This window comes from Bombus flavifrons, chromosome 3 (genome assembly GCF_040668555.2).
Source record: "Bombus flavifrons isolate JBK064 chromosome 3, iyBomFlav1_principal, whole genome shotgun sequence".
In the NCBI taxonomy this organism is placed as follows: domain Eukaryota; kingdom Metazoa; phylum Arthropoda; class Insecta; order Hymenoptera; family Apidae; genus Bombus; species Bombus flavifrons.
In genome coordinates this window covers 8,660,294-8,907,826 of record NC_138444.1, presented here as the reverse complement: position 1 = coordinate 8,907,826, position 247,533 = coordinate 8,660,294, and the positions used below count along the sequence as shown (strand labels likewise).

At 40.2% G+C, this 247,533-nt stretch overlaps 2 protein-coding genes and 1 long non-coding RNA gene across 6 annotated transcripts; 1 reads left to right on the top strand and 2 right to left on the bottom strand.

Moving 5' to 3' along the window:
* Window positions 1-10,114: 10,114 nt before the first annotated feature.
* Window positions 10,115-20,210, bottom strand: LOC138178251 (transcription factor Sox-21-B). The gene is made up of 2 exons (XM_069109912.1): window positions 19,323-20,210; window positions 10,115-12,709 (listed from the first exon to the last, which is right to left on the bottom strand). Exons 1-2 carry the CDS (start codon window positions 19,523-19,525, stop codon window positions 11,932-11,934), a joined length of 981 nt encoding a protein of 326 aa, XP_068966013.1. The 5' UTR covers window positions 19,526-20,210; the 3' UTR covers window positions 10,115-11,931.
* Window positions 20,211-74,896: 54,686 nt separating this feature from the next.
* LOC138178039 (uncharacterized) lies at window positions 74,897-77,675 on the top strand. 2 transcript variants are annotated; one of them, XR_011172584.1, is made up of 3 exons: window positions 74,897-75,510; window positions 75,602-75,748; window positions 76,177-77,675. It is a non-coding gene; the product is annotated as an uncharacterized LOC138178039 (long non-coding RNA). The 2 variants fall into 2 exon arrangements; XR_011172583.1 differs by having other exon boundaries at window positions 74,897-75,748.
* Window positions 77,676-107,720: 30,045 nt separating this feature from the next.
* Window positions 107,721-244,450, bottom strand: LOC138178250 (transcription factor Sox-19b). Of its 3 annotated transcripts, XR_011172643.1 has the most exons (8): window positions 244,081-244,450; window positions 177,513-177,571; window positions 140,235-141,032; window positions 136,232-136,497; window positions 121,190-121,384; window positions 113,696-113,853; window positions 108,219-108,853; window positions 107,721-108,061 (listed from the first exon to the last, which is right to left on the bottom strand). XR_011172643.1 is itself a non-coding variant. In XM_069109910.1 (7 exons), the coding sequence occupies exons 3-7, from the start codon at window positions 140,237-140,239 to the stop codon at window positions 108,308-108,310; spliced, it is 1,170 nt and encodes a 389-aa protein (XP_068966011.1). In that variant the 5' UTR covers window positions 140,240-141,032; window positions 177,513-177,571; window positions 244,081-244,450; the 3' UTR covers window positions 108,126-108,307. The 3 variants fall into 3 exon arrangements, 2 of the variants coding, with proteins under 2 accessions (XP_068966011.1, XP_068966012.1); XM_069109910.1 differs by lacking the exon at window positions 107,721-108,061 and having other exon boundaries at window positions 108,126-108,853; XM_069109911.1 differs by lacking the exons at window positions 107,721-108,061; window positions 136,232-136,497; window positions 140,235-141,032 and having other exon boundaries at window positions 108,126-108,853.
* Between the last annotated feature and the right edge of the window lie 3,083 nt (window positions 244,451-247,533).

Sequence of the window (247,533 nt, the reverse complement as noted above, 5' to 3'; positions counted from 1 at the left end):
CAACATGCTTTCTGCATAATTCAATATTTGATTTAATAAATGTAGTAACCACGTATTAGTTGTTCAGAGGGCTCACTGACTTAATGTCACATTAAATACATTAAAAATTAGAATACATTAAATTGCATTAATATTATTAAAAAGTAGAAAGAAGTCACGATGATATTATTATCGTTACATAAGAACGTTAAATGAAGCACAAATAGAATTCCTTTTGTAGCAACGAAATTTCAGTTGGTTTCTGATTAGACGAACTCCTGTCGATTGAATCTATTTATCTGAATGTGAACTCTTATTATGTGAACTAACAAGTAGTGGACAATATTGGTAAACTATAATACGAACTCTAATTACACGATCTATTTGTCTTTCGGAAAGATCGTATAAAGGGACTTCTACTGTATCATCAAATAATAGCAACTATTCATGAATGGAATAAACCACAACTAAGAATAAACCTCATTCAATTTTCCCTTCAACATGCTATGCACATGCGAACTTTGACATTTGACCGACTTTACCATACAATGTCGTGCAGGCAACTACACACCATCCTCGTAAATGTAAAAGAATCAGATCAATAGGAATAATAAAACACACAGAGTACATGTGACATTCTCATTCCTTGTATAGAACATTGAAATACACTCGCAAATACGTATAATATATATATACATATAATTCAACGGCGTCGCGTCGAAGGAATATGCATTAAGCATAAATATAGCAACAAGAATAGCATTACATCAATCGACGAGCCGAACGCGCTACACACGCTCTTGTAATGGGCTAAAAGCTTTACAAAGCGTACGAATAGATAGGTGAAGGAGGGGTGTGGAGAGGAGAGGGTAAGGTTTTGTCGGCGGCGGAGCTTCGCTTCGCGACAAATCCTTCCTTTGTTGGTTACGGGGAAATAGAAGAGCGGAGAGAAGAGAGAAGCGAACGTTGCATTATATTTTGCCTCCGCTGCATATCCATTGGTGCATGGATTCCTGAGCCTCTATCGGGGATGGTTGTCACCGTGAAAAATAATTTGCGCTCGCGTCGCGTCTCCGCGAGCACCGTTCTTTTTCTCTTCCATTCACCCTTCGTCGATTTCCTTCGTTCCACCGATCCACTGAAAATTTCTTCATCTTTCTTCTATTTTACAGATTGTAAACCATTCTTTTTTCTTCTTAGATAAAGAAGATAATATTAATAAGATAAATAAACGTATTTTACAAAAATAAGAATCTAATAAAATGAATTTTTATAAAAATAAAAATGCGTATCTGTTAATGTTTCTTTTAAGACAAACGCGTCATTCTTTAATTATTTATTTGGTTATTTGAAATTTGACGAGTTTATAGTATACAATGTTTCGTTATTATATTTCAGCAATGTGCAACACGTATAATAATTCTGACCATTTGAAGAAATCGCCAGTGATATAGTTAGGAAGCTAGTATATTGGTACCGTTTTACCCATTTGCATATCTATGATTGAATTATTTAAAGTGAATCGTCGGAGGAACGATAATGACTGGCGAGTCTAGGCGGTTTTACGTATTTATCAAGCGATTTATTCGCGTTATTGGTGCATTGCAGTCGATGTCAGGCGTCGTATGGATAAGTTGAAGACGTTATAACCTTTGAAATCGATTAGAACTACCGTCTAGAGCCACTAGCGGTATACCAACTATTTTGAAACGAAACGAATATCGCACGAATACTCTCAATTTTATTCCATACCTAAACGAACCTTTTATCGATAATCAAATTTTCTCTATGAATTTTAATAAAAAAACTAAAAGAATCTTCAAATGAATTCCTTTAAATTCCTCACATATCCAGTAAATTCTTTCAAATGAAACAGAGTGACGTAGTATCTTCTATATTTTCCATATAAGTACACGAAACCAAAAACCAAGATTTGCCAGCAGATAGAATTTTCTTTTGTTAAAATCGAATCTTCCTCTCAGCGGCTGATCCAATGGTCAAGGGATTCCAGAAATGGCGTGCAGAACAGTGGTCCAATTTTTACGCGATCGAAGGAAGGGATCGCCAAGTAGGACTTGAGATGTCATGATATGCCATGTCTGCTGAGAACTGTTGAAAGGAAATAAAATCAATTCTATATGCCATAGGTAGAAATACTGTTGAGGAGTAAGGAAAACGAAAATAAAGTACAACGTATCCTGTATAACGTGGATTTGTATAACGCGATAAAAGAACATTAATATTTTGACAGAATTTTGTATAGCAATACTGATCTGTTGTTTATGTGCGAGTAAACAAGTTAATAGTCATATAACATAAAGGGCTACGAAAAGTTTAAAAGGTGGAATCATTAACAGAATATTAGGAGTCTTTCGTTTGTCTCCCGAGCGAAATTAAAAAACAAAAATTCGAGGATTATCACAGGATTGTCAGAAATATGAAAGAACTATTGATACAACGTTAAAAACCTTTACGTTTATTGAAACGGGAACTAGAACGAGAAGGAGAGCGAGAATAGCTATAAAAATTCCAGGACTGCAACAGGGCTTAACAGTCAGTTGGAGGACCATTGAAACCGGAAGAACCACGCTCGACAATGTTACACAGGGTAGAAGAAGGTAGGAATGAGAAAATAGAGTAGAACGTGTGGAGAAAAAATGTACGTTCGCCTGCATCGGGGGCACTTTCGAAATATCAATTTGAAACAGCCACGGGTATAGGTATGCGTCATACTTTCCATCGACCATTATGGTCGGCTTTCCATTTTTATTTATATTTACCGCCGCGTGGCCTGCCAGCCCCTACCAGCCGCGATTTTATATCCGTCGTTCTCGGGTCAGCCGGTACGGCGCGGAAACGAGAGGGAAAGCCGGAAAAGTTGGAAACAGGCAGGGGTAAAAGGGGTGAGGAAAGGAGGGAATCATTGGCCGAAGCTTCCCACCCGATATTTTACGACATTTTGTTTCCAATCCGCGGTAGAAGGTGTCGGGGCATCACCGGCGTCGGGCCTTATGCGACTTTTATGGCGTTAAATCGTGATGAAGTATCCCCGGAATGGCCCCCTCTGCCAACCTTTTTTTTCTTTCCTCTCTTCCTTCCTTCGGCAGACCTACACGCGATTCTTTCTCGAAGCTTGAAGCATGGGACGCTTCGTCGGAAATGATCTTTCCCAGATTTACTCTCTTCCTTGGGTGTTATTATTATTGAATGTGCACTTTACTCTGTTCGAAGTCCACTTTTAGTATTTATTGAACGTTCATACTGAAATTAAAATCCTCCAAGTTAATCCTATTACATATTTTTAGGATCATTTTCGACGTAATTGAGCTTTTATTTTCTTAAACGATTTCTTAAACGATTTCTAAACATGAAGAAATCGTTGTTGATATGTATGACTTCTTGTTTCAATCCTATGTTAAAAAATATTTCCTGAAATATTGAAAGTCTAACGAGACAACAGTTCTTACAGGTTCAAATAATTTCGTAATCATTTCTCAGATCTACCTAAATTTTTTTAAGTATTCTAATATTTATGAACAAAGATATATGTTCACTCGATAGTAGTGGCACGATCATCGATCGACTTCCGGGTAACAGATTACCTTTTTAAAAGACAGCACTTGACCACAGGGTTCAGTTTATCTCCGTTCGTTCTGAACGGTTTCGCGGTAGCTTTTCGAACACGTCGCTTCCCCCACGACTAGTAAAATACTAGCCAGGGCAACATTTCACGGACGGATCTTCATGACCCAGCCGCTACCGATAGGATCGTCGCATTTCCCGTGGACGCTCATATATAAGGCAAACTTATGCCGAACGTAAATTCCCTGGTATTGGCCACGGCTATCTTATCACGTGCGCGCTTTTCCAAGACGCCGATAGACCATGCCCAGACATTATGCGAAATTGAAAAACCGAAAGCGGCCAGTGGGCGCTGCTCGGACGGACTTCCGGTCGACACGAAGGCGGGCCATCGAGGGTCACACGATTCTTGCGGAAAAATCGATAAATCGACGAAGGACGTTATCGGAGATCGTAACAGAAGCGTTATCAATATTTTAGAATCTAATTTCTTTTTGCAAGGAAATCATAATCTTCGATATAAATTGGATTTTTTTTTTTTAATAATATCATTTTTAGCTAGTCATTTTATAAAAATTGAAACTACGACCTTCTGTAATGTGATAACGATAAGAATGTGAAAAGTTTGCTTTCAACTATCATGTTATTAGAAACCAGATATAGGTACTATAAATTCCAATTTTCTTAAATTAAGTCGAATTAACTTAATCTCTTAGATTACAAAAGGTAATGTTTGTGATATGATCAATTTTATCAGTATTATAAAAAATGATCCACGTTATAATTTATTACCAAATAAAAATTAGATGGTTTTACAAAGCAATCTTTATCAAAGTTTCATAACTTCATGATTCAATTAAACACAGTTTAATGTTCAGAAATTAAAGAAATTAAAAATGCTACAATATTCCTTCGTCTTTCGGGAAAGAGATAGACATAGACGATGGTCATTTTTTTTACGAGCCATACTAATTTATTGCCGATATATCGAGATACTTATTAAACTCTTGTCCAGTTCTCCGTTCATTTTCTCTAGCAAAGTTTCAAGCGCAATAGCAGAAGAAGGCAACGCGATTGTTGACGTACCCGAAGTCGACATACCTCGACATTAAACCGCGAAGCGGGTGGGGATCCCGAAAACCCTTGGATTGTCTGCGCCATGGCCTGAAATAACAATAACGCTATTCAGCGTGGTGGCATTTGACAGTGGGGTCGGAAACAATGAAACAATCAACCCCGTACTACCTCTCTGCGGGGCTTTCGTGGCGGCGAGAAGAGGCCGGAAGTCAACAGTGCCGGACAATACCGGGCGGCGTCTGACTACCGTCCCTAATTAACCAAGTTCCCCAACTTGGGCCGGACTTGACGACCCTTGATGCATAATTATAGCCGCTGCTTGGGAGAATATCGTTTCTACGACGATTCTTGGCCACGTTTGTCTCCCTTACGACCGATCAACGTCCCTGTTACCTAGTTTCCAGACGAATATTCGCACGACCCACTTTGCCAATTGATCCTCTGTCGAAGACATCGTGTATTCTTGCTCTGAATTCGTTCTTCGACTTCGATGTTCTACGTGTAATATTTGTAAAATTGATTCTTGTTGGAATTTGACATTTATTAATAAGTAATTTTGTTTTACGATGGTAAATGAGAGTTATATAATTGAAATAAGGTATATAGTAATGAAAATTTTAGGTGTTATGAAACAATGGAAATTAAAGAACAAGAAATACACGATACAGATGATAAAGTTTAGTTGATGTACTCTGATTGTTCTTTAATTATGTTCATAAAAATATTTACAATTTAATAATAATAATAATATTTCACCTCTATTCTCATAAAAAACGGATAATCTTTAAATAATATAAATATTATTATAATAAGAATTAAAATAGATTAAGAATATAATATAAAAATACTTCGCCTAAAAGAATCGCGACTATGTTCAAAGCTTCGAGTCATCTTTTATGTTAACCCACTATCAGAATTCACAGGATTATCGTCGCCCTATAAAAAGGGAGAACAGGGTGAGGTTGGAACGAAGAAAAAGATGCGACCCTGACGCTATTAACAAACTTCTCACCGCTACCCCTGCATCCATTGCTTTACCACGTTGCATCCCTTTCTCTCTCTTTCTCCTCCTCTGTTTCGCTGCATTTTATTATTCGCATAATCGGATCTGGGACGGCGATAGCGCCGGTGATTTCGGGTTTGTCTACGGTAACGCAGTTGTCGGCCCGACAATGCCACCCCTGAATGCCTCATTGTCTGCCAGGACCGACGCCCACTCAAAACTTCCACTCGCGCCATCGCCGCCCGTCATTTTCCGCAATCAAACGATTCGTGCGATGCGCTCGAGCTCCCACTCACGCGGTGCTTACAAAAGCGCTTATATAATTTGCAATTAAAATGTCTATCGAGTCGCGTGTCGTCTCCTTCGTATTCTTTAATTTGTTTTCTTCGCGTTCAAATGTCGTCCGAATTTTTTGGAGCTAAGAGAGTCTTGGAAAAAGGTGTGGTATCACGGAGTAGTTTTTACACACTGAAGGATGAAAGTTAAACATTTCTAATTTCTCTTATAGACAGTGACCTCGCTGTCTTTTCCGTTGTGAACTGGTTATGACAGGTATAAGGTAAGCCAGATTTATGAGAAAACGATGGTGTCCATGCATTTATGGATTTAAAGGTAAAATATCCAAAGTATACTTTATAATATTTAATGGGATAAAACAATTCTCTATTTGCTTCTTTTCCTGCTATTATTTCTTTAATTATATTCGTAAAAATATTTGCATAAATAACTGTCCATAGTTTATTTATGGATCTGTAAGAAGTTGCTTGAATATTTTAATCTTCTCCTTCAGCGTGGATCTTCATTTGTCTAAATACTTTGTAATAGCATCATGTGTGAAGTAAGAAATTTGTGAACTTTTTGAAGATTATTTTCGTGTACTAGTAAAGAGTGGATACTTTTAATAAAATTAATGTTAACTTTTATTAAGATCAAAATATAATTTACATATAAACAAGAAAATTAAAATCCGTTACTTTCATAAATTTAGCAGTTCTAACTTTGAAACATCCCTTTATCAACATATGTTTTTCATTTTCCATTTTATTGTAATTATTTTTATATAGTATATTTAAGTATACGTTAGAAACTGGATACTAACTCTAGTATTAAAGCTTATTCAGTATAACACTCTTCCTACCTAATCCCTTACCTCTTTTCATCATTAAAACAACCATTTCATCTCTAATTTTTTAGCATTTTACAAAAGTGGTCGAAGAACGTAAAATCGTCTTCCTTGGAAAAATCCATCGCGGTCTGGTGTTTCTCTGCTAGAAACTAGAGGAGGACATCTTCTCCGCTAGGAGAAGTTTTCCACGGCGGCGTGCAAAGGGGTGAAAAGGGGGAAAGGGTGGATTGGGGCGTCGACTACTGGCTGGCCAAAGGAGTCTAGGCGCCTCTCCATTAGTATGCGCGGAAGTGCTGCTCGCTCGATTGTGGGAGGTATTGTCGGGGAAGAATGTCCTCGTTGCCGAGGCTCTGTACCGGCAGAGGCTGCCTTTGCCGTAAGGAGGCACGAATCCAAGTCAAATGTAATCACTTTCGAATCGGAACACCCACCGTGCATTTCGAGTCTACGTCGGTTCTTCGGGCTTCCGGTCGTTCCTCGTGCCCTCCTTCAGATTTTAAACGTCCACATTTTCGATCGAACTACTTCTATTCGTGTTCGTGTCCTTTCGAAGCTACAAAGTCATGAATTTCTCTAAGAATTATTTCGATAGCGGAGAAATGATACTAACTATTGATGAATTGGAAATACATATGTTGATTACTTGGTAAGGTATTGTGATATCAGAACTTGTAAGTTACAGTTATAAAGGAACACACGTTTAAAGTATAATCATGTTACAGTTATTGAAATATAATTTGAGATATGCATTGAATAATATACTATAAGTATAACTTATAAGCTCAGGTTTTAATTTATCATTGTAGTGTCCCAAATGTCTATTCTCCAAGGAATTGTAATATGTTTTCATTTCATTGTAATTAAAGATTATTCTTTCATTAGTTCGTACTAATTCCTAGAAAAATTCACAATTTTATAAATCTTCGAAAATACGGACACAAGAAGAGTACGATTACAGTCCTATAGTTATATTGACTAAATTGATCAAAACGAAGATTAATAGAATAATTCGCATTATGTGTTGCTTCAGATCAAAATTACGATTAATTATACACTAAGCAGCAATTAAAAAATAATTTCAAGACTTGAATATTTTCAACATATAATTACCACGAACAATTTCATGTATTACTTAATTGAAAACCGACATAGAAAACAATATGCTCGTAGGTTTCACAGAATTCTATTCACAATAAGAAAGAAAGTGGAAAGAATCGCTTTGCTCGCTTCATGGTCGTACGAAGAATTATGGAATCGTGGTTGAATTCGTTGGCGCGAACGGAGACGTCTCTGGCTCTCCATTCTGCTGTTATCTCGCCACGAAGAAAGCGTGATTGCCTTTATGGGGGAAGAAAAGGTCCTTCGCGGTGGCGATAATGTCCTCGCGGCGACGACGGAGGCGTCGCTATCAGAAATAAAACACGACGCAACGGAGGGGAGGATCGAGGGTCGAAGGGGAGGCGTGAAAGTTCCTCCTTCTCGTCCTTTAGATTTTCCCCTACGACGATTCCTCCTTCACATAACCTCCGATTAGTTCTACAAATACGTGGGAGATACGTGTCGATGGTTTCTTGATCGATCCTGGTTACTTTTCACCTTCTGTGTCAAGGACCAGTGCTCAAGCACACACGTAACCATCTGTAATATTTTGGTGAAATGTGGTAATCATGAAACGTGTTGTCAATTAAAAAGTGTGAAATAAGAAGTATACTGTTCATTGAATAGGTATTTTAAGACTTTGAAATGTAGTAGAAGTTTGATTATTGGAATATTGATTAACAAAACGTATGATTATAGGGATACTAATTAATGAGAAACTTAAGGATGGTTTCTTGCAAGAAACATCGTAAAACAAGAACAAAAATTGAAAGAAATAGTTACATTTTTATTTACAAGCTTTTGTTTCTATCTAATATTAATTTTTATAAAGTAACTCGAAATAATTGATGGTAAAATATTCGATTACCTTGAGCAATGTGTCATGATTAGTTCGAATAATCAAAGTTCTATTGTATTAAAAATTTGAGTATTCCATAAAATGATAGTGCGGGAAAAGTTAAATTAATTTCTTGTATTATAAAAATGCTTAAAGGAACATGCAAAACTTGATGTTACTGCTATCAAAGAACCTTTTACGCAATTAGGATATAGCACAGGCGAGTCAAATGCTTCGGTTAAGATCCAATTTATTTACAAACGTCGCGTTATGTTACAGCAAATAATTAACAATGATTACGTGCATATCGCCTGGGGCGTTAACGCAGCCATTTTTTGTGATTAATGGAAAACTCCTACATGATCCTCTATATTTCTCGTCTTTTCTCTCGTTTAACGTTGAAAATGAACGGTAGCCGAGGAACTTATGTAAATATCGAGAAGATATGTTTCTATTTGTTTACAATACGCTTTACATTATAGGTACTCTTTTTTTTGTATCGTCGATTCTCTATGATCGTTACGATTTTCTTTTTTCTTCTTTTTTTTTTTTGTTAACTGTATACAATTTCTAGATGTGGGGGAAGTGTGCGTGGAAATTAGTTTCCATTCTGGTCAGTAGTGAGGCTCGATCGTCATGGTCGAAATTTTTCACCGAAAAATACGTGTCTCGCGCGGCAAAACAAGCGTATAAAATTTTGAATATACGGGTGCGCGTCGATCGCGAAAAATCAGCTGCAATAAAACTGCGTGAACAGGGGGAAGAGGTCAAAGGGGACCAGCAACGAATTGAGCAATTCGCGGACAGAATGGCACGTCTGCAAACAATTTGCTCGAATTGAACGTTTTATTATTACTGGCCAATTGTTTAAAGCTTCACAGTAATAAATTACTGCTTCGTATATTTCTATGCCATTCGAAAAAGAATGTTCGACACTTTTGCGTCCTGCTTTTATGTAGTTTCTTTTCAGTAGGATTATGAGAGAGATATGATAAACGATACTAGATTACGTACGAACTTCGTTCTTTAAACAAGTTTTTTTTTAAATACTTTTTTAGCTTCGAAAGTTTCTATACTATAAAATTAATTGATAAATACTAAACTGTTAGTTGTACAGTTTGTATGCTGCACATTACTGGACTGCGAATTTTTATGCACACAATTTAAAAAATAGAAGATTTACCTTTAAGGTAGTATAATGAGTACTTTGTATATTTTATATATCTTTTTATATTATGTGTATTCTACATATATATGCATAAATATCCATAGTCTATTTATTATAAACTCTTTCGTCAATATTTTCTAACTGAAAAACAAAACAACAATAGAACTACGAATAACATAAGAAATACAACAGTAATAACCAGGATCCTCTTGCACAATAAATATTAGTAAATCAACAAGTTATAAGTTATGAGTCAATAATTTCCTTTCTAAAATTTTACATTAAATAGAACAATTAGATAACGTATACTTCCTCAAATTCCATTTGCTTTATTAACAAACGTGTTAGTATTGCACAGGAATATATATTGACACCGACACCTTGTGATTTATAAAATTTCGCTAATAATATCAATTTAATTGTGCAAAAGGATCTCAACAGGATCACAAGATTTCAAAATCTTTATGAAAGCTAAAAAAAGACGTAAAAATAAATTCATATCGTCGATTCACTTACCAATCTCTCCCTCACAATCACCACCAACCGGCGATCTAGCAATTACAAGGTTGCTAAAAAAGGAAATTAACAAATAACAGAAACAGAAAAGGAAAATGAGAAAGACACAGGGAAAATATCAGGGAGTTGCAGTATCAATGCGCGACGCAATAAAATCATCTCGTGAGGAGACGGGGGGGGGTGGTATAACGCGTATACAGGTCCGCTGTGTCGCATCTACGTTAGCATTCAGAATGTTTGGCTTATTTCGCATGGCCGCGCCCTAAAGAAGAGATTTGCCTCTGCTCGAAGAGGGTTTTATTTTTTTCCTACCTCTCTTCGCTCGTATGGGGGCTCTTTTCTGTCCTCCCGTGGCGCTTTGGGCTCGCGTGTGCGGTAATATGTGCCACCGAGAGGGTTGGTTATCTCATCAAAATTGGACTCTTCTCTGGCATCCCTGTACACGCTTTGCCAGAAAGGACCCTTTCGCTTCTCTCTTTGTAGGATTTTGGCCGTGGCGAGTTATCGATTCGGCTTTGGTATCCACCGTCGAGTCGCATAACGAATTCTCATCGAAAAGTTCGACTCGTTCCGTCTCCCTAGCGAAAAAGCTGCAACCCCCAAGAGTAAGATCACTCGTGGACATTGTGGAACATCACTGGGATGATGTGGTATTTCTCGAGGTCTCCAACCAGGTTTTAGGATTTCCTCTCAACGAGATATCATATATACAATCGTAAAAAACAGGTTAAGTAGGCTGTTGGAATTATCACACAACGCAACAGGTTACGAACGATCGACGACCTTCGTGGTTCATCTTTCATACCTTTTTCTATACAGCCCTCCTTCGTCAAAATATCCTATCTAGTATCTTTGAAGATATGCAGCGGATACGGAAGGTATTTACATGTCATCGTATTTATTATAGCATTTACATAACAATTAATTAGGTTCAAATATGAACCCAATTAGTATTTCCATATGTTTGTATCTTTTAACAATATGTTATATTACACATGCTCTTACGAAATAGTGACTAAATATTTTCGATTGAACGAAGAAAACTAAAGATAGAACAAAGTACACCATTCAACTTCAGTTTTCTTCAGTTTCAAGGTGGTAGATAAGACATTTTAACTAAGGAGGAGAGTATAAGGTTCTATAAATGTAAATCTCCGATTCGTAAAAGAGTCACTTTTCCAATGAAAAGTCCCGTTTACATCATTTACACGATTGATAACTTCCTTTCGTCATCGTTTACATAACAGATTATGGGCCTTCAAGTAGTTTTCAATCGAATCATTTTAGAAGCCATTCATCTCCCTGAGCATCAATGATCACTGTACATTTCCAATATGAATGCCCCTCGACCTGGCCATCACGGAATTTCTCTGTTCTTCTTGTAACTGAACCTCGTCGTCCTTCGGTGGTACGTTTAAATTCGTCACCGTGGTCTGAGGAATGGGCGATAACATCGGTGGTACCCTCCACCAGTCAGTGCTTGGCCATCCAGGTGGTACCAGGTTCCCCCGGAAGTTTAGGTCCGGGAGAACCGGAAGCGGCCTTCATATGACGTGGCCGCGATGACTTCCCAAATTTGAACTGGACGACGTCAGATTTTGAACCGAAAACGCGCTCTCCACCTTTGTTGTTGCGGTCGACGTCGTCGTTGGAACATTATTAACAGCTTTTTCTGTCTGATCGGTAGGTGACGAAGAAGAAGACGAAGAAAATCTATCTTGAGACCTGTCTTCCTGGTGCCTGTCGACCGAAGACAAGTACGTATCTTCTTCAAGTTTTCTATATCGAGGTTCTTCCCTGCTAGAGTCTCTGTCCGAAGGAAACCCATCCTCTTCTGGCTTACCTGGACTAGGAAAAGGTCTTTCTTCTAATTTGGTGGGCAAGTACGGCCTCTTTGGATCTTTAGGTGGACTTGGACAGCCACAATTGGGTTGGAGACAGGTCGCTGTTGATAATCCCGGCCAGGACATGGTTTGATGGCTCGAATAAAAGGTGCTGCCTCCGTAGAGTGCTTGAAGCGCCAAATCTGCGGCCAATTTGCCACCGTTGAACTCTTCTCCAAGTTTGTGTTGTATAGGATATAGGGGGTATGGAAATGGCGGGAAGAAACGGGGAATCTTGAGATCCTCGTGGCTCATCAACGTGTGGTGCGATGGTGGTGCCAAAGGTGGCAAGAGGCTTCTCGATATATTGCCTAAGGTCTCACCCGAGGACATCAGGGGTGATATCGAGAAACCGAATTTGTTCTCTTTCTTTACTAAAGATTTCGGCTTCCTGCGTGGTCGGTACTTGTAGTCTGGGTGCTCTTTCATGTGGAGGGCTCTGCAAGGAAAATGTTTTTTTGTGTTACAATATTAAACGTTTGATAGAAGATTATAATTAAAATGAAGTTTCGATAGAATATTATAATTAAATACAGAATAGACAGGTACGCGATATCCACGATATATTTGAAGAATGTATGTTTCTTTATTGAAGTGACCATGTGTTTTTTAACGAATGATAGATTTAATGTCTGATTAAGGAACATTAATATAAGATCTAGGTCAACCCACACAACAATTTACTAATTAATGATAAGTAATAATTATTTAACTTAGTATTTATTGATAATTTGTTGTGATTTATTAACGATGATTAAGGCGAGAAAAATGAAACGTTCATTTGATTTTTTCGTTACATGAAATTTTAAGATATTTCTAGTTATCGTAAATCTACCGCTAAACCTGCTATCGCTAGGTTGTAAGGGAGGCTTGTGTTCGAGCGTTTCAGGGGTGGCCTAATTGAATAGTTTTGCCACGGCGAACGCGATAGTTCTTCGAAGGGTCGAAGGCATAATCTCTGGCACCGCTGGTTGAACGAAAACGCTTGCAAGATTCTAGGAGTTTTCACGAACCTTTCATGACGAAGAAACGCGTTTAGAACGTAACAGAAACATTCGTTCAAATAACGTAGATTTAATTAATCGAAGTCGATATTAATTTGAGCAAAAGCACTTTCGACAAATATTTTTCTAATGTATATTTAGAAATATAATATAAATAATATAAGTAAATGCATTGTATCTCGATAAAATACAGATTATTTTCCAAGTTCACCAAGAAAAATCAGTCTTTGCGCAGTTTTAAACAATGATGTCGCCCTCTATCAATCTTCGATAATCCAAGGTGTCGCGTTATCGCTGGAAGAATCGCGCGAGACGAGATGAGACACTCGAGAATTCGGTAAACTTTGCTCTCGACACCGTTATCCGTACAAAGGAACGTATTATCGTGGTACTAGAACACGATACGGGACACCATGGGTATTTGCAGCTAATATCTTGTACACACACCCCGGCTGAAGGCGCAGTCGACGCCACGTTTGTGTCGACAGGCTGGTAAAAGTGAGGGGAGGAAGGGAAGAGTCAGAACCCCGTGGTATCTCCGTCACATAATACTCCATTATGTACCCAAGAGGCGCACAAACGCAGTCCTTATTTATGCTTCGCCTCACGGAGATAAAAGAAAGCGAGCGAGATAGGTGTTTCACGGGCGGGAACTCTTTTTTACGTGCCTAGAGTTTCGCGTTGGGGAATCCTGCCGGAAAACGCGCGCACAATCACAACCACTCGAATTACTTCGACCATCTCGCCAGGGGTTTTTAGTACTTTTCAGCATCGATATCTTCTATTTTCTATACAGTATCTGACGAAAATATTTGGACGTATATAGACACCTTTTATGAATATATTGTGTGTGTTATATAAAATATTTTGAAATATCATGAATACCGTAATGAGATACGACTGTCATGGTAAAATTTGAAAGGAATTTAGGAACGCAGATATATGTATCAGTTATATGGATTTACTGTAAATATGAGCTTGGTAAAAAATTAATCCCATATCATTTATATATTATGTATTATAAAATATTTCTTTTAAATCTACGAATATATAAACCTTTAGGTACTATACTACGTGATGAATTTATCAGGACATTTTACACAATTTCGACATCGATCTTCCTCTCGTAGCATTTATTTACCAAATAGACAAATAAAATGGTTGTAATAAAGGAAATAAATAAAATGATGAAATTTTTAACTTTCCAATTCAATGATATATTAATACAATACTGGAAATAAATCCAAATTCATTTTATTTTTGCAAGACAAGTGTTGTCATATTTCTATATTTTCTATATTTCGAGTGTATCATCGATTCTAGGGATCGAACGATAGGAATAACGAGGGAAGTCAGGCTGTACATTGGCAAAACCGATGGTTCGTATCGGCGTGGTCGAAAACGAGTCACGAGGTGTATAACGGTGGAGAATTTTCCAACTCGCGAACGAAATCCGAAATTTCGGTTCCTCGCGGCGAGAGTGACGCAGCGGAATAATAATTCCGGGACAATGTGTCCCGGCAGATAGCACAAAGCGTAAATCAGCATAAACATCGGTAAAGCCCCGCCGACAATAATTCAGCATAAATGCATAAACATCGGGCGTAATCTTTACAATTCGCTTGGAGCCCTCTACCACCACCATCACACAGGGAAAATAGCACACCGCCAGAGCTAGCAGGGAGAGGGTGTGACCACACACCACTTCCAACCGTGCGATAAACAACGCGTTATATCATATCGGTGGACATAAGCCGCGCGGTAGTTGCGCTCGCGGCTGCCGCAACAAGAAACAATAACAATTAGTCACGATTGTCCTCTGGTGGCCTAGCGAATGTCGTTAGTGTAACGATTCGTCATAAATGTCATTGTGCTGCCAACGATCGACGGACTTTCTCGATGTCCTCGTGACGGTCTTCCCGTGACCCGTGTAACCGAATATTGGTCGTCGATGTGACCGATTATTGTTGGATAAATTGGTCCATGTTATATACCTTTTGATAATTATTGCAATATGTAAAAAGTTGTTTGATCTTGTTTTCCATATTTCTCGGTTACGTCTATCCTAAAGGGGGATGGTTTTGATTATGATAGCGACAGTGAGGCGAATCAGGAAGGTTGAGTTTATTTACACTGACCTTTTCGTATATAGAAAACTAAATATGTAAAAGTGTACAAAATATTCAAGCTAAAGTATTAATTATTATATTTGCATGGTAAAAGAAACATTTCATCTCTTGAATTGAGTTCAACAATATACGAATTTGCATCAACATATTTTCAAAATGTTGGATATGGCGAAGAAACGCGTGTTTAGCTCGGAAACCAGATAATACGAAAACAATTTTGGTAAAACAGGATTGATCGACGATATATTGAATTTTAAAACAGCTTCTTTGTAAAAAAATTGGAAATTTGTTTCTCGTATTCTTCTCCTTTAGTCTCCATTCTATTTACGTCAGTTTTTATAATTAACTCTAACATCGTCCACAGAAAACCCACCAACCACATAAAAAATCTTCAAAATCTCGCTGCCTATCGCCTATCCCCTAACCTTCCCCATTTCACCTTACATCGTTGATCCACGCAACTGACTCCAACTCACCAATTCTTTACCACCGTTTCGATGCAGCATTTTCACTCTCGCCGCTTTCCTTCTCGGTTTCCTCGGTGCGCGACCGAGAACGGGGTAGACAGAGCGTCTGTAGGAGCTGGGAGAAAAGAGGGTTGAGGAGGAGGGTATCGTAGGACAGGCAGCAGCAGTGACAGCACGGCACAGCCAACGAACAGCAAGCGAGGGGGTGAGACCAGGGGCGGCGGAGAGGGTAGGGGCCGGCAGAGGAGCCGCGCAAATCCTTTTAAATCCACACAATTGCGACAATGGGGCTTTATTTGTTATCTCGGGGGCCACATTGTGAGTCGCCGTGAACGAACGGACAGATTACGTCGGGCCAGTGACGGCTTGGCTCCAGGGGAACCCGTTCCTACCAGGAACCTGGTTCCAGGGGAACGACTTTTATCGGGCCCTCTCCTCTTTATTTTACGACCGTTCCTCCCTCTCTTGGCAACCCTCCCCCGCGGGACAACCCCTCTCGTTTTTGCACACTACCGTTACCAGAATCGTCAGCGACGCCGTCATCCGCCAGAAAAGCGGATTCGCCGTTACAAGTCTCTGCTCGAAATTTTCCTCCCCTGACTCTCTGTATCTTTACCTGAGAAATGTTTTCGCGGGTAGAATGAATATTGAGGCTCCCTCAAGTCGATTTTACAGATTTCCAGTGGGGATGGTTGTTAGTTTGTTTCAGTGGAATTGTTTCTTTTTGAGATGGGATGTGGTGGAAGAATATATGGTAATCTCTACGAATAATTTACTTACGATCCAAGTAGTAATATTACAAAATTGGTAAGTAAAAAATATAGGTTATAGGCTTGCATTGTATAAGTGGTTTTTATGTTGAACAGAACGATCAAAATTAATTTGTTTCGTTATCAAATTTGTGAGATAGCTTGCAAAATTTCGCTAATAAAACCACTTCAATCGTTGCAGAAGGCTCATGCTTATTCCCAAATTTTTGTTTCTCAATCTCATTCTCATCTCAACAATTAGAAGAACTTTTAACCCTTAAAGACTATCATGAGTGAAAGTTTATCACAATATACTTTTGTTTTTAATTAGGAAACTGATAAAGGTAAGCAATTGGAATTAAATATTTTGTTATTATTGAACACTAGATGAAGAGTAGAAGAACCCATCATAAACATCAAGCGTTAATGTTTAATGCTCCTGAAAAACACATACCTCAATAATAATTCTATCATATTTTTTTAAACTCGAGGAATTTTTCAATGATAGGAAAATAGGATTGCGTTGAGAATAAATAAAAAGACAGCATGTTTGGTAACAAATACTGGTTAATGAATATATAGATCTTGTTTTAATGTTTTATGTTTTAGGATCATATTATGTGGAATAGAATTTTTCTGAGATATATATAATACATATAGTTTTTAGTTTGAAAATTTTATGTGCACATCTCTTTGAAAACTCGAACGGATTGTTTGCGAATAAAAAATGATTGCAAAACAATGAAGACACATTTGTCCACTTTTGAAAAAAATTTCAGTAGCGTCTGTTAGGCGGGACAATATTTTTCATTCGGCAATTGAAAAGAGCAATATTCGATACCGTGAAAAAAGGAATCGAATCACAACTGACACGGACTGTGCGTCAGTGCGAAACTTCATAATTCCTTTTGTTGGACTCGATCATGGTCATCGACAGAAAAGCGGATTCCATGTTACATTCCGTTGATAGAATTCACTACCGAGTCGATTGATTCTTCTTTCTTCTACCCTTTCTATATATTTTTTATTTTTCTTTCTTTTCAAAACCGATCTAGCCCGAACGAAAAAAAGAGGGGAAAAGTGAATACTTGGCAATTGAAAGTGAATCGACAATTTAGGAAGAACCGACTTTATTATTCTATTATTTATTTTACGAGCATCATCGCCGCGCCGGTTATATTCAACCCCAGCCGCCTCCTATCAATTCGCTGTCCCGGCAATTTTTGCTTTGAAAAACCCTGACAGACCTCGATTCTGTCATCGACAGTACTTTATTTACTGTATTTGTTAACGTTAGAAATGCATATCAAGTGCCCAAAAGAATTTCTCTTTTTAAGAACGATTACTTCATGCTCTTTTTAAAAACAGTAGTAACCGAAAGAAAGTAGGGAAAGTTAAAATTTAACTCAACACATTCGAAATACACAAAATAGTATCCAATATTTCTTTAAGGGATTGAATAAGTTATAGCTGACTATATAGAATATTATGTTTAAAGTAGCAATTATTCCCCCATTAATTCCCCTCGATAGCGTGAGGAATGAAACAGAAATGATAAAAATGTCGTTCGATCGTGAAATCTCTCCGACCTGTTCATCGTACGGCGAGCTAAATAAACTCATAACAATGATTAAATATTCAGGGTCGGTAATAAAGAGGCCGTCCCCTCCACCTCCATAAATACCACTTCGTTCACCCTATTCCACCCCTTGGCTTAGCGCAGCACACCCTTAGCTTTAGCAACAATGTACCGTATTATGAACTACGAGATCCCCCTTCCTCGTTTTTCATCCTCTTCACAGTTATTGCAGATACGCCTCGATGCGATAATTTTGTTCGGCCACTCGTGACTAAAGAGCAATTAGCACGCAAAAGAAAGATCTTCGATATTGATTGAAGGCGATACGAAACGAACTTTTTATTTCATATTCTTTCAAAAAAACATTTCGATTTACAAACTACAAAAATTGGTGTTTATAGAAACTGATCGATATTTTCTTAAATACTTTTAGAGAACTTAGGAAGATTTTTACAATTTTTGTTTTATTAAGAAAAAGTTTTTGTATTTTAATGATAAATTTTATAACATTTATGATGCGTATTATAACCTAGTAGATTTTTCAACTTTGGTAAATAAAATAGTTCGAATAATACATAGAAAAATTATAATGTTTGGTCTTTTTATAAGAAATTTCGTAATATTTATGAGGGAATGATACAATGTACGCATTTTCGTGAACTTGTGTAAAAAATTTGTATAAAGTGATAGCGAATTATGTAGATGTTTAAATTATCGATAGTGAGCAAGGATTGATTCGGAAAATATACACGTTGACTCAGATGCGTGACCCCACGTGGAAATTTGGAGTTGCACATGTGGCAAGAATGTGTGTTGTGCGTGTCGAGTCTTCAGAAGCGTGTAAAAAGTAGCGAACATCACGCGACGGGTACTCTTGTATTTTCCCAATCTCTACATTATATTATTAAGCATTAATTTTATTATTATGTAAAAAACATATCGGATTCTTATTTCAAGATTCCATTCTACATTTATAATGCACAGCATGGTTGAGTAAATTTTGTATTTTAATAAATAAATAAAATAATATTTGATCAATTTCGTGATTTTCTTTCAGGATCTCGAAATTTACAGATACAGACGTTACTTTTTTGTGGAATATTTAATAAAATTTCGATACTCACCTTAATCTTTTAGCTTCGTCGATGAAAGGTCGCTTTTCACTTTCGCTGAGCAGTTTCCATTCGGCGCCAAGCCTCTTCGATATCTCAGAATTGTGCATCTTCGGATTTTCCTGGGCCATTTTCCGTCGCTGTCCCCGTGACCACACCATAAACGCGTTCATCGGACGTTTGATATGCTCGTTGTGAAGCGTTTTCGATGACATCTCGACCGTTATTCTGATTTACGATCTACAATTATTTTCGATCAATTCGTTCTACAAATTCAATTCCTATCTTCTATCAATATCATTCTTTCACATGTCTTTATCGATAAACAATTTCTTTCTTCACTATTCTTGTCCTTCATCATTACTCAATGAGTATCGATCTTGACAAATATTGTACACTGCACCTTTCTACAACTTTCGATCACGTGGTCGTCAAAGCTAACAATTTCCACATGCTCAACGACGACTCGATTTCAGTCTTCAAACCACAATTCCAATCAAAATTCTCGCAACAAAACTCTGCTGTCTCAAACTGTCATCAACTTTCTCTTTCAATCTTCTTATGAATCTTCGAGCCAGAATCTTTCTTTTTTTACACTCACCCCCTTTAACCGGATTTCAAAATTCACACGAAAGATGTTCTTCGAATCTGATCGTCGTTCCAGCAGTCACTCACAGAGAGATTCATTCTTCAATGTTATACGAATATGTCTCGTTAAGGCCAGCTCCTTGAATCCTCTCCATTCGATCTGTCCTTGTTCGATTCAATTAAACTGGTTTCTTCTCGATTGCTCATAAGGAGAGAAACAGCGCACCGACACCAAGTTAACCGTAGGGAAGCTGTGTGATTGATACCGTGACGAGGACTGGTAAGAATCCGTCAGGACCTCTCTGACATCGAGTCTGGGATGAGCCAGGGAGGAATCGGGACCGAGTGGAGTAGCTGGAGTCCCGTGGGACGCGGAGGAGACAAGGATCGGCCAACCAGGGATGTTTCTACTCTCCCACCATGGTCCACGGCTAATGGACAAGCACGATTGGCTCCTTCGTCGACATGGCGGACGGAGGATACAGGCGCGTTCAACAGGTGGAGGTGTGCTTCTTCTCTCTTCGTTTTTTAGCTACGTTTCCTCGTTGTACACGTTGCCAGCCAGCCAGCCAGCCGGGCCATGATTCTCACTGTGTGTCTGTCACGCAGATTATCGTACTACCGCTTTTCTGACCTCTTTGGTCGACGTCGATGGTCAGCTTGCATCCGGTCGACATCGACGCTTTTAAATAATTGCGAGCTGAATTGATTTTTACGGTCGTAAGTAGAACAGGAGCGTCACAAGTCAGACGTAACGCGTTACGCGCATCTCTGACGATGAGATTCGTGTCTGAAGGATCTAAGGAGAATTTGTGTATTATCTATCATTCTATGCATTTTTACACTTCTAAATTTCCCGTAACTAGTAATGAATAAAGTAATGAATGAACCTTTTATAGATTCGATACTTTGCTATATCGGTATTTTATATTATTTGATATTTCATTTTATAGACATTAGTATTTTATCTTATTTGGTATTCTATTGTTTTAATATTTATACTTTCTATTATGTGAAAAGTTGTTATTTATATGCATATTAAATAGTGACTGAACAGTTAGATAACAGTCAGACAACATTTACGCAATTATAGGACAAATTAAATTTATATATATCATATCCATCAAATATCGCATAATAAAATGTAATGACATTTATATATCTGATATATCATCATAACAATTTTTTATTCAATTTTAAATTAAAAAGAACAATTGTTTCATATAATAGAAATTAGATATCCAGTAACGATAGATATTGTTTCCTGCAATAAAAATTCATATCTAGTTTTAAATAAATCTATCGAGTAAATGTGACAATACACCATCAATCATCCACGAAACGGACGATACTTCGCCCAGAAATTTTTCCACCGTCATCGACGAACCTCATTAATACACCATCACATGTATTGCAGTGATCACACCATGAACGGAGAATTTTTTCTTTGCTTTGTTCGGCCGTTGTAGAGGCGAAGAGCGAGCGGGCCATTTCTCCAAATAAATGTTATCAGTGTCGGCAATGTCTTGCTGGAAGAAACGGTCGAGGGGGAACGCGGAGCTGAAGACGTCTCTCTAGTGATAAGACGATAAAGAGAGGAGGTATAAAACGAGACAAGAGGGCTGTGTGTTAGTGGTAACATTTCAGCGAATTCCAACTTTTATAAAGAAACGGCTGTACGGTCGGTGTCATCGAATTTCCGGAAGGTTCCGAAATATTCATCTGACTGGGCTGAAGCAGGGGTGTATTTGTGTCAGGCAGGAGAAAAGTCGACGAGAAAATGAAATAATGAGAAAGGTAGAAGAAAAAGGGTCGATTTCTAAACGTTAATTTAACTATCTTCGTTATCTTCCTTTTACTTCGAGATTCTGTTAACATCCAATATTCTGCTTATTATTTTTAATATTATTCTTAAGTAGGTTAATACGATAGTATATGCGAATTTTATCAAAACGTACAAGTTCATGGAAAAATAATAATGGAATCACCAGACAACAAATCCAATATGTGTGACTATTAAAAATATAGCAATAATATTTTACTATTTATTTATATATTATGACATATATTTGTCATTTAAATATCACTGCTTACATTAAAATCCGAAATTTATTAGTAAGAATAACAGAACAAAAATTAAATTCATTATTCATCTCATATTTTCTCTGAAACTTATTATTTTTATTATCGTCTTTCTTGATAAATTGATAGAATACTATATAATTTCTTTTTACTAATGATAGGGATAATGAGAGATTAGAAAGGAATTCACAGTAAAATTTAGCTATGAACAGATGTAGGCGAATCGGATGGCAGTGGAAAAGAGGACGCATGAGCGAGGGTTGAAATTATCGAAGGCAATCAGCTGTTTGTTCTGTTATTAACTCGATCATAAATTCACTACACGATGGTGAATGAATCGCCACGCTCGGCTGTCGTTCTGCCGGCGTTCCTTTATCACCCCTCGTTACACATTCTCCGTTATTCGCAGGGCGTGAACGCGATTTTTATCGGTCATCGACGAGAAGAAAGGATCTCGAAAAGGGGAACCGTGTCCCTTTTCATACACGAAGTTGTACGAAACCCTTATCTGTACTCTGACACTTTCAATTAGTCCGTATCGCTGGCAAACATCACGCTTCTTTTTTTGTGGGATGTTCCATCACAATGTTAGGAAATTCAAAAGTATCGTGTACCGAATATCAGGTAATAATAATTATTTTTCCTTACCCTTCTCATATTTTTATCAAAATATCTTTTTCAATAAAGTACCAAAAATTCTACACCAGATATCCCTACCATGTTTCCAAAAGAGTAACTAAATGGTAATATTGTTTTATTATATTTCGTAATTTTTATGACACTAATAATTTCAACTAATATCGTTTGAAGTAAATGTTTTCCTTTTTACTAATTTTAATATAGCAATGATATAACAATTTGCCAACAAATCCCAGATAAAGAAGAAAGTGATATCTTGAAAAATTTCATAAAAAGTATATCTGGGTTAGCGTCAATTGCCCAAAAATCTGACTTTTTCCTGCAAAAGAATTGGGCAAACCTCGAAGAAGGATTTGGAATTGCACATCCCAAAAAAGGGAGGGAAAGTGTACGATGGTATGGGGATGTTAAGTGACTTTTCCATGTTCGCTTCTGTCTCGATTTCGATGATAGCAAAGGCACGACAATCGGGGGAGGGAATTTCTCTATCAGTACACGTTCTCTCTCCATTCGTCTCACCTTCCGTTATCGTCTCGGTCGCTCTTCCGTGCTGTGGGGTGGCACGCGACCACTGATTATACCATTCATCGCGCACCGTAGTCCGAAAGAGGGTTGCTGGCGGACTCGTAAACGTCGTAGCACCGTTCTACCCCTTGTTTCTCCCCCTTTCAACAGTGTGCCCACTTTGGTCCCGGCGACTACTACGGCCCTGAATGCTCCCTCATCAATGAAACAATCCGGCTTTCCGGCGCCCCGTCGCCGACGGCTTCTTAATTTCGGGATACCGCGTCTCCCTTTCCAACGAAATTTTCTTCTACATTTTCAATCAATTATCAAGTGTTTGTGTTTGTTTCCGTCATTTTGTTGATTTCGACTATTTTAGTGGATGATTGGACTAAAACAGGACTGCGGACGTTTATGCAAATTCGTATTTTTATGAATAAAGAAATGGAATTAAATAGGCATTTGTTCCACCCATCAGGATGATATCGCTATTTCACTATCATTTTATAATACTTTAGTATTCTACTTTTTACTATTATTCAGTCTACTTTACGTTGATTACTTTATAGGATATTTTTAAGTATCACGTATATAATGTGCATTTTTGTAGTCTCAACTATTTAAAAAACGCGTGGAAGCTCGCAGTCTATCGATCCTGTAACCAGCGTGGTTCATCAAATACTTTTATAATTTACTTGAAATGTTCTTAAATTATTCATTTGCTATAAAAGTCTTCCAAATTCGTATCCATAACCCACGTGTCAATTAATCTATAAAAAGATCAATCCATAGGATTTTCAATCACTCTGCCACTGCCCATTCACCATAATAAACGCCGAAATTCATTAAATCGAAACTTCGTTCCAGATATGCTTTCACAAATTAGTCCAACACATATTTAGCTAGTCTGAGCAAATTGTTCTTGACTGGTGCAGAGCGTGGAAAAGAACGTGTGACGGGACAAAGAGCTCGCGAGGCATCATCGTTGCGATTGCTGAAGCGACAACAAAACGGTGGCCCGCGACGTCGAATGGTAAGAGGCACGGTGGGGTGTGCGAACGGCGGGGCGGAGGCATGGGTGCGTCGAAAAGCTCGCTGATTACTCCATTGTCGGACCGGTTGTTTCAGTTAATCGCCACGCCTCGTGGCGTTTTGTTGTCCTTTTATCGCACCGTTCTGCCGACCAGTTGCCAGCTGCACCCACCCGGATACACGAAGGGGTGCATCCTGGAATTCAAGGAAACGAAGATGCGAGACGTCGGGAAATTCTTTAACGAGTCGCCACCTTGCAACTGTAGTTTGGTAAAGGTTGACGGTTAAAAATAGAAAGAAAAAATATGTATAAAGGTTGAAACAATGTTAATACATTCATTTTTGTGCTTTTCATTGTGGTTCTATTCGAGTGTTTTAGTGTTTTATGCTATTTTAAGAGTACATATTTTAAGAAACTACGAGAATCGTTTGATATTTGTACATCTAGCGGGTAATGACGTATCGGTACAGGTTTCATAATGGTACTGCAGTAATTACACCGTTCAATAGTTAGAGGATATTACACGAATATCATAGTTAAAACACTCAAAGTTGTAGAGTATTTATGATGCTGCATGTATTATAGCTTAACCTTCCCCTACGAAGGTTTTCAGTTTTACCGCATCACGCGTACCTTTAATTCATCAACCCCCTTCCATTTTTACCCTTCTATTCAACTTAAACTCACTCTAAGCCCGTACAATCTCTTCGCCCCTATTACCACCAATTTCCGTCCATAATTCCAAATCTTTCCTTCGTTGCGAAATACCAAATTACACTACAAATTAAACAGATTGTCGACGTATTAGGTTGCTACAATTTGATCTATCGATAACGCTGATTAAAATACTTAGCAATGCAAAATACACGAAACACTTTGTATAGCAATGTTATATTAATGCACGTAATAAATACATTATTATTATAACTTTTGTTTCCATGAACAAAGACCTGGATGAAATTTCTGCAAGAGCCTAATATTTTCTAAGGGTGGGAGATATCGTTTCCTGACCGATGAAGAAGAACTGCGCTTCGTTCAGGCGAGCCAGTGTCGCAAGAATCGAAAAGATAAAAGAGAGAGCCGCGAAAGGGCGTTCCCCGTAAACGAGACTCGATTGTCCGTATCGCGCGTACGAACGTTCCTCGAGGCCCCGTAAAATCGAATTCCACTTTGTTTGGCCGAATATATACGCGGCATTCGGTATTCAGCGAGCGGCCGCTCGGCCAGGCGTCGCCGTATCAAAATAGAGCGCGCTACAATAACTTATTCGGCCGAACAAAATCCTGTGGAAGGGTAGTATTTTATGGAGTCCCGTTCGAGTTACATACGATGAATACATCGACCGGTGGCGGGGACCGGCCTCGTCGTATGTGACTCGAATGTATCATAAACGCGGCTAAGGGGTGAGCCACCCCGTACGTCGACTCTCACGTATACTAATCTCAGCAGTTTGGTTTAGAACCGATTCTTGCAGGATCTTCGGCTATCCTACACGTTCGTACATCGAGTCTTATTTCTTACCATTTTGACCACCGATGACAATGGTTAGTTATTTGTGTTCGTTGAGTGCGAGTTCTCTTGGGAGGTCCTCTTTAAAGCAGATCGACTTCGTCATGTGTTGCTTCGAGATTGAGGACTCATAAAAATATGATCTTAGGTTGTATACAATTGACGGAATGTTTAATTTGACAAATGTTATGGGTAAAATTAAGTAGTGTTTAACAAAGGAGATCTGTATGCCTTCAAATGTTAGAGCAGTATATGTAGTTATTATTGCTAGAATATATCTGTACAATTTTTAAAAATATATCTGTACAATTTTTCGAGTATTATTTTCTGTACTTCTGTACCAACTTTTTCTGTCTGTGAAAAAATGCATTTGTTCCTATTGAGTCTCTTAATTAATTATATATGAAAATTACGTATAGATATAAGAACCAATTAATGCAAAGCCTACGTATGTGGTAAAAGTTCATATTCTGTCTTTAGCTACTGTCTTTCGGAAATACTAGATTTAAGGTTCTTGATATTTGTATTTTAGATTCGACTAGCTTACCTTATCACAAAGAAAACATAAAAATTCCTATCTCGATGCCTTTCAATCCTCATCCGTACCTTTATCGACTCCACTATTAATACACCATCGCCTACCTCAACCTACCTATGTATATATATCGCTTACCTGGAAATCTAGCTCACCTGTCTTCTATACCTACAGACAAATTTAACCATCGCTATCAGTTTCTTCTTCGCATTACGTTATACCAGTGAAAGAAGAAAGCATAATTCCGTTTTTCTTTAAAAGAAGCTTCACGCTCACAGCCGTCTTATCTTCAGGGCCAACTGCGCGTCCCCTTTTCAAGGTGATTCCACGAGTCACAAAATTCTATTCACGCAGACCTCACCCGGTTTCACTGACTAACACTTCTGCTGGCAACGTTCACGGGTGATAGATAACCGGCGGGATACGTGAAACGGAACGCGTATCGTGCCGGTAGATTATCAATCATAATCGGAAAATAATTATCCGCGGCCGACGAGTTCCGTGCTAGTTGGACGAATGGAAGGCCGGCTTGTCCGGGCGGTAAAACGGCACCTGAATCGCCGCTAATTGTGAGGAATGGTCCCGCGTCGAGCGGTGCCGATCACTGATTCGACAGACGATATATACGTGTGTGCACGCGCTTCGGGTAAGCTGGTTCGACATTAGACATTGAGAAGATGCTCCTCGAAGCCGATACTTTGCGAGCTTCGTACGATACGATGCAGCCAGATGCGTAGAATGTGGGAAAATGTGGAGAACCCTGATCATTTTATAGTTGAGAAATTTGAAATGTTAAATAGCGAAGAATTTTTTGTTAAAAAACGTCTCGATGACTATTCAGTTTCTTGGACATTTTATGTTCAACTATCGTGACATTTTATATTCACTCCTGTATTGTATTAAATATTTTTAAATTGCTTCGGATGAAATGTTTAATGTTGCGGAATTTTTAATTACAAATAGGTTTGGTGATACTGTTACGTTTCGTAGTAGATATTTTACTGTTACCTTTTTTCTACAACTACAACCAAGCTGTCGCTTCTTACACCGATATAATCTATTATTAGATTATCTCGAAATCCAACTTATCTCCTACTTCAACTATTAATCTACACATGTATTTCCATTTCCTTATGATAGTTCCAACCAAACTTCCAATCAATCCTCAGCATATAATTGTCTCGAGTCCTTCCACACCAAATCTTCCTTTCCCCTCCCACCTGTACCTAATTATTTCTTCTAAAACCAAAACTAACCCGTCACTCGCCACACCATTCACAATTAATCCTCTACATGTTCCATCAGCCTTCTCCAAACATTACCATCTTCCACGTCTCCTTCCATCAACATCCTCCGCGAAACGTCGGAACTCTGCGCTCCTCGGCTGTCGCAGCCTACAATAACGTCTCGTTACCGCGACTCGAATCCTGGTAGAATCCGTCGGCAGAATCGAATTCCTTGCTCTTGGTCGAGGTGTGTCGAGGAACGTGTGTCGAAGAACGTGTGTCGAGGAACGCCGGCGGCCACGCGCTCACGCCATTGTGAGCTTGGTGGGCGACAACGCGGCAAGGAGGGCCGCTAGCTTGGAAAATAAACGACACAACGCGGACGAGGGAACGATTAAACGTCCGTCCGATGTCCATCAATATCGACGCGGGGCCCACGGAGACGTTCGACGAGATTGGCGAAGGTTTTGCACGCGACCGGCAAAGATATCCGTGCGCCAATACCGGACAATGCTGGACTGTCGGCATTATGGGGGACATTGTCGTGGGCTTGATATGAGCTCTGTTGCCTCGGGTATACAAGCTGCAATATCGTGGCCATCTCTACCCCCAAGCTCCCGCCCCCTCCTTTCCTTTTCGTGTCTCCCCCTTTTGCCAAGGCTAGAAATGCAGCCTCGGTTGCTTGGTAAAAGAACGAACTTGTTTCTCGAGAGGATGATTTTCTTGTCAAGAAAGCATGTTTCTTGGCGGTTGGTAAAAGATTTGGTACTTTTGTGGAAATTGAAAGTAAAGGTTTTTCCGATTAATGTTTCTAATGGTAAGTTTCTTTGGTTCGTTTGGTGGATAATGGAAAGTATTTTTTATTTTCGTTGTATTATTTTCTTTTTTTTTTTTTGACTGATTGTTAAAGTGATATCGTTTGTACATTTGTATGTTTTAAAAGCGAAATTGATCAATTCACTTTTTGTAAATTCTTCAGTTTCGTTATCTGGGTAGTTACACGATTACTGTTTAATTCTCAACAAATGTATAATAGTACGGTATAGTCGAACTTAAAATTATACATAAGCAAAACGTTATTATAATTATAAAAGTACTAATTTTATTGTTTTCTGTTTATATCTTGTCTTATATGTATATCTATTTGTTCTCGACTATAAGTGAAACACACATTTTTCATTGACACGATTATTGTAACAATTAAACTAGATTTGTGTATGCTACAGCAGAAGAACAAGGGAAAACCGACGAAGAATTCTGCGATAGACTAAATTAATTAAATCTTAAAATTGTAATCCATAAATTTTTAGGATACTTGTAGCGTTATATTAATCTGCTTTCGTTAATTCCACCCTGTTCGTTTAAAACTGATCGATTGATTGGCTCTATCGCCAATGTTTGAGTATATAGATACCCACGGGTTGCGAATAATTGTTCGATGCAAATCTTTTTGCAGGGGCGTGTGAATAAGCCCTTTATCTACGTGACCCTGTACACACATTATGTGCCAGGCAGAAGTGGTTGTCTGTGACTGGTTTGTCGCGACAACAGCCCTTTTTCCAATTATCGATTCGAATCGGCCCTTTCCTTTCTGACTTCTGTGCACAGTTAAAAAAGGATCCACAATACCCGAAAATGTACATTACATTCACGCGGATCGTCCCTTGGTTAGCCACCGCACAATAAAATCGAAATTAAACCCGTGATACATTGTCCCGGTTTAAAACGATACGCATTTTCCGCGATTGGAGGAATTCAATGGGAGGGTGGTTGAATGGCCAATTAAATCGAAAAAAAACTCGGCATTTCGGTCGAAACACTGACATTTCTTTCTGTGGCGTTCCTTTTCATTCGATTCGAGTGTTTCCAAGCGTTTATGACTCACTTTGATTACTATTTTTCTCCCTTTTTTTTTGAAGCTTTATAAAATATTGCAAAAATTACTTGGCAACAGTAAGAGAATATTGCAAAATCTACTGACTCTGGTAAGAAGATTTGAACATTACTTTCGTACGAACAAGAGATTTTATAAAGAAGAAATACTTCTATTGTTAAGTGAAGAGAAATATAGAAAATGTATTCGAATATTTTTTCATTGCTTTTTAATAAATAAACTTTTCTTATGAAATCTCAAATCATTTGCAGCAAATGGAATATTTCCATTTTTATAGGAAAAGTATAGAAAATGTATGAATATAGGAATTTTTTACAATTATTTCTCATTGAAATAAACACTGTTTTCTTGTGAAAATTTCAAACTATTCGAAGCAACGCGAATAATGATGATCACGTAGGAACTTTTGAAAATTCTTCCATCCGCGTTCTCTGTCCCATAATCGTCATTTCTTCCCTTCGGCTTGGTCTTGTGTAATCGATTTGCGGAAGTGCCGATAAGTAAAACGTTATCGCGAGTCCTTCTGTGGGAAAGATAAACGGTCGACCAGCTTGTCTTTCTTTCTTATAAAAAGAACCGAGGTAAAGGACGATCGACGAACCATGGCGTTATTTCCGTGAACACGTTTCGATCGCGTTCTTTATATAAACTTATAATGTTTTTCGAACAGACTCATTTTCTAAGAGACTTTAGAATTTCTGCTTCTTGTTTTTAAAATAATACCGATCTATTCGGTCTCTTATATAGAATATTAATCAATTAATATTTGAAATTAATACTGATAAATAATATTAAAATTACGAATGTATAATTTGTAGACAATTTAATTACGAATTTTCTAATTAAAACTTCCTATACTTCAGTAATAATTCCTATACTTTACCTAAGAAAACGTTGCACGATTCTAATACAATTTGCATTATAATTCAATTATACAAAGTATTCGTAGAACAATTAATAATGATCTTTTCAAAAGGAGACTTTTTTGTATTTAATGGAATTAGTAGATTATAGTATATTATATTAGTAGATTATTAGTAGATTATCAAGTGATATAAAACGTAGTAAGAACTTCATTTAATTTCGTGATGGTATTTTATCATCTCAATGATCCTCAATTTGTTCAAATAAAAGAACCAAATAAAGGATGAACAATTATATCTCAGGCAGCTTGTTTTCACATTTAAACAAGAATCCTAGATATAATTGAAAAAGGAAATAATTGATCATCATGGTAATGTTGCATGATAAAGTGGTCGTAGCTTGCTTTCGTTCCCAACATCACTCGTACGATCGAATTACCGACTTTCTCGATTATTAGAACTTCATTAAACGAAACGTGACCGTTCATTAGGGCTATTAGTTTCAAATAACCTTCGAAAGGTTCGAAAGGTGGATTTTTGATTCGTCAGCCAAGGGCATTGTTAATAGCGGCGAACACGGTAACGGATCCTGAATACTCGCAAACGAGAAAGATCTTTAATATTAGTTAGTAGAAGCGGAAGGGTAAACAATCGATTTAACAACCGTAGTTGGACCGCCAATCGTGATCGAGTTCAGCCAACGTGTGAAAGGGTGAAAAAGCGTGCGCACCTTCTTCCTGTCAGAACTATCCGTTATCCTTCGTCAGTCTGACAATCGAAAAATGAAAGTTACATAAAAGTAGTGACTCTTAAACGCGTGCAAGCCGGGGATGAAATAGTGGGGTGGAGCGCAAATGAACGCAGTCAACATTTTGCTACGCTTTCCACGCTGTGCTATTCCGTATCTTATTTTACTCGTTTTTACCTCGAGCAGCTTAAGATTAGGTGATTAGATATATTCATGTAAGATGAAATTGTTAATTTGTATAAGTTGTTTTTCTTTTCTTAATGCAATGATTCTCTTTAACGATAATATTGAATTTATCATAGGTATGGTTGATGTTATCTATCGAGCTAGAAAATGAATTTTGTGCTTGCTTAATGTCAATGTTCGCGATTAGTATTCTTGTGAAGATTACGTGTAATTACTCTGTTTTGTAATAGGATAAAGTAAATTAATCGCCTTGTAATTGGCGAAACAATTTTCAAGTGGTTTATATTTGAAAATAGACAGCTTGACTGGTTGCTAGCGACCTGATAAACAATGAAACGTATTCGGCAATGTTAATATTCTCAATCGTAATTATCGTAATTCGTATATATTACTGGAAGTTATTCTGTTGTTTATTTTATTGTTTATTTCATTATTCTCATACGTATTTGTATAATACCTCGTGTTTGACTCGCATGATCCTATCATAGAGTTTCGGTTTCAAGATCAAATCGGTGTGGGATCGGCCAAAGTTTGATATATTGAAGTGTAAAATTGTCCTTCTATAAAAGACTCGAAATGTGACTTATCTCTTTCATATGTGGTCATTATTTGTTTCATTTATGATAATTATAAACAAAGAATTCTTCTCTAAGAAGGTTTCACAGACTTCCGGATGCAATTATCGCGATCATAGATTGTAATAAGACAGATTCTACTACTTTAGCTTAAGCATTATCGTAAGTTAAGGTCTCCCGGGGATAACGGAAATGGAGCTGTCGTAGACGTTCGCTTTCGCGCGTTCTTCGGTAGTTAATTGCGGGCTGCCTTATTCCGCAGATTGCTGAACGATTCATGAATACCATTTTCATTTTTCGAATTCATCGTGTAAATTATGGAAATAATCCCCGTTATAATTGCCTATAAAATCGTCACTATTCTATAATCACTGGTAGAACTGCGTTAAACGCATTTATAATTCTGTCGTGATCAAAATCAGCCTCATCGATTGCTGTAAATTATCGCGCGACATTATCACCTAAACTCTATATATTTCACGTAAATCGTGTAATAACCATATCACGATTGATGATACCCCTATTTTCGTTAGAATATTTTTACGAAATGAATGCTCTGTTCCTTAACTGAAACTTCTTTTAAAATGAAAGGTTTTTATTCAAATCGAATTGTATTAAATTTATTGTTTCAAGATAAATAATATCAATAGACATGGTTTATTTGAAAATGAAAATTATCGAGCAAAGTAGAAACAATGTGAATCGATACACTTTATTCATTTCATATTATGTTAGGAATCTTCATTCGCTTTTCCGCCAAAAGAAATTGTCTGATTCGAATAATAATTAAAGTCCATTTACCATTCAACGGCCACTTCTTAATCAACGTTAACCTGTAAATGAACTCTTAAGTAGACGTCTTTGAAGCAGTATCTTTACTAGAAGGGCCACTTGTACGGCAGATAATACGATAATCTTCGGAAGAGCCAATTTTCACTGAGCTCCGTGGAATATAATGCAATAATATAAAATTGTCTCCGCGTATTCTGGAAAAAGGAAGTCCCGCGGATAACGCGGCCGGCTTACCGCCGGGGCAAAGGAACGCGTTATTCTCGAAGAATGAAAGGCACGGGATTCCGACGAGAATCGAGCAAAGAAGATTTGCCGAAAGATTTGCCGAATTGACGTGACGGGAGCTAGACCGACACAGAGGATAGAATGGAAAAGAATAATGAAGACGACGAGAACGAGGGTAAATTTCAAATCCGTGATACTACTCTCTTGATAGAAGAATTGTGGATGGGACGTTATAATTTTCAAGTGTTTCAATTACCACAGACATCGAAATCTCAGCCTCTCGAAAACCAAATCGATTCCTACTTTTCGTATATTTCTCCATTTCGTTGCGTGGCCACATGATGGATGCGCTACCTGTAGAATTAAAAAATGTTAAGAAAGAAATCAGCTTAGAATTCTATTACTTTGAAAAGCTCTTTCTATGTATAGCGTTAATCTTAAATTAATATTAGGTTGTCCGAAAAGTTTCTTTCGTTTCATAAGGTGATAATAGATGAACATCAATTTCTGTTTTAGATTATTTTATTAAATTAGGTGTAACCCATTTCGTTCTATTTCTATTATTATTTTCGCGCAAAATTCAATAAATTAATATAAAACAAAAAACATTGTGCGCCTATTATTTCCTTATAATAAAACGAAAGAAACTTCTCGGACAACCTAATCCTAAAACACACGGGAAATTTAGTGTACGTATAATTAACACTGAGACGATGATTTCAAATTTTTACCAGCTAATGTATATTATTTAATAACGATGTTTGTTTAAATTGAACACGTCAAAATTCAATCAAAGATCCGAAAAGCTTTCTTTCTAAATTGACGTTCGAAAATATCACGCGTAAGGAAATAGGTGAAACAGACTGACTCGAACAAAACAGAATTGTTGGTAAGAGCCCGAACTGTTTTTCCATCCATTCTTATTTTGCCAAATTGGCGAGGACCATTTGAATCGAGCTTGGGAAATAACGGAGAAAAAAAAGGGAGGAATGTGTTGAAGACGCGAAGAAAGACACGGTGACTGCTACTACGGTGGTAGATAAAGTTGCCACATCGAATAGGTGGAACTAGCTGTGCATAAATGTCTGGATGGATCGCGACTATGGCAGCCGCGTAGCCGAATGCGGAAATGAAGCAAATCGCTAGACACGATGCAGGAACATTAGAGTCGTTATCTAGAAGCGGATCTTCAGAAATTACTAGATACTCATTTATGGTTGCTATGCTCTTACGAGTGATTGCTCTTCGTTTTAGAAATTAGTTGCTTTGTCGTAAACATTTTTCGTCTTTTGGGTAGAGAACTATGTTTTTTCTATGTATATTCTGATAGCAATTTCTGAACTCTGAGTGTTCGTACGTGTATTCAAAATTTAAATGTTTAAAAATGTATATAATATGTAAAATTATATGAAACATCTAAGAAAAGTATATTTTAGTTACGTAGAATAGTAGAACAGTAGACGAAACAAATTTCTGTTTAGGTTTCGCTTCTTTAACTTTATGAGGATCAAATTATTTTTAAGCTACAGAATAAATATTTTTCTGTCAATTATTAATAATGGAAACAACACCTTTTTTGGATGTATGAAGAAAATAAATATTTTCATCATTTAGTTAATTAATAATTTCTTAATAACTTAAAATACAATGAAATGTAAACGATCAACCTTTTAGAAAGAAGCAAGCTCCTGTCCTTCCTGTTACCTTATTCTTCTGTTACTCAGAAGTACATATTTCTGTAACGTTGCGTTCTTTTTCTGTAATCAATGCTGTGCAGTTTTCTGACAGAAATTGGCTTTATTGACTGAAAAGCCTGTATAATACCGACAAACGTAAAATTACCGACATATGTAAGTACGAAGGTTCAAGTTTATATTATGAGCTCGCGCACGCGCTGGGTGTTCCTTATATGTATATGTATACAAAGCGATGTACCCTTAACAAGATTAGTTATAAGGTAACGATCTTTGTCGATGTCATAAAGAATGATTTTTTCATTATAATACAATCAAACTTAATAATTCTGTAATTTTTATTATAAATTTACACCTACAATAATTTATTACGATAATGACTTTTATAAATTTTATATTTTTTACCAGCTAAGACTAAGTTTACGTTTCTCTGATACTAGTTTTTGGCTTAGAACTATGTTGAACTAATATTAAATGCCTATTTATGATAAAAATAATTAGATTATAACATCCAAACATCAAGTTGACCAGTGAACATAAATGTTCACCGATCATTTACATACATTTATAATATTCCCATTTGTAAAAATTAAAGATTTTCCGGAATTCTTTTATAAGATTTTGCATTTTTAGTAACCACCATAATATCTTATAGATGTTCGTAAACTTGGTTAACTTAATTCTAACCATATAATATTTTCCAATAATTATTTATTGAATATATAAATCTAATATATTTTCATGCTCTGTTTTATTTTCTAATATAGAATTATGTTAAAGTATTGTTATAGTTCAATTATTAATTTAATTACCTACTTTCTTTTATTTATTAATCTATGGTTCGAATTGAATATACGATAGAATTTCGTTTATTTGAACATCGCGAAACAACTAATACATATAATCTGATATTCATATAACAAGAACTTACAAATTTCCTTTATACTTACGATTTCTCGCCTACATAATAATAGCCCACGTTTAGATCAATGAATTCAATCGCCACAACTTTATTTAATCGGACACTTCCTAAAGTTTTGTTTAAATAAATAATGCACGTTCAGACAGAATAATTACATTCGATGTGACGTTATAAATTGTAGAGGGCGTAATAAAATTTCTGAATGGTATTACAGAACATGTGCTAAAGTACCCCATAAAATGCCAGGTTTTTATCACTTTGACAATTGAGTTGGATATAATTCCAACGTTCGCCGCAGCAAATCACAGAGGGCGTAAGGAACGCTTTGACCCTTGTGAAGTTGACATTTTAAAATATGAGATACAAAATTTCATACATATATAATATCAGTGTCTATCCTACATTTATTCAATGCTTACATTTAAATAACAGATCTAATATTTTTATAAATTGCCATTTTCTACTATAGGAATCTTCTTTACGGACCGTCACCTACTATTATCGACAGATCTAGTAAATCCACACTTATCAACAGCAAATAAAAACATCAAGAAAAGAACAGTATCCCTCTGAATTACAGCTAAATGAAAAAATATATATAAATAAATCAATTTTTAAATAACAGTATCGTTTAAGAAACAGCAGATAACAACAAATAGATACACTATTCAAAGGAATTAAAAAAATTCCATTCAAATGCCGAAAAGGACTTCCGTTTAGCTTATAAAAAAAGAAAATTGTTATGCTGAATAAACTCTGTATCAAAGCGAAATAGTACGAACAAGCAAAGGGATAAAGGTAGAAGCATCGGGGGTTAAAAGTTAAAACAAAGATACAACGTCGATAGAAACGCAAGCACGAGCGCGACGCGATCGCGAATAATAAAAAAAAGAAGGAAGAAAAGCTAAAAAGAGCGGATCGAAACTCGCGACATCGTTCGCGCATTAATTGTAATACCACAATCGCGTCAATTTACGACATAACGAGTCGGCTGCGTTTCACAAATTGCACGAATTAAAGGGTGCGCATGATGGAGTCGCCTGTTCGAAAGTCGAATGCCGCGTATTTTATTTTTCCTTTTTTCCGTTTCGAACGGGCCAGACCACCGTGTCAGTGTGCCGACGTGCTTAATTGGCTCGTTATATTAATTGAATTTCATTATACGCCCGGCAGACAATCACTCGGCGTTGGTCTGACTAACGTCGGATTAAACGGACGCTCGCGCGAACTCGCTCGCGTACGCATGCACGTACGCACGCACGCACGAACGGACGCCGAAAACGTTTCACGGCCGTTTGTCGACGCGACGATTCAAAAAACGCAGATAATTCAACCGGTATAAAACAGCGCAGATTGCTCTGAAAATATTTTGCCGACCGAAACAACGTTTCGCCTGCGGGATTTCACGTCGAGATTCAGCCGCTAATTAAAAACGATTTCGAACACCATGACCAGGATACGGATCGCCGATGGTGCAATCGTTTCGATTTGCCCGTTGACGCTGACACTCTCGGTCTTTTCGTCCGGTTTTAACGTGTACTGGTGTATAATAATGTGTTGGTGTATATACATACTGTATTTCACTCTTATTAACGTAAGATGATGTTATAAAGCATATGCGATTAATGATAAAATTTCTGATACTTAATGTCAGGATGTGTCTTTGTGTTTCGTGTACTTTTAAAGAGTGTTATATTAATTAAACATTTATGTGTGTAATGCTTGTTCTGAGCTGTCGTCCTAAAGAAGAAAAAATCCGAGGACCAAAATGCATAAATACGTTCGTGAAAATCAATACATATACAAATATGTATGAGGAAATGATATAAATGTGTACAGAGGCGAACGATGTATGTATGCGTGCTTGATATACAGGGTGGTTGGTAACTGGTGGTACAAGCGGAAAGGGGGTGATTCTACGCGAAAAAAGAAGTCGAAAATATAGAATAAAAATTTGTCGTTTGAGGCTTTGTTTCCGAGAAAATCGACTTTGAATTTTCGCTCGGTACGCCCGCACTTTATCACGTCTCGTTATAATGGATCTCACTGTAGATCGTTGTCTCGATGGAAAAATTAAAAAAAAAAAATTTTTATTCTATACTTTCGACTTCTTTTTTCGCGTAGAATCACCCCCTTTCCGTTTGTACCACCAGTTACCAACCACCCTGTATATCGTTTCGCGGGAATGAAGAGACAAAGGAAGATACGAAAATGAAAAACGAATCCGAGATTGGTGACGATTGGTGAAAAGAAACAAAGACAGTAACATCAAATACTCTTGTAAAAATTGTCCCACTCTTCAAAAATTCTATCCCTTTTTGTCATAAAATTACTTATACTTTCACATCTGTGTCTATAATATCACAATGTGCCAGAAAACATTCGTAGAACATTCTTATTACAGTGCTTTACATTCCAACAGTGTACGTAAACTATTGTCGTTGCTCTGATGTATTCGTGAAAATGACGACTCGTCAGATTCAGACTGCACATGCATTGTAACAATGACCTTACAACAAACTTCCGTATCATAGGATCCTGGCCAAAATTCTCCGATATTCTGTTTTACAACGCGTCGAAGTGTGAACCGTATTTTCCCCGGGCTCGAATCCCAAACTATCGTGGAAACGCAGGGGGCTAGGGAGGAACGTGAACGCGCGTGAACTGCGAAAACCGCGGCGCGCCGGCGTTCTCTCTCAATGCAACGTGCCACCTTCGAGCGTTTTCTCGAAATTGATTTATGCCCCTGACAGCCGACGCGGCCATTGTGCGCGGCTGGCCTGTGTCGTTGTCCATTCAAACAAATTGACCACCGGCGGACCGGCCGCGCGCATTGTCGCTCCATTGAACAATCCGCGGGGCGAAAAGGGAGAAAAATGGCGATGCGCCTCGGCCAGATGCGGGAAAAAGTCGCAGTCAGCCTGGGCAAAGGTCGCCCCGTGGGTCCGTTGCCAGATTGTCTCTGTCTTATGATGGATCTTTTCGTTGGAACAGCTCGTAAATCTTTGATACCGGGTCAAGTTTCGCCTCCCTATAGATAACTTACGGTGACATTTGTTTAGGGATGATTCGACATTATCTTTACGATGTATTTGAATTTACTTATTCTGACGTTGTAATCTGGCATTGATGTGATTATGAGAATAATAATAGAATGAAATTCGTTGGGACAATTGAGTTTATTGGATTTTGAAATTTCTGAGGAATCGTTCATTTTTTAATCCTCGTTGTCACTATTGTACTTTCTACTGTACGATTTATAGTCAGTGGCAATGGCATTTGGCACGTTTGCACTGTGTTACGCGATTGACACGATCGTAGAAATATTTGTAAATAAAATTTGTTAAAATGATAGAAATTATCGAATCCTGATACATCCGAGAGATTTGTTAAGTTCGTACATTCTAAGATTTTATTAGATGCGCGTGGTCGCCGAGATTGTGTTCCATAAAATTCGATAGAACAATAATAATTTATTCTCCTATTAATATTATATATAATTTTCATACTTCGTTACTTGTACCTTATTTTTGCAGTAATAACAAAAGGATTACACAAAAGCAAGCAGAAGGTACCATTCGAAATAAAAAAGGCTGCTCATTCTCGGACACACTAACAAGAATACAGGGGCTTTCGTTCGATTTCGAGCGACGAACCGCAGGAATCGCGTCCAATTCTCGCTCTTAATTAGCGGAACGTTATTAAAACCGACATGACGCGGCAGCACGTGTTTTTTTTTTTTCCAGTGTCGACGTCGGTTGTCCACCATTCTGTTCCAAACGAGCGGCCCTGGAACGGTAGTTTTTGTCTCACGGTTGTGAGGAACGCGATTCCAGGGGCCAGTTCGAGCCAGGTCTCCGATTGGACGGCGCAGCTGACGGAAACAAAAAGAAAACTGGCCGATGCCGACCGCCCAGCGCGGCCAAACGACGTGCGCCAAAGTGATTCTCCTTGCACGTGGCCGCCAGTCGCCATATTGGTCTCTTATAGCATAATCTTCGACTGATTAAAAGAAACGCTTACTTGCTTGTTAGTGTCAGTTCATTCGACCATGAAACCGTTGCATGGCGTAATTTTCACTTTTCTTCCCACGTTCGCTAAATGTATAAAAATAGACTCATTCTTGCGTAACTATACCATCGGCCGTGAGTATTAGGACATCTAGTTACATTAAGTATAACCATGTCATGGACATTTTAACTCTTCCACGCTTGATGTTGATTATTTGGAATTGCAATATCATAGGTACTTCGTTAAGTTATGAATCGAGCGTACGAGACAATAAATGTACTTATTTTCGGTAAAATTGATAGCAAATTTTAGTGCATTATGTACTCTTTAAAAAAACATCCGAAAAATGTGTTTCTACTGTCGACGTCTTCCAATAAACAAATAGAAATTTCAATTAATTCTGGCGTTTTTTGAAATCTTTTGAAATTGGCGAAGGAAGAGATGTAGGAGCATTTGAATATCATTCTTATGCTGTATTTTCTGTATCAAATAATTCGAGTCCATTATCAGAACGACGACGAAAACTTATGATATTTTTTTCTTACTCCTCCTATTTCCTCTGTCCGAAATTTTCTACCTTTCTGTCTTCCTCAACTCGACGAATCCAATATATATATTCCTCCTTCTTCGATCTTTTCGCGTTACACTTCCCGGACGTTTCCTCTTCTTCTGTCCCTTATATTCTTCGTTCCTTCCCATACCCAGTTTTCCATTCCACTCCCATTCCTCCTGTTCACTCCGCCTCTGGTTCTTGCAGCTTCGAATCGGTCCGGCTCTTTCTACCACCGGTTCGCTGGAGACTTCCTCCCTTTCGTCGACGGAGGCCGGCGTCTTTTTCTTTCCTGGGGCTGCTTCAAGAGAACTCGACAAAAGAACATCGCGGCCAGAGTCAAGATGGCGGGATAGAAGAGAGGGACAGATCTCTGATGGTATAGCGGCGGAGAGACGGCACCTCATGCTCGACTGTCTTTCTTCTCTGTCCCTCTTCCTAGTAACCTTCACCTCCTCCAAGCCGGGCAGCATTGTTGCCACGAGCAGGAGAGACAAAATGAACCCGATTGTTAGTCCGGGAGGCATCATAATGAACGCCCATTCACCGGGAGACACCAAATGAGCTCCTGCGTCTTGTCCCGCGGCTTTGTCCACGATACTTTTAATTCTCTGCTCCCCCTTTGTCTTCCTCCAGAGAAGGCTTCTGGGCTCGACCTGTTATATTCTTTCTTTCTTTCGTCCTTCGCATCCCTGTTAATGCATCCCTCTCTCCGTGTCTCCGCCAATCTTTCTTCGTCCCTTTTGGTTCATACCATTTTTGATCTTTCTTCATTCTCTTCCTTTCTTCTCCTCTTTCTCGTCTCGTCTAGTTCTGCTTTTGGATTCCGTACAGATTCAAGGATTCACGTGTCGTCGTTATTCTTCCCTTTCTTCCTTTGTTATTGATCGTCAACTTAGAACGACGAGTTTATTCGCTCGCTTTTGTTGCTTCTGTTTTGTTAATGCCACGCTATTTCGCTTCCACTTGCTTCGTGAGCTGTTTGAAATTTTGGGAAGGTTTCGATACCGATAGTGGCAAGCCGTTATTCGTGCTTTCTGTTGGAAACGGTTAGTTGATCGGTTGGGTAATTCTTCGCTGGTTTGTGGGATTTAGAACTTCGCTTCGAATGAGTTTGATCGGTACAGTAGGAAATACGAATTTTCTTGTATTTCTAAGGATACGAAATCTTCTAAGTATCCATATATTTGTAGACAATTGTTCCTGGGAATTATAAACTTTCGAATTGAATTTTGTGCTTCTTTAAACGCACCTTCTCTTCGACGTTCCCGATTTCCAATTGGCAAGCTCGCTCAAAGAACGAGACATCCACTGGAACGGATAACAAAATGATGAGAAAGAATACGCATAAGCGTATATGCAAGACAGAGCACGATTACTAATCCGTTGCTTGTAACTCGAACATTGTGGATATCGTTGTTTGTACAGCCGCCTGCTGGCTGCCGCGAGAGGCGACAAGGAGGCGAGAGAAAGTGCAAGAGAGAGGAGAAACCTTCGCGATCGATGCATTTATGCATGACGCGCGCGCGGATCGAGCAATAATATTTTCATTCTCCTTTCGCCTTTCCCGGGCACACACTCGTGTGCCAAGGAGCAAGCCGGGGAACCAGGCGACAAACGCGGCCACAATGGCGGCGTGTACAAATAGAAAGTAAACCCAACGGGGATGATGGGGTACGGTGTTTTTTAGTTGAAGATTCCACGTGAGATTCGGGGATCGGACGGCGGTTTGCTGAGATTTGCTTGACGTGTTATAGAAATTGGCGTTTCTAAAAAGTGTTTCTATTTGATGTTAGAAAGCTAACTGTATACAGTGGCTGATGAATGTATTCGAATATTTACTATAGAAATCTTTTATGAATATATTATATAAAATTTTCTCAAGTCTCATTAATGCTGCAAATCAGACACGATTATTGAGTGGCGTTAGATTGCATCTAAAGCCAATCTGAAAGTGCATGAGTAGTTATGTATGTATATCTAATTGGTAAAAATAATCTCACTGAGTATTTTACCTTATTAATATTATAAATATGATTGCCTACACAATCTGCTAATTTCTTCGAAGTGTATGAAATAAGTATCTCGTAATTTCTATGTTCATTTTCAAATTGGTCTCGAATTTTATCAATATAATCAGGAACATATTGTACATATTTGAGACACACTGAACAAGAATGAACATAGGGATTATATTGAATCATACTTTACGTAATATCTTCAATATAATCTCTATATTTATAAATTCTCAGATTTTGTTTCCAAAATAGTTGAATGTCTACAATTTTATTGATTTTAATAACCTTAACATTAAATAACGTAAATGTTTGTGAAGATATTCGTTTAATATCAAATTAGAGATAGGCACAGGTAAATACTAACACCCTGACGCACTTTATTTTCCACAATCCCCAAATTGTACCCTGCCTCCAAAGAAAAAAAAGGAAGGAAAGAAAGGAACGAACCTTCCCTTCATTGCAACGTGCATCTTTTTTGTCATCGGCCCTTCCGTGTTGCGCCATGAACTTGATCGACGTGAAGAGGAGGGGAAAAAAGTGTCATGAATCCGAAAGTTTCGACGATGCCACCGGTAAAAAGGAACTTTTCCCTGTGGCTACGCTTAGAACGACGTGTACCGTGGCTAATCGCATAAAATCGAATCGAAAGTCGACCGATACCGGTTCAATACGGTCCCGAATCACCGTGAATTACCTTCTCCCTCTATCTTTCATCCGTGGTCCTCGACAAATGATAAAAGACGCGTCTATGGAGAGGAGGGAGACACTGGGTTCTCAACAAATTGACATTGTTCCCACCAATGGCTAATAAATTGTTTTTCACGGTGTGTTCTTTATCCAACGCGTACAAAGGTATTTCGAACCTTTCATGGCTCATCGGTTTCCCTGTTGCATCGCCGTATCTTAGGGTTTCCTTTTTGTAAGAATGGTATCTGTGCTTCAGAGTTGTTTTTAGAATTCGATTTGAAAATATTTGTAACTTCGTATTCAGCAGAAAATGTGAAGTTCCAAGTTATTATGAGCGAACGAATAAAACTTAAATTTGAGAATATTACTTTCAGTCTTGTATAACACTACTTGAATTGTTAAATATCATTGTATTGTTTGTATATACATATATATGTCGGAGATGACAACACATCGGGGCTTCCTTTTTGGAATGTTGGGCAAAACCCCAGTACCCTAGTCCAGACTTTTACTATAGTTACACTTAAGTAATAAAACAAAGAAATAGTTGTAATGTTCTAATTCGATTTTATGACGATGTGTTTGGGCTCGAAGTGACATAACGGGTCACTGAACGTAGCCACTGTCATGGGAGAAACGTGTATCTAACAGAGGTATGGAATAATTATATATCTCTCCTTAAAAACAAAGATTGAATCGAGAGGTGGGGAGAGGACTATATAAGGGCAGTTCCACTTGGACTGCGATTGAGTCTACGGAGTCTATTCAGAGGAGTACTACTTGCACGTTGAGTGACATCAGGATCGTGTATCACATCGCATTCGTCGTCCCGTTGGCCGTGGATTCGTTATCGAACCTGAATTCATTGTCATCGACATCTTGACCATTCGATCGCCGCTATTACTTGTAGCCTCTTGTAATAAACACATTTGTACCAATAAATATCAGCTATAACCACGATGGCAAATTCGAGTGAAGGTTGGGAAACGCCCAAAATTCTAACACTAACCCGACATATATTTATTCGTATTTTGCATTTGTCACAAATTTTACTTAATACTAACAATATTTCGAAAAATTTCCTATAGCATATATAACATATGTATAAAGGATATTTATAAGTGTTTGGATATATGTAGCCTGGGGATATGTAGTTACCGTTTCTAGCAGAATAAAGCGAAGAAAACGCGTAAGTAAGGTACAATTGCAGTGTAATTTTGTCGCGTAACGCGGTCGACACACCTCGTCGTTGTTCTTTCCGCGTTGGAATTCTCTGATAATGGCTGGCGACGCTCGAATCCACCGTGAAGAGTTAATTGGTGGAATGACGAGGCGTTCACGCGCTCGGAAAGCCAGGATTTACTTTCTGAGTGTCAGAGCTTCGAGCAGACAGCGATTGGATTTTGCACGCGGATTGCGTCGCGTTGACGGTTGAAATGATTGTACGCTGTGTTGTTAGCGAGGATTTCGATGGAGTCGAGTCGAACGAGTAGTACATATGTGCTGTATGTGCTTAATGCAATCGTGAGGAAGTTTTAAGAATTGTCAAGGCGTGTAAGAAACGTGTGCAGTGTCATTGGAAATCAATCGAAAGTACTTATTGTTAGAACGTGTGACTGTTGGTAAAAAGGACTTTGAATGTTCGCTTTGAGTGTTTGACGAGATCGGATAAATCTACCAATTCTGTGACGTATGTTAATCTTTGGATTTAAAATGTTAATGGCTGAAGCTGCGAAACTTCGTATTTGTATTTAGGAATTGATTTCTTAACAGACTGTCTTTCTCCATACTTAAGCGGAACAACTATTCAAAGTGACACTATGTTAGCAAATTATCTGAATAAAAATAGCTGTATAAAAATCTATGTTTTCGCAAGACATAACCAAACGTATATATAAAATATTAAATCCCTCAGTCTACAATTTTATAATAATTTTTTATCCCAAATTTCGACAAATAGTAGTGTGGAAACGATCATTCGTGTCATTTCGATTTCGTGTCAATTGTCGAGTCTCGTCGATCTTCTTATATTCTTGTCTCTTACGTGAAAGACGAAAGCAAAGATCGGATGAAGGAACGAAAAGAGTTCTGTCTCCCCGGGTGAAAATGTGTAGTCACGTTGTTATATTGGCTGGTAGCTCGCGCTGGCTCGCGTCGTAGGCCGCGTCGCACAGCTTCTATAGCGTGATTAATTCTATTTACCTGCGGCCGGTGCACCGGCGGATACGCCCGTGGTATAATTTATCAGTTTGTCGGGCCTCATTGTCGCCCGTACGGCTCGTTGCTAATAGTCGACCATTCAGGAATCGAGAGAAGCCATCTATTCTTATTACGGCCGTCGTTGTCCAAAGGCCTCCAAGACACCGGCGTGCCCCTTCTACTCAGCTTCTTTTCTCGTTCTGACTGTCTGTGAGACTGTCTTCTTTTGATCTTGCTTGTATCAAAAGAAACGAATATTAAAGATAATAAGATTGAAGAATTTGAATATTTATCGAGTTGTGTGTCAATAAAAAGATTCATATAGTTCAGGGTCTTCCTAAATGATCGTAGGCTGGAATTGTTCTACGTTAAATTATTATAAGAATATTAGGGATAATAGGAAGAAAGAGGTTGAAATTGTTTTAAAAAGATAGATATCGAGCGATAGGATAGAAAAATTTCCGATATTATTTGAGTTATGTGCTGATAAAGGTATTAATGCAGTTATAATAGAAAGAATCCTTTAAAAAGAAGAACGGCGTGAGCTTTAATCCTATAAGTAAAATGTATTTCCACCGGAAATAGGAAGCGATCGGGCGCAGCTTCACGAAGGGGATGTTTCGACTCCTATTCCCGGCACTTACCCCATAAACAGGAGCCTATAATCGATTAGGACGCGCGCGTATGACCATGGGAAGATTTAGTGGCTGAAACAGATGGGGAGTTTCGGACGATGTCACCCCTTGTCTCCGGTAGTCATTAGCTCGAGCCATTGTTAATACCTGGCTAGACGCGAGGGGGGTCGATGGGTATCGATACAAATCGATACTCACGGTTGATCGACTCCTGGCTCGGTTTTAGGGGATATTTATCCGTTCTGTTCACACTTGATACAATGTATACTATCATGGAATATTTTCCTCTCATTTATCATTCGAATATTCGTAAAGAGCTTTTTACGTACGAAAATTAATCTAACATTCGATGAAAGATTTGAACGCTTTTCTTTCCGCGTCATGAAAATTCTAATAGATGCCAACGCTAAGAACAAGCATACATAAAATCAAAAATATTGTGCAAGTATCATATATGGATACATGCACATACGTATTGTACAAGTACATACATATCTACATAGATATTGATCATAATGAATTTAAGCTATGATATAGAATTAAAATGAGAAATCACACATATTAACAATAGTTCTTCTTAATAAATATTCCCCTTCTAATTAAGAAACTTTTTAATGATAAAGAAACACTATCGGATAGAAAATAACATAGAAGATACAGTAGGGTTAAACTCCCATTAAAAAATGTAACCTCTTTATAATGTTTTAACATACTAATTAAATTATTAAGAAACAACCATTAAGTTCCAAATAGTCTCCTAATTTTCGATCAGTCTTAAATTCTCAAATTTACCGAAAAAAAAAAAAATCTAATCCATCAAAGTTCTCAATAAAATCGAGGGAGCTATTCACGTAATACGGATAAAGGATAAGGGATTCTAATTCACATCGGTGGAGAAAACCGAATGGCGAAACCTTAGCAGTAACTTTCAATTACTCTATTGCCCTGTTCACCGTTCCACCATGAATTCTGCTGGTGACGAACGCGTACGTTCGCGTGCGAACAAAGAAAAAAACAAAATACGGGTATACATATCCATATATACTATACAGCAATAGGAAAGCAGCTCTTTCCTTTTTTCTTCCCTTTTTCATTTTTTGTTTTCGCATCACATTCGTCGCTTGGCGCGCGCGCGAACTCGCTACTTTGCCATTATCATCCGCAGCCTCGTTTCACATATGCGCCCGGCCAGAATGCGCATTGAATCCTCAGCTCCGGTAGAAAAGGCCTCATTCAACCGTTCCCGCGATTTTTCCGCTGTCCTCCGCAGGGAATTCTTCCGAGGTCAGAGGCCATCCAATCGTGAACCGAAACCGGTGTCGTCGCGTATAATCACGCGGCGGAATCCCAGGCGAATTAATTGCGAAGTTTCGGCGACGGGAAGAAAAGCGAACCGCGAACAAAAAAGAAACGGGGGAAACAAACGTCAACACCGATCCTGGATTCTGACACCAGGAATACCGAGTATTTGAGAGTAGTATTTGAAAGTGGAGCTTCGATGTTCTTCTATCCTTAGTAGTTAAAGTATCCTAGCATTTTTTCGTTTTTCAAGATATATCGAAATATTTGATGTTTACTTGATGTGATTTTTAAAGCAAAATTACATTTGAACCGCTAATGTTTATGCAAATCGATATTTTTATGACAATATAAGATTATCATATACAATACACGATTCAAGTTAGTGGTAATAATTTGATCAATTCCCACAGACAGAAATAATCTTGCTCGATGAAGTGTCTTGTTAAGTACAATGATTTTATTAATGAGAATCAGAAACAACCATTTACTTATTGAAGAATCTATTCGCGTGATATTTATCAAATACTACATCTTCTTCGCTTGCAACATATTCAAACGCATAACCCTTCAACCAAGTCAAAATGCTTCTAATCAAACACTATACACATCGACTTGTTCACACCGCAGAGGGTACTATACAAAGCAACGCACAACGGGCATACATTTTCCTAAAAACATCAGAAAGGCCAATTCAATCTATCGATTTAACCAATGGCAATAGTCGAACAAATGCTTCGCTGGTTCTTCCATGCCACCCTCTCTATCCTGGCATTCTTTCTCACGGATCTCTGATTGGAAGCAACGAAGCGTGTCGCGGGAGACACGAGAATATGATTTAAGACGCGACTCGTTCAAGCGAATAGAAAAGCAGCGGCCAGGGACGAGTAGGATGACCGTGCAGAAGCGATCGCGACGAGAGGATGAAGAGACGATGACGAGAGGGAAAGCCGGCTTAATGAAGAATTCGGCGCACTCCTGGCAGGCCAGGTGCTGATCAAAGAATCACTGAATCGATTTATCCCTGAATCGATCTAATCATCGGGGTCGGTTTGCCTTCCGCCAGGGCTGAAACCTGATTAACATGGCTAAACATAATGGCTGCTTATTGCCGCTGGTAATTACATATTGCGACAGCTTTCTGATTTTTGTCCTATTTCTTGAATATACCTCCTTCGTGGACAATCAGCTGTGATCTTGGATTTTGAGAATACATTTTTTGAATTTGTATTTTAAATTTGTAAAATTGAATAGTTAAGATTAAAGTATTAAAGTTTATAATTAGTATAATAACACATATTTTTAAATTATAAAAATTGTCTTTGTGTCTCTGGTCTGTATAAGATGTTTTTATAAAGCATCTATTATTCTAATACATTCTAATACATGCCCTATTTTGACTATAGTTACTTGATAATAATGTACAGAGGGAAGAAAAAATTAAAGAATCAACGTACAATTCAAAGAACGACAAGGAGTCAAACACGATTATTATTCCCCAACAACCAACAATCGATTCAATCGACTGCCACGAATAAACTTATTCGTTCCACGGATAATCGGGCTTTTATACGCGGCATCCTTGATCTGCATAAAATCATCGTACGCAAGCCGTACGCATTGTCCATGAAAAATTACCGAAACACGCGACACAGCCCCATTCTTCTGTCCTGGAACCGCTATATCCGCGTACTTATAACGGAACCCATCCCCCAATCCGCCGCCCACATTTTTTCCATCTTTTTCTGCGCTTGTTCCCGTCTTCCACTCCTTCTGTGCTCCTCTTTCTCTCTCCACCATACCCATCTTCCCCATCTCCTTTCCTCCTCTTTCTTGCCAATCTTCCCTTTCCTCTCAGTGCAGTAATTTATCACCGCTCATAACAAGAAGCCGCAAGTTTGTACATATTTCAGTCTCGCATCCACCTCCACCTCCTCTGTCAACCCCCCTCGTTCTCCTTCCTGTTCTCCTTCCACAGTCACCCTTTTCTCTCCTTTCGTATTCCGGACAAAGAAAACGTCAGCCAGGGGGACAAAGACACGAGAAAGGGGTGGGAGAATCAGGGGAAAAGGGAGGGCGGGAAGTGGAAATCTGGGACGAGGGACGTGGCAGAGGGTGGCGGAGTAAAGACGTTATTATTTATACGCGGCATTATATATCAGCCAGAGAGTCGCTGGAATATTGTTCAAGACGTCCCGCGCATACATTACTAGCGGGGAAGGGTGAAAGGCCCCTTCGAGCTTTTATTACCGCGACCACTTATTTGTTAACATAATATACACATTACGGGGCGGTGGCAGCACGCGCCACTCTGACTTTCGACTGTTCGAGACTCGACTGCTCGAGAATACGCGCGTGGATCGTGCCGTTACGGAGAGGGGGTGGGTACTGCTGGCTTTTAGACACGGTGGACGATTTTTCGCGAATTCGTGTCCTCATCCTACCCGACCCTCACGAGGAGGGCGAGCTTCTTGGCCAACATGAGCAGCGGTGAACAGCCACTTACGGGGGTTACAACCCCCGGGCTTCCCGTGCATTGTGCTCTGATCGTTCGTGTGTTTCTAATGGGGACCACGGCAAAGGAGGATTTTATTTCTCTGTTCCCTTTAATTGCACCTGAGAGGCGTTCGAGGGCTCCAGTTAACCCTTACGGTACTCTTTCTTACCGAGTTTCGTTGGTCTTTCTGGTGTTTGACTCTAACGAGTTGGTATCTCTGGAATATTGGGTTGGTTGGGAAATTTATTACGTTTATGATAGTCGATCTTATTTTATTATATTTTATGTGTTACATATTTAATGGAGTTTGAAGAAAATGATTTATCAGTTAAGGAGAGAAATCTCGTCAAATCATATTATTTTTGTATATTTAAATCATATTATTTTTGTATATTTAAATCATATTATTTATTAACATAATATTTAGGAAGTTCAACGATAGAAATGGATTTAGTTTTGTATCCTTATGGTAAATGGATGTTTCAAACAAATAGTAGTGGAGGATGAAACTGAGTATTATTTAGAGAGTTGATGTTATAAATGCTTCAACTGGATGTTTGAGAACCGTTTCACGAACATAATGGAACAGGTGTATTATTGGCGATTTATTAGTACTGCGACACGTCTTAGTTGGTAATAGAGGGAGGATGATCAGCTGAGCTGAGTTTATAGCGTAAGTTATAGTCGGTGGCTTAGGTAATACGACTTAAGATGATAATTCAACGTATATGAGTGTCCTGTGTTATTGCCTCCAGCGAATAAAACCTACTAATCTTGGATAATGGATTCTGACATCTATAAAAAACTTCATTCTTTGAAGACCAGCATTACATACCTAGAATCTTCTACTTATATTCTTCTCGTTAAGAATTACAATTGAGCGATACATTATTTATTAACTATTACAATTAATCGACAAACGTCCATTTGTAATTTTTTAAAATTTAATTCTACGTAGATCGGGGCTCAGTAATAGAATGGTGGATCGTAGTATCTGTGAGATAAATTATCTCGAACTTAAATGGAAAAATGATGAAAATTATTATTAGATCTACTCATTTATGTTATTGAATATTTAGAATTTTTAGAAGTTTTAGCGATTATTTAAAATACGTACACTCACCAGTGAACAATTAGATTTACAGGTATACATGTGTTCGTTGTATAAAAAAATATTTTAGTCTGCCATTGACCCACACAATTTCATAGTATTTTCAATTTTTACAATTCACAAAAAAACATTCCCAATGTATATAATGATATTTAATTTCCCACTACTATATTTCTATCGTAAATACTTATATTTTACAAAGATACTGAACCGAATGCATGTTCATTTATTTTTCAACGAATATCACAAGTATGAAAATGTTGGCCTTTATGAAGGAAAAATGATCAACGAGCGAAGGTAAACGCTGAAAGGAACAAACTGCACGTTACAATATGGATAATTTCTGTTTGTAAAGGGACACTTCTTCTTAACATCAGTTTTTTCCCTTTCGCGTAGGGTATCGGTGATGCGAACAGCCTGAAAGGCCGACTCTCGATTAGCGGCCGTGCACCAAACACTGACCCGAGCACGCGAGTGGACCCTTTTGAAAAGTGGAACGGTACTGTACACGGATATCCCCGGAATGTAGGCGCTCTCGAGATTCCAAGCTGAAAGGCAAAGCCGCGGGTAAGCCGCTTTGTAGCTTTAACCGTGGCCGCTTAAGAGGGTGGAAGTATATTATGGGTAATATTACGGATGAATGCTGGCCAGTGCGAGAAACAGCCACTTCGGGCGATAATCTCGTTACATGTTCAGCATCGGTTCGTCTACGAGTTTTTCATTCGACAATATTCATGATAAGTGATAAAGTGGAATATATATATATACACACAACAATTATTTAATGATATATTTAATTGTACTTAATGAATTCAGTATTAGTGTATTCACAAATGAAGATTCGTTCGAAATTCTTGGTTCACAAATATTTTAGTAATGCTTTCATATCCATCATGAAAATAAGATATTTCTATTGAGTAATTAGCCTGTGACTTTTTCACGGTACTGTACAAACTGTTTATACATATAAATTTACGATATAGCTAGTCGCGATAATAACTTGATATATAGTAGAGTCGATCTAGATAATAAGTCAGCCTGCGAGAAAAACAGATAAGTGAGAGTTGAGTGAGGCAATTTGTCAAAAGAAAAAGGCATGTAATTTATAGCTACTAAGCTGATAACTACGTTCGCGTGCGATAGAACCAGAAGGAGGAAAGGGTTGATTAAAGGAAACGAATGAAAGGTATGCATTGTAATTTTATAAGAGCGGAAAGTGAATCGTAAAAGTCGAATGAAACGTATTCTAAAAATGAAAAAGGAAAAGAAGACAAAATGTATGGAAAGATGAGTATTAAGTGAATCGGTGAATTATTTGATAAAAGTGAAGAAACGAATAAGTCAAGGTATAAAAAGGCAGGGAAGATGAAGAAAGAAAAAGGGGAAGGAGAGAAATAGATGGAGAGCTTGAGACTGCGGTTGGTCTGATGGCTGATTACGAGGACGTAAACGCGACCATAAGTGAATCGCGGATGTGATTACCCGAGAAATATTGTTAGGAGGGTGACAAAAGGCAAAGGGTAATGCGTGAGGTAAGGGTGGGTGATAGCAGGGGGCGCTGTGATTGGTGCGATTGTTCCTAAGAATCGTGGCTGGCTTAAAGCGATCGGGAGGAACGCCGGGAACAGAGTTTCTGGAAATTATTACGGACTTAATGAGGATTTACAACGCGACTGTCGTTCATTTCCCCTAATTCTAATTAACGAGCATTTACGCGAAAACGATGACACTGATGAGCCTTAGCGGACAAGTTTACAGGCTGAATATTTCAAAATTTGCCACTGCATCCTCTTATCATTGAATTCTCCATTTACCGAGTATAGTTTATTATACGTGGTTCGCTCAATGATTAGAATCAACCCCTTCATTAGATTTATTCCTGTTTATTATTCCGTGATCTGATAGAAATATGAAAATAAACGTCTTTTCAATAAATACAAAAATAAAGTAGAAAGTTCAAAAACAAAATGAGAACTTATTTTATTAATGTAATTATTATAGACTTATTTGATATCTGTCAGCTAGCTGACGATCCTATCGAAAAGATTCGGAAATATCAAAAGAAAAATCTGAAGAAAATACTAAAATAATAAGTTAAATAAAGTTATTAAAACACTTAGCTTTTCGTATTTTCCTTATAAAACCTGATACGATCCCCATCAAGAAATCATTAACAGCTCAGCGCCCCATCGACGTCTCGATTTATCATCGCGCCCCTCAAACCACCTCAGAACGAATACGCGCATTTCCATTTAGATGTTTCTTCGTGGGAAGTACTGGAATCGAGTCTCATATTCTTAAATCACGATTCGCGAGCGGTTCGACGTCAACCACCCCAAAGATCTTCCCCAATCTACGCGTCTTCGAAGGGGACACAATGGCCACCTCGTATGACGGCAAGGGGATGACACTTTAAATTTAATTTGAACGCGGTATTGTGACCAACACCGACACCATCTTTTTACTTCTTGGTCCCTTGGCGAAATGCACCAGTCTTGAGTCCCTTCTCACTCTTTGTCGTTGCCATAATGCACCAGTTTACACTCCCCGTTACCCCTCCACGCCCCTGTTCTTCTTTTTTACCTCTGGCTCTGACTCGCGGAGACCGAATCTACGCTTCTGTTTACCTTTGAAGCAAAGTAGAAGAGGAAAAGCATCGGTGTCGCGAGGCGACGCGATTCTGTTACATAAATATTGGCTCGATTTCGGAGTATACACCTTTTACCGGTTCTCCTTTTCGAGCGAACGGACCCGGGGATTTTCCAGCAGCCACGTAGGAACCGTTAAGAGCTGTTTAATGTCGACGGGATAATTCGAAATCGACGAGAGACGCTATCAGAGACCGATCTGCAGATTGATTTTTATTTTAACGCGACAAGGGTGATTCCCGAGAGGCTGCTGGTAGAGATTGGAAAAGAGAATTTCAGGATCAATTGATGCAAATGTTGACTGTAGGCGTGGAGATTAGGATTTTTGGATGTTGGTGTTCCTTGTAAGAAGACTTCAAAGCTGTCCAAGCTATAGAATATTTTTAAATATTTTTGTAAATTTTTGTAATATTCTATAAATTTTATAATATGCTCTTCCGATTCATACGAAAAGAATGTAACGATTCCATTATCAATAATCAATTGAACATTATTCCTCAGAGAAGAACGGAAATGGATGCTCTGCAGGCAGATGCTTTATACCCCTATTCACAAACTATACAGAACACGCGTGCGAGACGCTTTAATGCGATGCAATAATATGGTAATAAAGCGTGCATACGATTCTCGTTAGATTCTCGAACCCCTTTTCCGTTTGGCCTATAAATCGGCCGTGACGCTCGGGGCGGTTCCACTAGCAATGATCGAACCGGATCGAACGACCCGTAGACCTCAGTGACTTTCTTTTTTCTTTTAGGGGAGGTATCATAGTGTAGACAATCGTAGGTTATAAATTCACATCGTAAAGATGTCCGTAGTCTTGTAGGAAACGGGGTGAAAATGGGCCAAGCGGTCGCGGATGAGACAGTCGGTGCAACGACACATTCGATTCATTGTCTGTGCGCGATTTACGAGTTTTCTTTCTTTTTCTTGTTCTTTTATGCGTTTCCGATCATGCCCTCCTGATATACAATCGACATTCGCGACGTTGAGGTCTCTATTCGCCTCAGATATGTCATAAATATGGGGCCGCTTTGTGGAGCAACGAGGGGCCAGGTTCTATGACACTGCAAAGGGAAATAAACTTTTCTATGGGAGAAACGAAAAATTTTGAGTCGCATAACTCGATAAACGTGTTTGTATTGCATTGCCACAAAAAAGATCAACACTAACGTAACTTGTGTTACAGAATAAGCTAGAAAATTTCTTTTACATAACTTTTAACAAACACGATCATCGTAGTATTTCATTGTAATTTTGGTGAATATAAAAGTTCTCGTTATTAATTGCTTTCGCTAATTTTCCTGGAAGAATTTTTTTACTTCCAATGAATTACATCCGTGAAGAATGAACGCATCCCTTTCGACTAGTCGTCGGAAGTTCTTTAATTTACAACAAGCATAAAACAGAAGTTACAGTCTCGAGTCGTCGTTTGACAAGTAATAACGTCAAATTAAATCACTTTTTGCCGAACATCCTTCTAAAGAGAATCAAGAAAACGCCTCCCGATAAGGGACAATTTCCATCCTTCTTCTTCGTTACTTCTTACGCGTTCATGTTTCGTAATCGTTTGCGACATCAAAGGCTACAGTCCACTTAATCTCGTAACACCGTTTCTCGACTTCGAAGATCGCAGTTATATCCGTAGCGCCGTGCGTTTCCGGCCCCATCTTTTGTCGCGAAAACTTGCAGAAGCTGGAACGTCGTTAAAAAACTCGGACCTAATGTCTTCTTCGAATTGAGAAGATTCTTTCTTCCTAGACTTTTCTTCTCTTTCTCGATTCTTCTTTCCACTTCCTCGTCTTTCCAACCATCTTCTCTTCCGTTGTGTTCCAGACTGATCCTTTATCTCAAAGGCCCTTGTCTTGATCGCTTTCTTGCCGCGAAATTGCTCGACGTATTAACCGAGACTTCGTTTCATGTGTTGTTACATGTGACCATTGTTCGGTTTAGATACATTGTGGTAGTGGAAATTGGGGATACGTTCGCCACGAAACATTAATTAAAGGCCGATGGATCGAGAATAGCGAGTGATCGTAGATAGAATGCGGGCGTTTACGCGAATTCGAATTTTTATGAATGCAAATGAAAGAATAGAAACTAGCTAGAGATCATCCTCCTTAAAAACGTAATTATATCCAATGAATGTTTTATTTTGAATATGTTATCTATCTCTATATTTTACACAGTTAAATTTCAAATAGATGAATCAACATCCGCGGTATCAAAATATTTATAAAATTCGTCTTATTTAATTATTAAAAGATTTAGTAACGTGGGTTGTCGATGACCATCGTTGCAGTCAACGTGTTAAAGATTCTCTAACACAGCCATCCTTAACTTCCAAGTTCTTCTTCCAAGAATAACTTCTGGTATCACTATCGACGTTGAGTCAAAGACACGGACTGTCCACCCGGGAGGCGGAAGGGAGTCCAGCTTCGAGCACACCTGCGATAATAACGGCTTGCGGGAGAGAGAGCGGTTTGCACGCAAAGTGCATCGAACTCGCGTGCACGCACGAGCGTGCACAGACAGAAAAAAAGAAGAAAAGAGAAAAAAGAGAAAGAAAAGAGCGGGGACAAGAGAAACGAAACGGCATGGTGTGTAGGTGGACGGTTGAGAGACAGAGAAAGAGAGCAAAAAGGGGGGGAGGCAGAGGAACACAGGGAACGCTGGAAACAGAACGAGAAGGGCGGGGAGAAACAAAGGATGAATGGAGAGAGAAGAAAAGGGGGAGACAAAAGACAAAAAGAATTCAAGCAGGAGAGAAGCAGGAGCGAACGAACGAACCAACTCGACTGGAGAGGGGAGAGAGGGAAAACGCAAGACTCGACTCTGCACAGGTGAAAGAGGGCTGTCAAGGAGGAAGAGGAGGGAGGGAGGAGGGGAGGGAAGAGCAGTAGGAAAATGAAGAGTGGGTGGTACGGACAAAAGAAGAGGAAGAGAGAAAAAGGGAGAGGGAGTGAGGAAAAAACACAGGCACTGGAAAAAGTTTTTCCATGGATAAAGAGAGCGAGTCGCGGGCGGCACTTGTGTCAATTGCCGGTCGCTGTTAGCTTAACATTTCCATTGTTCCTGAAAAGGAGCGTGGCTCGAGTGCTATTTGCTTTCAGATGAGGACGGGGCGCACTTCTAATTTCACTGAACAGAAAGCGTGTGTCCCGCTTTTCCACGCCCTTCATTCGCGTCTCTCCCCCGCGTTCTTCCTCTTAGCCTCGGTTTCCCGAAAGGAAATCGGTATAGATGCGTAGCAATTGTTCTGTTCCACCACTCGACGACGGATGTTATTGGAAAAAATAAAAACGAGGCGAAGAATGGGAAGAAGAAACGTACGAGTTGCCTTTTCGCGAGTCGTCACACGTAAATGTCGTTTGCAGTCTTTGGTCGTGAATTGTCACGATGTGAAGCCGTGCAGAGGATCGTGTGTAGTCGATCTTTCTTCTTTCTAGAGACTTATTTTTAGAGATGTAGTCGCGAGAACATTGAGCTCGTTAAATGATGAATCGCAAAGATGTTCAGGTTAGAGAGGGTATTGTTTTTGTGACGTTTAGTGACAGATGATGTAAGGAGTGGAAGGCTTGGTTTTGAGCACGCTTTCGAATGATATTGATGGAACAGTATTTCATCTTGGATGTCAAATGAGAGATATTCTCCGTTAAACTTAGTAATCTGTCGTTCTCTTTTTGGTTTACAATCCCTGTACTGTGCTTGTTTAAGGATGTTCTACTTTTTGAACCGGTAATGCTTTATTGTATTATTACCTTATTCACACTCTACAGTTATTAAATACCAAAAAATTCTATCTGTAAGAAGTTACTAAATTAGAACTCAACCGGAGGTTCTATGTGGTAGTGACAAACTGATAAATGTACTCGAAAATACTGACAACTCTACGATTAACAATAATGTTATAAATCTGAGTATCAAAATATTCTATCAAAAAAACCTGAATTAGAATCATGCTGAAACTCCCCGTGGATTTTAATTTCATTCGCGACCCTAAATTCCCATCGTACCGCAGTGCTTAAATGCAGTCAACCGGAGTTTCTACGCAAACACCGAACTTCCCACAGTATCCCGTAACTGTATCAGTGCATTTACAATTCGAATGACGGTAATATCAGCCGGGAGCTATTGGCAAGCGTAAATCCTATCTGACATCAGGCTACAAACAGCGGATCAGTGTATCGAGGAATTCGTCTCTTCGTAAAACAGAAAACGGTCCGTTGCGTCCGAATCGAAGACTTCATGGAGCCCATCTAAATCTAGCAACCATCGATCAACGAAACCAGATCCAACAACGATCATCCCTTTGCAATCGGATGCGTTTCGAGCGTAAACAGGTGCGACAAAATCGGAAACAGTTCGAGGTATCGTTACATTCGGAACAGAGGACTCTGTTCTATGCTTCTGCGGGCTTTTGTTGACATCACAGCGTACTGGGTTGTCTCTTGAGTGATCCCATAGGATTCCTGGAGGATCTGGAAGGCCGAGCCGCGACGAGACGTCGCACGGAGAAGTTACAGAAACGCGTTCGAGAGCACTGAATGCGCCCGCTACGCGGATTACAGGGAGAAGCGCGTGTTGCTGGCATGTATAGAAATGAATGAGTACATTTCGGCGAGTTTACGCGAGTTCCAGCCTGCCTACTCAAGGGTGCTCTATGGCTTGCTACTCCTATCTCTCCTCGCGTGACTATCGTGCTCCAATATGCAACGTTTGCACCTTCGAGGATCTGTGATAGAAAGGAGGGCTTTGAGGGCTGCTTATGGGGGATGTTAAGGGACATTTTAAAATGAAGAATTTGACGAAGATAGCGTTGTATTTCTGTTCTTGATATGTAGTATATTTGGGAATTGGCAGGTTTAAAAATGTTTGAAGATTGATTCTGTGTACTTGATCCTTTCGAAACAAATTTCTTTGAAAATAAACGCAATAATGTTTAAATTTGAAAGATTGTGGAATTTTTATTTTTGTTCCTTTGTCCTTTTTACGTCTTTCTTCTGCCTTATCTAAATAGATATTGTTGTAGTATAACGTCGCAGTATTATTGCGAATGCTATCTGCATGATGAAGGTGTGGAAATTTATTTTTCTTTTTATTCCGTATCTCTATGTATTTTCGATACAATGCAACACCAAAAGTTTTAAGCACCATAAGAGTTAGGTATAAATTATAAATGACAGGCGAAATTAGAAATTGTATCGTTATTAGGTATTTCTGAATTTAATTCAAAAATGTGTTTAAAGGAACAAAAATTCGGAATAAATTCATCATCAAGCACAGCTATCTCGCATTACAGTAAACGGTTCAGAAAGTAAACTTAATCACAGCACCCTTTTTACCCTTTGTCCGAATCGCACTCATGATAGGCTCTTATGGCGAGCACTTCGAGGCAAAAAGAAATATGTCAGTATTCCGACCAAGCCACCCTTTAAAACAGGCGACGTTCTTACGTCACTATGCGGCGTACGAAAATACAATATGGACGGATACGCGCGACAAAAACCGGGGGAACCCAGGCTTTCTATTTGCCATTCGTGCCTGAACAAATACTGGCTTTGCCACATGCCACGCATCCAGCACGCTCGGTTACATGTTAAATGCAAACATTTATTATCAATCGAATTAAAAAGCTCGTTCTCTCACGCAGTAGAAACGAGGCCCTTCTAAAACCTTTACAGTCTCATCCCTACTTTAGCTTGAGAGGATGAGATGTCTCCATTAATGTGATATGTTTGTGGTACGCGTACCTTTATGGGATTCGAAGGTGTTATTGCAATAGAATTGAATTTCTGAATGAGCCTTTTCTTGGTGATGGTAATCTGTGATCAGTTTGAGGCATTTATTATAAAATTGTAGATTTGTATTGTTCCAGATATTATGAGGTCGAATTAGAATTTACTAGAGATCTTTGATAGTCGTATTGATTTTGAGTTGTTACAGATTAAATTTATTAATTAAAATTTAAGGTTGTACTAAAATTAATCCAAATAATTTTGGAATCATTTAAGGTAACCAAAGATCGTATCAAAGTTACTGAAGATTATTCGATATTCTCTTGTCAGCATTTATAGCCATTCGAAGTTAATATGCCCAAAGTAGAAAACGTCTTTAGCAGAATTTATGCATAGGGAAAATTATTTATTACATACATATCTCAAACTCATAAAAATCAGTAAGATGTCTCTATCCGAAATAATTACCATATATTTGAATAATATTCTCTAATCCCTCGATAAAGCTAAAAAATACATAAATCTTCCATTTAAACATAAAGCGGCACTGTCATCGTTCAGAATTACCGAATATCTATCTTAGCACAGAAAGAACAGTTTAGCAGGAAGATTGCAAGCGCGTTGACAGCTCGGATCATATTGCTGGTCCACCCTTCCGGTTCCCTCGTCATCTATTACGCGAAACGCCAATGGGGCTCACCCTCGCCACTTACCGCAAGAAGGTTAACAGCGATCCAACGTTTCACGGATGACAGCGCGTTGTCGTGTATTAGCGGGCGCACGTCGTGGCTCATTGCAAGACGATCGCGCTAATGGGGCCAGAAGTCACTCGTCGCCACGTGGCCGAGTAGTTTCGCATGCATTTCGTTGCGAGTCGAGAAACCTTCGATCGTGCACGCTTGTGATTTATTGAAAGATCTGTGTCATCGATGAAAAGAATGGTAAAGGGTGACTGGTATCGAACTTGTGGCAGTTTGCTGTGCTTCTTGTTCGAGATATAAATGTATATCCTTGAAGAATATTGGGGCGAAAAATTGTAACATTGTCCTTATACCGTTTTATTAATTTCTTTAAGCATTCGCGAGAAATCTCAAAACCCTCTAAAAGAAAAGGAATATTCTTTAAAATCTTTAGCGATGAATTTATTTCCTAGTTTTTATTTCTATTCATTTGAAATATATGGGTATTCAACGAAATAATATCATGGAAAATGTTCTGAAATGTTCGCAAGAAATAGTATGTACTTACATATGTGTATCATGTACACATATGTACATTGTACTTTTTAAACGAAAATAATATGTATTGTATATGTTACTAAATGTTAGTATTACTTAGGAAACTAATTTTCAAAGTTTCTTGTATTTTTTTATACTTTTAGATATACATGGAATATATATTATAATATTATATTATATATCATATTACCACCATATTAAAATATACATTATTATCGATTTTTACAGTGGAGAAAAAGAAATTTTAACGGCATGTGAATTGAACCCAAATTCCTCAATGGATGTCTATGGTATCTAAATATAGTCCAATATCACAAAATGAAGCTTCTAGTTCTTCAGGTTAAAAGTATCTTTTTCTACATACTCTCAGTAACAATATCCACTCATCTACAAAAAATACGTATTTCATTCACTTACGGAAAAAGATAAAAATGAGCAGAATGAAAAAATTTATGACATTTTAAAGGTACTTATCGATAAGAAAGGAAAGGGGACGTTGTTACGTATCACGATCCAGATGCGTCCACCGAACGAAGATCCTCCGATAGAACAGGTATTCAGGTGATTACAATCCACACCCACGCAGAGCGACACGCTGCGCCCATATTACACGTGCACGCTAATCGGTATACGGATATTATACATATGGGCCGGAATAGGGACATTAGACACGTGCACGTGACCGTACGCATAGAATCTGTTTGTTGTCCGTGGTACAATCGCGATATGAATTACACGGAGCAGCCGTGAAGAATGCGGATGCAACATCTTTATACTGATCCCCCCACTTGGAAGCGAACAGTCCACCCAGACCGCGATTCATCATGCCCAATCTGGATTATTCATTGTCCCGGCTAATTCTGACGGGGTTCAACGCTAGTTAAATTGAATTCCTAAACGCATCTATGATGCACAGTGTTGTTTCAATCATCTTCTTCGTCTCTTATTATTATTATCTATTTTCCCTTCTTCTAGATTCACTTTTGAGGGATTGTATCATTCAATTCAATTGGAGATCTTTTAAATGATTATTTTTGAAAAAATTGGTATTGTTTTAAATTGTTATCAATTGGTATTGGTATTTTTGAGACAGGAATATAATCTTTTTAACTTTAAAATTTTGCTAAATCTTGGAACGTTAAGCTTCATTTTAAATAGCTACAACATCCGAAGAAAATATAAATTTGTAGATGGTACAAAATATTTTAAATCGAGTTCGTTCTATGAAAGAAAGTATTAGGAGAGCTTAGCAATTAACGAAGGCTGTCGAAAGACGATGGCGTTCTTAGTTGGACGTTATCGAAGTTACGTTTATTGCTTACGGTTTATTACTATATGAAATCTTCCGTTTCCATTTTCCGGTCTCTCGCAGCAAACGCGATTTTCAAGCTCGGGAATATGTATTCCCCTCGTTCCTTTTCGTCGAGGCATCGTCAAGGTAACAGCATGGTTTCCTGCTCACTGATCGCCGACAAAAGTGTACGTCGAGAGAACCCCTTTTCGACAACGATCCGGTAAACGACGAATCGGCTTTCTCCGACAATGCGGTTGTCACGGGTTTCATGGGATTAACATTTGTTAATATCACGCGGTTTTTCAGCAAAAAAAGAAAGCAACGAATGAAAGAAGGAGGGAAACGGGAAAGGGGGAAAAATACTGGCAACATTGATGCCTTCGACGCGCTGCGAATGGTGCTCACAAGAAATACAAATGCTACCAGATATGTGTATTGATGGAAGCATTGTGTACTTGCTGTGATTTAATTTATTTAAAGAACTTCGTTCAAGGAGTTGAATTTCATAGGTATTGGATTAAGGATGATTTAATAAGAAAGATTTTATTACCGAGTACTCTCAACTATTCCAAGACAGAATCCTTTTTGCTTGGGAATGAAATTGTTCCTTTTATTAAATACGTATAACAGGAACACATTCTTCAAATGGTTTTGTGAGGAAAATATAATGCAGTTTTACCAAAAACAAATATATCTATCGTTTAGTTAACGAATAACGATGGAAATTAAATTCAATTTTCTCAAATTTCTTTCTTCCAATCTCCCAGTAACGCAATAACTAAAATACCCCGAATATTTTCATGAATATAAAATAAAATGAAGCACAGAATCAACGGGGTAGAGGGGATTAAATCGGGACGAAGATCGAAGAAGCTCGATAAAAAACAAGAGACGCGTAGTCGAGTCGTTCCTTTCGGTCGATCGATTAAACAAACCTGATAAATTATGCGAAAGCTCTCCCCGGACAGCTACGTCCCATCACTCCTTCGTTGTCTCTATCCATATATATACACGATGGACGACAATCGACAAAAACTGACGGCGGAACGAGCGGCCATTGTAGGTCGCGGAGTGGAGACAGTAAACAGCCATTGTACGAAGCACAATGTGTTACTCCGTTGCTTCAATTTCTTTTTGCGCCGGAATCCTATACCTGTTCCGTTCGATTCACATCCCCTTGTTCCTTCCTCCTTTTGCCTTCCTCCGCTGCTGATTTTGTCGGTGGACAAAACGATCCTTTCTGATAACGTGTATCCCCTTTTTCGTGCTACGACGAACGAAAATTATTTGGTCAAACGGTACAAAACGTTAATGGACTCGGTTTACTTAGCCTGTTTCTTCGTCTGACATGTTCTAATTAGAATGCAGAGGTATTTAAGGTGGTTGTAGAACGTTTGATTAATTAAGCGTTAATTGGTGATACTATCTTAGCACTAGATATCATACTTCGAAGAATTCCATTAGATTAAGAATTCCATTAAAGCTATTATTATCTTTGGTCTTTTAATCAATTTATTCGTCTTCAAGTACCGAGTTTTCCTATAAAAATAGTTATAACAATGGCTAGCAGTGTAATTAATGCGTCCTTGTGACACAATATCGTATGTATTATTATGCAGCTTACAATATTATAAATGTGTTTCTTCAGAGGAAATATATGATCCTTACATAGCAAACGTATGCTTTGATGAACACAATAGAAGTGTTAAAAACTGCCTAAAATCTATGTTCAAGTAATTTCATTTCTCTGAAAGTTACGTTGTTATAGAATCTTGTGTGCTCAGGAGAATGAGCCTGCTTAGTCAGACACGCCCGGCTTCCGTAAACGTTCATTGTGCCAGTTTATGCACGGGTCATTCTACTTAATCACTAGCACCGCAGTAATACACAGTAGCTAGGTACGTTTATATGAACTTCATTTATTTAAATGAAGCTTTAATTAATACCTGGTCAAATAAACTTCTATCGATCTGTTCTACTCGTTCCAATGTGAACTTCCTAATTCCTCTACTAATCTTCCTGCCAAGTTTTCGTCAAATTTTCTATCAATTAACTTGACTCAAGGATAATTTCAACGAATAAAAGTCAAGTTCACAAAGGGGACGGCTTTGTCAAAACGTTTTGTTTTTGTATCGCGTTATTTTATTATTAGTTCTCCGAAAATATAGCGACGTGTCATACTATTCTGCATAATTAAGAAAAGAAAGCGAGACACCGTTGATTTCTAAACGCCTTCTCACAATTCCCCCGTGAAATTTAATTTTCGAGCGAGAGAGCGAAAGAAAAGGGGGCCCCTTGAAACGCATAAAAATCACGGGATCAAAACACACACTCGAGAGAGGGACGCGTGGGGCGGTGGTGTCAGTGGCTCGGTGGGATCACGAACAACCATTCGTTATCCTTGCACAATGGCCCGTACAATGGGGACTGGTTTTCGCGCACGCTTATGACGTATTACGGGAGAAAAGCGGAAACGTATGTTTTACCCCAGTTTTCCCCCGTTTAGTGGCATTTAGTTCGCTCCACTGGCTTGTATTTATTTTTTTCCCCCCTCCTCCTCGTTGCTATACGTTATCCCTTTTCGTTTCGTCTCGTTACAACTAAAAATCTCTTCCCTTCTCTTTCTATGGTTCACCCTGTGAACAAGCTGCTCCACCTCGAACGCTGACATTTATCATTCGAGACTACACGGCACCGTTGGCATCGTTGTCGCTCGATATTATGGCTGTTAACGTGGACGTAATGGCATTATCTCGCCATTGTTCGACCACCAGGAGAATGGAAAGGGAAAGAGGGTGGGGGACTGGCTAATTTGTGAAAATCAGACCGTTGATGTTTTAGTAATCACCCATCGCTAGAATATTCAAGGCATTTTTTTGCAAGTAGATCGGATGGATTTTCAATGAAAATAACTAACATCTTGATATAACATTTTTTTTGCGAAATATTGGATACTCTCTGACAAACAGAAAAGATATGAACACGAAAATTGATTTTTACAGATTTATATCGAATTTTCCAAAAAAAGAAAATAAAAAAGAGAAAACTGGTCTATGATAATACTCTTGCTTATCAACGGTATATGAATACAATTCTAAAATCTAGCAATAAGATTAAATATCCGATTCTACATCGACACTCAACATTCTTCTAGCTTTAAATTCACAGAAACAAAGTAGAAAGACGCAAAACAAGAGGAAAAAGCAAGTGAAGCTTGTCACCCGGAAGCAAGGGATGTCTATCCGCGATCTAATGACCAAGCGACAATGACGAGAAAAAGGCTTCTTGGCTGGTGTCAATTAACGGAGCGGCGACGAAAGGCGCAGCACGAAAGAGTTTCGGCTCGTTTCAACCAAGTTCGACGGTCGGAGGCCTCCGCGCCGTCAGGAGAACGGCCAGAAAAGACGTGGAACAATGGCAGCCAGCGCGGCGGTACAAGCCACTAATTATAAATCCATTGTTACGCCCATTTTTTCGCCTGGCGTCCTTCCTGCTCGTTCTCGAAGAGGAAAACTGAACGAACAGAGAATAAGACAGAGAGAAAGAGAGAGAGAGAGAGAGAGAGAGAGAGAGAGAGAGAGAAGCCATTCTCTGTGCCGCCTGGTAGCCGTCGTAATGCCGGCATTGTCTCGCCATTGTCGCGACATTGTCGCACGATAAAGCGCGAAGACAAAGCCGATCCACAAAGGTCCTGCTTCGCGTAACAAGCCGTCTTTGTTTTTTCTCCACTGCACCGTCTTCATCCTTCCTTTATCATACCCTCTTTCCAGCCACCAACTCCAGTACTGCTCATCGAACCAGCCTATTTTCTACCAGTTACTTCCGCCTCCGCTTTTTCTTCTCGTCCAGAACTACGTTCGACAGGGCGTTGCTCCCTTGCTGATTTGCTTCGCTTGTTGGTGAACGACGTTATTCAGAGAACACAGGGTTAGGTTGATTTTTAGGAATTTTAATGGAACTGTTATTTTTGAGCAGGTTGTGATTAATATACCGTGGACTTTTATATATTTATGAAGAATTCGAAGATGTAACGATGCATAGAATTGAAAAGGTAATTATATAGAGAATATCCAAAGTATAGTACTCTTTATGATATTTCTATGAATATTAATATTTATGTCTTTAAAGAGAATTCACTAATGGAACCAATTATTCCATCTAACCTTTTGTAATTTTATTCTGGAATTATTTCAGCTTTTAAGATGTATATATAACGACCTTCAAACTATTCAACCCTTACTTCAACAACTTTTCAATCTCCGTTTTTCAACCCTCGAATACTAAACATATCTAAGACATATCTAGTTCCAACTCTCTCAACAGTTACATTACATTCCATCGATTACTTTTAAAAACCGAAATCAGACAGGCCGAGCCATTTGTCTCTATGAAGTAATAGTCCCATATAGAAGGCACAACACGCGTAATCGATCATTCCGATATAAAAGATAAGTTTACAGGACAGGCAGTAGGTAGGGGGATGAGGAATATCAGTAATGGTAGACATCGGACTGCTGTTACGAGAGAGAGCCAGCTACCCCACGTCCCTATCAGCCCGATAACGAGTTAGCGTTCGTAGTGTTGTATGGTTGGCTTCAATGTGCCACGACAATGTAGCCAACGTTCAGGCATTCAGCGGTAGACAATACCGGGAACATAATGTCATAATGGAGCGGGGCGCCCGCCAGGACCCACCAAGAACAGTGCAGAGAGAAGGAGCGAGGGAGAGGAGCAGGAGAGAGAGAAAGGCAGGGAAGGAGAGAAGAAGAGAGAGAGAGAAGGAGAGACAAAAAGATGAAATGAGAGAGCGGTAGGTTCTCGCAAGAATAACCGAAGTGGAGAAAAAGGGTTGCGAGAGAAAAAAGGGAGGGTGAAGTTCTTCAGGGCTGGAAAAACCGAGTTTCGTTAACTATCCATGATTGAGAACACTCGTCCTCGCCTCGAGCCTAAGGGAACCAACCCTTCGAATATACCACAGTAATTTCACGATCTTTATCGTTTGCCTTCCAATGTTTAATGAACTGGAAATTTGTTAATAGCAGAATTATGTAATATTCGTTAATAATAGATAATGTAATAAGTACAATAATACAATAATTAATAATGAATATAATACTTTTAGATTCATTATAGATAAATGAGATATCTGTATATGTATTATTTGCTATATTTATGCCGTTTTTTGGATAAATATGCATTTGTATCAATCTTCCACGAAATTGTTCCACTATATTCCATCAAAACGTGCAAACATAGAATTCCTGCATACAACCTGTCTTTACCTCCACCTATTACAATATCTAATTTTCCCTGCAATTTGTTCCTCTAAACCTCTAACCTGTTACTCTAAGAATTCCGCAACATACACCGAAATATCTCACCAAAAGCATCACCATGCCTTTCGTATTATAATATTTTTGTATTAGAATCTCTACTAGAGCACCTATCTAATTGTCATTGTCGTAGGTAAACCACCCTCTCTGTCGAAGACCGATAAGAGGTTGCCAGTGGCTGGTAGCGGCCATTAATGATCCACCTTAGCCAACCCTCCGCCTCTGTGTTCTCGATCGTCGATGGAAATCGGGGCAACTATAAAAGCGGGCTGAAATCGCGCGACGACGTCGACCACGAGATTCGTTCTGTATAGCTAACCCCCGCGTTCAGGGGGTTGCTATATAGTCCGCGTGTTACGGGTATAAAATGGGGGATGATTAAAATAACGAGGCTGCGAGGAGGGTGTCCTCTAGAGATCCCCTGCTAGTCACTGACTGGCGGGTGACTGAGGGGGTGACGGGGGTGAGTCGCGTTGCGAATCGAGGTGGTGATGGAAACGGGCGGAGGGGGCGGTGGTGATATTGTGCTGAAACAATGTGGCGCCCGACGCCCCTGTCGGTGGTACCTCGTACTGGCGAGCACAACATCAATTGACGCCCTTGCACCGACTCTAAACCTCCATCACCCCTCTCCTCAATCCCCTTGGCTAGACTCACGGCTGGAGAGGATGGATAAGGAGGATGATACCGCCGGTATCAATGGTCATCTTGCTGTGGACTTGAAACTGCCGTTGGAAAGTCTTAGAGGCGTAGGGGATGGTTTCCATTGGATTTTTTTTGTTAAGGGTAGTTTTGAAGGAGAATTTTTCTTAAGAAGGATATGGGGATATTTCTTAATATTTGGAATGGTTAGCCTGAGATACTAGTGTATACGTGGACTTATTTTGTGTAAGGGTAGGTTTGCGAGGCGAGGAGGGATTGTTTCTTAAGAGATAGATTAAGTAGAAGATATAGTTGGCTGAAAGATATAAGGATGTTTCTTGAATTGTTGTTCAAGGTAGTAGCATGAGCGTGGATTTTTTATGTAAGAATAATTTTAAGAAGGGAGGAGTTCTTTAAAGAAGTAGATGATGTAGAGGACATAGTTGGTTGGAAAATATGGAGACGCTTCTTGACATTTTCAATAAGTGAAATATTATATGCAATATGATTTGTACATCTTTATACTGTAATATTATCCGCGATACTGTAAAATTTTCCGCGAAATGGTACTTTTAAATTTAAATTTTAAATTCTTGGAAATGTTTTGTGCGATGTAATGTACGTTTGATTGTCGAATGAAAGCATAGTTGAGATTTTTCTGAATAATTTCGAAGCTTTCCGCAATAACCGCGTAATTAAAGATCTCAACAAACTTTCGCCAGCGAGTCTGTAGATGCGATCGTGGGTTTTTTCGTCGTCCCCTCGAGTACACGCGACGAGTAGGTATTCCCGAGCCATTTCTCTCGTGGAAAGTCTCATTACGTTCGGTGCGATGGATGAATCTCGTAATATGACTGCGAAAACCAACTAGCACGAAGGTCGTAAATAGATTAAATTCGACACCCTGAAATTCTCTGATATAATCTGTGAAAGCGCGTTGGTTTGTTAAGAGGATTATATTAATTATTTATAACGAACAAAAACCTTCTTCTTTTCTTAATCGACCTACAGATTCTACTGAGCATCGAATGTAACGTAAATAAAACATACAGAATTAACGTTATAAAATATTGAATAATTTTTTGAATAAGAAACTGGCACAAATTCTCTCTTAAGCAATCTCCGAATTTATAATTTTTTAATTTTCATTCATTATTAAAAATTTTAATTGAACCTTTCAAGTTTGTTTAGTTTTAAGAAGATGTAATTTTTCGTAATTTTAAAATTAGAGATAAATATATCTGCAAATTTATTTTCAAAAGCCAATATGCGATAATAAAACTGATGTCTGCAATTATCATATCTTGTACAACATTTCATCGTTTCACGTGAAACTCTATTTACGTAATTCTTCCATCTATCATAGAACATATTTTTCATCATTCAAACGAATAAAACGCCCAACATCTCAAGTTCTGCCTAAATTTTATCCAGCTCCTATTACAGAAAATATTTTTCATAATGCGAGCCATTAAAAGACTTCCAATCCCTCCACCTTTTCGTCACCTGAATCAATAGCCCAAAGACAAACCAGCACGCACCCCCGTTCACCAAAGCGATCCACGTGGTGCATTCGACGCGGATCATCAGACAGAGCTTCGAGTGTCCAGAAAATCTTGAAAACCACTCCGTGGCTGGCGGATCTCGCGTCAAGCATCCGGGGGTGGCATTTCTCTCCGAGGAACGTCTCATTACGCGCGGCGAGACGAATGGATCTCGTTACGATTACGGAGGCAGGGGGCGAGAGCGAAATCGTCGTCGGTTGCCCGTCAACAGAATGGACGACGAGCGACGTAACCAACGTTATTTTTTCTTCTTCCTCCCCCCCCCCTCCCCTCCTCCTGTTAGTACTGACAGAGGCGGCAGGGACAAGAAGAGATCGGTCGCGTAGGGGTGGCGCGACACAGGGCATGGCGAGACGAGGATCGGAGAGGGGAGAAATAATTTAAAAGCTGAATTGAATTTTTCGTCCTCGGAGTCTTTCGTTCGGGCATTGGGAAGCGGACAATGGCTCAATGGCGATGTATCAAGGAAAGTCGACTCGCGGGAGAGGCCAGCATTGTATCGGCCTTTCCTCGTGCCTCCCTGCCTCTATCCACCCGGCACACATTCACCCAAACATCGACGCTTTCACTCGCGTCGCTGGCTTCTTGCTTCCCGACTCCTCGATGCAGGTCCGCCACTGCACGTCGCCTCCTTCCCTTCGACCAGGCAACCCCTGATCCTGTGGCCGTGCTACATTCAGATATATCCGTTCGTGATATTCGAATACGTATGTAAAGGGAGTGGCAGCGAGGGTGCACGTTTATGTTTGTAGGTGGTATAACTGGTCCGTTTGCTGCATAATATTCTGATAACCGTATAACGTCACAGGACATTGCGTTGATTCTACTAAGATCCATGGGTAGGAGAATGTCGTTGTGGGTTGCAGGAATTGCGAGTTGTTAGGGAGGTGGGTTAATGTGCAGCTTTTGTAAGGTTGACGTGAATAGTGGGATGAGTCGGGTATTTAAGACACTTGGTATTTTCATAAGATATTAGGGGTGATTTCGGAGGTACGCCTGTTGATGGTTCATAGGTAAATAGAATTATCGGAGCAATGTATTTTAGTCTATGATAGATTACAAATTTCTAATGGAAAATTGTATTTTCATATCCATTGGTGATTTTTAGACGACCTCCTTTGAAACTTAACTGATCAACTCCATTTTTAACAAGTTAGTTTACAAGTAAGCAAACAAGGGAAACATGATTTAATATTTCAGTAAAGATATTAATGTAAAATTGAAACAGTAAATAAGGCATATTAACAACCATCCTTTCATATCTTTTTCGAACTTGAGAAACTTTGAAATGATAGAAGAACACAGCTAACAAGTAAATAAGCGAATAAGTTTAGTGAAACAATCTAAAAAACATCTTTCTGCAAAAAAAAAATCCTCCCCCTCTACCAAGAAAATGAAAGCCATCCATACGCTTTAAGCAGATCCAGGATAAACATCTACATATTGCGCTATTAAAATTCATTCCTCCTCACGATTCAAGGACTCGAATAAATACTGCCACTACATCCTGCGATTCTTCTTCGATCTAGCTGACGGGACTGGAGGAATCTTGGGCCAACTTCGACTAACCCCTGGTTCCGCCCTGAACCGAGAAAGGAACAGGAGGAGCTAGCCATTCGTCTTCGTAGAACAAAGTGCGGCGATCTACTTTCCTGGCCGAATGTGAATCCGATGCAAATTCTACGGTGGATCACGACAATAGACGTCCTAGCAATATGGTAATGTCCTCCCACGTCGATTCCCCGACTTAATCGACTCTGTGTGTGAATCGTCACTGTATGCGTGCACGAACATTTTCTCTCTGTTACACAGCTGCCCGTGAGAAGGGTTTGTTGGAAGAGATTGCGAACTCGATACCGGCCGTATATGTGAATATTGCGTTGCATTGATAATGTAACATTGTGCCGGTGAGCAGATACGCACGATGAAGATCGTCGATGCATTCGACCGAGTCCTACCGCGAATAAACGCTCAACCAAAGGAAATTGATGCCTCGGATTTGCTTGGGGTAGAACTACCACGCCACTTATAGAATAGAAATTTTAATTTCTTTTCAGAGGTTATTTCGAAGTTTTTATATACTCGATACTACTGACGTACATGTTGCGTCGATTTATGTAATATATATAATTTATTATAAATACATTAGTTATTAGACTCTAATGAGTAACACGTCTAATAAGTAATATTGCGTCTTTATTTTTATACGTTTTAGTAAAATGGCTTAGGTACCGAATAAAGTAGTGAGCAATAATGTTCGTATTATATTATGAAGAACATTGACATTAAAACATTATTATGTAGACATTTCAAGTACGTTTCAATTGGAAAAGCACAACTATAAAATTGTAATGAAAAGATTGAAAAATTGTAAAAATGATATCCTAAAAATTAATTGATTTATCATGAAACTTACCATTGTCATCAAATTACCTGTTACCATTCCACACAGGACACCTAATCCAAATCATTCCAAAAAATTCCATCGATTTAATTAACAGTTTCTCCCGTACATTAGCGCGACGCATTACTCAGGGACAAAGAGCGCGAAAGAATTAGAGGGCGGTGGGCATAACTTTTCATTCGATCCGGGAGCGTGTGCACCGACTGTCCCGTTTATCCCTTTATCTTCTCCGGTTTTTCCTCTTCTTTCCCTCTTCGGCAGATGCCGTCTCGCGCCCGCGCGAAGAGGCGAGAGATCCGGCCACGGAAACGTACAAAGGGTGGAGACAAAGGGAAGCGCCGCCCTCGAGATACTAGAACAATGGAGGCCGAACAATGGGCCGATGCTGGAAATTTAACCGATGATCGAAAGTGTCCCCCCTTCGTCGTTCAGCCAACTATTTTCCATCGAGCCCTGTCCCCGCTCGATAATGCTCGCTTTCTTTTCGTCGCGAACCCCTCTTTCGTCTGTCTCGTCGCGCGCTTTTTTTCCTCTTCCAACCCGAATTAATTAGTCCGAGGAACTAATAGGTCTCCGCCGGATGAACGCGGTTCGCGCGTGCCGATCGTTAAAGGGCGAATTTATCGCGCAGCCCTTGGCCATTATTTTCAAACCAAACACACGATTGTTTTCTGCCGTGGATTTTCATAACGAATTCTTTTCTACTCTCCTTTTTTCTTGAGATGGGAATTGTGAGTTATAACGGAGAGTTGAAAGTAATTCAATTTTAGAATTCGAATAGGATTCTATTTGTATCAATGGCAATATTTGAGTATTTTCTATGAAAGAATTCTATAATGATTTTGATACAGACGCACATGTTGCGTCGATTAAATTATCTGATATGTTTGGTTAATACGAGATATATTAAATTTCATATCATTTAATAGTATGCATTTTCACGATTATAGAAATTTAATGTTAGGAAAATGAAATGTATCTAAATGTATATTAAAAAACGCTTCACTGGAAAATAAGTAAAGTCCATATAATATACAGATACTATTTCTAACCACTGTCTACATTATCATGCTGCCAGTTAGATTTACAAACCAATCGTCTCGTACCAAACAATAATTATTTGGATCTGACCAAACGTATCTTTAAAACGCGTGGTTGAAATTAACAAAAACTAACACCTGGTCCTACTCTGCAGAAAAATTATCGTTGAACGCAAACAAGGCGTGAATTTTCTACTCTCGTCATACGATCGCAGAACTTTTTCTTTGAAAAGGTGAATTTATTCCCGGATTCGAATGGGGAACGAGAAAAAGTGGAGGAAAGGGAGAGAGAGAGAGAGAGAGGAGAGAGAGAGAGAGAGAGAGAGAGAAAGAGAAAGAAAAAAATAAACAGACAGTCAAGCCGGATGTTACGATAGTCGAGTATCGGTAGCCGGTCAGTCCCTTGAAAAGAATCAGTTTAATGGAGATCGAGTGTTTATGAGAGGGCTCGGGCGAGAGGGTCCGCAGAGACAGAGGGAGAGTGCGGATGAAGGAAGGAGGATACGCGTGGCAAAGTTGCCCGCCGAACCGGAACTCGAGAGCATACCCCCGCGTTGCTCCTGTACCGGCTGGTCCGAGTCAGTCCGATAAAAACTGTCAAACCTCCACCAACTTCCACCTGAAAAAATCATACATAGCCGTGTGAATGTACGAGCTCAGAAGCGTTAGGTGCTGGGTACCTTTGTTCGTCTACTCTTTTTTTAGTAAACGTTCGGGATAAATCAACCCCGAAAGTCAAGATGGTTCGGTTTTGGTATTCGACCATGTGTTGGTATTTGAGTTTGAAAATTTTATTTACGAGATGCTAGCACTACTAGAGTAATTTGTAGTTTTCTGTTGCGATAGCATTTTATATATATTGAATTTTGGAGGATTTGGATGATTTTTGGTGAAATATACAAGCAAAAATTTGTTTCTTTTTGTATTGCTTTTTTTTGTTCTTAGTAGGTAAACTTTCCAATTTTATTTCTTTTGTTTTGTTTCATACAAATCTTATAGCTTACTCGTAAGTAGTTGTTGTCTTAACCTCGTGTCTCGATTTATGTCATGTCACAGTTTGGCTGTCAAGATTATATTTTGGTTAATTTCTAAATGTTAATCATTGTTAAACAGAGCGTCAATCTTTATATTCTTTATTTTCGTCTTATTTTAGTTTGTGAAAACACCATTTATATTAATAGTAGTTTAAACGCAACTATTATTATTCAAAGTTGACATACAATATCTTTCGCTAAAATAAGTATATAAATATCTTGCGTAAAACAAGGAAAGATTTATACATTAGGGTTAATAATTCCCCCAAATCTTTTTCAATAGCTTCTTTATCGCAAGAGGGCGTCGAAATGATCAGCCTCAGTCTGCCAAACGAACACGAGCCCGTCAACCCCTTCTCCTGGTAGAATTCTGTTGGAAGCTGACGAGAATAACGACGAGCATCCCCGGGGAATCGAATTGAAGAAAGCGTGTTCCGAAATCAACCGCGGTCTCGTTACTTCAAACACAAAAATCGAAGGTCTCAGGCAAAAGGGAGCACTACCCCTCGTGGTTCCTAATCAGAGATCAGTCCACCGCAACGACGAAGACTACTGCGTTACGGCGACGACGACAACGACAACGCGATGTCGTGAACGACAAAGCCGCGACAATGCCGACAGGAAGACGACGAGAGAGGACCCGGGCCACCCCGTGACATCGCACAAAGCGACGCACGATGTGTGTTCGTTGTACGGGCGCGTTTGTACAAATGCAAAGGCAGGCAGGCGAACACGTGAAATCGATTTCAAGCAAATAATCGGATACTCGGTTCAGGGGCGGCTACGAGAGTACGCTTTGCATCTATGTATGCGCTTGCTTGTACCTCTCTATGTACATGTACACGCGTATATACATACCTATACATACATATATACACATATACGTGAAAGAAGGTGGAGTGGTGGGTGAGTGGGTGGCAGCGGAGAAGGTTGGAGGAAGAAGAGAAGTCTCTGAGTTCGGTACGGGGAGAAAACGGTGGAGGAAGAAGAAGAAGTAGGAGGAGGAGGAGGAGCGTAGTCGCATAATTCAGAATCGACAAAGCGGCAGATTATGGAAATAGAGTCCCTGAGTCGGAGACAGAGTTCTCTCTCTTTAGATCGAGCCCTCTCTGTCTATCCAACTTCTTCTCCTCCACCTATGAACCTCCGTCTCTCTCTTTTGCTCGCGTTGCTCGTGTTGGAAGCCGTACGGTGTTGCCATGACGACCATTGTGCCACACTCTCTTCCACCTCCACCTTCACTCCACCTTCTCGGGCCCCCCTCTACTTCCTCCACCTACTCACTCGTCAAGCTCCAACACAGCGCCTCCACCAACGAACCTTCCCCCTCTCCTGCCAGCGACTACAGCGCCACCGTCCCCGCCCCCCTCTTAGCCACCCAACAACCGATCCAGCAACCCCACCGTGTGTACCTCATCTCTCTAACGACTTGTTGTTAATGTTGTATCAACTCACCCTGTAAACAGCCTCTTTCTCTCTCCCTCCAGTTTCTTCTATTTCTCTCTCTGTCTTGCTTTTAGAGTATCTCTTACCCTTTCCGTTGTGTCTTCCCCCGTTTCTCTACGTCTTGCTCTCCTTCAACCCTGCCCTTCCTATTCCACTCTCTCGTCCCGCTGTCTGTAAACCAACCAGCCGGTTGTGCGCGCTCGCTCACCAGCAAGTTGAGCGTGTGCACGAGCAAAGGTGTCGCGGGGGTGGACTTTTTAGAAGGCGTAACTGGTGTTCGAATTTTTCAGGTGTCAGGTTCTTCTGCCTCCTCAGAAGTTTTCGGGTGTTTTTGTAGTTTCATTATTCCGTTACGAAGCAAGCTTCTCTTCTTTTTGGTACACTGAGCTGCTCCCTGTTTCCGGAAACGGAGGGCAGACGCAGGACTATTTGGAAGCGTAACTAAAGTGCTCTATCGGTGGAGGTATTTAAGGTGCTCTGGATATCCGAAAGATACTGAAGTTTGGCGCCTTCTATTTCTGATTCTTATACTACTTACTAATATGTAGACTGTTCATGTAAATTCGTGTTTTTGTAAGTGGAAATAAATGTACATCGCAAATATGTATGTAATTCCTTTTCAGTTGAAACTGTATTTAATAATCATTTAAAATTTGGAATTTGTATTAAAATTTCACGAATGAGGTTAGTATTATATTGTTCTAAATTATAGTTATCGTAGTTTACGTCATTTCATGCAGAATAATTTGTCAAGGGGTCGAGAGGATAGGAAACGTCGATTCCGCATGATTCTGCGGTACGCGGCATCCTTTCTAGAAAATCGGCCACGAAAAAAAAAAAAGGTCACGGCACGTCAATATAATTAATGATCTATCTGGTTGTTTCAGCCATGACAAAAAGAAGACAGACTCGCTGGTTCCTGCAACCGGTCTTCCGGAAAAACATCGTTTACCGGCATGACGTCGTCGAAGAGACTTCGATTACCAATTACGCATGTGCGCTTCGACTATTTGCAGCTGGGGGAATAAAAAATGGTATCAATATTTTAATACGTTCCTATTTATGCTTATTGAGAAGTAGAAGTTAGTAGAATATATGACTAGTATTTCATCTTTTAAGGATCAGACAATTGGTATTAATAGAATTGATCACTTTGATATTTTAAATAGCTCATGCTATAATCATTTATTACATACCACATTCCTTTTTGTTTTATCATTCTTACTCTGTATTCTGTTTTATTAAGAACACTTCTACTATCGTCATACTATATAATTAATAGATAGACAATAAAATATCCAACATAAAGTATAGCTCCATCAATCCAACAATCCCAAACCAATTACATCAGCGAACATACGCTACATACAAAACCAATGCCAGTTCAGCGACTAATCGTTCGTCGGCGTCGCGACGTCAAACGTCGATACCGTCTCCCATTTCTGGCTTTCTTCGGTTCCAGGGAACGCGGTCATACATCGAGTCCGATCCGGATGAATGTAATCGCTCCAGTATAAGTCGACAATGAGCGCAGTTAGCGTACACGGTGTATCAGGTACATAAACGGAAACGAAGACAGAGTCGAAGACAAACGGCGAATAGCGAGAAAGAGAGAAGAAAGGGAGAAAGACGCGTAACGGCGTCGTCGTCGGCGTTACATTATATAATGACACAGAACGGATTAATCCTAGCGGCGGCGTCGCGGCGGCAACTCGGCCAGCATAATAGATATGCTCTTTCTTTGTTTCGTCCGCTCATAATGGCCGCGCCTCGCAAGAAAACGCGGAACACGGAGCATTATGCACTCCGCCGAGACGAACGAGAATAAACCGAGTCTGAATAGCTTTCTGAGTTTGTTTCCTTTCCTATTCCCCCACCGTTCCTTTCTTTCTTTTCTCTCCTTTCTCAGCGTTCTTTCTTTTCTTTTCTCCTCTGTTCCGCACTCCACCTTTCTTCTTCCACCCACCCCTTTCACTATCCCCCATTTTACGGAAGATGCACAGCAGCTTGATTTCGTATTTGCGATCTTTGTTTGGTCTGACCGATAAGTTTTTGAAATTGGGATAGACTGATCTTTCGTTTGCCTGATGTTGTGCCTGGTGAGTAATTGCGAAGATATTCGATGCTATTGGCTTGATTTGGCATGTTTGATCTATTTATATCTATCATGCAATAGGTAGAAAACTTGCAGACAGATTCCAAACACGATCCAAATCACTGAGTCTTTTGGATACACTGGTAGAATTTTCGTACCATTTTTATTTCGTAATTGTATGATAAATACCTGTATTATTAATGTAGTATTGTATTTAAAAAAAAGTATTCTTTGTGTCAGTAGTTTCTTAATAAGTTTCTTGGTCTGTGTACCCATGGAAAATATATAAGATAGAATTACTAACAAGAGAAAGTAACGAAATTCCTTATCGGTAGATTCACCTGTGCCGAATATTCATAAAATAGATGCACATCAGGACATCGAGGGATAAATTGCACAACGGTAACGTTTTAAAGACGAAAATGCGCTAGAAAGAATATAAAGGAAATAAATAAAGGATCGAAGTTGTCCCACTCTGAACATTCTGTTGCTTAGCACGCGTGCTTTCATACGGATCTACGGTTCAAAGAAGATTCTTCTTAACGACCGTATCAATTCGCATTTTCTACCATTCACGCAGCTCCTAATCCTCGGCACAGCCCCGTGCACAGCGTGCCGGGTCCTGCTCCAGGACTTTTATGCCTAGCCCCATCGCGAGCTATATCTACGACAACCGACATAAATCGTCGCGCGCGTCGACTTGCTTCCAAACGACCCTTGCGGCTCTGGAATCACTGGCGAAATGTGTCGCGTTCTTTTTAGGAATGATATCAAATAGAAAAAATAGTTTTGATAGTGTAGTTAAAATAAGTAGCGGGAGGTTTCATGCAAATTGTAGAAATTTGTAAAAAATAAACATTAATGGAGAGAGAAGTGGAAATTTGAATATTGTAATTATATGCGAAAGACTGAATTATGAAGTGTTTTTGTTTGGTGTAGTTTTGTTTCTGGATTTGCTATGTATCCTTTATGTGAGATCATTTTTCAATATCTTTATAATAAACAATACTTAAGAGAACTGCGATAATTAAGGAAATATATCAGGGAACACTCTTAATTGGACAGTGAATATGTAGCTACTGAATTCTTGGAATTAGTATTGTAATAATCATGTAAGATACGTTCGTATCGAGTTAGTATACAGTATACAAGCCTGTCAGAGAATTCACGGAAGATGGATGGTTCTATATAGAATAAAGTGTTTAATAAACACAATGAAAAATAATTAATAATAATGAACAAATATATGAGACTGTCAGAAAGATACAATAAGTGGTTCGACCAGAAGAGGAGAATTTTTAATATCATAGTAAACTAATTGCAATATGTGAAACAAAAGGAAAAGTCAATCGTAATAGTGAGGCAATTTGCAGCGCTGTTATTGGAAAATTATTGCAATTAACAATATTATTTCGTTTAAAATATTTTTAATAAACTTCAAACAAATTAATTTAGCTATAAACAAAAGAATAAATTGCAGTGAAGTTTAAGAAAGTTGTACGTGAAGTTAATTTTGAATCCATTTCAGTGTAGTTGCAATAAGAAATCTATTTTCGATTTTAAGAGAATTAATTGGAAATAGCTTGGACACATGAATGAGAGAGAAGTAGCAATATGTTTATTGTTGGCTCGTTGCTTTGGAGAATTTTAATTAGAATCGAATAAAAAGAAGCGAGTTTTTAGTTTCCATGCATGTTCACTGATAGAGTCGATCCATTGAATGCGTCGAAAATTAACATGTAATTATCTTTGGTGAACACTTTGTCCTACTACTCATTATCGAGTTTACAATTGCATTTCAATTTATGACACAACAACTTTAATTATATTTCCAACAATGATGCAACATTAGTAATAACATAATTACATGCTTATAATTATCACACAATAAATAACAATATTTACAATAATGTTTCAATTCCGTCACCTAATTAAATAATTACAAAAATTTGTTTTTCTATAAAATATGGTAATTTCGATTAACTTTTTAATACGAGAGAACGACCAGTTCATAACTTTTCATAAAAAGTGTATACCTATATAAAACGTATCATAATTTTTCATAAAATTCTATTTATATATTTTTATAGATTTGAACGATTTCTGCTGATCCTTATCTCTTAGATACAACTTTTACATTTTAATCGTCAATAGAGCTGATCTTCGCAACTAAAACCTTTTGGCAGCATTAAGAAAACAGAAAACACGTTTCGCTGCGTAGCCAAGAAGCTCCGAATAATTCAAATAACAAATTTCTGCTAACAAAATTCTACCCTATTTTATTTCAAGAAGCCGCCAACATAGACGGAATCATCAAACAGTCGAGTCCCTCGCATCGAGTCTGTAAAAAAAAAAGATACCGAGAAACTTGTCGCTACAATGGGTGCAATTTTCAACAAACTTCCCGTGGAGGATACGCGTAAGTCGTGGAAACAGTTTCAGTCCGTTTGTCCGGCTGAAAGGTATGCAGGGCTGAAAGCCAACTTGGACCTCTCGCAAGCCGAACCACTCGTTCGCTGTTAACTCACGGAAATGATCCGGAAGCTGGGATCCTCGGATCTCGAAGAGCTTCTGTCGGTCGTTATGCGAACGAGCCGCTACAACTTTCCGCTCGTCGACTCGCTGGCGGGGATAGTACGACGCGAATTGAGCGTTCTCTTCGAGAAAAATCGCGCTCTAGTCCGCAATGCCTCGTAAATAGCTTAATCGAGTGACTTTAACCGTAATTTCGGGAATAGAAAGGACGCTGGAAAAGTACGGTAAGATAGAAATTCTTGGATATTGAGTTGCTTGTTGTTAGAAGTTTTATGAATTTTTTTTCTTCTCCTTGTTTACGAGATAGAGAGAATTTTAGTGATGTTTTTTGGTAAAATAATGAGTAAGAGAAGTCGAAATATTATTTTTCGAGAATTACAATTCCTATTTCTAATTTAAAAATTTAAATAATCTACTCATAGTAGTATAAAAGGAAGAGTTTGTTTTATGAAAGAAGCAAGCAATGATTAGGATGAGATTATGTTAGATTATATTAGATTAGGTTAGAAATCTGAGGGATGTCTTGGGATCCTAATAGGAAATTCATAAAAGGTTGGAAGATAAAAGCATAATTTATAATTATAATAACATAATCATAAGTAAAGATAATATAAACTATGAGGTTTTACGTGTTTTCATAATCTCTGTTCTAAAGAAAAATATATTGATTGCGCAGGTCGAACAATTATTCCAAAGTACGAGACTACACCGAATCCAGAGATCAAACACTGAAAATAAGCATCTCAAGAACAACATTCTTCCCTCAGTTCTTCGAATGCGCCGCGAAAATGGCTGAACAATGGTGAACAAGGCGGCAAAGGATAATTACAGGATAATTAGAGAAATTCTCCGAAAATTCTCTTGCCAATCTTGCGTCTTAAATACATCGCTACAAAGCTCGAGCATGGAAAACGTGGAGAAGGCGGACTCAGAAGTAACAGCGACGGAAGAAAGTTTCCCTTTCCAGGATAAATGACAGAGACGATAGTCGTAATCAGGGATAATGATAATTACGCGTCTGCCTGACGATCCTGAGACCTACCTAGCTAAAGCGAAACGCTATGCACGTGCCAGTTTTCGTCGTCAGCTACGATGGTGCCATTTAAATCCGGAAAATATGTAAATCAGGCGTTTATAAAGCCATACATCAAGCTCGGCGTTCCACCGCACGGAAGCAACGTAATGGGAATGAAGGCTGAACTTTAGCCGCTAAAGGGATGAAAGCGACGGGACGAAGACAAGCCTTTGGCACATCGTACCAACGCGATGTATATGGAAATAAGGAAAGGAAAAGGGCCAAGAGGAAAGGCAGTTCAGTCTCGGCGTTTCTTTTTCTCCATCGCGATTGTCCGACGATTCTTCGCTACCGAATGTGTGCGCCCATTCTCCTTGGAACATTTTGTTCGACGAAAATGGGTTCGTTTGCGTTAACACCGGGGCCCCGTGATAACGCGACGATGCATTGTTCCCTGTGATTCTGTTTTGCGGTAAATGAATCTTGGACGGAGGGGGATGCGAGGGTAAGAGCAACGTGTAAGATGGAAGGGTGCGTTTCGTCGACGCGCCGCCAACGTCGACGCGGTGAATACCGTACGACAAACGCGACATAATGCTCGTCGAGACAATACCCGGTTTTGTCGCCGACGAATTGTTCGTTCGATGCACGACATACATTTTATGTTATTTTATACAATCGGCTTCGGGTTTCGCGCATGCATGTACACCACGCGCGCGAAATATACAAGGGGGAGGGGGTGGGAACAATGCGGAAAAAACGGGCGCCACGAACAAAGCTATTGAAATAAGAACGCAATGTCCCCGGAACAGGGCCGGCTTGTGTTACATTGAAAAATTACATCGCTCGGATTCGCCAACCGGATTCAAGCATTTTTCCCGCGTTGTTCTTTCGCTCGCTCTCTGTCTTCGCCGCATTCGACACGATGGTTTAGGGAACGCGGATGGAAGGCGGGGATTAATTGTTGACGGTTTTGATTCATTTATTTTTTCAATGCTTTCTGTGGACTTAGCGTGAAGGATGTTTGTGGCGGTTTGCGATTTGTAATTCATTTAAAATTGTTTCAATCCAGATTATAAGATTATGGAAAGGAACGTGCAACTCTTAAATCATTATGGTCCTCTCTTAACTTTTTTGTAAATAAGTTTTATCGGTTCTTAAGTCGTTATCTTGTATAAATAATAGATTTTGCTTGATTAATCGTTCCCTTAAGAATCAAATTAAATTTTGATCGATCAATCGTTTTCTCGTTAATCGATTTAAATTTTCATCGAAAATAAAAACTAAATGTCCAATTATGGGAAATGTCTAATAATGGAGAATCTAAAATAGGATAATTTTTAATTGAATAATTTTTAATTATCGTCTCGTATAAAATCAGGATATGTCCTAATACTTGGAAACGAGATTATACGTACGAAAGAAATAAGTATATTTTTTTTTCTTTATCGAAAAGCAAGACACCTTGCGTACAAGGGGTGGTCGCGAGAAGAATGAGGTCCGTAGAGGGTTACGAGGAGAATGCAAGGGGTGGTGGACGATAGACAGGTCCGGATCGAATCTGCATGCCAAAACCACGTCTCCCTTGGATGCCTGCGATGCCGAGTACGATTCGCATAACGCGGTGGTGGGCTTCTCTCCTTTTCGTTGACTCACTCAGCCGAGCATCGTGTGCAAGGGATGAAGTTTGTCGCGTGCTCGATAGAGAATAATTCCATTCAGCGAATTTTCCGACTGACCGACCGCAAGTCAAAGGGATGCCAGATCCGTTTTAAGGCAATGGGAAGTATGGAAAATTCGTGTGATTCCCGTGGCTTCCGAATGGTTACCGTGTCTGTTGTATCTTAAATACGACTACCCTTGTTTTTGTCATATTATCTCGTTCTATTGATGCAACTTAAAATGGCATAGTAATTTTAGTGGTCATACTTAAATGTAGTATTGTTTGTTTGATTTATGTTAATTAAGTTGGGGATTATATATTTATGATAAAACGACATAGAAAATGAAATATTTCCGATGTATTATGGAGTCAAACTTCGAAAGCATTCGAAACATATGAATGGTAGATTAGTTTGCCTAGTAACTTTTTCTATGCTCACTTCGTGATAAAAAATATTCATTCCATCTATCCATCCTGTACTCCACCTAATTAACCCACAAAACTAATATTTCACTGGTCATTATCTTCATCGTTTATTCAACGAGACACTTAAAGACGATTCGAAATATCTTCTTTCAGCTTACACGCCGGATTTTCCCGAAGAGTGGATGGAAAACGAGGGAACAAGAGGAGCATCCAGGATAGCGGCAAGGCTCGACACCTCGCCACAAGCAAAAAGAACACCGCGGGCTGACTTATTAAGTCGAAAAGTTGCGCGTCACACCCCCTTCCCCCTTCTCCGAGTTAACGGGGGCTGGTGAACCCTCTCTTCTCTCCTCCTCGGTTTCGTCGTCTTATCGCTGCTTCGCTTTCAATTTATTACCACTCGGCAAATAATTACCGACAAGAGAGCGACGGCGACGACGACGTCTCCTCTCTCGTCGTTCGTTCTTCGAATAACGGTGAGCGCGGCAGCTCGCCTTATTGAGCCGAAGAATGTATTCAGCTGGCGGGTGAATCGTCGTTAGAGAAAGGGACAAGGAGAACGGAAGAGAGAACGAAAGTCATTCAGGTGCGAGTTAATAAAAAAGCATTTCGTGGTACGCGAACGGATGCCAAGTGGCTGACTACCGTGGCGACGTTCACCTTTATATAGAGACGTTCCTTCGTTGCTCACCGATGTGGCCACGACCGATATTTTTCCTCCCCTTGCGCAACGCTACCAGCTGGAACGTGAATCGTCTCGCGGACGAAAAGGACAGCCAGACAACGACGACGATTCCTTTGCTGCCTGCTTTTTTCGAGGGAAACGTAGTTTATGTACTTCTTGCTATGTATTAAGGGGACGATAAGGAGGTGGTTGTATGATAGAAAAATTAGGGAATATAGAGGTTTGATGAGAGATTACGAAGAGGGTGATTTGGGAGGCGGGTTAGATAAGCGATGGGAAACGATGGGATTGTTCGTTATAAGTAGACCGCGGATTTTTATGCATTTTGTGGGAAATTGAAATGTGTAAAGATGCATAGAATACACACAATGTGTATGTGTATATCAAATGTTTAGAGTATACCCGATCATCATAAAATTTCGCGAAGGAAATAGATCTTTACTTAGGTTCGATTTCTGTGCTTTATTGTTAATAAACTTTGTTTGTTAATAAAAATATAAATTTCCATCAACATCCACAACCTCCTTACGAGTGTGCGAATTTTGTATTGTTTGATAGACAAAGTAATTACGAAGATGGAGTGTTAGGAATATCAACTATTCGTAAGAGTATGGCTGATAACTTTCGCGCTGAACCCCCGCGATGGTTCGTATTATTAGAAACCACGATACTTCTGGCCGACACGAGTCAAATAGCAATGTCGCGAACACCGTTCGAATTATTTATATATTTATTTTCTGCTTTCCTTTGGTTGCTTGATCTTTTTGTCCTTTATTTCTTTTTATCCATTCGTTGGTAGGTTTTGTTGGTTCGGTTGTTATCGCGGTTATATCGACGGCGAGAGTGTAGGAGTAGGACGTGGACAATGGCGAAATCCCAATGGCGAAACGGCTTGAATAAGCGTATAATATTCAATGTGTAATAATGAGGTATTGTAGAGGGGTAAAAGAAAACGCGAGTATAGAATGCAATTAGGGAAACAATTCCGTTTATTTTCTACCGGCGGTGTATTATGATATTATTTAAGGAAGGTTTCACCATTCGGAAGGAAACAGACGTTACGGTGTGCAGTTCCCGTTTGAAATATCCGTGGAAGGAGGATGAGATGGATATGACGGGGTGGCGTGGGAGGAGGGCAGGGCAGAAAGTATTTTCGTTGGAATATAATAATTAAAACGAGTGCGAACAATGGGTCGCGTTCAGGTTGCACGAATGTTGCCGCCCTTCGACGCATATTGTATCGGCTGGCATTGTGGTTCTAGAATTCATGATTTATTATGGAAATACGTTCGCTCCAGGATTGTTAACGGTGTAGTTTACGATTAACAACGAAACGCTTGTTGAAACGGATTGGCGAATGCGACAAGAAAATAGTCGCATTGATCATCTGATATGCGTTTTACGGCGAGATTCGATTCGCAATGTTTTTAGATTTACGATTAATTAATTCGTTAACTTTTTTAATTTACTATATTGCCAATAGTGACTCGCGAAAGTATTTGAATATCTACTATAGAAAATTTGTACGAACGTATTGTGTATATTGTACAAAACTTTCTGAAATTTCATTAATACTGTAATGAGATACGATTGTTATAATTACATTGGTAAAGTCAGAAATCAATCTGGGAATGTATATAGGAAATACAAGAGACTTACTGCAAATATATATTTAGTAAAAAATATAGTTACAGCATAAACAGTCACTCTGATAAGTGTCCAAATACTTTCGTGACTCAGTCTATATTTATGAAAAGTGTTTACTGTGTATGTCAAGTTAATGTTATTTGATTCCCTGTACCGAACAATTACACTTAATAATAATAACTCAGCTTCAAATAAGCAAGGAACGAACTTCCACTCTGATTCAAATTCTCGTTAAACGAGCGCCTAAAAAAGCGCCAAAAAGATCACCCTAGAAACTATTATTGCAAACACTCTCTGTTAATTCCAACAACCTTCTCCCAAACGTTCTTTTAATTCGCCTCGAAACGTTCCACGATTCTCCGTGAAGAGTGCAGCTCCATTGTTTGCCGCGCGGCATGTATGTATGTAAGTTTCTCATTCGTCGACAGTCGTCGAGTGTACGACAGGCGCACGGTGAAAAAAGCGCCAGCGAAAATTCGGAATTTTCGCCCACTCCAAGTCGTCTCGAGGCGCAGAGCCGCGTAGAACGCGAGGAACGGGGAGAAGGAGATGAAGTTGCAGTGGTGCGTGTACATAATGCGCGTTTTTCCGAGACGACGAGAATTCCTGTCGCCCTTCTCGCCGATTCTCCCTTTCTTCCACCCCTTTTTCTCTAAGCCGTGCAGAATTCTCTGTTCTCCCCGTTTCCCAGCCCGTTGTTTCCCTTCTTCCTTCCATCCTGCCTTCTTTCGCTTTTCCCTTTCTTGCTGCATGATTCTGTTTTCGCGCTCCTCCGCTGTAAACCGCGTTACGCGAGAAAACGCAAGTTGAACTTTTGGTGGAATAGATCGAACTTTTTTTAAGGTACTTCGAAGTGAATATGATAGACATGCTCGTGCTATGCGATAACTATAAGCTGCCCTGTTACACGTTTAACAGGCAGTGTAAGATATGCAGAGTCCTTCATAATAAATATAAAATTATTCTCACATGAAGAAGAAATATACCTACATACAGCTCTGTTTATAATAATAGGATATTTGCAGATAATTAAGCCTCAAATATCGAGAGGAAATTATTGAAACTTTAAAGAACCATTGTCTCGTTTGAATGACTTCGTGAACGTATAGAATCGCGATCGTAGATGAAAGGTGCATGGGAAAACGTAGTTATAAAAAATTGTGGTGTACAACGAGGTTCTCGACTTTTAGAGTTCACTGTGTTACGTGTTATTCAAAATCAGAAATAAAAGTTGAGAATCATGCAGAATAAAACGAAGAATAAAATGATGCTTTATTTCGAAATAGGAGAAAATAACGAACTTACGACATTATATGTTGGAAAATAAATTTTCGTTTTTTGGGAAACGCTAAATCTCGACATTCTCCATTTTCTCCAGTGATATTCTTCAGATGCAATCGACCGATCGACATTAATTAAAAATATCTTGTAAATTCCTTTATTCCTCATTTTAATCCTAACAGAAATTCCACTGTTGCTTGATCATACTATACTCTGAAATGTCCAATATGCAGAACAGAAAGCGTAGGCAAAGTCGTCGAACGAGCCACGGGTCCCAAAAAGGGTTCAACAGGCTGCGTGGCTGCACCAGGCGACCGTGCACCTAATTTATTGAAATAACGCTAATTTATCGCGTATCCCGCGGCCGGTCCGGTACTCCGGGCTTCCAGGAATCCACGAAATCTATCGAACGGTCCCTGGGCACGAGTAATATACACGCTGCTCGCGCGCTCGTCGAGAATTAACTCGGCGTGACGCGGTCACCCTTATCACCGTCTCTATATAATTCTTCCGGAGTGACCATTACAGGCTACAGGTGCTTCCCAATGTCTCGTCTCCACCTTCTTTGCACGATATACTGAGCGGTTGACTGCGTTTTTGCGTGTTGAATCGCGATCATCTATGTGTTACAAACGTATGATCATTGGGAGCAGGAATTTGGGAAATATTAGCTTGAAATTGGGAAAGGGATTTGTTAATCCTTTGACGATAGCTAATACTCTTTGTTGCTACTGTTTGAAATTTGGAATTGTATTAGGTTGTCCGAAAAGTTTCTTTCGTTTCATAAGGTGATAATAGATGAACAATAATTTTTGTTTTATATTATTTTATTAAATTAGGTATGATTCATTTCGTTCTATTTCTATTATCATGTTCGTCGAATTTGGGAAATATTAGCTTGAAATTGGGAAAGGGATTTGTTAATCCTTTGACGATAGCTAATACTCTTTGTTGCTACTGTTTGAAATTTGGAATTGTATTAGGTTGTCCGAAAAGTTTCTTTCGTTTCATAAGGTGATAATAGATGAACAATAATTTTTGTTTTATATTATTTTATTAAATTAGGTGTGATCCATTTCGTTCTATTTCTATTATTATGTTCGTCGAACTTGGGAAATATTAGCTTGAAATTGGGAAAGGGATTTGTTAATCCTTTGACGATAGCTAATACTCTTTGTTGCTACTGTTTGAAATTTGGAATTGTATTAGGTTGTCCGAAAAGTTTCTTTCGTTTCATAAGGTGATAATAGATGAACAATAATTTTTGTTTTATATTATTTTATTAAATTAGGTGTGATCCATTTCGTTCTATTTCTATTATTATGTTCGTCGAATTTGGGAAATATTAGCTTGAAATTGGGAAAGGGATTTGTTAATCCTTTGACGATAGCTAATACTCTTTGTTGCTACTATTTGAAATTTGGAATTGTATTAGGTTGTTCGAAAAGTTTCTTTCGTTTCATAAGGTGATAATAGATGAACAATAATTTTTGTTTTATATTATTTTATTAAATTAGGTATGATCCATTTCGTTCTATTTCTATTATTACGTTCGTACATAATTCAATAAACTAATATAAAACAAAAAACATTGTGCGTCTATTATTTCCTCATAAAATGAAAGAAACTTTTCGGACAACCTAATACTACAATATATTATTATTATTATTTTCGAAAAAAATTGGAATCATTTTTTCAATTATATTTACACAATCATCCATAAAAATTTTCATACACCATGTAAGAAGGCAATTCAAAATAAGTCGATGAAAATAAAATGATAGAAAATTTCATTGTACAGATAGAGTCTTCCATGTGAAAATAATTAAAGGCTGTTTCGTTACTACTTTAAATGTTACGTAGCTATTATGTAATTATTGTACATACAACAGAAAGGGACATACAAATGAATAGCCACTTTAATAGATGTTATTTATGAACTTCTCCGTAGCTGAATCGAATTACGAAATTTGTTTAGAGTCGAAGGTATAGGTAGTGTGATGGTATACATTTTTTATTACTTGCTATATCTACTTAGTATATAGCTGGAATTATTATACGCAAGTGTTACTTAGTATTTCATTTTCTCGATTTATATTGCAAAAAGCTGGTTGCACCTTGTCGTGCTCACCGTTCGTAACTTTCATCAACGCGCGGAAGATTTATAATCAGTCAGCAGTATAAACTTCGCGTCGCTGGACACAGGTGCAAGCTAACAAAATGACTGCACGCGCTCTTCGTTCCACGCGAAGCGGAGTACGGAAAATAGCGAGAAGGAAAAGGAAATGAGATGCGCGGGAGAGAAACAGCGAAGAAAATTACAATACTAGCGTTGTTTATGAGTTCAGAGAAAGAAGACATACGAAGTCAATTAAAGACCAAGCTCGCAAAGACAAAGAAAATAACAAATTGAAGAAAACTACATAAAGAAACGCACTGAAAAATGTATATGATGTTCCGAAGAAGCTACTTGAAGTTGAAGTTTAATTTGAAAAAATTTACGCGCACCAAACTAATATGAAAACTATAAAAAAGAATCGAAGAAGCTCGTAGAAAGTAATCAAGATTTCACAAAGAAATTAAAAACTTCGTAAGAAGAAACAATGTACCATATTCTCGAAAAACAAACTCGAATACATGCGGCTAGCTCAAATCCGTGTTTTCGAAAGGAACAATGGAATAATAGAAAACGTGATCTACACGGTTCAAGGGGAAACGAAAAATCAAGCTGGTAAAAAGGAAACGACCGCAACGTCAAACAACATCCGACAGGCGTTAATACCGGAAACAACGTAACACTGTTGAAACGCAAAAAGTCGAGCCACGTTGAGGCGAGGAAAGAAAAAGGAACATAACGTAGCTGGCTGAAAATTAAAAATCAACCCAACCATGGTGCTTTAGAAAGAGAAAGAGAAAAAAAGAGGAATAGATGCAACGTTTGAAAACTCGCAATACACGCTGTATGACAAAGTCGAATTAGAAAAGAGAAAATTAAAGGTCGGTGGGGAAGGTGAGAGGACAAAATTAAAGATCGAGCAACAAGAGAAGGGGTAAAACGAGGGGAAGGAGGATCGAAGGGGGGAAGCGGAGAGCCATGGAAAAATAAGGGAGAACGAAGGAGGTTTAATTTAGTGTCCGAGTGCATGCGGCCTCGGTATAAATATTTTTATTTATCCGTGAGCCAGACTGTACGATGTCTAGCGGTGCATGGTGGTATATGGTGGTGTGATGGCGGAGTTGGTGGTGGTGCGTCCGCGGAAATAAGCCGGTAATTTACGTCCACGAGGCGGCCACGGATGCCCCCGGTGGGAATTTTCGGCCGATTTATGGGATTCCAGCGTCGACCACGAAAGTGTAGAATTAAAGAACACATTGTGCTTGCCGCGGGTCTGTACATGCACGCTGCGCGCTACGTCCATTCGATAAAAACGCGGATTAGAGGGAACAGCGTGATTCTTTCCTTCTGGAATAGGAAGAATCGACGTTTCGATTCTATCGATTATACTTGTACTCATGTACGGGGAAAATTCTAACTCTGTTTTATCATCTTTCATTGTATTTTTTTAAAAAAAGTATTGTTACGGTATGTTCTGATAAATATAATAGATATCAAAGATGTAATAGTTGGATGTATTTCTCATTTTATAATTGACGAGAAGTTGTAGTTCAACTTTTGATTCAATCAACAATCAAATAACTACTTTGTACTTTTTCTTCTTTCGACTTTGTGTACCGACAGCCCCTTCTAATAATCATTTTACTAGAATCAGCATCTAAGTGAAAGAAAAGATTTTCATTCATCAGAAAACCCCTAACTATACAATTAACCGATTCTCTGCAAACTACGAGATATCTCGTAGTAAGCGCATGTACCAAGGCTGCCGACCACGAGATATCCCGTATTTTGCGTTACAAGGTTAAACTGATCGCAATTGGTCAGAGAATAAGTTTGAGTTAGGAATTATTAGAAAGTATGAACAAAAATTATATATAATAATATTAATATAATAATATATAAATTTGGTGAAATTCCGTGTTTTCTTTAAAATAAAATCTTGGCATCCAGGACGAGAGGTACTATATTTGCCTGGCAGTGAATGGGTTAAACAGCTATTCAGTAATTTTTCTACTCTCTGCTTCTTGTAGACTGTGTACGCTAACCCCTGGTTCCAATAATCATTTCATTAAAATCAATACCCAGTGAGCGGAATCGGCCTGTGTCTGGGAGCTGGAGAATTGTTGCCAGCGTTATTCTTACCTGGCAGCTCTCCTCCCATTCCTCCCCGGTCTCACCACCTCCCTCCGTCCGTTTCTCCGCCTGTTAACCCCGTGTTCGACAAGGTTTCACTAGAATTTCCAGCTAATAACGCGCTTGCGCTCGTTATCGCGCGTCACACGTGCATTAGCACGAAGCTAAGGGAACTCGTGCACGCTCCACTCGGCGTGTTTCCTTTGAATGTTCGCCGTTTCGCTGCTTGAAAATTGTTTATAAGTGAGAAACGGAGAAAGAGCCGGCTGGCTAAAGGGGCGGCAGCGTGCCAGAGAGGGAAATAATCCACGGTGTTTCACTCACCGGCAAAGGTGTCAACACGCTCGCGGTCATTCGCTTCGCTAAAAGGGGGAAAGACGAGGGAGGGTAGAGAAAGAGAAGGAGGGAAAGGTAGTCGGCGAGTTTCAAGGTGCAAATTAGGTAATTGTAAATCGTAAATACAACGCGATGCAATTACACCGTGTCGCGTTCCTTTGAAGCAATTATCGATCCTTCGCTTTGGCAGCGTTCGAGCTCCAACTTATTGTTAACGGAGTAAAGGTGTGATGTTCAGAAAATAGTGTCTGAAAACGAGACACGCAACTTTTTAACGGTGTTTCGTGTTTCGTTGTGTTTGTACATTTTTTTAATTAGTGCCTTTAAATTGTTATTTCAATCCAGTTTAAAGATGAATTTGTTTCAGTAATCTAAGTGAATTGAGTAGTTTTTTTAAAGATATAATACATCCTTTTGATAGAATAATATCAGCAAATTATCCAACAATCGTCTCAATTCCTTTTTTCCTATACTATCAACACGTTGAAGACGTTTAAGGTTATTATACATTAAAAAAAAGGAATCAAAATTCGAAAGAAAGAAAACAGATTTCGATTCCGGTATCCATGTCCACAAGAAAACCGAATATGGAACTACCTGCATGCATTGGGTGCTCTTTTGTGAGTCGAATCTCATTGTTGCCACCCTAGAAAAACGCTCGATGATTCCGTTTCGATCAGTAACACGTCGGGGACCCCCTGGCCACGATCGATTGAGTTTCTTTTTTCTCATTCATTGCCCTGAATACACGTATCAAGCTCGAGAAACGACAAACAGGGGGCTCAGAGGGGACGAAATGTGATTTCCTTCTCCTTCTTTTTTTCACCTTTTCCACCGGAGAACCCTTTCCGGGGCGCGAGGGAACCCGATTCTCGAGATAAACAATCTGCTCTCCGCTCACTTCGGGACTTATTTCCCTTTTGTGCGAAAAGCAGCTATAGCAACTTGGCTTACAGCATGCTCGACATACGTGATCGAATTCTGTCGATGAATTTTACTCCAGTAACGATAGCATGATTGATTCAATTCGGAGAAATCATTCGGATGATATAAGATAAATGTTGTTGTTTACTTAACGTGGACTGGTAAAATGTAAGATACTTCATTATTACTATGCTGTAGAAATTCGTTTGATTGGAATCCAATGGAAACGATAAATAACGTCGTTCAATTAACAGCACAGCATCGGATCGGCGACAATCAATCGTCCGCTACAATCAAGAAAACACATTATACAGATAATTATTTCACGATGAAAGGGGACGATACGAACATCGTCATATAAAAATGAATATTTTCCAAGGAAATGAAGAATTTAATCCGTCTAAGCTAGGAATAAACGGTGGAAAATATTCTTCTCAGAAGGCTGACCAGGAACGTCCAATTCTACTGGATCGTTCAACAGGCGTTTGAAACGTTAAACGGCTGTATAACTGTTAACGTTATCAATCTCTATAAATAAAAGCGCGAACAATAAAATTCTTTTACTAATATTTTACTAATAAACTTCGATCTCTATGATCTTTCCTGATTAACTTTCTATCAGAATCTTGCACGATGAAATTCTAAACCATCGTTCTTTGAAAAATGTTCCCTTAAATAATGTCTTCCTTCGAGTGAACGACCACCAAACTTCAAAATACTTTAAAAATGTCATCGATTCGAAGTTCTTAAGAATTAAGTTTCGGAATAAACATTTTCAAAACTCATTCAGAAATGTCGTAAGCGTTTGAACGAGGTATTAGCATTGTTACACGGAACAATTAGGAAGGAACAAATAGAAAAAAAAATGGAATGTTGGAGGTAGAGGAGGGAGGAGGAGGATCTCAGATCGGAGCAGGACAGGGTGAACCGATCGAAAGATTGTTTAGCGGAACGCGAAGAACGAACGAATCGAAGATGGATGTAGCGCGTGCGAATAGGTTTGCTGGCTGCGTTCATTAATCAGGAAAGCCCCTTTTGCATCCGCCAGTGCCATAGAGATATCGATTGCCTCGGTTCAACGGGCTCTATACAGCTACTTAGTCCGCCTAGAAGCACCTCGAGTTCGTCGACTGTGCGCCGGATTTCCAATAAACGTCATTAACACTCGTCAGGCCGTGCAGGAATCCGTGCGCCACGTCGACGCGTAAAACTCGCCGATTACACTGGCCGAAGGGATCGACGATGAAAATTAACTGCGTACCGTCGGTGAATACAGAGACATCGAATTTTTCAAGTTACAGGCTTTTTTTATTATAGTTTTTCCTGGATCTCTCTGTCATTTTCAAGGCAGAAATTAACGTTTATGTTTTTTAGAAGACTTTTATAGACTTTTGTAGACTTGACAATTTTTTGACAGGTAGAATCAACGATGAAAATTAACGTACCGCTGGTCTACTTAGGTGTAATACTCAGGTGTTACAACACCGTGTGTATAAATGACAAAGACCATTCGAAGTAAGAGAAATAAATACTCCAAGATCCACTGATTTTATCGTATTTTTCTGTATGAAAAACTTTGGACAACTAATAGAATTGAATGTGAAATGCTATTTTCTTGCGTTTCTTCTTACTCGTTCTTCTTCTATATTCCTTAATTTTTATCCTGTACCCTCCTCACTTTCATCTGAAATCTGCTTCTATTTTTCAGTTCTAACAAGAATTAAACAACTCGGCTCGAGCTTTTCCAACGAAAGCCTGGAACAAGAGACAGGAACGCGATGAAAATCCTTCAGAAAAATGCTATTCTTGGTGAAAAGGGTTACAAGGCCTGACAGTGTGCTCGATCGAAGACGGGCGCTCATCGATCGCAGAAGTGGCAGGACAATCTTCTCTGGACGGTTCTCCGCGAATCGGCTGGATGTCCCCTCTCCTTGCCTCCGTGTCCGTAGTTTTGCATTATCCCCATTACTGCTGATTCACACGTCCTCCTTTGTGGGCTTTGTGAGCCACGACAATGCGGGACGGGGCTCTCTCCTTTTCCTCTCTTTTTCTCGCGCTTAGAAAACACGAATGGCCCGCAACACCGAGCCGGATGACAAACGACGCCACGCCGTACCCCATCGACCTGATATAATATGCGACTTCGTCCTGGATCCTTCGTCCTTCGCCCAGGCCCGGCCACTCTCCTATCTTTTTCCTTTTCTTTTTTACACGTTTTGCTCTTTTTTCTCGTGTGTCTCGGCCTCGAATTAATTGTAATTAGCGCCGTTTGTGTCCGACGTCCGACGACGTGGTTCTTCGAGTTCAAATGGTTAAGCGACGCTTATGGTTGTTCGAATTACGGTTTTCGAATAGATGATTGTAGTTTTTGATTATGTAGCGGTCAATGGATTTAATTAAGGCGTTTAGAAATTTCGATGTTTCGAAACTGTCTTAAAATCTTCATTATCACGAAATGCTCGACGATTTAACTTATTGAAGAAACCAAGTAGTGAAATCAGTCTCTTACTATGTCATATAATAAAGTATTTCGATTTGTCCAAACTTCACAAAACTGTGGAATGTAAGTGGGAAATAGTGAGAAATATCGATGATTTTAAACGAATCTTTGAAATTCCCTTACGCAACTGCATGTTAAAGAATCAAAATATAATAATGAAAATTGATTATAGAACTGCAAATGATATACTGGAATAACGTTTGCCTCTGAACAAACCATTAAATATGCCACTTCAAATACTCCAAAAATGTTAAGATATTTGTTCCTATTACAAAGATATATCAACAAATTTAAAGTATCTGTCAGCGAATTTTTCTCTAATCATCGAATCGTTCAACGCGCTTCGCTCGTAATCCTTCGGACTCTTTCATTGCTCAAACCTCGTTCTTAACTTCACGAAACAGTCACCAAAAAGAGAACGAATATTAATTACGATTGAAAGGGGTGCTACACTTCCTCGCGTCAAGCAAGCACATCAATTCCACTCAAATCGAACCAGCATAGAATCAACGACCGATCGATTGACCGATCGGTAAAGTCGATCCTTTGATGCGGTGCCGTCGATTTTCGGATTCCACGGGCGAAATGAAAGCCCTGGCTGGCCGAATAACACCGGTGGCCTTCGCTAGACACCCACTGGGAGTTATTAAACGATCTACAATGCTTGTTGCCGCGTCACCCATCTCCACGGCACCTTCAGAAGCCGTAATCAAATTCGTCGGGCCTGATAATTCGACGGCGGCGATCGATGAAACACAGACGAATCGTTCTACCAAGTCTCGCTGGTCACGTTGCCTGTGGCCTTTTGTCGGCCCGCGAAAATGAGCTTCTGTTTCTGGTCCACGGGCAAACGTAATCGGCTCGCTGCCGTCGATAGCCGATCAACTGTGGAATAACATTTGCTAAATGAACGGACGAGCGATCGCCGCTGGAAGCACGATCCACGATTGTTTAACCCGTGATCGTTTTAAAAAGAGATGATCGACATGTTCAAATCGAAAGATTAAAGCGATAACACGTTCTTGTGCATTTATAGTATCTACATATTTGTTTATTGGTGAAAATGTTTATCGAGGAAGTGGATACGTTAGCTTTTGTCGAATCTCCTTTAACTTCCACTTTTGTTGCGAGTAAAATTTCATTTTCTATCTTCAGAAACTGTCAATTCTTTTTATTGGAAATGCTTCTGCAGGTAGCTTTGTTATCGATTTTTATTTGCCAGAACCAGTGATCAAAAATCAATGTATAGCTATGCCAAAAACCGAGGAACCATGAAATCGTAGGACTAAGAAACTAAGTAACCAAGAAACCGAGGAATCAAGATACCAAGGTACCAAGGAATTTAAAAAAAACCAAGTAATCAAGTAATCGAAAGGCCATGAAATCAAACAGCAAGAAACAAAAAAAAAAGCATGAATCCAAGAAATCCAAGGACTCAGCAAATTAGTTTCTTCGAAGAAAATGTTTCTCACTTTGAGGTGTTCCACCATCCACCATTTTCTCGGTAGCCTCGTTCCATTAGCGGCTGGGAAAAGGTTCTCGTGAAGAACAGAAGGAGCACAGAATGAACACGAATGGAAACTTTCTCCGTTTCGGTGTCTCTTTCTTTCGGGCGATGTAATCGCGTAAACGCGTATCGTTTTGTAGTCGTCGGCCACCTGGGAGCGATCGAACATCGAACAATCGTAGCGCAGAGTCACGATCGCCTCGAAGTGGCTGGTGGAAAGGCGCGGAGAAAATGAACGGACGTAGAAAAGGAACGCTTGATGGAAGTAGAGAAAAGAAGGAGAGAGAAAGAGTAAGATGGACGGAGAAAGACTGGGGGTGGCTGTCATTATAGGCGAAGGGAGAGCACAAAACGAGGCCGCGCTAAAGAAACGAAACTCGTAGGATGACGATCGAATACAGCGTTTAACGATACTCGATTGTCGAGGATTCCGGTCTCGAAATTGGCCTGCTGGACCACCTGTACGGCCAATAGCGTATCACGCGTGTAGTAACGACGTATCACCGCAAGAAATTAACATTTGGTAAAATAATCAAGAACGGTTAATTTGTCTTATTTTAATTACACTCGTAACTGGTATGGTGTAACTTATCAGATTTCATATATATTTTTTATTTTTGCGATACGTTGGAAAATACTGATCATCAGGTATTGTATCGGTAAAATAGTAGCTTTCGTGTGTTAAGGGATGATAAGATTGAAAGTATAAAGGAAAAGGTTTGCTCGCAATTCAATGAATGGCGATTCATAACTGTTATCTGGATCCCGCAGATTGCGCACTCAGTCTGTTGATATGCTCGATACGTGTGGTCGGATATAACGGAACAAAACGAGAATATATATGATGTTCTTTACGTAAGAGGAACTGCTTAATCGAAAGAAAAGAAGCTTGTAAAATATTCTTGAAAAATATCCTCGCAATGGATTATGTATTTTTCATTATTTTTGTGAAACTTTCCAATTACTGGTTTACTAATTTGTACATTAGATTTATTTAGAAAAATAATTTACGAAGGAATCTCAGTGTCACGAATTACTCTGAATTAATCGAGTCAGTTCATTGGTCGGTGCAACGTGCAAGCCATCTCGATCCCTCTTTCCAATCCTTCATCCCCCGGTGACCGATCCTTCGGAGATGAGTCACTGCGTCGCGATGTCGATTCACCGTTGCCGCCGGTAATCGACTCGACAATCGATCGTTTATACAACCGAACGACGATCAATAATCGACTTGACATTTTAAAAAGTTCCACGAGAAAATACAAAAGGGCGAACTTTACAGTTATCGCAATCAAGTGTGGGAAATTGATATTGGCATACACGGTTTGAATAAAAATGAAATAAAATTTGTTCCACTAACATATTATCTATAAAATAATAGACAATCAGAGGACAAGGTAAAAGACGCTATTTCGTGCTAATAAATTTGAAACGAAATTTTAAAGATTTTCCAATCCGTATATTTAAGATTAATTAATTTCTAACTTAATCCAAATATATGAAGAATAAGAAGAAAATTTTGATCACGGAATGACGTTTCGACTATTCGAAGTTTCCTCGTTAAATTATTAGGGGAAGATCCACTGCTGGTTATTTTATTAATCCTATTTTCCACGTGTTAACCCGCCCGTTAAAATAACACAAGATTCAGCTTCTACAACGATGAAAAGGGATCTAATCGGCTCGTAAATCCAGCGACCGAATTTTTTTTCCAAGCATTAATTTCCATCTAAATGGACACCGAATTAAGATACGGAGGTGGCACGGGGGCCGAAAGTACCAAAGGAAACAGGAGAATAGAGACTAACGCGAAGAGACCTTCGCTCGTATGGAATGCAGCTGCCACAATGCAACAGCTCTTACACCGACGCGTGCATACAATCTTGGATTTGTATCAATGTGATCCATGTGTGGGACCTACCTAGTCGGCGATAGATTTCGTATGATACCATCGATAGAATTAATTCTCGTTGCTCGAGAACGATGCTCGTCGATTCTCTATGATCAGAATTTCTTGTATAATTTCATTTCATTAAATTTTTGTTCTCCATAATATCAATTGTTAACTGTCATTTGATTTCCATGCAATCTTTTCAGTTATTAAAAATTCACGATTCCTTCGAAATCTCTTGACAATAATTTATTGAATCTTCAATAGTATTTTATTGTCAGTCTACCGCTTTCTAAGGTCTATTATCGAATTTCACTCTAATTGGATGTTTTGTGACACAGCTACCTCAAAACCAGGTACAGTTATCATCTACGGTTAACATCTACAGTTATTTCAGATACAATCTTCAAACCGCGTGGTAAATCTACCATAAATTCCACTTAATAATTTCTAGTTAATAATTAGAATTGAATATTTTTCAATATACTTGCTGAGATTCTGGAATTACGTTTAGGACATTAAGGAACATGCGGGACATGTTTTGTATTTTTGAAGTATCGATTTTAGACGTTCAAACGAATGTTAATATATAAAATCATCGCTTGAAGGATCCTTTCCAAGTTATATGTAACTGAGTCTTGTACTAAAAGTCTTATGTATTTACAAAATGTCGAAAGTCTTCTGAAATTCTTCAAGAGAAAGGCAAGACATATTCGCGAGTTGGAAAATCGTAGCGCGCAATAAAGAAAAGCGAGAGAACGAAGGAAGGCTCGGCCTCGATGTGGAAGGCGTTCACGTATGAACATTCGTACGGCAAGAGGCCGCGACCAGGTGTACGGGTGTGAATAGACCACCGGCTAATTTACATACACCTAAACCGACGTGCAGCCTTCTCGATGACCTGGAATTCCCGGCAACAAAGGTCCTCCGTTTTATCCGGCGGGTGTATCTTCACCGCTTCGAAAAGAAGAAATTCACTACCTGTTAGCTTCGATGAGAATGCACCGCGGAAAACATCTTCTCCTTGTATCAAGTTCTTATTTTCAGCAAATTATACTTAAGAAACGTATGAATGTGCTGATACGTGCGTGAAAATTAATCTTATCAATGAAATCTTCCGTGAAATTAAGGTATTCGTTAATTTAGATTTTTTGATTCTATTGTTAGGTTGAATTAATGAAAGGATTTTAATGGAGTGTCGTTTATGTTATATTCAAGGAAGAAGACATAGTTTTTTATACTGAGATAAAAGTGAGGATTTTGCGCAGCTGTGAAAAGGTAGAACGTGCGCCTTGTTAAAAGCAAGTATTGTATGGTAAATGAGACAACGAGTTTCGACTGGATAGAATTCCCTTGAAGCGATGAATGCTAGTTTTTTTTTTCTAGATCAGGTGAACGTTAAAACTCGCGGCCATTGGCATTTTCTTTTACGTGGATTATTCACGCCTCTTGCTGAATTTCAACCGTCACGCACGGGTCTAAAAATCCTTTATTTATCTTCGATAAGAGCACGGAGAATGTAACAATTGAGAAGTTAAAAAATTGGGCGATTGAAAAATTGCAAGTGTGAAATGTTCGGAAGTGAAACAATTCAGAGATTTGAAACTTTAAATATTAGAAAATTCAAAGACTCAAAAACTCGGACACCTAAAAATTGTTATATTTGAGAAGACTTGAGAAATTCTGTATACCAATACTCAAGTATTTGACTTAACTATTTAAGATTTCTCGCAGATCTTTCTCATTCCGTTTAAAGAAACAATTTTCCCTACAAATATCTGCTATAGACCAACAAACTCCTTTAACTACGAATTCCATACTTTGCATTAGCCTCAGATATGGACAGCGAACCGCGCTTATGGCAAATGTTTGCGCAGCGACGAGTAGCACTGGCGTTGCTGGCAACAGCAACGATTGACTCGCATAAACAACTGGAGAGAAGGATTGCTAGCATCGTGTGCTGGCTGCTCGAAATAATTGCACCGCAAACAACCGGCCGGCCGGCTTGCTTTGGCCGAGATTAGGCGATAATTCGTTGAGTATGCCTAGGGAATTATTGCGACACCGTATGACGCTGTTTGCCGTCTGCTTGTTTGGGAGAATTAAGTGGTGACGAGCGGTGTACTGGTTAGATGCACCGACAAGCAAATGAAACGAACAGTACTAGTTTGAAGTAGGTTAATTGTGTTCCTGTGCATTATGTAGATTTATTCGTTCGTACAAAACACGGTGTAATATTATGGATGTTCAAGGAGGAGTTAATTATGAATGTATCGGACTAAGAAATATACGAGTAAGTAAAAGTAAAGAAGGCTGGCAACATGTGTAGAATCGAAGAAAATGAATAACATAGGTAGAACATGCGTGTTCAATATTTCAAGGAAATGACTTTTTGAATCAGTGATCAGTGAAAAGAATCGTGAATTAGTAAATCTGCAAGAAGCAAGAACGTAGGTTCCTACACAGACAAATTGTTATATTTTAATTCAAAAGTTTTGTTTCTGTCTAATAGTAATAGCTATAGAATGGTTCAGGATAAATGCTATTCTTCTAACAAAAATTCTCTCCCGTGTGAAAGACGTACAAATTTCAATGTTTCGATATATATACAGAGTTTGCTATATCATTTCGCGGGATATAGTTTGTAAAAGGGCAGAGATATTTGACTAGACTGAATGGGCAACACGAGCAAGTTTCCCCCGAGCGTAAATTCAAATACATGAAAGATGGATATCTTCCAACAGCGAAGAAGAAGCTTCAGCCTATGATATAAAAAACGAGCTCTTCTAAGATAAATATTTTTAACTCTTCCATCCTTTCTACGTATCCCCAAACGCTAAGCACCTATAGAAAGTCCCAACCTGCATTTTCCAAGATCAGCTTCTATCCTCGAACCGTCCAAACTTTCTCATACACTGGTACACCGTTTCCAACTCTTAACAGATACTAAGAAACATCGCTTAATTACCAGCAAATCTTTCAAGACTTCTCTTACAAGAAATCCTCCACCCAATTAAGGACTTTACCTACTTACACTCTCCCCTACCACATCGATCGATCAAAAAACCAGAGAAAAGAAGAAAGAGAGAGAGAGAGAGAGAAAGAGGTAAAGGGGAAATCGTATGCAAAAACCCGACCTACTCCACCTTATTTACGTCGCCTCCTCAACCTGTAATATCGTCGATGTAATTTCTGTCGGTGCGTGTCGCGCTGAACGATGAAAGAAGTCGAGCAAGCGCACAACAGACGACGAGGAGAAAAAGAGGAAAAAGAAAGGGGTAAAAGGGGAGGGAGAAGGAAGACGAGGTATCGAGCCGATCCTCGAGTGTCGGGTTCGGAATCGAGCGACGAGCCTGCCGCCAGGTCTTTCCGCGAACAATGATCAACGATTAATTATAGCGGCACGGGATCGTGATCGGTCGTGTAAAACGCGCGCACTCGAGCCACCGCGAAGCGCCAATCAAGGAATTACGCGAGCAAAAGGGGACGCCCGGTTTGCCCGCCGCTTTGTTAATCGCGGGCTGCCTTGCTCCTGAAGCGTGATTGAAAATACTTTGCCAATGGGCTGCCAGCCTCTGTTCTCCAACGAGAAACGCTGCGTCGACGTAGGTCAGGTTCCTTCGGATCTCCTACCAAGGAGATTGATTTGGTCTGATGGCGTGATGAAAAGGGGGTGGTTAAAAGATCCGTTTGTATGGGTTTATGTATGTACATGTTACTTATGAAGGTATTCCAACACTTGGATATGTTATGTACGTCATACTATCGTCATTGTATCGGTGAAGTTTAGAATGGATGTGGAAATGTTTGCAGAAGCTATATGACATTTAGTGAAAGTATATAGGATTTTAGAGATTTAAACAATAAATTATCCATTATATTATCAAGTGTAAATATTCAATTTCGTCATAATATTATAATTGAGATTTGTGGTAGTGGGTAAAGCGATTGTACAATTTAAATCGTTATCAAACATCTTACTGAAAATAGTACATAATAATAAAAAAAAGATAAAATATCATTAAATATTTAATACATTTAAATATTTCTTTAATTACCTTTGCTCGTATATTTCTTACATTTTCCACATGGAAGAATAGGAAGGTAAGGTAATTCAATTCGACGCGATTGCGATTACGGATTTCCGTGAACCTTGATACTACTCGAACCTTGGTAACCAACGAAACGTCTCTCCCTTAAGTGGAACGCGATCTCGAAAGTAATTAATCCTTTAGAAAAGTAATACGTTCGACGGACATGTTGGTTTTTTTTTTGAGACACATCGAGCGTCAAGGAAAATCGTCGACCGGAAGTAGATCGTGCGTCGACTTGGCTACGTTGAAGGGAACACGAAGAGAGCTCCGGCATCAAGGCTCGAAATTCCAACGTCGAAGCCACGCTAATGAAGCCGCGAGGTGGTGGACGAGCAGCTCCAGCGAACGATTTACATTCCGGTTAAGTGATTTAAGGCAACGAAAGCCACTCGTTCAGCCTGTAGATTGCTCGTCGCTCTATAATAAATTTAATGAGAAAACGTCTGTAGTCGTCTTTTGAAACGGCGCAGGAAACGCGACCTCCTATCGCTTCGTTTCGATCCAACGACTGACAGGACGTATAATTAATAATTAAATTATCTATCTGTCGGACCACGAATCTGGTAGTCGAATTTTAGATAATCAAGCGGGCGTTGATCGGACATCAAACGACTTATTTTATCATTGATGACTTTTAGAAAAATCTTGACACGGGTACTTTATTGTATGTCGTGTTTTATGGTTCCTAACTCCAAGAGAGAATGGATTATATTTCAAAGTATTAAAGGTCAGGTTTGAGAATAAATTACACGTTAACGTGAAACATCGTTTAAGGAACAGATTATTTATTTAACATATAATGAAACTTGTCTTTTAAATATAACAAACAGAACGTAAAGAAGCTTGCGTAATCGCGGAGTTAAAGCCTTGTAAGGACAAATGAATTTCATTTACATTATTTTGAGCCCTAACAAATATAAATACACAATTATCATTTATTTCTAATGTGAACAAAATAACATCTAAAGGCTCCTTAGATAACGAGTTATACGTTCACCAAATTCTCAAATCCAAGTTCCGTATATCCTCTCTTCATAAGAATCATCTAACATTCTGCTCAAACTAAACCACACGACGTCGTACACTAAATGAAGACCTCTATTAACGATCCACACTCTGGTCAAACCTTAAAACCATCTCGCACCTCGAACCCAACGCTAGCCACCTATCACAACCAAATATGAAAATAAAACCTCGTGCATTCTCTTCCCTCTTAACTACACCTTACACGGTCCGTTTAAAAAGGCATGGCGAACAAAAGACGGCGGAACGGGTTCGATGAAATCCCTATCAGGTGCTCGGTGATCCTCCGCCACCGATCCCAAGATGAGGAATCAGGAAAGCCACAAAAAACATCGCGTGAAACCGAGCGTAACCGGGCAACGCTTGATCAGGCCGCTTGTAAGACCAAAACGGGTCCTCTAAGCATTCCAAAGTCAGCAGGTACTAATGAAGTCGTGAGAGGTTGCCAGGAACGGTGCAGCGTGCGCGTCCAAACGGTTGAACGTCCGCTGGAAGAGCCAGGGCCCCTGCGGATGATTTAGATTCCACCTAAACGATCTGTCTAACCGAGGAGAGGCCCGTCAGCCCGCCTCGAGTTCGTCGCTGTTCACTCGCTATAATGGATTTAATGAGGAGGTAGCCACCTCTTGCTGAACTGTCGTTCCTCCTCCGCGTGTCCTTTACGCGCGCGAGCGCGCGATAGCTCCCTGAGAGACAGAAACAATGGTGGTGGTCATTCGAGAGGATAATGACGGTGAAAATTGTCAGTTTGTCATGGCAAAAAGATATACGCAAGTTGGTAATCACCGTTCTCACGACTAGTTGAGCTATCGTCTTGCTTGGACGAGAAAGAGCTACTGGTCACGATACTTTTTCGTCGTGATGCACTCGCCGTGTAAATATACGGTCAGCCCGTCTTTTCAGTGTTCGTTATCTGGTTTTATATTCGGAGTTTGTTTTAATCATGGCACCTTTGAAACACCGGGAGCTGCAGTTTCGACACCTGCCTGTGTGATGAGAGAAGAATGAGGTGTTATAATGATGGGTGACCGTGATTACTTGATTGCTGGGAGAACGTTTTCTTGAGCAATTGGTGGGTTGTTTAAGAGATCTTGTTTCTTTTGGAGTTCGATGGAGTTTGAGACGGATGGAGAATAATGATGAGGTTCGACAGGTATATCTTTAGGTTAATTTGCTGTTATTTTTACTTCGCTTTTTGTATATGAGGAAATGTTTCGGAAGATCATTGAAAGAATATATTGCTTTTTTTGGTGTTTGACGAAGTTTGAAGCTGACGAAGACCAATAATGAGATTCAACCGTTGTATCTTAAACTTGATATATTTCTTATCTTATAACTGTTCTGAAGAATCGTTTATTATACTAAGAAGTATACGTTACTAGTACAGAGACACTCCTTCGTACAACTCCAATCTTTTTAAACAAATCAAAAATTTTAAATTACAGTATCTTATCTTCATTGATCTACCAATATCATTGTTCCTTTGAAACTTATAATAAATACATTCTGCGTCATACATCCAAAAAGGTCGAATTATCTAATGTATCCCTTATTCCATATCAAGCTGCAACGAACTATTCGAAAATTCCGAGTGTTAAAACATCATCAAACTTCAACCAGCATTTAAAACGACAGTGTTACCATCAAATTTCTCATTTTTGTTCCATATTCCATGTAACTCACTTGACCGGTGTTTCAGCCAGTGCAGGCGATTTTTCATGGAAAACTTTCTCAGGAACTGGAAGTTCCTTTTATCGGCCATAAAATCACACTCGCAAGGTTGGCTCGTTCACAGTTGAGCGAAGTGTTTTCACGATTTCAGGGGTGACGCATAGGTGCGAACCGAAAGAATGGTACGGATCTTCGAATGGCGATCGCAGCTGTCGAACTTCGACAATAAACCACCGCTCGAAAGCTTCTTCCAGCGTTTTCCATCGCACCTCGAGCAGCAGCGTGTCGGATTTCGATAGATGGCACAGCTACTTGGTCGAACGGTGAAACGTGTTCTTTGTTTTCGGGGATTTTCGAGACCCGGACTCTTTTCAGACATACGGTCCTTGGATTTCGCGACCGAATGCCATTGTTCGGGCCCCGGAGAATCGGACACCAGACGAGCCTTCCGGGTCTCTTGAATCCATTCAATCGATTCCCATTCTGCTACGCGAAAATTTCCACGTCTTGTTGATGAAGATACCATCAGAAACTTTGTTGCGAGATAATGAGATTTTTAGAATTAATTTGACGCTCTTGCTTATAGAAAGAAGCTTAGCTTCTTGTTTCCCCGAGTTTTGTCTTGGACTATTAATTTTTCAATCTTTCATACTATTTTTTATGAACTCGTTTTATAGAACAGCTTCTTGTTTTTTTAGGTTTCGAGCGTATGGAATTTCAATTTCCAATTATGAGTTCCCTTTACGAAATACCTTTTTCTTGTCCTTGAAGATATTAAGTCTTTAAAAGTAAAGTAACCATTCAGAGAATACATAAGGAATGAACTGTCTATTGTGAATAAAGGTAGCAAGCGAATAAAAAATATTAAATAGAGAGTGATACATATTAAAAACGACAAAGAAAAGGGAGGAAGTCCAAAAAAATGGTGTAAGCCAGGGAACAAAATAAGAACGGAATAAGTCGGAGAGAAAATGGATTCTATTGGACGGATTAGGCCGAAAACGAGATGATGGGACAAACGATTGTAAGACGTAGTCCGAGACCGTATTCGAAGGATAATACTTAACGTTTATTTCTGTTTTTCTCACTTACAATACAATATTTATAGATTAATTCTGCCGCTTTAAAGTCGTAATACTCGAATAATCGGTATAGTTTAAGAGGTTTATCGTAACGATACAAGTACAAAGATTACAGCGGATCATGGACGTTTCACGAAAGCGTATCTCATTCTATCATTCTTCTTCTTCATCATCTCTAACATTTCTATTCTCTTCCGCTCGCGAAACGTCTATAAAAGCTCTTTCTCTCTCTTTCTCTCTCTCTCTTTCTCTCTCTCTTTCTCTCTCCCTTTTTCACTCTCACTCTTTCTCTCGTGAAATCGTTCAACCGAACGGTTACATTAAAAACAACTGGGATGTTTGAAAGAAAAGAAGGAAAAAATGAGCTGAAGAAAGTACTAGATAGGTATTTTCGTTGGAGAATTAAACAAACACAAAACTAAAAGAAAAGAGAACAACCAAGAAAGAAGCGATAATATTTAACAGATTCTCTGGCGATTTTCAATCATCTGCTTCACCGGTTATCGAACATTATGCACGCTGGACGTACAAGTTGATTTATATTCATTCAATGGTCAACATATTAAGTAAAAAAATAATTATTATTATAATAGAATTCTGATGATTAATAAATAGCTAAAAATTGGAACGAAAGGATAGTTATATCAGTTCTCATTCGGAAACGAATAACAAATTTTTATCACGTCGTCATCTGTAAATCTTTTTAATACTAAACGACGAACGAAAGGCGAAGGAAATTTTCTTGGCCTTTTCTCGATTGAAAAATGGGGAAAAAGCAAGAAAATAAGGGAAGAGGAAGTGACGACGCATTTTTTTCTAACAAATCGAAGGGGTCTATGTACAGCGATTACGAATCAAACGACCGCACGAAAATCACGTTCTCCTTTTAACGGTTCCGTTGCACGAAACCTTCTGCTCAACCTGCTCTCTGTTTCTATGTAAGTTCGTTCGAAACGAAATACCGTGGAATTGGTAATTACCTAATGCTACTGGTAATTAGAAGGGATATGTCGATTCCGTTTTGGAGTTCGATGTTCGATAGTCAAAGCAGGATGTAAAGGAAAAGGAAAGATCCTTGGGATTCTGCGTACATGTATACTTATATGTGTGCTAAATAAACTTCGTTCAGATTAGTCCAGTTTATGTATTTGGATACAAATCGTTTCAGTTCAAGTAGATATTCTACGGGAAATAATATGAAAACAATGAAAAAACAACTGGAAAGAATCAGAAAGTGATATTAAAGAAAATCAAAGAACGATTGGAAGGTTGATACGTTTAGAACTTAAAAGTATATCTCGAGTCTAATAATATAACAGGCTCGTATTAATAAAATGTTTCAAACTATTTTAAATCAAATAACTTGATTAAAAAGGACAAAGTAACAGACTCGAAAGAATATTAATAAATAGGTTTATACTGCGAAACTTTCGAAATAACCTGAACGAAAATGCAGGTGCTTCTGTCGATTAAAAAGAAAACACTGGGAACAGAGGGTGAAGGAAAACCGTTTTCGAGCGTCGTGCGCGATAATAATCCTCGCTACACTATTTACACGGGAACTATGTACAATCTCTTTATAATTCCATTTCGAGGATGGAAACCCTATTTTTGCGATAAATAATCGTCACGCGTCGAACCTGACGCTTGGGGATGGCTAGAACACGGAGAGTATCGACTTCGTTGTTGCTTTCAACGATCTGCATCGTTGATAGCCCTGATTTCACTATGATATTCTTCGTGAATATATTCGTTGGTCCAAGACGTTAGATATTCCTTTGGACGAGTTTTCTCTTGTTACAGCTTCAGAGATCATTCTTGAGAATTAAGATGACTCTAGGAGGTTCATTTGATATTTTATCTTGAGATTCAACAATTGCTTTGATGATTGAAATTACTGCACAGGTCTCTGAATTTTTGTGTCAAAAGACGATTCTCTATATGTTACTTGCATTATTTAATCATTGTTCTTTATACCAGATATAGATGTTGTAGATGTTTTGCATTTCGATTATTCTGAATTCAGTGTATCAACTTATATTGTGTATACCAAAAATAACAATTACGAGGATGAACCAATAATCAATGTTCCTAAAACTAGCTATCTTCTAACAAATTTCGGAAAATTGAATATAATTATAGGCGATAAACAGGAATTCTATAAATTTTCATTTTAACTCTCGCATTTAAAAATGATAGCTGAGAAAAATAATTTTATAGAAAGTATCTGTTCTTCCTCCGAAGTTCTTATAGAGAGATAAGTAGAATGGCATATTAACAAAGTATAACAATAGAATAACGGATATGTAAATTAAAACAGAATAAAGATAACGACATATGTCATATGTTACAAAAAAAATTAAATTCAATTCTCAAATAAAATATCGTTATTTGCTTCAGACCATTACTGGCTCATTCATTTAATTAAATACATATAACAATTTCAATAAAACTCTTGTGTTAACCATTTCAAAGACAAAAGAAAAATGTATTAAGATGCCAAAGATACCTAGTAGCGCAATAAGTTAAACCACTACTTTGCTCTTTCTCATTAAAAACAGGAACAATGCCAGTCATCAAGACATAACTCCGTGATTTTATAATTCCTCCTTTTTTAAAAACTTGAAGAACCAGCTTCCAAAAGCAAGAAATCACTCTGAAGCCAGATCAATATCCATTACTAGACTGCGGATGTTTATGAAAATTCGGACGTACTTCGATAACTAAAATCAAAGGAAACGAACCTAAATAGAGACTTGTATCATCTACCAAGCACTATAACAAATATTAACTTTAACTTGGACATTTTGCAAATTTTACTCTGCATATTTCCTATAATTTGTATACCATATACACAAACACCCACAGTCTATCCATTACCTACGTCACATGCATAAACCTCTGGAAACGGTGGACCGAAGTCAGGGCAACTGCTCCTCGAAGATGGATCAGAGCTACGTTCTATCGGGTCAGAAGATGACAGTGAGGGGTCGTCTGAACGATTCGTTTCCAGGCGCTGGAGCTGTTTGATAGCCGCTGTATTGGCTCATCTGGGGTCCTAATAGACCGCTGGTTTGCACCGAGCCTGGATAATAGGCTGGCAGACTGGCACCAGGACTCGCAGCCGACGAGGTAGACGTAGAACTCGCGCTAGACGAACCTTGCTCGGTCCTCTCGTGCTGTTTGCTCATGTCCGGAGACTCTGCGGCTGGTGACCTTGTTGGACCACCACCGACGATACTACCAGGGCTGGACTCTTCGTAAAGCTTGTTGTGCTCGTAACTGGGCCGATTGTAGTCGGTGATCGCAGGCTTCTGATCCATGTAGAGCTTCGATTGTTCGAAATACGCCTTCGCGGAGTCTAAATAGCTCCGATCTAGGTACGATTTTGGACTCGAGTCCAGGTACTTGGGGTCGGAGTACATGCTCATCGCCAGAGTGCTCGGCGGCATGTATGCAGCTCGGTACTTATCGGCCTCCATCGAGTACTTCATGGCGTCCATTGAGCTCACCACCTGGAACACAGAAGAGAAGATTGGACATTGGTTAGTTATTACTAATTGCTATAATTACTATTACTATTGGTTAGTTAGTGGTAACTTCTGGTCTGGGTTGAATGGACAAATTGGCAAATTTGAAGTTAATCGGGTATTGCTGAGATTATGGTTTCTTAAATGGATTATATTCAAGGAATTGATTTTGCCAAGAAGATTGGTGGTTATCGAGAGGAAGATTTATGAACGAGGGGAAAGAACAAATGTCATAAAACTATGATACATCTTTGAGGAAACGAGGTTCTATGATTTGAATTGTATAGTTTGCAGTATGAAGTTTATAGTTTTACTAGACTTCAGAAATGAAGTAAAAAGATAATTGATTTATATTACTTCAAATTACACAAGTATGTACATCATAAAATAATTAAAAATCAAAATGATCATCGTATCTCCGCACCTTGAATTCCAAACTTAACCTGAACTAAAGCTACCAACGACATTATGTATTCCTCCCAAACTTATCAATTCCAATAAATCCACATAACAAAAGGATCAAAATCGCATTGGAAGCTCCCAAAGAAAAAATAAATGAACATTCCATAAGAATATCTACCACCCTCCTAACCGAAACCTGGGACGAAGAAAGAAACGGTTTCAAGGTGCAGCATTCGACTCGGTCCGAGTGCAAATCGCGAAATCGCCGGATCCGCGACGAGGACACGTCGGACAGACTCGAAAGAGATTTGTTCTATTCGCAGGACAAAGCTACCAATGGCTATAAATTTCATAACCGTTCCAAGGGTTAAAAGATCGGCCGCACGAGGCGGTGGATGGTCCATCGCGTGAAACTGCGACGGGATTCTTAAAAAGGAAAAAAAAATAGAGGGAACCAGGAGAAGCGCGCGATTATTCCCGATTCTATAATTCGTGGACGAGGACCACGCCGGACCCTTTGTCGGATCGTTAAGCGGCTTTGTCCGGATGATTTACATCCAGTCTTAGCCGCTTCGCTCGTCTCTCCTCTCCCAGCTACGTCCAATTGATTACCGCTCGGTTCCTCTTCTTTGCTCGACTCAAAATCCTTCGCGAATGGTCCTTGCGAATCCTGAGGTTCTCCATCGGTTAAAACGACGTCGACTCCATCACATGGACTCCGGAAATTAACCCATTCGCAACGAATAACGAGTTAGAATCGTGGATGAGTCGCAATGACTTTTCCCACCTGTAGACTATGGTTGTTTATGCATTTATCGGAAGTTTCAGTGTGTAACGATGTACAGAATGAAATGAAAGTAAAGTATTTGTTATAACAGGACTGCAAATGTTGCGGAATTTAACCATATTCCGATAGACACTAACAGATTCAACGTTCGATACCTTTTATTTATTTTATAACATTAAATTATTCTAATAGAAATGGAAGTGGAAAGGGATCAAAGGACTAAGGGATCTGAGGAAAATCTTCGTGCCTAACATGTTTTTGTTTCATATTAAAAAATCCCCCATTTTATCATAACGTGATATCAAAATCAATAAACGTCTATTATTATATCATTTACACATCGTGTTTTTCTTCCTTCTTTTGATCTTCGTATACGTAATAATCGAAAAGTTTTTGATGATTATATACTCATGAGATACAGTGTATTTAATTTTCAACGTTAACAATGAAAAATTTAAAACTGCACGCCTCCTCAAGCGTCGACCAAATAAAATTCCACTTGGGCTCGACGCCACCTTCGTCGCAGTAGTTGTCGTTCTGACAAGACTTAATTACTGTGCAGCAGCATGGTGTCGCCGTTCGAGCGTATAACACAATGTCGTACCGTTATTCTTCTGTTTTCATTCACAAAGGCGCTTATTCGCCGCACTGCCATGTGTCGTCAAGGATGGAAAGCGACGAAGGGAAGAGCGCAGAAGTGACAGAGAAAGAAACGCAAACACGGTGTGTGAATAGAATAAAGACAGAGGAAGAGAGTGGAATGTCTTTTGCTAGCAGAGCACTTTATTTTCCAAATGGCTCTTCTCCATTCCCGGGTCAGAAAGGTTGGCCAAAGCGAGAAAGTCAACCGAGAAGCATTGTTGCTGCCGGTTCGTCGATATTTCACCCACATCGTGCCCTCGTGGATTCGAGACCTCGGAGCAACGTCGAGAATGGACTTTCAATCGGAAGCTCGATTCTGTTCTTTAGATTTATGTACATTCTACGTGAAGTAGACTATCAAGGATAGTTAGAAGAAACTTGGGGTGTAATCTTGCTGAGAGCTAGTTCGAAAGTTTGTGAAGTAAATTTCTGATCAGCATTGTCATATCAGCCCTCTGAATGTTATAACGAATACTTTATTACCCCTTTCAAGATCAAATTCTTTTTTAATTAGAAAAATGTTTTTTTTTTTATTAATTACTGGTAATAGTAATACGTTTTTGAATAGATTGGAAAGAAAGAATAATAACACTACTACTTTGAAAAAATAACATTCTATACGAACATATTTACTCGTGTCTATACTAGCTTGTGAAACAGTATTTCCATTTTCATTTATCCATAGAAAACCAAAACACCGCGTACTCTTCAATTTAAAAATCTCCACTCGAGTCATCATCCACCATACAATACCACATAAACAGTCTTCTCCTTACCAACCCTTAATCTTACTCCACCAACCATCTCTGACTAAGAATTTCTCGCATAATTTACTAAGCCATCCCCTTAATTCTCCACAAACCAGAAACCCTCGCATTATCCTCCGATGATCGTCACCCTGCTTCTTTCGACTCCTCTCATTTTTTCTTAACCCAAGGTTTCTTCTTTGACGAAGCAGCGGCGAAGAAGTCTGACTTGGAAAAAATGTTCATTGGACGCATCGTAGGCCTGGCAAGATCTTCCTAAATGGTAAAGCCAGCAATGACGGGCACGGTGACGGCGATGACGGTGCCGTTTCGTCCGCGAGCACGATAACACACGGCGGCGCGACCGCGCGTTGGAATTCTTCGCTCGTGCTCGTCGGTTCGCCAATAATAGTCGGTCTGTATCGCACCGCTGCGTCGTTCCAGACGCGTCGGCCATTCAGCCGTTGAATGCAGAAATAACTAGCTATCTGTTTGTCTCCCGTACCCAGCTGCGGAAATTCATACACAGACCACGGTCTCCGGTTTCTGTTTGCGAAGCCACCCGGGGGCCCCTTTGTTGCGACAACGAATGAAACGTACCTACTACGCTCGTCCTCCGCCTCGTACCTCCTCTTCTTTCTTCTCTTCCTGCGGCCTCTCTCGCTCGACGATGTTCGCGTTGCTCCTGCTGCCTTCTCTCATCAGCGATCTATCTCTCCCTTTCCGCGACGTTTCCTTCTGTTACGCGTGGATCGCTGGTCGGCGATCTTCTTCGGCGATTGTTTCACTTTTTCAGTTAAGGGAGTCGAGGTTCGATCAAGGGTTCATGGAGATTGGGCGAGTCTCGAGTGGCTCGGCTGAGCTTGTTGTGGGCGGGGGTTGAAATGATCTTTTGAGAATAATTTTGTTAATAATCGATGTATGAGCTGACCCAGAAACCAATCAATGTAAGTCAGTTTCTCGTTAAAAGTTTTTCGTTAACAAAACTTGCAGTCCAAGGAACAGTTTGATCGTTATGGTATAGTGTATAATATGACGACTAATAGCCACGTTGTATTTGTAAATTGCTCGTATTTGAAATTAGATTGTCCGTATCTTAAGTTTACTTATTTGGTACAATCTCGAAGAATATTTGGGGATTTGTTCGAAGCAAAAGGTAAGATATACGTTTTGCAACGATTAATAGAATTTCGCTTGTTTGCCGAGGAAAGGGGTGCGTGAATGCAGCGATAAATCTCGAGATTCCCCGATCGAGTCTCTCCACGTCAAATTCCATTGAATAGGGACGCGCAAGAAATAACCGCGTGGGTGGCTCTTTTCCGCCGGCATCTCGATAACGCTCGGTCCCTGCGACCGTGTCTTACGCATTTTTCGTCCCTGACAAATCGTAATCGCCGATGCTCCCCTTCTCGGCGGAATCAAACCCCTTCCTCCTAACTTGCAGCATTCGACTTAATATTTTTCAATTTATAAATAAAACATCAGTTTTAGCAAGACTTGTTGATCTAATCTATTATTTATATATCAACAAATCAAGTCAAAAGAAATTTAAGATTCTTGGATTGTTGAATAAAATACAACAAATATCGAAGCAATTCCATTTTCCGCAATATAACGGTATCATACGATTGTACAACCAGGCGCAACTCCTTTCACGAAAGCAAGAGCAACGTGCATGGAATCCGGTCAAAACTCAGACCAATGTCTCCTCTGCCTACCAATGAGCAATTATGATTCCACTCAACTATACTGTTGCAATTTTTTTACAACGCTGTTTCTTATCGCTCTAAATCACTCGCACCTATACGAAAGGGAAAATTCATGCGACGTCATTACGATCTTGTTTCGACCTGATCCGTAATTCGGTAGCTCGATGTGTATTATATTTCTAATAATACAGTCGCACACTTGCGTGCCTTATATCATTAGGAACATAAATCTGTCAAATCGTGCAGTGTTATGCGTACAAAGTTTCAAAGACGTCACATCGCTGTTCCGCACCTGGGTGTGACGACGATAAATTTGCTCGTTTGTACCGAGCATTACACACCATCGTTATATCAAAGACTGAAAATTAACCCGGAAATAGCGCTGAAATTGTTTCAGGATAGCACGTTGCGATTCGTAAACGACATAGATTAGTTCCGAACGAGGAAGATAAATGGCTTGACACGGAAACAACATCGGGAACACGATAAACGGGTTTTGAGACAGGAAACGATTGTTTGTTTACAAGATGCATCGACTCACCTGAGCAGGTGCTGCTAGACCCGCAGACATCGCCGCTGCGGACTGCTGTGCTGCTGCAGCAGCGGCTGCGGCCATGCTGGCTGCAGAGAGTGAACCATAAGCGGCCGCGGGACCATAATACGATCCCATTCCTGCCTGTCCCATTCCACCAGCCATTCCTGCAACAGATAGTTTATAGCGTGTAAAAAATCTTGATAATCCAGCAATTCGAAAGTCGGGCGCTTTTTCCACGATATAAATGTTAGATGGAATTTGTTGCAAGTAGAGCGTTACATTCGGTTCTGAAAGAATTAATAGCAGAGTCGTACAACATTGCGTTACCAACATGAGAACTATATATGACTGAAGTATGGAACTTAATTAACATTTAAATAAATTAGGAGTGTAATCTACCATATTACCCTCTTCTCTAATTATCTATTTTTTAAATATTTCTCTGTGTCGTGTGAATGCTACGCGACATTTACGTGACAAAGTGACAACCATATTACCAATTACAGATTAATCCTTCCTTTAAAAATCTAAACTCTCTCTCATCAATCCCTCGCACACATTAATTACACAATTATACGCATTAACACTGTAACTATCGTACTCTAATATACTATACGCATAAAATTCCAACTAAAGTAATATAACGAAAAAAAAACATAAAATTATATTTCCATATGTATAAAATATCTATAAAAATCTATAGAATATATTTCCAACACCTCCTATATATATCTTCACCTTTATACGATTACGAAAACCAAACAAAACACCCAAGAAGTATCAATACGAACAGATTTTCATTTTCAGGTTTCGATCGTCCGAAAAGGATCTTCATTGTACATCTAGCGCGAGACAAAACTTTTTTCCCAAAACGCAGTGCACGATTCACAATACGGCAATCGAACTCGACGATCGGCTTCGATCCTCGCCTTTCGTCGATCGACAATGCCAATGATTAACCGAACAGGCCCGTAAGTTTTTCGTCGAGATTAATATCGGGGGGAGGCTGTTCGCGTTCCCGCTTCAGGGCTTATCGATCATCGTCGCCGAACGACGGAAACGCGGCGAAAGAATGGCTATGCCAACGAAGGCTCATTGTCGACGTGCCGTGAACCTCCACGACGACGAAGAAACGTCTCGAAAGAAGCCAGGATAGAAGCAGGGATGATTGGCGGCGAGATTTATGGCCGACAACGAAGAATTCACGGGCCAGTCGATTATTAATCGCGATTTTGTAACCGGCCGACCTTCGTCGATGCCGATAGAATATTTCGTCGAAGAATACGGGACACCGGTAGTTGAAAAATATCAGAGACTGTCTTTCCTTTGGAACACGCTGTACCTTGTCGTCGAAGGTTTTTTGCAACGCCTTTCTGAAAGAAGTGTGCACAATAATCGTGATAATGGGGAATTCATTTTCGTTACGTTGGGATGGTATGAACTTTGACTTTTGTGGATCTTTTGTTGCTGTATTTGTCGGGTGATCGTTGATTGATCAATGGAATAGAAGAACGACACACAATATACTTAGTCAAAGACCGATAACATTGCGGAAGATGTATTTTCATGAGATAATGAGTCGTTACTTGATATTTACAGTGTTGACATCTCATTTATTTGTTTGTCACTTTATAAACGAATGAAACTTACAGCATAGAATTGCACTCTAATCTTAATTCCAGTTTATTTAGTTCAATGCAAATTAAGTACAATCTTGATTGAATAATGATTTATGACTTTTTAAGAAGAATGAGTAGTTAAGCGTGTACGGACATGAGGAATGAACAGTGACATTAATCGTTGGATAAAAATATGAAAGGTGAGGGAGAACGTGAGGTTAATTGTTGAAGAATATTGTGATAAACAAGAGTTTAATTTGCGAATATGGTTACGACGATTTGCTAAAGGATAATGGCTTCTCATTAACACGTAGGAGTTCTTTAACCGTCAGCTATCCCTTTTATCAATCTGTTAAGTTACGATAAATGTAAAATAATCGTACATCTTGCAAGTCGTTTCAAAAAATTAATCACGTATGACTCCACTATATTAACTTTTCTATAAAACCCAATGACTTTATTTTAATTCGCTAGTTGCGCTATAACTTTCAAGTTATACAAATTCCTTTTATTAAAAGAAGTTACGTAGCTGTGTTCATTTAAAACATTCGATTTAATCAATCGACTAATCATTGTTCGCGTCGATCGTTTTAAAATAAACACTCAAAATTGTCATGATTTTATCACGATTCTCCACAACCTCTTCTCGAATCGCTAGCCCCAGGTAACTCGTAACAGTCGTAACTTGTCCCAAGTTTCTGTGAACGCGTCCGCAGTGTCCAAAGGAACGAGATTCCCCCGTTTCATTCACGTTCCCGTGATCTTACAGGATAACCGAACAAAATTATTAATTCCAGCAATGGCAACGGACCGATTAAGGCCGGAATTTATCCCACCGCCCACGCGACTTCGAAACGCGATCGGTAATCCCCGATTTATCGGTCGTACACCACGCTTCTCTTTTCTTATCTTTTTACCTCCTTTATTTCCATCCCCCCTCTTTCGTGCACCAACCTTTTTCCCTTAAGTTACAGGGTGCTTTACCACATCAATTTTCTAGAAATGGAGGAAAGGTACATGAAACTAGTAGATATCCTGAGATATACAGATATTTTCTAATATTTCCTTGGAATAGAAAAAGGTCTTCAAACGACATGTTTACTATCCTATCTTTGAGATTATTAGTGCTTTTAATGATCGAAAACATTTTTAGCAATTGAAGTGCTTGTAAATTCCTTTCGCAGTTTGTATAACGATATATCAAAGTTGCTTAAGATGTTAAATTATTTAAACCGTGAGAATTAAATTATTTTTGATATAATATTAAATGACCATAAATACTTTCGAGTTTCTCGAGATACAAATTCTATTTGGAAAGAACGATTGTAAAGTGAATGAATCGGTAAAAGCTGTCTATCTGTATTCAATCGATTCAATTGCTTCGATTCGACGTTGCTTGAATGGCAAAGATTATATTGAAATATTCGTAAACTTTGTGCTTTTCTTTAGATTTTTAATTTGAGATATCAATGAATATTCTCAAATTTTGCTAGATTCTACGTGAAGAGCAAAATTGTAAAAATAATCAATAAAAATCTCCGGTCTGCTTATATAGCTCCTTTTCTCGTTTCTTATTCTACGAAATTATTGAAATTACCAAGATTACATTATACGATTTTTGGCAGTCTGTGATTCCTTTCGAATAAAGTCTGAAATCGAAATGGTAGTATGTAAATGCTGTGCAGTTTATTTAAATAAATGATTCTACTTAGAAAACACGATCGTAAAGGATATCGGCAAAAGCTACCGATCCTGCTCCCTTTTTTCTGTCATTTTCTTCCACTAGTATAGCACAACTACTTTTTTTCGTTTCTCTTTTTAACCTCCGTCGGCTGTTGGCGAACGCGTCCCTGTACAGTGGCACGCGTATAAGACAAGTGCGTGGGTGGCTGGGATAAATTATCGGCTTAGGCTGGAATTTCTGGCCAGGGTTTCCGTTCGCAGATAGCGAGCAACGACTTAAGACCGTAAGTTAAGGGGGACCTCTCTAGCCGGAAATTCGCGCTACATTTTTTTAACAGTCCAACGATATCGAGGAAAATAAAATTATCTATCGAGGTCACGAAATATTTAAAATCTCACTATTACACTTATTATAAGCTACTACTGGAAATGATAAATTAGAAAATTATTTCATGTACCTCTAAACAAAAACGTTCGTACGATTTATCACTTTATGTAAATTTTTAGTTGTAGGGTATAATATTACACATTTCATCTTTTGTAAATATTTTACAATGTTTTTACAATCATTGACAATGTAATACATTCTTTACGGTAAATGAGAGGGTTTGTAAGTTGTACTGTGTAAGAGGGTGTTCTTCAAATGTAAAATATAATTTTAAAAAATAAGGGTTAAATCATAAAATAAAGGAAATCATAACTATTTTGTAAAAATTCCTCCCTTTAACTCGAGCTATTTTCGTTCGACCTGCACTAAATCTTCTAAAGGTATTCGAATAATCCAACCATTATCGCTCGACCAATCAAGCTACTAAAATTTTTATAAAGCTACTTGAACTACTACTTCAGTAACTAACAATTGGTATTCAATTCGATTCAATAAAATGATTTTTACACACTATAAATCTTGGGTATAACTCGTATCCTTCGATTATTCAGCAATTCTCTACTCGACATTCTCATCGGCCAATCTAAAACATTTTACTTTGACGAACGTCTGACAAGATAAACTGCGAGTTATATCTAAAATATCATTTATTTCCGAAAATAGAAAATACCAGAAAGAGAATGAAGAACTAAAGAAGAGGCAACCATTTTGTATTTATTGAAAAATGTCTATTTTTTAAAGTAGCAAATATTAAAGAAACGCGATGGGGTGAAGCACGTAAATTCCTCAAATCTCTATACACATCACCCCACGCGTTTTTTTCTTTGAAATCCCTTAACGAATTTATAATTCGGTTGGCTAAGTCACGTGCTTCCGCCAAATGTCTGGAGGCGCAATCGTACGCACAGGGGTTAAAACAATTCGATAAATAATGAGCCAGCGACATGTTTATGCTCTCGCGTGCATAAAGCCAATGAATCGTTCGGGCGGACCACAGCCCTTCCGCGCCGAAGGGAATTATTCGACGATTTATTTCATGCCCTTTGAGCCACAGATCCCCAAGATACCAGTGCTAACTTTTGACCCATGTTTTGGAAAATAAACGCGGGGGACATCGCGTGACTACTTAACTTATTTATCTGCTTCTTCTTTTTTCCGAACATTGGCTTTTTACATGAAGTAGAAACGGCTTTTAACCCGTTTGCTACATTCATTCCTGTCGACAAAAAATCGCACAGTACGTACGAGTCATATTTTGTATATATTTCGTACGTTTCTATATTACTTTTAATTCAATATGTATGCGCACATCATTTTCTTTACATTGATTATATTTATAAGGGTCAATTTTCACTAATTTATCTTTCGTCAATAAGATAAACAGGGGGCACTCGTTTTGCTATTAACAAAATATGATAAAATTCAAAGTAGAAAGTTGAAGCGTGTCATTAATAGCATTATTCTTACCCTTTAGCGCGTTTTCATTTAACTATATCGGACTATGTTAGAAACATTAGATTTATAAGATCTTACAATTATTTACTGAACATGAATATTCTTTTCACCTGCATCCAGGAAGACTTTCGTTTAAAAAACACAAAACAGTAAGTAGAGAGAGGAAAACATCAATTTACGTAGTTTAAACCAATCATAATTAACTCCAAGCTCATCAACTCTTACTTCCAACCCCTATCAAACACTACCCCGTTTCATTCACAAGAATGTCTACCCGTCGCTCCTCGAAACGCAACAATCCAACTCGGCCGTGCTTTCACTCGTTTCGTTGCCACGACAATGGTAGAAGGTTGCGTTCAATTACGAGATCGGCATCTGTCGATTTCGATCGGTTCCTGCCTTATCTCCGACTACGAAGCATCCCCGCGAAATCGCCGGGGAACAGATGTTCGATGAATCGGACTCGCGTACACACGGCGGCCTTCCCCCGGTTCGCTTCGAGGTTTACACAGATTTGTTTGACATCCCGACCGTCTCCATTGTACCCATTGTTTCCCACTTCATAACAGATTACGTAATTTTGAATTTTTCCACGGCGAGTCAAAGAAAAAACGGGATTCAGCCTCGGGACACAATCGACCGTGAAATTATGATCGTGAATGCCGACGAGGGTGAACGAATTATTCGGTGCACTAAATTTTCATTCGACTGTCGGGCTGGACAATGAACGGTTTACGCGAGGATCGATGATACCGAATATTTGAAGTTGGACGAATTTATCGAGATTCTTAGAATGATCCTTTCAAATTCTGTTCTTTTGCAGTTTGTTTAGAGATTGATGTATGATTGTGATGGTAGAATATGCTTGAGAATTATTGCAAAAGGGGTAATGTGTTGAGTAATAAGAATTATATGTCGATTATACATAGTTTGTTGAATTTAGATAATGAGAAGGGATGCGAGTTTTGTATTTAATTTAGGACAGTTTCTCAATTTTGAAATATAGAAGTTAAGAAACAGGATGCGCTATAAAAATTGTTAAGGGCTAATAGGTCTGTGGTTAGTAATAGTGCGTTTAAAATTTCATCTATATAAATGTGATGAAGAGGAAACGTTCACGGACTCGCTGGTTCTAACTCTTAATATAGTATTTTATATGATTAATCAATTTTTACACTCGTTATATTTTACACATAAAATATAATAATCGCAGAAAAAAATGAATCACCAGTATCGTCACAATTTATCCCAGCTAATTTACTAATTACGCTAATTTACTTTTATCTCCAACTTATCTACCAGTCTACCCAGCCGTGTTTCCATACCTCCTTCCATTTCACCAGATATAATTACGAGATCCATGCGATTTCATCCGATCGCTTACCTCGTTATTCATATGGAAGACAAAGGAAATAATAGAAGTATCACAAAATAATACTTCTACGAGGAAAGTAACTAGATACGGTACCAATGGCTCAGACTAGAATGTCAAGCACGTTGTAGTTATTTCTAGAATTTTATCTTTGGTATTCGTTGATAACAGATACCGATGACCATGAAGGGATGAACTTCACTGGCTCTAAAAGCGGGCAACGTGTGAACCATTAGCGAGACGCTGGAGAAAATGGCATGAAGGAAACGAGGGTCGGTCGAACCTCTAAAAAATCGCCATTATAAGACTTCCGACCACGGAACCCGGGGGCATCGCCGGCAACAATACGGCTGAAACGCGAGCCGAAAAGATAAGAATATCAAAGCCCCAACAGACGAAACTGTTCTTTTTTCTATTGTAGCCCGCCGCAACACACCAGAGAATTGCGAGATTTTTACTTCGAGAATCGATTCCGTTCTTGTCTTTTGGCCATCGTAATTGCATTGTTTCCTCGCTATCAGGCTTGAGCGTTTTCAGTCGGATAATTGCGTGCGATTGTGAAGCTTCTTTTTATTGCTCCGTGTTGTATTTCTTCTATTTTCTTGTGTAAATTAAGAAAAGATTGTTTCTGCTCTAAGTTGTTTTCTATTTTATTTTTCTTTTTTTAAGTTAAATCAAGAAGGACTTTGACATTTGACGAAGCGATAGATTCGCGAGAGATCGGTAGGAATTCTATGTTTCACAAGTTTATGTTTTTATAGTCGGATACCCCGAGGAAAATTCAAACTATAAATCTATCATAGTTTTAGAGTAATGTAACTAATTACCTATTAACTATGAGAAAAGATTTTCATTCAGAACCTAGCGACTCCCTTTTCCTCTCTTACGAATTGTAATTCTTTTCGTATTTCAATTTTTTGACATTTTTATATTCATATTTTCTACGTTCAGATTTTATGTATTTGTCAAAAATATTATCTTACCAGCTCGGAGCGCATCCATAGGCACACTAGGATACGGAATACTGTAAGGATAACCTTCCTTTCGTAAGGTTTTCGGCTTTCTTCTAGGTCTGTACTTGTAATCGGGGTGTTCCTTCATGTGCTGTGCTCGTAACCTTTTCGCCTGATCGATAAAGGGTCGTTTCTCGTCCTCAGTTAAGAGTTTCCATTCGGCACCTGAAACAATGTAACATTTCGATAATTAGAATCGGTGAATTAACGAGTCTCAACGTCTGTTTCAAGTGCCTATACTCGAAGAAGTTCTATCGAATACGATGGAAAAATAACTAGTTCATAGGGAGAAAAGTTTAAACAATCGAAATACGCTTGTTGAAATGAAACCTTTGCGAGAAAATTTCCTTTGGGAAAGTTCCCTAATAACACTGTAATCAATTTTCAAGTTCAAATATTTTTTAGATTCTTTAAAAACTTATTGAAGTACGAACATGCGAAGAGTTTTGCGACTTTTTTACTCGATATTTCTCGCGCGTCAAACAATCGAGAAGAAACTAATAATTACATTCGAAGTTACGAAAAATAATTATCGCGTTCGTCATTGGAAAATATCGTTCCAAGAAGACCTATCTTTCGTCCGCTCGTAAATGTCAGTAAACGTTAATTTTTCCATATCTCGTCCATAGGGAAACCAAACAATGATTCATAGTAAAATTCCTCTCTGCTACCTTAGAAGTCACATCATCTACAATTTTGTACAAAAATTCTAAAACAAAAATCGGATTATAAAATAAATGAAAACGAATGTATAATTCAGCGAACATTTCACTTGCAAATTGAATCGTGTCTAATCGATGTTCGATACGGCAAAACTGGGTACATATTTACACTTTCACTAATGAAGAGTTTAAACAAAAATCTACAAGATAAATACGAGGATATTTTTCATTTTTGCAAATGACATACTTTACTAACATACTTTAGATTGCGAATAACATACTTTTGCATTTTAAGATTTCCAGAATAATATATGTACTTATAATTAATTATGTGAGAAGTAGTAAATATTTACAAGTAATAAATTCCACGTCACTCAATTTTTCTACAACAACGTATGCTAGAACCAACGAAAATGTATTTAATTGTAGATTGATACGAAGCGTGACATTTTTTATTAAATAAAAAGGTGCATTATATTTATGAGTTAATACTTAACGTTTTCGTACTTCATGTTAGGCAGTTACCATTGTGGAAGTAAATCAATTCCCTACAATTCGTAAATTAACTGTAGACATTCCAATTATCATATGATATATTCCGAAGTGGAATATTAACTTTAAACGTTTTCTGTGGAAAATAAAGTAGAAATTTAAGTAATAAATTTGTCACGAATAATTCGAAAGAAGGGAGTCTGTATCGTGGCTGGTTCTCTCTCGCGAATGCTTGTTTGCGGTTCGTATAAAGCAGTTTGTAAACGAACGATAGGCACTTGGATAACGCGTCCGATCAATGAGTATAAAAGGTATTTGGACGCTGTGTTTACCCGATGAAACGGTCGTGTTGTGTGCCACCAGCGGCAGAACCAGCCGTTATGGCTGAATTATCGACGAGCTCGTAATCGCGTCTCATTTAAATTCATCTCGTTCGCAATTGTTTGTGTGGAAAATTGCGTATTCATTTTTTCCAATAAAATTTTTCTATTTTTCTCTCTTTTTTTCCTCCTTCTGTTTATTGTAGTATATTTTTTCATGATTTGTTTTCTTTTTGAATGATAATAGAAGGAGAGCGTTCTGATATAGTTAAAAATGATTATTCAGAAATTAGTTTCAAAATGGCTGGTTTGACAAAAAATTTCGTGATATTTCGCGTTGTAGTTAGGAACAAACATGACGGATGAAAGGACAAGCTTATTCGTGATTAAATAATGGACATAGACCGTGTCGTTTTTCCTTATCGCGAATTTTTTCAAAGATCGAAGTCACGCAATGGTAGCGATAGTAGCTTCGAATGAAAGATTAGAAATAAAGAAACTCTTAATTTATCATAGCCTTTTGCGAAACTACGAACAGATTCATTGAAGCATGAACTTGCATGTTTCCAACATTGAAATATCATGTATTTCTTATGTCAGTACCCGGTCGGTCTGTAAATATCGTTTAATTAACTGGATTTCGACACGAAATGTCGCTCCGTGAGACATTTTCCAACAACATCGGGAGAAATTCGAGAAACTCGTTTCTTATAAACCTTGTTCGTTATATTTATCTTTCTATTCACTTTTCATATATCTACCGTATTTACCTTGTCAGAGCGAAGCATAACAAACACAGTGACAAATCTTCAAATATAATACTGTACAAATTTCAAATTTTCTGTTCTCTTATAAACAGCATAATTTTAAAGAATACGAAAAGTACGTATTTTTCGTATCCAACGTTGGAAATACCAAAGATCATAGTGATCAAGAAATAATTATTTCGCAAGTCGTTCGTGCCAAATCTCTCGTCATATTATTAAACCTTGGTTTAGTCGACATAAACAATTAAAATATATTCTAACTAAACGGTAAAATTCACTTTCGTTCCGTAAAAACTCGACTCTACGCCATTTCCTGTTCCCATTCGCTTGTCGTTTCGATCAAAAGTACTCGACACTGTCGGGGGCGTGAAACAACGGCGTTGGCGCGTTTGAAACGGGTGATTTTCGCGTTTGGACTGTTTTACGTGCTCGCGGGGAGAACGATGGCAAAGAACAGGCAGTCGTTTGCCCGAAACAACCGATGTTTTCGCGGTGAAACGATTCCAGCAGCCGCCATCTCCGTCCTGTCGCCCTCTGTTTGGCGCTTTGGTTGTTCCTTCGGCGGTAGCGAGCCGATTGTTTCGCCGAGAATTAATTACCACTTGTTGTCGGGGTGCTGGCTGCTGCTGTGTAGACAAAGCGCGAAGCCCCGGCGTGGCGCGGCGCGACGTTCTGGCAAACGAAGGTAAAATGCTCAAACGAGTAAACGACGCACGGCGTCGCGCGAGGTTTGCACTCCGCGGTACCACCCGCGAAACAAAGGCTGCCAGTATCGTGACGATAATGGCCGCCGATGTTGAGACGGTCGCCGTCTTTCCACGTCGATCTTCTACGATGTTGTTAGGTTGCACGAAGATCGAGCGATGTTTCATTTCGTTTGAAGTGATTTGATTTCTAGGATTGGCTTAGATTTTAACGCGATTAGGTAATCATTATTACCATTTTAATGAAATCATAGTGGAAATTGATGGTTTGTAACGTTGAAATCGTAGGATATAGAGTAAGATGACGGATGTGCGAATGAAAGTATTTGACCTAAACTGATAATCACTAACATAGGCATTTGGGATTTATTTTACGTAATGAGCGATGGATAAACGAATAAAGAATACTCAATTTAAGTTTCGCTTCTTAGATTCAAACTCCAACTTTCTATAATAAGCTGCTGCAATGAAAATGAAACGCTAATTCAGTAAGATTATTATACTCCAATTAATCCCATATCGAGGCTCTGTTATGAAATTAGGTAAAATTCTGAAGATTAGAGTTATTTCGAAATAGCAAATTTCCAGAACTCCACGATATGTAGTAAATTTTATCACAACCTAGATGTTCTTGTCCTAAATCGTTCCTAGCGTACATGATCCAAGGAAAGAACGATATCTTCCAAATCACCTGCTCCTTTCTCGAAGCATTCAAACGACATGTAATCGACGAAAGACAACGGTATGAAAAACGTAAATCTGAAAGTAGAAGAAGAAGGCAGAGAAGAAACGGGGCCAAGGAGAGAGGCTCGGTGAGTTCCGACAGCAATATCAAGAACGAGCACGTTCCGGCCGGGCATACAACGAATCGCTCAAGGGGGATGAAAGTTCTCGATACAGAGACGAGATACACTGGCGGAAATTCGAGGCGCACCGGAGCAGATACGGTAGCGAAGAGAGGATGGGATTCACGTTGCCCGATGGATCTTTTACTCTCCTCGTTATTGTTGCTGACAGCAGGCAACGACAATGGAAAGAGTTGCTTGTTGTATAGCGGAGCACACGATGGAAGAAAGATAGACAGAGCAAAAGAGAGTGAGAGCAGGCTAAACAATACAGACACGTGGTGGTTCACAATGAACCTTCGAGGAACAGTTGCGAGAAAGAGAGAAACGGAACGGGGAATACGAGATTTTTGTCTTCCGGCACAATGTGCAGCGCTGATAACGCATTCGAGCCGAGCTCGACTGGTGTCGAGCCATTCTTAATCCTTGTTCCATAGCCCGTTCCCAGAATGCGTTCAGGGGACGGGAAAGGAAATATAGTGTTTCGAAATAATAGTTCAATGGACCGCTGTTTGGCTCTCTGTTTCCAGCTTATTGAAATATTGCTCGTAAGGATGCTGCACGATTTCGATGTACCTCTTTCAGGATTGTTGAATACTTTCTTTCGAACATTTGAATCGTATAAGCTTAAGCCACCTATCTATAGGTATTTTAGTCGATTCTTGAGGATTTTTCTGTGCGTTCATTTTTTAAAAATATGTAAAACCTAGAAAATCCCAATGTGACGTAATTTAGAAATAAATAGCATATATTTCGTTATACAGTAAAAATTAGCAGCCACCAACGATACTCGAAACAAAGAGCCAACCACGACTCCTAATCTTCCTCGAAATCTTAAAGGAAAAAGAAGAATCTTCCAATGATATCCGACCGATGTTTAAATACGTCCAATGACAAGTGCACCATCAGAAAAGAATGGTTTCTTCCAGCGACGCTATTTACATTATAGCCCATACCAATCGATACACGTTTGCCCGGTCTGAAAGGCAGGTGGCACGGACGAACAAGGTGGAAGGGTAGGACAGGGGTGGCGAACGGACTGTGCTTGGGGGTGGGCCGGCGTATTTGTTTAGAACAAAGGGTTCCCGGCACCCGTTGGTATTAGTAGGTAGGTATTCTCGACCACCACTCCTTCCACCTCTTTCCGTGCTTTCGGAGAGGGCCACGGCGAACCAGAGAACACCGACTACTGGTTCTCGTCCTTCTCGTCGTCGTCGACGACGACGCCGACGACGATGAAGACCGGGTTTAAAGCACAATGGCGCCTGCTTTTCAGTCCTTTCGCTGGTGAACAATACCGTTTATTTAACATCGTTTAAAAGTACAAAGCCTGTTAATTAATGGACGGGGTCGAAGAAGAGAGACGTGGAAGCCAAGGGAAGAGGAACTCGAACGTAGGAGGGCGAGGGGAGGACATCCATGGCGACGGGGAGCCATTGCTAGAGCGGCTTTTACCACACCAACGTCGCGCTATTGCCTCGGCATTGCTATTTCTGAAGGCAGCTGCTATTAGTCCAGCGAGAGCTACCAAGGCACAGCTTCTCCGCTTCCTTCTCTTCTTCTTTCTTTCTCTCTCTTTCTTTTCTTCCTTTTTTTCACTCCCTCACTCTTCTTTCATTCTTCTTTTGCTCATCTTCATTGTCACGGGCAAAACTAGGCTACTACTGCTGCTACTACCACGCTTTCTCTCTCCTCCACTTTCGTTCAGTGTCTTCTTTCCACCGATTCTTTTCCTGTTTCTCCCTTTTCTGTACTCTTTTTTCTCTCTCTCTCTCCTTTCTTTTTTTTTGTTCCTCTCCCCTTGTTCTCTCGCGAGTCTTCGTTATGCAATGAACAGAGGGTGCTGTGTGCGCGAGCGCGAATACTGTTTGGCCTTTCCGTGTTCGTTGGTGAATCGGCCGGAGAACAGCGGTTTTTTAGTTAATTAATTACTCCGTTAAAAGGCAGCTTCGTTCTTCTTGCTTCTTGTTCGTTTCTTGGCTGGGTTACGATATTCTAGAACTTATCCGTTGTAATGGTAGCGGTATTGTTAAAATTGTTTTATTATCGTGTTTTATCCTGGCGAATGTTTGCATTTCTTGTGAATTGTAAATGGAAAATATAGAATAGGCATTGTGAATGTTTCAACGTTTGAAATAACGTATTGTGTGATTATTTAGAAGTTTCTTACGGAGATTTCGTGTCGTGACGTCGCTCCGTTAGTTCCGTGTGTCAGGGCAAAATGTAGATTACATTTTGTTCCAATTTGACAAACGTAAGTAATTGAAGAAACTTTTGCACGAAACGTGAATTTTTATGTGAAAAAGCTTCAAGGAAGGCGTAATTCCTTAGAGGGCACCAAACGAAGAAATTCTATGTTTGAAAGACTAATTTCTTTAGTAAAATTTTTGCAAGAGAATTTTATTCATACACGTCTTTCAAAGAACACACGTGCCAAGGAAAACAAACTTTTCGAAAGAGAAAATTCTACACAGAGGAACACGGTTTTTTCGTTCTCGATCTAAATGTCGCGAATCTTTTCGCAAAAGACAGTGACCTCTTAAAAGAATATTTCTCACGAGTTGTTCCTCCAACGAGTGAAAAAACAGGGGGTGCAAAGCTCGTTGGCAGAGCAGTTGCTGCATTGTCGATCGATCCACAGACCCATTCTACGTAGGAGCCTGTTCCCGACGATGAAACGTGGAAATTGGAAAACGTTTCCTGCATTTCCTGTCTGCGTGGAGACGCGACGTCGCGCCTAGGAGAAACAAACTTATTTCACGATAAAAAATATCGAGACACGAACGTGCGGTAATTTTCTGAAACCGAACGTTTCTTACAATCGAAACGATATTTCGAAAAATTTGTATATCTTCAGTGAAATCTTGCAACGTCTTACCTGAAGAAAAATAATCTTTTCACGCAGTGTACAAAAACTTTTGTGGGCGACTGCAAATATAACGCGTATCTTGTTAACATTGTGTAAACGCTCTATGGTTAATTCAATACTTTACATCATACCTGCAATAAAAGTATGTCAACATAAATTTGACGAATAACGGTTCTTTCTCTAATTTAAACACCTTAATTAATTCCGGCAATATCGGCCTCCATTGACGTCTGTTGACAATTAACGTGTTAATGATATCCAACAATACAGCTGTAAAATCGACCAATTATACAAATAAAAAAGAAAAAAAAAACAAAACAAATATAGAAAACGTTATTTGTATTTTGCAACCTTGTTCTTTATTTCAACGATCATCTTCTGCTCTCCCTGTTTCGAAGTCAAAGTAATTTATGCGTGATCCACGTCAGAAATGTTGCACCGTATAAATTAACGCCTGGAGCAACGTTATCTTGATGATAGGTCCACGTGGTCGTCGACGAGAAACAATGGTCTGTTTATCGACCTTAACGATCTATTATTCGACATGGAAGACTGCTGGACGTATTAATGAGCCGTACACATTGTAGATTAATAGGCCGCGTTATTATCCGTGCAACAAGGCGCTTCTTTTTCGTCGTACAAAGAATCTAATTCCAACAAATTGCCCGTCTTCCGTTGGCAAATATGCGACTCTGGACGTGTGATGCGCGAACGGTATTGTGAGAAGCAAACGTTGCGTATTTTACGAGGGAAAAATTCAGATTATAGCTGTGCCAGGTGGTGTGATTTCTTATTTGAAAGGGAAATTCCAGGTAATCACATTATTTTCCTCGACAGTGCAACTTTATGAAAAACCCTTTTAGGCGAATTACGATATTCTTTTTTCTTACTGTAGAATTTACTTGACTAATACTCGTGTATAATTCATGTATGTATATTATCGCATATATCTTGACATGGTTTTACATTGGAAATTTTCAAAGATCGACTTAGTAATAGCATATGTTCTTAGAACATTCTTCATCTTGTAGAAATTTCACTCTTCCGTCGGTTTTTCTTTTATACCGTGTCTCTTTTCATTATTCCCGCTGATCATGCATACAACATTCTCAAGTTTCACTACATCAGCCCCGTTTAGCGTTTCTATTCCTTCTTTGATATTCTTGTATTTTATTTTACGTTGTAGCTTCTGGTCTGGTCCGTTTACACTCCTCTATCCTTTATCAGTGCAATTTTCTTTCCTCTGGTATCGCTAGAAATGGTTCCTTAACGTTCCAATTCCTCGTTTGGGATTCTGCACTTTCCCTTTTCCTTTAATATCTTTATTTATCTTTAGTTATTCCTTTTTTTACTGCAAGCAGATTCCTAGTCTTCGTAAAATCAAATTTTCACCGAATTTCAAACAAATTTCCACCGAGTCTACAAATTACCTATCAAATCTGTCATTACCTGCATTTCACATGGACGTACAACTCGTCCACAAAATTTCTCACTGCTAAGAGGAAGATCCTTGTCGGACGCGGAAGATCCACGCAAAATCATTCGCGGAGATGCGTATAGCGACAGAGAGAGAGAGTAGAAGTCGAGCTTTCAGCCTCGAGAGCTTTAAGCTTGCTTGGGGACGATCATTTTTAATCACGCGGAGACGGAGGGCTAGATAGAGGGAGGAAAGAACGGGAGAGTAGCGGCGCGTGTACCTGTGTGCAGGCGTTTTGTGCTCCCTCCTTTGTCGCAAGGGCGGCATTGTTCTCACGATTCTATAGGATCGCAGTGTCGGGGTCCTCCGCGAATTGTTTTCTTCGCGAATCCTGTACAAGCTTTCTCTCTATCTCTGTGTATGTCCTAGACACGATTACGTCCACTTTCCTGGGGATTACGGTGCCTCGCCTTTGAGAAATAGAGTTTTCGTGGCCCTTTCGTTATACACGCGTATCTCTCTCGAAGATCTTGTAAATTTTCGTGTAAGAGAGAATTGTAGGTAGGTACAGGAAGTTCGTGTTGTATGTCTGTTGTATTGTTTATAGTCAAAAGGAGTAGGAATTACGTAACAGAATAGTTGACGTAGAGTAGAATTTAACCCCTTGTTTCATGATTTCTTTTAGCAGCTGAAGTAAACGTTAATACGGTGTTAAGTGAACATTATCGAAATAATATCGAACATCTCCAAAAGGAAATTAGAATAGATTCAAAGATACACGAATTGAGCTATTATAGAGCTATTTGTGAAAACCTTATGACAGAAACATTAAAAGATTCTCAATTTCTTCTCAAACTCTCTTCATTATCGCGCGTTGATTTCATCCCCCAAAGCAAACCTCAATTTTTCTCCAATTTCCATCCACATTGCGAAGATAAAACGAGAAAAGAAAATATGAAACAAAGTAAAGAAGCCCCCATTTTCCTCGTTTAACCAGATAAGCCGCAAAATGCCGAAGCAATTTGAGCTCGTCAGTGGATTCCTCGGCGGCGAAGGGTAAGGGATCGGCGCTCGCCGGAGGGAAGCGTAGAAAACGCTCGTTCCACGGCCTTCAAGGGTTAAATAGGGTTGTCCTTCGCCAAGCGCGGGAGAGGATGAATATTCCTCCTCTCTGACTGTCCTTCTCTTCTGCTTGGCTCGCTTCAACGTCGATGAGTGCGCAAAACCAAGTCGTTTCTTTAACGCACGTCAAAGAACTCGAAGGACGAAGAGAAACGAGAAAGAGAGAGAGAGAGAAAGAGAGAGAAAAGAATAAGAGAGCTAGGTAGATAGCAAAAGAGAAAAATAGAGGCTACGGGAACCGGCAGAAATACTTCATTACGATGAAAGCTTTGCTCCTGCCTTCTCAAGTCTCCTCTTCCCAACCCCTTTCCTCGCCCTCTCTTTCTATCTTCACCGACCATGTGTTTCACAATCTCCCTGTTTTCGTGTTTGCACGTACCTACATCCACCACCTCTTTGTCAACTTTCCTTCTCGCCCCCTCCCCTTGTGTCCAACCTCCCTCTCGCCCACCATCTCGTTCCTCCAAGTTCTTCGTCTTCGTTTTCGACGTGCACCACCACGTGAAAATGCGTTTCGCGTATTGTGCGAGTTGCGTGTCGCGTTCTCGTCACGTTTTTATGTAACGACAATACGGACCGGGGTATTTTAGAGAGGAAGAGAAGAGGAACAGCCGAGAGGAGGAGACGAGAAGGGGAATTACGACGATCGATGCAGGCACGAGTGGAGACTCGCTCGGTGATCACCTCTGAGTAATTGAGTCTGCTACGAATGGGACGATCGCGTCCCGTGAATTACTTTACTCGTTCAGGATACGATACTGTAGACAGTTTCGCGGAATTTGTGTAATAGAATTTACATGATGATTGTTTTGTACTTTTCTTTCTGAAGAATTTACGTAAGAATTGAAAGATCTTAAAATCGAATAACCAATATCCACTTTAATTTTACTTAATATTCTTCGTCACTAAATAAAACTCGAAACACTCGAGGAATCGTCATCCCCTGTCGATATAATTCACGTGACAATAGAAAGATCTTGAAGTTCAATATTCCAAGATAAAATATTCATTTTAATCTTCTTAATGCTATATTAGAACAGCAAGTCTTTGAGAAACTTTTCATTGACACTGATTCTTGATGGTGTAAATTTCAAAAAAGAAAACTTTACAAAAATTTATTAATTCATTTAATCGATACAAAATATCCATTTCAATTTCCTTGACACCACACACTCCCTCCCCAATCAGAGTACGAAAACCTTAAGAAACTTCCCATCGCCATCCCCATTGGGTCTAATCGATTCTCATTCAATTAACATCCACCCTAACTCGCCTCTCAGGAAATACGATCGAAGAACCAACCCCTTCCACGCTATCCCTTTCTAACTTACTCGAACCAAAGTAGAATCTTCCATCAAATAGAAAAAGGACATGGTCCAAACAGACAGAGAAAGGATGGAAAAGTTTTGGTGGAGGAACAGCGGGTTACAGGAACGTGCAATAACCAGATTAGCTTCTCCCAGTTGGATTCACGTGTTCGATACAGGGCTCAATCTCACTTCCGCCATAGTTTTCGCTAGAGAATCGCGAGTACGTGTCCGGTTGAACGGCTGGAAGATAAACGCGGACGTTCATCCGCTAATCGACGTCGTAAAACCGACGTTGCCTGTCGATGACGTTTCATCGAACGTCTACACGCCGCGCAGATGTGATCGTAATTGCGTGTACATCGCGCGAAACGTTTCGCGCGAGCATGAGAAAACGCGACAGCTTGTTCGTTACGTTAATCATGAACGTCGCGTTTCATTGGTTCTTCACGGAGATGCGGATGGCGTTTCGTCGCGAGTCCTAGGATTTGATTAAATCCGTCCGCTTGGGGAGTGTTGATAGTTTGAAGCTGCGTTTATGGGATGATTATTTGGTGTTTTAAATCTTGCTTTGTTTTGGCTCTCTTCTCATTGAAATCGAATAATAACTGTGACGATATTATTATGATAAATTGCGAGAAGTTGTCATTTTCTAGTTTTTTGTTTGCTGAAGCATATTGCAATATGATAAGATATTAAATGGAATTAATCGATGTTTCGACGTTATACATTTTCTACATGTTTGCGTTTTTAACACTAAAACTACCACACTAGTCGCATTGACTGATTTTACAATTTTATTTTAAAATTCCTACTTTGTTATATTTTTTTTGCAATGATGTAATGACTTTCGCAACGATAACTAAAAGAATACAATGAATTTTATTTTGTTTTTTAGCTAAGCTTTTAAAGCTACTTATACCAATACTAGTCAAAATGACTAAACTAACTAAAAGAATACAATGAATTTTATTTTGTTTTTTAGCTAAGCTTTTAAAGCTACTTATACCAATACTAGTCAAAATGATTGGTACTTGTCAAAGTGTAAAAGGGCCCAATTAACCAGTTTCCTTGTTTTATGCAACTTCCCACATGTTTTTCAAATTTTTACTACGTATCGTTCAATATGATGGTATCAGTTATCAGGAAAATTCCAGATTGATCGCTAAATCGCTAGATGCCAACACTAGAAATACCACACCAGTGAAAATGACTGGTTCTACAATTTTATAAATGTGTCAACTCTCGTTTAGGGATCATTTTAGGGATCATCGTTAATAAAAATGTACTACATAACATGGAATTCCTTCTGTAAGAAAGTAATAAATCAATGAATATAAATATTCTGTTATTACGTATTTTTTAAGGACCAGTCATTTTGACCGATTTTGGTAGAAATAACTTCGTGTTAACTATCGGCAGTTCTAGTGTTAAATTCCTACTTGGTTTACCATTTACGAATCATTATAGTTATTAAATATTATTAGATTCAAAAGATATTTACTAACAATGATCTAGAGGAAAGTGTATCGTATACTATTAAATGGTATCATTGCTGTTCTAACACAAAGGTGTTCTGCATCTTTATACATAAATTCATATTTGTATTCATAAGTTTCATCATCCCGAGTTTCAACGTTTACATATAGCTGTCTCTTACATCTGCAAAGAGTTGTCTCTATCGGTGTGCACAAACTTTCAAAAACGTCTTTCAAACAAATTTAATCTTTCCCAACTTATATTTGTAGCTTTGGTTGCAAGTAATAAGACTCTTATTTTATAATCCACAAGAAAATCGACGATAATCTAACGCAACGATAAAATCCCATATCGAATCTTGCTGCTGAGCAAGAAAGTTGATTTTTATCTCGAATCGAAATTTCCATTTAGAAGCTATTTCCAGGCGTTGGACGAGCACGCGCGTTTGCTCAGGCTTGGCAAACACCATCAACTTTTAGTTGGTTAACTGTTCAGTTGGTTCGAGAATAGAGGGAAAGAGAGAGAGAGAGAGAGAGGGAGAGCGTGTGTGTGTATGTATGTGTGTGAAACCGCGTGTGCATTCAACTAGTTAGTTGGGCAACTAAAAAGTTTGCACTCCGTTGCAAGCCGCAGCCACCTAAACGGTTGGTCAACTGCGGCACAGCTTTCGCGTTCGAACGCGCTTATGGCAACGAGTAAATAACTGACCACTTCGCGCGTCTCCTCGTTGCATCCCTTATTTTTCGCTTTGTATTACACCAATCGATTTACTCAATTGCGGCGTAGAATAGAGTGTTTTGTAAATGGAAAGATTTGCTTGTCACGCAATAAATAAACAATTTAAGTACAAATTACACTATTTTTATTATAGTAGAGAATTTTAATAATTTAATAAATTCGAAACTTGGACAAACGCTACATTATTAATTAGTAAATAATTCGATTAAACCTACCTGCGTATAGAGAACCTTAAGAGAATATCGTAGAACACACTATGAAATTTACGAACGGAAGGAATTAATGTCTTCTCCGTTTCTCAAATCTGTCTACAGAATTAAAAGTATACTTAGATAAAATTGTAAAAACAGGTTCCAAATTTCTGACCATCGAACAGCGAGAAGTGCGCTTAACCTCGACGGTAGATAAATTTAAAAACAGCAATTTAGCAACAAAATCTTCTCAAAAGAAGTCAAAAATTTAGCTGGGGAACAATCTCCTTCGTACCACGATCGAAATTCCACTCATCCGCGACATACATTCGCGTCATGAACCGTCGAAATCGCTGCACCCCTGAGGCGTCAGCAAGTCAGCTCGCGAGTTAACATTTTCCCCGGAAACCGCGAGAAAGCTGGAGGAGGAAAGTGGATCACGGCAACATTCCACGCGAGATTCCAGCGACCGAACCACAGCCTTTCCCTCCACCGAGTACATCGGTTCCTCGAATCTTTTGTCAACTTCTAGTACGGCATACGAAGAGAAGAAGGAGGAAAAGTGAATGGTACAGTGGAAAGAGGACAAGCCGGGCCGAAGAAGGAGACGCAGGGTCGTGGAAACGGAGGTGGAAGGGTACAAGAGGGTGGTTGTAGGATGAAATTTGCAAATGCTCCGACAAGCCAGCTACGAGGAACTGGCGGGTGGTGGGGCGGTGAGTGCGGGGTAGCAGAGAGTTGTATATCAAGTAGAAATGCGCGCGGTGCCAGGGATATGGCGGTAAAAGAGCGACGAAAAAGTGTCGCTTCGACAAAGGGTGTAAGCTGGAGAAGAGAAAAGGGGGGGTGGGAGTGAGGGATGGAAGGAGAAAAAGAGAGAGGAGACTCGAAATGGTCGAGGAAGAGGATAAAGAGAGAGGTAGAGAAAACGAAGAGGGTGGAATCCCGCGGCAGAGGGAGGTGGTTCGAGCGTGCGCGCATCATTTTTGCCGAGGAGCAGGCACTTCCCTTATTCGTCGTCGCCGGGGGAACGCCGGAGAGAATCCGGGGGTAGAAGATCCAAGGCGAGGAAGAAAATGACGGATAAAGAAGCTTCGAGGGGTAGCTGCGGGAACAGGCTTTGTCGATTCCCGGGTATTTAACGGAAATACCAACCGGAATACCTTCGTCCCCGTTCGTCTTTATCTCCTTTTCTTTTCCCTCACGGCTTCGCCGCCCCCCATCCTCTGCTTATCCTTCTCTGTCCCTCTCTCGCGTTTTCTCTCTGTACCGTCAGCAACGAATAATTCGAGCGTGTGTCGAGACTCCGCCGAACCGACCGCGATCAACCGATTTTCAAAGGAACGAATGCTGAAGATGTCGTTCTCGCGGCCTTGTGTTTGGTGAAAACTGTAAATATGTATATGTGTGTATATGTCCTGGAGAAATTACAATATAGTTTGATCGTTTAGACTTTAGAATGCGAGTATGTTGCAGTAATAGACAGTTGTCTGATTTTTATTCAAGTTCTTTTTCGAAGTTTCTCTTCTTTTTTGTTTGGAGTAAAAGAGGTGATAGTTTTTTAATGTCTTTTTACACAGCGGCACCTTCAGTTTCACTAATTGCATTCGCGAGACGAAGGCAAGGGGTTCGTATACATATAGCAGTTGGTTTTCGCATAATGAAAATCATGATATATGCTTACGTCGACACGAATTTGTTTGCTCGAATTATTCCAGATCGCAGGAATATTTTCCTCGATTATCCGCGAAAGTTTTCGTATATTTGATAAGAAAGCTATATTTGCAGTCTAATAGAACTTTGTTTGATCCCGTCGTGTGTTCTATAAATGATTCCACAAATCAGACGAAAACTTTCACAGACTTCACTGAATTTTCTAATTCGTAAATTATCCATTTCTTCTCCGAAATCTTTCAAAGTAAATATTCTTCAACTCGAAACGAATACGTAATTCCAATCAATTAACCATTGCTTACATAATTCAAATCAAAAATACTAAATTTCTTCTAAAATTAGCAGGTGTCCTAACAGTCACGAACGGAAGTCTTACAACGTAACGACTCGTAGAAAAAATTAGAATACAAAATTTCTGCACTCACCCAGCCTCTTGGATATCTCCGAGTTGTGCATTTTCGGGTTCTCCTGCGCGATCTTCCGTCGTTGTAATCGTGACCATACCATGAATGCGTTCATCGGCCTCTTAATGTGTTCCACCTGCGCCTTCTTCGCGGTCGGCCCAAGAGGGCTGCCGAGGCCAACCCCCATGGGGCCGACCCCCGCTCCACCGGGTGGCGACGTACCCGACATGCCCTGCATACCGCGCAGGGTCTCGGTGAACGAGCCGTCGCACATGTTGCCGCCGGCTCTGTAATTAAACGCAGCCACCAATTAGTAAGCCCAGCGACCACGTTAATAGGGGGACACGCCCACGCGAAAACAGCCACGACGACCAACAGTCCGACTGACCGACCAGACCTCCAGGAACTCCTCCACGTTTCTGTCTCCATGTACGCACGCACACACACACACATAAACATACAAGTGCGTGACACTGCGTGTCTATTGTCTCGAAAGGACCCGGACGTGCACCGTCGGAGACGAACCTTGGCTACTCTCGGTGATTTACGATCTGCGCGACGTTATTTCGGTCATTTAGAGTCTCTCACTGAGTTGTTTAGGACACATCTTTGGTGGGGAGATGGTTCCTAGAGATGGTTCGTTTGATGAGGGCGGTTTATGGAGAATGATAGTTTCTAGGAATCTGGATTCAAGAGTAAATTTGTAGTTACAGGAAGGTTTCAAGTGATGAGTGATGAGGAGCAGTTTGGAAGATTTGTCGGCTGAAGTTGTTTCTCTGGACGTTCGAATGAGTTTCGGAAATTTGTTAGACGTCGTGGAATTTACGATAAAATTGCAGATTAGTTGAAGTTTGAAGTAAGTCGATGAGATTTTGAAAAGGGTTAATGGGAGAAGCTGTTGTCCTGGATGTATGAGTGTTTAACGTTAGTAAACATCAGTGATTTGAATGTTGTGGCGTTTATGAGTTATTTATAAAGTCAGATGAAATTTGGTTTGAGAAGAAAATTGCTGATGTCTCAGTCGAAGTGGTTAGAACTTAGCGACGTTTATTAACGTAGGAACAGATTAGAATAGAACAGAATGTATAAATTAGAGAGGTTTGAGAGTTGATGGGAGAAAGTGTTTCTTTAAAACATTTGATGTTATAAAATAACGGTAATTTGAGTGTTTCTTTTGAATGTTACAAAGTTTGCGATAAACTCGGTTGAAATTTGAAATAAATTGGTGGTATTTTTGAAATGAATAAAAGGGTTTGAAGTGGGACGTGGTTTAAAAGGACCGAGAAGTTGTCCTTTTTGCTGTTCGGATAAATTTGAGGATTTCTTTTGAATACGTTTCATGTAGTTTGTGACGAGAGATTACTCAAAACTCGTTTTGAAGAAATGATTAAAAACGCGAGGTAGTTTTAAAACAGTAACGAAGAAAGCATAAATACTGCCTTTTTGCGCGTTAAATTAAATCTGAGTGCAACTTTCTAACGTTACGAAGTTTGTAAAATTATTTGAATAACACACGACGTGTAATGTAATTTTGAACGATGAACATATCAGTCTTCTCTGATGCAATTTACTACCCTGTACTCGTTCTTCCTTTTTTCTCTTCTTTTTTTTGCGTCGTTGGACATAAATTTCGAATTGTACGAGCTATCAGCGAAATTAGTATCGCCACGAGAGTAGCAAACAATCTTTCAAATGACTCACTGACAATTTTCTTTTTACCGACACTAAGGAGCCGCGAATCCTAACGTCGCAGCCTGTCAGAAGGAGATTAAACTCATTAAGAAAGTGCTGAATAACCTTCCAAATTGACAGACTCGTTACATCAATCATCGTTTCATTCATCCCGACGCAACAAGTTACTTGACCAAACTCACAAACATCCACCTTTCACAACCGGTCGCAAAACAAAAATTCCAAAAAGGAACAGTATGCAAAAGAAAAACAATGTTCCTTCGCATAAAAGGTTTAAGAAACAATAGAAATTATATGTATACCGAGGAGCTTCTTGGAAGAAGGTCCTGTAAGATAAAGTTACGACGAACTGAATAAATTGCGACGGAAGTTTTAGTACTAGATTTTAATATTAGTTACAATTGATCTGAAAATTATAATTGCCCTAAAAGAATTCTGTATCTTTCATATTTACAAAACAAATTTCATAATGATTGAACTACTTATTCGACTAGAAAATATACCACAGACCAATAGGTTTCCATGCAGGAAGCATCTTAATTAATGAACATCTCAATAATAATAACGTCCATATCAAATCAAAGTTATTAAAAGTAATCACAAGTATCGTCGATCATTCCACTGGATATTCCCTTCTATTCGTAATAACTTTTTATATTCTTCGTTATCCTATTAGATTGTACGAGTGTATGATCGGTCAAACCGAAAAACTGCTAGCTAATACAATTACCTAAACACAATAGAATTTACACTCGTTACAGGTATAACAACTTCAGGAAGTAGAACCAACCGCACCAAACACAAACACATGCGCACATGAAGCCCTACGTACACGGATTCCAATGGTATTCGTGGATTTTAATTGTGCGCCAGCGACACGCAGAAGAAGCAAGCGAGGGCACTCGTGCAGCCACTCCTCACGGTCCCGGTAATTGCTTATTCGTTTGCTCTTTGATTCATAAGCAAATTAATCTTATCCTTTTCTCGTATCAAAGCCATTAACCAATCTCGCCGCGTTGTTGCCTCTCCTCCCGTCTTTTTACCCTAAATGTCACCCTTCGTTCTGGGTGTGTGTTCTCCCTCTTATCCTTTTCTCTCTTTCCTTACCAAAACCCTCTTACAGTCGGCATCAAAATCTCTCTTTCTCTCTCTCATTCTCCCTTAACGTGTTCTCTCCTCTCGAACTAACACAATTACGCGGATCTCCTTGAGCATTCATTAAGAAAAAAAAAAAAAAACCTGTAGTGGTTGAGGGAGTTAACCCCGGGGGCGGTAGTTACGATTTTGTAGGGTTAGAATCACCCTCGGGTCCGGGGCCACCCTCGAGTGTCATTCAGGCCGGATTAATAGATACGTTGGTTAGAGAGACGTTCGGAGGTAGGGGGGTGTGGCGAGAAACGGGGGTGAAACGAAGCAGCGTGGCTGCTGTAGAGAGGCCCCAAGGGTGCTCCGGGGTGGTTCAACGAAGAGAGAGAAGATGCTGGAAGTAATGGCTGTTGACAAGCTGCGACGGGGGATTAGGAAGTGCTAATTGAATGTTTAGGCAACGGACAACGATAGTGTGCACGCGGCGATTTATTGCCTCGAGCCGGCTCCGTCTTCATCGCTTAAAAACGGAAGTGCGTTTATGAAGTGGCCTCTCGCGGATACTTGAAATAGAAACGGGTGAAAATTATCGTGGAAAAGTCGATTTGAATTCTAATGAAGGGTAAAGTGGTTTCGAGCGTATCGAGAGCCACGACAGCCGTCGGATATTTGAATATGTGGCAAGCAAAGGTGATTCTATTGACAAACAGACTGTTTACATGGCGCAGTTTGTTCGGTTCGTTCTTATCGTTCACTTCGCTGGAGATATTTTTCAAGCTCGTCGCGCGTGTTAAGAGACACAGCTTGTATTTGCGTGTTCGAATATTGATCATCAACGTTCCGAGTCAACGCAATGGAAATTATATTTAAACGAAGATTGTGGAAGATTCGTTTTGTAATTGTGACATTAGAATAATTCTATAATCTGGTTTGATAATAATCTTTGATAAGAATTTAGAGGATGGACTCCAGTTGGTAATAAGTAGCTATTGAAGACTAATTAATTCGTTACGATAGAAGAAACCATCTAAACATTTATCTTCGTATTTAATAAATTCCTTCTATTCGCAGACAGCTAACGAAGTTTTCAATCTGCACTTCAATCGTAATTCCGACTGAAACCGATATCACTGTCGATATGCCACAATATTGAAATTCGAACTTATAAACTCCCTTTACGATGCTTCGATCATTCTTGCACTCTCGTCAAACGTACGATATAATCACTTTGTAAGAGGAAACTCACCTCATAAAGTGGCCGGCGGCCCGTTGGTGCAAGTCCAGCTCAATTTTGCTGCCGTGGTTGAGACTCTCGTCTCGTCTAGTTTCCAAAGGAAATATATCAGCAACGGATATCAACAACAAACAAGCAAAAGTAAGTCACTACACTGTCATGTCAGGCCATCCACTCGAGTCTCAATATCACTATGCTACACGGTTCAACACTTTTCCTTCCCGTTTACCGATCAGATATCCGCGTCGCGACACTGGACACGGTCCAACGACATCCTTCGCGAACAAAACAAGCGTGAGCAAGCGTCGGTCGCGTAAAATACACGGGAACCGTGTTCGAGAGGCGGCTAGTCGCGTTCGGTAGCGACGCACGAGGACGATCACGACGTGCACGACGTTCAATCTGCCTTCGCGGACGATAGTTTTGGGAATGTGCACGCACGTCTCGACTCTTGCCGGCGATCCACGAACTCCGCGCGCCAGTCTTTCCCCACCATCGAGATTCAAACGGGAAACAGCGCAGTAACCAATGGCACGAGACTATGGGCGGTCCAAAAAGGATGATCGTGGTATCGCTGAGCCCTTCGATTGGTCGAAACCTTCGAGGTCGTCGATAACGAACCGTCCTGCGTTCATCCATCGTCCCCTCCATTAGCCACTTCGCACTCCTCTTCCGTGACTTCAATTTTCTCTCCTCGTTTACCTCGGCGACTCACCCTGTCGCGTTCTCCTTGTTTCTCGCCTTTCTTTCCAGGACCTCGCAACAGCCACGCGAAATTTCTTTCCCAAACCGCTGGTCACCCGTCTTTTTCTACAAAAATTTTGACTACTATGGAGTAAATTTTTTTTTGTAGGGGTGAAGTTTGTGGTAAGGCCGGGGAATTGGGGTTTGGGAAGTTGATGCTTTTCGGCGGCGGTTAGAGGTGATAGGGTTGTTAGGAGAGCACGAATGTTTAAGAGAGTTCATATTTTTCTACGAGCGGAGTTCGAGGAATTAGCTTTCGCGAATAGAACTATAGAAACGAGGAGAAGGAAACAGAGATTTGTTGCATTTGTAGCAATGGGTTATTACAGAATACGACATTCAGAGTAGATCGATATGTACCTTGTATTCAATTTCGCCACAGTCCAGGAAATAATGTTACGTAGATACTTTTCTAGCTTTCCTCGTGAAAATCAAATAAATCGAAGAAAATAGACATAAACATCAAGATGTGTGGAGCTACTCGCGTATCAAGAACGTTTAAACTATCTAACGCATAAAATCTTCTATTAAAACTCACCTGTAAGTATCACGCACTAAACGTTTCAACAATAATTTTTGACCTACGTAATAATGGAGTCCGACCTGTTTACGACCGCGTAATGCTCCGTGTAGCGTCCTAAGGGATGGGTGGGTCAAACCTTTGCAAGAAACAGAGAAAGAAACTCGTAGGAAGACCGAGACACGTTGGAAAAGAGAGAGAGAGAGGGAGGAGAAATCGAGGGGCGAGTTAGAACGTGGAGTCAGGTAAAGTAGCTACCGCCACCACCTCCACGAGCACCGACCACGGGTACCAACCGATCCAGCCCATGCGTGGTGGGGACATCATGGAAGAAGGTGGGACGATTTCGAGATGGTGGCCGTTGGTATTGCCAAGTCGAATTCGAAAGAACGCTGCTGAGAATAGAAATAAGAAGGTGACTTCTCTCTTCGATACCACTCACCGTGTTCCTCTCCCCCTCTTAGCAACACCAGCCCCACCACCCCCTTGGTTAGCCCGGTAGACCTCGTTCTGGCGGCAGCCCTGTATATAAGTGGCTCTTTCCTCTCTTAGCTGTGTTCCTCTCGCTTCGACTAAAGGGGAGGACATTATACTTCGATCTACGAGGCGGCCCACTCTCCTACAAAATGGTAGCTTATGGCGTTTTGCTCTTTTAAACGGCTGGATAGCGGGGGGTTTCCACGCACTTCACCACCGGTGCGCACCGGGACGATGTCGATAGGTGAGCCACGAGCAGCGATAGTTCGCGGAAACTCCGGTATTTGGCACGTGTTACGAAGAATGAGCTCGTGGTTTCGAGGGGAAATGGCACTTAGGGTTATTGTTTTCAGAGTCTGTAGCTCTTAGGTGAAATATCAATAGAAAATTACCTGTATGACAACTTTACGAATTTGCGACGTGCGATTAATTCTTCCGTGGCTGTTATTTCTGTCGCAAGGGAATATTTGGCCCGCGTGATGAAGGGTGGATACGTGCTTTTGCGCGTAAATGGGTAAATTCGGGGTGATTGCTTCGGGAGTGTGTAACTTTTAGGTGAAATGTGGACAGAAAATGACTTACATCGATACGACATCCTTACCAATGAAACCTGTGCGCTTAATTTTGCTGAGACTGTTATTACGTCACATATTTTGGGAATACGTATTTGACACGCGATTTCACGTCGAAATGATATGTAGGATGGTTGTTTGTTTCGAGATTTCACATTCAGCTGAGATATAGAAATAAAATTGATTAACACGTTGACGACACCCGTATTCGGGTGTCAGCGAAGTTTCTGGTCAGGCCGCGTAACCCATATTCGGGTGTCGCTTATTTGACTACTTGCGAAGGATCGTCGTAGGTATTTGAAAAGATATTCCATAATAATAAAACTGTTGAATTGTTATAAAATAAAAATACGAAAATGATTTATTAAAAAAATTATTTAGAATGTAAAACTTTAAAGCATTCTATACATAGCTGAGGTTGGTCAGGACAATTTGGACAATAAGTTGTTGTTTTCTTCAAATTCTTTTGTGCCTTTGTTCGGTCCATTCGACGTCTTTTATTTGCATAACATAGTTTGCATGCGCGTCTAATGCTTCTTCCGGAATCGTTTTTCCGAACATCGATATTATGCTGACTCCGTCGAAGACGAGGATTTTTTTCATTTTCAGACAACCCTAATAATTTTGCAACTAATAATTGTCTAAATATTCTAATATTTATATTTTTCCTTGTTGCAATTTTCTAAACCGTCTAAGCGTTTACAACAGAAATTCCCAGAAGGAATAGAATGCCAAGTTTTCTGTACCATTTGATTCCTTTTCTAATTGTGATGGCATAAGAAAAATCTATATCACACTTTCCTTCATTATATCCAACAACAGCTAGTGCTTCATTATATTCAACAACAAACGAAACGAAAGATCATTCTTGAGACCACCACTTGAGCGACATACATTACGAAAATATCGATGGGAGCACCTGACGGAGATTTCTTTGAAAACACGCGTGGCAGTCAACGTGTTAATTGATAGGATTAATGATTTGCGATATACATTTAATCACTCCATGGTCGCTATTTAGGACAATATTTTTAACAAGCACAGAACGTTTCGAATAAAAGCTGGTCAATTCGAGGATCTCAAACGAGATCCGCGGTGGAGTAACGAATGGCCAGATCGTCCTCGTGACAGGCAGGCACAATCAAGCGATTTCATCGTTTCCACAGAGTGGTGAAAAGGTTCCTAACTGACGGCGCGAAGTGGCGTCGATTACAAAAGAATTTATAGACCGTCCGTTTTCTCTATAGACACTCGATTCCGCCATCCCTCGCGTCCATCGATCGCCTCTTGTTTATTCCCAAGTGGCGCGAGAGGGTGAGAAGCGACGAAAAGAGGGGACCAACGTGTTTCGAGACCCCATTCTGCTCGCTAATCTGATAATTTCATCGACACTGGTCATTTTCTGTACGATCGACGTTCGTTCAACTCGATGATCCGAGCGATCTCGTAAACAGAAATTATATTCGATCCGGGAACGAGTTCATCGCGGATTTCGCCGCATTAAACGCGATGAGTCGCGTGACTCAGCCAATGAACAGTTTTGTAGGAGCAACAGCGTGCTCGTTCGACTCTTTTCGCGTGTAAAACATAATTTGCCCGTAATTTCCGTGGAAAATTGTTGCACGGTTCGTTGTTAGGAACAACATTAGCGGTAGCCATTGATTTGTCCGCGCGAGAATATAATTGAGCCCGGTGAACAAGCGAATTTCATTTCTGTTTTTTTCTTCTTTAGAAACGATCGAGTCACGTATACAAAACGTTCGATAAATTTCTCGGAAAATTGAATTTTCTGATATTCAGCGAATGATTTTACTTATAAACTGTGTCTGCTTCGAACTAATGTTTCTTTCGTTGGAAAACACAAAATAGAATCCTTTTATGTTTAAAGATAGTTCTTCATCGATTTGCAAAATGCTACTAAAGTTATATATTAATATTTAAAGATGCAATAAAATGTTTCAAAGATACTTACTTTTGTATTTCGAAAGAGAACAATGAACATCCCATTCTCGTTACATCCCTTTTGTATAAATAATTTCGATAAACATTTCTCAAATCCAACTCTACTATCCAACATATCACGAATTTCAAACTGACCCAAAAAATCCTACTATTTTCCTACAAAATTAACGGAAAGTTATTGAGGATTTTTCCGCGATATACCCGCCTTCTAAAACCTTTTAACAAGCATCCTATTACCCGCTCTTAGGATGGAATCAATTGAAAAAATCCTAATATCCTGCTAAACAATCGAGGCAAAATCACGAGGATGAAGAGACTCGTGATTCGCGCCAGTGTTTATCACGAGGAAGATTTATTTCCCCTCTGCGGCGTAGCACGTGCTGACTCCCCGTGCACGGTTCAGGGTCGCGCCGATATTGTTGTACGCGTCGTGGAACATGTAACGTATGAATATCTAATGCACCCCATCCACAATTAAATTCGGACAATATGTTTTGTTTCGAGAGGGGCCACCACCCTCGAGAAACCGGAGGGGTCTCGGCTGTGAATCAGGGACCTTTCCCTTCGGGATCCACCATCGTTGAATAACGCCCCAAGTGTAAATCTCACGCTGTACACGCCGATACGACGAGAGACGATAATAACTTTCGGGCAAATCGCGCCAGACCGCAGCCTCTCCAAATTGTCCGCGCTCCACTGAAATTTAACTTGTCGACGGATGATCGTTCGTGATCATTGCAGAGGATGGATCTTATTAATGGTACGGTTGAGTATGGTTAAAGAACGTAATTTAATCAGGATAAGGATTCTTGGTGAGAAAGTATACGATGGAAATTGATAAAAATTGATGTGATTTCGTTGTCTTAAGGTCGACGAACAACTAAAAATAGATATACAGGGTGGTTGGTAACTGGCGGTACAAGCGGAAAGGGGGTGATTCTACGCGAAAAAAGAAGTCGAAAATATAGAATAAAAATTTTTCGTTTGAGGCTTTGTTTTCGAGAAAATCGACTTTGAATTTTCGTTCGGTACGCGTGCGGTACGTTACAACGGATCTCACTGTAGATCGTTGTCTCGATGGAAAAATTAAAAGAAAAAAAAAAAAGAAATTAAAAAAGAAAATTTTTATTCTATATTTTCGACTTCTCTTTTCGCGTAGAATCACCCCCTTTCCGCTTGTGCCACCAGTTACCAACCACCCTGTATATGTGAAATTTACGGGAGATGAATTTGTATATTATATTGTACATAACGAACGTATATTAGAAATATACTATAATTATTAGGTTGTGCGAAAAGTGTCTTTTGTTTTACAGACACGTCTTTCACAACGATGCATCTTTATACAAACATGAAACCTAATCTGTCGAACATTGTGATCTTTATTTTGATAGAACAACATGGATCATACGTAATTCGATAAAATAATATAAAACGAAAAATGTTGTACACCCATTATTTCCTTATAAAACGAAAGAAACTTTTCGGACGACATAATAAATTATAGACAGACTCTATGTTATTATACGTGTAAATAGATAGATTTTTCTTAGTGGAGAGAAGAGATCGTTGACGAAGATTGGATAAGAGAACGTATTTTCCTCGTTTTAAGATTGATGAATGATTTTGGATATATCTAATTTAGAATATTGTAGAAAGTAAATTTAGATCTATAGGTAGGATAGCATAAAAATTATTCAATAAATACACGTTAAACGAACCGTGGTTATTAAATATGGAAGAACCGTTAGATACACGTTTCACACTATAAGCCACAGGAAGTTACGTTTGATGTCAAACCTGTTACAAATCGCAACCTGTCTACTCCGAGCAAACATATCAATTATCCCCTATTATTCCCACTTAGAACGCATCAGTTTCCTTAAAACTAGACCCAGAAATACCAAGAATACCATAGCTCATCTGTATCTCGTTTACTCGAGTAAAACTTTCTCTTCTTCCTACAATGTCAACTCCATTTATTAAGAATGGAGACAAGAATATTCAACAACACAACTGCCAAGCATCCTTTTTATTTCGAACATGGAATAAGCAATAGGCCACCAGCCAAAATACCTCCAACATCTTTGAGCCACCAGTCGTGTCCAGGCCGAGGATCAACGAGCGTGTTGCTCCAAAGTTCCATCAATTGTCGAAACGGTCCGTAGGTGGGAACAACTGTCACATTGTCTCGAGCGAATCCTGCAGTTTTGCGGTGATAAGTCGGATTGCAAACGACAGCCTACTGCGAGGACAAAAGACGGCCACCAGGCCTTGCAGCAGGCACGACTCCGATCCCTTGTGTCATCTCTTTAAGCAGAACTGGTTGTTGGAGAGAGAGGCAATGTTTAACGAAAACGAGAGAAATTTCATTAGGGAACCTTCGAACACCGAGGTTAAGAAGAAGAAACGGACTGTTAGGCCTGCCTAACCGGAAGCAACTACCCGCGGAACGAGATTCCAGCTTTGGTTTCGTCGCCGACTGATCTTAGGATCGGCGCTGGTACTGGGAAGTTGGCCTTGCCTTTTACGGTATTGTCTTTCTCTTTGGCAGAACAGCAGGTGACGTGAAAGATAAGCACAATGGTGACAATAGATGGCCGCTGGTGAAACTTAGCTCGTCCAAAAGGCCACGGTGAATTGTCGACGCGCAGCGTGCCGTCCTTTTTGCCGTATTGCTCGCCTGGTGGCTTGCTTGTTTCCTCCTTTTACTCCTTTCCAACAAATGAATAACTTGCCTCTGACGATTTAATAAAAATGTGCCGCTTCTCTGCCTTTTACAGGCAGCACAGTAGGAAGAAAAGAATGATGATCGAAGTTCGAGGAATCTTGTCGTTTGAGAATTGGGATGAAAATATTGGTTTAATGGGATAGTGGAGGATTGGAGGTTAATGTTTAAGGATTATGACTTTGGCTACTGTGTGATGCTTGAGATTCTCACACTTTCTTTCCTTTTAGGGATACTAAATTTTACTAATTACGCGAATTAATGTGATGATCCAGTGGAAAACTTGGACTAACGGTTTTGGCTTTCGAGCCATTCAAGACTAGAACTACCGACAAATAAATCATAGGTAAAGCTTGTATCGAAACGATCAGAATGAAAAATAATGTCATTATCCGTACATTTTACAAAAATATCATTTGAGTTTCCAAAACTGAACAGATATTTCTATAAATGCATGAAATTCTTAAGGAAAATTATAAGGGTTCCGCTTTTAAGTTTCAAGTAACCTCATCCTGGAACGTGACTAAAGTCTGAATGATGAAACCTTCGTCAGTTTCACTGTACGTCGTTCAGGATCGTCTCCAGCCACGGGCCTCGGACACTGACGCAATGTAACACGAAAGTCCGAACATCCGCGTTGTATTGTTCGTCGAAAATCACTCGATTGTCCCTTCAAAGGCGATTGTGTGGCCCGGTTCGTTCGTGGCCTACAGGTGTTCCAGGGATCATGGCCCGCTTCAAATAATTAATAACAGTCAAGCGACAAATCCCGGAAGCGGTGGCATGTATGCATTAAGCTGGAACAAAGGCGAACAGGAGGGCTAATGACCGGCTAATGCTTGCGCTTAAACCCTTTAAAAGCGTCCGACGGTAGCCCTGGATCCGTTGGGATCGTTCTGTCACCTACTTACATGCGAATTTGCACCTACAAAAGGTTCTATCCGCTTCCCGGTAGTCAAGGGACGGAGGTTCGCGTGTTTTTCTTCGCCATTATATCGGACAAGAGGCGTCGTTAAAGCGACTCGATCAACCGGAAGAGAAGCTGTCGCCATTCTTCGCAGTCTGTTCGATTAATTCCGCATAATGGTTGCTGGTTTCCCAACGAACGAGCATCGGTTCGTTTTTGGTTCTTTTTCTCTTCTTTTTTCGCGACAGAATTGAAAATGGGTGGATGATAGGGATGATACCCTGTCTTTTCAGAGTTTAGAAGTACGTTGTTATGTTTAGGTAAAATGTTGAATGTTGAATTGGTAAGAGAGATTTAGCTGGCCGGTTTGGAGTATTGAAAAGAATTCGAAGGGTTATGAGAATATTCAGTGGTTTCGGTGAACGAGATCGTTGTTTACCGAGACCATTGCGGATTCAATGTATATTTTTGCTTCTGTTTATTGTCCGATTACTTTGTGTTCGATACAATGGTTGCTACAGTGTGGTCTCATCCGTTTCCAATGAAAACGCACGGGTATAGTTTGCTTAGTCTGATGGATTATGTATCAAAGACGTTTATTTAAAGGTTTCTGTAATCTACGCAGAGAATACTGTGCAGATTATTTCAATCCTACGTTACATTTTGAAGTTGAAATACCGATCTTCAAGAACCTATAAGTTTGCAAAAATTCACGTATCCTTTTAATTCAGTCCAACAAGCCAATAACGCATTACCACTTCCATTTATCAGAGAGTCAAATAAAAATCTGATTTTTAACGGGTTAACGAGCAGAGCCTGGCTCTAAGCAAGGATCTTTCCCCTTATCGGTTCCATTTTCCTCGATGTCGCGTTTCGACGAGCTTGGTGAAAGCAGGAGGCGGTCGAGGAAGAGGTTGCCGAGGGGCGGGAAGACGAAGAAAGAAGAGAGAGAGGGAGGCAAGTTCACCTATTTTCGCGGCACGGTGCGCGAAGAAAAGGGCCGTGCTTGCATCCGCGAGAAACACAATGCAGCGGCGAATAAACCAGACGAATGGCGGCGACGACGACGACAACCACGCCAACAATGAGGAAAAAAATCTTCGACTCTCCCGCCCCTGGAGCCGCGCACCAGCCAGCGTAGCCTCTCTTCTTCCTCGTCGTCGGCCGCACTCTTTCGTGATACGTGGAATTGATGGATGAGAATACGACGACACGAATACAGAATACACCGCCGGTTGGTATTCCCAGCGCGGAATACACGACGGCTCTCAAGCTTTTAGCCCAGGCAAATAAATCGCGGGTTGCACGGAGGCGACGTTCGTGGATAAATTCTCGTCTCTCTTCTCTTCGATTCTTCCACCATCCCTTCCTTATAACCTCCTTTCTCGCTCTCTCTTTTCACGTTGTCGTCGGGCTTCCTTTCTTTCGACCCCCTTCGCGCCCACCCCCACGAGTTGTGACACCTTACGGCGCTGACGTGTGCTGCCTACTCGAGAAGAATTCCACATTTGTGTATGCCGCGCTATACGGCATCCATCCAGTTCCCAGTCCATCGAATTTTCGGTCGAAAAACCTCACTGTGTGCGCTGAAATACACTTGTACCGTTGTATCGAATGGTTAGTTGGAGCAGGTCGAAATGTAAAATCTGACAAAAGAAATGCTTCGCCGGAAAATAAGGGTACAGCGGCGGCCGAAAGGAAGATTACAAAATAAGAAATATAAGAGGATATCTTCATTTTACGAAGTAGATGATTATTTTAATAAGAGTAACGAATACATATAATATGTATATACCATAGAATAAATACGAGTATAGTAAACAATTTTTAATACAAAATTCGTAAAATCCATAGTGTGTCAATTTGTAACTTTCTCTTATCACTGTATGTGCAAATACTTCTTTGCGGTTGCTCTCCATGCTTTCCAACTGATTGTCAAACAACCGAGGAGAAAAGATATAACTTCCTCAAATAATAGTACTCTATGCGTCGTTAGTTCTGGAAGATAGGGAAATTCACATCTGTTCGTGTGCAGATGTATCGTCGAAAGGCGAACACGCGCGAACCAAGAAAGAAATCCCGGATAAGCCGAATTCGGGACTCGTGGGATGGCTTCTCTTCGTCGGTCACTCGGCTACGTAATACGTAAAACGTCGGTCGTGGTGTGTCCGTCCTTTTTGTGCGGCTACAGACTTTCAACGATCCGGATTTTCGAGCGAAATTAAGCTCGTATCCGACAAGATCCGCTTACGATATTATCGAATCGTCGCGGCTATTTCTAACCACCTTTTCGTTCTGGTTTCTCGCGGCTCCTTGCTCCTGTTCGCGTACTCTTTGTCCAGTTGCCAGAGTTGAAGAGGATATCTCTCGAGAATCGTGATAATGCTCATTTTGCGACAAGATGGAAATGACAGAAAAATTCAAGCGCGAATTTCTTTTGTATTCGAATATAGCGACCGATATTCCTTGAAACGATTTGAGAGATTTAAGTTTTATAGAAAAATTAGATACAGTACGACGATGGTGTTTTATCAAGGTAAATTTAAGCGATGCTGATCTCGTAGAGATTTAAACGGATGAAATTATAATTTGCTTAAGAAATGATCCAACAGACGTACAGGAATGTAATTGTAATTATAGTCCATCATATTATAACCATTTATAACTGTTTTTTATTATAACGTAATTATATTTCGGACCTCCTTTGAAGTATTGTATCTTCATTGTGTGATTTATATTTATATGTATACATGTTAATTATGGTCTTCGTAAGAATAAGGAACAATATCTTCAAGCCACTGAATATTAAAAATTACCATTTTCAACACTCTTCTTACTGTCGATAAATACAAACTTCATTTTCTTTGCTCGAATAACGTTCGAAATACTTTAACCAGCCAATCTTCCACGTTCTCATTAATCTATGCGAATTCGCAAAAATTCCAGCAATCAAGCAGATCCCACGAGATTGCTGAACGATCGGTGGAACAGGACGATCTTGCTAAAACATGCTCTGAAAATCTGCTGCAACGAATCAGTTGCGTTTCACCGGGAAACGCTAAAAATAAATACAACGAGAGTGGCTGCGCTCCGAATTGAAAATGCCAATTTTTTTCCACGCACAATGCCGATTCCGAAAATATCCAAGCCCAGTACACTATATCTCTCCCTCTCTTCCTCTTATTTCGCCTCTACGGCGAAGCGAACGAAAATGCAAATGGCAGCAAACGGTGTTTCGGACCAAGGCTGCTTCTCCGCGCGTTTCCCCAGCCTATCCTAGTCGATGCGACGCCGAACGCGGAAAACCGTAGAACGCGAACCGGTGCACGACAACAAAACGTCCCGGCGGCGCTTTCACCGCGTTTACCGTCCACGTACATCTCCTATTTTTTCCCCTGCATCGGAGGAAAATCCGATTCAGAGGGTGCTTCTGTATTTCTATCCCACCTATGTAACGTCTCTCTGTATTCTATACGCGCGTACGCGCCTATACACACGTAGACACGCACATAAACACAGCTACGTATACGTGGTGCGTCGTACGCGTGTGTGTTTGAACGTGAGTGCAAAACGCATTTACATATACACCATGCTATGTACATATGGTGCGTTGTATGCGTGTGTTTGAACGTGTGCGCAGTACAACGCATTTACGTATATACTGTACCACGTATACGTGTGCGTTGCACGACGCATCTCGGGACATCTCATTACGCCCGAAGAAAGGAAGTCGAAGCCACCGAGAGATCCGCATCGCGGCGCTCTACGCTCTGAAGGATCTTCTCTACTGTCATTTAGTCCCGGCACAATGAACAGGCCGTCTGCTATCCGATTGTTTGGCTACATTTTTTCCCACAAAAGAGGAAGCGGCGAGGGTTGTGCACGAGCGAGAAAGAAGGGCGGGGTGAGAGTCAAACCGAGTCAGTCGATCGCCAATTGACTGACGTTATCGGCCCATCTTCCAGATTAGGAAGATCGCTTAGGAAAAGGAACGTTCTATACGGGCATAGTACACTCTGATCCATTATTCTTTCGGAATAGGGATATGTATTGGTTCTTCTAGTAATTCGAAGCTATGGGGAGGCTGGTTGAAGGAGAGTTCTGGTAAGAAGTTTTTCGTGAAGTGTTCCGAAGAGAGGGTAGATTGAGAGAGGTTCTTGTGGTAGTTGGGATGAAATGGAGATTGGTTTTTGAGAGCTATTTCGGTTTGAACGTGAGTAGCTTGGTAAAAGAGGGTGGTTATTGTATCGCATAATAATTGCTATATCTTTCTGTCCAGTTATACTTCATACTATATTCTATATTTGTTATATTTATATCATAAACTCTGCCCGCATTAATTAAAATGTCTAGTACTTTTTCATTTTGTTTTAAGATATGTTAAAATATCTAAAGTTCCTCGTACTCTTCCATCTTTTACGTAAAGTTGTAAACGAGGAAAAGCAAAGATGGCACAAATAAAGTAACATTTCAGTTTCTTCAGTTTCAATGATAGCTACAATGATAGATAGGATATTTTAACTTTAAAAAAGGTCAGAATCTTGGCCCGCCGATTCCATCGCGGAGAAATACCATTCACGCTTAATTTACCCTCGAGAAAAACGTTCGAAACGACGTATCACGAATCGACCGAGCTCACATCCGCGGAAGTAACGGGATTACAATCGAAAAAACTTTGAATGTTAACCCCGGGAGCGGATGGCTACCGATTAAACCGCGAGGAAAAGAAGAGGAAAAAGAAGGTTGGGACAGAGAGAAAGCGAGACGTGCTCGGTAAAGTTTTGCGCGGAGAACGGTGGGCGTCGAGCCGATCTGCAACAATGGGCTCGCGATCGGATTATCCGGCGCGTACATACGTTTCGCGCGTACGTGTAACTTTAAATCGTGGGACGGGAGCATAAGCAGGAGCACGGTCGCTCGACTCGCCACAAAGGGTAGGTTATATTCTCGTAGATCTCTTATCTGCTTCGATCCTTGCGGAAAAGCGTGCAACGACCCGGTAAAGTCTTCTCTTTTGCAGCGGCTCTTTGTGGCTCCCCGCCTCGACCCCTGCGTCGATCTTTTTTCTCTTCCTCCTATTTTTTCGCTTTTCTAATCTTATTTGCTGGGAGGATCGGTCGACTCGTTCGCTCGTGGGATTGCTAATTTTACTCGTCACATGGGTCGATTTGAAGTTGCGTGTACTTTAACAAGACCGATATAGCGAGATTGTAAATTAACATTAGAGATATCAAAGTTTCCTTTCTTCTTGTGATAAGGTAAATATAGAAAAGATTGTCGGTATTTCATTTTTTCGATATTTTAAAATGTTTTGTAATCTTTGACTGCCTCTACTATTATAATAATCAGAGACTCATACTTTTTTCGTGTATTGCTAACTTTCGTTGTATATCAGGTGAATTATTTTCAATATAAGTTATGTTCGATCGATAAATATCGAAAATTCAGTTCAACGATTTAACAATTTTCTTCAGTCTGTTGTAACTTTATATAAATATGTCGGAGATAAAAGAACATCGAGATTTCCCGGCTGGAATGTTGAGAAAACCCCCAATATCCTAGTCCAGACTTTTACTATAGCTCCACTTAAGTAATAAAAATAAGAAATAGTTTTAATGTTTCAATCTGGCCTTTATGACGATGGGTTCGGGCTCGAAGTAACATAGCGGGTCACCAGACGTAGCCACGGTCACGGGGTCACGTGTACCTGATAATGGTATGGAATGATTATATGGCCCTCATTAAGAACAAAGATTGACTCGAGAAGTGGGGACAGGAGTATATAAGGGCAGTTTCATTTGGATCGAGGGCTAGAGAAGTAGAGAGTTAGTTAGTCATTGTACGAATTACTGATTGAGTTACTCGAATCGTGTATTACGTTGATACTCGTCCTCCCGTGGACCGTGGATTCGTTATCGAACGTGAATCCGTGCTTACTATCATCTCGACCATCCTATCGCCGTTATTACTCATAGCCTCTTGTAGTGTCCACATTTGTACCAATCCGCGATGGTAAAGTAAGTAAAGGTTCATCGAACGCCCATAATTCCAACCCTTCTCCGACAAATATAATATTAGGTCGTCCGAAAAGTTTCTTTCGTTTTACAAGGAAATAATGGATGCACAACATTTTCTGTTTTACATTATTTTTCGAATTACGTATGATCTATTCTGCTTTATCAAGATAAAGATCATAACATCCGACAGATTAGGTTTCATGTTTGTATGTAATTTTATAATTATTTGTATACAAATTATACAATATATAATTGTTTGTAATGTAATAAAATATGTAATGTAATGTAATAAATATACAATTATATAATTGTTTGTAATTTTATATAACTAATATAAATATCAATGCCTGAGAGAACTGAAGAACATTCTCGTTTCTACAATCTCTTAACGTTTCTGTGAAATATAGAAATACCTCTGCTCCATCGAGAGGTTCATAATCGACTCGGTCGACTGAATGGCGTTGGTTCCCGCCAAAAACGTGAAGGAAGCTTAAAGGCGCCCAGCGGTCTGACCGATGGCATCCGGAATGCACGTGGACTTGGATTTTCAGGCCATTAGGCTGTTTCTACCCATAGACTGGTTTCGTTCAACCAACAACTCTCAATGAAACCTGACGCCTTCTATGCTCTCTTTGTTGCTCGGACGAAAACGCGTGGAAAACATGTGGCTCGGGGATGTTCGAGAAAGAAAGGACGAGAAGAAGGTGAGACTACGCACGCAGGTAGTTCAGAGAAATTGAACAGAGTGAAAGGGCGATTCGTGTCACGTCGAGAGGGCAGGTGTCAGTCCATGAAACGGCGCCCTCGCATGGAAACCACGCCCGAACGCGTTCCAACGATTAATTCTTAGTGTTTCTGGTTTGATTTTGAAAAAAAACTCGCTCGATATGGAATTCTTAGACACCGTCATGGGTTTCGTTGGAACCTTTTAGAACGAAAGAACGTGGTATATTTGAACGTATCGAGGGATAAATAGTTCTCAGTTGCGAATGTCTTAACTGTAAATTTTTGTATAATTCTTTTTGTTTATTTCCAATCTCCATATTCAAATCCAAACGTTGAAATGTTCTGCATAATTTCTATATTTATAGTGCCTTGTAATGTACCAAACGTGTCTTCAAATGCTACTTTATAGAAACACTTTAGATTCAGTTAGAATCAAACATGCGATATAGTACCACCCCAGAATAATTTACTTATAATTCTCAATGAGAATTGATTGTAAAATTCTTCCAAATAAAAAAAAAAAAAAAAAAAAAAAACACTTTATAGAAACAGAATACATAAATCGTGATTTCTCGCTGAAATTATCATCACATGAAATAGAAATCAGATTTTTCACCATTAATTAATTTCCACCGAAACCATCAAACATCTTGAAACTCCTAAATACTGCAAGAATGCCAGAAACTTTCGATCAATCACGATCAATGACTAACGCTTGAAAAGTCAAAGAATCATCCATACTGCTTCTCGTTCGACAGCACCCTTCGATATATTATACATCGACTCAGTCAACATCTTAAACATTCTCACGCGACATCAAACACTCGCATCCATCGAAACCGACCTGTGACTTTATTCCTAGCAAATTTCTCGGCATGGTTCGTCGACAATAGAGCAGACTTTTCCGAAATCGAAAAAGTGGTGAAGGAAGAGGAAAGAGACACAGAGGGTGCAGATGCTAGAGGAGGAAAACGTGGAATAGTAGAGGGAGTGACAATGCCAGTAGCAGCAGGTAACAATGCTTAAGCTGGCTTCCTACAATAAATGCTGCAAAGGGGCCGCCCTCTGTATCCTCTCGTTCATCCGCGCTTTTGTACACCGGCTTCGGGATCTCTCGTCTCACCGGCAATGGGATTTATTAACAGCACGACGAATTTATTGTTGCCCTGTTAGACGAAACTAAATCTCCGTCCTTGCCCCATTCGTGCGCGGCCAAGGCGATTGCCGGAGCTTCGTCCTCCTTCTTCGTTCCCCGTTTTTATCGCCCCCGTTGCCTCGTTGTTAACCGAATGGGGAACACCTTCCTCCTTTCGTCACCCTCTTTGTCCGGTAAACCGGATTTTAATTGCGTGAACGTGGACTCGATCTGTTTGTGGATAAATGTAGAGCAGGTGTAACGTACATTGTATATAACGTATATCGAGCATTGGTCTATGGATAGGGGTTGTTGAAAGAGAAGTTGGAGTTTCTTTATAGTTACAGGATATATGTATGAGTTTTCGTGAATAGAATTACGAAAATACCTAGATAGAGATTTGTTTTATTCTTTCAATGACAGGTATTTTACTTTTCATATTTTGTATATTATATGCATTCTGTGTACTTTTACCGAAATTCACTAATTTAATTAAATTTAGTATACGAATGTTTCCTATTTATATGTTTGCTACTGTAAGTAATTGTAATAATTTTAAAAGGATATTGTCTATATAAGTATTAGTCATAAGTAGTAAAAGTATTAGCATCAATCTTGATCAAGCTAAGCGAAATATTGGCTATATTTCTTCTAATAGGATAGGATAGAAAAATTTTAGCGAAAGTATCGATTAACTGTAAAAACGTCTAGTATTCCTAGTAAAGATATTCAATTATTAAAAAATACATAAACATGCTACGATACATAAGTACAAGCATGATATCGTACGCCTAACGAATCTATAAATGTAAATTTGCTAGTAAAATTCTACACGCGTAATCTTAATTTCTGTTCTATAATTTCACGTTCACATACCTTTCTCAAATCAGAGAAAGATATAATATGCTTCTACTAATAACGTTTTTAATTTCGCCCCCTACATTGTCTGTCAACTATATCTATAATTCTACATCTACCGGGTTCATAGAATTATTCGCAACACGTAACAAACTATTTTATCGAACAACATCCATAAAATGTCAAACGCTACCAGTAGATTTTATTTCCGCAACACGTCGCTTTTCCAACCTCGACCGAACATAGTTCCAACTTCGTCTAGACTCGATAACTCGACGAATAATCAAAATTCACCAGTCGATCCACAAAAGAGCAACGGTGGTGTAGAAAGGTAAAATGTCACCGAATGGAATCGAACAACCGTTCGATCCAGCCCTGGTACGCAGAAAATACGTGTCGAATTACCGTCGGGGGAGAACGTTAACGGCCGATTAGAAATTATTCATACCGTCAGCAGGATCCTCGTACGGCATCGGTCGTAAGCGTGCGCGTTACCTGCTCGAACATCGACCTCCCTCTTTTTTTTTCCTTTCCACGACCTTCTGTGCTGTGGATAGGCTAAGTGGCGTATGGGTAGACAGACACGGATAGGATTCACCGACAGAGAAGGTAGTTAGAAAAGAAAAAATCGAATGATCGACAGAGAAAGAGATAAAGCGCGAGTGAGAAGGCATGGAGAATAGAGAAGGGGAGGAAGAAAAGAGAAAGAAAAGGCTGGATCGATGCATTTGCATCGGAGGAGTGCGGCTGGAAACATCGATTCGACTCGATTCGATTTCGCGTCCCGCCAGGCCACAGTCACCATCCCCATTTCTCGATGAATGGCAATCGAATCGGGGATTCGAGATTTGTGTCGCGGTTTTGCATGACAGTGGACCAGGCCTCGTGTAAGCCACATCGAAATGGCACACGCTGCGCCAATCGTTAGAATAGACGATGTCAAATCGCTCGAACCGCGCCAATTTCGCGCTGATTTTACACTCCCGGCCAGGGATCATTGTTCGCCACTGTTCGCCGCCGCGAAGCTTTGCTGGTTTTCGCCTGCCCGGATTAGCGATTAGCCGCCTCTGGTTATGGACATATGGTTAATCGCTGTGAAAGATGCATTTGAAGATCTCTTCGACTACGTTACATACCGTGTAGCGTCATTGTACAATACGATTATTTTATTGTCTCGATTGAAATTTGAATTTAAATTGTATTTATCTGTGGACATTTGTTAGCTTGTTAAGAAGTTTGGTATTCGAACTGATATAACGATGAAAATATAAATAGGTGAAAGAATTTCTGTCTATTTGACTGAAATCATTTCATAACATTTCATCCCATGGCATACATATTTATTTCTATATGTCGGAGATGGAAGGACAGCGGGATTTCCCGTCTGGAATGCTGGGAAAAATCTCAATACCCTAGTCCAGATTTTTTACGATAACTGCATTGTAAACAATAAAGAGAAAAGAAAGAAATAAAATAGAAATAGCTTTAATGTTCCGACCCGGCTTTATGACGATGTGTTCGGGTACAAGGTGACATAGCAGGTCGCTAGACGTAGCCACGGTCACGGGAGGGACGTTTACCTAACAGAAGTATGGAATGATATATGGCTCTCCTTAAAAACAAAGATTGACCCGAGAAGTGGGGACAGGAATATATAAGGGCAGTTTCATTTGGATCGAGAGTTAGAGAAGTAGAGAGATAGTTAGTTAGTTAGTCGTTGTACGAATTGCTGATTGAGTTACGTGAATCGTGTATTACGTTGATACTCGTCATCCCGTGGACCGTGGATTCGTTATCGAACCTGAATCCGTGGTCACTATCGTCTCGACCATCCTATCGCCGCTATTACTCATAGCCTCTTGTAGTGTCCACATTTGCACCAATAAACCTTAGCTACATCCGCGATGGTAAAGTAAGTAAAAGTTCATCGAACGCCCCGAAAGTCCACCCTGACTCCGACATATATTTTATTTCTATATTCACTATTGAAATTGTGCTTCGTCTAAATTCGTCTTTGTGGACTTTTACATCGGGAAACAAAAGAATTTCTGACTTAGGAAAGATTCGATCGACACTCTACTATCGAACATAACCTTTACTCAACATACCCAGGTTTCTTCTTTACGTTATAAAATATAAAATAAAACTGTCAACTTGAAGATTAATATTTCTTCTACGTCAAAATTTATAAAAATCCTTCCTCAAACACCTATATATCGAACGAAACGAAATTATTAGATGCTTACAATTAACGAAAACCTTCCAGCCAAATCATCACACTCCTATCAAATCCAATCGCACCCCATGAATTAATTCCATCCAAACGAAATATAATAACGAACCAACCCCTCGATAAATCGAACGATCGTAATATCTTTCGCACAGTGAAAAAGAAGAATCGGTATTCGTCTCGGCGACATCTGTTCTCTCGATCGACGATGCGTACGCGGGTATAAAGCAGCGCGATATAAAATTCATAACCTCGGGATCTGGTTCGCGGGGAATGTCGAGGCGCGGATAGGGTTCGTTAAACGATACGAAAGGCAACGACTCAATCGATCTCCCTCGGTCGAGCCGCGAAACACGCCTACCGATAAATAATCGTTTATTACCTCGTCGGCGACTCGAGAGATCGGTCGTTTCTCAGGCGGGTTTTACGGGCCACGCCTCGATCGCGAAGCAGTACAAAAACCCGACATATCGGTGGTACACGCGATGCGACGAGACGCCGGGGATTGATTTCGCATTCGTTCGCCGGTTAATAAATCGCTTGGTCGGATCGCCGCCCATCGAGCTAAGCTACGGTAGTTGCCCCACTGAATTCGGATGGTAATTCCTCTTTTTCTCCTTTCTCCTTTACCAACGGCGCGAGCCTCGTCACCAATAATAAGTCGCGCAAACGGCGAACGAATTTTGAATCTCAATAGAAAGCAATTTTCCTTACGAACGAACGGTTATCTTCGTTGTTGTGAATTGGCCTTTGTAACGTTAGGAGAGCAATGTGACGCAAAATTCGGATCGTTGTACGAATGGCGTTAGAGAATGGTAAAATGTGATATAGTTTGATGTTTGGGACTTTGGGTAGAGAGGCGAATGCGTTATACAGACGATCGTTTTTTTTTTTTCTCCTTTCGTTGAACGGTTAGATTAAGAGGGAATAAAATTTAATTTGTATCGGTTGAGATGAGACTAGAGCCCTACGGTGATTGGAAACTTCTTATATAGTGAAAAGAAACGGCTAGAAGTCTTTAGTTGAGACGATATTAACGTTATATATGAGATGAAATTCGAGAATGAAATATCTGAAAAGATATCAACCCTGCAATTATCGTTTATATTTCACGAACAAAATTCTACAATTATTTAAGAACGTTCTTTGCTCAACAGCAGTATCGTAAATAACATTATTCTCTTTCAAATCCGGTTTTCAAATCATTCCAACGGCCATACACCCGTCTTTCTTACAACTTTCTCCCAGTTTCCTAACCCCTAAAACGTCGCCCACTACTTGACTTTGGAATTTTTCCGGTAACCGACCAACGTCCATCGTTCCAGCAAAACCTTGACGGTCCCTTTTCGCTTGGATAACGAGGTATACGCGTGACAAAACGCTGTTTCTCAGGGTCGGTCATTCAATACATTGTACCATTGCGCGGCACCATGGTGGCCGAGACGAATTCCCGAAAACGAAAGCTCATTGTGCCTGAAGAAGCGACGAGATCGTCGCCCGTCTTGCGATCTAGTCGACAATACTGGAAGAGAAGTCCACGACGACCTTAAATAGTCGCGAGAGCACGATGAGAAAAGAAGGAGAGCTGTGTAACTTCGTTTCTAATGTGCGTGTGTGTGTGTATGTGTGTGTGTGTGAGAGAGAGAGAGAGAGAGAGAATGACAGAAAGGAAGGAGCAGGAAGATGAACGAAATGGACAAGGATGGGCAGAACGAGAGGCCATCGGCGACAAAATCGTTCTGGTTCCTCCATTCATGAAGCCACAGGCGGGAAATGGTGAATGGAAAAGGGCAGAATCGGAACAGGACACTGGTAATAATTTCGTATTTTTCACCGTTCATCGTTTTCGAGCTGTTGCTTAGTCCTTTCGAGGCAAGCTCTTTAATATCGTTTTTGTCGGGAAGCCATGAAGAGATGCCTTCTTAGCGAAGAGCAGAGGGGCCAGAGATCTTTCTCGGATTCTACGGAGGGTTTGTCTCTTAGCTGGGAATTTATGAATACTTGAGATTCGGGCGAAGGGCGTGCGGATTATGGAGTGGCGAGAATTGAATGGGCAAATCGGTCGAAGATATATACTGGTTGTCTTACGTTGGAAATGGAATGGAGAGAATGAGGAATTGTGTAGGTTAGCGAGTTTATAGAGTTCAAAAGTTTCGGAATTATAGGAGGGAGGGCAGGGAAGCGAAAATTTGTTATCGAGTTTCTATTTTTTGTAAATAATGTTAATAGAGATTGGATTTGGTGAAAGATTCTTCAAAGTTATTGCATCGTCTTGAATGTCATATTGTTTCCTTTTAAATTCCTCGTTTGCGAGAATATGTTACACAGAAAATATAGTAATTTAAGCCATCTAGTTAAGAAAATATTTAAAAAAGGAGAATAATTCGCGTGTATTATGAATCGCTATACGAGATAGAACAGTCATCTTGCAATGAAGATAACGATCGTCGAAAAACTATTGATCATTCGCGTCCTAGATCCAACATCATAAATGAAAATTTCAATCTTTAAATTTTCCTATTTTCTTGATTAGAACTATACGTCGATGACAAGCCATATAATTAATTTTTCATATCTACAAATTTATAGTGATCACTATCACTGCTTGAAAATGTTGTAATTTCAGATCAAGCGAACAAAGAGTATGCGAAAAGCGCAGGTGCTGTGCGATCATGATCACTGTTTCTTTCTTCAAGACGGAAAATCTATCAATGGATTTACGATGCTAATGGTCCGTGACACGTTCTACGCGGTCGTCAATGAAAATTGAAAAAGGGAGATCGCCGATGAATGGCGGACAGCTTATTAAAGGACACGTCCCCATGGGAGAGACCAGCTTTTCGTCCCTTCGAAGGATGACCAAGCACCGCACCTTCGTCCAACCTCGCTTCTAACATAACACGTGCACGGCTCGACGACATGCAAATTTTTCTTCTACATTTTCCCGAAATCTTCGTGTCAATAGATGCGAGCACGGCTCGACTCGAATTCTCGAATTTAAATTTCAGTGAACTCCTGTTTGAAAATACTTTCGTTGCAATATGTGTACTTTTGGTTAAGCCTCGAAGTTATTCAAATTGTCAAAATAACAGCTTCCGAAACTTTGTTTTGAAGAAAAATATGCAAATGTTTCTGGTAAAATGAACATATCTTTATTATAGTATATAACAGACGGATAATTCTAATATTAAGCAACATAAATATTGCAAATATTTTATCGAAACGTAATGTTATTAGAAACATGTCATAGATAAGATATCTCTTTTTTAAAAAGATAGAAGACTGTATTATCTTGTATCTACATTAGAAACGAAATGTATTTTCGTATTATCAGAATACATAAAAAAGAATAAATAATTTTCCTGATATTTTACTTCCTATAATTCAGTTGATCCCCAAATTAAAAAGATTCTTTTTTACAAAATATTTTTATGGCATTTATCCAAATCCGTGTTCACGCGTCAATTATCAAATGCATATTTTGTTCCGCTCTATGGTGCAACAATATAGCTGTACCATCTATGCACAGGGACAAAACAGCTCGTTATACTTTTTATTATTTAACTTCATCAACGGACAGAACGTAGCCGGGTTCTTTCATTGTTCGATCCCGCGCAATCTGCCTTAACTCGGCGGAACCTGTGGCGTGTTACCGAACTCCAATTTTCAAAATGCAATTGCACATGGACGACGCGGCCATTGTGGCGTGTATCGAGCGTCGGTGCGACGTTGTTTTTGTCACTGGCCATTAAATTTCTCTGAAAAGCGCGGCTCGTCAAACGAGGCAAACAAACGTTTCAATTAGCGCTCGCATCGCGCGCACTTTTGCCCGACGGATTCGCCGCGGCCCGTTTTATGCACCCCTGCATGCCTGTTCGACCGAGTTTTATCATAAATTCCCCCGGCTGTTCGGCCCGTTTGTCAACCTCGTTTTGTCGTACGCGATAACTAGGAATTATAATTCGTTTGTTAAATTTAACGCGAAACATTCGACCGCGTGACCATCACGGCTTTTAACGAACGTCGTACGTAGCTACGCTTTGCTACGTACAATTAAAAATTATCACATTATAGAAATATTCGTTCTAAGTAGACCGCGCATTCTTTCGCGTAAATTCCTACCTTTACGAACACGTTCGAAGAACTAAAATCTAAATTGCGAAACATTTCAACTTGTTACATTTCCTAATCACCAAACGTTCTTAATGAAATAAAAGTTGCGAAACAACCACTCGCAACTACGTTCCGATACAATTCATCCAGCCGATCGTATCGACCAACCTCGAAATCTCTCGTCGTTTCTGGCTGCTCAACGTCCACCGATCCTCTTTAATCTTTCCCGCCGCGCGTTTCTTTCGAGCGTCCCGTCGAATCGGCGCCGATCGTCGCGAACGAGATGGAACGAAAGCAACGCGATGGAGCAAAGACAAAGTGTGTGCGCGATTTAAGTATCGGCGCAAACAACATTTTAATTTAGAATCCCCGCTCGGTGGCCGATCCGTGTTCGCCATTGTCGAAACCACTGATATGTAAATAGACGACTAAACCGGCTCGGATAATTATCCGTTTTTCCAGCCCGTGATCTGTTTGTCGGCCACTTCTCTACACCCTCTTTCTCTTGGATCACTTTTATTCGACGGGGGATTGGATCGACCAACGATCACCGGGTAAGGGAAAACTCCGTGGCATTGATTAAGATATTCGTGGCTCGACTTCGTCGTCCTACCCACCCTCGATATGCCGGTTTATTTTCCCTCGCGCCATCTTCCGTGATTGTTCGACGTGCTCGTTGCCACCGCGAATTTGCATAGCGAATTGATTGAACCCTGCGCGAAGAAAGAAGAAGAGGATTGGGATCGAGCTTCTTCTTCGTCTTCTTTCGTTGATGGCGCCTCCTTCCGCTTCTTTTTAACGCGACGAGAGGGCTGCCGCGACGTAAATCGCCTAAATTCGACGTTTAATTTACCTTCGAGGTGTCCTCGAGCGCGACACCGATTACCGGATTGGATCGAGATTGCTGCTTCTCCAAGATTCGATTCGACGATACCTTCTGTCCTTGAACAATCGACAAAGATAGGGAGAATTAGAGTGGGGGTTCGATTTTCTACCATCATACCGTGATTATGGTGGTAATACGAATGGTGGTGGAAACAAGAATTTGTTTAGGGCGGTTTCAGAGATTGAGATTTATCGTATGATTCGAATGACGAGCAAGCGTTATACGGACGCTTGATAAGAGAAGGGACTGATAAAGGAAGGTTTAAGATCGGTATTTGTTTATATGAGAGCATATTAGCAACTTTTGTATCAAATACTTTTTACCGCGTTAATATGTTATATTTTTCAGTGTAGAGTATACAGGAATTCTACAAAGTTGACGTGTAACTTTAGAAACATGTGAGACCTTACTCACTGAAATAATTACAAGCTAACGATACTTGGATTCATAGTTATTAAGAATTTCTTTTATTTATCTTGATGAATATCTGCTACGTGTTTCTAAAGTTTAACTTGAACCTGCTAGGACATCCTGTATATTGCGTCTATCTATGGCCCCAGTCAAATATAATTCCGTTTTGTAAAATTATCCTGCTTTTTTTGCGAAAGCCACGATTGGCCAGTGGATAATGGGGCATTCAGGATTATAAGACGCATGTATCTCGACCAATTTCGATGCAGTGACATCTTTAAAGCAGCGCTCGAGTACAGGAGCACCACGGTGACATGTGTTCCTGACACTTGTATACTGTGGTGTACCCTGCTCCACGTACTCATATACGCGCGAGGATTGGCATGGGGGTTGGTCGAAACTTTCGCTCCGAGACTTTCGACACCCTTATTTCACCGTGGTTTTCACCCTGCTTTCTTCGAGACGCCAATGCCCCTGACAGACGTGTTCATCTCTCTCTTTTTCTCTTGAAATCGTTGGAAATCGGCTTCGAATCGCGCACAATACTCGAAACGTTAGCAGTCGACATCCTCGGTTCGACAAGTTTTACGATCAGAAAAGTTGCTTGAAGGTTTTATAAGGCTCCACTTCTTTTTGTAATTTCGTTGTACAATTTTCGGATAGCCTTGGATAATTTTTAGTCTTCGCACGATCTTGATAGGATCTCTAGTAGTCTTAGTAGTCAATAGCTAAAGTGATATTTGATATTTTGCTCTACGGAAGAATACTTGAACGTTCACACGAATCAACCTGGAGTCAGCCTACGTTAATATTCTCGTTTTCATTACAATTAAGATACGAATCGATGAATATGAATCGAATATCGTACGATGAATATCAATTAACAATTGAATCGTTCGATTCCCGATGCCATTTCTAATCGAGTTTCGTTATCGTTCTCATGGGAAACGCGTTCGTAACACAACACCGTTGCCCTCCCATAACATCTTCCCTTTCTTAGCTTTCCTTTTGGACACGATTTTCAAGCGTACATCGACATCTGTCCTAGCAACGATCGTCGATCGATTATGCAGAAATAATATTTTTTAATAATCAGCAAATCGACTCAGGTGTATTGTACACGCGGAGAAAGGGATCCGTTGCGACTTCGAGACTAGATCACTAGGCGACAATGAACCAACGAAGAAATCACATTGTCGAGTAGAAACGTTGCTCCGGTTGTAAAATTCGACGGCTCGTGGACGATCTACGATCGAAAAGAAGGTAACCCAAAGGGGAGAAAGTCGAGAAAGGAAGAGCCCTTCCACGGATCGACATTGTGTCCCGTAAACTGTCTCATTGTGATCCACGTGTGTTACAAATTCCCATTCGTGCTCTTTGGCTGGGAATAAACCCTTTCCTTAATTAGCATTGTATGGAATTCCTATTGGCGAATCCGTATCTAAACCTTTCGTATGGTCCTTTTCTTCGTTCTTGGTGGTCGTGATCGGCTGGGTTATCGATAGGTCGATCCGGTTCCCCATCGTATTCGATGTTATTTCAATCACGTGTACGCGTATCAGAAGAAAAGGACATCGGGAGCCAGGGGTTGCTTCTCGTTGAAAGACGAACGCGATCGATGGTGAAGAAGAAATGTTACATGAGTATCGTTAGATACAACGAAATCCGGCCAGGCTACTCGACAACGAGCAAGAATCGTATATGAGGGATGTTGGAATTATTAACGGGATCGAAGCGAATGGAAATCGATACGGTTTTCGAAATTGACGCGAGAAGAATGAACCGAGAAGCTGCGCTCGAGATTCGAGTCGAGGATCTCCGGGAAATTAGTATAATTTATTTCCTTCTTGGTCGAGGGAATGTCACTGTGAGAATTCTGCGGTGCAGTGATATACCTATCGCAATGAATGAAATTAGATTCTCAAAGACGTTTTCCTTTGCAACTTTGTGCAAGAAGTAGGAAAATAATCAATGAAATATAGGTAATTCTAGTATAACGTAATTTGACGATTCACAGATGAAAATTACAAGCGAAAAGTATAAACGTAAAAATTAATTCTCCGAAAGCAAGCTCTATCAAAGTTTCGCAACTTGAAGATTCAATTAAACGCAGTTCTTCTATGATGTAATTAATTATAGATACACTTACACCAATTGTGTAATACGATGAATATTTTCTTCAAAATAATCGAAATATACTGAACAACACCTTTATAGAAAAATACGACGTATACACATGTGTCGGAGATGAAAGAACATCGGGGCTTCTCCTTTGGAATTTTTGGGAAAACCCCCAATACTTCAGTCTAGACCTTTTGTTATAGCTGTACTTAAATAATGAAACTTACAAGTAGTTGTTTACGGTTTAGTCCAATTATGTGTGCCCGAGATTTATGACAGTAACTTGGGTTTGAAGTGACACATCTGGTCGCTAAACGTAGTCAAGGTCATGGGATAGACGTTTTTGCCAAAGAGAGATATGACATTGTTATATAGCTCTCCTTAAAAGAGAGTCGACCCAAAGGGTACAGAGAGGTACATAGAAAAGTACATGAGTTCAGTTTTGACTTGGACGTTGGACAAGACAGTAAACGCACTTGCTATTCTGTTGACCGTGTATTCGTTATTGAACTTAAGATTATTGTCATTAGCATCTCTAGTATCCAATTGTCACGGTTAATGGTCAAATTCTGTAATAGTCTGTAATAATGGTAATAGTAATTCTGTAAATATGGTAGTGAATTTATTGTTATATTCATTGAGTGACTAAGTTCGTTAAACGCCCCTAACTCCAGTGCGGGCTCGACGTATATATTATATATACAACGTATATATAATTCGTACACTTTGATAAAATACATACGATGTTATGCATTTATACTTCAAACTCCAACATCAACGTCTGATTAATCAAGACGAGGAAAGCAAACGGCAACTTTCTCATATCCAAGAAATCCGTTTATCCCTTGCCTCGATCGACCTGGTCGGTTATCTATTCGAAATACAATGCAAACACGGGTAACCATCGTTGCCCGATGTTGCGTCCTGCTAATCATCGTGATTATATGGAGAAGTCGTTCGCGTCTCGTCGATGGACGGACAGCTGGACAGAAATCTCCGTGTCGAGTTGCTTTAACTAGATAGACGTGGATCGTCGTGAAACGGTCGCTCTGCTCACGCACTCCCGGTGCCCGGATCAAAGCAACACGCTTCCTATCGGACCACGTTGGGTGGCACCTCTTGTTCACCGCGACGTACATTAGCAGCTATCGTTTCTCCGCCAACACAGATCCGATCTGGCACTATCCTGACGTATCTGACAGTTGGACGAGCCATCAAACTGACCCTGAACGGACCTTAGCCAGAGGATCTGCTCACGGTGTACGCGAGACTCGACTCTTCCAACGGGACTTTTCGACGATTTCTTCTAAACGAACGCCAGATCGTCGTACTTTCGCAGGTTTTCTCAAACGATGCCTGCAGGTTCAGGTTGGGTAAGTGAAAGGCGATGGATTTCTGTTGCTAACGCTTGGTAGGACGGGGAAGGAAAAGGTTGAGTGATAGATGGTAAAGTCGAAGGGAGAGAGGAAAATTTTGAAAATTTCGGAATTTCTAATACATCACAATTTTGAGATCAGGAAAGTTTCACTTGTCCTGGGTTTTTCATCTTTGCTCCGAACAAAGTTGGTGGTATTAAATGCAAACGAGGCTTTGGATTTTACGAAATTTTTAAAATAATATAAATATAAGATTCTTGGGAATCTAATTATCGGGGAATAAACAATATACGTACAATGAAATTTAAGTCCAGTGGGCGTTCAGTTACATTCTGGGCTTTGTACAGAAAAATAGCTGCACGAATCGTATAAATAAATTTCTGTATACGATATTTAAAAAGATCTTTATAAAATTTCAACATCGATCAAAGTTTTTGGGTCGAGCACGAATAGAATATCCCTGAGAACTGATTCGCGTATCACGGAAGATGAGATTCAGGGATGGCCAACGGCGCGTTGTGCGGGCCTCGAGACGGCCGAATGAGAAAATATCGCGGGGGGCAATCGATGATTCGGATGACAGGCAAGGCGCACGGTTGACGTGACGCTGCCTGGCATCGTTTGAGCGGCAACAACACGAGGAGAGAAGATGTTCGTGTGCTCGGCTCGCAACACCTGTGAGCACCAATCAGCTACGTCGTCGGACGAGTGCTCGGCGCAATAAATCAACCGGCACCTTTCCACGTAGCTACGCGAACCCCGTGGAACGTTATTATTTATGGGCGTTCGTTAGCGTGGCAACAGTTCCGAAACGTGTCGAGCCGACACCTTCGGGACTCTGTGTGGCCCCTTTGGATCCGCGTCATCGCGTTCGACCAGAGTGGTAATCACCGTTGAAGGAATCACGATTGCCCGTGGATCGGGTTATCGATAACGAACAGGTAATTTATGAACGGACCCGCCACTATTTGCCTGGTGATTGGAAATTGTTCCTTGCCACTACATTGAACTTGACGTTTTTCCTTTTCACTGGCTACATTGTTTCGTCTTCCTTTCGATTTTACATTGGAATTGGTTTGTTGGATTTTGTTTCGATTTATGGAACGGAGAACATCGAAGTTGTTGAGGTTTGCTGGACTTGGATTAATTTTTTGGTTAATTTCTGTATTTTAGAATTGATACGTTAATTACCGCCGTAGGAAATTCGCTTTGATGGTTTGCGTTATATTTTCTTAGTCTAAGGATCGAGGAATTCAATCGAACTGATATTAAATATCTGCAAATCGGTTTATCGATCTTGAATATATTAGATATAGTATGTTCTAGATATAATTCTTGAAATTTAAGTTATAGGGTATACTTGGACAGAACAAAAGTTCTAAAGATCACGTTGTAATTCTTCGAACAATTTGTAATAACAAACTGTCAATTGAAAGAATACCTTGAAAAACATATTTTAGACTCTATAGAGAAACAATTATACAATAAATACGTAAATTTCTACCTAGAGCGAACAATAATATTTGTAAAATTTCGGTCTGGATCAGCGAAAGCCCCTTTGTCCTCGAAAACCAGCCACTGATCAAAAAGATTCCACGAATCCTTGCAACGTTGGCGTCAACCGCACCATGTCACAGAGCAACCCCTTTCTCCGGTCGTAGCTTTAATTCCGCGACAGTGTCGTGAATTCAGGACGAGCGAGTAAAACCCACGAATCGGTTTTCACCGCAAATTCAGCGGTGATAAAAAAACAAGCGTCAGAAGCGTCGCGAAAGAGATTGTCCGTAATTACGATGAAACCCGTGGCAAAATCGTCAACAGACAGCCGCGGTGAAAGCAGTCGTTTATTATAAATAATCGCAAATCGTCAATGAGGGAAGCGTGGATCTTCTTCGAACCGCCCTTTCGACGCGAGAAAAATTAGCATACAAGCCAGTGGTGCAGCTACAGCGAGGTAAAAAGGAAAAGAAAGGTAAAGGTGGCGGGAAAAGAGTTGCGAAAGAATTCGCGAGAAATCAAAAGAGAAAACCTCTCTTTCTCTTTCGTGGTACGCGTGGTAGGACAAAATAAAGAAAGAGAGACGGCAAACGAAGGAAGAAAAGGAAAGGGGTGCGGAATGAAAGGACAAAGGAAATATTGAAACGAATCTAACGTTTCTATTGGTCTGTCAGTGGTGTCGTGTGCCCCTGCTCTCGTTAGTCGCGGTTTCGCGATGTCGCGGTCGGAACACAGGGAACCTGGCGAGAGGAAGACAGAGGTGTTATGTCGGCAAGCGAGTCTGTGGCTTTTGTCTGTCGTGGCGTCAGAGATGACGCGCGTTCCGCGCGAGCCAAAGCGTATCGTCGGATCGCGGCTGCGAGGGCATAGTCGTGAACCGGGCGAGAAAGAAGCGAACAAACGTGCAACGAAGCAACCGATGGAGAAAGAAAACGAATGAAAAAGATAGAGAAGGAAAGAGACGTACGAAAGAAAAAGGGGCCAGAGAAGGGAGAGACACAGAGGAGTAACGAAGAAGAGCGAAGAAAGGAACGGGGTTGGTATTCGACGGTTTGAACGACCTATAGCGGTTTGGAGACTTCGCTATAATTACGATATATACGGGTATTACCGGCATTATCGTATTAACGCTGCAACGACGTATATACGCGGCGTATTATCCTCGCACCTATGCAGCCGGCTGCCTGATGAATATTACGAATAACATTTTGGTTTTGTGCGCGTTGCTACCTTTTCTTTCCCGCCCACCACCGCCCACCCTCTATCTGGCTGCCTCTCTGACAGCCAGAAACGCGCCTAACCGCTCATATATGCTGATACAATGCCGCGTATATATTCGACGCCTCTTCCTAACCATCCATCCGAGCGTGCCTGCATCCCGTCTATCCATACGACTGGATACGCAGAAATTCCAAGTCTGCCGGTTTCTATGCGCGGCATCAGGCAAAAGCTTCGCGTCTGTTTCAAGCTCTGTCTCGCTCTCTTTCACACCCAGCCTCGTATAGCTTCGCGCTGACGTCGAATGCCTGCTGCACGAACGCTCCCTTATAATGCCAGCTTTATCCCACGAACTCATAATTAGACCGCGGCTCCCTGAATATCTTTCCTATTCCTCGCAAAAGTTTCAACCCATTTCTATTTCCCACCCTTTACTCCGCCTCGTGTGCCCACCCAAGCGAGCTTATGTCTCTGTCCTTATTGCCCGTCTACGTCTACCTCACCCTCCTCCCACCGATGAGAGGGTTGATGCGATCTCTTACTCGTTTCAAACCAACCGAATGTCTCGAACGATTCGACGCTACGTTGACGACCGATGCACCGAAATTTCGTGTCCTTCGTACAAATTTAAAGATATTCTTGCGGATGTTTTTTTTTTATTTTACATGCTTATTATTTTGAGAAATGTTTGACTTATGACATGGTATTGGTAACAAGATCCAATGGAATCGAAGAAGTTTTCAGAGGAATATTGGAATATCTGTATGATTTAGTAGGTGGCCTATCTATTTTTGGGTTTGTGGGTTACCTAGGAATCAATGTAATTTCATCGTTGATCTCGACAAGTCTTGTCCACTGGGACGTAGAACTCGATATTGACCCCACTAACATATTATGCAATCTCATCTCTATTTTCCTCGCATTCCACGGAATCTCCATTCACATGATACTTTCCCACTAGTCGACCAACGTATCTAATTCGTTGCAAGACCCGCAACGACGAAAATGGTGATAGGGATGACTATTAATTTCCCCACCCTATGCTCACGGATATTGTCCACACGGTAAAGATCATCGTTGTAAATCTTCACTAGCAAAGATTTCACTACGTCGCACGTAAAATTATTAAAAGATCATCGTCCAGTGAAATATCCACTACCAAGCCACCCCTGGCCGAACTTGGCAGGGCAACACGAGCGCACCAGCGCGATTCGTTATCACCCTCGAATCAAGCATCGTGATGCAAAGTGACTGTTCCCCATACAGCGTTCGATTTCCAAAGAAAAGCTTCCACCACCACCCTCTGCTTACATCACACCGGTCCATTTCGACCACGGACGTTATTTTTTCGTGGCATCTGGAAACCCGAAGGGGGTGGCGATTGAAAAACGTGAGAAAGAAGGCGTACGTGGATGACTATTAATTTCGTAGTGGCACTTGGCCGTCGATGGTATGCATTAACGGACTGATTCGTGCCTTCGGACATCGAACATCCGACGAATACTCAATACCTATAGATAGCCACTGCTAGAGAGGGAATAGGGCAGATAGAGTGGGTGGTTGCAGCGGATAGAAAAAGACGAGCAGCAAGGGTGAGCATGGCGTTTGCAAAGATTGATAGGACGGAATTCTGTTGGTGGATTCGTAATGGATAGCCCGTGTCCGAATTCACCGATACTCCGGACTCTCTATCGTTCCTCTCGCTCCTCCATTTCCCACCCCCGCACCCTGTCTCTATCTTTTTCCCCGTGTACCCAATACCTTCTAATGGAATCCCCGATTGTACTCCTTATCAAAGGGGCCGGGTAGTGCCCCGCGCGATTCGAGGGTGCTGCTCCATTATTCCGTCGCGAGCTAGCTCTCTCCGACCAGATAACTTATTTTTTCGACGACTGTGCGTACGCACGATTCCGCGAACCGAATCGGGGATGTTTGGAGTAGTTTGAGCCGCGTTCAGGCAGATTTTCTTTTTTGCCGGATTGATGCGGAGGAAGTAGCTTGAAATTGATATATGTAGATATAGCGGTGAGCATATAAAGTTGCTTATTCACAAATTTAACTAATTGTATCACGGAAAGTTTCATTTTTATTTCGTTCTTTTATAATATATTTATGATTATAATTATGAATGTGAATAGGTTATAAACACTTGTTTGAGTATCCGTCAAGAAAATCAGGAAACAAGAAGTTAAGATCTACAGAGATTCGGATATAGATAAATCTTGGTTAATATAACATGATGTACATATTACAACGTAATCTGTTATAATAGCGAGATATAGTTATTCCTACAATGAAATTTCGTAGCGTTTTATTTAAGCAAAGTATGAAACGATGACTTTTGAATTCTATTTTAGAATTTTCGTCTTCCGCGTTGAACACGTATTCTTACACTACCAGTTAAACTCACACGCAACTCGCTTCTTCTCGCTTCTTCGCCGAGAATCTTTCAAAAGTGTCTACCATAAAGTTCACGCAACGATTTCTACCTGCGTTACATTTTCCCGGTGAACCGAAGCGGCCGAGGAGAAAGGAAAGCCGGCGGTACCAACGCCACGGCAATTAGACGGAGAATATATGTGTTTCGAGCGACCACATGGATAAATAGCCGAGCATGAGCTCGGAGACGTGAGCGATTCGCAACAGACGATACGTTCCGCGTCTGTTTTGCATAATACGAATCGTACGCGGGACATACGCGCGCGGACAAGCGTCGTGGGCCTGAAATATCACGGCTCGACTGCTTTCAATGGGGAACCCGGCGCATAGTTTACGAGCCAGCACGTCGGTGATCTCGCTTTTTCGCCGGGACACCCGATAGAATATAGAGGAACGTTGCTTTGTCAGGGCCCTTTGGCTCGCGCGCCACTAAACTATTTCACTTTCAACTTTCGACGCGTTCGAGGGTTTACGGCCGTGTAGAGGCTGAGAAAGAACACCAGACTTCGTTGAAGGTGACTGGTATTATACGCCTTGGAACGCGAGGAAAACGTGGCGAACTTCTCACGTCTTCACTTCCGGAGAACGCCAGGCATCCGATCGTAGTTGTATGTTTTAGGTCGATGATTCTAGGATTCCTTTCATCTAATTCAAAACTTGAACGGCGAAGGTTAGATTGATTCTGATTCACTCAGTTATTTATTACTTTGTGAGTTATATTTTTGAATTATCAAACTATAATACACGAACGATTTTATTTTTAAATCCCCGTTGCGTGAAATTTCAAGAGCCTTTTATTTCGATCTAAATTCCGATCATTCTTCGATATATCTTTCAGCCAAGAAAGCGCGACCGTTAGCGTAGAATTCAAACACATATACAACTATAACCCAACGAAAAGAACGACGCGAACGTCGTAGCTAAAAAAAAACTCGGTATACGTTAACCGGGTTTCGACAATAATCCCCGTACGCATCTGTCGTTTAACAGAAGCTTTTCCCAAATTTCCTTCGAAACGAAATCCAGCCGAAGGTCGGCCGCACGCGTGTATTCTCGCGAGGGTTAAAGGGTTCGACGTGGCGTCAGCCCTTTGGAATCGCGATCCATGCGCGGGACCCCTCCGTTTCCACGCAGAAAAGCCCCTTAACAACGGTCACTCGAAGACCAGGAGCAGGTGAAGAAATCGTTACCCCTTTTTTCCCGATCCGTGTGAAACTTTCAGCTTAGCTAACCCTTCTCGATACACGTTATTCTTTCTTTTTTCTTTCCGCAACCCCTTTAGTGTTTCGATCAAACAAAATCAGCTCGGTCGTTGGAAACGACGAAGAAAACCCGCTTCGTTAACTCGATCTTGCTCGAATGGGCTGACAGAAGGAATCCTGGCGAACGTTAAAACGCGACACGAGCGATAATGTATTCTTTTCTGTGCGTGGCTCCACGTTCTCGAGCGAGCAAGAAGGGAAGGGAAGGAATAGGAAGAAAAAGCGAACGCAGCCGGAGAAATGAACCGTTCGCGCTATTCACCCGCGAGAAAAGGCAGAAAATGAGAGACGTCGTGGAGGGAAAGGTGAACGGGGCCCGCATAAATATTCTCGCGTGGATGGAAGACGACAGGGGGGAGAGGTGGACGGCAGAGGAAAAAGGAGATCGAACACGAGGTGAAGCGGGAATTGCGAACGAGCGAACGAAAGAAGGTGGAAAGGAATTGTACGACGATGGTGCGCACTCGGGTCGATTTTATTCGCGGGAGGCCCACGTAGCCGCGGGCCGTTTTCGAACGATTAATTCGGTTTTATGGTCCGCTAAGAGTTACGACGGAAACCGTGTAAATCACACGGGAACACGAAGCCGCGTCCGACGCCCACGTGTGTCTGTATGGGATGCGCGTGGACACATACCTGCACCACACGCATACACGTTACACGTGTCCGGCCGTGCATAACATAACACTGGCAGTGCCGCGACCTGTCGAGACCGCAATAAATTCCACTTAGCCGTTTTTGCCGCGTTAGTGTTTCGACGTGCGCGCGCGTGCGCCTGACAACGCGGCGCCGCGAATTCGGTGATCGTCTTTCAACGTATTGCGTCTATTGAACGCGCGGAAAGTAAGCACGTGGTTGAAATCCGATACGAACGAGTTGCATTTGCACGCGTCTGTTTTTAGAAACACGCAGCGTTACGGAAGAGACGCGACACGAATGGAAAAGTCAAAACGTGGAAACTATCAGGTTTGGCGGAAGAAACATACCGTAGGTTGTTATCGATAACGTTGGTTATTACTAATTTCATCAGTTTGCGGCTAGTTATGAATCCTTCTTCACATGCAATACGATATTAGGATCACAGACTATGACAAAATGAAAGAACTATGCAAAATGAAAACACAAGTCTGCATAAAACGGTGAACACCGCAGCGACAGAAGAATCGCTCCACGATTCTACGCACGATCCCACCTCCTACCACCGCTGAACGTAACTTCATAACTCCACAAACCTGTCATTCACCATGCAGGGCCCCATTGAACGTCAAGAGACTAGAACTCGTCAGAGGCATCTCTAAACTTCTCATCGAGCATTCTCCCTCTTCTCTAAACCCTCTACATAGAACCCTCTGCTATCTAAGAAAGAAAAAAGAAAAAAAGGAAAAAAAACAAAGTCTAACGTCGGTCCATTTTCCGCGACGGAAGAACGGAAGAAATAATGTATGCTAGGGGCTCGCACCCAAGTGACAATGACGTCGGAGGAGAGGAAGAAAGAAAAAGAAGTAAAAAAATACACAGAGAAAGAGAGGGGTTCGATCCATTGACGAAGACTTTCGTCTGAAGGCAACGAGAAGAGAAGGTAGCCAGACCCAGGCATAATCGAACGTGGCAACCGTGCGGCGCGTTCGCTGCCACACTAGATTAATGTTATTTCAATGGGGACTTCGGGGTATCGCCATAACTGACCCCGATTTGCATTAGAATCGGGGTGAAATCGCGAAGGGACGCGAGGCTGCGACGCGCCGGCTTTCAGAACGCGCCAAACCGTGTACGTGTTGTCCGAAACACATCCACCGGTGTCCGGTTTGAAGTTTTAAGTCCCCCCCTCCCTCCCTCCATCCTGTTACCCTCACTCTACGAATCTCGTTTTCTTTCGTACGCTTTTCGCCAGGACTAAGATCCACCTCGTGCTATGCCATAGAGAAAAATTACTCGTTCGGAAGGGAAGATCGCGCAACCCCTTCGTAATCGTACTCCGGAGGACATTGTTTCCCTGTAACTGCTATTCAGGGCCAAGTGCTCGCGAAAGACTCCACGGCATCGATACAACCTGGTGAAGAAGTCGGTTGCCGACTTGGTTAACCGAACGTGTAAAGTGAGGATTATACGAGTGAAGGTGATATTATTTGTTGGTTCGCGAGCATTGATCTTTCACGATGAATGGAGGAAGAAGGAAGTGGAGGTTCGTGTTGGAACAGGTGGCCATTGTTATGTACAACAATTCACACCGTCCATAGACATTTGGATATTTTGATAGATTCGAGAGTAACGATATATAGCATTGTCAAAGTGTGCAAATTGACGATAAATTCGTATTTAGCAACACGTGCCTTGGCAATATAGTTTAGTACATACTCTTTTATGGAATCACCAGGCTATAAATATAGATCATCTATTAGAAAACATAGCAATAATATATTTCATTGTTTTTTATGTAAATATCACTGGTTGTTTTATTAACGTCAGAAATATTCTCGCTTTATTTCGTTTGAGTAGTAAGGTGATTAGTCTGATGAACAGGGTTCTTACTATTAGGTTTAAAAGAGAATTTTATGGTGTTGTAGGATGAGATGGAATGTAGGCAGCTGAATGGGATTGATAATATAACTAACGTGTCTAAAATGAGATTTAATCGGCGGAGATTTTATGGTTTCTGTGAATCGACGGAAGCGACTAATTTCGAATATCGATTCGGTCGTAAAACGTTGAAAACATGTTGTAAAATGCTTTCAGCTAACGAAGGAGATAAGGGTCTAATGCGGCGCTGTCTGCTGGAAGTCTTTGGAGATAAGACAGCTTTTACGTCTAGTTTAACAAATCAATTCTCAGGGAAGTGGAAAGTGGATAATAAAGACAACATGTGAAGACATATTTCCGAACGTGTTAACGACGTAGAAGAATTTTTAAAGGAGCTATAATTTTTCGGTAAATACGAAATTTCATTTTTCCTTCTCAACGGAAAATAATTATACCAGGACTAGTGCTCATAGCAACGATAATAAATATAAATTAAAGTTTCAATTTAGGTTAATTAATCATTTTAATAAAATAAAGACTAAGACTAAAGTTAAAATTGTTTGAAGTAAATTACCTTTGAGCCGTCGACGCGATATCAGCTCCTGGTATGAATTCATCAAAGACAGATTGTACCTGTAACAGATTTTAAAGTGAATTTAAATTTCAGTATACTGTCACAATGACAAGTAGCTAAGATTGATTTAGGTAACTTTAAAATTGACTTTAAAACGAAAAATTAAAAAAGAACTAATTTTACAATTTTTCAAGCGATCACTAAAACCAATAATCATCACCAGCTGCCTAAACATCTCGCACATCTTCGAATAAAAAGGAAAGAATCTATTAAACGAATATCTTACAAGCATACCCCGCATGTAAATTTTCTATTTTCTCTTTCAACTAACGTTTCATCAATGTGGCGGAAAAAACGAGGTACAAAGAATATCGTCGACGAAGCACGGGACGCGGCAACCGTAACGGAAATGACTGGTGGAAACATGTCATTATCCGGCTAAGTTCCAGCAAATTGGAAACAGCAGTGTACAAGGAGGGTGAACGATTTGCAGGAGCGTCGCTGGTGCTCGATGGCCCGGAACCTCGCATCATTAATATCCGGAAAATCATGTCCGGTGGTCTGTCGTCGGCCTCGGAAAGCAGCTACGTTGCTCTCAGTGGCCGAAGACGCATCTCATTTTTCATCGTCGACCGAGAAAATGCTAGGCGACAATGACGTCTCGTTAATTCACGTTACGCGGAATGGAATAATGTCGACGGAATAGTGTCGACGACCGTCTAGCTGGGATCTCATTATCGATAGTGCCGCTTATTACGTGTCTCCGAACGCCTTTCAATCATCGTGAAATTGCATCCTCGGAAACTGTTACGATTCCTTTGGTCGAGTCGTCGCCCACCATTCTTCGTCAATTTATATGAAGAAAAGAGCAAAGTGTATTTGGTACACTTGACAGAATTGTTTCGGGATAAATTTTCATGGTGAATGTAGAACTAGTTTTTAAATCTCTAATCCTATCAACGGAGGGAAATAATATTTGTTGAAATATTATAAGAAGATATTTTTCATATATTCGAAACAAGAAAATAAATTATCCAAAAAAGTATATCTATTCATCAGAGAAGTATACGTGATTACTTGCTTCTCTAGTGAAATATATCTATTATTAAGAATACCAAAAGGAATAAAGAAATACACATTTGTCACTAAATCCAACCGCACTTCCAGCTTTTCATACCATCCTCATCCACAGAAAACCGATTTCCTAAAAAATTAAACAAACTTTGGCCCCTCACGGACGAGCCCGAGTCAATCAGAATGAATTATTCGAAGCATTCTAAAGGCACGAAGACCCTTACACGTATCTCTGTCTCTCTTTACTTTTCTTTCTCTATAAACGTATCTGTACGCTTTTCTCTAAGTGTGTATGTAGGTACTGTACGATTGTGTACGTGTGTGTCAGAGAGTTTAACGCTCGGCGCACGGGTCATACAATGCCGTGTATGGACACTATGGGTATTGTGCGAAGCGAGAGCGAATGAATATGCGCGCACGATGCATCAAAGAGTTAAGACTCAATGGCGGACCACACAGACCCCGGAATTGAGAGGACAGTCGGCTTAACGGTTAACGTATTATTATACGGATGCACGTTATAGCCGGCCATCGGAACGGTTATCATTGTCTATGATCCTTTTCCGTGGTGAAGAGAGGCCGGACGCGTACCTGACCTTTGGTCCTGAGGGGAATGCTTCAAGATACTAACCGCGTGATTCGATAATTAAACCGTGCTAGCATCTGTTTGAAACGCATTGTGCCACTCGAAAGTGCGAGTTTCGAGCTTTGTTGTCTCTTTTCAACGATTCCCCCGCGCGAAAGGGGTGATCGTATGAATTTCTTTGGAAATAGAGAAATATCGTTTGTCTTTGTGTGTCGTGCTTCTGAAGAAGTTGATAGATTAGTTATTTTTGTACTTTATTTGTGTACAGTGGCTCACAAAAGTATTTAGACGTTTGTACCATTTGACGCCTTTCATGAATATATTATGAGCGTTGTACGGAACGTTTTGAAATTTCATTGTAACATCTAATGACGCTTGACTGTCACGTGATCATATCGGTAGATTTTCAAACTAAACTAAACAGGTTACAGAGACATTTAAACAATCAAATATCCATTATCAACGAGCATAAGATTAGATAAGATGCTTAAGATTGTTGCTGATGCTGCAAACTAATTGTTTACTAAATATAAGTTTGCAGTAAATACCTCTATAAAAATATAATTTCTATATACATTTCCGGATTGATTTCAAATTTTACCAATGTAATCATATCGATCAATTGTTATTATAGTGCAATAAAAATTCTTTATATAATTCTTTATAAGATTCTTTATATAACGCAATAGATAAAATTGTCTACAAGTGTCCAAATACTTTCACGAGCTGCTGTACTTTGATATTATTTTGTATTAATTCCACAATGGCCGGTGCTTATCTTTAAGTCCATTCAGAAAGCATTACACGTCCGTTCCTGTGTATAGGAATATTGTTCTATAGGAGTTTCTGTGTACTGGTTTCGCTACGTTATCTATCTATGGAGAAGGAATTAGATTGGAGCGAATTAAGTCGATAATGCTGTTTCGCGATATTCATGTTTCATTGAATAGGATATTCGATGTTATATATTTAAAAAAATATGTATAAATAAACGAAGTAGGCCGCTGTGTTTCTGCACGTGTGTTTCCTCGTTACACAGGACGTTTATACTAAAAGGGAGAGATGGCACACAAAATATTTTTCTGTCCATTTGTTGACTTCTTAAAATGCTTGCACGAGTTGGTTCGACCACTTCGATGATCCTGCTCGTTACATTCTTACCTCAATACCTTTTTCCTCTGATTCTTCGTATATGTTCGATCGAAGAAAGGGAATGTTTACGTAGTCTGGCGCAGGACATCGAGTCCCGCTTTATCGTTTTCTTTTACCATTCTCGGCCGTCGAGGGTGGAACACTGTTATTATAATGGCATCAAGAGGGACGAGCAACAACAGAGTGACCGGTAGCTCACTGATTCCTCTGTCGAACTGTCGGAATTGTATGGTTTAACCCACCATAGATGCGAACAAGTTGACTGTAGTATATACAGGAAACGAGACCCAAGTTTTGAGTATACTATCCCTTTAATTCATTGTAGCATTTACCTTAATGCTTCCCATGCATATATCTACACCATTTATATTAAATTTTTTAAATCCTTTCAACATTTATATTAATCACCTCGAGTTTCCTTGTACGTTATGTTACTAGTTTATCGTAATATTTATTTAAAAATCTTTTGCTGCATCATCATATCACAATATTCGTTATATATTCTTTTTCACAAATTTCATAATTTCTCTATAAATTTTCAACACCTATATTGATCCTTAGATTAATCGACTCAAGCTTTGCTTGAAAATTGTCTACTATCTGAATCGTTATTCCACAATATCCATTCGATTCAAATTTTTGACACAAGTATGCACCTATCTTTCTATTAACAGCAACATTTATTTTAACTATACCTACTTCACGTATTAATCAAAAGTTCCACTAAGAACCTTCTCTATAAATTAACAAAAGAATATTCCTGCTACCCTCCTCTTAATACCTGTATCGCTTCTGCTCAATCAAAAAGAAAGAAAAAGGTGAGGCAACGAATCTTATCGCGAGGATTCATCAAGGATTTTCCAAATTGAGTTTTCCAGCTGGTTAAACAATCTCGATATCAAGCTCGACAGTGCGCACGACTCGGTACACAAGGTTGCATGGGAGCCAGAGGGTTGGAAGGGCAGCGAGAGCTCGGCCAGCCCTCCGTGGCCGTGGCCCAGCAGGGGAACGCAGGCACCAGGCTGTCTGCCTCGAAACACGGTCCAGCCGTGACCATCTCTGGGCGTTCACGTGTCCGTGGACACCCATATACACCCATCGTGAAGAGAGGTGAGAGTGGAGGCACCTACCTCGACGAGCGTCGACGGTCTGCGTGCCGGTGTAAAAATAGAAAAGCCAACGCGGGAACCCGTCCAACTGCATATTACTTCGGACATCGGAATGCACAGCCCTGTGACCGGTGCACGTAGGAACGCGCGTGTGTTTTACGCCCTCCTGCTCGACCGTGGTCCTCCTTCGGAATGTTTCTTTTTACTCTTTGTATCTTTATATTATTATTTTTTCTTACGTTCTCTTCTCTGTCATATACGACGTGAATAGCGGATGAGAGAAAGAGGAGGAGTGTAACGAAAGCAAAACGGTAGCGATTGATTCGTATTTGGGCCTGGGATCATGGTGGGCGAACAAGTGGAACGCGGGATTAGGCGACCAGCTAAGTGGATTCGAGGCGCGTTGAGGGTTTTCGCTTGGCGGGATTTTCGACGGTTTCTTGGAAGGGTTACCGAGGACTCGGGTGTTAAATTGATAGAGTTTGATTATTTGAATCAAGGTATATCGCATCGTATTAATTTCAGACCAATCTGTGATTTGGTATAACTATTTCTCGCGCTGATTTCATCGATAAGAAAGAGCGAGAAAATTAAAAATCTTACTGTGTATTAATTTACAGATATCTATTATTTTTTCTTGTCGAAGGCGGAGTTATAATTTCACGAAGTTTCAACATTGTATGATAAAAATGTTCATAGTGTAAAGGATTAAATACATCGTAAAGCGTAAAAAAGTGGAACCAAATCCGAACTAACGATTTTTAATCAGCCAACGCGAGAACTATTGGCAATATCAATACGCATCGAGCGCTCCTTGGGTCGAAGATCTTTATTCAGTTCTGTAGAGTCTGTCGGCGAATAACGAGAGAAGAGAGCCGCATGGGGACGAGGGTCAGACCGTTTCAGAGCTTAGAGGGCCAAGAGGGAACTCTATTTTCATCTTCATTTGGCGGACGTGGCGTACGTTTCAAAAATTGCCGACCAGGGCCATAAATGGCGCAGTAAAAATCGGGTCCGCGCATTCGCCGCGGCTTAATGGCTGATTCAGCAGGATCTCGTTTGTCGTCCATTATGGACGCGAGCCGATCGACAGTATTTTTCGGGGTAGCATTGTATGGAATTCTTCACGCCTGCCAATCGGCCTCGCCGATGGGCCTTGAGTCGCATGCACGCGTAACATCCGCGAACCTAACCGTAATCCTAAACCGAGACTCGAAGAAAGAGGACGAAGAAAGATGGAGAAAGAAAAGAAGTAAACTGTATCGTTGCAAGAGGGATGCGCCGATTATACGGCTCCCGAGAAGAAGAAAAGCGAGTAGAACCGTATCTTTGGTATTCAAGCGAGCCGCTCGAGCGCGAGATATTAGATGTTTTGGAAACATAACGTGGAAGGGTGAGAGCGGGAAGCTACCTTTCTGATCCTCCGCTTGTCTATGGACCAGTCTACTTCGATGATCCCGGGGGATGAAAAAAGAAAAGAAGATTCGAGATATGTATATACATCGAAAGATCACGCGTGAGCGAAGCCTAAAGTGAGCCCCATCTGGCTCCTGGTCTACAAGGAACCACGCTTCGATAGTCGCGATATTCTTGCGAACTATCCTCCTGAAGAATCCTAGCTTTTCTCCGGTGTCCGGCAAAAAACGCTGGTCTCTTTGTAGCCGGATTTGTAATTAAAATCTAACCTGATCTTCCTATTCTTCCGTCTCCTTTTCTCCTTTTTTCCGATGTATCTAGATCCAAGTGGATCCTCGGGGTCAGTTGCTGGATTGTGAATCACGGTTATAGTGACCCCTCGGGTCTCTTCAGGTACTTGAAGCACTCGATGAGTTTTTTGATACACTCGAGGACTATCTCGAGTAGCAAATTTGCATCTTTCGTTCTTAGAAGAATATTAGGGCGATATATATTACATAAATCTTTTAAAAGAATATTAGGGTGATACATATTATATAGATCTTTTAAAAGAATATTAGGGCGATCTAACAATAACTCATATACAAAAGTATAAAATTACAAAAAAAGTGCAAGAAGGCATAAATCTGACAAGATAAAGACTCAACACCCGAGTACCCTAAATCTATCTACGATCAAAGATCATAGAAGCCATTAGGTATTATCTTCATCTTAGACGTCGAAATTCTCACGGTGGTCAGGACGAAATATCTTCCACTAGGATATGATAGGATTATCTCAGCCGAGTTAATTCGCTACATTCGATCGTGAACAATTTTTATACGAGCTACATTTGTTAGTTTACATTTATTGTTACGAGCTACAGTTGGACAGGATCGTTTGAAAAGTTCGCTCGTTTTTCATATTTTTTCTTGTTGGATCCTAAAGTGCACGATATTTTCCTGTTCTTTCATTTTTACATTACAAAATAACAATGCCTCATAAAACACAACAAATTTAATCATTCGGTTCAAACTTTAAGATGGAGTTGTAAGACGGTGAAGCTTAACTGACCTAAATAACTATTTTCCTTACAACTTATAACTCTACTTGTTATACTTCTGGAGGAAGTATAATATTTAATAGGTTCATAGACTAGTTTGATTCACAAATAGGAGGATCGGAAGGCGCGATGGAAGCGCCGTAGGTAGCTGATGAGCCGGTACAATGTATCGGGTAGATGTTATCTGGCTTTGATCGTAGGAAGGGTACATCCAACCCCTTCCTCGAGTTTGGTAACGAGCCAAACAACCCTTCGTCCGTGTCCTTTTCCATTCCAATCAGTTTCAAAAGGAAGTATACGCGGTTGCAAGCGGCCCTCCTTTGGTTTCCAAGCGTTGCCACTCTCGTGGGATCTATGGTCCACTGGCCTCGATCTCGCCTCTTCCTCTTCATCTTCTCTTTTTTTACGAAGCCCTTCTGATTCAAGAAAGTATCATGTATCGATGGCAAAAAATGGCGTATTCATATACAGATTGTTACATCGAGGATGTGTCCTCTTCACGTGCTCCACGGACGCTTCTTCGTCGTTCGAGCGTTTGCACCGTTCGGAAACTCTGGCGCAGCGGCTCGAGCGTGAAAGCGTTGCTAGGCGAGCGTAGGACGCTCGAAAGGATTAACGGCCCAGGGACCAGCTAATAACGAACTCGAGAGCCACGTATCTTCTGGATGGTGAAGCTTCTTCCGTTCGAGCGTAAATGGGTGTACTTTATGGGATGTGGAAGTGGTTGCGCGAGATTTCGAGTGCGGTCATTGAATTTGAGACGGATTGATTTTAAATACATACGTAGCTATATAACCCTTATACCCCATTTTCACGCCTCTGGAAATTAGAATTTTCTATAGATGGTATGGAAATTGAATTGTAGACCTCGCGAAGATTTGAAAATTAGAATTCTATATGACTAGGGTAAAAAATTCTCACCTAATTGTCTTTGGGGAGGAGGGCAAATTTGCAAAGGCTTCGAATATAGACTTTGTTAAAAAAAATTATTAATTGAAATTTCATATAAGAATTCTAGAAATTGAAACATGATCCAGCTGCAAAGTACCCGAGACTTTCGATCGGCTTGAAAATCACCGCGAAACGTTAGATCGTCGCGTTAGCGATCTCAACGTTCATTGGGTTAGAATAATCCTAAAAAATAAGAGACTAGAGCGCGACGAACGTTGTGGAGATTTCTTTCTGGGCTCTCCGATCGGATGAGATGAGATCGCGATACTGTCTTCCTTAGACGAGAAACCAGCCATTGTCTGGCTTATCTTACGAAGGTGTCCCACACGAGTGAAATCATCCACGAAACAAAAGGGGCGACAGGGTGTCAGGAATGGTGGAGATCGTTCAGAGAGAAGGTAGAGAGAGGGAGAGAGAGAGAGAGAGAGAAAGAGAGAGAGAAAGAGAAAGAGAGAGAGAAAGGGAATAAAGGGAGAAGGTTAGAAACAGTCAAGGCACAATGCCAGGTATCCACGGGGACGTGGCATAAATATATAATACATTTATGTGGCGGCGTTTCTTTTCAAAGTGTTCCGCGACAGTCTTTTATTTTCGACCTTTGAGCTACGCTAGGAGGCCCATTGAGAGAATGGAAAAGGACAGATCGGCCGGGGATCGATGTATCTTTCATCCGTGGCGATCGATTTGTGCGTAGATCGCATTGTCTGCCCGACAGCTCCACACGAGGCTTAGGAACGATCCTCCTTCTATTTCCATTCCGTATCGCCCGCTACCAAGATTACGATTCAATGGCATTTATTCAATGAAAGCGACGTTCACAATGGACGACTTAATATAAATAAAGCAGCTCCGCGGAGTGAAATGCGTTTGATACGCGTTTAGGTCGGATCACGCGTCCATGACGCGTCCTAAAGGTGCGTGTAGCTTGATCGTAATTGGATAATAGAATTCAGTGATCGATCAAGATACTTTAGCAATTTCGTTTTGCTCGTTCTTTTATGCAAGAATGACGAAAAAAGAAAACAATAGAACATAGTCTAGTCGTTATTTTTCTTTTCTTTTCGATTTATCAAATCGATCGTGTGTGACTTCTTAAGAATTCGAATATTCCACGGACAAAACGCGTCCTTTATCCACTCCAATCCTTACCAGGATAGAAGAAACGGCGTCGTTCCGGAACAACTGGAAGGCAGGTGTCGAAATGTCAAAAAACTTGAAACTCGAACGAGCACGAAATGGAGGAAGCGGATCGTTCTTCGTATTCGTGGCGGGTGCGAGGAAAAATAGGGGCGTGGTACTGCTACCTCGCGAAGTGCGCGTGCTTTTTTTCCTTGCGAATTCTCCCTGTTCCGGTGTCGACATTATGAAGTAATTGGTGGAACGGCTGGTTGCTAGAATTCCTGAAGAAAGGCTAGTTGAAGCACCGCCTCGCATCAAAATTGCCCTCCATCCGTGAATTCCACAAACTCGGTTAATGTCTCTGCTTTTATGCAAACATGTCCTGCGATCTACGGATGTAATAACTTTTTAAACGATCCTTTTATCCGAAGGATAAGGGTAAGCCGATTAAGGCCACCTGTTCGTTTCTTTCCTTTCTTTTGTTTTCTTCTTAGTTGACAAACTTGCAAGCGAGGTCAAACTGTGATTGGAAAGAAAAAAAATGGTACAGGTTGTTGTAGCTTCTTGCTGGGTTCTATTGCAGAAATCTAACTTTCAGAATTATGTGCTTCTGAAAGTTATACTTTTCTTTCGTCAGAGAATTAACCGAAATATGCACGCATTCTTTTTATGATACTTTTCAGATTGAACTTTTGCATTACTTTTAGTCACTTCCCAAGAAATAACCACACCATTCGTGGAACATTTAAAACTACAAAATATAAAATGAAATTGAAATTTATGGCAACGACATAGTTTATTATTTAGACGACGCAATTTTCTGTTTTATGAACGTGTACTATCCCTAAATGGAGAAATAGATAAAAAGTTACACAACCAAAAGCAAGTCTTGAAACTTTGCATTGTCACAGAATAGAGTTCAACAATTCCTCCTCTTTTTCTTTCCTCGCAAAGATTAATAAACTTCCCTTTGCAGCACTCGACAAAACTACCATCTAACTAGTATTCGGTTCAGTCTACTCTCCTAGAGTCAGGCTCAAGTACCTCGTGGTCCGAACTCGTTCCCTTCATCATCCACGAGTAACTTATCATCTCTCGAAACTATGTTCGTACACACGTGTACATACGCGGAGAGCAGGGAAAGGGTGTCAGAAACATTCTACGACGAGTATAGAGGAGGTAACAGGAGGAATCGTAGTTTCGTTTGTTGCTTGGCGAGTTTACTACGATCGTTGCGGTTCCTTCTTGGCCGAAGGAGCAGGAGCTGATGTCCTTGGGGGACTCCCCGCTGGCAGCATACGTAAACCATGGCTCAGGATGGAAACGGTGAGGACGAAAAGAGAGACAGAACGCGAGCAAAAGGGTGTTTGTCGAAACTAGCTTTCGAAAGAGGCGTTGCGGTGGGTTCGAGTCTTGTATACCTCCCACGAGGCACGAATTGTTTATCGGCAATTGCCGTAGAAGACCTCGACCCTCACTCGTGTACTCTTATTACATTGTTCCTTCAAGTTCATAATCGCTATGCTGAAACGAAATGAAGAACACAATCTTTATAGCACGTGACTTTTGAGCCTCGACAAAGGGAAACGTACTAAATGTCACTGTTTGGAAAACGACAATAATCTTTAAGTATTGTTTATTATATTTATTCTTGAAGGTACAGTACGTCTTAAGTAGGGTACCTGGTATTCTCTAACGGAACTAGCTGATATTTAGGAGCCATAGAGGCAAGAAGTTTCACTTTAAACCTTGTATTTGTGAAGGATTTATGATTATTTCCTTTTTTATCTTATCTATGGCATCTGTCAACAAGGTGGACGTGTACAAAGATTTTGTGAAATATAATCCTCCACGTAGGATATAACAAATAGAAAGTTTTCATCTTAAAATTTATACACGAAAGCATTATCACCGATGGCCATTATAAGGTACATCTATAAAATATTTGAATTTTGTATTTTAACTAGCAAATACGATCGATACTTCAAGTTTTCGGTCTGGACCTGACGAGGGGTGAAACAGCGTATTCGTCGCTGGTCGAACGATCACGGACTAATGTCACTTATCGCGGTTCGCCCAGAGACTTCGTTCTCTCCTCCCTCGATTGGCTTTCAGCCCTAACCAACAATTTGCGGACCCTTCGAAAACTGGCCGACCGCGAATCGCCCGGTCGAACCGTGAATAAGAACGTATGCTGCGTGCACTTACCCCCTTGACTTTATGGGGACACATATGCGTTGGGCTTAAACGTTTGTCCGGGGGTTGTGGTTATAGTACCTCGAAAAGTAGACGAACACATCTTTTGTGACTGCGCTGTAACAATCATTAACGTTTGAAATTGAGATTTCAGATGGCATAATTTTTTATTTCACGAACGTCCACTATCTGTAAATGGAAGAATGGATGACAGCATCTTTTGTAGCCATATTATCATAACTGTGAATGTTTGAGACGGGAAGCATGTTCTTATAAAATGGGGAATTGAAATTTAAATTTTTAGGGATGTTATGAAATATGATATACATTGTTATTTAAACAATAGGTTGTAATATATGAAATGTTCGAGTCTCTATAATTCTATTAAAGAGTTAAGATTATATATGAAAGAGAGAGAGAGAGAGAGAGAGAGAGAGAGAGAGAGAGAGAGAGAGAGGGAGAGAGAATTCTAAAATGCTTTGAAATAACATACAGTGACAAGAATATTTTTCGAAAAATATATGTAGAAAATTGCTACAATAGATTCGAGAATTTCATATGTGACAGTCTAATATAATTTTCTATGAATGTTTAGTATTTCTAGTTATACTTCTCATTACTTTAGTATTACTTTTAAGACAAATTCCGTATAATAAGTTTCCATTGAGAAGATGGATCAGGTCCAGTTGCTTTCGAGTTGCCACAGGAGAGTTTCTAGCTGTTCCGGACTCACGTTGACCTGTCCACGTTGAACAATAGCCGATTCAGCGTTGCGAATACTGAAAATGTTGGTCCATTGTCCACACGGTCATACAAAGGAAAAACCTACGAATGGCATAGGAAGTACGGTTACCAGCGGCGTTTCTCACAAACGACGCACCGTTTGTGGGAAACTTGCGGACCACTCTTCCTGATTTTCCTGTTCCTGGATTTCGTCTTCCGTGAAGAGTTTCTCAATGAATTCTCTTATTTTCCGAAACATTGTCAAACTCTACATTCTACATCATCTAAAATCTACGAATCCCAAAGAACGAACTTTACTTTATATTTTTTTACTCCTACAAATACATTCAAATCCTAACATACATTTTCAAACAAATACCTTCAAACAAAAATACCAATAATGAGGGTAATTAAAGCTAAAACAATTATACTGTAATAAATATGTAAATTTATACCCTAACATACATTTTCAAACAAATATCTTCGAACAAAAATACCAATAATGAGGGTAATTAAAGCTAAAACAATTATGCTATAATAAATATGTATAGTAAATAATTCTGAAAAATATTTTTAATTACGAAGAGGATGAAACTGCATGAGCGTAAAAAAGTTTGTAACTTTCGTGTAATACAATGTAATAAATAAAAATATAAGAAAATATAACAAATATAGAAAATATTTCTGAAATCAAATATTATAAGAAGTGTTTTACAGGCTATTAGAGGAAGTGTTTTCAAACAGATCGTAGATAGCGATCGAAGCAATCCTTTCGGAATGCAGGAGGAATAGAAAAATAAAAACCTAGTGTTCATTGATAGTTCTGGTCGAGGTGTCGGAGCGGTGGGAAATGGCGGGAATAAAGGGGATCTTTGAGACGTGTTGGGGGTGGAGTCGTTCTCGACGGGGTGCCAGGAATTTTTAAGATGGCCTTCGTTACGTTTCCTTTGCTTTGAGCGGAAAGCGTTTTCGAGAAGAGTGGGAGGCTGTCTCGACCAGACAGACTGGCACCAGCATTCTACATAGGCGTAGACTATTCAAGTTTTTCATCCTGGCCATCATTTTCGATATTCTTCTCTTTCACGGAGTGAAAGTGTCGATTCCCCTTGATTCTCGTCTCCAGGGAATTGGTCGGAACAAAAAGCATTAACCCTTTCATGCAGAACGTTATGCTCCTGTTTGTTTAATATTTGTTGACTAGCTTTTCTCTTAATTCCGTTGATTATTAACGACGTTCTGTTAGGAGATTCTGTGTGCATTGTTTCAGGCTTGTTGTTTTAGGAATTAATTTTAATAGTATTAACTTTCACTAGGGAAACATCAGGAGGAATTTTCAGGAAGTAGTACTTTTCAACGAATATTATGTAATACTATACTAAACCGAGTATCCTACTACCTAACTTTCGACGTACCAACTTTCACTCGTAAAAAGAACCCAAATTAAAAAAAATTGTCTTCCTTTTAGTACCATGTTCGGCATAAATTGCCGCAGTAAAAGCTATTGTACAAACAGAACCCAACTTTCGAAATACTCTTCGCTAAATTTCTCAGGAAGAAACCCAACCCAAGGAAATTTCTCTCGACATTTCAACTTAACCTAAATTTAATGGAGCATCTCGAATCTTCGGCATTCCGTGGAAAGAGACGCATATATGTATCCACTGCCGCCTATCGATTAAGCCAACGAAGACACGGGATCGAAACTGGCGGCACACCCATGAACGCATCCGTGGCAACAATAGGTTAACACACAGGGGCCAGTGGCGCAACTCGCGTAATGTAATTATGGTACACGAAGCACGGAAGGTAGTCACTGCCATAATGGGCAATTGTCCCTGGCGAATGGTGCCACAATGGCGGATTTCATTGCCGTTAACAACTGACTGTCCAAATACATCGTGCAGCCCGCGCCAGGACAATGAACGACCGCTGTCCGGATCAGGTTCTCTTTAAACCACGGACGTTGTTTATCAGCATCGCCTGGACGATGGTCCTCTTCAATTCCTCTCCCTCCTTTCACCTCTATATTTCACCTCACTCTATTTTCCCTTGCGCTCATCTTCCCGCGATTCTAGTTTATTTTTTCTCTTTCCACGCTACTACCCTATCCATTCGCGTTCTTCTACGAACGTTCAACGAACAACCCCTTGACAAGCCTTCAGATTTGTACGAGGATTATGTTGACCTTCTGCTCGAATCTATTGCCTCCAAGGGGACGACAGGTTCTAGCGTCGAGAAGCGGCGCTGGGACTTTGGGAATTCGAATGATCCAGCACCCGGTCCATCGTGTATACCTGATCCTATCTCCCAAGATATTATCTTTTCATATTTTATATCGATGTTATCTCAAAGGATGTTATATTATTGGTATTATAGAGCGAGGTGTTTCGATGCATACGAATATCTCTGATTTATCAGTTTTCTTTGTGAATCATTTTAGAACGATATTAGCTTCTACGAATGTACACCGTCGACCATAAGTGACTAGGATATCGATTCGTTGTATTTGCTCTACTTTGTTTAACATCTTACATATTACATAATATCAAACATATTATGCGAATGGAGTAACAAGTTCATAATAAAGTAACATTTATAAGAAAGTAAAATCTCTTCTCTCACGACCTGACCAAATTCCCATACTCCGACGATCGATCAGTTTTCCTCTAGTCGCAAAAATTGTCGAAGACTTCCAAGCACAAAGACAAGCTGCCTCATAGCCAATCGGCCGAGCTGTTTATTCAGGATATCTTCGTTTCTAAGAAAACTGGATGGGTCTCTTTACTCAGCCAGCCAGCCTAAACAACGTCACTATACTCTTCGTTTCTTGCCTATAAAACTATCCAAAACTTCCCAATATTTATCACGCTGTGGTCGATGTAAAAGAATGTGCATGAGATATGTCATGTTTGAATATCGTGTTGTCGTGTTGTATCGTTTACCTCCTACTTGTATAAGAATGAAACATTTTAAGGTGGTTTTGTAGCTACGAAACACAGTGTATAACGACCACCGTAGACACCGTAGTCTGTTTGGAAATTCATTACTACCAGATTTCCCGGTGGTTGAACTCGTCCTGTGGTAGAGTCTTCTTCACAGAACTCGTTCGCGCCCTCGAGCCGACACTTATACTCCTATTAAAAGAATCCTCGTTTATTACGGCGCTCACTTTGCGAACTTAATGGCCGGCGTGCCTACCGGTCACACGCGAGGAGACAAAGAGATACAGAGAGCGAACGATGAAAGAGAGAAGAACTGTCTCTGTGTCGAGGGACACGATCACGAGGCCTGCTTGACCGATCGGACGAGTTTTTAGTTGAAAATAATCGGCGGTCACCCCATGCTCGTGCCTAGTTTGCGATCTGTAAAGGACAGTGGAATGATTTGTGAGGGCCGACAGATGTTGGCCTCGCCTCGTACAGATATTCCATCCCTTGTTCCATCCGACTCATCCTGTGTGTTGCAGAGCGGTGGCTCTCTCGAAAACTTATGCCCGCTCAATTGAGCGTAAAGAATGCACGCAAACATTACTGTGTAAGGTATTCTAGATCCCTGCCTATCTGTGGCTGTCTTCTCCCTTTCCTTTCTGCGGAATATTCAGGGCAAATAATAATTTATTCGCAACAAAAGAACGTATACGACCCGTATGGAGGAGCTCCTGTAAACAGGATGTTCACAAACATGACGGATGTAAACTGCAGCCTGTGTATCTCAAGTAAGCAACGAGACGTGGAACCTTGTTAGGTAATTTTCGAGGGCATTGTGCGCCATCTTCCTGGCGGTATTACCGCGATTGATCGTTTTCTTGTGTTTTCTTCTCCGTCGGAATTTGCATGGAACGTAGAATAGTGCTCGTTGTAGACTTTCCATCGTTGATTATTTTGCAAACCAATTTTTTCATCGCAACAAGGTACATTAAAACGATGATATACGCAGAAGCTACCAAATTATACGGTATGTTATATCGAGATACGATTCTTTAATTAACTGAAACGACGAATGTTTGTTGGAATACAACGATATTAATCTTATACAGACACCTATACAGGCATTTGAACAGGACACTTACACAGGTCATACTCACTACTGTATAGAGAGTGGGGTTCAAAATCTTTTGAGGGACCATGGGTCACTACGTACAGTCAGTCTGAGAGTAACTGGCCAACTGTCAGCAATCACTTATATTTTAAATACATTTGGTTCTGCAATTTTGTTTAATAAATATCACCTAATATTATTTCAACATAAACATTGTGTCTTCCACAGATTATTTCTCTTAACTTTAAGATTAAATTCTAACAATGTTGTATTATAAACGTATCGCATCGCAAACCTAAGTATCTATCATATTTGATCTCGAATTTTTATCTTTAAAAACTGCCTATCTCGACGATACAATAAAATTATCCTTTAACCATAAACTACCACAGTAATGCGTGAGTAGAATTTAATTAATCAGAAGAATCAGTCCAACAATTTGCTTCGCCATTCTGGCGCGAAGGTAAAGCAATTTCGACTTGCCAAATAAACGTCTATAAAAATCTGATTCTACAGGGGCGCGTTTCTTGCCGTGATGTTAATTAAAAATTTTGAAGTCACGCTTTTAATTAAAACTCGAACGATCGGAGCGAAGACAGGCGAGAATGGTCGTTCGCTCGTGAAAACTTCACTTGATGCCGGATCGATCTACGTTCCATCCCCTGTTCCGTCTATTTTTCACCAAAGAGCCGGCGATCATTCGCCAAAAAACGAGAAGCGGATCGTAACACTTGGCGCGAACACGCGCGCGATGATACGCCGCGATCGCGAAGGAAACAAAACGAAGATCCTCGATTCTACGCGAACCCGTATCGAACAGAATTTAATTACGCATTAAACGCGTCCTCTCTTACCCCCTTTTTCACCCCCGTCTGTTTCATTCTGTCTCTATTTTCCTGGCTGGCTGGCCTGAAGCCGCCTTACACAGAGGCGGCCGCACCGGTGGAACTTCACAAGAGGCACAGGTACTCGACTTTCAATGACTGCCCCCGGATCCATTGTACCCGATTTCAAAGGATATAATTACGCTCACCTATGCCACGCTCGAATATCGCGAGCTTTTGTTCAGCCGTGCGAATTATCCTCGGCTCGATCGCTTCGATTCCCGATAAGACTCGCTGTTCCATCTACGATCTTTTTTTATTCCTTTCGTTGTACGTAGCTTCGTGAGCTCCGACACGAGGGGGCGGTTGTTGGTTGGTTGGAAGCAAGTTGATTAAACCCCTTTACATATATAACACGTACAATACACGTACAACAGATGGAAACGATGTGCACATACATAACGAGACTGTAAAATCCGAGTAACCAAAGTTTACGACTTTTGACAAAAGCTTAAGTAGGATGACCAACCGATCTAAGCACAGCTAGGGCCATACACGTTACGTAGAACGAACCCTGTAACAGCAGTCACATTACTTCAAGAACATATCACAAAAATAGAAAAGTGGCTTCAAGATAAACAAATTAAAGCAAACCCCGATAAATGCAACCACATTACATTCACACTGCGAAAACAGATACCACCAAACATTATACTAAACGGCACGCAAATAACACAAACAAGGCAAGTCAAATACTTAGGACTCCACCTAGATACATGATTTACATGGAAACAACATATTAAATCAATAATATACAAAATACAGACAGCAAGGAGACAAATGCAATGGTTAACAAGTCGAAAATCCAAACTAGCATAGAAAACAAATAAAAAATATACAAAACAATTATAAAACCAGTCTGGACGTACGGAATACCACTATGGGGAACAGCAGCAATGAGCCATATAAAGAAAATAGAGATAATCCAAGCTAAAATCCTCAGAACAATAGTAAACGCACCATGGTACGTCAGAAACGAAGATATACGGAAAGACCTTGGAATACCAACGGTCAAGGAGGAGATTAGCAGATACGCAAGAAGGTACAGAGAAAGACAATACAAAGAAAGCAACGCACCCGAATCGGCTGGCAGCGGAAACGATCAACACATCAAACATAGAAAGAAGACTAAAAAGGAAACACCCAACAGACCTCACAAAGGACACAACCTAACAAACACGAAGATGGTACCCCGCTGGGGGTAACCACCCACATGTTATGCTATTACAACACCAAGATATAACATTTTACCAAATGTCCTACTGGACAAATTGTAAAATTTAGATAAATAAATAGAAAAAAAAAAGGTTACGTAGATATTCGCATCACTTTGTTGAAACCAATTTTTATCATCGTCAGCAGTTCAACGATGAGCCATAAAATCGAAGCTTCCAATATATAAAAGTAAGTTATAAGTTTTATATAATAGATACTACAAATACGCAAAATTGTTAATAGAATTTCGTCGTAAATAGTTAATCTCCTGTCTCCTTGCTTCCAAATCGAAGTTCGTCTAACGTTAACAAGATCCGTGAGATGAGTTTTGTTCACAGATCTAGAAATATTGATTGTCAAGGAGTCAGCGTTTTGAGGTGTTGAAAGGTACAAAGTGAACTTTGTTCGCGAGATCTACATTATGCAATTAGCAGGCTTTCATCCGACACCGGTAGAGTCGATGCTAGTGAAGCTACAATGGCTTTATCGTCGCTTCTATTCGTCAACCGGGTTCCAATAACGATTTTATCAAACCACGAATCATACCACCTATTTCTTACGATTCTTTCGTCACGGATTACTATGGCAGTGAGAATAAAATGAAAGAGGTCTGCGAAAAGATCAGTATCGTTAAAGCTCTTTTCCTTTATTCCTTTCTCACTGGCCAAATTTCACGTGTATGCTCCATTGTCCCGGTAAATAAGGGTATTGTTATATCATTTAAATAGAAGGGCGCCGAATACGTTAATGACTCGCGAGAAAGCTCTGTGAAATCGAGCATATTGCACGTTATTTCATTATTCGGCGAGGAGGAGGGAGAGAGGAGGAACGTAAGATCGAGAAGTCGAGTGGTAGCAGGCGCTCCGGCTCGGTTAATAGAAATCGAGAACAGCTTTGTCCATTTGTACGGTCCTGGCTCTCCGAGGAACTCGGCCATTGTACGAGGAGTCGAGTTTGTTCTACTCTATTCGCGTCTCAGATCAAGATCTTAATAACATTTTTCTGTGCCCGGTTTTAATCCCAAGTCGATCGACCTTTTCTGTTTCGACGTTCGTGTTATGGGGCTGTTGGTCACGTTCAAGAAACAATGGCGAAAGTACGCGACAATGAGAAGGAATATTTCTGCTGCATCTTGTGACTAGATACGTAGTATGATATTAAAATAAAGAATGATTTAATATGAGTTGAATTAGCAATATTTTACAACTCGTAGATTGTTCCTCCAACCCTTATTTCTCATATTAATTATAATATTTCAACTGCACTAAATAGAAGAGGAATTTTTAAATAAGAGTCATGTATACATTTACATCGCGAATGTTTGTGTATTTATTAAAATTTTAAATGTATATAAATATATAGATTAATGTGCAGTAATGTAAGTATAAAATATTCAAAGCAAAGCAGTGGTTAGAACATTTATACGATTAAAGATTTCTCCAATTCTATAGTTTTATCATACAGCGTCGTTTCATTTTGCTTCTCTCATAATATCATAAATCAAATTTTAGTTTTACCTTTAAACAGCGATCCACGTGTGAAAATTGTCCAACTTTCCATAACCGCAGTTCAATCTAACGAGACCACAAGCGTGAGAAGATGGGACGCAAATTAGCCGGTCTTTCAGTCCACCTTTCCATCCAGCGTGTCTTCGATGCGACGTGCGAGAAGAAAGAAATATAAGAAGATTGCTCGTAAATAACGGGGTGTTTATACGAAATTGCGCTTCTTGGAAGCCTCCCCCATTCTTCTGGGTTTCCATCGAAATTTACGAGCAGCCCGTTTTGAACGAAGACACCGTGCAACGAAGAATAGCAAACGACGATGAAACCGAGTCATATTAGCGTTCTTCGAAGAGACCAGTCACCGTTTATGTAGTGAACATCAACTAGCATCGTGCCATTGTTAGAAACGACGAATGGATTCGAGATCGACTGTGACACGTGATTCACGATACCCACGCACACACGTGATAGGAAACACTCGCTGAAGAAAAGAGAGCGAGCTATTTCCTCGAGGAAACACGTGCATGAGCTTCGTAAAGACGGAACCTCTAGTGTTGAAACTTGAAATTCCAAGATTCGGAGCATAGGAATTGCTCGACGACGAACGCAATGTCATCGATAAATTGAGAAACTAGGAAACTTATTTTGAAGAATTACGATCACTTTGGAAAACTATAAAGTATGAATTGAAAAAATTGGAAATTAAATTCTTTTGGCGAGTTATGGTTATTTTGGCAATCTACTTTGGCAAACATTTTTATAATAAAAAACAAAGAATATCGTAAATCGAATTACTTTAGAGTATTATAGCGATTTTGGAAAGTTTCAACGATGATGATTTTACAATGAAAATGGATCGTCGTTGAAAATTAAGTTGATTATCAGGATTAATATCTCCTTTCAATATTTGATAGCCACTTGCGTTTCTTAACTATTATATTTTAATAAAATTTGATAATATTAATAGAAATTCAGAAGAACGCGAAATTTCGCTTTCAACCTTCGCAATCTCGAAGAAGTCTTCGCCATTTAATTTTAATAGGAGCGGGGTCCGTAAATCACGGCTTTCTGATTTCGACGAGAATATATAACCATATTCCTCACTCCTACGTCTAAAAAAAATAAATTACCCGCGTTCTCGAACAATACATTCCCATGTAAAAATGATAAAAGTGGCCAAGCGTTAATCTCCATAAATAACGAAATAATACGGTCAATTTAAAATTCCGGAAACAGTGAAATCATTCACCGTGAGGCTGGAAACGATGCAGGAGCGGAGGCGAGCCGGTGCACACGCGGCGAAAGTCCGCCTGGCCAGACTGTTTGGCACCATCGAACAATACTAGCGCCCCGTGGGCCCTACGGTATGGGGTCCCATAAAGATTCTCAGAACGGGCCGAATTCCTCGACTTTCCCAGAATAGTAGGCGCGCGGCTATCTTTCATTCTATTCGACCGGTGGTCGGCTCGGCTTAAAAACGTGACCGCGGTTCCAAAACGTTATTTTGACTCCCACCAATGGCCGAGATTATGTAGCTTTTTGGAAGCGGACAAAAGTGAAAGGGCGCGATACTTTGCCACGACATATGATGTGATCGGTGTGCAGGTGACGTTTTTGATCGTACAAATCGCTTGTTGCGCGATGGACTTTTTATTTGCGGATTCAGTGAGTAGAAAAGGCAAATGTGATTAATTAGGATTTTGCCTTTTTGTTAGGAACAGTGTACACCCGCCACTTAATTTACGCGGAGTTTCCACGTGGATTCGTTTTACGTGAATGAAAATCGCGTAAATAAAATTTGCCGGTATAAAAGAAAAAATATGATGATTAGCACAACGTAATGTATTTTTATCCTTATCTCATACAGCACTGGCGCGTTTCAACATCGCGGAATAAGTTACTGTGTACACTTGTTACTTTTTAAACTTCTAGGAAAATATATTCTTTGTGCGCGTAAATTAAATTGTGTTACAATTTACCGGATAGAAAAGAGACTCGCCCAAGAAATGTGTGTTCGTAACTAGAGATCGAGTTAGTGTTTGTTGAAAGTGTAGATATTATACTTTCTCTGTGGCATAATTTCACTAGTAGTGCTAGTATTAAAATTATAAAAATTATAAAAATACATTGAATGGTTTAAGAAAATAATTGAATAGACTAGTTAAAACCATGATTAATTAAAATCCAGGATATCTTAAATAGAGTTGAATGTATATAATTCATCGTTTCTATTCTTCTACGCGATATAAGAATAAGTACACGTAGTATGTAAAGCATCGTAATGATTCTAAATTGGTTAAACGATGCAGTTGATTCTGGTAAACGTAGAAATTGTGAAGATCGGCGAGAGAACGATTCGTTGTGGCTCGTGCTCGCGGAATTCCACACCTAATAAAACCGAACGGATGAGGTGGGTCGAGGCCGTGCGATTGTTCACGGGACACTAGAGACAAAACCGCGTCGTTGCAGCGTTTTCGATTGAAATCGATTACCGGACGTCCCTGTTGCCGGCACAGTTCTACTAAAGGTGAATAATCGCTTCCTTCCGCATCGTTTTTCAATCAACGATATCGAACGAAATCAATCTTAAGTATTCAAACTAAAAGATTCAAGAATGAATTCGTTATCTTCTCTTATCCTGTGTTGAAACATTTAATAGCAATTTCAGAATAATCCATCAAATATATAATAAAAAAATGTCTAGAAACATTGTAAAAGATTGGATCATGCGAATTACGAAGTTGAAGTGATCAACGATATATGTGAAGAAAAAGAAAAATAGAAAATAAAAAACGATTAGCAGAATTTTACAGGAATGTAAATTTAACGTGATATACTGTAATAAAATAACGTGATCACGAGTATTTATTATTCTGGAGAATCTATTAAAAATGTGAAAACCTATAAAACTGATACACGTTCAAAGTCTATAGCGTTCAAATTATGATAAATGACGAAAGTATCGAAATTAACGAAACACGTTTCTTTCCTGTTGGAAATCTCCGCTTCGGCCACTTACATCATTTACCATTTCAACTCGTTGATTCTATTCGATATTGAGGCAACGCGGTTATTTCGCTTTCTAAAGCTAGAAAAGCAACAACGCTACCGACATCAGTAAGCGTAAATTCGGAGGCCGAGAGTATTCGGTGAAGGCCGAGATTAAAGAAAGGAAAGAACGAAAGGAGCATAGTGTCGGAGCCAATGTTTTTGTTATATCTGCCAACTCATTGGCCGCTCGTGGGAACGTCTTTGTAATGGGCAAACGTGGCCCACAATGTGTGAATTAAAAGAGAAGCCAGAAGCACCGGCTGTTTTTTCTTCTGGCACTGGCTGCGTGTAGAACGCGGACTATATTTTTGTTTTCGGAATGATTTGCGCGCAGTCACTTCCTGCCGATACGTTCGAAATTACATCGATTCACCGTCGACCGGACTGTATTGTCCGCCGACGCCTTTTGTCCGACATTTCGTTGCCATTGTCTGGCCAGTGTTGGATGCGGGGGCCTCGAAAAGATATATTCGTTAAATGTTAATCGTTTGCGTGCTACGGATGCAGATCGGCTGGCTACTTACCCGCCTGTGTAATTTTCTTTGCTTCTTTTTAGCATGTTCGATAAACTATGAATAAGAAAATTCAACTGCTGCAATATAGTAAAGTAGAGTTATATATATGAGTCACCTAAGCTTCAAATTAAATCTTGTGCTTTGTACAGAATGTTAGTCTTTAATAGAATAACGAAAGAATGAGAAACTAAACTACTTCGGGCCCAGTGAGAAAAGATAAAAATACCAAATATGACGATGAGTCCAGAAGGACCTAGAACGAGAAGTTAAGCTAATCGTGAAGTTATCAAGTTAAATCGTAGATCTCAGAGATAATGAAATCGCTAAATTACAGAGCCAGAATTGAATGAGTGAGAAGGCTTAGGGAACTAGGAAACTAATCGATATCAAATAAACTGGAACCAAATAACGAAAAAATCTTCTCACATCCTAGAGATCTATAGGAATGTTAAATTAAAAGGAACCAGGAAACCAGAGATCTGTTATAGAAAACCTCTCGGCGGGTTGCTAAACCATCGATCCAACCTTACCACCTCTACGCTAGCTCGTGCTGGTTCGCGAGGCGATTACTCGCGATGGAAAGCGTGGTTGTCCCGGGGCTGGGGCAACGAAGTCGCTTAGAAATGCAACGAAATCGTCGGGCGAACGAGCTGCACGGTGATCGACTCGCCACGGGTGGGCCGAGCGAGCTGCGGCCGAGCCGAGAAAAAGAAAAGCGACCGGCGGCCAGCCTCCGAGGAAGAAACGAGAAAAAAGAGCAACAACAACAACGGCAGCGAGCATTACTCGGCCGGACGCCCACGGGATTGTTCCAGTATTATGCACCTTGGCAGGTGAGCCTTTGTGCCGAATGGCACGTCATTTCTGTTACGACCAACCGATTCGACGAGTAATTGAATTCTCTTTTTCGACGTGGCTACGAAAAATCGGCTGCCGGGATACGCCACCGATTCCCCGCCGCGGAATTGACCAGTCGAGAGTTTTCGTCCCTTCGCCTCCTCTTGCTCAAAGACTGACGAGAGGATCATTAATTTTATTTTCGCCGAATGAACATGTTGATGGTGCTTGACCGCGCGTCTCGCGTCGTACACTCGTCTGCATATTATTATCGAAGCTTCTCTCTCAGTGAATGGACACTGTTTTTCTGGAAGGAATTGATTTTTATTTGGACAACTCGTCGATTACTTGCGATTATATTTAGAAGACTAACGTTAACGGGAGGAGTGATCGAGATGAGTACAGCGAAAGGACGACGACGGTATTATGAAGTGGCGTAAGAAATAATCATCGTAGACAGTCGTACAAGTACTACAGATTACAATAAAAAATAAAGTCCAACGAACAAAAAGCAGGATTAGATATCACAGATATCCGTGCAGATAAATCAACCATTGTCTTCGTGAAATGAAAGCAAGTTTCGTTTAACGTCGAGTCCAAATAAATTCACACACAAAGCACATTCAGCATACTGTTATAAGAACAGTATTATACAAGTAGTTACAAAAGTATTTACCTCAAAAAATCATAGGAATACCATAGCTTAGGATAACAAATTTTATCAAACAATCAGATCCAAGTTATCAATTAGTATACTTGAAACTATTTCTAATGAAAACTTCATCGAGCAGGACGAAGCACGAACCAGTCGTCTATACAGGAACGCGTGACGAGGATTGCACGGAAAAAAAATGAATGGAGTCTATCGCGTTTCACAGGTGAAACGAAACAATAGAAGCTGATGGTGTTTGATGGATACGACCCCGCGTGACCCGACTAATAAGCCGTGCGAATATAAAGAACGGTGATCGAGGACTACCACTGGGTCGGCGTGGCCGTTGTGCAAGCGAGAATAACGAGAAGACAATTGACACAGAGTCCCGATCATCATTTTTCCTCGTGGGTGATTGACAAAATAATTACGTTGTCTGCACGGACAATTAATGAACATTAGAACGTGAACGCATCGTTCGTAACGGTGTGTGCTTCTCCTTTCTTGTCAAACACGATTGATATATGCTCGCACACGAGAAATGTCAGCGTTCGCGTGTATATGCACGACGAAGAGAATAATCGAAAGAAGCTTCGACAGGCCTGAAGACAGTTACACAGGTATGGTAACCAGTTTTCGCGGCAGAGATTCTTCGTGGACCATCAGTAAGGTGTAACAAATGAGCGTATCTCTGTGCTACGATTTTGTTTCCGATTATTATTTGAGACGAGTATCTTTATTCAGGCATTCGAGTATGGCTACATAAAAGCCTGGGTTGATCATTGGTAGAGTTCAGATTGAAATCAAGACTCGAATGTTCCATTAGTCAAGATGAAATCGAAAGTTTGATAGGCATTAGATCGTCCAACGAGATCATGTTGCCTGTTTTTTTGTTACTTAGAAGATCACGGTTTTGGTACCATTGCTATTTCTCTAAACCTGTTCATCTAGGTAGACAAGATCGTACATGTTACGCTATTTCATTTCTGAATTATATTTCATTATATCTAACTGATCTAACCAGAATTAATTTGTCTTCATCAGTTTTGTAATTCTATGACCGTAGAAGATTCTGATGACTCGGCTAAGAAGTTAAATACCAATGGACTTCTATTATCAGACCGTAAAAACACAAGTTCCACGTCGAAAGCAATCAAGTGATACAGTATGTACCAACCATCTGATCCATCGTCGGACGAACAGACCTCAATACCATCGTTGCTACCTTATATTACACGGATAGTAAAGATAAATTTCCCTTCAATTTCTATCTGACTGTATAGATGCGAGCTCGCGACCGATTTGATCCGAGTAGATGCACTGATTTCCGACACGGTGGGGAGCAAAACGAAATTTTAGAAAATTCCCGATCTCAAACGTCGGTTATCGGCTCGCGATTCTATCGGTTCATCCCGACGTGATGTCGCATCCTGCGGCTGCATTTTGCAATATTATCTCCAAGTGCGAGAGCGCATCGATCCGTTCCCTCATTCTCTCCCTTTCTCTCGCCTCCTCCCTTTGCCCTTCTGTTCTGTCTGTCTGTCTGTCTGTCTCTCTCTCTCTCTCTCTCTCTCTCTCTCTCTCTCTCTCTCTCTCTCTCTCTCTCTCTCTCTCTCCGTCTCTCTCGTACTGCTTGGCCGTGTAGCGTTGCCTCGTAGAATCGTGGCTTCGTACCTTAACCATTCAATCTTTGAATCACAATAACAGCACCGTGATGTATAGCAGCGCGACTCGGCATTAACATAGGATCCAAATATGTAATCCCAGACATCGCTGGCGGCCATCTGATATGTTCATTATATATTATACCGCGAGAGAGCGTGTACCTCATGCACCGCCGCCGCGGAACAAGTAGGTGCACCCCTCCTTCTTGTATGCACCACGGTGCAACGCGTCTAGTTAGATGCATTTCAGGTGCGCACACGTGCACACGAATGCCGGCTCGAGCCGCGCTCTACTCGTCGTACTTTCAGCGCGCAATAATAAAGGGAAAAGCTGTGCACGAGCACACGGGCGCGGGTGAAAGGGAAAGGGATTAATTATTGCCGCGTCCCCGGTGAAATTTGCAAATTAAATAGCACCAGAGACCAGTATTTTCTTTATGGGTCGATCTTTAAAAATGTCGCGGCTACACGGTGCTTTGATTACGGGCGATTGATCTCGAGCTTTTCGGTGGAAATTTTTGACATATCGAGGAAGGAAGAATGATTGTGCATGGTAAAAATTTTAAATCGAATTCTTTCCCAATGCAATGATACCGTAGAAAGGGTTTGATGGAGAATAGTAGATAGTTACGTGTAGCGAGGGATATATAGAAATTGATAAAGGAATTAATTATCGCCATGTTTTCGTTTTCCGAGTCGACCGTGTCTTTCTAATCGCAAGAAAAATCAAACATCTCGCAAGGGATGAATTCTTCAGCTTGCCAAGTAGAAATTCAGTAAAAATATAAAGAACACAACCGCAAACTGTTTAGCGACAAGGCATCAAACCATAAACAATTTCAATATCAGAAACAGCGTGCAGGATCTAACGAGAAAATACAAGTCCCGGTCATAAAGGATCACAGAACTCTTTGTATGGAAATCAGACATGATTTTTGGCAGAATTTATTTTAACATTACGCGCCAGCCATTTTCCGTGCGGTCTTCCTTACAGGGGAAGAAGAGAAAAATAAAAATGACAGAAGGATGGAATTGTGGTGCATCGAAGGGACTTTCATCGAGCGGCAGATCATCGAGTGTGGGCGCGAAATCGATCGCCCCACGTCCCCTTTTATTATTAAATCTGTTTCATCGTCGAAATAGTAGGCGCGAGAGTTGCACTTTAGACATCTCTCGAGATCGTAGGATAAGGGGCTCGCGTTGGGACCGCGCCACTAGATTTCCATCGACCGATCGAAGAACGGCTCGCGAAAAAATCAACAGCCTCTGGAATGCTTTTAAAATGCTAAAATGACCGGTGGTGAGCGATTCACCGCCAAGGACACACCTTCGTTTTAGCCGAGGAAGCGCCTCACTGGACGAGGAAATCAAACGTTTGCGTATATACCTTCGCGTCATTTAACTATCTCGCGTTGGAAGACGTAAGAATGTCCCGATGTTGATTTAAATGTGCTTTAAAATCTTTGCCAGCCTCTTTCTTGAACTTTTTCAGCAAAAGTAGATACAGGAAAGGATGGATAAAAGATACGAAGATAAATGTCGCAAATTCGGAATTTGTACGATCCTTTTAGCAACTATATTTGCATATATTTGTGTCATTATCATTGTCCAGATTCTGTATAATTCTTTTAATATCTATTTTTTTCTGTAATCCATCTTTCCTTCGTAAATGTGAAATAGAACCGCTTAAATAGATAATTTAAACAGAACAAACGCTTGGAAATCTAGTTCCTTAAAGCAAGTGGGGAAGATCGGTATAAAGGCACAATGTTGAATATTATTGTAAATTATAAACGTTTCAAACTACCTAGCCGCCTCCGTCTTCTCGACAAATCACGAAACTGTGAACCTAGCATGCAGCAACAAGAGAATACCTACTATTTCAAACGAGTTTTACGTCGTATCTATTGCTCAACTCGGAGACACCATTCGTTCCTTGATCTAGCTCTCGAAGAGGGGCCTCTCGAAGCCCTTATTTCACACAGGTGGCATATACATATTTGTATTCGGTAAAAGCTCCTTCCGTGCACCTTTCTCTCTCTTCCTCTCTCGGGGAGATAGAGCCTGTTCTGTCGGGAAGCATCATACGCCCACCTCGTGTTAGATAGGATCTTTTCAGCGGCGAACAGCAGCAGCAGCAGCAGCAGCGGTACAGGGGCGAGCCACCCGGTGCGAAGCTCCACGGCCATCATCCATTTCGCCGGAATAAAAGTTTCACGGCGCGCGAGACCGTTTTGTTGAACCGTCTCCGAGGTGTCGGCAGACAATATGACATGCTGCCACTTCCCCTACACCATGTGATTACGTAATACCGCAAACGACGTGGAATTATGAAAGAAATATTAATTCGTAGCGATTTAATATTTTATTAAATTTGTAGCGTGGTTAGATCAGTTGCTGGCGTGTCATGTACATCATGACATATGGTAGGATATGTCAGTTGATATAATCGGAGAGGTGGGGAGAATTGTTACAGGAGTAGCAAGGAGTCCATCTATTCACTTTTGAGTAATACTTACTAGTAGAGTAATATTAAATATGGAAACATTAAATATAAATTCAACGGGAATTATGTTCTATTTAGTAGAAATACTACCTTTATCGATCAACGTGGCTTTGTTTGATTCTACGGCATATAAAAAAAATAGAAATTAATTCCTATTTTTAGATATTAACAAGTAGAGGGGTGGTAAGATTATATATCAATTCTAACTTTAAATAACTGATTGAGTGACAAGCCATTGTGCGCTAAAAGAATCTACGAATAAAATTCCATTTACAGTAACCATAGAATCGCGAATGATATTTAATTTTTGCATAAACATAAAAACTAGCCACAGAATCAAAGAGAGCGAGTTGCCCCTAAGAGAAGAAAGCAAAAAAGATACGGAAATACATCGTGGTGACTTTATCGCAAGATCAACGATCATCCAGGTTGTCCAGACTACGATCCTCTGTCTCCGACAATGGGTACCAATCAGTGGAAAGCGTGAAGTCAAGTCGCCTCTAATTGTACAACCTGGACAATAGCGAAAATGACATGGGCGTGAGCTTCACTTAAACCGTGGTCGGGCCTCGGTGGCGTCTAATGGGTTTTGTATTTCGTCGATTAACGTTTGCGAATGACATTCATAACCCTCTGTCCCTGGTCACCCCGAGATGTCCTCGTGCTCTGCAACCGAGGAATATTCATGGCCAGAAGCCCTGTCGTTGGGGTCCGAAGTTGCGGTGCTCCACGTTATATACACCGAAACAAAGTGATGCGTTCTCTCTGAGAAAACGAGAGAGACAGGCTAAAGGGTAAAGACAATAAGCTCGAGAGGGATGGAGATTACGATAGAGAAGCCAGGACGCTCCTACCAGAGATACTACCGAGAAACTGGTTTCATCCCTCTTTTCCCTTCTGGTTCTTCTTTGCTTTTTTTTCTCTTTTCCCTCTTTCCTTTGGCGTTCCTTTTTCCTACGTTCCAGCGAAGCCAATGGGTTACCTTTGGAAACTCGAAAGGCCAAAAACGAGGGGGTCTGCGGCGGAACCGAAATTCACAATGAGAATTGAGTTTCATAACCGGGCCACGCGGGCACAATGAGACGAAATTGCGTTACAACGAGGGTCCGGATTTATTATATCGCCGGTCCACGTGGTGGTGGGTTTCGCACCGGCGGAACATGTGTTTCCTTGGTTGTCGCGGCTCAGGGAATAATTACCCTTCGCCGCGGTGCTGCACGCAGCGCCTTACATCGAAAGGGAAGTGGAAGGAAAAGGCTGGCGGCAACGGGGAAGGGTATCGATAATGGCCCCATAATTTCGGGACGCCGACGTCTATCGCGTCACGCCCCGTACACGGGGAAAAGGACCGCTGGAGAACCGTTTTGATTTCGGGGACGTTGCTTGATACGTCCTTGTTACGTAACATTTCTTCGTTCTTTACTCTTTTACGATCGAGTAGAAAATTGAAAATCTGTGTTTTTAACGCGACAAATAGCAAAAATCGATGGAGCAAACCTTTGATCAAAAGCTAAATAATGTAAGAATACGTGTACAACGTACATAAACGTGGCATAAGACGAACGTCTCGGAACTACGCTGATCAACTCCACTTTTTACTAATTTCTTAATTTTATTATACCAGTACGTGAAAGACAAAGTACAGATATACCTACTTATGCGCGGAATGATAAATTACACTTTTCAACACGATTTATAATCGAAATGAAACGTAACGGGATATGTTAAAACGTTACTAATTAACACGACTGGATCAGTTTCAAGAAAATTACTGTTATTGGGAGGTAACTGACGTCGATTGTACTGAACTTTTAGAAAGAATCAGGTAGTTGAGCAGGGTGACAAATTATAGCGTGCGAATCTGTCGCACGGTCGAACAACAGACCCGCCAAGGCCAGACCCACCTACTTCCCAAGCGGAACTATCGTCCATTCATGGCACAATAGTCATCCATTCACAGATACTGTTGCGATCAATGGTGTACCGTTACGAGTAACACTTCCTCGTGGTCTCTGATTGCGTGGGAAAACAAACTCACTTCGACTAATTGTCAATCCATTCGCTCTTTCGAAGATTTTTACCAATGACTTCCCTCCTTGTCGTTCACGCTTAATTCACCAAGTAAACCGTTTTGGAAAAAGTCAAATACACTACCCAAGGAAATATCGTGCATTGAATATTGTAATACTGTATCGTTAATTAAAACTTCAAATTATAAACATAGCCTCGATGTTCCATTCATTCGCCTTGTTCTATCAATGAATTTCCTCTGACAAGATTCAAACGTTCATCGTATTATCATTCCTCTATCCACCAGAATCTATAGCTAAGAATGGAAGTCAGAATTCTCCCATTCTCCAAGACATGTTTGTCTACAATTCCAACAGAAATCGAACTAGCAACTATCTTATCACCTTTCAATCTTTATCAGAGTATGTGTGTACCTAAAGCTGCAAATCATAAATTATATATTTTTAAGCAAAACTTCAAATCATAGATGTAACTTCGATACCTTACCTTTCCATTTTTACATCGCTGCACCAACGAGTCTTCCCTGTAAAATCTTAAATACTAACTAGAAAACTATCCCTCAATTCAAGAACTATTCCAAATCAGGCTGCCATTCTCAACACACGCTTCTCCACAATACCAACTCAAATCGAACCGGTAGTCATCCCATTACCTTTTAATTTCACCATCGACGAAATAATCCGTAAAATCGGTCAATTAAACGTCGCGTACGAGGATGCTCCTTCTGCCTAAGGTCTAAGGAATCAAACAAATTCTCTAAAGAAGAGACAGACGGTACACCGGGTTCTTTGACGTCGCCACGACGCAGCGGCGCGTGCAAGGATCGCCTCTTCTCGAATCAAACGATCGTGTTAGTGGTAGGAGGCAACTACGACGAAGCGAACAGAGACACTCGAAACGTCGTAGAATGGGTGAGCAGAAGCGGAACGGAGGGAAGATTGGACTAATTCGGGGAGACAGTGATCGTGGTGACCTTGTGAAAGGTGATACGCGTTCGTGAAACGATCGACGATGAACCGCAAGGACGTCGACGCGAGAGCATTCGTGTGTTACGCATCTGCGGATGATCCGACGAACCGATGGATGGGGATCATCGAGGGTTTTTTAGGGTCACGGACGGGGAAACGAAAGCCAGCAGGAGCAATGAATGACATAATTGAATTTCACGCAGTGCTGATTCCCTGGCCCAGGACCACGACAATTCCGAGCGGCGACCGCGATCTCCCAGGAATCCTTTCCTGCCTCTGCTTGGGGATTTCCGGGAGATTTCACTTGAAGGACCTAGCGCCAGCTTTGCGACAACTGGAAACGAGATTCACAACGTTTTCGAGGACGCTCGAATTCTCTGATTTTGGTAATTAAACTTCTGATGGACGTTCTGTTCGGTTAATTTTCTAATGAATTTTTTATGAGAGAAAGATCAGATAGTTTTATTAATAATTTTACTATGAGGACATCGGAGAATGTCTAAATTTCTTTGTTTTAATCATTGATGTAGATATAATAAATCCGCAATAGAATTGCTCAGACGAGATCTACATTTAACGTCTCTCTACGTTGAGTAGTGATGAAAACTAGAAGATGAAGCTTAAGGTTCATCGATTTTTATTTTTCTCCATTGCATTGTTATCGATATTTATTTTAGCTATTAAATATTACTCCAGTTCATAGACAGGCGTCATTCGCATCCCCATGGCAAAACCGTGAGCTCCATCCAGCCGGGCTACACTATACTTACACGATCTGTGTAAGGAACAAACGCGACGGATGAATAGTGTTTCGTATGTTCCGTCATTGACTGTAATAGCGGGGTGGAACCCCCAATAGACGCCGCTCGTATTCACCGGATTGAACGCGCACCGTGAGCATTTAGCGCTTTCCCATTGTCCGTTTGTCCGGATGTCAGCATCACTCTCTGATTGGCGGAGAGTGATGCTGACATCCAATCGCCATTGAAAATCGTTAACTGTTGACTGTGGGGTCAACCTGCCCGGCATTCAAGCGTTTCTCTCTCGTCGTTTCCCCTAAATAAAACGGTCCCGGGCAGTCACAACATTTCTGAACAAATTGATCGAACCATGTTTCCTTCCTTGACCTCAGAATTCGTCGAATCGCACTTGGAATTAGTTTCAGAGTATTTTCGAGGGGATAGAAGATTGAAGATTCCTCGAACAAATTCTTTTACTTCAAATTATCATGTCTATTCTTTATTGCTCGTGGTTGGAAAAGTGACTAGTGGAAAAGGTTAGATCCGATTTGTGGACATAATATATTCAAGCTATCTTCTATGACATGCTCTTAAAAATAAAGCACACGTATTTTTACTATTGACCAAAATGGTTACTCCTATGATCCGATTATCCACTTATCATTCAACGATTCGAGACAATAAAAAATTTGCTTGGAGCAAGTCTATAATTTTAAAATACCACGCTAATTCAATTTGTTCAATCTGAACGAAATCTCGTTAAACGAAACATCGTATCTATACGAATGTTGCAGTTCGAGAGATCGCTCACGCGAACTTTTACCCGGCTGTCTCAAAGTGCAACTTAATGCAATCGAGTCCAATCGAATCTGAGGTGGAGATAACAGTTGTGATTGTTGTGGTGATAATGCTACCGCTGGTGTAGAGGCCGAGATGGGTTCTGCTGTTGGTGTAGATGTCGCTGCTGGGGTACTGCTGCTTTCCTTCTCATTTTTGGAAGAAAGATCGGACTACAATCGCCGAGATTTGAATCCGAGTTCCCGAACGTTCATAATCTAAGGCGCTAACCACTGCGCTGCCGTCGTCCAACTATGCTTACTGTCGAGTGCCGCCACAAATCTTAAGGACAATTTGGAAAATGCCAGAGATAGGCGAGTATACTTGATACAAGAAACGTTTACTTAATCATGTTCTACTGAAGCATATTAAGCGTGTTACGTAATTACCGGCGCAATTGGTGGAGCGTAAGTACAGGCACGTGCCGTATGTCTTTTCGTTTGCGTATACGGAACAGTGAGTTTGAATTGTTACGGGCCTATCCACAAGGATCCGACGCGGTATATAGATCGATTCAATGACGGTTAATTGCGATTCGAGTAATTTCCATTCGGTATATAGCGCGACTGGTATTGTATCGATTCGTTCCGATCGACTTTCAATTGCCAGAGCTGCTGCATAAAGAGCTTGGTCTTTACTATGACGGGGCCTAGAAGACCCAGCGGATCAAGCAATTGCACGATTCGTGGTAACATGGTCTGTGGTAAGATGATTCCATACAGTCCGAGAGTGGCTTTTGTTTCGTCTAACGTGATAGTGTGCGTCTGTACTCAGGCTGATAATCGGAGATACTAAGCGTGAATCTTTCGATGACCACTGTCGCAATTCAAAACTGCCTCTCCGAACGAACTCGGAAAATATGTGGTGGATTGGATGAGGATCGATAATATGGAATAACAAGAGCGAGAGATTGCTGTTGCAACCCGTCAAATATATTTGGAATAAATTAAATAAATATAAGTATGAATACTGTCGAAAGACGCTCTTTCAATGTATTCGCAACGATAGTGTATGATCGCTCGCAGATAATTCGATAACTATAACCCGGATAATAACTCGGACAATCTCGTAGATATTAATCGCTAATTCGTAAATACTCGGTATATACTGCAGAAACCGCGATCGCGTCCATTTATTTATTCCACTTGTTTCCACTTGTTTGCCACTCTTTACAAAGGTAGCTTAGCTGGTTGACATCGTATTCTTAATACGTTGACTGCCGCGTCGCCCGTATTCGGATGAGCACTTACGAGGTAAGTTAGTAAGTATTTGGAAAGATATTTCACAAGATATAATAAGATTATTAAATCGTTATAAAAGAAATATGTTTCACTCAACTGTCACGAAGCACAACTTAACTGCAATCGAGTGGCGTTAAAACTTGAGGACAGTTTGGAAGAAACCAGGAATAGGCGCGTATACCTGGCAGAACAAATGCTACTTTGCCCGACAAAGTTCTGTTGCCGACTGACAATAGGAACGACGCTAGTAGTTAGGAAACCTTGCCGAGGATAGACTGTCAAATTAATTGATTTTTTATTATTATTACTTGACTTGTGGATAAAAGAAGCAATTGGTGAGTGCATATTCCAAGGAAGGAGATGGTCCAATCCCTAAATACCAGACACGTTAGGGCAGCAACAGGTCATGAAGTGACTGCACAGCACAACTTTTGCAATTGAAGCAGAGTCTAAGAAATAGAAATCCTTGCAGCAGAGTTTAAATAACGTACATACTAATAACTAAGAAACGCATGATTGAATTTTCCTGAATTAAAAAAAGTTATCCTTTGTTAAACTACTTCTAAAAGATTAACAAAATGATCAATTTAGACTGGATTAATGTACTCTATCTAAATTATCGTGTCAATTACCAACTTTTATACATCCATCACAAAATACATCCATCTAGAATTATTAACATTTCTCTCCAATCCCTCGATCCGTCGGGTAAAGAACCCATAACCGAAAGTAAATATATTGTATTTTAAAGGACTCGAGCTAATCAAAGGGCTATCAATCGATACTCCTTACAAAAGTCTATCGATGCAGTACCGAGAGAAACGAAGGAAGACAAATAAGCGTTCTCCTAACGTTGTAGCTAGTAACAAGGGCAAATTACGCGCGCAATCAGTTCACCTGAAAGAGGAAAGGATTGGCACGGTGCACCCTGCTGAAAGGTTCGACCGCTTCTGAAAACGTTCTGTTTCCATCGTTCGCCCATACGTGTCAGACACGTCGTTTTACCCCTAGAAGGGATCAGGGGTGCGTATCCACTCCTCTTCTTTTTTAATCTAGCCATTGTGATGGTAATGCACAGTGTTAGTTTCACGGATGGCGGCGGGGAGGGGGAGGGGGAGGAGGGGAGACATTGTATCGTGCGCGAGGAAGGGCACGCAGAACGTGTACGCGCGTACGTGTGCGCTTCTATGGAGCCGCAAGGACTGCTCAAGGGGGGTTTGTTTTACGAGCACTTCAATCCCACGGAAAGCAATACGGCCTGAGTAGGACCTGACGTCGTTGTAAACAATTCGTTCACGGCTCCCCCTCCGCGATGCTGCGAGAGAAAGAGAGATAGAACGAATAGGAGAGAAAGAAAGCTGGTAATATGAAATAGGGAAAATTTCTTTTGACTTTTTTACACGACCGTTACACGCACAATGGCGGCCTGGCTCTTTCGATACTGGGCGGCGCTCAAGAGTTAGACGTTCCATCAATCTTGAAATTGCGCCGTTTCGAATTCCGGAAGAGGGTGATTAATGGGACTCGCGACCGCTCGACAATTCCACCGGATCACAGACTCGCTGGACGGAAGATCGGCATGGCGCGAACCTTCGCGTGCAACACGACGCGACTGGAAATTTACGAGCCGAAAGCTGCACGCAAATTTACATCTTTCAAGCGGAGGGCGAACTTACAGGTAAATGATACTTTGAAAGATAATTTAACGCTTACTTCCCTGTGCGAATCGTATAATGTATATTCATGCGAAGATAAAGCTTTTGAAAAGTTCCTAATAATTTGTACACTTCGTCCGAATTTCCCTACATGGTTTAGTAATTAGAACAGTATAGAGTATCTAAAACGCTTAAGCAGCGATCGTGTCGAGGAAGTATAGTTTCCCTTGTAAAAATCGAACACAAAGGGGTTCTATTTACGATTCGCGGTAGTGTCGACGAAAGAAAATGGTAAAAAGGAGCAGCATGCACGTTGATGCGTCTGAAAACGACGACACCGAGCATGTACCTGCCAGGTCGACGCGTTCAACAAAAGGTGCGGAATATCATCAGTTTCAACGACACCCGAGACAAAACTCGAGCGCCGGCGAGGAACGAAAAAGAAGGGGGTGGGCGAGGGTCAAAAATCTGCCGTTAAAAAGCACACCCACCGCTATACGAGTCGCCTTGACAATGACTGCGTGGAAAAGTGTCCATAACCAACCGGGGGCATGGGCGGTGACAATGGACATTCGAAGAAACGTATGTTTGGTCCGTACAATGGTGGACAAAGGAACGATCTAAGTGCCTACATGTTGCACACCAGCGTGCTACAAATACCCGGATGTGTGCCCTATGGATCTTAACGTGAGTCGTATCACCGCCTGTCTCGGGAAACGTCTTCCAACGATGAAAGAAAACGCTTCGCCGCCAGATGACCGAAGAACCTATCGCTTTTATCCGTTAAGTCGTTCTATTCGTTCGCTACTGTTCGCTATAAAAGAGCCAGGATTACGCGATTCATGTCATGGATAATAATCTGCGAATTACACGCGTTTTTGAAGACTGGAAAAAATTCTAAGGGCATTTGAATGGATTTTTAATCTTCGAGTTATTATCGATAAGTTGTTTGCTTAAGTTTTTATGGAAATATTCCTTATATTATTTATCTTTTATATTTAATAACGTGTATATTAGACCATTGAACGAACGTGTTATGTCAATAGACGTATTATTGATATATCATTCTTAAGACATTTCAATATTTATAATAAATGATTTAAGTATATAAACATAAATATAAAGGTATTTTTGGATAAACATAAAAATTTCGAAGTATTAAATTTAAAAATATCGAAGTATCAAATATATAAAAGTTTCGATGTACTGAGGCATATAGCGCATACCCGTAACAAAAAGTAAACCATAAATTTTGAATAAAATAAATGAAGGAGATACCCTAATACAAGATAATCAGAGAATAAACAATTTAATCCATTACCTCTCAACATAACATAATTTCATTATACTGTTATTTACAAGTATTACTTTATCTGTAATTAAGGTTTCCTACATAATAGTTAAATCGTCCTATGCTATTACCTACAAAAATATCTCTTTGGAGTTTGACTAAGTCGGAGAAAGAGAAATAAAGTGTCCCTTGTCATTCCACGATGGTCCGTCAACACGAAATACAACCTCTTGACGCGAAGAACAAAGCAACAGAGAAAGGCGAACTATTAGTGTACAACTGTGGCAGGAAACAGAAAAAGCGGTAAGATGCCTTGTAAATTTATGATATTGACGACCCTGGGACGACTATGTGAAGACAAAAAATTGAGCATTTACCATCTTTCCCGTAATCAAAATGAAAATATTGCAACCGTCACGAGGCTATTTCGTTTTACTTGCTTGCGTTGTAAAACGAAATGGTAAGTCTGGACGATTTTCAGATAGTAAACAATGTCTTAACAGTTGTAAACACCCAGCCCTGGTCCTATCTCTCCTGTACCTAAGCATCTTTTCTTCGTCACATTCAGGAATAAACATCCGTGCAAATCATATTTGAAGCGGAGGCATTTTCGTTCGTTGACTTCTTCACTTATCGCTGGTTTCTTGCTTTAGGATCAAACTTTTATTAACTATTAAAGTTTTGTCTCGTGAAATGTTCTTGCCAGTAATTAGGTACCTTTATTTCCATTGTGACGACTGATTAGCAATATTTTAAATACGGTAATTTAAAATTTACCTGAAATTTCTAATTCAATACGGACGATATAGAAGGTTCTGGAAAGTTGAAAATATTCTAAAAATAGAATATAGTATATCTCGCTACTACGGGCGACTACAGTCGCTCTGCGTAAGATGCCACGTATTCTACATAGAACGAGTATTGTACATCCTCAAGCCTTTTATTAACAATAAAATGGTGTAACAAGAAGGCAGTGTATATGTTGTCCTCTTTCCACAATGAAGAATATGTCGACACGAAACGTCATTATGTATGTTGTCGATTATAATCGATTGATGGGAACTGTGCAGTGAATCGCGATACCAGTGGTAGATTTGCGATGTTAGCCTATGTGTAACACCATGTCTCGAAAAATACCACACACAATACTATTATTAAAAGCTATTAGTATCGTACGATTATATTATATTATATCATATTATTATCACTAGGTTTACGGGCGTTTGGTATATATCTGTCTCTACGAGCATCCGTCAAATTGACGGGTAAACGAAAATACGCATTTTACTTTAAAAAATCGATTTATTCAAATTAAGTCTGAAAGGAACAATATTAGGCTTCACGTTTAGCAATTATGAGTAAATCCAGGAAATATAATAGGATATTCAACATAATTGTCAACATCAATGGAGATTGTTCTGATACCTTCAAAGAAGATCACTATGAATTAGGACAAAGCGAAGTTGACAGTGAAAGTTCTGAATACACTGAAAGTGGAGAGATAGAAGGACCTTCGGATAATAGTGAAGAGGAAAACTTCTTGAAAGTGTGCCATAACAAGAAAAAGATGCGTATTTTTTCTAGTTCTAACTTCGAGGATGAAAGGACGAGTATTCCAGGCACATCCCAAAATGTAATGGGTGAAATTGAAATTGCAATTGACGGGATACAGTGGATAAAACTGAAAGCAGGCGGATCTAGGGGTAGGACGCTCGTTCTTATGATATTCAAGGATATCGCAGGGCTTACTGGCTATGCTAAGAGAAATATTATGTCGGGTTGTGTAACTAGTGCTTTCGTATTGATAATTGACAGACACATAATGGAACACATAAAAGATTGCACTGAAACCGAGACGTATCGAGTTTTGAAAAAAGACGGACAATCACAGTTGATGAGTTACGTAGTTTTCTAAGAATTCTATATGCCCGGGGCGCATATGAAGCGAGATCATTGAAAGCCTCCGAAAGATTACAAACAGATAAATTTGCGCTGATATCTGAAACATAGAACAGATTTATATGTAATATCCAGGCTTGTTACAAGTCATATGAAAATATCTCAATAGATGAACAATTATTTCCAACGAAAGCCCGATGCAGGTTTACGCAATATATGCCGAATAAGCCTCATAAATTTAGCATTAAGTTTTGGTTTGCAGTTGACGTCCAAACAAAATATATTTTGAATGGTTTCCCTCATATGGGGAAAGATGAAACTCTATGCTCAGGGGAAAAAAGGACAAGATGACTTTGTTTCCTTCAAATGTATATAAATCAGAAAACTGCACGCTTACTGTGTATAAAAATAAGCCTAACGTAAAAGTCCTCCTTCTAAGCACCAAACATACAGGTGTACGAATAGAAGATAATTGTGGCGGATCGGTACCAACAGGACGCCGACAGGTCGAGGCATCAACGCGGCGCAACACCTCCCGGGCGATCCGCGGGTATCAACCGTCAACACCAGAGGGTTACGACGACGACGAGTCTGTCCATCTCGCTAGTGGTCGAAATACGGTGTCACGATACAAATATCGCACCTAGCGAGACTCCCTCTACGTCTAAGGCAGGGACTACCGAGTTCTGTTTTGCGACCAGAGTCCTGTTTTGCGACCAAGTTTCAGGACAAAAAAATCAAGCAAAAACAAAATTACATAAAAGCCTCCGCCCCCCAGCGGCTTAAATCCAAAGAATAGATTTAAAATCACAAAAAATTGTAAAACACCGACACATAATATAGTATGGCTACGTCGTACCGTCGCGTATCGGTACTTTTGCCTAGCACATCATTACCAAAATTCACAGTTTATTATGAATACTAAAATGTAACAAAAATTGTATCCTTGGTTAAATAAACATCATTAAAAAAAAAAAAAAAAGACAGGGACTACCGGGCATAGCCTTACTGACGAGTCCACCGGTAGTCCCAGGACGAAACGCAAAACTCTCTTTTCATCTGGCAGCGACAACACTTCCGCCAAATAATTGTAAACGTGTTCCAGAAACCATTGTTTTTTACAATAAAACAAAGTTTGGTGTGGACGTCGTTGACCAAATGGCACGCAAATATAGTGTAAAAGCAGGGAGTGAGTTTCCGATGGTCCCTTCAAGCTTTTTTCAATATTTTGGATTTGGCAGCGATAAACGCGTGGATATTATATAAAGAGTGCACCAGATCGAAAATATCCAGAAAGGAATTCATATTTTGTTTAGCCGAGGAATTAGCTGGAGAAAACAAGGAGAAAATTTTCCAAAGATTAGACGCTTCATTTCTGTCACCTTCAACGTCAGAAGTGCGAAAAAGTTGTCAAGTGGGTTATTGCAAAAAAAATAGAAGTAATAATTATTGTATATATTGGAAAAAGATCGTATGCGGAAAATGCACAAACGACATTCAGTATATTTGCAAAAAATGTGCTCAATAGATATGATTACCCTGTACCGTTAATGTTATTGTTATTTTTTTAGTGATAATTTAAAAAAAAGACTTTTTATTTATTAATAATGTATTTGAATGTGAAGCCTAATATTGTTCCTTTCAGACTTAATTTGAATAAATCGATTTTTTAATGAAAAATGCGTATTTTCGTTTACCCGACAATTTGACGGGTCTCGTAGAGGTAAGTATACTACATACAGATTTCAAAAATTAGAAAGCCTAGGAAAAAATAATTTTGTGTGTAAATTCTTTAGATGAAATGATTAATTTACGATGCAAAATGGTTAAAATTGGTGCTATGGTTTTTGAGATATTTCATTTCGAATTGACAAGTCCCGTAAATCTAGTGTTATATTCTGTAATGTTACTATTTCCAAATTGTAATTAAAAGTGAATGTGTTAAGAAGTCATAAATACTCCATTTTGAGGAAAGTTTTTTTTCTTCGAAAAACACTTCAGAGCAGCTCGGTTTGCAGTGAGGCGTAAACGCGGCCGCTGACGATCTTTCTCGTACACTGTGCACTGTTTTGGCGCGGCGGCTCGGTCAACGCATGTGCCAGGGCGAAATTGCCCGTTGTGAAAAGGTTAATATATATATAAGATGTAATACATAAAGAACAGGACGAGTTTATATTACTTAATATTACGAAGAGTGATCAGATTAGTAGAGAACACGTTAAATAAACACTTAAATCTTGCTGAAAGGAGTGAGAGCAAAATTTGGGAGGAAGATTTGCTGATTAAATACGAATGGCTCGGTAATACGTATAAATCCTGACTAAAAAGAAAGATTGGATAGGCAGTGAGAAAGAACGAGAAGAAGAAAGGATACAGGGGTGCAGGTGGCGAGGTAAAAAGACAGGCCTTCCAACCCGGTCACCGTTGATTCGCGCTAATTACAGCGTTTTATACCACTCGAGCTTAAAGAGGGTATTAGTTGAGGCGTTGTAGAAATTCCGCGTGTTTTCGCTACGGTCCGTTGTTCGGGTGTAACAGACGAAGGACCCAAGCTTCGACCGTTTCTCTCGCATAAGACCGGTAGGCAATTGCGGCACGCAACAAAACAACCCTCGCGTTCACGGTGTTTATATTCCTTTGACGGCGCTCAGAACCCCTCCGTATTTCCGTGGTAATTATTTGTACATCACGATGGAATTATATTTTAATTTTCCTGTTAAAATCTTGAGAGACAAAAGACGCGCGAATAAAATGAGTTCGTTATACCTTTGGTCTGATTTTACGTTTTCAAAAATAACACATCGCGAACAAGATACAATGACTGAAATTAACTAAATTTTAGACTTGGCTAATATAATTATTTATCCAGGGGACGATGGAACGGTTACTCAAAATATTCGCAATACTTCATTGATAGAAAATTAAAGGTTGTTTCTAATCATTTTAACGCTTATCTAGACAACCATAATGTAGTAATAAATTCAGTGAAAAAATATCGAAAGAATATTTTCATTAGAAAATAAAAAATTGTCAAGAGAAATATAGAAATGGATATCTAAAAATAAACGTTATCAGGAAAGATGATCATTGCACGTGAATCTTATAAAACTCCAAGTGTCTAAAGATGGAAAACACATCTTTCCCTCCTATTTACGATTCTTCTTGTCAGGAGTCTTTGAACTGGACGACGAGTGACGGTCGATGCGTAACGCGTCTGTTGGTGCAGTCAACCTCACGTGGCACGGGAAACTTCAGCCCTTCTTCCACCGGGTCGTTTTAATTAATTACTCGCTAGTTTTGTGTGCGAGAGTTTCTCGCTGCTGTCGTGCTTTGAGGTCCATGCTGACTCGCGCGGATCGTCGATGCAAACCTTCAGAAACCCGGTAGCAGCCGCTCTCTTCACGAAGAAGAAGAAAGTGCGCGCGAACAGGGCACGAAGGGTTGGTGGGCGTGAACATGCGCGTTAAACGGCCAGGTATTTACAGAGGGTCGTCCCTTGGTCGGGTACTTAGCTATCGTCACCACCTTTTTTCAATGCCAATTAGCGTCGCCTACGCTCCAATTGGTCTGACTGCGCGTAATCCCCAGAGAAGAAGGAAGGTAGAGGAGGGAAAGAAAAAAAAATAAAGGTAAAAGGGCGAGAAGCAGCAGAAGGCCATTCAGAGAAAAGACCGCCACTTCCGCCCTGTAGAACAAGCCGTCACTTTGTTCCTCAGCGATAACGACGAATTATGGCGGTGAACGGTGGCTACGAACTCACATGCGCGCAAACCTCTCGTGACTGGCTTGTGAACGCACGCCCTTTCTAACATCAGTGCACGCCGCGGTACCAAGGGTCGCGATGAATTTCTACACGCTTAATGGAAGTAGTGCACACGTTTCACAAGGGAAAGAAGATAGTGATACGCGGACCTGAGAGAACTAATTATATTGATTGATTCAAGACATTAAAGATGTATTATCGGTACTTTAATTTTAATTGCGGAGTTTCCTAGGAGAAACACCCATAATATAAGTCGTAAATTGGTGATATTGATGTATACTTTAACGAACAGTTCTTCAAGTAGAACCTATTGGATTAGGTAGGATCAATAGATGAACTAATAAACCAATAGATAATCAATGGAAACTCATTCTTCAACAAGAATAGACAGGCTCCACTAAAAGCTGTATTATACAGGGTGGTTGGTAACTGGTGGTACAAGCGGAAAGGGGGTGAGTCTACGCGAAAAAAGAAGTCGAAAATATTTACAGTGAGATCCGTTATAACGGGACGTGATAAAGTGCACGCGTACCGAGCGAAAATTCAAAGTCGATTTTCTCGAAAACAAAGCCTCAAACGAAAAATTTTTATTCTATATTATCGACTTCTTTTTTCGCGTAGAATCACCCTCTTTCCGCTTGTACCACCAGTTACCAACCACCCTGTATATTTCCCAATAGATTTCTAATAATTTTAGTTCATACAAATAAGTTTATACATACACAAGTACATCAATACGAAAGCACCCATCTATAACACAGGAACCAGGAATTTCGTGTATTTTCAAAATTCACTTACCCGCTCCCACGTACAGCGTGTTTCTCAGGAAACAAACGATCCAGGAGAGAACGAGGACCGTTTAACAAGTTAATAAGTCGCATCGCGCAAGTGCAGGCGTTCGCGCGAGTAAACGCGAATGCTGCCTCGCGTCAAGGCTTCCTTTTGGTCGCGCGAAACGGTTTTATGGCTCGTCGAAGAAGGGTTCGCCGCGAAATTCCGACCTGCCACTCTCTTTCTCCCTCCATGGTAATTGGCGTTGAACCCTTTGAAGTCTGGCGCTCCTGTTTTCAACTCTTCTCCATGCGCGCACGACCAGCACACCAATTCTTTTCCTTCCTTTTTTGTTGCCGGGTGTCACGATTACGCGACGGCGCACGTACGCCAGGCGGAATTTAAAAATCCGCGCCAGGAGAGGGTTCGCGCGTTTCAAATCGCGAAAATCACGGCCCTTGATAACGCGTTCGCGTATCAACGCGCGTCAAGCTCGAGGGTCGGCCACCGCAATCAAATTAGAGAAATTAGCGACCCTTCGTTTTTAGCAGGCGAATTAAAAGCGGGGCTCGATGATTGGATTGCGTTGGAAGTCACGAGGGGCTTATTCTGCTTTCGGCCATCCAGAGAGAAAAGGTTTTTAATGCGTTAAGGCGATTTCTGGATGAGCGAAAATTAGTCATTAGTGGCTGGAAGAACGAATAGAAAGCTGCCCACAACCAGTATCTTTACAAGATCCTGTATTTTGCACAAGAGATAAGAAAAACTTTCACTCTCCCAAGTCATCTCAAATATTAATAACCAGATGGCGGGTGTTTACACATTTATGATAAGTGTTAATACGTAAAGAATTATAAGAATGAACAGAAATGCAAATATACATATATAATAATGAAAAATATACAATTCTCGCTGTTGTATTATCTATAGAAATTTGTCTGTAGTATTGTCCATGAAGATGTGAATCTGTATAAACATCCATAGCCCAATAAGTAATTCCAACTATATAATAATTCCAAATCAAACAACACAAAATTTCCATCAGAAGAGAACTATCTGATAAAGCGGTAACATTTCTGAATTACAATAACCATTTCATAGGCAAAGGACCATTCATAGTCGACCGACTTCTCACCATAATTAAGCCGAGCCACGAATTCTACCCGATTAATAATCACGTCTAAATGCGCAAGGGTGGTTTCTCCACGAAGCAGGACCGGGTATTATAGTGCCAAGCGAGATAGTTTCGCAGCAGGAAGAAGACAGAGTTCGCTAGCGTTGGTAAAAGAAAGGACGAGGGTGGTCGCTCGTAGTGGAGGCAGGCGACAAAGTGGCAGATCGCGTACAATTAGAGTTACACGGTTCTCGCCTGCTTTTTGACGTCTTAAAACAGAGGCAGCCGCTTGAAGTGACGGAAAAGAGTCGACTAGCGAGTCGGAGGCGTGAAGATAAAAAGGAAGGGGTTAGCACGGGAAAAGAAGGTGAAAAAAGGCAGACGCGTCAGGAATCCGCGTTCTCTCTGTGATCTTTTTCCATGAATCTTCTCTCTTTCTTTCTCTCTCTCGCTCTCTCTCTTCCTGCAACTCGTCCCTTGTGTCTCTGCGAGCGTCGGCGCGGTTCGTTTCTTTTCGTTCTTTTCCGGCTTGTATGCCTCGCACACTGGGCTTCAAACTCTCTTTCTAGGTTGACACCTTGCAATTCTTACGCAGCTTTCACTCGTTCGCCTCGTGCAGCTCGCTGGGCTCTAAAATCGCCCTGTTGAAAGCATTTAATTAAAGCGAGCTACCCGCGCTGATGAAACAGGGAAAACTGGGCTCCCGGGGGTGAGAACGACGCCTCGCAAAACTGAGAAGGGAGAGGATCCGTATCTGAGAGTCGAATAAGGAACGAGATAACGAAGAAAGATAGGCAGCAGAGTGAGGGGGGAGAAAGGGAGGGAGAGGGAAAGAGAGAGAGAGAGAGAGAGAGAAACACGACGATGACTGCGGGCGTGTGTGCGTGACGTGTCTCTCACTGTAGGGTGCGAGAGCAACCACATCGGCGAGGGAGTGGCGCGAAACTGCGAAACATTGTCTCTTCACCGCAGCGTATGCAAGCTGCCAGGCATTTACTTAATTAGAGGCCAAACCGTATATACGTCTGTCGTTTAGAGGGTGAGAAAAACGCCGGAGGGAAGAAAGAACGAGAAAAGATGCGCGTCGCGGCGCTTCTCGTTTTTGTGAGCCACGGCTCTACCATTGCGTTTGAAGGACAATTCCGTGGACCACGGTTGAGATTATTTTGTGCCTTTAAGACGGGGATGCTTATTATTCCTGGATCGTTACTTGGTACACGTACCTTTGAATATAAATCCTGATTCTTTTCAACTTTAACGTCTGCACGTTTATAAATAGCAATTTACACCATGATCCTTTCTACTTGGAATCTATTTGCCGGTAGATATTTAAATCTTCTGGTTTAAATGGAAACGTGTATAGTAAAACGATCAATTAACCGGCTTGAAGACACCAGCTAGTTCTAAGTCTACCCTCGAACGACTCGGTAAGAAAGTTTCAGTTTCCCTTTTAAACCGGCCCGTTGCGAACCGCTTCAAAGAACATCCTCGCATTGATCTGTTAGCTTAGGTCTTTTCTCGGTCGTTTGTTTGTCGCTTCGTAACAATGCATTACGAATACCGACAGAACGGAGTTTTCGACGCCCGCAGCGAGTGGACATCGGCCACGATAGCGTTCTGTGTTGCTGTCTCTGCTGCTTCAACGAAAAAAGAACAAAGAGGACGTGAAGACGAGAGGAGAGAAGAGGAAAAAAGTGGAAAGGGGCAGCAGCAGAGCACCTGGCAGAAATTCCGCCACCGAGACTGCGCGGCATTATATTTGGTGACAATGGATGAAAAACATGGCTTCGCACAACTCGCGTACTCTCCTTTTCTGGACCTTCTTTATTGCCGGGGATAATGTCCCTTTATCCCTTCACGGGACCTAGGACTCGTTTCGCTATTGTAAGCGGACACTTCGCTGGAGCCTCGAGACAGCATCCATCCACCGGTGACCTTTTCTTTCTCCTCTAACTCCACCTCACTCCCTTGTTCCACGAACTATCGTGGAACGTGCATCGAACGGGAGGATAATTCTTGCCTTCTCTCGTGGAAAACCATTCTCGCCGGAAATGATCGAACTCTTAGGAATTCCACTTTAGTCTGGGTACACCTTAAACATCCTTGGGATGACCATGAGCGTGCATAATGCAGATCAGGCGAATATAGAAGCTTAGTGATCCAGAAATGTGTATCTTTGGGGTACGACAATCGCCAGATTTTGGGAATAGGAATTTTTCGAGACGTTGCTGTGAAATATTTGAAATAGTTAAATACTATGTTTGATTTTGGACCATTAGTTGCTTCATGTTTCATTAGTTTATCATGTGTCCATAGAACACATTGTAAACAATATGTAACATTGTTAGATTATCTTTGGAAATCATGAGTTCGTTATCCTGAATGGGAAATATTTACTCTTAATCTAAACAATTTTATATGTAATGTATATGTATGTATTGTATGTATATACAAGATAAGACCGAAAATAGGGCCGAAGAATAACTCCTAACTATATTTACAAAGCCCGTTGGAACATTAGTACAAAGTTTATTATACAAAGTCAGTTGACAAATTTGCGCCTATTAGTATTATTTAAGACCATAAAAGAAATTTGTCTACTATTATTGTATTGTAGTCATACAATAATGGTGTTATATAACGGTTTGGGCCGAAGGTCCGACTATCCGAAGAAAAGTATACAATTTTATCTACTGTTTCGGCAATGTAAATTTCCTATCGTACACAAGTAAATTGAGGTAATTGACTTTTACGACTAAGAAAACGTCTCAATTTGTTTGTATTGAGATATGTATAATTTATGTGCTAGACTAGATTGACAGCGTAGTAGTGATACATGTATGTGAATATGAGTGTGTGGAAGTATGTGTGTGTGCCGCGTCTTGAAAACAAAGCAATGTAAACTGTTCAGTCGGTTAACTCTTTAACCTACAACTACGTGCGTAGCTCGTAGTAGAGGATCGGACCAAACGTAAATATTACGGGCATAGTCCGTAGTACGATGATCGGGCCAAATATAATATATAATAGCTTGTTTACGTTTTCGGCCCAAAATTCTCGAACGTAAATCGTAGGTTAAGAGGTTAACAGTCTGGTATGGAAGAAGGTGAGACGCGTGCGAGTGTGTATCGATGAATATCTTTGAAATAGTTTATCAAATAAATATATAACTTTTCTAATATAAATTCTAAGCGTAAATTTAGTGTTCCTATACCATTATTTCGACAGTTAAAATCCAAAACTCTACAGTTTGAAATCTGACTCTCATCTAATAGAAAGGTGTCCGATGTAGGAACTGAAAATGTTTGACCAAATTATAAAACATGTTCACACTTTTAATCCATTACGTTCCTCTTGTATCTCTTACGAGTACAACTAGTTTTTATAAATTACAGTATGTTTATAATTACAGTTTATAATTACAGTATTATCTTGCAGAATACAAGGTCATGGATTAATCATTCGCTTGATAATTTAAACAAATTTACACATCTTACAGGATGCCAGAAAACGTCTCACCTAAATACTTACGAACAAGCGTATATGTAGGTACATCGAGCTAACAGAAGGAAAACGTCGAAGCGACAGCAGAGAATAATCTCAACGACAAGCGCGATTTCGCGAGGCACGTGAGCCGCAAGAATATTTCTCCGCTCGGATCGAACTCCAGTAGCAGGAATTTTTATTATGCCACGTAGTACACGGGTGTCCGGTGGACAATGAATACAAATTCCCCGGCAGAAAAGAACACGAGCCACCACCGACGTAGCCGACGTCAGAGCGACGGTGAAACAACCGCTTGGCCGTCCACCCTCTTTTTCCGCGCGCGGCGTGCATCCCTTTCGTGATGGTTCTCCTGTCCTGTACACACCGAAGGAGAGAGGGCCGAAGCCGATAATGCCATACAATGACTGCCGTCTAACCACCCCTCTGTCTGTTGGTGTGCCGCCGCGACGGCTGCAGCGTTCATAAACGGAAAAAAGTCGCGGCCGCTATACGTGAATGCTGCTAACCGTGCACGGCTGAAAAGCCACGTATCTTATCGTCGTCAATCCGCGCACGAAGGCATTCAGCGTCGACTATTCTATCGGGTTGCAGCAGGGAGGAGGAAGGGAAAAAAGCGGCGGACAATCCGACACGACGGCTGGATACGTGCGGACAAACCGGGGTAATTAAATGTACCACGATATTCCCGGATTCTCTGTTCGTTCCATGAATACCAGCTGGAAAGAGAAAAGCGTGCGAAGAAGGGAGAAGAGACATTGGATCAAAATTTGCCGATGATTTTTCTGAAAATACTTGGCTGATTGTATGGCACGATCAGGTTCTCGAATTATCACGGTTTCGCGAATCTCGCGTGTATATTGTTCGATTCTGGGTCGGAGGGGACAGCGATGCGACATCCGTCCGTTTGACTCGGTCGAAAGCGACCGAAGGGTGCTGATTGACGGATTTCGTTACGTCGACGTAGAATTTCAATGGTTCGTAATCAAAAACAGAAAGAACGCTGGAGAAATGTGCATGCCCGGTAAGTTTGCATCGAAGTGATGTAAATTATCAAAAGACAGCAAGGGGTATACCAAAACTGGGAACAGGTTCAAGCCCCGGTTCAGTCATTGGTCCATGGACGACCCCACAGCGATTTCAGGGAACAATCGACGCGTACACGAGCGGAAGCCACGAGCCTGGGCTTAGGTCGCGATAAATTCGAAACTGAAACTATCGACAGGAATAACGAGGAGTAGGACGAACGCTCTCGTTTCTTTTGTCGGGTGAAACGAGGCAGCCTCTCTGGCCGAGAGGTACGCGAGGTACAGAAAGAGGGGGTGAGCGTAGCCGACTCCCGGTGTACACCGTTGAAAGAAGCGAACGCTGGTTCTTGGACGTTGTTTTGGACGTTCTCCAACATGCTGATATAGGCCTCGGCCGCCCCTTCGCCGCGCATCCGGCGCACGTGGATGACGATGCCGGAGATTCGAAACGAGCCGGTGGCCGGCCAGTGAGAGGAAGAGGGTGGAAGAGTCGGAACAGGGTGGTGGCATTACAAAAGCTTGGAGGCCTTCGATCGACCAGTCATCTAGGCAACAATGCAGCTGACAATGGGCAGCGGGCCAGCAGTGTTTCATTAAAACATGCATTGAATTCGAGAGAGCCGACGAATTGGCTGAAACCGAGAGAGCCGGACCGGACCGAAACCCATCCCAAACTACTCCGCGGCCGCTTCTGGACCAGGGGTGGTATCAGGTTCGGTTGGAGTACGAACGACGGTCATGTCTGATTGAAATGTCGAAAAGTCCATTTCTTCTCTTCCTCCGAGCCCTCCCTCGGCCCTCCTCTCTCTTCTCCCGTTTGTTCCCCTCCTGTTGTTGTTGTTGCCGTTGTTGTTTCGTTGGTAAGAGAGAAAAGACCGCCGGTAGGACAGTGGAGAGATCGAGATTCGAGAGAGGAGAGGCCAGAGGCTTGTCCGGGTTAAATTGGAATTGTCATGTGAGGGAGAGCGAGGCGAATCAAAAGAAAAACAACTTGTATAGGATTGAGTTTAATTGTGACCCATCCATCCTATAGAGCCCGGCCTCCGATCCCGCTTTCGTCCCCTCGCCTCTTCTTCGTCCCCTGTCTCCGCCTCTCGTACAACCACGACCCCTTCTAGGTGGTATTCGCCACCGTCATCGTCGCAAACCAGAGTTGGCGGAAGCTCGAACGAAACGGACTCGGAACCGGAGTCGACTGTGGCCCGGAGAGCAAAAGGAAGAAAGAACAGAATAGACCTGGTGGAGGATAGAGTTCGGGTAGGGTGGAATGGAAGCAATGGAGGTCCTATCGAACTGCTCCCGATAAACTGGTAATTAGAAAACCGTTGTCTCGTGTTTGCAAGGAGTACGGTCATTCAGGCTCTTTTCGGACGTTTAACGCGGTCGTGGGTGGTCATCTTGTACCTTTGAAAAAGATTGTTTTACGTTTCAACGTTGGAAAAGTTTCCTCTTTGTGTCGCGTCAATTTTTTAACGTTTCGTGTTTTCGAAACGTTCAAGTACAATCGATCGTCACGCAGATAAACCTGTCTATCTATAAGATTACGACATTTTTAAGGAGAGAGTCGCGCAGGTAAGTTTATGCAACGTAAGAATGACTTCGCCTCGCCGATTAAATTATCGTCGCGATGCAACATCTAAAAATTACGATCGACTATGGTTGGACAAAGGATTTACACCAAGATTCACGAGTCACCACTATGATGTCCAAGAATCATGGTTGTCGCGAGTTTCTAAGCGCCGCGTTGTAAAAATTGTTTTCTGAAATTCCCGCGAGGTTTATCGATAGAATCGATATTCTCGACTGTTAACGTACGACGTAGTCGCATTGCCCCGTCTTTTTCTCTTTAAATGAAGTTCTTTGTTGGTCCTGTCCACAAAGACAGCCCTCAAGACAGTTCGACAATGAGTTCTCCCTGGACACAGTAACGCCTCCCTTACCTCTTCCATCGGCTCGGCTCCTCTTACGCTCTTCCACGTACGCTCCATCTCGTAGCGTCTCTTTCTCCCTGTTCTCCTCTCTATTTTCGACATAACGTACCACCACTTATCCGTCTCTATCGTTCTCGCGTACAATCGGTCCTCTCCACTCCCGGCGCAATTTTGTTCTCAATTTTGTTCTACGTCGTCTTCGGCCCCGACAATCGGCAATAAGCCGCCAACTGAGATCCAATTTAAACCGTTAATTACCACAGAGACTGCCCCCACCCATCTATTCCACCCGTTTGTGTCCGACCACCCATCCGTCCTCACCCTGGTACATTCTCTCCCTTTTCGTTACTATCTCTACCACCCCCTCTGCTGTATCCTAGGCCCTCATTCTCCGTCCACTGTATTTTTCCAATTTAAAATCCTATCTCTTAATTTCCTACGTGTCACCGCTACGTCTGGGGATTTTTATGGAAACGATGATATCTGTCCTCTTTTCACTGTTCCTATGCGAGAGCAGCGCACGATATCGCTGCGCCAGTCTGCCGATTCTATCGATGACTCTCGCATTTTTCTCCTGTTTCTCTCTTGCTCAACGGGCGATCACAATCCGGCTGCCTGTGCCAGCAGCCGCGGGAAATTGCGCGGTACAGTCATTCGATCCGCACAGCCTGAAATCGACATCCCCGACGCTCGTCATTATGCCCCCGGTATAAATGTACCTTCCCTCTATTCGCACTGCTTTTCGTTCTAACCAAGTGCTATTTAATTTCACTTTGCTCGAATCCACCTTAGCTTAGTCGAATTGTCCTGATTTATCGTGAGGTGTATCCTCGCAAATGGTTCATTTACAAACGAACACGTTTATAACGCGAGAATCGAAGAACACCGTGAACGTTAAGTGAACGAACACCTATCAGACATCTTACCGACAACGACAAATATATTTTCTTCGTCCATGATGCCGTAGATGCTCGAGAACAATGTTTCACGCGCATATTCGCGAACAATATGCAAACAGATAACAAACGAACGACTATTCGTAAACTGTTCATGAACACCACTAAGGACGTATCTTACAGTTCATAGTGGTATCCCATAAAATGGACGTAAAATGTTTGCGAATATTTTGCGAGCACTATTCACGAACAATGTTTCTGAACACGTGAACGCACCTGTTCTTACGCGTCTTCCTTCGAAATCCATTTCCTTTCCTCAGGAGACTCGCTACGTGAATGAATGGTTTGTCGAAAACCGAATGGTTTGTCAAAATGTTTTCACCCTTCGAATAGGAAAAACGAGGGAAACGTTCTGAAGTAAAAATGTTGGCAAATAGTTTTCGGTGCAAGGTACAAGTATATGTATATATGATTCTATAGGAAAAATAAGAGACACAGGGGTAGAGGAGAATATGATCGGGAATCGCGGGTGGTCAGTACTCCCTACGGAATCAGCATCGGCAAGCAGTACCAACGTTGGCCAGTGCTACCACCATTACCAGCACGAACGAGCCAGCCCTCGGTCTCCGCCCGGTAATATCCACACCAGCAACAATCATGGATTAATGCCATTGTTCGCGTGTATCTACTCGAAATGTACGGGCGCGCAAGTCTATGGGTATATACGCTCGTGATGCATCGACAATGGGAGTGGGTCTGTTCGGCGACCCAACGAGGTATTACCGACCGAACAAGCATGCAGTTTGTCCCCCATTGTCGCCTCTCGATACAGTGGGAATAACGCCCACCCGCTGTATTTACAGTATTCGGCACGGTTTCGTCCGGTTGCTGTTTGCCGTCGGCCCGTCTTATTCGACATTATATCCGATTTGAAGGATACCCATTGTCCCGCTGTTGTGCGCCACCATGATTGGTAACGCGATCCCTAGACGAGGAAAAAAAATTTCAGGAACATGAGTTCCGAATTGTTACGATTTTTCTGAGAGATAGGTTGGTTTTGGGGAAGCTGAGAGAAATGTGTTTGCTCCAGAGAATCACCTGCTATGGGTATGGGAGGTGCTCGTGAAAAAGACATTCTGCTGAATTTTTATAAAAGATTGATTAACACGGAAGAAATACAATTAGCGTTAACTACAAAGGATGAAATAGAAGTTGTTTGAAAATAATTAAAATCTTTCATTTTCCTGGACTTTCATAAAAAATTAATTAAAACAGAAAGAAAGTAAATAACAGAAATATTGCCTCTAGTGACTAATCGATATAAATAACGAAAAGCGTATCAATATATCAAGTAAGTGTCGTTCAAAATGCCAGATAATGAAAGTTCCGTTTTTGTGGACTTTCACAGGAAACTGATTGACGCAGAACGAAAAGAATTAGTAGTAATATATAATATAATTAATCCCCTAACAAGTGATGTTTAACTAAAGACATACGTAGATGCTATAATTAATTATATAAGATATTTATATATTTTGTATATATTTTGCTACTAAATAAAAATTGCTTACATCTGTATATAAAAGATGGTTACAATTCCGAGAGTACGACAGCAAGAAGATTAACACAATGGAAAAATGTATTTAATGGCAAGAGAAAAATTTAATTTTGAGGATTAATGGAGAAGTTCTGAAACGAGACCGGAAATCGCCGACGGTAACTGCGGTTCACGAGCGCCTCGTGCCGAAGGGATAGAACGAGAGGAGAAAACACGAGGATGATCGCGTGCAGTAGGCAGAGCGCGGATTTGGCGCGGACTGAAGCGCATCTGCCTGTAATCCGTAGTGAGACCGCTCGTTGTTTCGCTGATCCCTGCATTGTGACGTCGCTTGTATACTTCATTGTTCCGCATTCGGCGTCCATTATTCGCAGATTGTGTACACCTACTAACACCGAAGTCCTGCGCCATTGCGTTGAGCCACGCATCTACGCGCGTATACACGAGTTTCCTATCTGGCTCTGTATCGCTCATTTTCTCTTTCCCTCCTGCTGTATTTTCTATATGTTTCTGTTTAATTTTTTCGTCCGCGGAAGATTTCTGTCTGTTTCAAATTCTTTTTAGAAGATTTCAGATCTACCTTTTCATCCTCTATATTTTATTTCTTAGTGAAAAATATTGCAGTTTAACAAACGTTGAGAGAATTTGAAAGAAAGCAATTGAAATGGAAAGAATAAAATAAATGGCGAAAGAAATATACTATAAATCATATAAAAGAAGTATACCGAAACGATCATCAGAATAGCTATAGCGTCTCATCAGTTCCTTTTTCATTTTAATTTCTCGAAATTTATATTCCCAGCCTAAACAACAATTTAAAAATGACCATGCACTTTTAACATTTCCACGATGATATACTTGAGGCACATGGGTGCGCGCAAACAAAAAATCATTCCTCGATACAACAATAAAAAGATTCTTGAGCTGCTCGGCTCCTTTTAACTCCGACAAACAAAGGTTTAATCTATCGGGCGATCTATTCATTTGGTTCGCCTGCCCGTTCTGTCTCTTTCATTTATCCTGCTGCATCCACGCTCGTGGGATTAGCCAGAGGTGTTCCCGATCCTAAACGAACGACTCGTCTCGAACTGAGTGGATCAGCCAGGACTGTTTAGTGGCTCCTAATCGTTCCGAATTGTGCACAATGGTACGGATGCACCGTGCGACACATGCCCCCCTTTGTAAACTCACGACAACGCACCCCCTGCGATTTCCCGCTGATTCCTAACGACGGGATAAGACAGCGCGATTCAATCGACTGGAAATCCAACAGGAGGGGTCCAGCGAACGATGGTTTTTTCCTCGACAGCGATACAATGCCCTGTTCAACGAGCTGGAGTGCGATCGGTTTCTAATTATTCTGAACATGCTGAACATGTGTAAGATTCGACACAATGAATAAACGTTGTCTTGATACGTATCTGTGTTCCAGCAACGGTAGCATATTTGGAGTAATTTTAAGACCAGATAATAAGGTTACTTTGGAATATTTAATTCAGAAAAATTATTAGTAATAATAGTAGTATTTGTGGGTGGAATTGACGTGTGTTAAATCGAATGCAACGAGCATTCGATGAAAAAATGAAAAAGCTTACGTAAGAACATCTAATTTTAAGACACTTGTGTGAAGATAAACTGAGTAAAGAAATCTTATGTTGTTCAGATAAAAATGAAATATACCGAGAAATTTTAAATTCGAATGGGAGAATTGCAATTCAATACGATATATAATATTAAAAAAGTACCGTTTATAAAGAATTAACATATGTAAAAATGAATACAGTGGGACTGGTAACTGATTCGATACTTGATAATTGATTAGGAATTATTTAAATCGCGTTAAATTTTCGTTTAACAAATCGAATTACAAAGCTTTCGTCAAAGATCTAAAAGTATCATAAATCACTCGCGCTCGTCGTGAAATCTAAATAAAACTAAATTAAACTAAAAATTTCATTGCAGATATTGAAAGAGAAACTTGCACTAGTCAGCCATCCATGTTAAATCTCACAAGTCTCTCTCTAAAAGAACGAATTGTCATTACGAACAATGCGTCATATCCTAGATACATAATTTCCTCGCAGAGGCTCTCAGTTTCCACTCCTGAGTAGAAATATCTCTCAGGAAAGAGAGGCGAAAGTCATCGAGCCGAAGCGGCGAGGCAAATCACCTCGTGGCAAACATAGTATCGAACCTATCCAATTCCAAAAGAATTCAGCTCGGTGTCGTGCGTGGCCGCACAAAGACGGTCGCGCGCACCGACACGAGCACACACGCGTCCGCATCGCCGGTGTATGGAAGGGCAACCTTGCCCTGTCTGTGCATAAACAAAATGGCCCATAAAACCTGGAGGCGCTAATCCGCGCAGAATGCCGCCGCGAGGATATTGTCAAACCCTCCTGTGGACCCGTTCACTCCGCAGGAAGACCAGCTGATTCATGCGGCCATATTTCACGTCTTTATGCATTCGCGAATATTTCAGGCCTCTCCGCGCCGGCCAGCAGGAGAGACAAAGAAAATAAAACATCGAAGAAAGAGAGGAAGCTGGACGAGGGCGACCAGAAGATGGGAAAAAGGGTGGGGATTAGTTGCCGCACGTCCGCGCGAAATTTCATATTAAGGGTCTATTGATCCGCCTATGGCGAAGAAGACGTTCGTGGTTTACGTCCTAAACCGCGATTCCCTGTCTCGTTTCCCCTTTTCTTTTTTGCCAACGCGATCGTTCCAAGTTCTTAGGGTCAGTCCGTTTCAATTTCGGTGGACGCGCTCGCCCACTGTGATTTCTTTCGTTCAGTGGTTTCTGGTGGAATTGGAAAAATGTAAACAGCATCTGAAGACGATGAATTTTCGTAGACGATCGATACATACGATAGATTTTACGGTTTTGTCAAGTTGCGAGAACTTTAGAATTTTTAAGCCAGGTATAACGTAAACAGTTGATAAAATTTATAAATTAATGATGAGCTAATCAAACGACATACATATTTATCATGATCTTAGAGTATTTATTAGTTCCAAATATTATTGCTCGAATTAGAATAAAAAGTCATTTCCTATCTGATTTGCATGTTAGAGACTAGTAAATAGTCCGGGGATAAATTATTTATTTTTATTTATTTGTTATTATTTAATTATTATTTCCCTAGAAATTTGTCTTAAATTTTGTTGAAGAATTGTACTACGTTTAGTTTCATTCTTCTAAATATAACTATTAAATCGTTCTTGAAGGATGTATTTCAGGTTAAAGAAATTATAAAGGAAAATCGCGCTAGCAGTAGCTTCTCTGGCAATAGAATAGACTGGATTGGTTTGTTAAAATAAATGAACGTGTAAAGGAAAATAAAGGTGGCAATAAACTTAAGTACATTTTCACACAGATATAATTTGGTTTTAGCATGGTCAATGAGGCGACAGCCGATTCAATCGCGGAGAATCGACAAGCTTACTCTTTTCGCTACCCGAAAAATGTCCTTTAGTGGCCACGAGAAGGGAAATGTCATTCGTTCTAATGTAATTCACACCAACGTGTAAAATTCGTCACATACCGACGGCGAAGCGACACCGAGTTGAGAATCTGGTGTGTCCGACTACCAAACATCGAATCCCCTCCATGAAAAACCGGATAGATAGAAAAATTCGAAGAATTTCGTCCTCTCTTTAAATACGATACGCTCTTCAATACTACGCTACCGAATAAAAATTAATACATCGTACGCTGAGTCCTTAGAAGCAGTTTCACTGGTTCATCTTAAACAGCTACCATAAAAAAATAGGAAAAGAAGCTTAACTTCTTCTTAGATTCCTTAGTAGTTTTCTTCTTTCGAAACGATCATCGACGATCGACAGTGTTTGTCACCAAAACCAACGGAAGGTGCCAGGAATCAATAAACACACGCAATATACGCGAGTTCCTCTCTCAACACTGAAGGAACACTCGCTAGGTACACACAGGCCTAGTTAGCTAGGATAGGTTTACAAAGCACTAACCATTGGAAGAGCCTCTACACTTGCAACCTATGCAAACAAGTGGCGTATTCTGTGCTATTGGACCAGCCACACCGTGATGTTTGTAAATGATAATGACTATTAGAACGTCTTGACCGGCAGCGTAGAAGGTTTCTTTTTGCCGCGATGATTCTTCCACTTAGCGATCGGCGGATGCGAAGAGCTCCTGTCTTGTGTTTGCTCGAAGACAAAGGGGACGCCTTCGAGTTTTGGCGCTCGTACAGAAAGGGTCTATGCTTGATTGACTTCGAATTTTTATTAATCAATGAATAGAATTATTTGATATGAAGAATTATTTAATAATCGAACCTAAAACAGCAGGTTATTGTCCGTCTTGAATTTTCATTCTTAAATTTGCCCAATTACGTAAAGGTATTATGCACATAACTATGGTTAGTACAATTTTAAGCATTCATTTAATTTAGTGAACGAGCTCTAAATATAGTGTTCATAAAATTCAGAACAATGAAAGCAGTTAGATTTCAACACGAATTTAAGTTTCTAACGCTTCTAATCTAAGAAACAAACTGTATAATTTTGAAATTTTCAACTCGATTCGAACGAAACATAGACACAGAATTAACAAGCATCGTTCGATCAATCATAACTTGTACTGTGTACTACTATGTACTTGTAACTATGTACCTACTTTTCGTCGAAGACACCGATCGATAGAGAAACTCGCAACAATGTTTTCCGTAATTACACGCTGGATGATAAGGTCGCTGTTACGAAAGATGAGTGATCGTCTATTAGCGAGCGATATAAAGCGGCTCGATTCACGTGAAAAGTTTACCAGGCCGGTTTGTTAAAGACTTAATGAGGCTTGTGTCTCTGACAAAGAGTACGCCACGGAAATCAGTCACGCATTGTCCGTTAATACTTTACGAGGCAACCGAGCGTGGGCCAGACTGACAGTCATGGCTGTTCAAAACGACAGCTAAGAAGATTGCTTATCCATTCCCGGTTGCGTCCTCATCGGCTTGGCTTTATCGCTTTGGCAAACGGCTGGTTTGGAATTACACAGGTTCCATTAGGTTTTGCGGACTGTTCGTTTCGTCATTCGAGTAAGGATGTAATATCTCGTTGCCCGGTGATAAGCGCCGAGCAACCAGGTCTCGGGAGTAACGTATCGATCGTTACCATAGAATAAGTTATTTTATTTGTTATAAATCGATTTGCATTCGAGGTACAGCATGATTCACGCAAGCATGCATTCGGTTGACGGGCTTAAGGAATAAAACATAATAGCATCGGTATAAGTATTATGTCAATATTAAAATGGTTCATAGATATCATCGCGATACAAGTAATTCCGTTTGTTCGTTAGATTTTAGTCTGTGTTTATTGAAAAATATGTATGTACATATTTGTTGTGTCGATGAATAAGTAGAAATATAATATTGTGTTATAATATAATATTAAATATAATTAAAGAAAAATTTTTCCACATACTGTTATACAGAAACGAATGTTCAGATGTTCTTTTCGCGATGTTATTTATTTATCTATAGTACATATTTTAAAACTTTAAATTCTTAGAATTTAGATGAAATAGTAAAATTCTTAGAAAACTATATGGTTACCATCATACTCTATTCAATTAGTATAATAGAATTATAATTATAATAAGTAGTAATTAGTATATATAGAATTAAAACGTTGTATTGTGAATCCACATTGTGCGGATATCACAGTTAATATTTCTTTCTTAAAGAGAGAGAGAGTCACTTTGGTTTTAATGACATTATGTTTCAACTGAATGGCAGAAATGTTTATGAGATTGAGCTTGTATCCAAGAGTATTTAGATTTATAAATCCCGTAGCACACGAAGGTCCAAAGTCATAAACAGCTACACACCGTACATATGTCATACGGGCCATTATACTCGGATAATACCCTGGAACGTTTGTTTCCGTAATCTGCCGACGATACGCCTCGTGATTTCCCTCTGAAGTTACTCTATTTCCCCGTTACAATGGCCAACTATGCTTTTCTTAATATAGTCGAACAAATTAATCTCACGGATTGTTGTCGAAATTTAATACTATGTTACCATATAATACGCGTGGCGAATTCGATTGCGAATAAAAGCAAACATGCTAGGAGCGTATCATTCAACAAGTCAACCACTGTCAAGGCAAACAGAGTAAAATCAACTTGCTCGCGGTAAAACGTTTAATGCTTTGTTTTCATATGAGAGAAGATCATTTGTTTCTTGAACTTCATGAATATTATATAACATTAAACAAGTACAAGAATTTTTAAATAAAACTGTAATAATTTCTTGCATCTCATTCCAAAATTTTTCATTAGTTTTCGTTTCCATAATCGATCGCTTAATCTGTATATTGATAATCGAGATTTTATGGTACACAAATTCTTAGCTACATCGCATGCATTTCACCCTTCCAATATCTCATTCGTCAGAACAGAACACGAATCCGTTGTAACCATAGTCTTAGACAGCTACATCCCAAAAGGGTTAAAATAATACAATTTCTTTTCTTAGGAAAAATTTACGATTCTCAAATTGACAAAAGATTAAATCGACGTAAATCGAAAGTGAAAATTTTATTGGTTAACGTTGATTATCAAGCACTTATCTCGTTAACATTGTGTCCTCTCGTTCCTGGTAGAAAGTACAAACTGCTTTCGAAGAAACGGTAGCAGAGGATAACATTTGTCGTCTGTCAGGAAACTTTGTAGTGCCAGTTTTAATAAAAAAATACACACCATCTGTGCCAACAGCTTTTCCATAGGGTGTGCGTGTGCGTGCGCAAACAATGCCAGTCTAACTGGTGAACGCCTAGACAAACAAATAGAGCCAGATACCTGCATTTACACTTAGCACCATGTCAATGAAACAGTTCGAAAGAATTTTGATGACCCATAACAATTCCATCTTTAACTACCAATTGAAAGTTGAATTTTTTCCCCTTTTCTTCTTTTTTATTTTTTGACATAAACGATGCACAATGGATTATGTATGTACCTTAAACATTATTAAGAGAAGTATGAAGAAACAGAATAAAAATAGACAATGGCTACATTTTGTGATAGAATAATAGCAATTTGTTACAGTTCTTTATGGGACGAAGAAAATAATAAGAATATAGAAATATTTTTAATAAAAATAATAACACAGAATATTTTTATTGAAATAACGAAAGGACAAGACAGCTAACACAGCATTGTATCTATTTCGATAATTATTTCAATGCAATATGTGTTTTCTCTTATGAATCCTAATCTTCGCCGTTTATTTTATTTCTCTCATCACAATTATTATATTATTATATTATTCGGAGCAGTATAATATCCAATTAATTCGAAACAAATAACATACGAAGGATACTACAATAAAACATACATTCCGAGAGTATAGATTAATTGTTGCAAGTATTAATAGCATTGTTTTACAAATATTGGGCATTATGCATATTAGTATCAACGTAGCTCGATATAATGAAAACGTCAAACATCCTGACAATGACGGAAATACCGATGATGAAAAAACCGTAGATAATGGCGTACGATAATTATTGCAACACGTGGTCCTGTGATTATCTCTATTATTGTATCAAAAGTGTAGAATGCGGGCCTGAATGCGAATATATCTTCATTTTCGAAACGTCGATCTATTAATACGTAACAATTGAACAGGAAAATTGAGAACCATTCTCGTTGATTTATCACAAACTACATTTATCGTAACACGACTCTTACTAAAACCACAAAAAATGAGGAAAAAGAAAATTGAAGTTGGAAACAGCACTGACGGACATAAAATAAATATTAACGCGAGGAACGAACGTCGGAAAATCGTCGTGAGAATCAGCTAATTAAATTAATTCGCGCGTCAAAGCCAATTCGGGAGAGGGTAGAAAGCAGCGATTTTCCGAGCCGGCGCGCGACCGCCATATTAGCCGAACGATATCGTTCATTATTTCGCGTTAGCTTTTGCCATTTTTTTGTCGTTCTCTTTTCATCTTTCTCTCTCTCTCTCTCTCTCTTTTCCTTGTTTTCTCTCTTTCCTTCTCTTCTCAGTCGTTTTTTCCTCGTCGCCCTTTCTCGCCTCCCTCCGCTTTGAAACCACGGATCAAACGTCGACTTTGTCGCAGAAAGTCGTACCCACGGCGCGAAATAAAACGTGGAAGCCGCCATTGCGGCAGACGAACCTGGCGTGTACAATCCGCAGATAATTACGACGTCCAATTAGCATTAATTACTGACCTCTTTCTAATTAGTGGCACCGGTTGAAATATTGCCGATATCATTCCCTCGACGCGATTCGAGTGGTCCTTTCATGCTCGGAAGCCTCTGATAGTTGATTATCTGTTACCCTATCTGATACTTTAAAGCATCCGATTACCTTTTCCTACTCTCTTTTTCCCTCAAATTACGCAACCGCATGCGTGCATACGTGATTTTGTTTTTTTAATTTTTTCCCCCGTTCCCCTTCACGATTTATCTCGTACGATTTAGTTTCGTTCGATCGCGAGCAAGGGCGTTAATAATTTGACTCCAGCCAAGGAGTCCTTATTGTACAGGAAGCAGACACGTTTGATCGGTTACCACCGGGATGCTGAATAATTCGTTGATTAAAATCCGCGATACGTCAGAGTTCAGGGCAGTAAGGGAGGGGTAATTACGAGAAATAAAGTCTCCGTTGTATAGCGCCACGATGGTGGCCACAGTTGGAAAAGAGACGAGGGGTTGGGCGGTTGGGAGAAATTCGCGTTTTAATGATTCCTCTTTGATAAATTTATTTCTTGTAATTATGAGAAGCAAGATCTTTGCAATGAAAGCACCGTCTTCCTCGTTAATTACGACCTACGCTGTGACTTTTATCTCCTAATATTTTTATCGATGGCTTGTTCTAACTTCTTCTGATAAAATAGTTAATGAGTTTTAAATATCTGCATATAATTTTTTAAATATAACGTGTGAAATTCACAGATTTGTCATCTATCTGTTCGATCTTCCTTTCTCTACTCTTTACTTTTTTACCTACGGAATTTTTTTTATATATCAACAGAAAATCGAACGAAAGACATTGACAGCGCTATAAATTTTCTGAAACCTTCTCACAGTGGCACAGGTTTTTAGAAATGTCATCCCTTGACAAACGACCATTTCAGCCTTTGTAATGTCAAGAGCTAAGAACAATTTAGTGACAGACGAGTCATTACTTCCGACCTTGGGCAATGTTTAACGATTATTGTCGTTTCCTTAATCTCATTGACAAGCTAGGAAAAAGGAACGGTACTGGCATTGTTTGCTCTCACAGAACTTTGCTAACTCGAGGATTATATGACGATGGATTGCCAGGTCGTATAACAATTCCTCGAGTAATGAGATTATTCGCAGATAACAGTCACATGGCAATGCAAACATCGAGGAAACCCTGTTGGTCATTTTACTGTCTCCGCTTCAAGCTATCTACCTGTTCCTCGGTATTGTGAGGTACCTACATGTAGCAAGGAAGTCGAAAAACGATTTTTCCGATGTGTATCGATTCTCATTCGATACAGTTGCTGTAATTCACTTGATAATGAATATTTTTTTATTAGCTTATAGCCTACAGAATCTAATGAAAATTAATCGTAGAAGAAAACCAACTTTGTCATAACAATCAAGGCTATCGTTTCAGCTATGTAGGAGACCTTTTTAAGCTGTTAGGTATAAGCTATGCTTAAATTTACCTTCCATTTTGTCTCATTAGAATATGTTCCTTGTAAGTAAAAATGATGTAACTTAATGATATTCTTATTCAAATAGAATTTCCTTCTTTGTTTTCATGTTAAAGAAAATGTTAGCTGAAATATTATCAATATAATAATAAAAGCGGACAATTTTATGAGAATTCGTGCCATTCTTTCTTCGCCAGCTAATCCGAGGGGAGAATGGCACAAACTAATCCGATCATTTCAGAAGAAATGGCCAATAAACCGCACGCGCTTGTAATAAGCCAAACAGCCGTAAATGGACATTATATTAAAGGCCGCATCGCTGCAAATCATGATCTTAACTATACTTTATGGACGATTAGTTGACTTTTCCCTTGATCTTAGATAAATACTTTTGGTAATTTACTCGAAACAAAATAAGAATCGTTATCGATGGATACATTTCATCAAGAATAACGTAAATATAAACGAAATTTCTTTCGTTGGATATCGTCTATATTTCCATTAAATCTAAGATAGACCATTCTCCATTCACTTATTCGAACCATCACCATAGAACAGCAAACTTTCTCACATCCGCGATACCGTAAACTCAACGACGACTCGGAACACGCGTTAATTATTCATACAGGACGGGACAACGAACAATATCCATCCGATCCAGCAACAAATAAAGACGCAGACCGAGACGTGGCTCGAGCATCCTAATGATCGCACCAGGAGAAACAACGTCGTCGAGTAATCCTAATAAGTAACGCCGTAACAGAGTTATTATTCATCCGGCCCGTTGTCTATTGACCCTCCAAAGTGTCTCTAATAAAATACCATTAACCGCATCATCAATCATCGCCGCACAATCGGAGACAAAACATACGCTTTTACGTTCTCCGCCTGTTTCCCTCCTTCTCTTTGCCTCTACCCTCTGCCTCTCATCCCTGTATACTTCGCTCTTTCTCTCTCACTCTCATTCTAGTCGAAGCCATTCACCGTAACCACCATACCCATCGTCATCATACAGCGCCATTTATTCGCATTCAAACGAGCGAGGAGACACACTGTCATATACATTTTTTTGGCGGTTAGAGGGAGGGAAGGGGCACGGTAGAACGTACACAAGGGGTGAAGAGGGGAGGGGGTACGGGCAGGGGGTAGACGGCAGTAAATCCGTGCACTGATTCGATTAATTTGTCCGACGTTGACAAGCAACTCATTGTTAGCCATCCCCACCAGTGGGGGTCAGGAATTTTCGCCAGAGCAGAATGACGATTTTCGATAAATCATCGCTGGCCCTGGCCGACCGCGGACAATGCTATTGTAAATTGTGTAGGCTTATGGACAACTAGTCGCCAAATACACCGGCCGTTTTTCCCGCCGTTCGCCATCGCTTTTCCTCCCGGCCTAATACTTTTTTTTCCCCCGTTGGCTTTATTAATCGCCTATCGTGGCGCCATTAATAATCGCGTCGTCGCTCGACCACTTTCCCCGCTTCGAATTTTCGGAACGCCGTTTTCCTATATACAACCATTGATTGGATTCTTTGTTTCGAGAATTTTTTTTAACGGTTGATCGACGTTAAACAATAATTTAAACTATATAATTTGGAATCGAGGGGAGTTAGAGAGCATTTGGTTGTAGGTCGTGCACATAAGGTATGGCGTTGGTTTTACACTTTGAGTCATTCGAGAGAAAGTACAATTACATCACACAATGGTAATTATCTTGACAGAAGGAACTCCCATTTTTGAGATTATACATTGTTACAATGACGATACATACTTTGTAATACCTATTCTTACTACTCACTATGAGTATTTGAGTTACTGAATCATGTCTAAATACAGTCAATAGAAATGAAAGTACGTAATGCTATTGGAAGTAACTCGAAAACTATGAATTAAGTCGATTTTAATTCTGCATATTCTGTCATTTCATTATACGTATATTAAATTGATGCATTCTCATATTATCGTGTCTAGAAACGATTTATCTAAGAAATCATTCAAATATTTTCAAATCATGCGGTGCTTATTTAGGTTATTTCGTTTCGCTTCAAAAACTATAAAGGGGAACAAAAAGATTGCATTGATTTCAATTTTCCGTATACCAGGTATGTAAATATGAAAACGGAATTTTTGTATAGAAAATACACGTTTATTGTATGAAAATGATTAAAAATATTTTATTCGAAGTATTGCCCATCGCTAGCTAAACATTTTTCCCACCTGTCTGGCAATTGGTGGATGCCACGCCAAAAAAACTGTCGCTCTTTTGAGGCAAACCAGTCATCGAGCCATTTTCGTACATTTTCGTAAGAATTGAAGTGCTGGTCAGAAAGTGCGTGTCCCATCGATGCAAATAAATAGTAATCGGACGGAGCCAAGTTTGGTGAGTAAGCCGCGTGCGAAAATATTTCCCAACTGAACGCTTCAATCGTTTCCTTGACCGGTTTTGCTGTATGCGATGGTGCATTATCATGAAGCAAAATTGCTTTGTGTTGCCTTTTTTGATATTCTGGTCGTTTTTCACGCAAAACTTGATTCAAATCGATCATTTGTTGTCGGTAGCGCTCAGTATTAATGGTTTCGCCAGGTTTTAACAGCTCGGTGGTCTTTTTCGGTAGTCTTCCACGTTCTTCGTTCCTCGCGTCAAAATTGCCACTTCTGAATTTTTTAAACCACTCAAAGCACTGTGATTTACCAAGAACATGCTCACCGTAAGTTTCGACAAGCATTCGATGCGATTCTGCAGCAGTTTTCTTCAAATGGTAACAGAAAATCAAAATCCGCAAATCGTAGTTTCCAGGCACAAAATTTGACATGTTCAACGCTATTACAAACTATGCTTTTGTATGAAACTTGTATTGTTCTGAGTCGAAAATGTTTGTGAGATGTCAACAAATACTTTTGGCATCAATGACGTAGTTTAGTGATAACTACATTATCAGCTAGGGTCATCTATAGGCAAATACCGGTTTCATATTTACATACCTGGTATCTTAAATTTAAAACGAATTGTTTTAATATTTTCAAATGGTACGCCATATTTGTACAATAGAGATTACTCCCCCCCCCCCTCCACCCCGAGCGAAAATGTCAGCATGTTGCATCGATTTCAATCTTTCATATGCCTCGAATTTACAACGAATTATTCTATTACATTCACATATTAACTTAAGAAAAGAATACTCGTTCAAAAGTCGTTCGTGCTCTGTCGTTCCGAAAACCACAAAAGAGTTATAGTAAAGTTCGTGCCTTCTCACCAGGCGACATTATTATTGTGACGCATTTTGAACTAGCAGCTGCTAAATAAATGTAGGTTTGCGTAGCTTTGGTGGTTATGGTGCACGCAACAATGCCGCCGGGTGCGAAAGAATACACGTACGATTATATGCGTGTAATAGTACTTACCCGTACGTGTCCATTGCCCTCCCGCAATCTCGGAGGCGGAACGTTGATTTTAACCGCAATGGATAAATCGGTGCTGCGAGCATAGGGGTTCCCTCTTTATTCACTGGCGTCCCGTCGTTATTGTTCGAGAGAGAGAGGCTGCCGCCGTGAGAGCCACTTCTAATCATTATTGTCACCCGCACTCGCGTTAGAGAAGTAACACTCTTTCCGTGTTCGCTTTCACCAGACTAATGACTTTCGCGAATCGCTCTGAGCGCTTGGCGGAAACAACGCCGCGATGCTTCTTCTTGTTAACGAATCGAACGAGAGTATCGAACGGGCGAATCGACCGTAGTGAAGTTGCACGAGCGTCCATTCGCGCTCTCTCGAGCAGGTGTTTTCGTTTAGATTTTAGATTGTTGTTACGTGAGTGATTAATTGTCCGGTTGTATGAACATTAAAACGTGTGAAGATTGTATGACAAAGAAGGCTTGTGGGTGCTGAATGACGGCTAGAGATTGCTTGGCTGTGTCAGGTTAATATTAATTTTGACTTATTATTCTATGGCGAACGACCCGCGTAGTTAACCTTTTGGTTGAAAATAAGCAGAGAAAACTTCGTATGATTTTTATCCGTTACGCGTATAATATTTATAACGATAGAATATATATATATATATATATATATATATATATATATATATATTAATTCCGTAATTCCAATATAAAAATCTCAAATCTATCTTATTTAAAAAAGAAACACTGTTTCGAAATTCAATGACGTGTCGGTCACATAACATTAACTGAAAAGTATTCGAATAGACGCAAAACTAATGTAATCTCGATGCTTGTTGTTGTGATTGTATTGTGGTGCTATAACTGTTGGAGATCGTCGCTATTCCTTTTTATGGTCTCGAGTGATTCAGACGTAAACATTACAGTGCGGTTTACAGTGTAATGTTCGTGAAATATACGTATCTATATATATATATATATATATATATATATATATATATATATATATATATATATATATATATATCACGTCATTGAATTTCGAAACAGTGTTTCTTTTTTAAATAAGATAGATTTGAGATTTTTATATTGGAATTACGTAATTATCAGAATTGAGGTTACATAAACCATACTGCTATATATACATCGATGTGTTACTCGACTTCTAATGGTGCTACGTGTAATGATTGTGAGGAGTTACAATATTCTGTATGAAAAGAAGACCTGATAATCAACTTTGATAATTTTTTGTTTCATTCTTTGTATAAAATATTTATTATTTATGTTTTTATGTACAGAAATGTTAAAACACCACAAAAAGAAAAATCTGCGATTTACTAACAAAAAATTGTAGCAGGGAGAGTGTATTGCCTAGAAATGAACGTACGTGTTACTAGATCATATTATCCTATTTTTAATATGTAATATATAATATATAATACATATTATATAATATGTAATATGTAATGTGCATGCTCCCTTAAGGTGGTTAACACTAGTATTATCGATTTATAATATATATCCAAAGATATTGTACATAATTAATTAGAATTAAACCAGTATAACGAAACTGAGTAAGTGAATGTAAACATATCATCATTTCAATGAAATTAAACGTTAATATTATCAAGAATACTTGTATGTTTTTAGTAATTGCAAAAACACTAAATCGGATACCAATGATTGTAACTGGTTTGATAATTGTAATATTAAACATACAATTTTCGATTATTATTGAATATCAATCAAAGACGCAAAAACGAAAATAGCTCGTACTAGCGACTCATTAACGAAAGTAAGTTGTGGTAACCTTACCTCCAAGCGCGGGTGTATTTAGTTTATATTCGGCAATCGTGATACAAAATAGCGAACCGCCGTGAAACCGGTTCGAAAACGTTTCCCCGCAATTCATGGGCTCCTTTTAGCGTTGGAAAAAAAGTTCGATGTACTGACAAAAGCGTGGTATCAACAGCGATGGAACACGGTGCCTCTCTATAGAGTATGACCCACTCGAGAGGAGAAAAAGGACCCCCTCGCGTTTTCATTCGTGGGGGCCAAAGGTCAATGCCTGCACGCACTCGACATCGCGAAACGTAAGAACGAGGCATAATGGCGTTCGAAAAAGAGGAAGGAATCAGAAAAGAAGGAGGAGGGTGAGGGGCGGTAGGAGTCGGGCAGGGGGGGGGGTGAAAAGAGGAGCGAGAAAGAGGGCAAGAATCCACGGCCCACTCGAAAACCTCGGTCATATTATGCCAAAGCCCGGGCAGAATCTTGACTCGCGACGATATTTTTCAAGTGCCGAGAAACCAAGCTCTCCCGGCTCTCCCCTTCCTTCACTGAGCACCGATAATGCTGAAAGAAACATTTATGCGCGAACCCTCGAATGTTTTTCCAAAGCTTTATACGAGTAAAGGGCGATTCGGCACAGTGGTGTTCGTCGATGGTGCCGCTTTCACGAGCTGAACGTTCGTTTCCCATAATACGTCTCACATTAATTGCATTCGACTATCGAATCTATATTAAATTTCATAACACACTCCTTGCGTATTTCCTGTATTTTTTCAAAATTATCTCGTGATCGATAAAGAACCATGCTTTAAAACTTCTTCCAAATAACAACTGCGTCTGAGGATAAATATACATATCTTCCATCCATATCAAACAGAAAATGTTCCATTCAAACTCAAAGGCGATACAATTCACATTCTCTCTTACTATCATCCTTATCGTCGAACTCCTATACTGTACCCGCGACACATACGTGGATATGCGTAACCGGCGGCTTCAGTCGCGAGTTATTCATCTCAAAAAAATGGGATTCTCAAAAGGGTCCCGGCGCACAGGCCATTAAAAGGTTTACATTCACGACCTCCTTTCTCTGCCCCCGCGGTCGAGGGTCAAGGGATGATGCGTTTCCCGAAAGAGCAAGAGCCGCGAGTGTCCACAGAGAGAGAGTGCCATTCCTCCGTTCTCCTCCCCATCCTTCCTCTTTTTTCTCTCCGCAATCGCGCGACCCTCATTCACCCCCCGAAGCGTCTTCGTCTTCCTCTCGAATCGGCTCGTGCATCGGTCTCGTTCTGGCCGCTAGCTCGTTCGCATGCATCGCGGTACACACCGCTGAAAATTATCATCCTGCGTTTGATTGTCGGGAGGAAACGCAGTAGGAATGGCGTGCATTCATCCGGCGCACTTGATGCGACCATTGCATCGCCCGACTTTCGTGCAGCAACCTCATTGCGACATCCCGCGCTGAAAGGCCCTCCTTGATACGCGGCAGATATCCCGTAAATGGTCGTACGAGGGCCCTCGTGCAGGGAAAAGCGGATTGCCGGGCGAGGGACGAATGCCGGCGGGTTCTCCTGCGCTGGAAAGAAATTAGTGAGGAAGGAAAAAACATCGTTCTGTGCCGCGTAAACGCTCGCGAAATCTTGACGAAGCCGCTGCGATCAAGCGGGGGTAC

Excerpts from the sequence above, each read along its gene's own strand:
- LOC138178251 (XM_069109912.1), bottom strand. The coding sequence starts at position 19,525 with ATGTCATCGAAAACGCTTCACAACGAGCATATCAAACGTCCGATGAAC. Across the intron at positions 12,710-19,322 it reads GACGAAGCTAAAAGATTAAG|AGCCCTCCACATGAAAGAGC; the intron begins GTGAGTATCGAA and ends TTTTCCTTGCAG.
- LOC138178250 (XM_069109910.1), bottom strand. Across the intron at positions 121,385-136,231 it reads GGAGATATCCAAGAGGCTGG|GTGCCGAATGGAAACTCTTA; the intron begins GTGAGTGCAGAA and ends ACATTGTTTCAG. Across the intron at positions 113,854-121,189 it reads TATGGATGCGCTCCGAGCTG|GAATGGCTGGTGGAATGGGA; the intron begins GTAAGATAATAT and ends TATCTGTTGCAG.